General features: G+C 34.6%; 4 protein-coding genes and 1 long non-coding RNA gene across 8 annotated transcripts; 3 read left to right on the top strand and 2 right to left on the bottom strand.

Annotated features, from left to right (window-relative positions):
• Positions 1-29,006: 29,006 nt before the first annotated feature.
• ALDH1B1 (aldehyde dehydrogenase 1 family member B1) lies at positions 29,007-47,935 on the top strand. Of its 4 annotated transcripts, none has more exons than XM_023497344.2 (2): positions 29,007-29,082; positions 46,101-47,935. In XM_023497344.2, the coding sequence occupies exon 2, from the start codon at positions 46,108-46,110 to the stop codon at positions 47,659-47,661; it is 1,554 nt and encodes a 517-aa protein (XP_023353112.1). In that variant the 5' UTR covers positions 29,007-29,082; positions 46,101-46,107; the 3' UTR covers positions 47,662-47,935. The 4 variants fall into 4 exon arrangements, with proteins under 4 accessions (XP_023353112.1, XP_023353111.1, XP_023353110.1 ...); XM_023497343.2 differs by lacking the exon at positions 29,007-29,082 and adding an exon at positions 39,662-39,769; XM_023497342.2 differs by lacking the exon at positions 29,007-29,082 and adding an exon at positions 39,776-39,961.
• A 3,943-nt stretch (positions 47,936-51,878) lies between these two features.
• IGFBPL1 (insulin like growth factor binding protein like 1) lies at positions 51,879-109,546 on the bottom strand. The gene is made up of 5 exons (XM_031936829.1): positions 108,914-109,546; positions 61,423-61,532; positions 58,268-58,384; positions 57,201-57,354; positions 51,879-53,961 (listed from the first exon to the last, which is right to left on the bottom strand). Exons 1-4 carry the CDS (start codon positions 109,413-109,415, stop codon positions 57,205-57,207), a joined length of 879 nt encoding a protein of 292 aa, XP_031792689.1. The 5' UTR covers positions 109,416-109,546; the 3' UTR covers positions 51,879-53,961; positions 57,201-57,204.
• Positions 109,547-123,476: 13,930 nt separating this feature from the next.
• On the top strand, positions 123,477-129,327 carry LOC100924279 (securin-like). The gene is made up of 2 exons (XM_031940227.1): positions 123,477-124,047; positions 129,235-129,327. Exons 1-2 carry the CDS (start codon positions 123,565-123,567, stop codon positions 129,325-129,327), a joined length of 576 nt encoding a protein of 191 aa, XP_031796087.1. The 5' UTR covers positions 123,477-123,564.
• An 8,244-nt stretch (positions 129,328-137,571) lies between these two features.
• LOC100932587 (stimulated by retinoic acid gene 6 protein-like) lies at positions 137,572-263,794 on the top strand. Its single transcript, XM_031936809.1, has 22 exons — positions 137,572-137,763; positions 173,184-173,259; positions 177,913-178,013; positions 179,629-179,759; positions 181,956-182,076; positions 183,892-183,937; positions 188,509-188,637; positions 191,978-192,048; positions 194,678-194,789; positions 201,506-201,659; positions 205,123-205,198; positions 208,968-209,049; positions 211,907-211,955; positions 213,646-213,763; positions 214,410-214,529; positions 219,157-219,320; positions 220,303-220,449; positions 235,082-235,143; positions 236,150-236,372; positions 236,854-237,053; positions 238,212-238,325; positions 263,307-263,794. Exons 1-22 carry the CDS (start codon positions 137,744-137,746, stop codon positions 263,667-263,669), a joined length of 2,679 nt encoding a protein of 892 aa, XP_031792669.1. The 5' UTR covers positions 137,572-137,743; the 3' UTR covers positions 263,670-263,794.
• LOC116419058 lies at positions 214,512-221,913 on the bottom strand. The gene is made up of 3 exons (XR_004229281.1): positions 221,547-221,913; positions 217,295-217,443; positions 214,512-214,618 (listed from the first exon to the last, which is right to left on the bottom strand). It is a non-coding gene; the product is annotated as an uncharacterized LOC116419058 (long non-coding RNA).
• Positions 263,795-288,358: the final 24,564 nt, after the last annotated feature.

Here is a 288,358-nt window from a genome sequence, read left to right as displayed (position 1 = left end):
GATAATGTACTAGGCTTGAAGTTAGAAAGATTTCTTTTTCCTGAGTTCAAATCTGGCTTCAGACATTCTCTAGATGTGTGAATCTGGGCAAATCACTTAACTCTGTCTGCCTCTGTTGCCTCTTCTCTAAAATGAGCTGGAGAAGGAAATGGCAAACCACTCCAGTATCTTTCTCAAGAAAATCCCAAATGAGGTCACAAAGAGTTGGACATGACTGAACAATATGTTTTATGCTCAAAAGGACAATGGAAGCTAGAGTCCATTAAGAATGAATCAATCCCAAATTCAAGTACCTTTTAATGCACCAGTTATCAATAGGATAGAGAGTGATACACACAAATGGATTGGTAAAGTTCCTTTTGTGGTTCCATGGTTCACTTTTTAAACTCATCAATAATTAAGATTATTTTCTATCTATATGTTGATCCCTACCTGTAATCCTCCCAGGAAAGGTGTTTAATGTGACCATACTTCCTCAGCATACATACAATTCAGGAATCAAATAAGTCACTTCTATGTACCAGGAACTGTATCTTGTCCTGAGGATACAATGGCAAAAACAAAATATCTCTGCTCTCCCTGAACTTACAATATACTGAAAGGAATATACATATATTACATAGTAATTATTACATTGTTTTTTCATATCATATTAGGTATTGTTATATTATATTTACAGAAAGAGAAAAAAGTAATTCCAAGATATAAATACAAAGTAACTTTAAAAGCAGGAATCTTGAGGGGAATCAGGGATGATATCTTGAACTGAATTTTTAAAAAAGCTACAATTATCAAGGGGAAAAGGTGAGCAGGGTGAGTAATTGAGAGATGAAGTATAGATTACAAAGTCATCAAGGTAGGAGACAGAATGTTGTATTTAGAGAATCACAAGAAAGTCAACTTGGCTGTAGTATAAAATGCCTGACGGAGAAAGAAATAGTCTAGAATATAGTCTAGTCTATAAATAGTCTAGAAAAGATACATATATCTATAGTCTAGAAAAGATACTGTAAATAGTCTAGAAAACTACAGCTAAAAGGTGGAGGACTTTAAGTACAAAAGAGATGTATTTGTATTTTATCATAGAGATAATAAGAAATTGTTTCAGTGATATGGCCACAATACTCCAAAGAGGTGTTGGCTTGAAAGAAGTAGCTCTTATATGAGTGATTCATCCTAGATAAATCTGTTTTGCAAACCATATCTATATTCTATTTGAATGAAAGGAATACCTTTCCTGACAGAAGAAGAGATGAAAAATGGATGATTTGAAACTTTGTAGGTAAATTATTAGCAAATCTAGTATAAAATTAAAATAAAAATACACTGGGTTGGTTTATCAGTTGAACCTCTTACTTCCTATAATTATTTTCATAGAATCATATAAAATCTTAGAATTAGGAAGGATCTTAAAGATTGGCCTGACCTATTCTTGAACAAAAATCCCCCATATAACATTAAATTCTATCAAACAATAACTTATTAGATGCCATAATTTCTTAAGGAGATAAATTTATTAACATATGAATTATTTTGTTTATTTATTATATTATGGGCATTGTACTAATTTCAGGGAATAATACAAAGAAAAAAATGAAAATAATTCCGTCCTTACAGATCGATTTTTTGCTGATAACTTCAACATTTATATACATAACCCTCATCTATCTCCTGAGCTCCTGTAAAAATTATTCTTTATGTACTTCTATTTATCATATCTTTCTGTGGATGCAGAGAACACCTTTTTCATGTCCTTTAGCATTCATTTGACTATTTATAAAAGTCTAAATGACTCATTTGATCAAAGTTGAACTTAAAACAATATTGCTGTTACTGTATACAACGTTCACTTCGTTCTGCTCATTTTGATCTTCATTATTTCATGCAAGTCTTTCTTTTTTTAATTAAGGCATTTTATTTTCAAAACAAATGCATGGATATTTTCTCAACATTGATCTTTGCATAGCCTTGTGTTTCAAATTTTCCCCTCCTTCCCCAACCCCATCCCCTAGATGATAAATAATCCAATATATGTTATACATGTTAAAATATGTGTTAAATCCAATATATAAAAACATATTTGAACAATTCTCTTGCTGCACAAGAAAGATCAGATCAAAAAGGAAAGAAAATGAATAAGAAAACAAAACGCAAACAAACAAGAACAAAAGAGTGAGAATGTTATGTTATGATCCATATTCAATTCCCACGATCTTCTCTCTGGATGTAGTTTGCTCTCTTCATCATGAGATCATTGAAACTAGCCTCAATCATTTCATTGTTTGAAAGAGCCACGTCCATCAGAATTGATCATCATATAATATTTTTGTTGCCATGTAAAATTATCTCCTGGTTCTTCTCATTTCCTTACCATCAGTTCATGTAAGTCTCTCCAGGCCTCTCTAAAATCATCCTACTGATTGTTTCTTATAGAACAATAATATTCCATAACATTCACACACCACAATTTATTCAGCCATTCTCCAACTGATGGGCATCCACTCAATTTCCAATTTCTTACCACTACAAAAAGGGCTGCCACAAACATTTTTTGCAAATGTGGGTCCCTTTCCTTCCTTTAAGATCTCTTTGGGATATAAGCCCAATAGAAATAATGCTGGATCATAGGGTATGCATCATTAGATAACTTTTTGAGCATAGTTCCAAATTGCTCTCCAGAATGGCTGAATCTGTTCCTGGTTCCACCAACAATGTATTAGTGTCCCAGTTTTCCCACATCCTCTCCAACATTCATTATTATCTTTTCCTGTCATCTTAGCCAATCTGAGAGGTGTGTAGTGGTATCTCATAGTCTTATTTGCATTATTCTGATCAATAGTGATTTAGAGCACCTTTTCACATGACTAGAAATGTGAATTTCTAATTAATTTCTAAATTAAAATTGTCTATTCATATCCTTTGACCATTTATCAATTTAAGAATGGCTTAAATTCTTATAAATTTGAGTCAATTCTCTATATATTTTAGAAATGAGGCCTTTATCAGAACCCTGAAATGTAAAAACATTTCCCAATTTATTGCTTCCCTTCTAATTTTGTCTGCATTAGTTTTATTTTTCCAAAACCTTTTTAGCTTAATATAATCAAAATTATCTCTTTGGTGTTCAGTTACGAGTTCCAGTTCTTCTTTGGTCACAAATTTCTTCCTTCTCCACAGATCTGAGAGATAAACTATCCTATGTTCTTCTAACTTACGTATAATATCACTCTTTATGTCTAAATTGTGAACCCATTTTGACCTTATCTTGGTATATGGTGTTAGGTATGGGTCAATACCTAGTTTCTGTCATTCTAGTTTCCAATTTTCCTAGCAGTTTTTGTCAAATAGTGAGTTCTTATCCCCAAAGCTGGGATCTTGGGGTTGTCAAACACTAGATTACTATATAGTTATTTCCTATTTTGTCTTTTGTAAATCTAGCCTATTCCACTGATTGATTACTCTATTTCTTAGCCAGTACTAAATGATTTTGATGACTGCTGCTTTATAATATAGTTTTAGGTCTGGCACAGCTAGCCCACCTTCACTGGTATTTTTTTTTTTCATTAATTCCCTTGAAATTCTTGATTTTCTTCTTCTAGATGAACTTTATTTTTTTTCTAGATCTGTAAAATAAGTTCTTGGGGGTTTGATTGGTATGGTACTAAATAAGTAAATTAATTTAGGTACTATTGTCATTTTTATTATGTTTGCTGGGCTTACTCATGAGCACTTGATATTTTTCCAACTTATTAAACCTGACTTTATTTTGTGTGAACTGTTTTGTAGTTGTGTTCATATAGTTCCTGACTTTCCCTTGGCAGATAGATTCCTAAATATTTTATATTATTGACAGTTATTTTGAATGGAATTTCTCTTTGTATTTCTCATGCAAGTCTTTCCATCTTTTTCTAAGCTCATTGAGCTCATAATGTCTTGTAGCAGAGTAGTATATGATTACAACCATATACCACAATTTGTTCAGCCATTACCCAATAATTGGGCATTCCTGCAATTTCCAGTTCTTTGATATAATAAAGAGAGCTGCTATAAACATTTTAGAACATAGAGGTTCATTCCTTTTTCCCTAATCATGTTTGGATTGTGCAATATGTGGTATTGCTAAGTTGCAGAATATAGATAATTTAATACAGCTTGGGACATAATTCCAGATTACTCTCCAAAATGGCTGGATCAGTTCACAATTTCACCAGCAATGAATTAGTGTCCCAATTTTCCCACATTCCCCCCAACATTTTTCATTTTCTCCAATTATTTTAGTCAATCTGATAGGTGAAAAATTCCAAATTTCTCTCCAAAATGTTGGATCAGTTCACAGATCCACCAACAATATATTAGTGTCCCATGTCCTCTCTAACATTTGTTATTTTCTCCTATCATTTTAATCAATCTGATAGGTGTGAAATGATATCTCAGAGTTGTCTTACTTTGCATTTTTCTAATCAAGAATGATTTAAACTTTTTTTTTCAAATGACTATATATAGCTTTGGTTTCTTCATCAAAGCACTGTCTATTCATTTCTCCATTTATCAATTGAGAATGACAAATATTCTCATAAACTTGATAAAGTTCTCTATATATTTGAGATGAAACCTTTATTCAAGAAACAATCTATAAAAAGTGTTCCCCTAATTTTCTGTTTTCCTTCTAATCTTGACTATATTTATTTGTACAAAATCTTTTTTAAATTTTATTTTAATAGCATATTATTTTTCCATACATGTAAAAATGGTTTTCAACATTCGTTTTTATAAGATTTTGAGTTCCCTATTTTTTCTTTCTCCCTCCTTTACCTTTTCCCTCCCCAAGACAATAAGCAAATTGATAGAAGTTTACATATATATTCATTTTCACCACATTTCCTTATAAGTTATGTTCAGAAAGAAAAATCAAAACAAAAAGGGAAAATCATAAGAAAGAAAAACAAACAAAAGAAAAGTGGAAAAGACTATGTTTTGCTCCACATTCAGTCCCCATAGTTCTTTCTCCAAATGTGGATGGCATATTCTATCTAAAATTTATTAGAATTGACTTGGATCACTGAATTGATAGAAGAGCTAAGTCTATTTTAGTTGATCCTTATACAATCTTGCTGTTGCAATGTACAATGTTTTCCTGGTTCTGCTCACTTCACTCAGCATCAGTTAATACAAGTCTTTCCAGGTTTTTCTGAAATCAGTCCTCATCATCATTTTTAGAACAATAGTATTATATTACATTTGTATACCATAACTTATTCAGCCACTCTTCAAGTGATGAGTATCCACTCATTTTCCATTTCTTTGCCACCAAAAAAAAATTGCTGCTACTAATATTTTTGTATCTGTGGATCCTTTTCCCTCTTTTATGATCTCTTTGGATACAGGCCCAGTAGTGGCACTGCTAGATCAAAAAATAATGTACAGTTTTATAGAAACTTTGGGCATAGTCTCAAATTGAACTTCAGAATGGTTGGATCAATTCACAACTTCAGAGTTTTTTTAAACATAAATAATAAATACTATAAATAGTTATTTAGAGCCTTTTTCATATGACTATAGATGGATTTAATTTCTTCATCTGAAATATCTTTTGACCATTTATCAATTGGGAAATGACTTGTATACAGACTGATATACTTTTTATCTACCTTTTTTATGACATCCCATCTCCTATCTCTGGGCCTTTGCATTGACTACATTCTCCCATGCCCAGAATACATTTCATTCCTATCCTCACTCCATCCCCTACCCCAATCTTCTCAGGTTTCTCTGTATCTGTCATCATTTCTTACAGCACAATACAGTTTCATTACATTCATGTACCTCTATATTTTATCCAGGGTTCCCCCTGTTGATGGGCACCCTCTTAGTTATCAGTTCTTTGTCACTATCAAAAGAGATGCTATAGACATTTTTGTAAATTCCCTCTTTCTTTTTGATTTCTCTGGAATTCAGATTTAGTAATTCTAAAGACAATGCACAGTTCAGTCACTTTTTAGGCATGTTGTTTTCCAGAATGGCTGGACCAATTCCTCATTCCACCAAAAATGCATCAACAAATCTGTTTTTCCATGACTCTCCAATATTTGGATTTTTTTTTTTTACTTACAAACTTTGCTTATCTAATTGGTATAAGTTGAAACCTTGATTTGTTTTAATTTGCAATCCTTAATTATCATTTAGAAAATTTTTTCATATAGCTATAGGAAGATAAGATTTCTTAACAATTACCTATTTATTTCCTTTAACCATTTACCAATTGCTGAATGATTCATATTCTCATACATTTGAATCAATTGCTTATATATCTTGAAAAGGATTAACAGAGAAATTTGATGCCAAGGTTTTTTCTAGGAGTTGTTTCTGTTTTAATCTTAGCTACATTTGATTTATTTGTACAAACATTTTAATTTTATGTAATCAAAATGTTCATCCTATTTTCTGACTTTCCCTTTCCCTTCTCTGGTCTTGACTTTTCCCCTATCTATAGACCTAAAAATAATTTCTTACTTTTTCTTCTAATTGCTTTCATAATTTGAACTTTTACATCCATTATCATATACCCATTGAAGCTTATCTTGGTATGTGATGTGAATAATTGGATGAAATTTATTTTCTGCTAGACTGCAGTTCAGCATTCTTTTTTTAATTAGTGATTCCTTTCACTCAATAAATTGAGTCTTTGGATTTACCAAATACTAAACTATTAGGATCATTTGCTTCAAGATGTCACATATCTAATCTGTTCCTTCATTTCACCTCTTCATTTTTAACCAATACCAAATTCTTTTTAATGATTATTGCTTTGTAGTAGAGTTTGAAATCTGCACTGTTTGGCTCCCTTCCCCCCTCTTTTTTGTTCATTTTCATTTCATTTCATTCAGCTGATGTTCTTAACCAAATTTTGTTCCTCCAAATGAGGAGGAACTTTTCTACTTTAAAAGAAGTAGTCCTTTAGTAGTTTGATTGGTATAACTCTGAATAAGCAGATTAATTTGAATACTATTATCATTTTTAGTATATCATCTCAGTCTGCTCATGAGCATTCACTATTTCTCCAGTTATTTACATCTGTATTTGTGTAAGGAGTGTTTTTAGAATCCAACTTAGAAGGTAGATTCTTAAATATCTTGCATGTTAAGAATCTACCTTCTAAGTTGGATTCTGAAAACACTCCTTACACAAATACAGATTAATTATAATATCTTGCATGTTATAATTAATTTAAATGGAATGTATCTTTCTCGTCCTACTGGGTTTTGTTGATAATATATGGAAATGCTGATAATTTATATAGATTTATTTTATATTCTGCAACTTTGATGAAGTTTGTTTCAATTTTTAGTTCATACCCTAGGATTCTATAAGTACACAATCATGTCATCTGCAAAAATAAATAATTTCTTTCTTCTTGGCATACACTTATTCCCTCCATTTCCTTTTTCTTATCCAATTGCTATAACTAGCATTTTTACTATTATAGCAAATAATAGTGGAAGAATAAATAGTTTTGCTTTACTTCTGAACTTATTAGGCAGGATTGTAGTTTATTCCCTTTTCATAAAATTCTAGCTCTTGTTTTTACGTTAATATGGTTAATACATTAAGGAAAGGTCCACTTATTTCTGTTTTCTAATTTTTAAAACATAAATGGATACAGGATTTCATCAAAAGATTTTGTTTTATCTATGATGTAATCATATGGCATTTGTTATTCTTTATTAATATGGTAAATTATGTTTACAGCTTTCCTAATATTAAACCAATTCTGAATTCCAGGCATAATTCCAACCTGGTCATATGTAATGAGTAATCTTTAGAATATGTTGCTGTAGGTACTTTGTTACTTTTTTTTACTTTTGCATGCATATTCATTAGGTATATAGTTTTCTTTTTCTGTCCTCATGCTCTCTAGATGAAATATTAAGACTATATATCATAGCAGGATATCACCACCATTTGAGGTTATTTTTATAAACACTTTGATTAATTTAGGGATGGGGAGCACTTGCTAGAATTTGCTTGTAAATTTATCCAATCCTTTCTTCCACCCATTCCCTGTCTTTGTGTTCATTTATGACTTGTTCAATTTCTTTTTCTGAAACTGAAATGTTTAAATTCTTTATTTTTTTGTTCTGTTATTCTGGGAGTTTTCTGGTTTTGTAAATATTTATCCACTGTATTTAATTTGCCCGTTTTATTGGTAAACAGTTAAACAAAATAATTTCTAATAATTCCTGTTACATTTTTTGTTTGTAATTTAGTTTTTCATCTTTCTTTAAATCAGCTTGCCTAAATAGCTTAACTATTCTGTTTTCTTTTCTTCTTTTTTAAAATCATTAGCTATAATAGCTGTCAATGACAGCTTTTTGTTGGTTTTTTAAGTTTCTAGCTATTAATTCAGTTGGTTTTTCCTTTTAATTTTTAAAATCTTTTTTATAATCTTCAGGATTTTCAGTTTTATGCTTAATTGAGATTTCTTAATTTATTGGCTTTCTAAGGTTATTTTTTAGTTGCATATTCAGTTAATTAATATGTTCCTTCTCTCTTTTACTATTAAAAGTGTTTGGAGGGAAACATTTTCTTCTAAAGATTGTTTTGATTGCATCCTCAAAATTTTGATGTGTTATCTCATTTTGTGATTATCTTCAATAAATTATCTATAATTTCTGTTTTTTGTTAATTCAATTCTTTAAAATTGTATTATTTATTTTCCACTTAATTTTTAACTCTTTCTTCATCAGCTCTTTTTAAAGTATCATTTTATTTTATTTCATTGTGTTGAGTAAAGAATATGTTTAGAATGTTTGCTTGTCTGCATTTGTGTAGAAGATTTATGCCTTAAAATATGTTCAGTTTTTTTAAGTAGCATATATAACTAAAATATATGTGTGTATCTATATCTATATAGACATAGATATTTAGATATAAATTCGCATTCAATAATTGACATCAGTGTATCTAAAATGTTCAAAAATTCTGTTTTGGTCCTTAACTTCTTTTTTCTTTATTTTTGTTTACATTTGTATAACTCTGAAATACATTGAAACCCTCCATTGTTATAGTGTTATTGTTTATTTCTCCCTGAAATTCAAATTCAGTTAGATCCTATGCCTTTTGTTCCAAATATATTAGGCAATTATATTAGTCACCTAAAGCACTTTATCATAAAGTAGTTTCCATGTGTATCTCCTTTAAGCAAGGCTATTATTTCTGTTGCCTGCTCTGAGATTAAATATGTATTTAAGTCCAATTAAAATAAAATAGATTTTACTTTCACTCTTTATTTTAACTGTCTTAACCTTTATGTTTCGAGTGTAGTTCTTATAAGCAACATGTTGTTGGATTCTACTTTCTAACCTATTCTGCTTTTTTCTCACTTTCTTATGGGTAAGTTCATTTCATTCACATTCAGTTATAATTCTTGATTGTATATTTCTTTCCATTCTTTGCTACCTATTTTTTATAAAAAAAAAATTTTATTCTTTCTTTCTTTCTTTTCAACCTTTCTTCATGCTGCTTCTTCTGATCTTAGAGTTTATTATACTTCTGATTTATTTCTGAATCTATTTTCATTTTTTCCCTTCCTTTCTCTTGTTCCTAGTTCTTCTTGCCACCATATTCTTTGAATAATATCTGCTATGTTCTTCAAAGACCACAAGAGTTCTTGGGTCAAAAATAAATTTTAATCAGATCCTATGTGGTCTGACTAAAGACACACTCTGGTAGCTGACTTTCTGAGATTTCTAGGAATCCTAACTTGGGTTTTGGCAATACACTTGCAGATTTGGATCTGGATTGTGTTCTAGGAGTCTTAGCAAGCTGAAGGGTCAGAGAGATAGCATTTCCTCTAAAAGCAGCTAGGTGGCACAATAGATAAAATGCTAGGTCTGGAATTCAGAACACAAGTTCAAATCCAGTCTCAGAAATTTCCTAATTGTATGATTCTGGTCAAGACCATTAACCTCTGTCTGCCACAGTTTCCTCATCTGTAAAATGAGGCTAACAAAGTTACTTCACCAAGAATATCAACTGAAATAATGTTTATCAAGTGCCTAGTATATAGTAAACACTTAATAAATGTTTATTTCCTTCCCTTATCCCTGCTTGCTCTCTCTCTCTCTCTCTCTCTCTCTCTCATAGCACTATGGCTTGTTCAGTATCCAAAGTCCAATTCAAAGATTCCTTCTCCTGTATTAGAGCCACAATTAGAGTCAGAATGGCCTTTCTGTTTCTGAGATCTGATTCTGAGATTTTCTCCCATGGGTTAGTGAGCCAGCACTATATCCTGGTTCTGCCTCTCAGAGTTTGAGATCCACTTTCACGGGTTAAAGCGACAATACCACATCCCCTAAATCCACCTACGAGTTAAAGCTAAGAAGATCTAAATTCCTTCTCAGGGGTCAGATATAATGTCAGCACTATGACCCTGTTCTCCTGGAATTTGGGTCTTGAGCCCAAGCAACCTCTGTTCCTGTTCTAGTCATTTGCCTATGGATCAAAATTGTGATCTTGTGCTGGCAAGTTGACCCACAATGATTTTCTTAGATTTCAGATCTCTACTCAGACTGGTGATTTTCTGAAATCTTTATGGGGTAGTTGTAAGGAGAGCTGGATTGCACTGCTTACTCTTGCTGTTCCATTTGGGCTTGACTGCTAGGTTTGGGGAGTGTTTTTGTCAACTTTGTTATAATAATTACCTCCTGTGTCAATAAGTATAACATATTGCCAAATGCTAGTTCCTAATGTTGAGTCTATATTTACTTTCCCCACATGATGAACTATGATAGGAAAATACTTGGTTATGCACACAAAAAATTCTGATGTGATTATTGAGACTAAAAGGGACTAAAATTAGTATATTATCAGCAGAAATGAAGAGAATGACTATGTGATGGTGATATTCAAAGAAGAATTGAAAAACCTTGGTGATTCGCTGAATTTAGGGATGAAGGAGAGATGCAAAAATGACAATATATTTTATAAGCTTGAATGATTAGAAGAAAGCTGATACCATTTTCAAAGACAAGAAAAATTAACAGGAAGAGATAATGTTGTGAGAAACTGATAAGTTTTATTTGGAATTGTTGAATTCCTTATGACAATGAGAAAACAAAGTAGAAATTTTAGTCAGTAGGCAGCTGAAGATGTAGAAGTCAAGTTCCAGCAAGAGGCAACAACTAAAGATACTGATTTAGGAATAATAAACATAAAGGTGATGATTGAAAACATCAGAATGCATGAGCTTTCTGAAATATGTCAGAGAATGAGATACACTGGCATAGAAAAAAAAAAAAGGTAAGAGAGTGAGACAGAAGATGGGAGACAAGAAAAATGTCTAACTAACTCACTAATAATAGCTCAGTTTAGATAAACCAATAAATCTACTGATTTGCTATTGCACAACTCTACTTTAAGCTATTACCTCAAACCCTACTCAAGCTGACAGTTTTCCTGTCTCAAGAGCAGCTCACAGCTGATGAATGATTTTCTAATATTAATGACATTCTTATTTTAAGAGAAATTCAATATGTCATTGATATCATCATTTCATTCATCTTCTACACTAGCTATTCTGAAATTGCCTCTTCTGTATTAATCATTTCATTTGACTGTCTTTGGAAAAGTAATGTTATTCAACAAGAAGAACATTAATTTTCCAGGACTATGACATACAGCAAAAGGGAAGCATAATACTGTAGAACTCACCTTGGCTCCAAAAATCATCACCTTTCTTCAGGAAATAGCTCCAATTTGCCACCAGTTCTATATTATTTCATCTATAACACTTTACACATGGTGAGGAAATTAATTGATTCTTTTAAAATGTAATCAGAATGAGTCAAGTGTATGTGATTAAGTCTTTAATAACAGAATGGATTATATATACGTACACCCATACACATATGCACATATGTAAACACAAACATAGATACATGTACATATAGACATATTCACATATAGATATATATTGCAATACATGTGTATCCTTATTGCTTATATTATATTTACATGTACATATATATATGATTCATCTGTTAAAGACTCAATCATAACTTGACATATACACATACATTCATATATACACATACATGTATGTATACACTTGTGTATATTTCCTTTCTTACATTAGGTCCTCAGATACTACTAATTTTAGGATTTTGTAGGTAGCTTTCTTTCTTAAACATCTCATAAGCCCCCTGCAATGTATTTTCATTTAACAATCAGTTTTACATTTAAATGTGTCTGTCTTTAGATCTCTTAAACCTTCAATTTTTGTTGGTCTCTCCCCTTACATATACATCACACCAATCATCTAGATGAAAATCGAAAAAATCTAATTAATTGTATTGATGTATCCAAATATGAGAGTTTGACATTATGTGAACTAAGTGTCTAGATATTTCAATGAAATTGAAATCTATTCAGGATGAAATGACTCATTTGCCATCATTTATTATGTTTGTCTTTGCTTAGAAAGGCTGATTATTTCCATTGAGGCACTGTGCAAAATAACTATCTAGGCCCAAAATTTTAATTTATCCCAAGGGTAGATAACTGAAATAAAATGTAGCATAGATTCAGAATACCACCATTTCCAATCTTTCTTTACTTTCATAACCAAACAAATAATCATTTCTCCTCACTATTTCCTTCCACTTACTTTTAAACCTCTAGCTTATACCCCTACTATTCCAATGAAACTTATATTTAAGTTTATCAAAAATCTACTAAATTTGGAATAGCTAGATGGCACAGTGCATAGAGCATCAGCCCTGAAGTCAGGAAGACCTGAGTTCAAATCTAATCTCAGACACTTAACAGTTCCTACCTGTATGACTTTAGACAAGTTACTTAATCCCAAATCCCTCAGCAAAAATAATAATAATAATAGTCTACTAAACTATCAGCTCTGGGGAAGGTCACTTCTGACCCTTTTCTAGTTGTTATTCTCCTCAATGTTTCAAGTTTCTGATAGTATAAACCACTTTCTCTTCTTAGATTTCTTTCCTTTAGGTTCTATGACCTTAGAACCTAATAACATATCCAATGAGAGATCACCTTCCATATTCTTCCCTCTCAGCAAGGTGCTCCCCAAAATATCTGCTTTCCACATTCTCCCTTAGTGACATCTTCATTTACTAGGAATTCAGTTTTCATCTCTGTGGTGAGAATGCCCATGTCATGCAGCCTTCATCCCTTTCCTTGATGACAGTTTATAATCCTCCACTATCATCTGAACATCTTCATTATGTATCCAAGGGAAAATGATGGTCTTTCCCTTTAACATGTCTCTCTGGGGAAAAAAAACAAATCCTGTTTCTAATGAGGACACTATCATTCCTTAGTTACCTAGATTCATAATTTTAGAATCATCCTTAACTCTTTTCCTTTCTTCACTCATCAAAACTAATAAGATGCCATATTTTGTTAATTCTTCCTTAACAGGTATTGTTCCATATGCTTGTTCAAGCCTTCAACATTCTCATTATTATAATTATAATGGACTTCTAATTTATCTCATTACTTCTACCTTTTTCACTCTGTAGGACACTCTCTGATCTACTCCCTCTACTCCTGTGTTTTCAGATTGCATTCCTAGGGAATTGACTACTCCCCTGGATTCTCAGATATAATCTGTAGATACCTCATAGCGTACTTCTTATTAACACAATTAACATATAACAAAGAAATTTCCCAAGATGGAATAGAAAAACCAGCAGCTACTAATCATTTCCATTATAACCTTTTGCATTCTCCCACAAATACACACAGTGTCTTTAAGAAGAATGGGAATAAACACTGTATGGTGGCAATGAGACATGTGTGTAGGGAACAAATAGAGACAAGACTACTTACTCTTCTGTTATAAGTGGGTCTTAAAGATTCCTATGAGGTCCTCATAAAACTTCCCTCTGGATCTAACATCTCTGCCAGAAAGCAAGGTCTGCTCTTCTCTATATGTCTACTTTTGATAGTGAGAGCTAACATTTTCTCAAATCCTTAGATATTTATCTTCTTTGCTTGTTAAAAGCCATTCCCTGAAACTGATTCTGTCTTTAAGTGTCTGCTTTTTGTATCTAGGTCTATCTGAATTATTTATGTGTCTGCTTCCTCAACAATGTCAGAAATTTTCATGAGCTGACTCTGTAGCTGCTAGGTATAGTATCCCTTACAAATTGAGTAATTCTACTGTTAAGTTTCCTAATGCATTAGAAGTAAAGAAGTTGAAAAGAGGGAAAAACATTCCTGCTTCAAGACTGTTTCTCTCTTAAGAGCCAATTTCTTCTTCCATATTGGCTTCCAACATGGACTCGATTTTTTATTTTTTTTGAGGCAATTGGGGCTAAGTGACTTGCCAGCCTCACACAACCAGGAATTATTAAGTATCTGAGGTCAAATTTGAACTCATATCCTCCTGACTTCAAGGCTGGTACTCTCTCCACTACACCAACTATCTGCCCCTCAAAGATTAATTTCAAAGAACTCAAAATGGACAAATCATTTATGTGTTGTGCATGGAAATGTATTCCATATATTTAAGACTGACATCAGTTATTAAGTAACTCACAAGAAAGACTTGGGCTGAGTTGAGTATGATCTGATTCTAAAATGCCATATTGTTTAAGAAAAAGTAAAAATAGTAATTATGTTATACAAATGAGGTACAAAGGAAAAACCGATGCAGAGGCATTAGAAGGGAAGAACTCATAGTTCCAAAAACCTACTCATGTTGGAAATGAGTTAAATAGGGAACAAGACATATAAATACCATGATGGTTATAGAACCCTCCAAGATCTATAAAGAATTAAGGGAGAGGGAATAAGATAAGGGGGAGGGAATAAGATAAGGTGGAGTATAAAAATGTGTAGATTTATGGCAGTGGGACAAGGTATATAGATTAATGAGAAAGGTATAAAGTGAGGGAAAAGGGTAGTAAAAGATAAGGTGGGGTACAGAAGGGTATTAAAGGGTGGAGGGAGAAGATAAGGGAGGGAGAAGATAAGAGAGAGATCCATGGGTGGGGGGAGGCTATGTAACAGCAAGGCAAATTAAGGAGCAGAATTAAAGTACAAGATTTAGCAGGCATAGGAAATAAGAGATATACACGAAGACTACAAGGATCAGGGGTAGAATTTATTAGAAAAAAAGTGGGGCTAGTAATCACTGATCTTAGACAAAGTGAAACTTAAAGATGCAATCAAGAGAGAAATGTCAGCCATATTAAAATTAATAAGATTGTTTTAGGTGCATGTTTACATATGGGTAAATGCATATGCATATATATGTGTATGTGTGTATGTGTTTCTGAATATATGTGTATATGTATATACATAGCTCTATGTATGTATGTACATACATATGTATGTATGTACAATATGTGTGAATCCCTGTCTGGGTGGTATGCTTAACTGTAGTCTGCTTAGGAGAGGAAAGGGGGAATAAAAAGGGAAAAAAGAATAAAGTAAAAAGTTCATAGAAGAGAAAAAAAGAATAATCTACAAGCAAGCAAAGAAAACATGGACACTCATAACTAGAATTTTTTCTATTATTATATTTGCTTTCTTGAAATGGAAATTTATTGTTATATATTTTGAACCTTCCCTGATGTTCTGCTAGGCACGTGGCAATATTTTATTTTGTTTTGTTTATTTTCCTTTTCTGTCTTCTTTCTATTCTGTTTTTTTCTTATTTTCTATTTAGTTCAATAAATAAAGTAAAAAAAATACAGAGAAGCCAAAAGAGAAGTTTTCAGAGGGGGACACAGAAAAGCAGAGTAATATTAGTACCATCATATTAAATTTAATCAGTTAATTAATAAACATTTATTAAGTACCTACTATATACCAGGTTTATGATAACTCTCTGAGAGTATAAGTTGCAATGACTTTACAAATCTTCATAGATAAGGGAATTTCCTTACAAGGGTATTGCTTTTTATTCCCAAATTTATTTTATTTAAAGAAACAAAATAAGAAAAAAGAAAAATAGAAAAGGAATACAAAACAAAATTAAACAAAACAAAAGAGAATATTGTCAAGTGCCCACAGAACATCAGGGAGGATTCAGAATATATAACAACAAATACCGGTTCAAAAAAGTATATATATATATATATATGTATATATACATATATATATAAAATCAGTAGAAGAAATTACCTTCATGAGTGTCCATCTTTTACTTCCTTATAAATTGTTCTTTTATTCTCTGCTGTGTACCTTTTTTACTTTATTCTTTTTTCCCTCTTTGATCCCCCCCAGCATCAAGCAAACTATAGTTAGGAAAGGATATATTTATATACACATATGTAGATATATACGAACACATACATACACACATACATAGATACACACATGACTCTTTGCTTTAATTCTGCTCCTAACTTGCCTTCCTATTACTTAACCTCCCCTAACTCATGGATCTTCCTTGTCTTCTTCCCTCATTTATCCTCTCATCCCTCCCTCCTTATTTCTTTACAGATTTTGGAGGATGCTATATCCTTAATATATATGTAGTGTTGCCAATTTAACTCATTCTCAATGTGAATAGATTTTCAGAACCACAAGCCCTCTTCTCCCCTCCAATGCCTCTGTATCTATTCTTTCTCTGAACCCCATTTGTATGACATAATTACTATTTTTACCTTAATTCTGCCCCAATCTTTCTTTTGACCTGTTGACAATCTTAAACATATTATATGAGTTTCCCATGTAAAAAAAAATCATAAACAATTAATTTATCCACATTGAATTCCTTGAAATTGCTCTTTGATAATGGCACTTACATGTTAAATTTCCTGTTAAGTCAGATTTAGTTGACAGAAAGTCCTGAAAATCTTCAAGTTCAATGAGTATCCACTTTTTCTTCTTCAATATTATAGATAATTTTGCTGGATATAATATTTTTGGCTACAATTCTAGTTCTTTTGATTGTCAATAGATATGATTTCAAGACTGCAGTCTTTTATTATGACTGCTGATAAATCCTGTTCAATAGTAATTGTAGTTCCAGAATATTAGCATTGTTTTTGTCTTATTTCTGGCAAAATGTTCTCTTTGATCTGGAGTTTTCAAAATTTGGCAATAATATTCCTATATGTTTTCCACTGATATTACTGAGATAGTGATCAATAAAATTTTTTCTATTTCTACTTTCCCATCAGATTCTATCACTTGGGTTATTCCTTGCATTATTGTGTCAAGATCCTTTTTCTAGTCACAACTTTCAGGCATCCAATTATTCTTATCTTTTCTTATCTTGATCTGTTCCTCAGATCTGACATTTTTCTTATGTTTCATATTCTGTTCTATTTTTTCATTCTTTATAATCTGCTTTTTTTTTTTTTTTTTTAAACATCTTGGTCTCTCATAGCTTCACTGGCTTCCCCTTGCCCAATTCTAATTTTTAAAGAGTTATTTTCATCTTTGAGACTCTATTTCCTTTTCTAGATTTGTTTGGGGTTTTTTTTGTATTCTTTTTTTTGTTTCTCTTGGATGGTTTTCATTTATTATTTATTTGTTTGTTTTTAGTTTTTCCTCAGTGTCTCTCATTTGATTTCTAAATTATTTTTTGAGTTCTTCCATAAATTTTCTCTGGGCAGGGAGCCAGTTCACATTACTATTTGAAGTGGAAGCTTTTTTACTTCAGTGTCTTCCTCTGAAGATGAACTCTGGTCTTCCCTTTTTCCATAGTAGGGTTCTTTCTTCTTTACCAGCTCATTTTTTTTTTTTTTAATAAGAGGTATTAGTGTAAGCACATCTAATCCTGGAGTGGGAGGGATGGAGTCTCTGACTTCTCAGAGTTTCTCAGAGCTCTCTTCTCTGACTTGGAACCCCAAACCAAAAGCTCCGCCCTCCAGCAAGTGCCTGCAGCCAGGAGTGTCCTTGTCCTACTGCCTCTGCACTCATAGGATGTTGATACCCTCTTGCCCAGGGTCATGTCTCTGCAGCACAACTGGAATTCCTAATCAGGTTTACTCAGTCTTCCCAGACTCAGACCCCAACTTGACGAACAGTCCAGGGAAGGGAAAGTTTCTGTGTTTCCTACTGGGGCTCTAGCCACACCCAGCTCATCCTGGGACTCTCCAATTGGTGTTTCTGTGGAGCTAGTCTGGAGGTGTTTGCACTTCACAAGGGATGAACTCAACCCAGGGTCTTTCTTTGGATCTTCCTGAATTCAGAAGGACCCCTGTTCTGTTCCAAATCCTCCTGATTTTTTCATGTCTATGCTCTCCCTAAGGCACAAAGTTGTTCTATTCATAGGGGAAATCAGAAGAGTTGAAATTTATGAACCTACTCCACCCTCTTCCCAGAATCCTCCCCCTATATGGATGTTCCTTATGCTAATGAAAGCACAAGCCTTATACATAACCCAGCAAACTACTACAACACACATTTATATTGAACTTTAAGTTTATAAAACTGCTAGAATACTGAGTGAAAGCAAGATGGTGGAATGAAGGTCTCTAACTAAACCCACTTCTCTTACTTCCACCTAAAAAATATGTGCCAAATGAAGTAAAATAACCATCATCAAAAAAAAAGTAAAAATCAAATAAATTCCCACAAGGTATATTCTCTTAGAATTTTTTTGAAAGCACAAGTTATATCATGGACATTATTGTCTGTCTACCCTTTACCCAGGCCCCTCATTTCAAGCCTGTAATGATGTTAAATAAAAGAAAAGTTTTAATTATTTGAAGCTGGATCAGACAACCACGAGCCTATCCATCCCAAAGTCCATCACAATTTTTGGCTCTTCAGATTACATCTAAGAGAAAAGCAAACATTGATTTTACATTTTATAATTGATTTTGTCCTCTCATAGTTCTTTGTCTTTGAAAAGTGTTCAAAGCTTCAGCTGGCCTAAAAGAAATTAAGTTTAGAAATCCAAATTTGGGGGAGGTAGAGCCAAGATGGCAGAGTAAAGGCAGGAAAACACCCAACCATTCCTCCAAACCACTCCAAATTCCTTTAAATAATGACTTTCAACAAATTTTAGAGCATCAGAACACCTAAAAAGATGGAGTAGAACATTTTCCAGTCAAAGATCAGTCCAAGCCCCAGCCCAGGCCCAGCCCTGGCCCCAGTGTCTGAATCAGTGGCAATACAGGTGACTTCCAGACCTTTCAGCCCAGAGACACCAAACATGACTTGAAAGATCGCAGAAAAGGTCTGTGGAATCAGGGAGGGAGCCCAATGCACAATCCCAGCACAGGTCACACCAGCACAGCCCCAGCCCAATCCCCAGTGTCAGTGAGGCAGGAGCTCTGAATCAGCAGCAGTGCTGGAGGCTTCTGGACCTCTCAGACCAAAGACACCAGAGAGGTCTTAGAAGGTCAGTGGAAAGGGTCTATGGCAATGGTATGGGAGTTTTCTATGCAGTCCTAGACCCAGTCAGCAGAGCCCAAACCCTGGCCAGTAGACTAGATCTTACAGCTACAGTGGGGCAGGGACATTCCTAACAACTCCAGAGCAGAAAAGGATGCTTGTGGTCAGATTCCCAGAAGGACTCTGGAAACAGCTGCACAAAACCCCTGAAGTCTGGGCGAGTGCACTCTCTACCCTGGAAATAAAGCCCTGTTTTAACAAAGAGTTAAAAAGCAGAGTAATAGGCTAGGAAAATGAGCAAATAACAAAAAAAGTTTCTGATTATTAAAAGCTATTATGGTGACAAGAAAGATCAAAACACACACTCAGGTTGAGGAGAAAATATTGCAAACCTCCAGAAAAAAACAATTCAAATATAGTGGAGTCACAGTCAGGATAATACAAGACTTCGCAGCTTCTACATTAAAGGACCAGAAGGTTTGGAATATGATGTTCCAGAGAGCAGTGGAGCTAGGATTACAACCAAGAATCACCTACTCAGCAAAACTGAATATAATCCTTCAGAGAAAAAGATAGTCATTCAATGAAATACAGTGTTTTCAGGCATTAACGATGAGAAAACAAGAGGTAAATGGAAAATTTGATTTCAAATATAGGACTCTTGAGAACTATAAGGAGGTAATCAGGAAAGTGATATCATAAGAGACTTAAAGTTTATTTATTTACATTCCTACATAAGAGGATGATACTTGTAACTCAGAACTTTTTCATTGGCAGTTAAAAGGAGTATATATAAACAGAGGACACAGGTATGAGTGGAATATGAAGGAATAATATCTTTTTTTAATAATGAAACAAAGGGGTGAGAGAGTAATGTACTGAGAGAAAGGGAAAGAAAGAAATGGAATTGTATAAATTATCTGTCATAAAAAAGAGGCCAGAAAAAGCTTTTACAGTAGAGAGGAAAGGAGGAGGCAAGAGGTGAGTGAGTGAACCTTACTCTCATCAGAATTGGCTCAAAGAGGAAATACCATATATACTCAATAGGATTACTCAATAGGAATATAGAAATCCATTTTACCCTGCACGAAAATAGGATGGGAATGGAATTTAAGAAAGTGAAAAGGATATAAAAGAGAAGGCTTATTGGGGGAGGGAGTCATCAATACCAAAACACTTTTGAGGAGGGACAGGGTAAAACAAGAGACAGAATAAATGGGAGAAATACAGTTAGCAATAGTAATTAAAAAAAAAAAGATGAAGCAGTTTCTCTGATAAGGCCTCATTCTCAAACATAGAAGGAACTGAGTCAAATTTATTAATATATATAATTGATAAAAATTGATAAATGATCAAAAGATATGATCTGTGCCCAAAGGGCTATAAACTCATGCATATCCTTTGACCTAACAACACCACTACTAGACATGAATACCAAAAGAGATTTTTAAAAATCAGAAAATGACTGGTAGGAACAAAAAATATTTATAGCAGGTCTTTTCTCAGGGCAAAAAAAAAAAAATGGAAATTGAGGGGAAGCCTATCAATTGGGAAGTGACTCAATAAACTGTGGTATGTGTTTGTGATGGAATATTATCATTCTATGGGAAATGATAAGCAGGATACTCTCAGGAAAAAAAATAAAGACAACAACAATCTGGAAAGTCCTCCATGAACTCAAGCAAAGTGCAACATACTGTATACAAAGTAATAACAATAGCAATGTTCTGGGATCATCAGCTGTAAATGATTTTACTATTCTCAGTAGTACAATCATCCATGATTACTGTGAAGAACTTAATGATGAAAAAATTTCTCCATACCCAAAGATGGAACTGATTGTGTCTGGATAGAGACTGAAGCATTCTGTCTCTCTCTGTCTCTATCTCTGTCTCTCTGTCTCTGTTTTCTCTCTCTCTTTTCTCTTTCTCTCTCTCTCTCTCTCTCGCTCTCTCTCTCTCTCTCTCTCTCTCTCTCTCTGTATCTGTCTGTCTGTCTCTTCCCCACTCTCTCCCCTTAATTTTTCTTGAGGGTTTTTATTTTTATTTGTTTTGCATGACTTCACATGTGGCTTCTTAATTGTGGCTGGGGATAAGGAAAAGAACCTAGAACCAAAAATTTTTAAAACAGATGTTTAAAAACACTTTCTTTTTAATGTACTTGAGGGAAAATATTAAATAAACAAGAAGAAATCCAATTCTTCTGCTAATTATTGTTCTATTCTTACTTCAAAGAAACCTGCTATCCTTGAAAGATGCAGATAGATACCAAGAAGTCTGGTCTAGTATCTATATATCTATAAGTTATCCTTTGAGGATGTTTGGTGCATTGTCTCTGACCTTGTACATAAACTCAATCAATATTCTTAGTCACATAATAAAAGGAGAGAATGGTTCCCAGGACCTCTTTCCCATCTTAGGACCAATTAAACTGTTACCTGCACCTCATCTATGTAACCAATCATGTTGTCATCAGCCCCATGATACAATCAAACCAATAACAAATTATGGTATTTCCTCAACTACCCTGATCTGTATTTTGTTCCAATTCATTTTTTTAAAGCTCTGTCTTGATCTAGTGATCTTAGACTGAGACAGAAACATTAACCTGCTTATTAAATTATTATCTTGCTTGGAGAAAATATGCTTTAGTCTGTGTTGAATTTCACTTACAACATTCAGAAAGGCACTAAAATTTTGAACTTCACCTAACAGTAATGGAGTCAAAAAAGTATGAAATTAAATGAAGCTTAGATAATTAACAAGGCCCTAAATAAGTGACTTTGGAGTCTCTCCTCAACATCAATTAATCTGCCCCTCAACTGGTAGAATATTAAGAGTTAATTCTTTATCACAGAGTATTAAGAAAATGAAAAAAGCAAAGATTTCCCAATACAATGAAGAAACACTGTTGTTAGATAAGAAATTCACAGAATAATTTTGCAATAATAAAAACTAAGAGAGTTGTTAGAAGATATAGCAAAATAACAAAAGAAATGAGTACAAAATTGAATTGATCCCCTAGAATAGGAACTAAGAATCTTGGCAAAGCTGTGATTAATAAGTAGCATGCTTTGTCCTAAATAGTGGACTACAAAAGGTAATGGTCTCTACCTTCAAGCACCTTACACTCTAATGGGGGTGACAACATGTAAACAACTAAGTGCATGTGTATGTATGTTGTGTATTAGGGATATACATATAGATATATGAAATAAATGGGAGGTGGGCAGCTAGATGGACCTATGATTAGCATACTAGATCTAGAATTTAAATCTGCTTCAGACACTACTAGTTTGTGAGCCTGGATAAGTCACTTAGCCCTATTTGCCTCAATTTTCTCATCTGTAAAATAAGCTGGAAAAGGTAATGGCAGACTACTCTAATATCTTTGCCAAGAAAACTCCAAATGGAGTCATGAAGAGTCAGACACAACTGAAAAAGAACAAACAACAAAAATGGAAGGTAATCTTAGAAAGAAGGTACTAGCAGCACGGATGGAAGTAGGGAGAGAAAACAAGCCTTCTTGCCAAAAGTGGAATTATAAACTGAGTCTTAAAGTAAGCCAGAGAAGTTAATAATCAGAGTTAATAAGGAAAAGCATTCCAGGCATAGGGGACAGTCTTGAAAAGACAGAAAGTCAAGAGAAAAACTTTCATGTACAAGGAACACAAAGGCCAGTGTTACTGAAGATAGAGCAGTGGTATCAAATTCTTATAGAAATTGAAGCCCCACCTACCAATTACTCTGTGTGTGTGTGTGTATCCCTGGTAGATAGATAAATATGGATATATGTATGTGCATATGTGTGTATATATATATATATATATATATACACACACACACACACACACACACAGAGAGACAGAGAGACAGAGAGAGACAGAGAGAGAGAATTTGATCCTGAGAATAATAGTGAGCTACTGGAATTCATTGAGTAAGAATGGTCAGATCTAAGTTTTAGGAATGCCACTTTAATTTCTGAGTGGAGAATAAACCAGAATAAAAGAAACTCCAAGCAAAGAAATCAACCAGCAGGAATAGTCTGGGATACAGGTATGAGGGTCTACATGGCTGCATAAGAGTAGAGAAAAGGTGTGGTATATAAGAGATGTTTCAAAGGGTTGGCAACAGCTTGGTTATATGGAATGAGTGAGAAGAGGTAAGGATGTCACTAAGTTATGAGTGCCCTAAACAGAAATAAGGGAGTGAGGAAGAATAAAGAATTTAGAGGGGAAATTAAATCATATGAAGTCAGTGATTGCCATACTTTTTAATCATACATCCTTATCAGTAAAAAATGTTTGAGGATGCACTTTAAATATGCATATACTTATTGTAAATTACATATATGCACTATTGAATGGATAATGTATCATCTATGTGATAAAATATACATAAGAAATCAAATTAAAATGATAGAATAAAGATAAAATATATACCTTTTAGTTAACAGAACAAAGAAACTGACATATGAACTGAGAAGGCATTTAACTGTCAGTCAATATTAAATGTTAGTATTATTAAATTATTAAAATTGTTATTAATTTAAGTTTTATTTTATTATTATTAAATATTAGTAAAGCTTTTCATTCTAACTTTTTTTTAAAAATAAAAATAAGTAGAAATTGAAGTTGCAATATTTTCCCCACATCCTAATGGATCTTCTTTCATCCTCCCTTCCCCATCCACTTTGAAGGCTATTGATCTAGGTGGTAAAAGTAATATTTTCCCAATTTAAAAATAAGGAACCTAAGATCCAAAGAGTGGCCATTTCTATTCTCATTTTGCCCCATTAAAATTCTGAAACCAGGGCCGTGTTCTTTATTATCTGACTTTGAGACACCTTTTTTTTCCAAGCCAATCTCTGAGGCACTTAATACATGGCATATACCTTATATCAAGAACCAAATGTTCAAAGCTCACTTGGCTATTTGTCACTGTTAACCCCAGCAGCCCTTCTTCTATGTAGGGAGCTCCTCACTGATGAAGATAAAATGAAGTTAGGAAAAATTACTTGCCTCTTTGGTATGAATAATAAAATGATATGTTCACTTTAAATGTTTAGGTATGCATATTTAATTTTCAAGATGTGTTTGCAATTACAAAGAATTGAAATTGTAATTAGAGTAAAATGTCACCAGGTAGAGATGGTGTCTTCCTGGGAACAATAGGCTTAGCCAGAAATTAAATTTGCTTGAAACTAGAATAAAAAAAAAAAAAAAACCTATTGTTTTGCAAAACCAGAATATCTCTTAAAGAGCATAAACCTAGTATTACTGAGCTTTAGATTTAAACTAGCATCTTAATGATATACTTTTAAATAAAATTAACATTTTATTTTCATTAAAGCCTTAAATATTATCACATTAGCTATTCAAGATCTTTTATAGTTTACTCCCTTTATCTTTATGTGGAACATAGAATATGAATTTCTTAAAGGCAGGATTGTTAAATTTTTCCTTTGTAATACATAGCACTTAACAAATTACCTTGTACATAATTCCCACTAAATAAATAAATGTCATTTAAAATTGCATTAAAGTGAAATCTTTTATAGGATATGTAAATATCCAAGTCTTATCTGGTGTCAAATTATCTTCAACATTTTCCTCTATAGAAAGAAAATGTAAAACCATTGGAAAAATACAATTCTCTATCTGTATTGACTTTCAAAAGAACCGTTAATTTGCCTTTCTGGCTTCTCAGTTCTTCATTTCCAACTTTTTCTTCCAAAGGCTAAGTTAAATGTAATGGCTACTGTTAATGTATCATTGACATAGATGATCTTATTTAATCCTTACAAGCAGCCCTTAGTCTTTAATTTTAGTATAAGATGGAGATAAATCAGTACCTAACTTACAGGGTTGTTACGAGTATAAAAAAACATATTTCTAAGGCACTTAGCACAGTTCCTAGCACATAGTAGGTATTATATAAATATTTATTCTCTTCCCTTACTCTTTCCCTCTGAGATTACGTTTAATTAATCCTGTATAGATTTTGGGAATCTCCAGGGACTTCTGGCCAAGATGGCAGTGAGGAGACACACAGCTGTGTAAGTTCTGCATTTTCTCTCAGAATCCATCTCATTACAAGCCTCTGAATTAATGCCTGACTGAAAAAAAACCCACAAATAATTCCAAGAGGAGACATCCTTGAGATTCAACAGGAAAGGTCTGTTTTTGCTCGAGAGCGGGGACAGTTTTAGATTGGGTGCAGGCTGAGGGCAGTGGCAGCGGGAGCTCGGCAGGCAGCTCACAGCTGAGCAGACCGGAGGGGGGTGGGGTGTGATCTCAGCCGTCTCTGGGGGGAGAGCTTTGCTATAGGCTTGGATACTTTGCCCTGGCAGCAAGTCAGTAGCCCAGCAGAGAAGCTAAAAACACCAGGGGTGAAGAATACAACCCTGAACAGCTGGAGTTTCTCGGGACCTGGCCACCCTCCCTCACAGCATCTCAGCACACTCTCAGAGTCTCGGAGCGCAGGTGTAGCACAGCCCTGCTAGTACCTCGCTGCTGCCCCCTCAGTCTGTAGAGGAAGCTCGGTAACACCATCCAGCCCCTCCCCCAAAAAAAGCAGATTCCATTTGGGTTTTTTTTTTCTTTTTTTCTTTGTTAGTTTGTCTCTGATTCATCTCTGACAAAATGAGCAAAAAAATGAAAAGGACCTTAACGATTGACAGCTTTTATACGGATAGAGAGCAGACTCCCAAACCTGAGGAGACTAAAAACAGACTCCAGGTGAATCACCACAGGAAGAGATCATCTGGTCCTCAGCACAGATGAATCTCATAGAAGAAATTAAAAAGGCTCTCACAAGAGAGCTAAAAGAAAAATGGGAAAAGGAGAGGGAGGCCTGGTAAGAGAGTCTGGAGAAGTCATCCCACTCATTTAAAGACAGAGTGGATAAAGAAATCAAATCCCTGAAAAATAGGATTAGTGAACTGGAAACAGAAAATAGCTCTCTAGAAAATAAAATTGGTGAAAGGGAAAAAGATTCCATAGAACAAAACAACTCAATTGGACAATTAGAAAAAGATATTTTAAAAGTGAGTGAAGAAAATACTTAATTGAAAATCAGAATCGAACAAATGGAATTGAATGACTCGAGGAGACAACAAGAATCAGTCAAGCAAAACCAAAAAAAATCAAACAATGGAGAAAAATGTGAAATACCTTCTTGGGAAAACCACAGACCTGGAAAATAGATCCAGGAGAGACAATCTGAGAATTATTGGACTCCCAGAAAAATATGATGAAAAAAAGAGCCTGGACACTATTTTCCAGGAAATTATCAAAGAGAACTGCCCAGAAGTCACAGAAACAGAGGGTAAAATAGACACTGAAAGAATTCATCAATCACCTACTGAAAGGGATCCTAAAATCAAAACACCAAGAAATATAGTGGCCAAATGCCAGAACCCTCAGACGAAGGAAAAAATACTCCAAGCAGCTAGAAAAACCAAATTCAAATATAGAGGAGCCACAATAAGGATTACCCAGGATCTAGCAGCATCCACATTAAAAGATCGAAGGGCCTGGAATACGATATTCCAAAAGGCTAAGGAACTCAGTATGCAACCAAAAATAACTTACCCAGTCAGAATGAGCATCTTTTTCCAGAGAAGAAGATGGTCATTCAATGAAATAAGCGAATTTCACCTATTTTTGATGAAAACACCAGAACTTAACAAAAAGTTTGATCTACAAATATAGAAATCAAGGGAAACCCAACAAAGGTAAAAAGAAATCTTGGGAACCATATTTCTGCTGTAAAGATGTATAAGAATACATGTATACCTTGTTCTAGAAATTAGAGGTGAAAAGAACATTGTACCAGAAAAAGGGTAAAGTGGGGATACTACATCCCACGAAGAGGCAAAGGACACCTATTATATCTGAGAGAAAGAATGAAAGGGGATGAATATAGTTGGTATTTTACTGCCATCAGAATTGGCTTTAAGAGAAAAATTTTAGACATATTCAATTTATGGTGAAACTTCTCCCACCTCATACTAAAAGATACTAAAAAGGGAGGGCTGTGAGAAGCAAGTGGTGCTCACAAGTTTAATACTGGGAAGGGGGGGGGGGGAAGGGGGAAAGAAGGGAGAAAATCATAAACAGGGGTTAACAAGATGCCAAGTAATACAGAATTGGTCATTTTAACCATAAATGTGAACGGGGTAAAATCTTTCCAGGGTTTTCTGAAATCCCCCTGCTCATCATTTTTTAAAAAAACAATAGTATTCCATTACATTCACATATCACAACTTGTTAATCAATTCCGTGGTTTTGGGTATCCCCTCAATTTTCAATTCCTTGTACCATATGTGAGTACATATGGGTCCTTTCCCCATTTTTATGATATCTTTGGGATATAGATCAGTGGTATTTCTGGATCAAAGGGCATACACAATTCCAAACTGAAGAAGTACTAATCCAAAATAGAGTTCTTAGGAACAATAATAAGTTCCTATTTTAACTATTTTTGCTAATTAGGTGTAAAATGTAATAGTTTCCATACTCCAGAAGGAATTCAAATGCTAAGTGCCCTCTAAATTTTGGGGGCCCTGGTACAAAGTCCCTTCACTTTGCCCTAGTTCTAGCTCTATTACAAGCCTAGAGAAAGTACAGAAAGTGGTTTATATTTTCCAAATAGAAACATATGCTTGCTTTCCATCAATAACTCTGATAAGAATGTGTCCTTATTTTTCATTTCAATGTTTACCCAATGTTACATTTCACAGTATGAAAGAGTATTAGACTTGGAGAAGCCTTGAATTTAAATACTTTACACATTTTATCTCATTTTGCTAATTACATCAACTCTATAAAATAGGTACTTTTATTATTCCCACTTTAGAGATGAAGAAACAGAGACAAAGAGATTAAGTAATACACCTAGCAAATGTCTGAGACTGGATTTGAATTCAGATCTTTCTGACTCCAAGTCCAACACTCTAGACATTGCATCAGCTAGCTGCCATATGAAAAGAGAAATAATAACATGTAAAGGCTTACTTCACAGGATTATGGGAAGTGGGGAGAGAATCAAATGAGATAATAATGGTTGTAAGTTGTTCTATAAACCTCAAAACACTGTCAATTATTATTATTAATTGAATAATGATTTAATGTATTACCTTTCCTAAATAACATATTTGCTTCTTTCATTTTTAACAAAAGATAAAATTCACCAAGTTCTGGGGCAGCTAAGTGACACAGTGGATAAAGCACCAGCCCTGAAGTCAGGAGGACCCGACTTTGAATCTGGCCTCATACACTTAACACTTACTAGCTGTGTAACCCTGTGCAAGTCACTTAACCCCAATTGCTTCAGCCAAAAAAAATAAAATAAAATAAAATAAAATTAGTGGTGCTTAATTTGTTTCATAGTGTGAACAATAAGGTTGGTGATAGTCTTAACTGAGGGATATTATCCAATTCGTCTCTCTTTTAAGAAAAAAAATCCTTATTTTAAAAAAAATAAGAAAAATCATTAATCAGCATCACTGATCATTCTACTCAAAAACATGATACAAAACTAAATTAATACTTCAATACAAACACAAATTTTGGCACCTTAAATATTTTTCTTGTCAACCATTAACTTTTATCAATCATTTCTTATTCTAACACTGCTCCATGAATTTATCCCCATCCTTGAATAGAATTTGTTTTTCAGTTCACCCTGAATAAGTGAAAAAGAAATCAGAGATTCGAGTTCAATATTATCAGTGTGACTTCAGGTAAGTCACTTAACTTCTCTGGGACTTAGTTTCCTATTTTATAAAATGAGAGGGTTATGCTAACTAGTCTCCAAAGTTCTTTTCCCTTTATAAATCTATGCTCTAAAACCAAGCTTCTTAACTGTGGGTCATGACACTAAATGGGGTCTCATAACTGAATGTGGGGGGGTGTCACAAAATTATGATTTATTATCATTAAATGTTTAATGTGTATACCTATTTTATATATCTATATACTTGGGATAATATCATAATTTCTCAGATGAAAAGAGGTCATAAGTGGAAAAGTTTAAGAAACCATGCTTTAGGACAGGGATTCTTCATCCCTTGTATTAAGTGGGCCCCTTTGACAAAATGATAAACCTATGGGATCCTTCTCAGAATAATTTAACTAAATAAAATAAAATACAAATAATCACAAAGGCAAAAATGGTATTAAAACAGTTACCAAAATATTTTTTAAAGTTTAGCGAACCCCTGATCCAGATCCAGAAAGAATTATGCCCCTATTCCATATGCCACCATCCTGATAGTTAAGTCCATTAAGTTTGGTTAAGAAAGAAAATTTTTAAATTCCATTATGCCTTCTTTGTACAACAGAAATTATTGGCCCTTTTTGTCACAGACCCCTTTGACAATTTGATAAAGCAATGGCCCACTTCTCAGAATAATGATTTAAATTCATAAAATAAAATACCTAGCCCTACAAAGAAAATCAATCATATAGAAATATAGTTCCCAAAATATTCACAAAACAACTGCTCATTTAAGACCCTCTGAGCCTAGATCTTAAGCCTAGCATTCAAAAATTTTTCCTGTTTAAGGAATAATTTCATTAATCAAAAAGGCATCTTTAACCTGAATAATCAAAGTTAAATTATCATTAAAATTTTATCTGCAGAATTATTTCCACCTCAAATCATGATATAAATGATGGAAATTTGAGGCATAGGACTCAAAGGCTAAAAAGAGAGAAATTTATGAGTAGTGACTCTATTCTTCTTATAATAGGACCAACTGTAAATCTAGCAAATATTAATCAGTAAATGTTCATTTATTATGATGATTAAGTCATAAAAGAACTGTTTCTTCAAATAGTCTATTGCATGTAATTACATTTATCAAAAAAGATTTTTTCCCAGAATAAATAGTTAAAACCCCGTTAAAAATTAATCTGAGGTTATCTCAGTCTCATATGATATGCAGAATTGCTTTCTTACCCCTCTCCCTTTTAGGTCTTAACTTGAAAACATAATTGAATCATAACTTGGGAAGGAGAGTAGAATGGTCTGTAAGTTTTTTTCCCCCTCAATAGTTTTCTATCTTTTCCAAATACATGTCAACATAGTTTTCAACATTCATTTTTGTAAGATCTTTTGCTCCAAATTTTTCTCTCCCCTCCCCAGCATAGCAAGCAATTTGATTTAGGTTAAATACGGGCAATCCTTTTAAACATATTCCATATTTGTCATATTGTACAGAAAAATCAGGTGTTCTGTAAATTTAAAAGCATATAGAATGCCTCATTAAAAAGAAATATGAATATGAAAATAAAAATCTGTTCCAAAGGAAGCAATAACCACGCTACTTGTTTCTATAATGCACATTAACCCTCATCCTCACTGGCTCACAAGTCACAAAAATGACTTGATGACCTCTGATGATTTCTTTCTTTTGTGTTTTCCACTTATATTCAGAACTACCTGTTTTACCTTCTGTTTATGCTTGGCTATCAAGGGAATGCCATGGCAAAGTACATAGAGTTGAAACTTGATATCACAAAGACCTAGGTTAAAATCTTATCTTAGACATGTACTAGCTATGCAACCATGAGCAAGTCACTCTACATTTCTAAGCCTCATTTTCTTCATCTGTGAATTAGACATTATAGTATCTATCTCAATGTTTTCTACAGTGTTCAAATGAGAAAACAGAAATAATTTGTTATTATGGTTGAGTCACATCTGACTCTTCATGACCCCCTTTGGGATTTTCTTGGCAAAGATACTGGAGTGATTTGCTGTTTCCTTCTCCAATTAATTTTACAGATGAGGAAATTAAGGCAAATAAGGTTAAATGACTTGCCTAGGATCACAAAACTAATAAGTGTGTGGGGCCCAAGTCAGAACTCAGAAAGATGAGTCTTTCCCGACCTTAGACCCAGCACTTTAACCACTATGACACCTAGCTACACATTTTAATAGCCATTCTCTCATTTAAACCTCACAACAATCCTGCAACAAACAGCAGATATTGAGAAGCTAGATGACTCCATGAAGAGAGAACAAAACCTGGAGTCAAGAAGAGCTCAGTTTAAACCCTGCTTCAGATATATGCTGGTTGTGTACCACTAGGCAAGTCACATATCACTTTTCTCATTTGTAAAACAAGATGCAATAAAAACATGTTTCATTCAGAATTGTAAAGATAAACTAAAATAGTATTTCCAAAATAATTTGTAAATTTTAGAGTGTTACATAAATTTATGTTAGGGTAGAAGTATCCTCATTTTCCCAATGGAGGTTAAGTAACTTGCTAAGATATAGTAATAAAAGATTGAGCCAGAATTTGTTTTGACATATTCCAACTCCTGGCTAGGTGGTCTTCATTCTATACCCCACTGCTTCTGGAATTAGTTGAGCATTGTGACAAAAAAAAATTGACTGGATACTTCATGAATATGAATAAGAAACATAGCAAAATCCAACAGAAAACCAGAATCTTCTCTTGAACACTGAATGTGTTTTAAACATTATGCTTAATATTCAAAGATCTCACCAGGCATATTGAGAATATAAATTTGAAAAGGGAACCAAACATAATGCAGTGTGAGAAGGGACAAACTTGAAAGCTTTCATTTCATTTGTCCATAAGGAAGAATTTCATTATTGGAAGAATAATATATTGACTGAATCACTAAGGAAAATTATTGCATCTATACTTTTGCAAATTTCTTTTAAGAAAAACATGGAGGACCTTCAGTCCTTGAAAGTTCTGATAAATGCATGAAGACTGGATGAGATAATCTCTCAGGCTCTTTTTGATGGTCTCATCCTCAAGGAAAGGCTTAAAATCTGAAATTTTTTTTCTGAGAATCTCAGATAAGTCTCACCATTCTGGTTTTAATGAAGTTTTATCAAACTTTTGATGTTGCTCTAAATTAAAAGGATTTTTTCTCTCTCATATCGTCTTGTATCATCATCTCCAGTGAGATCAATTATGACTTCTATGCAAATAACTCACAAATCCAATCATTCAACACCAAATGCTTACTGGCATCTCCAAATGGATTTCCCATTGGTTTCCCAAACTCTGCATATCCAAAACAGAAACCCTTAGCTTTACCATCTTCTTATCCCTCCTCTGAACTTCCCCCTGTTGAAGGCAATACCATCCATTTGCCCAGATACCTTATATATCTTGGAGTCATCCTCAACTACATACTCTTCTTGACTTCCTCTACCTCCATAACTAGTCATTTGACAATTCTTATCAATATCATCTTTTAATCATTTCTCATATTCAAATCACTTTTTGCACTACTGCTAAAATATCCTAATTAGTCTTCTTAATTCTAATCTTTAACTTTTTTAATCCAAATCACTAAGATTATCTGAAATAATCTTCCTAAAATGCACATCCCTCTATATCACTTTTCAGTTCAAGAGCCATTACTGGCTCCTTATCATCTCTAAGGGGTCCCACAGTTAGTAAAAAAAAATATATATACATATATATATATATACATATATTCATATATATATATATAGAGAGAGAAAAAGATAACAATACACTCACATATATACATACATTTATACATACATATGTATATTTATAGGTTGCAAGTTGGGGATGAGCAGATATGCCTTTCTTTTTCTCCCCTCCTCCAATCTCCCTCTCACCCCACCTCTTCACCATCTCCTTGAGCATGGAGGGATCCATAAGCCTATCACTTGGAAATCTGGAATAAGAAATATGTGCTGGGGATATTTTTCATAAATTGGGGGAGTACCTTTCTTTTAAGTTTTGTTTTTCCTAAAGGGTGTGTGAAGTATGAGTTCAAGGTATGTTTTGCCTCAAAGAAAATTGTGTTTCATGTAATGTAATTTATATACCATCCTCTGAATACTATGTGCTGTATTTAGCTACTAAACTCTCTGTAAAAACTATATATATATATATATATATATGTATATATATATATATATATATATATATACATATATATATATATATACATTTTTTAATGTAATAGTTACTACTCTAACCCCTTACTATCTGAAGCTCAGAGATGTTATATTTCATTCCCCTCCCATAGTTCTCCAGTACCTTTAAGGGGATTTGGGAGTGCCTAGTTTCTCTGCCATTTACTCAAACCTTCTCAATTATGTTCTCCAATTTTATAATTTCCCTCCACCCTAGTTCCATTTACCAGATTAACTTTAACAAAGGAATAATTATTTCAAAGGTATAGTGAGAAGAAATACAAATATGCCTCCTGCAAGTACCTGGAGAAACATAATACCCATTTATACTTTATGTCTGGAGAGGGGAGGGAATTATGTTCACAGCTTAACACAGTTTCTGCATTGCAAAAGTCTCACCAAGTTCCAAGTCCAAAGTTCCTCTAGGCCTACATAACCCACTAGACTGGCAGCAACATCCAGTCGGGAATTCTGGCTTCAAATTCTCCATGGCTCAAGTTGCATAATCCAGAACTCTATTACTATCTGTTGAATGAAAGGACCAACAAAATAGATTCTTGGTGCTAGTGCTATGTTTGAACAAGACAGGAGACTTGGGGAGGGGTAGGAGGGTGGATGTAAAAAGAGGAGAAGAGGAAGAAAGTAAGAAAGGAAGGAAGGAAGGAGAGAAGGAGGGAGGGAGGGAGGGAGGGAGAGAGGGAGGAAGAAGGGAGGGAGGGAGGGAGAGAGACAGGGAGGGATAAGGAGGAAAGGAAGGAAGAAAGGAAGGAAGGAGGGAGGGAAGGAAGGAAGAAAGGAAGGAAGGAAGGAGGGAAGGAGGGAGGAAGGGAAGAAGGAGGGGAGGAAGGGAGGAAGGAGAGAAGGAAGGAGAAAAAGTCTGGTAGTGTTAAAAAAGCATCCTATTACAGTTATACAGACTATAAAAAGAGCTTTCTCCCATCCATGTGTTTGGGGAACACAATATGTTTTCTCCCAGGAGAAGCAGACTCCTGTTATCTCTCACAATCATAGGTGATTTGGTCACATGCATCACATATGTGTGTAGGACACTTTGAAAGAAAGATACTACCAGCTGGAGACTCAGGAAGGGCTTCATATAGAAAGTGACACTTGAGATGAGATTTGAAAAAACTAGGGATTTTAAGAAGTGGATATGAGGAGATGAGCTCATTCCCATAACAGGAAATGGGCAAGGCAATGGCTCAGAGATAAGAGGTGAAGTTCCATGTATTAATAAAAGTAAGAACTCAATATGGCTGAACTCATAGTGTTCATGAAAAGGAATAATGTATTAAAAGGTTGTAAGATTGGTTGGAATAAGATTGCAAAGAGTTTTCACAGCCAAATAACTTGTATTTCATCCTAGAAGCACTAGAATTTATTGATTTACATAGTCAGATCTGTACTTTAGGAAAATCAATTTGGCAACAGTGTGGAATATGAATTTAAGTGGGAAGCCATCTAGGGCCATTTAGTTCCTAAGGTTCCTAATGAGATTTGAAAATAGAGTGGTAACTGTATGAGTGAAAAGGACATATAAAAGAAATTTGAAGGTAGAAATGAAATGATAAGATTTGGCAACTGATCAGCTCTATGGGCTAAGTGAAAGTGAGAAGTTCTTAAATTGAAAACATGATAAGTTGATACCAAAAAAAAAAGAGAGAGAAAAAAAATCTTGTTTCAGATCTTCTTGTATAAAGTGATAGATAAATTAAATTTCTGATCTTGGAAAACTAAGGAAAAAGTACTACAGCCAAAGCAGAAAAGGCAAGCAAAAGTGAAACTAGTCTAAACAATCAAAACCCCATTTAGAATAGTCAGTAAACATGTTATCTCATTAGCATTTAGAACTTTTTGACAAGGAAATCTCTTCTACCAATGCAGAATAGTACCTTTTCTGAAATGCAGTCTTAAAGAATGGCCTAGAGTATGAGCAGACAAGTGATTTGGCCAGGGTCCTAGAGACATGAGGCAAGTATTTGCCCAGGTCTCCCTGGCTGGGAAAAGAACTTTGTTGCCCCATTGCCACATCATTATTATAATACTGAATCCATACTCAACAACTAAAAGTGGGTTACATATTTTTCTTAGAAAATCTTTGCAGTTTCCCTTTTTTGTGTTTAAATTTGTTTACTTTGAAAATGTGTTAAGATAAATAATCTTCCTGTCCATCGATAACTTCTAGGAAGCAGTCATCCATTGGCTAATAATAGTCTGGGAAAAGTCAATTAGTTTTGTTTTAAAAGAACAGGCATCAAGGGGTCAAAGCTCTATAGTTCCATGACCTTTGCTAACCTTGCATGCTATGAGTTTTGTTCTTCTTTCCTTGGCAGTCATTCTCTGTTTGTCTTAAAATGATTAACAGCGACTTAGGACAAAAGACTGCTTCAAGGAAAATTATTAGGGTCCTTAAATAATATAACAATTAGTGATGAATAATAGATATTTACCTCAGGGAATTCTAACTAAAAAAGACTGCCTTAGTTAAGAAAAGTCTATCTGAATGAGACTATTTCAGAGTATGATATCTTCATCAAAAACATTGTGTACTATAATACATAAGCCTTTTCTAGGTCTAATTCCAATATAGGACAGTTAAGTGGTACAATGGGTAGAACACAAGGATTGAAATTAGGAAGAACTTGTACCAAATATGCCATTTAATAACTGTGTGATCCTAGCATAGTCACCTAACCTCTATTTTTTTTCTGCAAAATGGGGTTAATAATAACACCTACCACCAGGAGTTATTGTGAAAATCGAATGAGATAATAATTGCAAAGCATTTAGCACTAGGTGCCTGACACCTAGTAAGTGCTATATAAATGTTAGCTATTATTTCTGAGTGGACTGACTCCCAAAATAGTATCTTTTCTGCCAAGAACTTCAGGCTTTGAGACTCTTATGGTATAGAAATATGTAGTCAGGAGATCATTATGAGACTTACTTATGTCATCTGTACTTTATATGTAATTGTACATGTCTAATAATATATCTATTAACTATTACCTGTTCTGAATTATGCTGGTATTCGCTGCTTAAATGCATTTGTTTATGCACCAGGGTCATGTAAAAAAAACATAGCTACATTTAGCTAATATATACTAATGTTTAAACATGTTCTTTATTTAATCTGCTCAAAGAGATTACATTGCTTGCTGTTAAGCTTCTTTGCTGGTGGTTTTTAGATATCCATGTAATAGTAAGACAGATGTATGAAACATGTGCAACATATACTTTAGATACGATTCCAGTCCCTGAAACAATCTGTTAAGTGATGTTTTGCACTGTGTTATGTCATTGCTTTGAGGTTTTCTGAGAGTAGCATCCTAAGGAATACTAAGATAATCATCATCTTTTTTTATGTATAGATGACTTCTTTGTTACTCCTGCCATATATTTACAGATATCTTCCATACCATTACAGATTTCACAGAGGACTAATAAATTTTCTGACTCCAAGAAGAAATGTAAACTGCCTTAGGGTGGAGAAATTTAGGGAGAGGGAGTAGTCTTAATTTCCAAGCAGGAAGAGGAGGTTAGAAAGATGAGTAAACAGGAGGAAAAGATATGAGAGCCAAGATGGCAAAGAGCAGCTGTTGAGAAATAAATTATGATAGAGCATAATAAAATCTAGACTAACACTGTGCTATAATACTATAGTAAACAGACTCATAGCACCAGAGATCTGCAGTCTTAGTGTGGTAGTCAAACAAAGGAAGAGCCACACAGGTACCTTTTTCTCCTCCTATGAGCTGGGTGTGGAAGTTTCTATATCTATTGATTTCATATTAGACTTCTTTTACTTAAAATAAACCCTAGTAACCTACAGAAATAAAAAGTCGTGCTTATATTTTATTTCAAGCCAAGCAATAGAGAGAAAAGGAAAAACACATTCCTTATTCTAAGAAAGTGAAAGATCTGATCAGCAATAGCTGACATAAGGGGCAGCTAAACCTGGAATCAAAAAGACTCGTCTTCCTGAGTTCAAATCAGGTCTCAAACTAACTGTGTGACCTTGGGCAAGCTACTTAACTCTGTTTGCTTTGGTTCTTCATCTGTAAAATGAGCTGGAGAAGGAAATAGCAAAACACTCCAATAACTTTGCCAAGGAAACCCCAAATGGAGTCATGGACCCTATTGGCGCCTGAAAAATGACTTAACAACAGTCGATATGACAGCTAAGAGTTATTGGTTATTAGACAGGTATAAGCTTGCTATATGAAAATGGATTTTCTCCTCAAAATAAATCACAAACTAATTTGAATAGGCAATGAGTTTTTCACTTAAGAGATGCCATTTTTGGCAGTTTGGATTAAAAAGAAAGCTACTCCCCTTGAAGGAGGAGTGAGCTAAAGAAAGTCAAGACTCCACAGAAGAATGTTCTTCCTTCCCCAGGGCATCAATGGTTTTTTAGCTCTTTCCTCTTAGGACACTTTCTACCTTCAATTGTGATGGGTTTTATGTTTGTTTGTTTGTTTTTGGGAGGGGGTTCAAATGTTCTGGCATCCATTTCATTCACTTAAATTGACCTTTCTTCTAGTTTCTTCAAATAACATTTAACAGAAAATCATCAGATAGAATCCATCAGATAGAATCAGTCAGTACAGAGAGAAAAATGGTTCTAGTTCACACATCAGATGGAGAAAGAAGAAATGTGAGGATTGAGAAATCAGGTGAAAATGAGAAATTATGAATGCTATAGTTAGCTATTAGAAAATATCTAGTTCACTCATTCCTTCCTTGTACAGATAAAGAAACTGAGGCAGGAAAAGGCTAAGTTTCAGAAACTGAGACACAGAGTAGTTAAGATATTTGCCCAAGATCCCTCAAGCATCAACTGCTAGAAGCATCTAGGTGACACAGTAGGCTGTGTGCTGAGCTCAGAGGCTGAAAGACATGGGTTCAAAATGCATTGCACATATTCATTAGTTGTTTGCACATATATAAACTGCCTCAATTTTGTCCTCTCTAAAATGAGGATAACAGCACCTGAGTTAATAAAATCTAGACTAACACTGTGCTATAATACTATAGTAAACAGAAAATACTATAGTAAACTTTACATAAGTAAAGTGCTTTACAAACTTAAAATGCTATGTAAATGACAATTATTATCAATTATATAAAATTATTATTATCAATTATATAAAATGCTATGCAAATGACAATTATTATTATCAAATCTAATTGCCTCAGCAGGGAAGAATTTTAGAAGTGAAATGACTTGTCAAAGATCATTCAGTTACACTCTGTCAAAGGGAGAACTTGAACCCAAGTAGTCCAGGTTGAACCCCACCCCACTATCCTAAACCATTCTACCTCTTACTTGGTATAGTTGTTAAATTAAGTTGTTAACTTACCTACCAAAGTGTTATAAATTCATGCACGTCCAAAAGAGATTTTTTTTAAAGGAAAAGGATCTATATTTAGGGAGGGGAAGTATAGGAGGTCTCTTAGGGCAAAAAAAATGGAAATTGAGGAGCGACTCATTAACTGGGGAATGGCAGAATGAATTGTGGTATGTGTTTGTGATAGAATATTACTGTTGTCTGTGAAATGATGAACAGGATGCTCTCAGAATAAAACCTAAAAAGTCCTCCATGAACTCAAGCAAAGTGAAAATGCACTATATACGAAGTAATAGCAATGTTCTACTAGACCAGCTGTAAATGATTGCTATTCTCAGCAATATAATTAATGATCCACACTCCCTTGAAGGATTTATGAAAAATTCTATCCGTACTCAAAAAAGGAACAAATTGTATTTGAATACATATTGAAGCATTCTCATTCTCTCTCTCTCTCTCTCTCTAATTTTTCTTAAAATAATTCTTATTACTATTACTGTAGGAAATTGTTTTCTTACACAACATGACTTTCATGAAAATGTTTTGCATAACTTCACATGTATTTTTTTTAATAAAGGCTGGAAGTGAGAATAAGGGAGAGAACTTGGAAATCAAAAGTTTTAAAAAAATGTAAAAAAGTCTTTTAAATGTAACTGGGGAAAACATTAAATAAATATTTTTTAAAATAAGGTGAATGCCTACTTTAGGAATTAGTTATAATGTCTTAGAGGAAATCACTAGTTGGGAAAGTGTAAGAAGCTAGAAATGGGATTATTAAGGAAACATTCAACAGAATGAAGTTAATAGAAATTAATTTCGCAAATAAGTAAAAACAATTTGTGAACAAGTTACTATAAAGATTTTTTAAAAGAATCATCTGTAAACACTGTGCCTCTTTCCAAAGTACAGAACAAATAAATGCAAGAATTGCGTTTATCAGCCGAAATTGGGGGCGGGGGAAAGGGAAGCAGCCAAAAAAAAATGGTAAAAGTTAAAGTTCATCGTCAACCCGTCTTATCAGGAGCATAACGGCAAAGAAGAGAGCAAAGAGCAATGGATGTTTACGCTTTAGTTTAGGTTCCCAGCTGCAGTTAATAAGGTAACAAGATCACTAGGAACCTCTGGGGAAAGGTGAGTAGCTCCTGCCTCCCAGTAAAGCCTGAGGTGTGGTGTGGGTGTACCAAGGGCTGATCTCGCGCTAACACCGGGGACAGAGGGTGGAGACACTAAAGGTACCTCATAGAGTGCCTCTATAAACTGGCTGTGCACTGGGAGGGGCTGAGCCTCTGCGCCCTGGATGCTGCTAGCCAACTGGACCAGAAGGTAACGACCCAACCTGAATCATAAGGTAAAAACGCACCTACAGCCCAGCTTCCCCTATCCTCTTGGTAGTGGTACGAGATCTAGGCCTGAGCCCGGTGCGTTGGAGTTATTTCAGCTTGGCACCAAGACACAGGTGCGGGGAGCGAGCATCTTGAGTGCGATCCAGCTCCATCGGTCGCTAGCTCTAGGACACGTCTCCCTTAACGCTGGATTGGAGCTGTCTTCGCAGCTCAATTAAATCTTCTGGAAGGTTTTCTGCTTCACTGTGTACGACAGCTGCTCTCTGCACCTAGCCCTGTGAGAACACAGTTCCCTAAGTGGGTCAACTGGTGCTTCCCAAGATACTGAAAGTTCCTAAGATAACGATGAACAGATTATTGAAAACTGGAAGGAAACTTAAAAAAAAAAAAAAATGTAGTCAAGGGATTCCTAACCGGTTTTGTGTCCTGATCCCCTCCCTCAGTCAGATAAAACCCATGAACCTCTTTTCAGCATGTTTTTTTAATTTAATATTTTTACTTTTCCTCAATTACATTTAAAGTATTTTATATCCATTTTTATATTTTTAAAAATCTGTGGGTTCTAAATTCTCTTCCTTATCTCGACCTTCATCCCCTATTAAGAAAGCACATGTGAAGTTACGCAAAACATTTTATGTTACATATATATATTATATTTTATATTAAAATTCTGAGTCTTCTACTTAACTAAAAGTGTTATTCTACCTCAGGTTTATCATCTGTAAAATTTGAAATGGGAAGGGTATGGACTAGATATAAACTTTCTCACAATTCTCATTCTTTTGAACAGTTATGAAACTGACTTGTAATTTATGAAAATTACTGATTAACTAAAGTTTTGAAAAATTGGAACTGTCTAGGTATCAGTTTTCCTCCAATGAATGGAGGAAGTTACTCCATTTGAACCCTTCCTTTCCATCCCCATGCTACAAGTGCAGAAGTGAGGAAAGGAAGACCAGAGTCTTTCTCTCCATCTCTCCTTGTGATTATATCTTTGACCTTAGTTGCCTATTTGAAAAAGTTGGCAAGCTGCTAGTACAAAAGAATTGAAATAAAGAATTAGCTAGTAAAAAGGATTGTTGTCCCAAGCTGGTTAGTAAGAATAATAGTCTCCAGATTAAAAGAAATGATAGTTCTAGTCTGCCCTACTCAGACCACAATTTAGAATACTGTGTTCAGGTGTGGGAAATGTATTTTTGCAAAGATATCTGTCAATAAACTATCAAAGAGAGTTCAGCTAGGACAGTGACAGAATGATGGCATGTGAAGCAATCAACTGGAAAAGAGGAGACTTAAGTAGGAAATGACAATGGTTTTCATGTTTTTGCAAGGCTGTCATATGGTAGAACTATTAGATTTGTTCTGTCTTGACTCTTAAAAAAACACGACTAGGACCATTGAATGAAAATTACAAGGAAGCTGGTTTTGATTCAAAATAAGGAAAAAACTAATAATAAAAATAATAATAATTAGTATTTTATACAGCTTTAATAGTTTCGATGTGCTTTAACATATTTTAACTTATTTGATTCTCGGGACAATCCTGTGAGATAGGTGCTAGTAATTATCTTGATTTAGATGAGAAAACTGAGGCTAAGTAGAGTTGCCTAGGGTCATACAGCTGCAGAGTATCTGAAGCAGGATTCAAATTTGAGTCTTCCTAACGTTGAGTCCTACATTCTATCTGTTGCCCACTTATTTGTTTGATAATTAGAGTTCATCCTAAAATAAAGGGGATTGCCCAGAGAAATAAAGGAGGTATTCAAGTAGATGGTCTTTGGTTGGGCCTTGGTGGTAGGAATTCATGTTTCAGATAAACTGGATTAAATCTAGGGTCCCTTTTCAACACTGAGGTACTGTGATTCTCAGTGTTATAAAGTTTTAGATTTCTGCAGAAGGGAGCTGGAACTAGAACACTTCTCTTTTGCTTGTCCAATGCAAAATGTTTGGAATTACATAGCTCTGTGCTCCTGGAATTTCCTTGCGACTCAGTTTAAAAAATAGTGATTAACACTAAATTGCCCCATGGTGAAAGCTCCTGGAAAGAAAACCTAATAAAACTCAAATATAGAACTCTTAGACACTAGGGCATTCTCATTATTAAGCAGTCACACTTTTTACTCTCCATAATAATTTAATTAAGAATCAACTTAAACCAGAATAATCACAGGAGAAAGAATTTTCATAGTGTCCACTGAATTAAATTATACAATAATAGCATATCTCCTGGGAGAAAGAGTAGTTTAATTGCTAAAGGATGGGCTTTGCAATCAGGAATTGTTGTGCAGTTGTTTTTTCAGTCATATCCAAGTTTTTGTGACCATATTTGGGATTTTCTTGGAAAAAAAAACTGGAATAGTTTGCAATTTTCTTCTCTAATAACTTTACAGGTGAGGAAACTCAGGCAAATAGGATTATTTAAGTAGCTTCCCCAGAGTTACACAGCTAGTAAGTGTCTGATGTCATTTTTGAACTCTGAAAGATGAAGTTTCCTAACTCCAGGTCCAGTACTCTACATTCTGATGCCATCTAGCTGCTCTTGGAGTCAGGAATACCTGGTTTTAAACTCTACGCACATAAAAATGGTGTGACCTTGAACAAATCACTTATTCCCTCAGAGTCAGAAATAGCTTTAAAGTAATAATTATAGATTAGTTGCAGATTTGTGTCTATATGCCTCAGAAGATTCCCACACCAACAAAATCAAAGGTCAAAACTCTCCTATTTCCAAGATAGCTCTACTCAGTTCTCTACAGGAAGATAAAGTGTCAAGGGTAGGAGTGGGACAAGAAATATTTAACAATTAGCTCTCAAAAATAAATCACATATGCAACACTTAGGTTTAATTTACATTATTAATATTCATCCATAATTTTCTTAAGTCTAGACAATTAACAAAACAGTAAATCAAGACCTGATTTGTATCATTTGCCAATTTGCAAAGTGTAGCATCTACATAGAAATAATCAGCTTTCATGGACAGGTTTGTGATGGCTCTATCACATTTCTGGTATGAGAAAATTCTTTTGGTAGAAAAATATTTGTAAGCACTCATAGTCACATGCTACAGACCAGAAAGATCCTATTTTTTTATTAGAAGGTTAAACACCCTCAGCCCATTGGGTGCCTGCAAGGATGTTTAACTGATTGAAAGGATAAATTAAATAATAATATAGATTGTAGAACTCAAGACAAATAATCCAAATTTCAATGTAGCAAATATGACTTCTTCAAAGAAAACTCAAGTCAAAAAGACTAAAGGCTAGAACCAATATATCCCTTATGGCTTAAGCTATCATAAAATCTGACTTCTAGAAATGGCTTCTACCTTGAGCAACTTAATTTTTTATGCTCCCCTCTTCCATTTTAATTCCTGATTAATCAATTCAGTTCTTCTTGAGCCCCCTGTCCCTTAAACTTATCACCAATGTTGCACAGCCAAGTTTCATCTTAACATTACTTCCAACATTTGCTGCCCTCATTCTTATTCGTTGGTTACTCAACAAAGTTATAGAAAGTAATGAAATCTGCTAACTGAGTCTATTACAAATATATTTAATATTATTTCAACCGGGCTCTCACTGCTCCCAAAGCAATCCTTTTACATCTCCCTAACTGATTCCCTGAGGTGGGTAAATGGAAGAATGAATAGGATGCCTGACTTGGAGTCAGAAAGATTCATCTTCATGAGTTCAAATCCAGCCCCATTTACTTACTAGCTGTGACTCTGGAAAAGTCATTTAATTCTGCTTGAGTTCCTCATTTGTAAAACGAGCGGGAAAAGAAAATGGCAAGCCATTCCAGTATCTTTACCAAAAGAAAAAAAGCCTCAGGAAAAGTTAAAAACAACTGAATGACAATAATTAACTTACTATCCCATTTATCTTGATGACTTCTCCCAAACTTCATTTTTTTTTGTCATTTCCCAAAGCTTCTTTTCCCCCCCTTCAGCTGAGAACTGTACTTAACGTTTCACTGAAAAAAATTGAAATCATTTGCCAGAGATTCTCCATCTCATATTATCACTCAGATCCCTTTCCTTACTATCTCTTTCTTCACCCCAAGGCAAACCCTCTCCATATACAAGTGACCATTCCATCCCATCTTCTTCAGCTGATCACTTCTTATTCCCACTGTAATTAAATTCAGTCACTCCCTCTATGCCTATTACTTCTCTGCTTCCTACAAACATGCCCAAGTTTCTTCCATCAAAAAATTCTCACTTGATAACATCCATTTCCATTAGCCATTATCCCTATTTGTGGCTCAGCTCTTTAAAAAGAAATTCACTATTTAATTTTTAAAATTTAAAAAGTCTCCACTTGCTTTCTCTCTAATCTGTTCTTTACTTACTGATATTGTAAACACCCTGGTATAAACCTTCATTCTTTCATACCTAGATTACTATAATTGCCTTCTGATTGTTCTTCCTGCCTCAAGTTTCTCCCCAACTCCATTCTTCCACCCAAATGTCAAATTTATGTTCCTAAATTACATGTCTTACAATGTCACCACTGCTACCACCAGTTCACTCCCTGTTACCCTCAGGATCAAATATGAACTACTCTATCTGGTATTCAAAGTCCTTTATATTTTCAACTTACCTAGTTTTCTAATTAACTTATGCCTTTCTTTCATCCCATATACTCTGTGATTCAGTGATCCTGGCCTTTTGCTGTTCCCCACATTTGCATAGTTCTCCCATAGTACTCTGGATTCTCTTCCTCATTGTATTTTTTTTTCTGGTTTTCTTCAAATCCCAGCTAAAATCCCACTTTCTAGAAGAAATGTTTTCTGTTCCCCCTTAATGCGAGACTCTTCCCTCTGATCACCTTTAATTATCTTATATTTATTTTCTTTTTACTATCCCATTTCACTGTTGACTCACATTAAGTTTGTAGTCTGAAAAGATCCCAGATCTTTCTTGATAAACTACTGTCTAACTATTCTTCTCCCATCTTGTATTTCTGAAGTTGTTTTTTTTATTTTGTTTTCTACTGTCCAAATATTCAAACGCAAATCACTCTGGTTTTCATTGATTGGCCAGCCAACAATAGGTCCTAGCCCAAGCCTCACTTAGCCATTTTGGGGTCCTGATTGGCTCAGTGAATGTAAATAACAATTGCTTATTTTGGCCAGAAACCCTCAGATTCTTCTCTTCACAGATTGATTTTTTTCCCCCTTTTTCTTTCTTTCTTTTTTTTTTTTTTTTTTTAAAGTAGGTAACAGAGGTCATTTTTTGCCTCATTTCTCACCTGGCTTTAATCATTGAATGAGTGTTGCCTCAGTCTAAATGAGACCTCTTAAAGACCTTAACTTTAAAAGTCTAAAGTCTCCAACTGCTTCCTGGGCCACCTCCAGTTGTCTTGATCTATATCTTGCCACTGGACCTAGATAGGTGTGGAGAAGAGAGTGAGGCTGTTACCCAGACCTCCCTCACTTAAATCCAATTTATTTACAGTCACTGCATCATCTCCCTGATATTCTAGTCCTCTCTGAGAAGGAAGGACAAACAACAACAATTCAGGTATAGCATATTGCATTTATCTTTCAGTCAGATTTAATCCAATGCCTTAACTGTCAGGATTATTTGGGATCCCAATTTAGCCATCTAATATGTTAGCTATTCTTCTGAAGATATCCATAAGTTTGATGAGCATTCAAATCATGGTGTTTATTCAAATCATTGGTTAAAAAATATATTAAGACCATTATTCTTTTTGGGACATATTGAGTTTTAGACACCTATGGGGCATCCAGGCAGAGATGCAGGCAATTGGTAATGAAGACTGGAAATGAAAATCTTTTACATTGAGATAATAATTGAACTTGGGGTCAGGCTGAACTAGGACTTAATGATCTGTAAAATACCTTCCAGCTTTCAAATTCTTTGATTCTGTAATTTATGCTACTGACCCTGATTGAGAATTACAGAGAATCTAAAATCTTCCCTCTTACAAAATAGAGTACTTTTTTAAAAGGCAAGATTCTGTAGAGTTTGTTATGATCTGAAACCCTCTCAGAAATCCATGTAATAAAATTACAAATATAGATCTTTTGTCAATAGGAATACATTTAACCATAATGATTTAAGATGGCTTATGTTGTTCCCCCTCCAGAAGTACCATGCTGCGTCTCCTGGCCCCCCGGTTATCTGGTCTTTGTAGAAAGGTTGCTCCCTTCTCATCTGCTGCGAATCTTCCGAACCCTGTGCTACAGCCAGATGTTCGCTATGACAAACTCTTCATCAATAACGAGTGGAGGGATGCAGTCAGCAAGAAGACATTCCCAACGGTCAATCCCTCCACGGGAGAGGTCATCACTCATGTGGCTGAAGGGGATAAGGCAGATGTGGACTTGGCTGTCAAAGCTGCCCGGGAAGCCTTTCGGCTGGGGTCACCATGGCGACAGATGGATGCTTCTGAAAGGGGGCGTCTGCTTTACCGCCTAGCTGACCTGGTAGAGAGAGATCGTGTCTACCTAGCCTCCCTGGAGACTCTGGACAATGGCAAGCCTTTCCAAGAGTCCTATGTCCTAGACCTTGATGAGGTCATTAAGGTGTATCGGTACTTTGCAGGCTGGGCAGACAAATGCCACGGGAAGACCATCCCTATGGATGGAGAGCATTTCTGCTTCACAAGGCATGAGCCTGTTGGAGTGTGTGGCCAGATCATTCCATGGAACTTCCCTTTGGTCATGCAAGGCTGGAAACTTGCCCCAGCTCTTGCTGCCGGCAATACTGTTGTCATGAAGGTGGCTGAACAGACCCCACTCTCTGCCTTGTACTTTGCCTCCTTGATTAAAGAAGCTGGCTTTCCTCCCGGAGTTGTAAACATCATCACAGGCTATGGACCTACTGCAGGGGCTGCTGTGGCCCAACACATGGACATTGATAAAGTGGCCTTTACTGGCTCTACCGAGGTTGGGCATCTGATCCAGAAGGCAGCAGGAGACTCCAACCTGAAGAGGGTCACGCTAGAGCTGGGGGGGAAGAGCCCCAGTATTGTCCTGGCAGACGCAGACATGAATCACGCTGTGGAGCAGTGTCATGAAGCCCTCTTCTTCAACATGGGTCAGTGCTGTTGTGCAGGTTCTCGGACCTTTGTGGAAGACTCTATCTATGATGAATTTCTTGAAAGGACTGTGGAAAAAGCCAAACAGAGGAAAGTTGGGAATCCCTTTGAGCTTGACACACAGCAAGGGCCCCAGGTGGACAAGGAGCAATTTGAAAAAATCCTGAGTTACATCCAAGTGGGCCAGAAAGAAGGCGCTAAGTTGATGTGTGGGGGAGAACGCTTTGGGGAGAAGGGCTTCTTCATCAAGCCCACTGTCTTTGGCAATGTACAAGACAGCATGAGGATTGCCAAGGAAGAGATCTTTGGGCCCGTGCAGCCCGTCTTCAAGTTCAAAAAGATCAGTGAGGTTATTGAGAGAGCCAACAATACCAAGTATGGATTGGCGGCGGCAGTGTTTACCAAGGACCTGGACAAGGCTATGTATTTGACCCAAGCCCTGCAAGCTGGAACTGTGTGGGTCAATACCTATAACATTGTAACATGTCATACTCCTTTTGGAGGCTTCAAGGAATCTGGAAATGGAAGAGAGCTAGGGGAAGATGGGCTCAGAGAATATGTGGAAGTAAAGACTGTAACAGTGAAAATTCCTCAGAAAAATTCATGAAAAGCTCATGGATCAGACTCCAGTGGATCCTACAACAACCTGGGTTTTACAGATTGCACTTTTGTTCTATGTGATTACTTTCAAAAAAGACAGTGATTCTGACTCAAAAGTAGATTCTGGTGTACTTGAAGTATGAAGTCTTAAAAATTGGCAGATTTTTCCAATCTTGATTCTTCTTCACTGTGATTTGTTGGGTTCTTTGGTTTTGATTTTTATTATCTTGTTTGCTGTTATTTTTCTAACCTACAACCAGAATCTCTTTCCCTTTTGCTATTGATTTGTACTTAAATTTTAACTCTTTTTTGAAAAAAATACAGTCAATAAATTCTGATCTTCTTTAAATCAAGATTGTAAAATGATTTTTGTCTCCAAATATACCACATCGGTACATCTCAAATTGACATCTAAATAATGTGGCATAATTAAATAAATACATGATGAATATAAGAGGTAAGATGGTCCTGAATTAGGAGTCAATGGACTCAGGTTCAAATTCTGTTACATATTATCCATGAGCCCATCATTTCACTGTTCTATGCCTCAGTCTCTCCATGTGGAAAAAATGAGGGACGCTTACTGACTGAGTCCACATACAACCAGATATCACACACTGCATGAACTTGAATAAGAAAAAAATGACTTTATTTCCATATAATTGAAATATAAACAAAATGGAATAGGTTGTCACTTTTTTCTACAGCTGATTTTACAGATGAGGAAACTGAGGCAAACAGGGTTATATAATTTGACCAGGGTCACACAGTAAGTGTCTGTAAGTGACATAAGTGTCTGAGGCTAGATTTGAACTCATGAAGCTGAATCTTCCTGCCTCTAGGCCCAGATTCTATCCAGATTCTAGCTGCCCTGAAAGTGACCTTATAGTCCATAAATTCCAACCTCCTTGTTTTACAAGTTGAAGAAACTTGAGACTTTTCTCACTACCTATTTTTCTTCTTCTCTTTCCTCCTACATAGAATCCACAGCCCCATGTAAAGTTCCTTCAGTGATTTTTCTAATCTCAATACCACCTTACCACTGCCAAAAATCCTATTCTTGATAAACGTCTGGTTCATTTCTGAGGATCATTTCTCCAATAATTACGTAATCTTAGTGGCTATTCACTATAACCCAAGCACAGAATGACAGTTCAATAGTTATTTACAATGTTTGCTGGTTCTATACTAGAAGAAAAAAACATTACTGCTGCTAAATTATATGTTAGACTATGAAAACACCTCAAAATAGCCCACTAGTTCGATGTTACTAGACACAAACAAGGTTAAGAATACTTTTTCTAAATCCTGGAGCATGTGAGCTAAGTATTTTCCCAATTCTTTGCTCTTTGATTTAGTTAAAACTAAGTATTTTACTTCAAACATTTATATTCTTTCTCTTGTTTCCTAATATGATAAAACCTGAAGTAAAAATAGCTAAGTAAAGGCTAAGTAAAAATGGGGACCCAATACAAATGAAATATAATTGCCATCTGACACACATTAGACTTGAAGAGTACCAGATTTACTTTTGTGAGACCCTATCCTATGAAGTCATGAGTCAGCATGACCAACCATCAGATAATTGCAATAGCTCAGGTATGAAGTGATGGGGGCCTACGTCAGTATGGGAACACTGTTAAGGAAGAGGGCAAGACAGTGGTTTGTGTCTATCTCCTTTACCATTATAAAGAGTATCTGCAGGGACAAGGAATCATCAATTCCTTTGATTTCATTTCATTATTTGAAAATCAATTGGAGAGGCACTTATTGGGAACTGGGGCTATGTAAGTTGCAGTGGACTTCAAGTCAGATACTAGCTCTGTAGCCATAGCTATGTCGTTAATTCTCTGAGACTCAGTTTCCTCACCTCTAAACTGGGCATAAAAATACTATCTAGCCAACTGTGAAGAAAGCTTAATTACTTAAAATGATTAAATGGTAATAGAATACTAAATAATAGCATGTGAAGCCATAATGTGGATTAAAAGAACATTTCTCCTACTGCCCAAATAGGCTTCCTCACTTTCCATGTCTTTGCTCATTTGTTCACCCCACTGAGAACGTCTTCCCCTGTTGTTCCCATCCAATTTCTCTTGTTTCTTGAAAGCAGACCAATTCTATTATTTCACTATGAAGCGGTCCCTTCACTTTCCACTTCATAATCTCTACCCTCCTCAGATCACAGCATTTTTTGGGGGGCTCAGGCAATTAGGGTTAAGTGACTTGTCCAAGGTCACACAACTAGGAAGTATTAAGTGTCTGAGCCCAGATTTGAACTCAGGTCCTCCTGCTTTCAGGGCCAGTGCTCTGTCCACTGTGCCACCTAGTTGTCCCACAGCATTGTTATAAGATGCTTACCATCTGTGTTAATCACAGGAAAGCCACCTAATCCTTCTGACCTTCAGTTTTCTCATCTATGCAATGGGCATAAAAATTCTTAGAGTTGTCGTGGAGAAATGATTCTGTTAGCCTCAGAGTACAATGTAAATATGAGTTATTATTGTTACCTCCTGTTTGGCCCTTAATCACATATATTCCCTTGCTACATTTTGCATTCTGCTAGTGTTCCTTTGATTTCAAAGGAATAGAGTCAGCATCCTCTAGGTATCAACAAAAACAAGTCTTATCTCTGCAGCTAGAAGCCTGCCAAGGAATGATATAATATTGTGCTAAAACCATCCAAATTACCTTCAAGGAATGAATAAAGCATTTATCAAGTGCTTACTATGTGCAACACACCATGCTAAGTATGGTTGCTACAAATAGAAAAATCTCTTATTTTAATGGAGACCACATATGGAAGGTCAGATGGAACAGTCTCCTGGTTCTTAAGATGCAGCAGCAAAGCAATGTTAATGCATCTTCCTTAAGGAAATTTTCAGTGCTTCTGGAATCTAATTTTTAATGCCGAACCATTTGACAATACCAAAGACTTTGGGGGCAAGAATGTTTCATCCCTGGAGCTAGGATAGCTAGATGGCCAGAACTAACATCCTCAATTAAATTGAAGTCACTAAAGTTCTTCAAACTGACTAGGGATGAAAGTAACCATTAAGAGCCTATGATGATGGTATCGGCTCCATACTAAGTGCTGTATAAATATTCTCATTGGATCTTAACAACAACCTTATGATGGAAATGCTAATTATAATCTCCATTTGAGAGTTGAGGAACCTGAGGGAAGCAAAGGTTAAAGCATCTAGCTGGGGTTACACAATTAGTAAATATCTGAAGCTAGATTTGAACTGGGATCTTCCTGCCCAGCACTCTATCCACTGCACCACTTAGCTGCCAGGCATAAAATCAAGAAGATACATCTTTTTTAATTCAAATCTGACTTCAGATACTTACTAGCTGTATGACCTTGGGCAAATCACCTAACCCTGTTTACCTCAGATTCCTTATCTGTAAAATGAATTGTAGAAGGGAATGACAAACCACTCCAATATTTTTGCCAAGAAAACCCCAAATAAGGTCATAAAAAGTCAGATACAATTCAACAAAATAGTTTTTTTTTTTTTTTTACTCCAAAACCATTTCCTTCTCAGAATCAATTTTTTAAAAAAAGAAATAGAACTACATTTCTTTTTTTTTTTTTTGGGGGGGGGGGGTTGTTGTTTTGTTTTGCAAGGCAGTCAAGGCTAAATGACTTGCCCAGGGTGATATAGTTAATAAGTACCAAGTGTCTAAGGTCAGATTTGAACTCAACTCTTCCTGATTTCAGAATCAGTGTCTATCCGCCATCCCACTTACCTGCCCCGAGACTACCTTTATAAAGAATCTTAAAAAGCTATTTCTGACCTTTGTGAAATAGTTTTAATTTTAAGATAAAGAGTAAATACCTTTAAAATTGATTAGTGCTAGGAGAAAGGATTACAGAAGAAATATTAAAGTAAACAAACTATAACATAAACAAGAAATTATTATGTTCCCAAGCAAGTATGAAATGCATTAGGAACATTAATCAGCCTTCAGATGTCAAGGGTCAAATGGAAATGGAGCACTGGGAGATAAACAGACACCATCTAGGTGGTGTATTAGTTAATAATTAATTATTAATGCAATAATATAAAGTAACAATTAATGTTTTGTTGTATTTAATACACCTGATGTGAAGTAAAGCATGGAAGTGTGAATGAAAATGGGAAATGTGAAAGGATAATAAAAGGGATGGAATAAATACAAGTCTATTTGTCTAATTCCAAACAACAAGACTGAACACACAATTTCAAAATAGTTTATTTTCAATGTACAGAACTATGTGACATCACAGTATCTTATGAAAATAAACTAGTAAAAATTTAGGATTAGAAAACAGCTTCCCCCCAAATCACAACAGCAACCACATCACAAAATCTTGGTTTTAGACTCCTCAGTTGAGGAAATTTTTAGGATGTCACAGTGTAAGCATGAGGGAAGAAAAAGATATCTAAAAAAAAATTACTACATTTTTGGGATGTGAAAATTCCAGAAATGGCTACAGATATCCTTCAGAAAGATAAAAAGCAGTTGGAACTTCCAGTATTATCAAAATGACTGAAAAATAGTTTTGATCTTGAAGACTAAGACTTGATAGCATTAACTGAATTTTTGCATATTAAAAAAAAGATGCTGATATTGCCCTTTCCAACCCTCAGCCCCCACCAAATCGATAAATGGAAGATCTTGTGGTCTATTCTGTATTTTCAATCAAGGCTTCAAATGTATTATTGAAGATGGAGTTAAGAGACCAATTTTGGCTCCAGAAGACAGATGAGGAGCTAATCGCCCTACCTGTCAAGGTCAAGGTGGTGGACCACAGTGCTGTCAGATGCTGCTGCAGTGATGCAGTGTCAGGAGTCACCTAGAAAGCACTAATGACTCTTCCTGCAGAAGGTCCTTAATCAGAATGTACTCATAAAATTCATTACAAAGAAAAGTAATATCCATGGCCTTAATCTATCATGATTTGTCCCAGATCAGATTTTGGTTTTAAAATATCAGATTAGGGTCTAAAAACAATCTCCAAATTTGAAATGTAGTTTATTTATCTTTAACCAGGGGAGTAGGATACTTTCTATCAGGGAGGAGTACCATATTTGAGAGTCCAGAGACCAGAGTTTAAAATCTTCTCTCTGACACCTACTAGCTGCAATTAACTTTCTCATGCTGAGCCTCAGTTTTCCCATCTATAAAATGGGGATAAAAATGTTTGTGCTGCTGACATCATAGATCTAAGTGAAAGTGTTATGAATTTTTATTATGAGTCTTTAGAGTTTTAGACAGGCAGCTAGATTACACTGGGCTTGGAATCAGAAAGAAGAATTCAAATCCAATCTCAGACACTTAATAGCTGTGTGACCCTTATTTGTCTCAGTTCCTCAACTGTAAAATGGGGACACACTGAAGTAGGAAAGGGCAAACTACTTAATGTCTTTGCCAAGAAAACTCCATAGATAACTCCATGAAATCACAGAGTCAGACATGACTAGAACAATAAGAGCTTTAGACATCCAGGATCGTATTATATAGCTCAGATCTGCAATATTTAAAAAAAAAAAAAAAGTATCCCACTATATTCATTGACAAGGTAGAAATATTCAAAAGTAAAATCTATACTATTACAACATTTCTATTTTCATATCCAACTAGATGCAGTTAGCATCTGACATTGTAATTCTAACACAATGTTCACCAAACAATGTATAGATATGCTCCCCAGATAGAAACCTGTGTTACAAAAAATTAGCATCTTGATTGCCTAACGTGAACCTGTGGCAAGTACCTTCTAAGTTTCATTAACCATCAGTTGATAGAATTTTATATGCTTCAGAGTAGAATGCAAAACAATAAGGGGACCTTTTATTATTCAATACTTTATACTCTCCCCTGAAGCAGTATAATTTTTAAAAAGAAATTTTCCCTCTTACAAGGTCACCTGAGAGGTAAGGACACATCATCTAAACAATCATTATGCAGTTGGAATAAATTAAGAAGCAGGAGTGTGAATACTTCCACTTCTAAGCATACATGTACACGAGGGAGAGATTTCCCTTGGGAGACATCAGCTTAAAAAAAAAAAACCCACAAGTTATATACAGAAAGTCATTTCTCAAAAGCTGCCTGTGATTTTGTTTTGATTTGTTTTCCTTGTTCATTACTTCCCAGCTAAAAATTATATCTGTATCTTTTTTGTTCTACTTTTTAATCTAAATTGAAAAGCATATAAAAAATGGCTCAGTGTTTTCTAGCTCATGCTGCACAATAAAACAAAACAATCCACTAATTGATTCTTCTCCATTTTGTGATCAGCTTCCCTGGCACCCTAGAAGGAAAAAAAAAAAGAAGAAAAATTGGTTTAGAGAAAAGAAATCCAGAGCAATATGGCATATCCTAACTTGATTTATGTCTGCAAAAACAAATCATTTTTAAAGACTAGATTAGATCTTAACATAATTGTATAAAGTCAAGGGGCAAATAGACATTCTTTGTCAGTCAATAAAAATTTATTAATCACCTACTATGTGCCAGACACTGTGCTAAGGGTGGAGGATAAAAAGGGAAAGGAAGGAAGCAGATAGTTCCTGTCCTCAAGGAACTCACAGTCTAATGTGTGAAATAACAAGTAAACAGATGTGTACAAATTAGCTGCTATAGCATAAATAGGAAAAAAATGAATAAGAAGGAAAACACTAGAATTAAGAGAGGTTCTTACTTTTTTTTTTAATGGAATCTTAGCTGAGACTTAAAAGAAGTGAGGCAGCACATTCTAGGCACGAAGAATAGCCAGAGAAAATGATTAAAGCCAAGCGATAAGGTCTTTTTTTTTATAGAACAGCAAAGTGGTCAGTATATATGATGAATATGTGTATATGGTCAAAGAGTATATGGCAAATCAACTTAGTGCAACTCTGCTAGACTTCAATGGTTTTGCACTTTCATCATCTTTCCTGATTTCCTTTTATTAATAAGGATAGCCTACTCATAAATAGAAGAAAACAATTCAACTATTATTAACAAATAAGCATCAAATTTGTGACTTTTTGATTTTTTCTCATTCACAATCAAACAACCATTTACTGAGTTGCTGCTACATTGTGCTAAGTGATGATAGATACAAAGATAAAAGTGAAACAATCTCTGCCCTCAAGAAGATTACATCCTATTAGAAGAACCAACATGTTCATCATATTTACACAAAGTCTTGTGTCTGAGACAGGTGATTTCCAGGTGGATGCTTCCTTGGTTAATATTCTCATCCAGGTCAAAAGAAATACATCCTATCCTGGGGGAAAATACAAGCAGTTCCTTCAAATTATTTGAGTCTCAAATCTAATAGCTCCCAAACCAGAGTCTAAAGCAGTATAAAGATTCCTCATAAGGTGGCAGCCTACATTCATTCCCTCAGAACCAAGTTCTCTTGATGCTTGGCTACTAAGGAAGGAGATACTTGCCAATCATACAAAGGATGTTTTGTGCCAATGATATTTAGATTGACACATAAATCTAACAGCACAGAAACTGGAATAGTGAGAGAAATGCTTATTAATAACTATTTGGGGAAATCTAGCTTCTCCTCTTTTCCTAAAGACCTGATTTTTAAGAGTTCAGCCTCTTGAATGTCATTATTGATAATAAGATTGGATTAACTTTCTTGTTCAAATTCCACCCATGGAGTAGCCACTGTATTCTGACCAGGCTTGGGTAGGGCATAAGTTCTTTAACAAATTGCCCAAGGCTGGGAGTGGTCTGGATATAGAGATAGTCTCTCTGTCTAAGAGAGATATGATACACCTCTCCTCCTCTCACTGCAATTAATATTCATTTTATGATTAATTGTTAACTAATCAGAGTTCATTATCACTCTTCTAAAAGAACTTATAGGTCTACTTTGCCATGATTTGTCTCTGAGAGAGATGGCCAAATTAGGAACCATGCCCCAGGAATCATTAAACTGTTTATCCTCTACTACAATGTTTTTGCTCCAAAGTGATCAAAGTGTGGAAGAACAGATTGCCTGAGTACTGCAGTGGCATCTCTTCTTCAAACTAAAAGAAACAGAATTTCTCTAATATGATGGATGATTACTCTTTGGAGGATATGATGGAATGCATGTTAGGGAACTGAGTGACACAATGGATAGAATGCTGAGCCTAGAGTCATGGAGATCTGAGTTCAAATCAGGTCTCATATGCTTACTAGCTTTGTGACCCTGAATAAGTCACAGATTTCTATTTGCCTCAGTATCCACCATCTGTAAAATGGGGATAATAATAGTACTACATCCAAGAATTGTTATGAAAATCAAATTAGATAATAACTGTAAGGCATTTAGCAGAGTACTAACACATAGAGTACATAACAGGCACTATATAAATGGTAGCTATTATTATCATTATGCTACAGACAAGAATCATACTGAATGTGATATGTCAAGACTGTGGTATACACACACAAAAGGATAACTGCTTAGCCATCATCCTTAATATCATCATATACATCATGAGAAACCTTTTTATTTTATTAGATGTTGGTAACAAGAGGACATAATAATTTACCTATCCCCTGTTCATTTTCAGGCTGAACAATTAGTCTTATGGAAATGAACAACAATGAGTTGTTGTGACTGGATGAAATAAGCAGTTTTCTGAGGTTAACAATATTGGATTTCCTGGACTCAAAATTGGCCTGTTCCTCATAAAGAGGTAATACTTCTAATGGCTATATGATCAAAAAAAAAAAAAAAAAAAAAAAAAGAGCTTGGAATTCAGAAGTTGTGGTGTTGTCTGCAGGCTTCAGAGGTACTGAGATACCGAATATTAAGATTCTAACAAGATGGAAAACCATTTAGACTTGGGAGCAAATTGAGGGAAGGACTGTTTTTTTTTTTCCTTTCTTTGTATCACCAGCACTTGGCACACAGTATATAGTAAATGACAAATAAATGTTCATTGACTTGATTTGTTGATAAATCCCAAGTGGACTCTCAAAACATCTAATTCCACCATACAGGAATGTTTAAGTGCCTTATGTTCCAAATTTAAGAATTATATTCTCATTTTCTTGAAATATTTTTTACTTGTATATAATATAGACATATATACATAAAATGTATATAAATATAATGTATATAATAATGTATTTCTTTGTTGGTAGAAGAGCCATCTTTAATCATCATGATCTATATCTGGCCACTGGACCCAGATGGCTCTGGAGAGGAAAGTAAGGCAGGTGACCTTGCCCAGCCCTCTCTCACTTAAATCCAATTCACTTGCATGTCATAGTATCACCTCTCTGATGTTATGGTCCTCTTCAAGAACAAAGGATAAACAACCACTGAACTAGGAATTTCTCTGAATGGATTTCCTTGTCCACACATATATCTGTCCCTTTGAGCACCATTATCTATTTCTTTAGTGTTGTTCAGCCACTCAACTGTTTTATATTCCATTGTTTATAGATGGTAAGTTAATGAAAGGGATACCCCCAAATTCCTTTCTAGAGCAGCAGCCTAAATATGAAATATTGAAATCAATGAGACTATAGCTCTCATACTCAAATTACCTCATTACATGTCATCATCTGGAGCTATGAAGTTCATTTTTTTGTACTTATTCAGATCTGTGACCTTTATTGTACCATAGGATTGTGTCTCCCCCACCATGTTAGTGGCATGGCACTGGTATACCCCTTCATCCTCCTTTGTCAGGGGGTTTATCTAGGAAAAAAGATAAGAGAAAATATGATGGTAAACACATTTTTAACAATAAATATTTTATTAAATAAATTAATATTAACAAATATTTTGTCAGATAATTTAGTGAATTAATATTAATGAATATTTATGTTTAAATAATCTTCATAAATTAAGAAATTTATCTTCATGAATATTTATTAAGAATGGGCCCTTAATAAGTATTTTTTACTGAATTCAAATCAGTAATGCCACAGAATGAAAATCTGTTGAAATCCTCTATAAAAATGAAATCTTCAGATTTTTTTACAATTGTTCAGGATCTAAAAGAAAAGATTATACACATCTTTTCTCCTACTAATTTTTCTTCTGAAAATAAAGCAAAGCTTTGTCTTTTTAAAAAAAAACACATTAACTTCACTTTGTCCATCTTATCTGGATCACAGAGAAGCTGCAAAATATCAATATATCATATTGATATTAAATATCAATATATACATATCAAACATAGTAAAGACTTAAAATAATAAGTCTTTAATAAACATTTGTTGAATCAAGTTGTTTGCATGAAACCTTCATGGGTATAAGTGTAGGTTTTATAAAAGCAGTGGGAAAAGCATTTTTGCAGGCCTCTTGACCAATTTTTCCATTGGGAATGAGCAAATTAATTTGTCCAAGGAAGTCCCCACCTACTCATTCTTCTCTTCAGTAGGCTCTTACAATCATTCAGACTTTATTCCCTATTCTTCATTGCCATACTGTACTTTGTACTTGAAATTTAATAATATGAATAAATAAATGAACAAACTAATGAATGATAAAAGCATTTATTAAATGCTTACTATATGCCACATATTGTGTTAAATTTGGGAATACAAATACAAGTGAGTTAGAGGAGTGGTGGCCAACAGAGAATACAAGCAACAGTGATACTTACCAAAACCCAACCTGTACTTTCATGTTTGGATGGACCACCACGAACCTGGACAGCCATATTAACTCGGTCTCCAGGCAACTCCTCCAACAACTTGACCCCTTTGGGAGACTCTGTGATCTGTAAAAGTAATTAAAATTATTCAAGATTTGCATAGCCAGAATACTGCCAACATCTTCCATCACCCTGTCTATACCCTAGTTTATTACTGTGCACTCTATGGATGTCCAAAAATATTTCACAGATTTCATCATGGTTTCAGTATGCATTACTTGCTTGTTAATGTTTATTAATGTTTATGTGAGTTATAATTTTTATTCTTGTAAAAATCCTTGTTCAAAACTTTGCTTTGATCATTTTGTATGATCTTAGACATTTTCTAGCTGTGTGATCCTGGGCAAGTCACTTAACTCAATTTTTCCCCCTCCCCTACCTGCAAAAAAAAAAAAAAAAAAAAAAAAAAAGTTGAGCATTAATAACTTAAAGCTACAGTAAGACTTTTGAGATACCCAGCATGGCAGAGTTTTTAAAAGTAAGAGCAATTAGGCTTAATGAAACATTTGTACTAGTACAAGATAAAAAAAATATTTCTTTCAAGAAGAATAGAGAGTTTTCAAGACATGTATATTTCAGTGACAAGGGAAACTAAAGTAATGATAAGAAAATAGGACAAGCTCAGTTGGTCAGCAGTTTGCATTTATAGGGTATCCATTATATAACCCTCCCCTTTTTTAATGACATTGACTTTTAAAAACAAGAATACTTGGTATCTGTGATACATCAAGAGAAAAAAGATGAGTATATTTGCATGTTACATTATATAAATGTGTATAGATGTCTTTGACCAATAGTTATGGAGTTCCCAACATTTAGACTAACCATCCCACAGTGTAAATATTTGTGAAACTATTTTTACAATAGTCTGTAGAGACTGAAGTCCTTTCTTTAAAATATATCCAATAGTGATGAATCTTCATCTATCTAGAATGGATTTGATTTTTGGAAACAGGCAAAAGTGACTTAGGACCAAAGCTGATTCAAAACATACTTCTTCAAATTATATATTTATAATATTAGACTTTTGGCTCAATAATGTAGATATCTAAAGGATAAATAAGGGGTAATCTTAGAATAAAAGTATTAGGGGGATCAGTAGAGACCTCTTATAGAAGCCAGGTATTTAATGAAGACTTGATGGAAGCCAGAAAGTATAGCTAGGGAGCAAGATAGTTCTTTTTTTTCTTTTTTTAAACTTTTTATTTTCAAAACATATGCATTCACCCTTGCAAAATCTTGTGTTTCAACTTTTTTTTTCCTCTTGGAAGGAAGAGAATTCTAGGGATACAGGACAGTCAGTGAAAAATCCAAGAATTGGGAGATGGAATGATATATACAAGGAACAGCAAAGAAACTACTGTCTTCTTGAGGATGTAGAAGAGAGTAAATTGTCAGAAGACTAGAAAGGTAGAAATGGGCCAGATTATGAAGAGATCTAAAACTCAAATAAAAGATTTTATATTGGATCCTGGTGGTCATAGGGAACCACTGGACTTTATCCAACAGGGGGTGACATGGTCCGATCTTCTTTAGGAAGATCACATTGGCAACTGAGTTAAGGGTAGACTAAGTGTAGAGAGACTTAAACCAAAGAGACCAATCAAAAGGCTTCTTGCAATAGTCCAGGTATGAGATGATAAGGGCATGCACTTCAATGGTAACAAAATCAGAGGAGAGAAGGGGACTTAGAGATGTTGTAAAAGCAGAAACAACAGCACATAGCAACAAATTGAATTTGGAGGATAAGAGAGGGTGAGAAATTGAGGATCATACCTATGTTGTAATCTTGGGTGGCTGTGAGGACATATTCTACTGAATATGGAAAAGAGGGTATCAGGAAAAGACAATAAATTCAGCACTGGATATGTTGTGTTTAAGATGTCTACAAGATGCCCAATTTAAAATGACCAATAAATAGATGAAAATGCAAGACTAGAGGTCAAGAGAGATTATAATTGAATGAATAGATCTGAGAACTTCAACATAGATATAATATCTGAAATTGAAAGCTGATATGATCTCCAAGTGAAATATATAAAGAGGGGAAAAGAGAGCAGGCCTCCTTAGGAGATATCTCAATCAATTTTTGTCTCTAAGTTTGTCATGTGAGTATTTTAAAGTATTATATAAACACACATTATTAATAATAATAAAGAAGCATAGCATACTGGATTTGGAAATAAAGGGAACCGGTTGCTAATTTTTTCAATTATTGATTGTATTAACTTGGACAAATAGTAACCTTTCTGGGCCTCAAGATCTTTAGCTGCAAAATTAATGAGCAGAAAGCCTAGCCTTAAAAAAGAGCTTAAATGCCTTCCTTCTTTGTAGAAGTGGAACATGTATATGGAACACTTAATAATGCTGGACACAGCTGATTCTATATTCTGATTCTATCAGTGTATGCTATAAGTATGTATTTCATGTGTTTTGGAAGGAAGAAAAGGAAGGAAGGAAGGAAGGAAGGAAGGAAGGAAGGAAGGAAGGAAGGAAGGAAGGAAGGAAGAGAGGGAGGGACAGAAGAAGGAAGGAAGGAAGGAAGAAAGGAAGGAAGGGAGGGAGGAGGGAGGGAAGGAGGAAGGAAAGAGGGAAGGAGGGAGGGAGGGAGGGAGGGAGAGAGAGAGGGGGGGGGGGAGGGAAGGACAGAAGAAGGAAACAAAATATTTGTAAGTGCCTACAATGTACCAGGCATTGTGCCAATTGTTTTACAAATATTAACTCACTTTATCCTCCTAATAACCCTTGGAGGCAAATGTTATTACCATCCCCATTTCACAGTAGAAGATAGTGAGGCAGATAGAGGTTAAATAATTTGTCCATAGTCACACAAGTACTAAGTGCCTAAAACCTGATTTGAACTGAGGTCTTCCTGACTCCAGACCTAACACTCTACCTGAACCACCTAGCTGCTTCTGTATGTCCTATTTTCTTCTTTTGTTTTTTTTATTTTGTTGTTGTTGTTATTGTTAAAAGGGATGATATGTAAGCCTGTGTAGGTTATTTTTGTTACTATAGCACCCAAGATAACATCTGTGATAACCATCAAGTACAAACATTGTGAATATCTGTGACACTGCTTTTATCAGTGTTCTGTAACTCACCTTCCTCCAGGTAATGACTGGTGTTGGAACAGCCTTCACTTCACAGGACAGGTAGACTTGGGCCCCGGTTACATTGTGAATCTTTTTAGGTGGCATAACAATCACAGGCGCTGGAGAGAAAATGAGAATAAAACTATCAATATGATGAATTCTTTTATTCTGTGCTAGTCTTAAAGTACCAAAAATATCTTTCCTTCCCCCAATCATAGCTTGCTCAGAATCTCTCTGTATTTTTCTAAGGCTGTATACAATAAAAACAAAAATACTAATAGTAAGAACTCAAATTTATATAGCACTTTAAGGTTTTCAAAGGTTTTTTACACCTCTGAGCCAGACTAGAACAAAATCTAAGGACAGACCCAAATTTATTTTTTATTTGTTTTGTTTGCTTTTTAAAACATTTCTCATTAGAACCAAAATGTAGATAAATATATAAACTCCCCAAATGGTAAATAACTATATAGAAGGATTATGAATAGCTTTCCTTGGAAGGGAAAGGGAAACAAGCATTTATTAAGCACCCACCATATGCAAGGTACTATATGATAAGCATTTCACAAATAATATCTTATTTGATCCTCATAACAACATTATGGTAAGTTGTAAGTAAGTAAGTAAGTACTTGTACTTGTAAGTAAGAGATAAGTACTTTACAATTAAGAAAATTGAAGTAAACAGGTTATGGGACTTGCCCAAAGTCACACAACTAATGAGTATATGAGACCATATTTGAATTCAAGTACCATATTGAATGTGCCACCTATAAGCCTTAACCACTAAAAACAGAAAATTTAATCTGTATATAAGACAGATAATTAGACAACTAAAACAACTATAGTATTTAAGGAATAGTGTTTTGCAAGTAGTATTTTAGAACTGAAGATGTTAAAAATAATTTCAGTAATGTTGTTAAACAATTCATTGTTAAACCAAGAACATAGGATGCAAAGTGATTCCAGTAATACACAACTGTGTCCTGATTAGTGTAAATAATTAATCCAATGAAGCAATTGCATATTAATAAATTACTATATAAATATAACTGCTATTAGTTTTAGTTTCCACCCCAATGGAAATAAGCAGTTTGAATGTGAAATAAGGAGAAATTTTGAATACTCCCTCAACTTTATAGTATTCTTTATTCTTGCTAACAGAATCTAACTAAAACATCAAAATTCATATTATATATTATTTCTAATCTTAGTTTCAGAGAGCCACGGATGAAACATTGTCCTCCTCTTGATAGAAAAGAGGTTGACTTTGGATATAGATTATAACATATGTTGTCAAATGCAATCACTGTATCTGTTTTTCTTTGTTTTATGGGAGGAGGGAAAGAAGACTATTGGGAATAAAAGACAGAAAATAAAATATATGTGATTTTGAGTGGATTCAAAGTATCTTCTACTGGAATAACAATATGGAATGGAGGGAAGATGTCTCCAGATGTTTAAAAAATAATAGTAGTCCCAGCCCAAATTGGTCAATAAAAGTGGAGAAAGTGAAAGAAGCCAAATCATTTTTCACTTGAAGAAAAATGCACATCCAGTCAGAACTCCTATGTTTCTGTTTTCATAATATAGTGATACCAATATAGAAGCTCAGAACTATTTTCCTAATGTCAGATTAAATTAAGTTCAGATTTTTATTTCTAGGCTTTGTATCTAGTTGAGCACCTGCTGCTGGCTAGTAAAGTTGAGTAGGCAGATGCTACCATTGCTCAATATGTACAATTATTCCTGACTTGCTGAATCTGGTGCTCAGCCCAGACCCTGATAAGAATATGAAAGGATGAGGAGGAAAGAGAATATAAATAGAAAGAGGATCTCATTAACATTTTTAAATAAAATAAGTTATTGTTTTGTGATTTATCCTTTGACCCATTCATTCTTTAGGATTATATTGCTGTATATATGTTACCTCATTTGATCCTCATAACCCTGAATGGTAGGTATTATTATTATCCCCATTTTACAGAGAATGAAATGGAGGCCAAGAGATGTTAAATAATTTGCCCAGGATCATACAGTGAATAGATGTATTAGATGGATTTTCTATTAGATGGTGGTTAGTAAAATATACATTTACTACAGAATATACAAAATATACATTTAATACAGAAAAACAAATAATAAATGTATATTTCTGGTTTTCTGTATTTATTTATAAGATTTTTATGCTCTAGGCAGTTTTTATAAAGGAGTATATAAAAGGATGAGAAATTTCCCTATCCTTTGTCATTGTCATTCTCATTTTTACAGACCCAAAAGTCTGTCATATTGAATTTTTCTTAAACTCAAATCATGTCTTTTACATTTTTCTTATTTAGGTTTTTCTTATATTTGTCTACATCTGAAAGAAGCATATTGAAATCTCCATGATAATTATTTCTATCTAAGTCCACAAATATTTCTTAAATATTTGCTATATATCAGCACTGTGTTAAGTGCAAGAGATATAAAAGAAGACAAAAATAATTCTAGCCTTCAAATAACTTACATTTATAATGGGGGGAGATCATATGCCAACAATTGTGTTAATACAAGATATATACAGAGTAAATGTTAAGTAATCCCAGAAGAATGTTACTAGCATTGACAAGGACTGAAAAAACTTTCTCACCTGAGGTAGTATTTGTACTGAAACTTGAAGGAAGTCACAAAGACCAGAAGGTAAGAGAGGACATTTTATGCATATGGGACTGTCAGTTTAAAAAAAAAAAAAAAGGAATGGCTTCTTCCTCTCCAGGAAGCTTGGCCTAAGACAGCAAAGTAGAAACACTGATCCTACACATGAAGTATGCTATCCACCTCCAGAGGAAAAAACTGATACTGTCTAAATACAGACTAAAACATGTTATTTCTCTCTCATACTTTCTTTCTTGCCTTTTAATTCAAGTCTCCTTTTACAAAATGACTAATATGGAAATGTTTTATATGATGGCACATGTATAACCTACATTGAATTGATTACCATATCAAGGAGAGAAGAGGAGAAAGAGGGAAGGAGGGATAGAATTTAGAACTCAAAAATAAAACATACATAAGTAAATGCATATGTACAGAAAGAAAGGAAGAAAGAAAGAAAGAAAAGAAAAAGAAAAAGGAAAGAGAAAAAAAGAGAAAGAGAAAAGGGGGAGGGGGAGAGAGACAGACAGAGAGGGAGGGGGGTCTATTAAAAAAAAAGAAGAGAAAAAGAGAAATACTGGTCCTAAAGGCTACTTGGATCTGGGATCTCCCTGTGTATCCTGATACTCCTTGCTACTCTAGATGGAATAATCAAGCTGGGTTCCCAATGGTATCATAATTTTCAATTGGAAGTCAACTTGTCTCCTAAAATCACTGATGGGGTGAGTAGGTAAATGGATTCAATTCTCACTCCCAGCCATGATCTTAGAGTTTACTGTACCAGGCTCAAACACTTCTCTGCTTCCCTAGTCAGAGTCTAGACACTATTCCCTGGCACACTCTCCTTCCATCTTCTCCCCAATAAAGTGAAAGAATCTGACATCTTTCACTGTACTAGACTCATTCTGGAAACCAGATCCAATCCCGCCCTGCTACAATCTCTAACTAGAAAGCTAAATCAATTCTAGACTATAGTACAAGTCTAGAACCTAGAACCAGGACCAAGCCCTGTCCCTGCCATAATCCTTAACTAGAAGGTTGGGTCATGGCTAGGCCTTGTGTTCTGTTTCAGTTCCAGACAGGTTAAAGATTCTGGAAAAATTGAGCTCCATGGCTCTGAAGTAAGGATGCCATACTCTATCCTGTCTCCTCTCTACAATTATGCGTGAGATAGTATGAGCAGGAAGACCTGCAGAGCCTCCTTTATACTGACTCAGATATGTGGTTTATAGAAATGATGGTAGGCTTTTTTGGGAGGAGGGTTAGGAGTGGGAAGTGATAAGGATTAGGTTATCCATAGCTGTTTGTTTCAATGCAGAGGAGCTAATTTTCATGGTCCTTCAGATCAATAGTGACAAACGCAACTAGAAATAGATCCTCATATGACTTGCTTATTTTCTAAGAAAACCACAAATGAACATTTTTGTATGTTTTATTGTATTTTTATGTTTTGTTAAACATTTTCTAATTACATTTTAATTTGGTTCAAGCCATCAGTTTGACATGGCTACCTAAGGTGGTTTTTTTGGAGAACAAGGTTTGGCTAAAACCTTTCATGGTCATTTTAGTCAGAAGTGTCATTTCTGTTTTTCTTCTCCCAACAAACATCCTCTATTGTGTCTTTCTCTCTCTCGATCCATCTGCCTCACAAGCTCTCTTTGTTCTCATTTTTCATTATGAGCTCCCCCCAACTGAAGATCTAAGGAAAATATTTTCCCTCCGTTTCTCTTCTCCCCTCTCCCTCTCAGTCCTGGATAGCCACCATCAGATGCCACAAAGGTTGGTTAAGAGATAAATACTGCTGAGATTGGTTCTTTATGATATGACTGTATTTGTGAACACCTGATTTCAGTGTAACAAATGAGAATGACATGAAAAGATTCAGGATCCAATGACATTTGGTAGCCTAGAATTGCATTTGTATTAACCTTTATCAAAAAAGATACTTGAAAATCCTCACCCCCTTCAATGATGGCATTTTCAAGCCTATTATGGTATTTAATATCTTCTGAATTTTTTGGATTTTCAAATATTCATGCATTTTATTTCCAATCCCTCCTACACACACACACACACACACACACAGAGAGAGAGAGAGAGAGAGAGAGAGAGAGAGAGAGAGAGAGAGAGAGACAGACCAAAGAATGTACTTCTGAAAACAGAAACTAGTTGCCTTAGAATTTCAAGAACTCAGAAAAAATTTATAATTATTTTAACCAAAATGTCTATAGCAGTACAAAACACTTTTCATACATTCATTATCTCTGAAACAGGGCTTTAGGCAAATTCCTGAGCTACCTAATATGTACATGCCCCTGTAAGAGGCAACAGGAACCTGATTCTAGGAGGAGATATTCCGTGGTCACCTAAGAGTGAATGGAATCAGTCTCTTTCCATTGGCTGTGTAGTAGAAAAAAGGTTTTGTCATTAAAACTACCAGACTGGAACAGTAAGTCTTTCTCTCCATCTATCTCTAATTGTCTCTCTCTGTCTCCCTCTGTTTCTCTCTGTTTCTGTCTCTCTGTCTCCATCTGTTTCTCTCTGTCTCTGTCTCTATCTCTCTCTCTGTGTCTGTGTCTATGTCTGTGTTTTCTCTCTCTCTCTCTCTTTCTCTCTCTCCCTCTCTTCCTCCCTCTCCCCTTCTCGTTCTGTCCCTGTGTCTGTCTGTCTCTGTCTCTCTGTCTTTCTGTCTGTCTCTCCCTGTCTCTGTGTCTGTCTCTCTGTCTGTCTGTCTCTCTCTGTTTCTCTGTCTCTGTTTCTGTCTGTCTCTCTGTCTCTCTCTGTCTCTGTCTCTCTGGGTCTGTCTCTGTTTGTCTCTCTTTCTGTTTGTCTCTCTGTCTCTGTTTCTGTCTGTCTCTCTGTCTCTCCCTGTCTGTCTTTCTGTCTGTCTCTCCCTGTCTCTATATAATAAGAAAAAAACAAAATTGAAAAAGAAAGACAGAAAGGGAAAATTTTTTTAAAAACATCATGACCCTAGCAGAGCATCAGGGAAGATTCAAAATATGTAACAATAAATTTCTATTTCAATTAACCCTATATATAACAATAGAAGAGATTATATTTATATTTATGACTGTCCATATTTCTTTGATTACTTGTAGGTTATTCTTTTCTTCTCTTCTGTGAACTCTTTACTTTATTCTTTTCTTTCCCTTTCATCCCCACTACTCTCCCAAGCAGGATACAATTGGAACTCAAAATTTAAAAAAAAAAAAAAGTTAAAAGTTGTTTTTATGTGTAATGGGGAAAAAAGTTAGGAAGAAAGGAAGGAAGGAAAGAAGGAAGGCAGGAAAGAAAGAAGGAAGAGAGAGAGGGAGGGAAAGGAAGGGAAGAAGAAAAATGTAGAGATGGAAATAATCATAATTAAAAATCATTTGAGCCTCACAAGTGTTACTATCTTCACTTTATAGTTGAAGAAACAGAGGTCCATAGAAGTTAAGTTTACTCATGGTTACAAGGCTAGTTAGCATCAGAAATGAGTCTTGAAACCAAGGCCTTACTAATTCAAAGCCTTTGATACTCTCTTTGATTGCCTACCCTCTCTATAAAATATGAAATGCTATAATTGCTAACAAAATTATCTATATCAGAATTAAAAAGGATATATTTCCTCAATTTCTTATTTTGTATTTATTTTAAAATAAATAAATATGAAAAAAATTGAGTTCCAAATTCTCTTGTTTCTTCCCCCTCCTAATTTAATATAGATTATGCACTTGTAGTTATAAAACATATTTCCCTATTAATCATGTTTTGAAAGAAAACACAAACCTCCCCCCCAAAAAAACTCAAAGCAGAACAAGAAAAGCAATGTTTATAAAAAGTTTCAGTCTATCAGTTCTTTGTCTGAAGGTAGATAGAGTTTTTCACCAGGTTGTTGTTAAGTCATTTTCAGTCATGTAACTTTTGGTTTTTGCTTTTATTTTGTAGATTAGTCAATATGTTTCTTTGTAACCCCATCCAGGGGTTTCTTGATAAATAGTTTGTCATTTCCTTCTCCAGGAAACTGAGGCAAATAGGATGAATTGACTTGCCCAGAGTCATATAACTAGAAAATATCTGAAGCTGGATTTGAATTCATCCTCCTGATTTCATGACTAGTAGTCTATCCACTAAACCATCTAACTGCCCAACATAGTGTTTTGCACATAATGAATACTAAATAAATGTTGGTTCAATTAAACCTAAAGGTTGGCTTTAAAGAAACTCTTTTTTCATTTGGTTAATTCTGCTTTTTAAAGCATTCTTCTCCTCACTGGCTTTTTGTACCTCTCTTAACATTTGGCCTAGTCTATTTTTAAAGCCTTATTTTCCTTACTATTTTTTCCTCCTCCACCAAGCCATTGAATCTTTTTCATGATTTTCTTGCGTCACTCTCATTTTTCTTTTTAATTTTTTACTCTACCTCTCTTACTTGATATTAAAAATCCCTTCATGTTCTTCATGGCCTGAGACCAATTCATAATTTTCATGGATGCTTTGGGTGTAGGAGTTTTGACTTTTTTATCTTCTTTTAATGTGTTTTGATCTTCCTTGTCAACATAGTAATTTTCTACAGTCAGATTTTTTTTTCTGTTGTTTGCTCTTTTCCCCAGCCTATTGCTTCACTTTTAATTCTTTGTTAAGAAGGTCTCTGCTTACAGGGTCCCAAGCTTTAGGAGTTTTATGCAGCTATTTTCAGAAATACTTCTAGAGACATAAATTTTCAATCCATCCAAGTTGGTATGATTTAAGGAGAGGTGTGTTTACTACTCTCCTGGCTTGTGTTCTGGTCTGTGAGTGAACACAAGCACTCTTTCTTGTTGCAGAACTGTGAGGAGGGTTCTCACTCCACTGTTGCTGTAAAGTCTTTTGTGCTAGTGCTCTTCCTTATCCTGAGGCTGCCTCCAAGGACTGAAACCCTGATCTAAGTATGGGCAAAGTAACAGAGTCCTGCCCCCTTTGCCCTGGCAAAGAGGCCCCTGTAATCGCCTTCTGATTTATTGTTGGACCCTCTTATCATCAACGGGCTGAGAACTCTGCAAGCAACTGATATCACTTCTGAGTCATTGGCTCCCAAAGCCTATTCCTGGTTTGCTGGGTTATGCTGGTGCAACCTGTGCTGAACTGTGCTCCAGTCTCACCCAGGTGCAACAGACCTTTGCAGCTGAGGTTTTAAGTTTTGTCTTTGGTGGGTTCTGCCACTCCAGGAATTGTTTTATGGCATTATTTTAAAGTGTTCAGAGAGGTTTGGGGGAGAACTCAGGTGAACCATTGCCTTTTCCCCACTACCTTGGTTCCTTCCCTCCACACATTGTACCCTTAAACATCACATCATGATTCAAGGATTGGAAGTTTTCTATTTTATCATAGTTTATATCTTTCATTGGAGCCAAAATATCAGTTGATCAACTTGGTTACAATTGGGGGACTGAAGGGATGAGATAGGGAACAGGCGACTGGGGAGGACCATCTCCTTGACATTTTTTAAGAAAAAAATGTTCTTATATTACACTAAGAGGGCTCAGATCCATGAATTAAGAGGGTGTCTCAGTACACAATCAGAAACACTAGATAGGACACCATGATGAAAGCTCTTTTAAGTACTGGGGAAATCCTGGAGTTCATCAGATTGATCACCCGCAATTTGAACTGAGTCAGGAAGCCTGGGAGATGTTCCACCTGACTAATGTGAGCCTAGAACTTCAAGGTTCTATTCGGGACAAGACTTTGCTTTCTAAGTGTTCTCTGAATCAGGAATCTGGATTTTCAGATTTCAAAGTCCTGGTTTGTCTTTTGTTAGGTCAGAAAAGCTGTCTTTTCTCTGCAGTCTCTGGAGCCCCTCTGTGGCAGGTAAATGTATGGCACGCCACCCAGATCAACATAAACTACTGGCAGATTTCTTTTTTAGCTTCCCAGCCTATGGTCTTAGACATAGAAAATACTTACTGATCTTTATTGAAGTAAACTAAATTGAATAAAAGGGATTACAGCTGCAAATTCTGAGTTAAGATACACCAAAGGCAGGGTGCAAATCAATTATCAAGTAATGGATGGGGTGGAGTAGAATATTCCTTTTTGGGGCTGAGGCAAAGAAAAAACATTGAAAAAAACAATTCAGCTGTAACTCCCTCAGGGACAGGAGTATTTTGGTTGCTTCTTTTGTTTGACAAGTGAAAAGAAAAAGAAATAATTTTTAATACTCATCATTTCTCCAGAATTTGTCTACTCATTATTCATTTTAGTAATTTATATTGTTGTACATAGGAACAATTGTATACAGAGGATGCTAGATAGCTCAGTGGATAGAGTGCTGGACCTGGAGTAAGGAAAACCCAAGTTCAAATGTGACTTCAGATGTTTATTTGCTATGTGAACCTGGGCTGTCACTTAAGCTCTGTTTGCCTTAATATACAAGAGAAGGAAATGAAATGGTAAAACTACTCCAGTTTCTTTACCAAGAAAAGTTCATGGATAGTATGATCCATGCAGTCAAAAAGAGTTGGATGTGATCATACACTCAACCACAACACAAGAATTGTTTTGATCTTTGTACAGTACTTATAAACTCAGTGCCTAGCACAATGCTTGACAAGTAGTAAAGTACTGGATATAATTGCTAATTGATTAATCATCTCTTTCTATATATTTTCTGATGTGTTAGAATTATGTAATTTCCCTACTGATATTTTCAATTTCTTTTGCATGTCCTGGGACTGTGGCACATGTCAGCCCAGTACCAAATACCTGAGAATCCAGGATCAAAGGATACCTTTCCAACTTTTGGACTCTTGGTGGGACCAATACTTAGGACAATGTATTGAGGTTCAGAAGGAGATCCCAAATGGTTGGAGTCACAGACCAGTGTCAGGAGATATCACCAAAGATTTTGCAGGCTTGAACCATCTTCAAGTCCAGGAGCAGAGTTTATTTAATTGTAAGGCCAATTGAAGTGGGTTAAGTTTCAAAAGGATTTAGCAAAGAATCAGGAACAAGAAGATAAATTTATAGGTAAAGACAGAGAGATACAGTTCTCCATGTTACTGATAATGCTAATTTTATGGTCCAGAAGTAGAACTGAGGAATGGTCTATTGACTGTTGTCTCAGGAACTTGGTTATCAGTGACCAGCAAATTATCTATCTGATAGACAGCAAAGCTGTAGGACTGTCCTAAAGCCAGAAGATTTTAAAATCCTTGACAGACAGATAGTTAGAACAATAGCACTGTAAAGTCAGGGAACCTTAGGATTACTGCTATATTTCCCTTAAAAGCTGTACTCCCTTCAAAAGCAGTCATCCTCACCATGAGCACTAGAATATGAGAAATGGACCAAGGTCGGAGGAGTGAGACTATCAATATAGAAAATGTGCAACTAGGACTGAGCAGATGCTCTGGTGATAATCTACTCTTCCATTCTCTGCTTCCTTTAGACACTCGTCCTCTCAAGAGAGATTAAGAATTCATTTTGCTTTATATTTCATTGTTAGGTTTAGAAGAAAATAGTTAAAATAATGTGGCCATTCATTGAAAACTGATTTTTGCATGCTTCTGGAAAAGTAAATGTAGCCAAGAAGGTACAATTAGATGGTAAAAATATACAAGAGAGAGATAAAAGAGATTTTATACTGTGGTGCACAAGGAAAGAGTCTAATTTCTAGCATTTGCTCAGCTGAGATTTTGAAGTGCATAGATTTTGATTCACACCAAAGAGAATGCCCACAATAAAGAATAAATCTGGACCATACCTAGAGTCTTATGAGTCTAACAGATTTTTATGTATAGTTAAATGAACTGAAATTGGCATTGGAGGTGATCATTTGGTCTTTGTTTCCCTTTGTTCTTTCTCTAGGCAGGTCTGAAAGAAAATTCATTCCCTCCTTCTCCCACAGCTTTACCCCTTTTCTCAATAATGCTAAGGGACTGACTAAAGAGAAACCTGAAAGCAGTGCCTGAAGGTCATCCCTGAAAATGACTCAGATCACTCACTGGAGGATAGGATGGGCAACCAAAAGAAAGTAACTAACCTTGCTCATCAAACTTTTACCTTTAACTCCACACTCTCTGAAAGCACTTTATTTCTACCATATTCACTCTTTCTCCTATTCCTCACCTCCTACCTTGCCACATACATGTCAGAAAGAGAAAAATCTGGGACTTTTTTTTCCTTACTAGAATAAAAAAAATATCTACTTGGTCCCCAAAAGAATCTACTAATATAATATGCAAATGAAACACACTCCCACTAAAATAGCTATAAAATAAGGAAATCTACTTCTATCTCTTTTATTTGACATGTAAAATTCTGATCTTTACAGGAAAACAGGAAAAATTGGTAGCAAGATTTAAATAGGAAATAATGTTAGCAAAAATATCATTGTTTGGGGATGATAAAAAATCTAACTCAACTGAAAAACTAATAGAGGTGATAAATGAGTTTAGTCAATATAAAAATAAATACACAAAAATATTTATTGCTAAAAATAAGAATATAAATTAAAAACCTTATTTATAACAAGACCCATATGATATTTGAGAATATCTTTTAAAAGAAAGTTTTAATGAACATTGTTTAGCATAAAGAACAAAGTAATAAGGAAAGAACATTAGTTTTGGAGGTAGACCATCTGGCTTTAAATCTTCCAACATTTACTCCTTCCTAAGTGATCTTAGGCAAGTCATCAAAACTCTCCAGGCCTCGGTTTCCTAATTTTTAAAATAGAAGGCTTATTCTCCAATTGATAAATGGTCAAAGTATATGAACAGACAATTTTCAGATGATGAAACTGAAACTATTTCTACCTATATGAAAGGGTGTTCCAAATCACTATTGATCAGAGAAATGAAAATTAAGACAACTCTGAGATACCTGTCAGATTGGCTAGAATGACAGGGAAAGATAATGCAGAATGTTGGAGGGGATGTGGGAAAACTGGGACACTGATGCATTATTGGTGGAGTTGTAAACGAATCCAACCACTCTGGAGAGCAATCTGGAATTATGCCCAAAAAGTTATCAAACTGTGCATACCCTTTGATCCAGCAGTGCTACTACTGGGCTTATACCCAAAGAGATACTAAAGAAGGGAAAGGGACCTGTATGTGCCAAAATGTTTGTGGCAGCCCTGTTTGTAATGGGCAGAAACTGGAAACTGAGTGGATGCCCATCAATTGGAGAATGGCTGAATAAATTGTGGTATATGAATATTATGGGATATTATTTTTCTGTAAGAAATGACCAGCAGGATGATTTCAGAAAGGCCTGGAGAGACTTACATGAACTGATGCTGAGTGAAATGAGCAGAACCAGGAGATCATTATACACTTCAACAACGATACTGTATGAGGATGTATTCTGATGGAAGTGGATTTCTTCGGCAAAGAGAAGATCTAACTCAGTTTCAATTGATCAATGATGGACAGAAGCAGCTACACCCAGAGAAGGAACACTGGGAAATGAGTGTGAATTGTTTGCATTTTTCGTTTTTCTTCCCAGGTTATTTTTACCTTCTGAATCCAATTCTTCCTGTGCAACAAGAAAACTATTCAGTTCTACACACATATACTATATCTAGGATATACTATAACACGTTTAATATGTATAAGGCTGCCTGCCATCTAGGGGACGGGATGGAGGGAAGGAAGGGAAAAGTCAGAACAGAAGTGAGTGCAAGGGATAATGTTGTAAAAAATTACTCACGCATATGTTGTCAATAAAAATTTATAATAATAAAAATAAAATAAAATAAAATTGAAGGCTTTCTGAATATAAGATCTCTTCAAGACCTAGCTTTATAATTCTTTGACGTAGATTTAGATGAACACCTCACATCACATATCTCAGCAATTTATAACTCAATTAAAGTATTTTTCATAAAGAAAACATAGAAAAAAGAAAAATGTACTGATTTGCTTATAAATTAGGAGAGAGATGACTTATTAAACAGAAGGAATTATTAGGGACAAGATAAATATAATTCATCTCCTCAAATATTTTTAAATACATACAACAATATGATTAAAATAAAAAGAAAACTCACAGATGGGGAAATTTATCAAAATTTATCAAAAATAGAAAAATTAAACACCTAAAATACATAAGGGATTTCTAAAAAATTATAAAGGAGACAAGTAGATGGTTCAAGGGATAGAGCACTAGCCCTGAAGTCAGTTGGACCTGAGTTCATATCTGGCCTCAGACACTGAAAACTTCCCTAGTTCTGTGTGTGACTCTGGACAAGTCATTTAACCTCAATTGCCTCAGCAAAATAAATAAAATAAATGAAAATGTATAAAGACCTTTATATATCAGTCTTTAATAAATTAAGAAACTATTTTCAAAAGAGGTACAAAATTATAAATAATACCTTTAAAAACACTCAAATTCTTAAATAATCAAAAGGGTGCAAATTAAAACAACTCTGAAATCTCTCCATATACCTATTAAACTGGTAAGATTAATTAAATCAAAGAAAATGATGGCTCTGCTATGGGGAGGAAAGAGGGACAAGCATCCATTAAGTGTGCCAGACACTGTATTAAGTGCTTTATAAATATTATTTCATTATCTCCTCACAACCTTGAGGAGTATGCACTATTAATGGTCCCAATTTATAGCTGAGAAAACTGAGGCATAGAGAGGTTAAGTGACGTGCCCAGATTCCCACATCTACTAAGTGTCTGAACCACAATTGAACTAAGGTTCTTTCTACTACATTCATTGTTGGTGGAATTTTTTGAGAAAACTTGGCAATTTGCAGTGAAAGTTTTGGAAAAAATTATGCATTTTTGACACAATAATTCTACTGTTTGTTAAAAACTCTAATTTTTTTTTTAAAAGAGGAACTTTCTGGTTATAAATTTTCATACAAGTATTATTTTAATTGAAAAAGGTAAGAAAAAAGGAAAATAATCAAACATATTGCAATATTTTCATTTATTAAAATACTACAATATCATTGATATGAATAAATATGATTTGATGAGATGAGATCTGAAATGACTTTTATAAAACAATTCAAAATTTTTAAAGAAAACAAAATAGAATTAAATAGAGAACATATACTAACTTCAGCCATAAAAGAAGAAAAGTAAATGGGAACAAATGGACAAAGAATCTTGACAGCAAAGCAAGTGATTTAAAAGTTATAATATTTAATGCACTGACATTTAGTAATTTAAATGTAAATCAACCATAACTTGTACTTATGCTTACCCGATGTACACCATTTAACACCAGAGGGCACCCTAAGGATTTATCCTACAAGCTCTCACTATCTCTCAGACTGAGAAGCTCATCCTCATTCATGCCTTAGCTCTCCATATTCTTAAATCAATCTACAGATTGTGTCTGCTTCATCCAAATAAATCTTAAGACTCAGGAGTCCATTCCACTGACTTCCCCCATTCATCTCTTACTTGTTATGGCATTTATAGGGCATACTATTAAAAAGGTTTTCTTCAAAATGGCAAAATCATGGCAAGAATCATTAACGCAGCCAAAGTGAATATTATCCACTTAAGAATCTTTCCATTCCTAGTTTAACAAGAACAGCAAATGTTGAACCAAAGATGACTAAAGTGGTCTTTTTCTCCCTCTCAAATAAAAGGGCCCTCTCAGATCTGGATTCATATACTCCTTTTAAGATTTAATCCTGGGGAAGATACCTTCATAAAATTTTTTGCATTATGGACCATTTTGACAGTCTCATGAAGCCTATGGTTAACTACCTTTTAGTAATGTACTATATGTCTTTTAATTATATTAATATATTATGTATAAATAAATATATAATTAAATATAATTTAAATAAAAAATTTTAAATGCAAAAATAAATATGCCATAGGATGGCAACAGAAACCGATTATGTTGAAATATAGTGCTAGAAATATATTTTTTTAATTTTATGGATTACCAGTTATTCCATGTTACTTCCAATTAGAAAGAGGGAACAGGGTCTTTTCTCACACATCTTGAGCCTTTATACACAGGCCCAATGCTGATGTCTCATACTGAAAGCTTACATTTGGCTAATATCTAGGATTTTCTCAAAACAGGGAAAGAGAAGAAATATACTTAATGTACATCATCAAAAGGACAGCTATTTATTAACTCCACTCAAAAGAAATGCTTAACACAAAAAGGCTCACATGCATACATCAATAAAAACTTTTTTTTAGTTGGCAATACTTCATATATATTGTTCCGAGAGAACATAATTAAAGCATCAAAGTATAAAATATTTTGTGAGTCTGCTGAATTGGCATTTGATTTTCATCCTTGTGGGCTTTGGAGGGTTTTTTTGTTTGTTTTTTCCCAATAATTTTCTCAATATGCATATCTTTTGGAAAACAGGCAAGAAGTTAAGTCTCATCTTCCTACTGGTGGTAATCTTCAAGAAGTTCTGTGGTATTTGCTGAGATCTTCTTATAAAGTAAAACTATATCAACTGAGGACCCAAGAGCTCCCAAAGTTTTTAAACTTATTAGTTTATCTCCAAGTCTGGAAACATCTATTTCAGGTTGGCTATTCTATAACCATAGTTTTTCCTGGGTCAGAAAAGGAACATAAAGGAGAGGCGGCTAGGGCTTTGAGTTCTGGTCTGAAGCTATGGAATTTGGGGGGAGGATGGAAGAAGGCAATTAGAGTTCAATGACTTTCCCAGTGTCACACAGCTAGAAAGTGTTAGGTATTTGAATTCAGGTCCTCCTGATTGCAGCACCACACTTTATAGCTGCTCCAAAACAATAATTAAAGTTGTTCAAAAACACAATGAGCCAGTTTATGTAGAAGCTATCTCCCAGGTACTAGAAGTGGTTCAAATTGAAGTAAATGGTCTCTGAAGTTCCTTTCAACTCTCAGATTCTATAATTCTAAAAGTATAATATTTCTCATTAAATTTAATCTGTGACTCAGTTTCCTTAATCTACAAAATGAGAGAGATCAGACAAGATAAAATGTAAAATACCAAGCTTCAGTGGTTATATTGAATGTAAGATTTAATTCCTGCCTACCTCTCAACTTTGCAATCTAATTAGGATGAGATATTGCATGCACACACAAAAAGATATTGCGCACTATCTCAGTGTGTTGCTTAAATGTCTAATAATTAGGAGGAACAATAGTAAGTCAATAAGTCTTTATTAGCTGCTTTTTTCTATTAGGAATTGTGTTAATCACTGGAATTACTGATCAGCTGTGTTAATCTTTAGAAGTTAAGAGGAGGGAAAAGGGTTTACTGAGGAGCTGATGATGGTTAGGAATTTGCAGGGGAATATGAGCCTCATTTCTTCATCTGTAAAACATAGGTAATAATTCTGCAGTATCCACCTCACAAGGTGCTTGTGAAGACCAAAGTGATAATTCATGTAGTTAGTTTGTCAGATCTTGGAAGTTCTATAAAAATATCAGTTATAGTCACCATCATCATCATTCTTATTTAAAAATAAAATAAAATGGTTGATTTGGCCTTTAGAAATTATAGGTAAATAATTAATCAATCAATAAATTGAACCTACCTTGTGCTGGGCATTATACAAGGTGCTACAAATACAAAGAAAGAACCAATTCCTATACATGAGGGGCTGACATTCTAGTGGGGAGCAGTCGTTAGGTCAAAATGAACCAATACAAGTTGTGGCACTAATCAACATAGCTTGATGCTGACTGCCTGATTGCCTTCCACTGTGCTGCCTTTGGTATGAGCTGCATTTGTAATTATAGCAACAGTTATTAACAGATGCTGACATAGTTGCCTGGAGTAAATGAGCAGTGCTCAATTAGGGCAATGAATATATTAGCACTAGATCCTTCAAACTTCATTTTGCAATTCCTTCCCTAGATTTCCTTCCTTCATTTTTACTGTGTCTTCATATTTCCAGAAAAAAAAAATTCCAGGAGGTGACTGCTCAGTGATGATGTGAGCAGACAAACTTTCCAGGAAGAAAGTTTCCATTTCTAACATTACTTTCTAAAATAAGCATAATAAAAATATTAAGTTCTCTTCAGAGAACACAGGAGGAAAACCAAATGTATAGAAGCCATAGATACAAGCAGAATCATGAATAACTTGCCAAGTGAGTGGAGGAAGGGGCAACTTTTTAGCTGGAATAGAAAAAAAAAAAACACTGGGGGTGGGGGGGAAGGGAGGTAGTGAAGGGGAAAGGGTAGCAGCTGTCCTAAGTGACTTCATTCTTTTATAACAAGGACAAGGAAAATGCCATCTGTTACAAGATTTTTTGATTGGCAAAAATAACTACTGTGACAGTGTTTTACCATTTACTATCTGTAACAAATTCTTTTAACTGAGTCCTTAAACAAGTGAGTATACAGTATAGAGGATCCCAGGTTTGGGCCCTTCTGATTACAAAGATTAATCTTTATCAAGCCCTTTCAGCTTATCAGTCATTTTGATAATTAGGTAACATAAAGTATTGAACACTGACAACAGTAATCCTAAAAAGTTAATATTAGTTTGAAAAATTTTTTCAAGTTTGAATAGTTTGAATAATCACATAGTTTTAAGAGGCTTTAGAAGAAGAAAAAAAGATTGCAATCCTAAGAATTATGTACTATTGCAAAATCAAAGAATTTTAGAGTTGCAAAATTATAGAAATTATGTACCATTGGGAGATCAAAGTATTTTAGAGCTGGAACGTGCAATGATTTCATTTTACAGATGGATAAGATCAAGGAGATGTGACATGGCCAAATTAGCTGAAAATTGGAACTAGAATTCTCATTATCTTGTCTTTAAGATCAATGTTCATTTCACTGTATCCCAATCATTATCTAAATACGCCAAGAGTAACTACTAGATATCCACATATTTGCATTGTTGGTATATTAAAGATAATTTATAAAAGACTAACAGTAAATTTCTGTATGACTCCCTAAAGTTTAAACTAATTGTCTCTAAAATGAAGGGGGATGAGGAAGACACTGGCTTGCTCCTAAAGACAACATGGTCTGACTATAAGAAGTATATGAACAGCTAATGAGTATGAGAAAATTAGTCACATAACATATTCTCTACCATCAGTAAGACTTCTTCTTGAGTTCAAATCCAAACCCAGATACTTACAACACTTACAAGTGACCCTGGACCAGTCACTTAACCCAGTTTGCCTCAGTTTCGTCATCTGTGAAATGAGCCAGAGAAGGAAGTGGCAAAATACTCTGGTATCTTTGCCAAGAAAATCCCAAAGTGGGTCACAAAGAGTCAGACATGATGGAAAAACCATGAATAATAACAAATATATAATAATAATAACAAATCATATCACATATAAGAATATATTCTGTATATACGCATACCTATATATATATATATATATATATATACATACCTATATGCACAAAATAATATATGGAATATTTTTATTTCTTGTTTGTACACAGTTGTTTGCCCTTTGTTTCATTAGCTTTTAGAACAATATATGTTTATTGATATCCAACTAAATGAGTTCAGATAGAACAATAAATTGTGAATCAGTGACACTTTTTTCTTCTGGGTCAATTTGATTTTTCTCCAGATTATCTGACACCTGTGGCTCCTTCTGCTGCTTTTATAGGAATTACCTATTCTACTAGAAATTCAACTCAAAACAAAGTTCTCCCCTTCCACTCATGCTAACTCTAGGGTGTGGTTAACTCTTCCCATTGACCTTTCAATGATTGATCCTGAGCTTCAAACACTAATTTCTTGCCACTTGCTTTTTTTTCCCTTTGGATTCTATTGCCTGGAAATTTCCCAAATTCTTCTCTCTTAGATAGTAAAATTTATATGGCCACTTCAGATTGACTAGACACATCATCTTTCAGACAGAATGTAAACTCCATGGGTATAGAGTCTTTCATGTTTATCTTTGTCTCCCCAATGCTTAGCACATAATAAGTGCTTAATAAAAGCTTGTTTATTAAGGGATTAATTGATATTTTTTTCATTTTAATTATGAACCAAAATTAGAAATTTTGGGAACCTGAGAAATATTGGAAAAACTGTAGAAAGTATAGGTATCATGGCAGGGTAATGAGGAGATTATTTTAAAAAATTTTTTTTTTTATTTGCAAGGTACCTCTGCTTTAATTCATATCCCATAGACAATGACCTGCTACTAACCCATGAAATCAGGCCGTAATTTCTATGCATTCTCCAGCTGGAGTAGGGAAGGGGAATTGGAGGACTCATGTTGGGCCAATTTGTGTCTGCCCAAGGCAAGAAAAACTTAAGTGTCAAGAATAAGGACCATATTCTGAAGCATGACTGCTTCAGAAGCCTCAGGTGAGGGAATAAACATTTTAGATCTTCTGAAAGCAGAAATGAACTCCATTTCCCCTGAGCAAGACATTCTGACTCTATAATACACTTACAAAGCCATCCTCACTTTAATGTACTATGTACTTGAGCAAAACACTCAGGAAAAGAGACATCCTTGGCATAAATTATCTATGAAGAGGTCCCTTTGAAGAAGCTTCATAATTTATTAGACCCAGAATTCATAACCATAGCACGTAGGTCTTTGGTTTAGCTAAATGTATATTTTAATGGATTCCATATACCAATGTTCTCAATTTTTAAAGTGACATTTTTCTGATGCAAACAATCCCCCTAGCTTCTATAACCTATGTTCCCATGTAACAAAAGAACTAGACTGCAGCCTAAGCCAAGACTCAATTGGCTACATATCCCTGTCTCATGCAGATAATGAATTATACCGTATAATGTATTCATACCCTTGCTCCTAGAGCCTCATTAGGAATGCACAAACCAGGCAAGGTTTGGGGTTCAAAGCAATATCCCAAACTGTTTATCAAATGCTTCAGCTGGGAAAAATCCACAATCATAATTTACGCAGAAATTTTAGGGCCCTGGATTTCAAGTAAAGAGAGAGTGAAAGAGAGACAGAGACAGAGAGAATGAATCCATGTATTTCAGGTTCCTACATATTGACTTTAGAAAAATTTTCATGAGTTGTTGGTCAACCTTTTATAAGGTTAATGAATATTCACATTTCTCCCCCTTCTCCCCAATGCTCTGTAATTCAGAAATCTTTAAGTAAAAAGCTTATTGTCACTGACTTTTTGTCACTAGAGAAAGTCTCCAGGTGTTGTAATTAAAGTTAAATCCTTGTTATCAATTCCAGTTTGAATCAGATCCATCACCTAAGCAGAAGAATGAAAAATCCCCAAGCTCCATTTGGAAATGATATTTGTTGAGATACCATAAGCATGATCTACAGCAAAGGGTATTAAGGTTCAAAGACCCAGAACAGGAAGGACCTCAAAGGTCATTTAGTCCAGCTCCCTTATTTACAGATCAGGAAAATGGGGCAGAGAAAGGTTAAGGGATTTTTTCAAGATCACAGACATTGTAAGCAGTAGATGTAGGATATCCTGACAGGAAGCCACTAATAAATCCCAACAGCATGATCTTCATTCACCAGGGTACCTGAAGGCAGATATGATATACCTGAAGCCATAGGAGGAAAGCCAGCAGAGTTGACTGTCCTGAAACACTTTCTGGAAGGGTTACTAGTGAATTGGGTTTGGGCACAGGTTTTTATTGTTTGTTGTTGTTGTTGTTGTTTGTTTGTTTTTATTCTTCCAGGAATAACTAGAATTTTCAGAAAGTAGAGTAAGCCATAAGAATCCCAACACTATCAGACTAAGAAGAAGGTCAAACTCCCATACCAATCCAATAGTGGATGAGGAGTCCTGGGCTCTTTGTTACCTGAACCAAGAAACCAAGATGTTAGTATGTCTCCAAACAAAAGCAGAGATGAAATGTTGAGATTGTCTATGGTCAATTAGCAGTCAATTTTCAGATAGGTCCCTTTGTCCATTCTCAAACAATACTTTTTAAAAATTAGTTACCTATTTTTTTCCCTTTTGTTACCTTTTACTTTTACCACACAATTAAATGAGTAGTTCAAAATCATCCCTTCCTTCTACTCCACCAACCTCTCATTTATTGTAACTCTGGTACTGAATCTTTTTTCTAAAAATTTTTCCTTTGCTTTGTCCTCATCAGATCTCTTCTAGTAAAAGCATTTTTTTGTTCAAGTTATTCCAGCACAAGTTCAGGATTTATCTAGCAAAGGCATTTGAGCAATTTCTTTTCTATTCAGTCTAGCTATCTTAAAATTTTCTCTTGCCTCAGGTTGCCTTGAAAATTTACAAGTCAATACTGAATTTTATTATATCTCACCTAATTGTTCTTTTGTTTTGTTATTTTTAGGATCTGCCTCGGCTTTTTTAAAAAAAATTCATATGGTCTGTCTTTCTGTACATCATAGAGCAATCTCTTTTTTCATAGAAATAATAACCTATATACCGGAGATAATTTCATTTCTCTTTTCCTGATTATTGTAATTTACTTTTTTCATGCTTCTGCTTATTAATAGTTTACAATGTTTCAGGCATTGAATTGGAATAAATAAATAATAAATAATTGGAATAAGTAAATAAATAAAAGAGATAGAGTTACTGCCCTCAAGGACTTTATAATCTATTAGGAGGTGAGAGCATATATACATGAGTGATGGCCAGGTAGAGGTATTTTGGTTTAGGAAATCACCAGGATGGTGAATGAAATCATAAGACAATTCCTTGACATATTCTTTCCAGTAATGGGAATATTGATTTGATCAATATCCACAATAGAGCAAGAAGGGAACTTAGGAATTCATCCTATTTTACAGAAGCAGAAACTGGGGTCCAAAGTTATTTTAGTGACTTACCCAAAATCATACAGGTTGTTAAATGGCAGACTGGGAGGAGATACTTCATTTGAGATTGCCATTTCAATTTTTCAGAAAAAGATAATGATTTTTTCAAGAACTCAGTGATAAGTTCTCAAAAACTCTAATTTGACCCCAATGTTGAACTAATGGAAGAAACTTGCACACACATCCATTAGGATTTGCTTTTAACAAAGGCTATCTCTTAGAAAGAATAATAATATAAATCTAAATCTCTTTTGCTTTTCAGTATTGGGTGAAATGTATAGTCTTGCATAGCATAAATGCTTATTAGTTTGGCAAATTTGCTGGAAGATAAAAAATAAGATAATAAATAAAAAATAAGTTTGGCTTTTTTTAATATTCTAGGTTTGAAAAAGATCTAACTGCAAGAAAAAAAAGACATCTGTTCAATCAAGGTTTCATAAGGGATAGGATAAAATCCTCCATTGTTTTACATCTAGATGTGACTAGATTAACCTCTTCCCTGACTACTTGGAGTATCTCATTGTATTTCAACAATTTCCTTGTCTATCTGCACCTGCAACTGCAAAAAGTGGAGACAAATTAATGTGGGTTGACATGTGAACATTACTAAGATACAGCAAGTCTTATTTAATTATTTACACTTTTCTTTAAAAACAAAAGGAAATGATCCTGTCTGTAGAAAGCTGTATTCAACAACCCTGCTCTTCCTGTTCTTCTTTGAATTTGCAATATGACCCAAACCAAAATGAGGCACAGCTTGCTAGAGAGAGGCTGACCCATTAATTTTGTTTAGAGTTAATCATCCATGGAAGTGTTAGTGCACCTCAATGGGAAAGTTTGCCATTCTCCCAGCTTTGTTCCAGAATTAACATTGCTGTTTCAATGTACCACTACATACTTTTTTTTTTTTTTTTTTTGCATTCAATAAAGTGAGGAAAACTAAAACAGGCTTTTAGTAAAGAGATGGTCTAAGAATAGAGAGAATATCCACTCTTTTCTACTACTAAGCCCCTTTCATTAAATGGATAGGGACAGGCCTGTTCATTTTTTTGTGATTAATTATACCCAAGATGTTTGTTCGTTTTCAAAGACTTGCCATTAATAAATGGAATTTCATTCTATTGTTGCTGGATTTCAAATTAGTTTAATTCTATTATTTTAGAAATATATTTTGATATGAAATACCCTTTCTTTTCTCACATTTTTTATCCCCAAATAGCTACTTCTTGTTAACTCTTTTATAAAGAAGGACTAATGGTTATTGTAGCACTCCTTCCAGAAAACAAAAAAGTTCACATCTTTTTTTCAGTGCCAAAAAAAAGATCAAGGATCTTTTATAGAGTGTCTTCTGGTTCTCATGGTTTGGGGACACTGAGTTCTTCCAGACTGAACGAGTTCTTTCCCCCAGAAAGAAAAGAGGGACTTGGTTTCCCAGGCTTACTAAGACAAGACCCTAGGCTCAAGAGCAATTAATGGTGTGGCCTTCATGCTCACTAGGGTCATCTGTTGGTTATATCTGAGTTCACAACATTTAATCACATACTCAAGGAACTTCTCTTGAACCTGTATGGATAAGGAAGCAAAACCTGGTCATAAGAACTAGATTAGGAACAAATAGTACAGGACAGTTTTTTTTTCTAGTTCTCCCTGTCAAGTAATAAAATTTTCCTAGTCCTTGACAAAACTGAAAGTGCTACAACAACACACTATCAGCTTCATTCCTTTGAAACGCACAAGATTTCTTAAAGCCACGTAATCCTTCAAGTCTGGAATGTGCTGAATACCAGAAAGCCAATTGTTAAAAATCCAAATTGTTAAAAATTCACTGTAAACCTTTATACTTCAGAAATTAGCAAATGACACATATCAAGGCTTGATTTATCATTTTGTTATCTAGACTTAAAAGGTGATGGAGAAAATGTTATTAATACAGATTAAACTTAAAAGTGGGGCTAACCATTCTCCCTCTCCCCAAGAGCTGATTGTTAAACATTCACTAGCATACTTCTTACTGAAATGTACCATTACAAATTAATTCCTTTAATTAACTAAAGTGTTGTTTCTGCTAATTTTTTGGTTAAAATGCAAACACCATGTGTAGTAACTTACATCTATCTACTTGGCAAAAAATTTTTTTGATAACTATTTTAATTTAATTGATTTCCTTTGAAACCTTATGTACTTTATATTACATATTTAAAAGTATTATTGTAAAAGAGGGTTGATAGGCTTCTCCAAACTGCTATGACATACGAAAATATAAAGAAAACCTAAAGTATTATTGTAAGACAATCAATAGAGGGGAATCAGACATCATCATTACTCACCACAGTTGTCACTAATCATTACTGATCATTAACTCTTGAGGTATTAGTTTATTGAATTGCTGCTACTGTGATAGCTATCTAGGGCAGAATGGAATATAGAAAGTCAGTTCTGCAAAGAAAAAAGGGAAAGATCCTCAGTAAGAAACACTGAGGGGAAAGGGAAGAGGAGGAGAATAGGAACAAACTACTACAATAACTAATACATCAGTGAGAAATTATAGCCATAGGGTCACTAAGAGGAAATTTTGTTTAAATCTTGGAGGAGAGGAGAATTAAAAAAAAAAAAAAAAAAAAACACTTACTTTAGAGATCTTGGAAAGTAAAAAAAAAAAAAAACTGTTGACTTTTCTTTCAATAGCTTCATGTTGGATATTTTCTTTTCTGTTTTTGCAAACAACTGATACCATTCATGGAACTGATTAGTTTTAAGTCTAGTCATGTAAATTTAGATGAAGCCACATATCCAAGTAAGTTATTTATGACTTTAGTCTTAAAGACTTAAATAAGGCTTTTAAATTGAAAATGTATATGTGGTGTTAGTGGTCATATCAAACTGGCACTGTGAGAGCTGGAATGAAAACTAATCCTCAAATTCCTCTGAGGCTCCTTTGAGTTTATTGGGAAAGAAATTCACAAAGAAATAATGTCAAAAGGCATCTGCGTACCCTTTCTTTCCATATTATAATACTGTAACCAAATAACAGAATAATCAGTGAGCTGCACAACATTAATTTATGCTAATCACTGCTGAAGTTACATTTCTGAGGCAGAACATGAAATGGCTTCATCCACAGCATGGAATTTGAAATCTCAGCATGAAAGGTTTCATGCATGAGACTCCTATTTCTTTGTTCCTTTGACAAAGTGGCATTCACAGTCTTTCCAGTTACTTAGTAACATGCTACAAAAGCAAATCTTGACTTGTCAGTAGAGTTGGAGTTTCCATTGGTATGAAAATACAAAAACTTCAGTATTTTACAGCAATGCAGCCTTCAGGTTCTTAATTCTTCAGGCATTCAAAACATTAGTTCCATTTACTGTTTTCCTGATCCTACCCACTGATACTGGACAAGAATTAAGGCAGGAGTACAGCACACTAAACAAGTGAGCCCTTAAAAAAAATTTGCATGAGACTGCTTGCAGAAGATGCACTGAACAGATTGGAAAGGGAGAAAAAATAATGAACCCTTTGTGCTTCTCTTTCCAGTTCACTCCATCTCCACATGAAAAATAAAAACCCTTTGTTTTTGTGTGGATTTAGTCATACCAAAGAGGAGAGGGCATGAAAGGGGATGTTATGGTGGAGGTTTTTTTTTAAACTGATGACATACTATCTTAAAAATAATTGCTAAGAAAGTCCCTTCATTCCAATTAATCTCCTTGAAATGGGAAACAAAATTTTAGGAAATTCCAAACTTTATATACATGGCATAAATGGATAGGTTGGTGATTACTCAAGCTTAGTGATCACTACTACCAATCTTAAATTTTCAAAAGCCATATATTTCTTCTGTAATTTTTTTAGGCGAGGCCAAGGTGCCAATTTTTCAAAAAAGGGTAGGAGAATAGAACATACAAACTTTAAGCCAGTGAGCTGGGTTTCATTTTCTGGTAACTAGTCCATATCCTTAAATTTTCCTTCCCAATCACATAAGAGAAGGTATCCCTATTCTTCCCTCTGAATTTCAAAACTGAAAAGGACATCGAGCCATTCCATTAAATCCATATACAAATAAGAGTCTCATCTATAATTTATCCAACAGGTCATGTAGCCTCTAGTTGAAAACTTCTATAACCCCATTGCCTACTGGAGCAATCCATTCCACTTTTGGAGTGTTCCAAGTGTTAAAAATTTATTTTTCTCTTCAATTTTCACCCATTGTCCCTAGTTCTACCTTCTGGTGGTTGTGTATAGCCCTTCAAAATTTGAAAACAGATATCATGTGCTGAGTGAAATGAGAAAAACCAGGAGATCATTATATACTTCAATAACAATACTATATGATGATCAATTCTGATGGACGTGGCTCTCTTCAACAATGAGATGAACCAAATCAGTTGCAATTGTTCTGTAATGAAAAGAACCAGCTACACCCAACAAAAGAACTATGGGAAATGAGTGTGGACCACAACATAGCATTTCCACTCCTTCTGTTATTGTTTGCTTGCATTTTGTTTTCTTTCCCATTTTTTTTCTTTCTTCCTTCTTGATCTGATTTTTCTTGTGCAGTAAGATAGCTGTATAATTATGTATACATATATTATATTTAACATATACTTAAACATATTTAATATGCATTGGATTACCTGCCATCTACAGGAGGGGATTGAGGAAAAGAGGGGAAAAGTTGAAACAGAAGGTTTTGCAAGGGTCAATGCTAAAAAATTATCCATGCATATGTCTTTTAAATAAAAAGCTATAATAAAAAAAAAGAAAGAAAACAGATATCATGTTTCTCTTAACTGTTCTTTTCTCCGGGCTAAACATCATCAATTATTTCAATTCATATTCATATGTTATGACTTCAAGCCTTTCATCATGCTGAATGAATATTCTCTAGTTTATCATTTCATTCCCTAAAATGTGGCTTCCTATAGAGAACATGCTACTCCAGATATGGTCCAAACAGATCTATCACCTCATTAGTCCTAGACACTATGCCTCTCTCTTAATGTAACCAAAGACCATATTAGCTTTTTTGGACACCATATCATACTACAGGCTTGTTTGGACTTAGAGTCTACCAGGTGCCCCCAGAAGTTTTTCAGACTACTGTCTAGACAAATAATTTCCTATATTTGTGAGGTTTATTTGCTGAATCCAAATATAAGGCTATGTTATCTAAGCAGCTAGATAATACAGAAATAGTAGAATGGTGTGTCCAAAATCAGGAAGTACTGAGTTCTAATATAAACTCTAACTATGAACAAGGCATTTAATCTCTTCCCACCTCATTTTCCTTACCTGTTAAAAAGGATATGGGGTGGAGAGACATAGGATCAAACGAGTAGGGCCAAATAAATGCTACTATTATCAGCCCTATTGAACTGTGTTCTATTAGATTCAGTGCAGTGTTACAGCATGTTGAGATCTTTTTTAGATCTAGACTATCTCATCCAACAAATCAAACAACCTCCCAGCTGCATATTACTGTCAAAGCCTTTATCCAAGTCCTTGATAAAAATGTTAAATGGCATAGGCTCAATCATAGAATTCTGGGGCACTCTACATTCCTCCTTCCAAGCTGATCTTGATCTATTAGTGACTAATCTTTGACTCTAGCCATTTACCTGAGCAGTTTCAAATACTGCTATCTTACCATTATTGAACTTACATCTCTCCATTTTTTTCTTAGAGAAATAGTCAAATGCTTTAATAAAATCCAACTAAGTTTTATCAATATCATTCCCCTTATGTACTATTTTATTGATGTCCCCTCCCCACACACACACACACATCTACCTACTATAGAAATAAGACAGAATGAACTCTTCTTGATGAACCCTTGCTAGGTCTTTGTAATTTCTGCTTCCTTTTGTAGATATTCACTAATCATCTCTTTAATAATAATGTATTCTACATTTTGCCAAGAATTAAAATAAAGATCATTGACCTAGAGATTGTACATTATACTTATTTTTCTAAAAATTGTGACTGAAAAATTATAGAAAATATTATAATGTAAATGGGTTATGAGAATTTTTAATTAAATGTAATCTTTAGAGTCAGTGATCACCAAGTCTTCCATTTTAATAGTATTTTATTTTTCCAAATATATGTAGAGATAGTTTTCAACATTCATTTTTGTAAAGCTTTGTGTTCCAAAGTTTTCTCCTTCTCTCCCTTACCTTGTCTTCCTCAATCCCACAGATCACACCCACAGATCACAAGCAATCTGATATTGATTAAATATGTGCAATTCTTTCAACATATTTCCATATTTGTCATGTTGTACAAGAAAAACAGGACAAAAATATGAGAAAGAAAACAATCAAACAAAAAGGTAAAAATGGTATGTTTTTATCCACGTTCAGTTTCTCTAGCTCTCTCTCTGGGTGGGATTGGCATTTTCCACCCCAAATCTATTAAAAACAGTCAAATCCATTATAGTTAATCATCACATAATATTGTTGTTACTGTGTACAACATTCTCCTTGTTTTGCTCACTTCATTCAGTATCAGTTCATCTAAGTCTTTCCACAAGCCTTCTATTTCTGAAAAGATTACTGGACAAATGGGTCAGAAGAATATCATCAATATTCAGATTTCAACAAAATATCTGACAAAGTCAAATGGAAAAGGTGGTAATATTAGGTTATTCATATAGTCAGGTTGATTCAGAATTTAGCAAGTCCAAATAAAAACAATAAACAGAACTGTGACAATTAATGTTTTTTAGTGGAATCATCAAGAAATTGTCCTTGGCTTTATTTTGTGCAATAATTTATCCATTTTGTGTTTCATATCTAAAGCTATCAATTGTTTCTCAACTCCTTTCAAAGGAGCTTTTTTATTCTACCAGGTATAGGATCAGTTCATTAAGAACGTCTCTAGCAAGAATTTTGCCAGCAATGACTAAGATGAGAGACCCCCTGTGAGTGCCATAGGACAATCTATTTCCATTACCTTTATAAAGATGGACAGGAAAGGCATCCTTGAACTCCTAGAGCATAACCTCTTCTTGTCAAATAATCTAGAAAATTTTAGTCAGCTTTTGTGACTTTTTTATTCTTATTTATTCTTGTATCACCAGATACAACTGGTGACTGAGGGGTGCAATGGACCCCTCACCTTTTAAATCTCAGCTGGAAGAAAATCAGCACCCCCAGTGATTTACCATAAATGGAGTCTAATGCTATTCAAAATCTCTTCTTCAATTGGAACTTCAACTAAAGAGGGATGAATTTCAACCTGAGATAAACAATCAGTAGCTTCAGCATTGATTGATGATGGTCTGTTGAGAATACCATAGAAGTGTTTAGCCCATCTCTCTAGAATCATGTTCTTATCTCTAATCAATGTGGTTCCATCGTCACTGAGTAGTTGAAATGCCCCATAGATTTTTGGCCTATAAATAGCCTTCAGAGAATCATAAAAGTACTTTGGATTGCTACTACCAGCATAAAACTGATTTCATCTGCCTTCTTACTGACCCAAGAATCCTCCTGCATCTCTCTTAATTTTGCTTTCATTTTACTTTTGATGGAATTAAATGCTACCTTCTTAAAAATGGATGCACTCCTGCTGGTACACCTTGTGGCATTCTCGTTTTTCATTTAGCAGCTTCTGAACTCCCCCATCATTTTCATCAAACCACTCTTGATGTTTCCAAATGTTCTGATCCAGATGAGCAAATGCTGTATAACAAATCTCTGAAAACTGACCACTCCTTTTCTGCTCCACTGTTGTCAACTGTGTGTGTTAGCTCAACTTATCCTCAAAGTTAGCAACAAACTGTTTTCTCTCAGAAAAATGCTCTAATCTGGGGCTGCTGCTTTTGTTGAATGTGAATATTCAGCTTGGAGAGAAATCCATGGTCAGTCCAGAACTCTGTACCACACATTGTCTTTGTCACTTTCACATTCTGTCTTTCTCTTCTCCTTACAATATATTAAAGACCAAGGTTTGCTGCAAGGGTGCATCCATGAAGTTTTACTGTGTTTAGAGTAAATGGAAGACAGTGTTGGTGATGAGGTTATGAGATGCACAAGTCTCCACTAATCAATGAAATTGTTGTTTGTTGTTTCTAACTCTGTTCCTCCCAAAGAGTCCTGCCATGTCTGGTAGTCTGAGCCCACGCTAGCATTAAAATCACCTGTAGAGAGCCACAGATAGTAGGGGAACTCTGGGCAAGGTATAAGACCCTTCAGCCCAGAGGGAACCTGCTGACAATGCCTGGTTTGACTCCCTATCCCCTTTGGTGCTCTCACCCTTCCTGAGAAGTCAGGGAGGGTGTGACCACCTGTTTTCTACTTGAAGCAAGGGATACTTATAGTAAAGAGAGGCATTAATAAATCAATAGCAGGGTGCTTATAGTTAGCACTTGCACAGAATGCTGTGGTGATGTAATGGTTTTACAACTGGCACATGCTCAGTGTGCTGTAGTTGAACTAAGATATTTAAGTGCTGAGAGGAATTGAAATAAATAGATTCCATCTTTGACCATACTCATTAGTCTCCTGCCTTCTTCACTCCTCCACTAAGACCAAGGACTCAGGCTGGTCCCGAGATCCTCCAGAGAGCTAGTTTGGACCGTATATTTTGGCACTCCAGTGTGAGGGCTCTAGAAAGCACACTACAGTCACCCAGAAATATGTTTGCCCTCTTTTGGCACATTATGGTAAAGGTCTCTCGGTCTTCATAAAATGATGTTTGCTGCTTGACAAATTAGATGGTAGAAGCAGAACAGAGATCTAGATACATTTGTAGATCTGACTAAGGTCTTTGATATTGTTAGTTGTGTGGGCTTTTGGAAAATTATGTCAAAATCTGATTGCCCAGAAAACTTATCAGTATTGTAAATCATTTTCACGATGGCATGCTTCTGGACAGTAGATTGTTCATTCTTGGTCACAATGTAGTAATACAAGACTGTGAGCTTTTAAAATTTAGAGTTCAAAAAATGTTCAAAGAATGTCAGAAGATCCTGAAAATTTATAGATGATACAAATGAGGTACAACTCACAAAGCCACAGAGCCAGGATTCTGACTTCAAAGCCAATATCACAGCATGTTTCTCCCCTTCCTCAAAGTGGATATTACAAGTTTTTAGCTTTTTTTTTTTATAGACAGGGAGGAGGGACCTGTTATTTCAATCATGCTGTGGTTCTCATAGTATGGTCTAGAGAATCCTGGGTATCTCTGAAACCCTTTTAGAAGGTCTACAAATTCAAAAATAGTTTTTATTTCCAATATGATAAATGTCTATAAATATAATCCAGATTTAAAAAACCGCTTTGGAGAGATCCTCAATAATTTTTAATAGGATAAAGATGCTCAAAACAAAAGTTTGAGAACCACTAATTTAGATAATTCCCAGTATGCAAGTCTGTTTCCTAGTTCCCAATGCAAATCTGTTAACTACTGCATAATTTAAACTTAGAGAATGGCCAAAGGATGTAACCTGCAATGGGTACAAATGCTTACTGATTGATTATGAAAGCAGAATCCCTGTCATAAGATATATTCTAGAACTGGAAGTGACCTTAAAAGATAATGAAATTTAACTCCCTTAATTTGCAGATAAAGAAATAGAGGTACAGCAAGGTAAAGTGACTTTCCTATACTGCAAGGTCTTTCTTCTATTCACTTCACCTTGTTGCCTTTTATTATTACTCCCATTTTATAGATGAAAAAACTAAGGCTCGGAGAAGTCAAAAGACTTGTACAACTGATACAACTGGTAAGTGTTAAAATTTGAATTTGGTTCTCTTAATAGACTTCAAACTAGATTTCTTTCAGAACACCATACTTCCCATTCCTGGAAGTTTTCAACAGAGGTTGGGTGACCACCTGTCACAAATAGTGTATTAAAGAATCTTATTCAAGTATAACTTGGACTATATACCATGTGGTCCTTTCTAACTAGAAGATTCTGTTATTTCTATTCAGTTAATAGCAGCTAAGCATGTAGTTTTAATATCTCCTTATAATCAAGCCAAGAGGGAATAAGACTAAGCTGTCTCAAGTATGTTATAAATTAAATATTCCTATCTCTTGTATCCACTAGTGTTAATTTTTATATCTCAGACTCTGGCCATTGCCTCTGAAACATCTCAGGGAAGCAATATTACAGAAATAACTCAGATTCCAAATTATTATAAAATATCATTGAGTTAGAGCCCATTGATTCAGAATGTGATTATTCCAAATCAGTTTTTGCCTCCAATTCGCCTTTATACTATGAAATTAATAAGAGTACAATTATAGCCAATATTAAAAATATTCAAAGAACTAGAAATTGCAGGGATGCTCATCAATCGGAGAATGGCTGAACAAGTTGTGATATATGATTGTGACAGAATACTACTGTGTTATAAGAAAACAATTGCAGAAAAATATGAAAAGATTTGCACAAAATAACGAAGAACAAAATGAGAAACCAAGATATCATTGTATACAATAATAGCAATATTGTTTTAAGAATAACTTGGAGTGAAGATGTCATTTCACTGTCATATTAAAAATAAAGGATATATAAAGAAAGACTCAATCTGCATCCAGAAAAAGAACTGATAAACAGAAATATATATAGAATATTTTTAATATATATGTATATGTATACACACACACACATATATAGATAGATAGATATGTATGTGCACATACACCCCTATTGTGTCTAATGATAGCCATCTCTAAGGGGGGTTAAGGGATAGGGAAGAAAAAAATTAATAAGATAGTTTCATTATAAATTTAAAAGAAATGGCAAGTTGTACATAATAGATTTATAGTTTCATGTACAATCATCTTTTCATTATATATGTTATGTTAATGCTTGTTTTATTCCATACATTAAAAATAAAATAAATAAGTTGAAAGAATAAAATTATTCATTATTAATGACTCTAATATTAAGCTCTGAAAAAATGAAAATATTCTACATTTCTATTCCTGGTCAATACTACTATAAATCGTTAGAGCTCATGAGAGTTTCTAAAAAAAATTGTATAATTTAAACATTGCACTATCATAGTGTTCTTCTTCATAATTAAGGGAAATCAGCAACATTTTGTATCTGTTTTTCAGAATGGCTAGAATCATGTAGGAGACTAGTCCTATAGGAGAGGTCAAATTTATATAGAAGGCCAATGTGTTCCTCCAAAATATTTTATTTACTCAACTTATTAACTTTCTTTAAATTATTTCTCCTGTTCTTTTATTATATGAACTGTCTAATAATTTTCCATAACCACCGTTATCACCCAGATATTTATCAAATGACCACTAAATACATATCATCAGGTTTGATTCAAATGTGGAATCTACCTTTCAGGAACAGAGATATGAAACCAAAGATTGATACTATATAAATGAATAATCTTTCATGTCTCCATTCTCCATTCTCCAATCTATATGAATCACTCATCATCATGTTATGACAATAAATAGGAATTTTTTAATACTGGGAGAAAAAAGATCAACAAAAGATAGAATGACTTTTCAAGGTAGATAAGATAATGAAAATAAATGACAGAGAGAAGGCTGTACTCTTTTTTTTTCTTTTGAAGAAAATTACTTTTACACTGGAATGGGCAGATAAAAATATCTAATGAGAAATTGATACTAAAAATAAAAAAGGAAATGGAGGGCACACAGCTGCCTTTGACGAGTTCAAATTACTGGGTATAGATGAAAAAACTCTCAGATTACTGAGGGAGTTCAAGGTGAAGGACCTCTGAAAGATTATAGAGAATAGGAGAATTGAAGAAAAGGAGGTATTATCCTTGTTAGTTTGTTTGTTTTAATGGAATTTGATGAAATCTGAAACAACAGGCCCATTGAATTTTTATTTCTGTTGAAAAATCCTAAAACATGTTATTCAAAGGGATGTTTAGTGAATATCTAGGAAAGGAAGTTGTCTAACATAGTTACATCAATAAGTAGCCCAAGGAACCCAATGAGCAATTATTAATAGCCCAATGTCAATTTGAAGGGAAATCTCTAGTGAAGTACCTCAGATGTCTGTACTAGATCTGGTGTTGTTTAAAGAAACACATATTAAATTTGTAGGTGTTATAAAGCTAAAAAAAAAAAAGTTAAAATGTTAGATATTTTTGTCTTGAACCTGAAAGGACTTGTATGAACTGAATAAGAGTAAAGTGAGCAGAATAATTTATAGATATAATAATATTATATTATAATAATAACAGCATTGTAAGAATCAACAAATATGGAAGACAAAGATTTCTGATTAGCACAATGATCAAATATAATTCCAAAGTATTTATGATGAAAATGCTACTCATCACCAAGAGATGATGGACTAAATATGCAGAATCTCAAAATGAGACATATTTTCAGAGTGAGTCAATAGGGGAATATTTGTTACAAGGACTTTGTTTTCTTTCTCTTTTTTCCCAATTGTAGGTAAATGGGGAGGAAAGGAAGGAAGAAAGTATGCAGGGAGGAGGGAGGAAGGAAAGAGAGAGGAAGGGAAGGTGAGAAGAAGGAAGAAAAGGGGAATTCGTTGTACAAAACTCTTTTTAATGATTTGCTATGTACTTGTAAATTCAAGTTTTTCAAATGAAATATAAAATAAGGTAAGTATTGTCCAAAAGTATAATGGATTAGTTGAGCACTAATAGAGTATCCCTCTCTAGAGGTCCTTAAACAAACTTAGAATGACTGTTGCAAATAGTTCATAAGCTTTAACTAATGGCCTCTGAGGTCTTTCCAAGTATGAAATTCTATGATTTTGTGAATTGTCAGAATAAACAGTGTAGACAGCAGGCATATATACATGAATAGAAATCATTACAAGACAAGTAATTGTGTGATACAGGTTCTATAGGAGTCTCAGAGAGCAATAAGAAGTCACAAATTCAGGCTAAAGAGGACCTCAGCTTTATTTTTATCTGAAAAGGCATAACTGAAGTTCTAAGAAATCAAGTGATTTGCCCAAGATCTCACAACTGGCAGAACCAGGGGGAACCAGGTTCTTTAAGTTCTTGCTTTTTTTCTACAATGTTTGGCTATTCAAATGTGGCAAGATGCTGCTTTTCTCATTAGTTTGCTGAACAGACTATTGATGTTGATGCCTCAAAGTTCATTAAAATCATTAAGGTATAAACATTTACTAGTCATATTTATAAAAATGCAGCTAGAACAAGATCTCGTTTTAACTACTCTCAATATGTCTGATTCTCACGATCAATTTCCCACCAGGGTAAATGTAATTCCTTCTGAATCTTTTAATTTGCAGCCCAAAGTTCTTCCTGAAAAAAACCAAAAAACTCCTCCAGTTTGCTTTTGAGTTTCAAGGTAGTTGAAAATTAAAAATGAATGGGCTGCCAGCTGTTTCCATTTAGTCTAATTAAAAAGATGATCTAACCACTCCCTCCAGCTTCTCTGCGCTCACCTACTGGATTTTGGGAGTTGTCAAGCTTGTCTTCAACTCAGCTCTAGTTTCACAGAGAGTTGAAAGATCCAGTTCTTCATAGCCTTGGGCAGAGATTTAACTACCCCTGCTTTCTCAGCTTCTCCCTTATTTCTACTAAAGTAATTCCTCCCTTCCCTTCTGACTTCCATTCTCCCCTTCTGTATAGCACGGTCAAAACCAAAAGAGACAAACATCAAAGTCTCTTCGTGTGTCTGGACATGAACGGAATAAATTCTCATCATTTTCTTTGGAAAGTTTTCTCCTTCCAAAACAATGGACCTTTCTCAGCCCTCGACCCACTTCTCCCCTTCTTTTATAGTCTTCCCTCTCCCCATATCCAACCTCCAGATATCTTTTGGCTTATGGTAAATATAGGATTTGCCTGTTTTGCATATAGATTTTCTTCTTTTGCAAGGACCATGTCTCTTCTCAAAATATAATATTCAAATAAGCTTAACAGGAAAAAGGTTTTCTTTTGTTTTTTAATAAAGCAACAAAACAACTTTTTCCACAAGCATAGAGACAAAAGTTGAAGCCATAGTAACAGAAATGGCATTAGAGGGAAAGAGAATGTAGTTTAGAGAGAACAAAGGGAATAAGAAATCTGGCCTTAGACAATTAACACTCCCTGGCTGTGTGATCCTGGGCAAGTCACTGGGGAAGAAGAAGGAGGAGGAGGAGGAGGAGGAGGAGGAAGAAGGAGGAGAAGGAGGAAGAAGGAGGAAGAAGGAGGAAGAAGGAGGAAGAAAGAGGAAGAGGAAGGAAGAAGGAGGAAGAAGGAGGAAGAAGGAGGAAGAAGGAGGAAGAAAGAGGAAGAAGGAGAAAGAAAGAGAAAGAAGGAGGAAGAAGGAGGAAGAAGGAGGAAGAGGAAGAAGGAGAAGAAGAAGAAGAAGAAGAAGAAGAAGAAGAAGAAGAAGAAGAAGAAGAAGAAGAAGAAGAAGAAAGAAGAAAAGAAAATTTGAGAAAAAATAGTTGAAGAAGGCAGAGGAATATCAGAAATATGGATTATTTCAGAAATCAAAGGAAGGGATTAGTTCCAAAAGAAGGAATCTCTGTAAAAGGGTAGGGGACTAAATGCAGAATGCCATATTCACTACCAGATTCAGTCACAGTATTGGCTAAATTTGCTTAACTGTTTTGTTGTTATTGTTGTTTTTAGAGAAATGTTATCTGGAAATTATTATGAAACAAAATGAGTCAACAAAACATTTTAAAAATAAAAGTAAAAGTATAGTGAATGATCCCAAGTGTCTGAGAGAAGATGCAAAAAAATAAAAAAATGAAGATAGAAGGAAAAAGCAAGGGAATAGCAAATATTGTCAGCCTTTCATAAGGATAATTCCAGGAGACTTGTGGATACCAAATTCAGCTTGCAGGAAAATATAGATTAAAAGTAACTAAAAGGAGAAATGGATATAATTCTGCTTCATATTAAAATGTTACTAAAAATATTCAATACAATCAAAACAGTTTCTTTCAAGGTTCCCTTTTTGACTTGGATTACCATCTCAGTGAGTTAGAGAAATCTCTATAGAAGCTAGATTGTCTTAAAAAAACCAAAAAACAACAACAACAACAAAAAAAAAAAAAACTACATCTGTAAAAGGCACTCACATGCAAAATGATTTGTTATCTTTAGACTACAGAGAGGGCTATCTGATACCAACAGCCAGAACCAAGAATTAAAGTATCAGGATGCTGCAAATCTTTTCTACTGGCCTCTTTCCAGGATCTATTCTCTGCAGGAAGGAGATCTCAAAAGCCAAGAAACCCATCTACTCATCTACTTTTATGTATCTGATACTGCATTTTAAACTTAGTACAAACCGGAAACAACAATCTATAAACAGAGTGAGGAAACAATTACCAGTTCTTAAATTAAAAAAAAAAAAAGTCATATCATTTGACACTATTGGAAATGCTAATAGTTACAATTTTATATTTCAGTTTTAAATAAAGTAGTTCGTTTCAATGCTATTTTTCTTTCCGGGTTTATACAGATTTTATGCAAATTTTTACTTCAATCTGATTGTGATTGAGGTTATAAAAAAAAAAGTGAACTATTACTAAATTAAGTTGCTACACCTTCATATGCTTTGCAAATTTAGAGTGAGAAATTTGCTTCCCAAACAAAACAATTTTTCTTTTGGATAAAACACTAGACCTGGAGTTAGGAAGATCTGAATTCAAATCCTAGCTTCAAATCTTTCCTTGCTATGTGAGCCTGGGCAAGTCACAAGCTCTATTTACTTCAGTCTGCCTCATCTATAAAATGTAGATAACAATAATACTATTTCCCAGAGTTGTGAAAGTCAAATAAGATAATACTTGTAAAGTGCTTAGCACAGTGCTAAGCAAATTGTAGGCATGATATAAATGTTGACTAGTAGCAGAGTAGTGGTAGTGGTGGGTTATGGTAGTCATACTACTACCTTTGTGAACTCTAGCCCACTCACTAAGTGTCACAATGGCTAGTTCATTAGGAATTTAGGCTACCTTAATGATGTCTTCCCCCTTGTTAATGGTTTCAATAGAAAAGTGAGTCAGTCTTTCCCCTTGTTAATCTCTACCTCCCTTCTGGAAAGGAGTCAATGGTATAATAATAAAAGCTTTGCCTCTAGATATGGAAATAATCTAAGCCAACAAATTCTCTTGAGACACTTCACAACACTAGACTGAAATCCCAATGTATTTGGGGGGTTCAACACTTCTGCACCTTTATAACCCAAAAGTATATATTATATAATATTACTCTGCAGATTTAATATGGTAGAAAATTATGTACTGGAGGAAAAAATCTATGTTGCAATAAACGCAAACTTTTCACACAAGATTTATAACAACTCACATTTAAAGTAACTAAGATCTAAGATCATCAGCATAGCTAACTACAATCCTAAAAATCAGAGAAATTCTTAGAAGTCAAAGCCATGAGGACTATTAGCATGGACCTGAATTAAATAAATTCTTAATCAATAAGGAACAAGTAATATTACCTTTTTTAGCCTTTAAAAGTCACCAAAGCACACGTCTCAAATATTTCACTATTAGCTTAATCCTGCTAGGTTTTTTTTTTTGCCTTTCATTAAGATTTTATTAAACTAAATTATTTCATAAACAAGTTGCTTTAAGAGGCAATAAACTTCTGCCTCTTAGCTTACCTGGTTTCTTTCTTTTTTTAAGCTTTTTGTTTTCAAAACATATGCATAGGTAGTTTTCAACATTCACCCTTGCAAAATCTTGTGTTCCAAATTTTTTTCTCCCTCCCTTCCCCTAAACCCTCTCTCCTAGATGTCAACTAATCAAATATATGTTAAGCATGTGCAATTCTTCTATACATATTTTCACAATTATCATTCTGTACAAGAAAAATCACATAAAAAAGGAAAAAATGAGAAAGAAAACAAAAAAAAGCAAACAACAACAAAAAAAGTGAAAATACTATGTTGTGATTCACTCAATCCCCACAGTCCCCTCTCGGGGTATAGATAGCTTTCTCCATCACAAGACTATTGGAATTAGCCTGAATCACCTCATTGCTAAAAAGAGCCACATCCATCAGAAATAATCATGGTATAATCTTGTTGTTGCTGTGTACAGTTCTCTTGGTCCTGCTCATTTTACTCAGCATTAGTGCATGTAAGTCTCTTCAGGCCTCTCTAAAATCATCCTGCTGATCTTTTCTTATAGAACAATAATATTCCATAACATTCATAAACTTTAACTTACTCAGCCTCTCTCCAAGTGGTGGGCATCCAGTCAGCTTCCAGTTCCTTGCTACAGAAAGGTTGCTACAAACATTTTCACACATGTGGGTCCCCCCTTTTTTATGATCTCTTTGAGATCCATCTACTTCTAAGGCAAACATAATCTGATTGCTAATAGTCCCCTCAACATATGCTGACAAATCAATTGATTTTTGAATGACCTAAAATATTTCCCTAAGTTTCTAAAAGGTTTTCTGCAAAAAGACATACTTGTCTACAAAGTATAAAATCTGGATCCATTTCATTAGTATAAGGAACATCTAATAAAGAACTTGCTCTTAATTGGCACTGTCTAATCTTAAAGAGATCCCAAAATAATGAGAGGTTAAGTGATTTTCCTGCAGTGACATAGCCATTATGTATCAGAGTTGGAATTTGAAGCCAAATCTTTGTCCGCTAGACTACATGACCTTTCTTTGCCTATAAGAAACCTATAAAACCCGGTTGTTATATCAGTATGGGTCCTCAGTCTACAAATATCAATTACAAATCTTCCATTTTTAGTTGACTATTTCATGAGTTTCTTGTGAAAGAAGGTCATTACCTAATAGCCAATCTTGTAGTAATGAGACTCTTAAGGATTTTACTAGGCTATTTTCTGCCCAGCAATAAGAGGAAAAATTAGCAGCTATAGGGTAATTCAGTTTGAGGCAGTCCTTTATTCCTTATTTCTTGACAAGAAAAGTTAGCCAATTCAATTGAAGACCTAGCAAAGTGATACTTTAGAAGACCAAACTTTGTCCTTAAACTTTATCCTGTGGATCCATATGGATCCTGGTCACCAAAGAAACCCAAGCTAAAGTGGCAAGGAAACTGAAAGAAAGAATGGACTTCTTTAAAAAATATATATCTTGGTTTACCCATCCCCATAAACTAGAAGTGTAACATCTCACCAAAGCACTAATTGTTTTAACTCATCCTCAGCTTTCCAGAATGGTGTTATACCTCTGTAGAGATCCTTACCATTTGTTATTACTGCTGTTATCAAAATCTAGGACAAGATCCAGTAAAGGACAGAGGCAAAAGGAGTTATATTTGACTGCAATTGTTTTTAGGTCTATTTTTTTTTTTATCCTGCACTCTTGGTCAATAATGTTCCTATATATTTTGATGATCTTAGTCAAGATATAATTAGCAATATTGTAGTCCGAGAGTATTCATTCTGAGCTGAATATGGAACCTGAGGCCCCTCGGGGTAAATTCATTAGATATTACCAAAAAGAAAATTCCAATTTCCTCTTTATAATGAGGGATTTGGGAAAGAATGATAGGAAGACCTTTGTTTTCCTTCCATTAAAAAGTGACCTCCTCTTACTTCCCCCTCAGGGACCTCATAATTTATGATGAATGGATTGTGAAGAAAACCATAAATGGAAGAAATTGTAGCAAATAAAAGCAAATAAGTTTTAAATGTCTTTTAAGGTTATTGTTTTGTTCATGAATACGATCTCATTTCAGGCTATGTGAAAGTACACATTGGTGAATGCTTTCATATAGCATAAATAGCTTATATATTTTGCATCACTCAGGCTTTCCACATAATTAAATTTTCCAGATAATTTCTTTTTATGTTTAAGCAACTATCAGTTGATTATGTTGGTAGAAAGAAAATTTTTAAACATGCTGATTCTGGTGAACTCAGATTAGCTGTAATGATGATTGTTGGTTCCGGAAAACAGATGGTGAAACAAATTAATCTCCTTTCAATAGAAATGTGGAAAACTACAGAGATAGAATGTTGCCCATGCTTTCAAATGCAACTGTTTTGTTACTCTACATCCCATCTTTCATATCATCAGTGAGCTGAGACCCTTCAGGTCTTCTAAACTGATGATCCTCAGTACTATGGGAAATAAGAATCAAGTCTGTTTTAAGAATTGTGTTGTTGCACTTCTTTAATTAAAGGATTACTCAATCAATATGGTTCCTAGCACTCTAGGTACGAAACCACACTGTTGTCTAGGAGGTGGGGGTGGGGCACTACAGGATCTAGCTGCTTGATAGATATTTACTAATGTTTTTACTATTTTAATATTTATTATTATGCATAGTCTACTGTTTACTTGATGTTGTTTATTTTTTGATTGATTTTAGGTTAAGAACAAAAATACTATATGCATTATTTCAACATGTGTCTGTTTCTGTGGAAATTTTCTTTCATTATACCAAAGTTATATTCCTAGCACTTATCGAATTCAACATGGTGGGGCTCAAAGCTAAGTTATAGTTGGTTGTTGTTCTTTTTTCTCAAAGAAGACCAAAATCACATCACTATGTTAGAGTTGTTAGTGTGTCTGACTGTGGCTGATCAGATCAATACAAGCTCAGGATGCTGTGCCACAGGCCAGACACAATCAGTTCCACTGAACAATTGGAATGGATTGTCTAACTTTGCATTTCTTCTGAGCTAATTCAATTCTGCTTTGCTCACAGAGCACAGCACCTTCTCTGATGAGGGTAAGCCATGCTGGGTAGTCCTGTGCCAGTGTCTCCCATGTCATCCAATTGATTCCAAAGTTCTTAAGAGAGACCCTGAGAGTGTCTTTGTATCACTTTTTCTGAGCACCTTGTGAATATTTGCCCTGTGTGAATTCTCCATAAAATAGTCTTTTTAGCAAACGTACCTTTGGCATTTGAACAATGTGGCCAGCCCAATGGAGTTGTGTTCTCTGCAGTAGAGTTTGAATGCTTGGTACTTAGTTCTAGAAAGAACTTCAGTATCTGGTATCTTATCCTCCAGGTGATTCCTGGCAATTCCTAACACAATTCATATGGAAGCGATTCAGTTTCCTGGAATGGTGCTGGGAATTCTGTTCAGCTTTTACAAGCATTTAACAATGAAGTCAGCCCAGTGGCTTTGTAGACCTTCAGTTTGGTAGTCAATCTAATACTTTTTCTCTCCTACTTTCTTCAGAATTTCCCAAACCCTGAGCTATCTCTGCCCATTAGAGAAGCAGATCTGAAGGACCAAAGGTCTCATACTCTCATACATCATAACTAAAAAGATCAAAATATCTAGTCAGTACTCCCACTCCAGCAGGCCATATACAAACTATCAAGATGATCTAATAATTTTAGATTCTATCCCTTAAGACAGCTGGGTCTTCTTTGGGGGGGGGAAGGAAAGAAAAGGCATTTATATAGTACCTATTAAGTACCCCTCATTTGATGCTCATAACAATTCTACAAGATAGGTGCTATTATTATTTCCATTTTTCATTCGAAGAAATTGAAGTAAACAGAGTTTAAGTGACTTGGCCAGGATCACATAACCAATGTCTGAGTCCAAATATCAACTCAGTCTTTTTTGACTCCAGAGACAGAACTCTATCCGTTAAGCCACCAGCTACCTCTAACTTCAACCAATGTTTCCAATCCTATTTGTTCTGCAAGAATAAATGAGCTCAGGAGAATGAATTTTACCTTTTTCAAGTAATTTGAAATTATTTATAATTATAAGCATCTGTTCTAGGGCTCATATTTATGTCTTTTAGTTCCAAGTACACAAAGCAAAATAGGAAATAACAGTATTTTACTTTGGAATAACAATGCCAATAATGAAAAATCTATCATTATAAATGCTGAATCAGAGAATAATCCTTTGTGGACTGTGAGAAAAAAAATTCAAATGAAATCAAATAGCATACCTTAATAAACAACAATGATTTAATTTTTCAAGCATTAAAATTACAATTAGATTCTACTAGAGTCTGTATTTAACAACAAAAAACCTCCATTAGAATATAGATAAATGTTTAATTGAATATATCAGTGCTCATTTGCCACAAAAAGTGAGGTTGAAATCAATATTATCTTGTTTATTTTATATTAATTAGTAAAAAGACAACATAAAGGACTGATTGAAAGCTGGTTACAGATAAAGTGTGCTTGTGGTAAAACTAGCCAAGAATTATGATTTGCCTTGAATCCTTAACTGTTTCTTAAAGACCTGAATAGTCAGCATGATATAGTGAAAAAAACACTAATTTTATATTTAAAGTAAAGTTCAAATCATGACACTTATTATCTATATGACCTTGGTACAGAAACTGAACTTTCCTGCACTTCAGTTTTCTCATATTGAGAGCAAATTTCCTCAGTTAATTTCACAACATTTCTTTGACTACTACTTGCTTTCATTCAGAATATCTGTGTGTGTGTGTGTGTGTGTGTGTGTGTGTGTGTGTCTATGTGTGTGTGTGTGTGTGTGTGTTTCTAGAGCGTCTACTGGAAAGTACACTTTCCCTGACTATTGTACACCTTTCAATAGGTATTTCCTTTCCTATTCAGGATATGTTTCTTTATGTCTCAGTAATTACTAGTTTACAGGATCTACAATGTTAAATCTATTGAATATTCATGCCTGTTTTGCTTTTGGTAAAGGGATTAGATAAATAAAATATTTACAATTGTCACTATTCATCTAGTCTCCAATTCCAATAAGAATAACTTATTCTGAGTTATAATGCCTAATTAGATTTTCTAGCCAATCCAGATTTGCCAGCACAGGTCTAGCTTCAAAGTCTACAGGTAACTTATTCTTTTTATCATTTTATTTAATCATGATATCCTATGACATCAAGTTAGCTTCTTCACCTGCCACTCCCCATCAATCCCAGTCATCTCCAAAGCCAACTCTACCTAGCCCAGACCTATTCATTCTCAGATATTCTCAAAAAAAAAAAAAAAAAAAAAAAGCTAAGAGTTTTTAATAGGTGTTGAGTGTTGACAAAAATCATCTTTTACAGACAAGACTTGACAGCAAGCACTAAATTTTATTAATATTTATAATTTAGAAAACACAACATATCAGTACCTTTCCATTTACCCTCTAATTTGCTCCTACTTGAGGAGGGAGGTTAAGTTCTGGGAGGCAAAATATAACGGGAAAAATACTAAAACTGAAATAAAGGGAACTCAATTTCAATACTGGCTCTGACATTTGTTAAGTGGTTGAAAATAGACAAATCATTTAATTTCTATGAATCTCAGTTTCTCTATCAGTAAATAGAAATTCTATTTATACTATCTGACTTATTGGGATGTTACAAGCAGGTGCTATAAAAAGCTGCTAATTAGAAGCTAAAGTACCTCTTGGTTCTACATAGCATTTAAAGCAATGTGTAAATAAGTTATTATTATTATCATCATCATTAGTGTAAAAGAAGAGTTTAGATTAAGAGTTTTATTCAAACTATGTTTCAGAGAAACCTGGGCTTTTGTAAAGTAGTTCAACTATTTTATTTCAAATGTAAGATCAACTAAAGAGGGCATTGATTCAGTGTTTGATGCTTTTTTATACATTTCAAGAAGTTTTAAAATATAGAAAGGATATTGATCATTCTATGAGCCTGAAAATAGATTTTTGATGTGTCCATCTATCACAAATGAAACAACCATGTGTAATGGTGCTTACTAAGACAAGAAGTAAAAGCAATGTTTCCTTAAATCTTTTCTCTTATAGAAAAACTGATGTACTCATTTGAAAAATTTTAATATGTAAATTAGAAGAGACAGTTTTATTAAAGATATTAGAAGAACAGCTGCTACTCAGGCTTAGGTCTTCTTCATTCAATCCTCCTCCCAAAGGGGGCTGTTAAAACACTGTTCCTGCTGTTTATGGCTGAGTGAATGGTTGCTCTGGGTCAGCATATAATTAGGTACTTACTGGTCTATAAAATGACCCCTCTGGCTGCATTTTTTATCTTGCTCCCATCAATAAACTGTCATGGAGTGCAACAAAATAAGCTTCAGTGCAAAAAAAAGAATTTATGACAAATTCTAGAGAGAAATATGCAAATTTTAAATGGAAAATATCAGACCCTTGGTTGACATTTGATCCTTATATTACTAATATTATATTTTAAAAACAGCCTCTTTAATTTCCTCAGTTTAATGATATGTAGAATTGCAATCCCATAACTGACATTTATGGAGCATTTAATGGTTTACAGCACTTTTTTTTTACAACAGCCATGTAAAAAAAAAGTTATTATCATCATCTCCCTTTTACAGATACTAATAACAGTTCACATTTATATAAGTGCTAAAAGACTTACAGAGCTTTTACATATATTATCCCAACTGATCTTCAGCACAATTTGTCACATAAATGCTCTTGTTAATGCTACTCCACAGGATAGAGAAACAGAAGCTCAGGGAAGTTTAGTCACTTGACTGTGCTCACACTGCTAGTAAGCATCTGAATTTAAAACTAGATTTTCTTAACTCCTCCCCCAATCAATTATTTTAGTCACAGGGAAAACAAAAGTTCAGAATGACTATTTGACATGGTTTACTCAGTTACTACTCTATGATTAGAAATTATAATTTTCCAAACTCTCAATAATTTGTTTCACATGTATTAAACTTGACAGCTCTGTTCCAGGCCTTGAGCTAGGAACTGAGAATACAAGAAACAGTGCTTCCTCTCATGAAATATATAAACTACTATGAGAAAAGATCATATTAGTATGATACAAAAATCTGAGAAAAAAAATACACTAAAAACTAGAAGATATGGGAAAGGCATACAATTAGAGAGGATACCTAAGCTGAGCTTTGAAGAAAGCTAAGAATTTCAGAGTTGAAGAAGGAATAGATTCTACTTGGGGTGGAGGGGGAGAGTCTATGCAAAAAGGTGGAAGGGAAAGATAGAATTTTGTTGTTTTTTAGTTTTGTCTAACTCTTTGTGATCCCACATGGATTTTTCTTGAGAATGATACTAGAGTCATTTGCCATTTTCTTCTCCAGCTTATTTTACAGAAGAGGAAACTGAAACAAACAAGGTTAATTTATTTACCCAGGGTCACACAGCTAGCTAGTGACTTTCTGAAGCCAAATTTGAACTCAGTCCTCATGACTTAGCTAATAGGTCTGTTGGATGGAATGTAAAGAGAGTAAATTCATACACTGAAAGTAGTTTAAACTAGGTTAGACTCAAATTGTGAAGGAGTATGCCTGCTAAGTTAAGAATTTAGTGAGTGTTCTTCCACTATATCATACTACTTCTTAAAAGGATACCATTTTTTTCTAATATATTTGGAATCTAATTGCAATGCTAAGGATCATAAATGTAAAGTTAGAAGAGACTCTAAGGTCACTCTAAGGATTCAATCTCTTCATTTTACAGAAGAGGAAGTGGAGACTCAAAGATCAAAAGATAATAACTTATATGTTTGAACCCAGACATTCCTGTCTACAAGTCCAGCACTCTAGGCACTACACCTCACTACCTCATTCATTATGAGATTTATTCAGTACTTACATTTTTAAGGCTAAAAATCATGTTGCTTCAATGAGAAAGTATTTGTCTTAGGTCACTAGTATGCTCCAACTCTAGCTCTTAAACAAAGAAAAGATCTTTTTTTTTTTTATCTTTAGAGCAGAATCCTGGAAAATGTTAGTTGTTTTTCCATTGAGATAAATTATTGTGTATTAATTGTTGAGAAATGTTATTTATGAGGTGAACAAGAGAAAAGACACCAAAAGAATATTTAAAAAGCTTTTTCTTTAACATCTTGAGTACTAACTATGACTATCTAAATTAAAACTGCCCATTTTAGAAAGTAATAAATTAAGTAGAGGAAATAAATAGCTGTCCTATAGCTAATCTACTTTATATATTTAGTCTTTTTTGTGGTTGTTTAAGGATCTCTGTGAATCTTTTTTGGGGGGAGATCTAAATAGGGGTTATTTAGAAGCTTTGATTTAGAGATTTTTCCCAATAATTTTACTTTGGGGGTATAATGAGCCAGAGAACAATAATAATAATTTTTTTAAAATCCTGATCCCTTTTCTTTGGGATCAGGCTCTCTCAAGATTGAACTCTGTCTGTCTGAGCCCAGAGCTGGGCCCCTGAAGGGGAAGAAGGCATCCCCTAACAGACAATGCATCAGACCTACAGGGTTTCATTCAAGGCTCCCTAAGTATCTCTTTTGTCTCATCTCCGTTTCTTTCGATTTCTTTAATCCCTTTCAATTTACCCAAGAATTCTTTGTTTATCCACCAGTTCTTCCGAATCCATCAATCTATCTTCAGAGTAATATACAGAATCAAAAGGAACTAGATATGAAAATTTAAAAATTATTTTGATATTATGCATCTTCTTGTTTCATTTAAAGAGAAAAATCTTAATTTTCAGAACGAAAAAAAATACTTTCAGTTAGTTCTACGAGGTTTTCTCGACTCAAGACAGAAGTAGGCAATGTTAAAAGACAGCAGCTAGTTACAAAAGTCACTGCTTTCTAAGAAAAAGAAATCAACTTAATAATGACTTGGTTCAATCCGACCTTAGATTGTGGGAGGTGGGAGTGGAGGAGGGGGAGAGAAGGAGAGGTTAGACTGCATTGACCCAGAACCAAGGGGGGAAAAAAAAGAAAAAAAAAAAAAAAAAACATCTTCCCCAGCAAGAAGCGAAGAGGTCATTGAGGATTACTTCACCGTTCAGTCCCTACAAAATCCAAACAGGAATAATGAATGCTCTTATTTCAAAAATAAAAATAAAAACAATGGAATTTGTCAAAACCATGAAAGTCTGGCATTTCCCTCCCACCATCCCACCAACAAGTTTGTCAACAGACACTCGAGTGTGGGGAGGAGAGGAAAGAAATGAAGGGAACGTTTGATTTAAACCCATTCAGAAAAAGGCTTCTATGAATTTCGTGTTCTTGCTTTTTCTCCATCCCCAGATCTTCAGGACTTTTGATCTAGAAGGGCTGTGCCCAGGAGACCAGTAGAGGGGACCAACACCGGACTTAGTAACAGAACCGGATACCTGCCTTTTTTTCTCCTCTACCCCGAAATACTCCACCCCCTTCCTTTGTAAGTCACAGATACAGTTAAGAGTGGACGCACGCCGAAGTAAGAGGGGTCGCGTGGCAGGTTCTCCCCGGCTCAGTTCTTTCCTCCATCCCTTCTGGCTTCGGGTCCCCCACCTGGGTCAGATAAAGGAGGACTCACCCAACTTGCATTCGCCGTCGTGAGCTTTGTGGACGCGCTCATTGCCAGCCCTCACCGAGATCCAGCTGTGCAGGTGTAGGGCGCACACGCTCTGGTAGGAACGCCCGTCCGAGCCGCACACGGCGCCGTCCTCCTTGCACACACACAGCCCTGTGCCCTCCAACTCCTCGGGTAGCTGCTCCTGGGACGCGGCAGCTCCCAGCACTTCCCGAGACTGGCTCACGCAGACTAGTCCCGGGCCGCAACGGACTTGGCGCCTCCTGCCCACGCCACCTCTGCCCCCGCACAGCTCGCCCTCGGTGCCCAAGCACTGCTCACAGCATCCACAGTCGTCCCGTACCGAGAGCTCTCGAGCCTTGCATCGCACCGGCTCGCAGCTCTCGGGGATGCACTGGCCGCACTCATTGGTGCTAGTGACATCGTCTGCCCCTGTCAAACGATGGGACCAGTGGCACAGGAGCAGCGAAAGTAGCAGGAGCTCGGGCAAAGTAGAACGGGGCATGGTGGTCCCCAGAGGGTAAAGAAAGAGCAAGGAAGAGTGGCTGGCTTTGGAAAGAGGCACTCTGCTTTGACTGCTTCCAAATAGACAGTAGCAGCTGAGTGGCGGCTTTGGTGGAGACACACCCAATTCCTTTGGGGGGAGAAGGGGGCGGGGAAAGAGCGGGCAGCCGGGGACTAACCCCAACTCTGAAGAGAAAACTACGCTGGAACAAAGTCAGAACGGGGAATAAGAGCATCATCGCACCGAATCGTGACAGATTGTATGTACTAGTTCTTACGTTTGTCTATTCTCTAAATTGCAAAATATGGGTCACAGAATTTTTTCAAGTCGAAAGGAACTTTCGAGTGTTCCATACCTCTCAATTTACAAACGTGGATATTAAGGTCGAGGACTTGGTCCAACATAGTGGATAAAGAACTGGAATTGGACTATTTTGACTCCAAATCTGGTGTTCCTTACACCACACCATACTGTCTCCCTAAGGTTTCTATCACATTCTAATATGCCAGCATCCGGAGCCGTCTGGTACTACAACCCTTCTGTTTCAGCTATTCTGAGAGAAGTTGAGGAATTCTTCACATATGGTGATTAAAACAGTTTTTTTTTAAATCATGTTGAAATAATAACTAAGTATCTACCATGAGAAGAAAATTTAATTAAGAAGTAGGAAAGAGACAAGAATATGCATAAGATTTATGATACCTGTGATCAGGCAGCATCCAATTTAGAGAGAAGACAAAATAAATGAGTATCATACAAAATATTAGATGATCAATACTCTAGAAAAATGCAAAGCGTCAGTGTAAAGTCTAAAAGGGGCCAGGATTATCACATTTGTGTCTTGCATGATAGTTACCGAAAAATATTTTTAAAATTCCACTAAGCCATCTAGGTAGCTAATATCGTTTTGTTATCATGGTTTCAATCGGGCTGACTGTTTCTATTCCCATTTGGAATTTTCTTGGCAAAGATATTGGAGTGATTTGCGATTTCCTTCTCCAACTCATTTTACAGATGAAGAAACTGAGGCAAAAGGGACACACTACTAGTAAATGTCTGAAGTCAGATTTGAACTATTCCTGATTCCAAGTCAATTGCTCTATCCATTCTGCCACTTAGCCACCCAAACAGCAAACTATCTTGCTTCTTATAACAATAATTGATCATACTTTAATAGTAAATAGGTATTTCATGATGATAATAATAAGCTTATATCATACTTTAAGATTTTCAAAGTACTTCGATATATGTTGCCTGAGTAATTCATGCAATTATGAGGGCTGAGTCACTTATTTATATTCTCAATTCTCTACTAAAAGAGGTTGGCAGAGTTTAATTGATAAAGTAGCCAACCTCAGACTCTGAAAGACCTAGATTTACATCCCACTTCTCAATTCTAATGGCTATGTCACTTCAAGAAAGTCACTTTCCCTCTCACTGGGCAAGACAGTTAAGACTAATTTTCAGTTTAGTTGTCTATGAGCATTGGGAGAGGGAGTTTCCTCCTCTACTAGTTTTCTATGTCAATAAAACTTTAGGTCTGTAACCCCTTTTCAGAAAAAGAAATCTACACAGTACCAACACTATTCTGGGGGTAGTCTTTCCTTTCTCCCTTAAATGACCATCAATCACTTTTTTCTTTCAGTCTCAACACACCATCTATCTCCATTCTCTTTATCAACAGAAGATCTCAGTTTCAATTTAATTAAGAAAAAAAAAGCCATTTGTATTTCAAAGCTTTATAGGTCATCCTAGCCAAAAAACTGCATTGTTCTACTGGGGATTGGTCTTTCTCTACTTTCTGGGTTTCAGAAAGTGAACCCAGTACTATATTCAAGAATATTTCCAGTGGCCTTCAAGAATCCAGGGTTACCTGATCACTATAATGAGACCCTGGAGCAGAACTTCTGGGATGGCCTACTAGAATATAGACGTTATATTACACCATCAAAACTAAAACACACATGAAGATATATATGGTTTCAGAACCTTGATCAAAGAATTGAATTATTCATGATTCTAGAATAAAATGCATGTTGTTCATATCTATCATATCTGACTATGACCCATTTGTTAGAGTTTTCTAGGCAGTTACTGGAATGGTTTGCCATTTTCTTCTCCAGCTCATTTTACAAATGAGGAAAAGAAGACTCATATTCCTGAGTTCAACTCTGGCCTCAGATACTTATTAGCTGGGCAAGTAACTTTATTCTATTGACCTCAGTTTCCTCACTCTATCCACTGAGCCACTTAGCTTTTTACACATTATTTTACATACTAAAATGTATGACCACTTTATAAAATACATTGTGATTAGAAGAAAAAAGAGATTGTGTATAATTATATGTCTACTCTCCTTTTGTGCAAATAGTGAAAGAGTATTGATTCAGGGTGTAATTATTATCTAGAATGAACTGTGTTCATCACTAGTGTGAAGTGTATTAAGAGCAGATGCATATCTATACATAGCCTGCAGCATTTTTAATTGGTATAGCATACATTATATATGTGCAACAAACCTTTGCTTAAATTAAAACACAAAATCCATTTCCCAGAATAGAGCATTTGGTATATAGCAGACTGTCTGGGCGGAAGAAGCTATCCCAAGTGTCAAAGGAGATCATCAATATTCATTGAAAATTTCAAAAGCACTGCAACTCAATAGGCATTTTTCTTCCTTTGTTATGTTCTCAGAGCTCCAATTAACACTTATCTTCAATGCACATGTGCAAAAGAAGGTAATGGGTAAATATATGCATTGAATTTATCAAGCTGGAGAAAGTACCTTTAAGTTTCTTTCTATGTTAGACTACAGAGACAGCATGTTATATAGTGAAGCAAAAACTGAGCCTGAAGTTGGGAAGACCAAATTCTTTCATACTGAGGCAAAAGGGACACACTACTAGTAAATGTCTGAAGTCAGATTTGAACTATTCCTGATTCCAAGTCAATTGCTCTATCCATTCTGCCACTTAGCCACCCAAACAGCAAACTATCTTGCTTCTTATAACAATAAATGCGCGCACTGGACAGGCCTCTTAACCTCTTAGTCCCCCCAGGCAATTCTCTAACATCAATATCTTAACATTATTCCCAGATCTCCATTGGTAAAGGAGTTTCCTCTCAGGGAATTCCCTACATGGATCAAATAGTAGGTTTGGATTCCCCTAAATAAAGATAGATTATTAATTTACAATGCAAATGATAACTTTCTTCCTTTCTAATTAAGGAACAAGGATAATTTTTGCCTTTAACTTTTATATGCATTTTATCTTCATTTTATTTTGAATATTAACAAGTAGACAATGAAAACCCTGAATAGAACAAGATAATGAGAGCTGGTTGGATTGCTTTAGGGAAATTACAATATGATTTTGATTAAAATCAGTTTCATCCCCATAAAGAAAAAAATCAGTATTCTTCTGGTGATATTGTATGGCTTAGAATTTCCCAAAGCAGGGAATATACTGAAACGCTAATCAACATCTAAGAGCTAATTGTTAAATTTCCCCTGTGAATTATTTGCACCTTGGAAATTGACAAATGCTACAAATCAGGCCTTGATTTATTGTTTTGTTGGTTGCCCAAACTTAAGAAAATAAAGGAGAAAATGCTAATATTTCAGATTAAGTTATATAACTATGAATAGCTAACTTAACTTTCTAAACTTCTTTTTTGTACAACAATAAGTACTTAACAGTACTTCACAGGATTGTTTTGTGGGTCAAGGGAGTTAATTTATGAAAGCCTAGAATCTGATAATTTATGAGAGGTAGTCTAGCATAACGAATTAATTGACCTGGCATTAGGGAGATACCACCTTTCAAATTTGTTATTTTGTAACAAATATTTTTACTCCTCAAATCCCATTTCCAAAATTTGTTACTTTTGTGACCATAAGCAAGTCATTTAGCCTTTTTTCAAGTTCTCATGTAACTCTGATTTAAATGAACTATAGACAAACCATCTCTACATGTAATTGAAAAAAATTAAATACTATTTAAGAAGAAAAAAATGTGCATATACCCAAGCAATTTGACTAAAATATTTTGATGGGCTTGTGGAATCATGTCACAGAAGAAATATTTGGAGGAACAACATAGTACGCTGGCTTTGGATTCAGAGAACATAGGTTCAAACCCAACCTCAGCTACTGGTGATATTTCATTATTCACTGTCATCTCATAGTCTGAAATGCTCCTGAGCTATGAATATCTACTTAAATAAGTGAGATTAATGATGTCACCTCCCTATATTTGCTATTTATTGTAGACTAAAACAGTAGACAGTAAACAACTATTAAGCACTTTTACTATGTTCTGAGAATTGTGTCAAAGGAAAACAAAGAAAGCAAATATATGGTCCCTGCCCTCAAGGAGCATACTTTCTAATTGGTGAGGCAGTATATTTTAAAGTGTATAAAACAAAATACATAGTTTACAAAAGAAATCAATTATATTGAAAGACAGTTTATAAAATATTACTTAAACAAGTTCACAGATCCCACTTTAAGAATCCCTGATTTAGAGATATGGAAGGGTAATTAATTTGTGTTTTTACAATTTGTTTTAAGGAAATGTGATGTGTTTGAGATCCTGCACAAATGATGAGATTGATATAGACACCAAATATTGAGTCATGTGATGAATTCACAATAGCCAATCTCTTTGGCAAAAGGTAGCTTTATTTAGGAGAAGAGATTATAGATAAAATGAAGAGAGGAACAATAGACATCAGAAATGGTAAATATGACATAAATTTGGGAGATCATATGATTAACAATGGAAAATACAAATTCCTAAATGGAACTCACAATTAAGCAGGAGAAAGGAAATACTCCATGAGGTAGGAATATGCCATTGACTGGCAGCCTAGATCCATAGAGGAGTTTAGCACTCTAAAAGAGTTAGATACAAGAAAGAAGAAAATACCATGAGGCATAGTGGGGGGATGAAAGGAAAGACACTTTGAGGCATGGAGGAAGAGTGAAGAGAAAGACATTATAAAGCAGAACAACACATTGGGCTAACTCAGAAGGGATTCAGCAAAGAGAGCATGGGCCATTGTTTTGTAGGAAATTTTATAATCTTAGAGGTTTGACATAACTTGAATTTCTGACTGGATACAGCAAGGCAAGGCTATCCAAGATCTCCACAGAGGGTAGGAAGAACTGTAAGGTTGAACTGATCTCCAACAGTACCTCTCCCTGTTTGCCTCAGGGAGTAATCTTATGTTACTTCAGGCTTTCTCTGCCAATCCTATCTAGTTATCCAGCACCTCATCAAAGTGTGCACAAGTTGTAGTTATTTAGTTACCTAATGGTAATATGTGGTTCATCCAGACATGCTTCTAATATTCTATTTTTATAAGTCCAGTATCAATTTTTTAAAAATGTTCCAGTGATACTTTCTGTAAGGTAAGTGTACATCTACATTGAATTTTAGTATCTTATTTCCTAATAATAATATTTAATCTTTTGTATAAAAATAAATTCTTCTTATTACTTAGAAAAGTAAAAAATGAATTAGAACAAACATTGTCCTCTTGACTAAGTGCTTAAATTATGGCCATAACTGATTACTAGGTAGCTACCTAGCTTCCTGATAATAGTGGGTTTCTCTAAATCAGATTTGCTAAATCTAACAATTTACATCAATTCCTTATCAATAGAAACTCCTGAGTGATTAAATTCCCAGCAACAGTATTTGACAAACTACAAATAGATGCCTCTTGCTTTCTGATGAAATATTAAGCAGATTGAAGTATATTAGTTAGATTTACATTCCTCATAATGATAGTAGCTTTTGCTACTCTGTTTCTAGGGATTTGCATGAATCCCACATCTATAGTAAATCTTGAGTGTGGTACTTGGAGAAATATCAGTATATAATTGTATTCTACTTCAATAGCTTATCTCTGACAATAATATTTCACTCCATTACTTAGAGCTGTTGGGTTATTTTGAGCAATATAAAACAAGTTGGAGGAAATGACCAGGACATTTGACAACATATGCATGATCTCATATCAGTAGGAACTCAATAATGAGACTGGGTTTGATGTTAGTGGATAAGTAATTTCCATTTCAATGGCATGTTTTATAATAATACTATCTCAATCCATTAGCTAAATATAAATCCTTTGTAGTATTTTATTATTCAGTCATGTTCAACTCTTCATCATTCTTTGCGATTTTCTCAGCAACAAAATATACTGGAATGGTTTGCCATTTCTTTTTCAACTCATTTTACAGATGAGGAAACTGAGGCAAATAGGGTTAAGTATCTTGTCCAGGGTCACACAGTTAGGAAGTGTCTGAGCCAGATTTTAATTCAGAAAGATGAGTCTTCCTGATTCCAAGCCTGGCACTCTGTATCATTCAGCTTTTGCTGTATTTAGGTCAATATAAAACAAATTGAAACTAATTATACATTTGATTATATATTCTATCTATTTATTCATCCATCCATCTATCTATCTATCCTACATAGATATAGATATATAGTCTATATATAAAGAGAGAAAGAAAAAGAGAGAGGTGGGGAGGAAAAGAGAGAAGAAACACAGAGAGACAAAGAGAGAGACTATATATTCCCTTTAAAGCATGTTCATATTTTCAAGTTTCCTACTCGGCTTCCTAATGAAAACATTGCATTTATCTGGGTAAGCTTATAGCATTTTTGCTATTTAAAGTGATCCAACTTTAATAGAAATATTCTATTTGGATATGGTCCAATGTTAACATATAACAATATAGCAGTTTATTAAATACAATCTTGCTTATAATTCTCTTCTCTGCCTATCAACTTAATTTATTGCAATGTATTTAACTTTACCATCCTGATTTCTGTCACAATTTAGGGGTATGGTTAAATAGTTTCTTCCAAATTAAGAAACTTATTTTTTCCCACTATTTACTAGCTCTTGCTCCCACTTTTAGTTGATTAAATATTATTTAGTCAAATATTATCTATAGAAATCCTCTTTGCTAAGAAAAATTACCCTCACTTTTTAATATACCAAATGCATTAATTTCTATAATGTTAATATCACCAAATACATACAATTTATTAATAAATGAAACCCATAACACACATGAAGATAATTCTTTTTTATTTGTCTGGAAACATAGTCCCAACTAAAATAACTTATTGCAGAGATTGATTAAAATTTCTTAAAATCTTAAAATATCAAAGCTCTTCATACTTCTCCTCAAGATCAGATTCAAATTTAGCAACTCAGAAAATAAGATTTGTTCTTTTTCTTTGTTGTCTTTTCAGTTGTTATAGGAAAACTTATTGATTCGTCATAGAATCCTCTCTATGTTTCTTTATAATTTAAAATTTAAGACAGTTTTGATAAGGAAGAAGTTTCACTTCATCATCTCTCTGCCTTATCCATAGGTTGCTCATAGAACCTTATTAATGATAAATAAAACTCACACAATTAGCTTAAAGCCACTTAAGTGGTCAAAAGTCATCTAGAGCAGTGGTATCAAATTCAAACAGAAACAAGGTCATTAAACCATACTTGAGGACAGGTTACATAGAAAACCACATATTAACATTATCTTTTTACTATTGTATTTTTATTTATTTTGTTAATATTTCCCAATTATATTTTCATCTGATTCAAGTGCACTAAGGAGTGTTGAAACCATTGGGTATTTCACACTTCTCTTTTAAAAAATCTTTAGAACCTTCACATCAAGGGATGTGGTATAGTAGAATTCTGAGTATCTCTTTGGGAGTTAGGTATTGGTTAGTTTTGGTTAGGAGGTATTAAAAGCATCTGAAGATTTTATTGGCTCAGGACTAAGGCTCAGGACATTGACAATTTAAGCACCAAAAAAACTAGTCCATGAGGAAATTGGAGTGGCTCTCTTTCAGACTTGACTGGCATACTAACCTAGCTAATTTTGTATCATTGTTGAATATATTTTCTCTATTGTCTAAGTAAATCTTCTTTAACTTACGGTGGTCTATAAGTATCTCGTTTCATTTCATTTCTAAACCTTAAACACTAAACCAGCTACAATCATGGACATTTCAAAGGAAAAAATGTGGTTCAACATAAAGGAATTGTTAGTTTGGAATAAAGTAGAGATATCTGGGAGGTACCTTAGTCTTTTCTATGATACCTGTAATAGGAGTTGTTTTATAGGTTAAAAAGACTCTCCTAGCTATAGACACGTCTTACCTAAAGAAACCCACACTTGAGATTTTGACTGTTACTGTGTTTTGTTTTCTTTCCCTGAGTATAGGGGACTGAACAGTGATTCTAAAACAAATGTGTTCAGTCTTGAAGGCAGTCTCATAAGTTCAAGATGTCAAGAGATCCCAATTCCCTCTATGTTGCTGACTGGTAACAAGGAGTTGTATTTTACAAGCCATTCCACAATCGATTAATGATCAGAGGATATGAGTAGACAATTTTCAGGTAAAGAAGTCAGAATCATTCATAGACTATGAAAAAGTACTCTAAATAACTTTTGATTAGAAAATGCAAATTAAAACAACTCTGAAGTACAACCCCATACCTAAAAGATTGATTAAAATGACAAAAAAAGGAAAGTAATAAATGGTGGGAGAGGATGTCAGAAAATTGGGACACTAATGCATTGCTGATGGAGTTGTGAACTGATCCAACCATTCTGTAGCCTGATTTGGAACTAAGCCCAAAGGGCAACCAAATTATGCCTACCCTTTAACCCAATAATATCACCACTAGGTCTATATCCCAAGAGGATAATAAAAAGAGAAAGGACCTTTATGTTGAAAAATAGTTATAACAGTTCTTTTCATGATGGCAAAATACTGGAAATTGAGGTGATGGCCATCTACTGGGGAATGACTGATCAAGTTGTGATACATGAATGTAACAGATAACACTTTACAAAAAGAAATGATGGACAGATTTCAGAAAAATCTGGAAGACTTATATGAACTGCTGCAAAGTGAAATGAACAAAACCAGGAAAATATTGTACTTAGTTATCAGCCACATTGTGTGATGATCAACAATGATTGACTCAGCTCTTAGCCACACAATGATCCAAAACAAGTATAAAGAAGTTACTGCAGAAGCAATAGGATTATCTCAGACTAAAGTGGCCCTTTTGTTAAATGGATTTTATTACTATAGCTCTACCCCAAGTGGAAGTCTCTGGTAGAATTCTTAGCTGAATTCTTTTCATTGGCCAAACCATTATAACCTCACATTTATGATGTCAAATCCCCAAGGAAATATTTCGCCTATAAAAGACATACTCTGCTATAATTCCCTATTATTAATTATATTATATTTATTATATTATATTATATTATATATATTATAATATATAAATATTATATTATAATTATAATTCCCTAGCTATTCCCTAACTCTTTTTAGACTGCTAAATTCCTTTTAGGGTTAGCCTACTAATCAATATCATCCCCTTCCCATTTAATCCTTTTTAAGGTTGTTTGCTAAATGTCAGAATAACTACTACCTCTTAGGACCCTAAACTCCTTTTAGGGTTGATCCTGTAATACCTACTAGCCATACCTTAAGGGAATGTCTGCTAGGAATTCTTTTTCCTCATTAAAGACTGTTATGGATTTAGCCAATTCTTAGCAACATAATAAAATCCTTGACCCTTGATTTGGGGGAGGCCTAAAACTACAAATTCTTTTGAGACAACTCATGATACTGGCCCATAACCCCATTGTACTTTGGGGGTCCTACACTCCCCAAACCCTATTATTTTGGTGGGTAACCACATCATTTGGTAACTCCATATGGGGAGAATCTTATTGTACTCCTGTTACCTTGACAAACTCACAAAACAAAATACTATCCATAACCAGATAAAGAATTTATGGACTTGGAATGCATATTGAAGCATTTTTTAAACTTTTTTTTTCTTGTTTTTTTTTTTGACCTGTTTCTTCTTTCACAACTGTAACAATATGGAAATATGTTTTACATGATAACACATATATAAACTATATCAAACTGCCTACCATCTTTGGAAAGGGGAAAGGAGAGGAAAAGGGAAAAAAATGTGGAACTCAAAATCTTGTAAAAATAAATGCAAAAAATCTACTTGACATGTAAGTCGTTAAAAAATTAAATACCATTTTTTTGAAAATTAAAAAATAATGATGAACAATATGCTTTCATAAAAACCTGGAAAGACTTACATGAACTGATACAAAGTGAAGTAAAACAGTCGAACAGTATATATAGTAATAGCAATGATATATGATTATCAACTGTGAATGCTATCTATTCTCAGCAATACATTGATAATCCAAGATCATTTCAAAGAATTTGTGGTGAAAAAACACTATCCCTCTCCAGAGAAAGAACTGATAAAGTCTTATTGTAGATTGAAATATATTTTGGAGGGGAAGGGTAATCTATATTTTCACAACACGATTAATATGGAAATATGTTGTGAGAAATGAATATTTCTCTCTTATATTTAACAACTAGCTAGTGTATCAAAACCAAGATTTATCCTCCTTTCTACTTCCTTATCCAGAAATCAATTAGTGTGGGGAATCCCTCTTAAAGTTTGACTCAGGCTCAGATCTAATCAGAAAGTTAAAAAAAATCTTAAGTTTTGTATAATGGGTGTATTCCTTGTTATTATGTTTCCTTAGATAGGCCTGGGAAAATGCTGATTCTCCCTATCATCAAGAAAGGTAATATGGAAATTGATATCTCTTTGACCAAGATTTGAGTGACTTAAGTATGCTATTTCTAGTTAGCTTACCTCCCATTGTGTTAACCAATTAGAAATGATTAGGCACATTTTGTGAACAGCTCCTCTTTGAAGGACATATAAACTGTGACTCCACCACCATTAGGAATCTTTGGTCTAAGAGAGGTAGTTGAGTTTTCATCTATGCTAAAAAATCTTCTTAAAAATAAAAGATAGCTATAGAAAAATCTTTTATAATATGACTAAGAGTGCTTGATTTGGCAGCATATATGCTGTTAATAAAATTAGAAGTATATTTATAAGCCAAAAGCTAGCATTGTTTGTAGTGGAAAAACATTAGAGCTGGACAACAATCATGTTCCACTATTCCTATTATACTTTCCTAGAGGTAAAAAAAGAATTCTTTTCCACCTTGTCATTATAGTTTTAGAAATATACAGACACACATACATATGGAGTAAACTGGACAGAAGCTTTTTGTTTGTTTTTATAATTATGGTTGGAAAGGAAAGGGAGAGTGAAAAAAAAAATGAGACTATTTACACTGAGAGCTTCCTCTTCTCCCCTTCTCATCTCATATCATCCAGATTTTTTTTACCACTTTCTCCTTCTTCACTCCTGTTTCCCAAAGGCAAACCTGTGTCTATACAGATGATTTAATTTGGTCTTATCTTTTCCAGCATATTGTCCCCTTTATCAATCTCATTTTGTCTTATCTTCAGTCTCTCTTTATCTTTTGGCTGCTTTTCTACTTCCTATAAATGTGTACACATTTCCCTCATTTCCCTGAAACCCTCACTTGATCCATCCATCCCTGATGGCTATCATCTCATATCTCTAGGGCTCTGGATTTGGAATCAGCTAGACTCCCGGGGCAAGTCACAACCTCAATTCCTCATCTGTAAAATAACAAATCATTCCAGTATCTTTGGCAACAAATCTCCAAATGGAGTCAAGAAGAGTTTGATATGATTAAAACAACTAAATAACAACAAAGGCAATGACATTAGGTGACTCTACTCTGTTTCCTTTCACTTTTTAACTCTCTGCAGTCTGGATTCTGATATATAATCATTCAACTGAAACTGCTCTCCCAAAAGTTACCAATGATCTTTTAATTTTTAAGTGTAGTTGTTGAGGTTGGGAAGGGACCCCAAAAAGTTGGGGTCAAAGACTGGTGTCATGATGTATCTCAAAAGAATTTGCAGGCTTGAACTCATTTCCAAATCAAGAAGGCAAAGTATATTATAATTGTAATGTCAATTGAAGTATTTCTAAATTCTAAAAGAATTTAGCAAAGAAACAGAAGCAAAGAGACACATTTATCTAGTTCTTCATTTTATAGACATGCTATTTTTATGGCCTGGGGTAGAACCAAGGAGTGGTCTCAAGAATTTGTTTATCACTGACCAACAGAGAGTAATGTTTGGGGGACTATTCTAAGGCTAGAAGACTTGAAATCATTGATAGATTGTTAGAACAATAGTCTCAGGGTCACTAATATATCTTCCCTAAAGTCTAAGTGAAGAAATATTCATATTATATCAAAGGACTTTTATAATCATTGCCAGAATAATAGCATTCTTAGATCAGAGGGCCTCGGGATCATAGATTACAAAACCAGAAGATTTAGAATCACTGACTTATTGTTAGAATAGAAGCCCCCTAAGGTCAGGGGACTTTAAATTATTGCTATATCCCCTAGAAGCTATATTCCATCACAGTGACTTATTCTTACCCTTTTAACCTGTCTATAATTTTTGATACTGACATCTTCTCTTTGATATTGTTTTCTCTGCACTTTCCTGCTTTTGCTCATCCATGAGTCTCTTCTTGCCTTTCTGACTATTACTTCTGTCTTCTTTGCTTCATTTTCATTTAAGTCATAACCATTGACTTTGAGTTCCTCCAGGGCTTTGTGCGGGTCCTCTCTCCTGGACCTTCTTCTAATCTTCCTCTATGTTATTTTACTTGGTGATTTCATCAGCCCCGTGGATTTAATTATCATCTAACCTCTCTTTTGATCTCCACTCTTACAACTGTCCACAAAACAGTTTGAACTAGATGTTTCATAGACATTTTAAACACAATATTTTCAAAATGGAACTCATGTTTTTCTCCAAATTTTCCCCTCTGCTTCATTTCCCTGTTACATTGGAGGGTACCACCATCCTTCCAGTCACTCAGGCTCATATCCTAGTTGTCATACTCTACTTTCTCTCTCATCCTCTCTTAATCACTCAGTTGCCATAATCTGTCATTTTTATCCTTTCAATATCTGTAGTGTCCTTCTGGAGATCGGCGCCAAAATATAGTGTCCGGACTAGCTCTCTGGAGGATCTTGAGACCAGCCTTGGTCTTAGTGGAGGAGTGAAGGAGACAGAGAGCCATCAGAATAGTGGTCAAAGATGGAGTCTCTCATTTCCAGTCCTCTCAGCTCTTAAATACCTCAGTATGATTACATCATTACAGCACAGTAAGTATGTGTGAACTAGAGAACCATTATTTCATTAGTTATACTGAATAAGTGCTAGCTATAAGCACCCTGATATAAGTATCCCTTGCTTCAAGTAGAACACAGGTGGTCACGCCCTCCCCTGACTTCTCAGGAAGGGAGGTGGGCACCAAAGGGAAATGGGGAGCCAAACCAGATATTGTGAGCAGGTTTCCTCCAGGCTGAAGTCTTATACCTTCCCCAGAGTTCCCCCACTATCTGCAGCTCTCTACTAATATCTTTTGTTTAAGCCTCTTTCTCTCCTCTGACACTACCACCTGGTACAAGCCCTCATCACCTCACATCTGAATTATTGCAATAGCCTTTTGAGTAGTTTCCCTCTTTCAAATCTCTCCTTATTTCTATTACCTAGATGCTAATGAGATCTCTTTAAACACAAACCTGCCATATTGTCTCCAGGATCAAATATAAAATCTTCTGCTTTTTAAAGTCCCTCATAATCTGTCCCTTTTCTTCCTCTCTAATCTTCCTACATTTTATTCCTACCTTTCATTCCCACCTAATTACTTTGTGATTCAGTGACACTGGAATCCTTAGTATTCCCCAGATGAAATACTTCATCTTCCAATTCCGGGGATTTTCAATAACTATTCTTTGTGCCTGGAATAATGTCCTTTCCATTTCCACCTCCAGGTTTCCTTGGTTTTCTACAATTTTTAATCTCACCCTGTATTAGAAACATGATCCTAATACCCCTTAATTCTGGTGCTTTTCCTTTATTAATCATGTTTAATATATTCTTTAAGAAGATCTCAACTGAGACGGAAGCTCGAGCCCAGTGAGACAAGTTGCTTGGTTTGGAGGTCATGACACAGACGCAGACCGGGGACTTGCCCCAAAAATAGTCCCTCAAAGAGAACCTGGTAGGTAGAAGTCAAGGAAATGGCTGAGTTGCCAACCATGTCCTCCCAGTAATCCAGAATGGTGACTCTAATCTATGTCGATAAGGAGAATGGAGAACCAGAATGTCATGTGGCACCTAAAGATAGGCTGAAGTCAATCAAAGCCTTATCTGGAAGAGTTCAGATTTCAACTCCCAAGACTGGCAAAGTGTTTGCTGCAACTCCAACTTTATCCAAATCTGTCAGAAAGGGGCCTGTCAACAGGACGACAGAAAAGGAAAACTTGGTGGAGAAGAGAAAAGGACCTGTCAAACAGAAAGGGCAAAACTTCACAGCCAAAAATGTGACTGAAAAGATTCCTACAGAAAAAACCTCAGTTCCGTTCTCAAATGAAACATGTCCAGAAATAGAAAACTTCTTTCCCTTCAACCCACTAGAATTTGAGAGTTTTGACATTCCTGAAGAACACCAGCTTGCAAATCTGCCACTGACTGGTGTCCCCCTCATAATGCTTAATCCGGAAAAGTCGTTTGAAAGACTTGTAGAACTTCCACCTTCACCTGTGCTGTTGCTTTCTTCTTCTTTTTTTTTTTTTAATAGCCTTTTATTTACAGGTTATATGCGTGGGTAACTTTACAGCATTAACAATTGCCAAACCTCTTGTTCCAATTTTTCACCTCTTACCCCCCACCCCCTCCCCCAGATGGCAGGATGACCAGTAGATGTTAAATATATTAAAATATAAATTAGATACACCATAAGTATACATGACCAAACCGTTATTTTGCTGTACAAAAAGAATCAGACTCTGAAATATTGTACAATTAGCCTGTGAAGGAAATAAAAAATGCAAGTAGGCATAAATATAGGGATTGGGAATTCAATGTAATGGTTTTTAGTCATCACCCAGAGTTGTTTCTCTGGGCGTAGCTGGTTCAGTTCATTACTGCTCCATTGGAAATGATTTGGTTGATCTCGTTGCTGAGGATGGCCAGGTCCATCAGAACTGGTCATCATATAGTATTGTTGTTGAAGTATATAATGATCTCCTGGTCCTGCTCATTTCACTCAGCATCAGTTTGTGTAAGTCTCTCCAGGCCTTTCTGAAATCATCCTGTTGGTCATTTCTTACAGAACAATAATATTCTGTAATGGGCTGAGGTTTGAGTTGATGCACTGAGGTCCCAAGCACATGAGGCTAAATAGTAATTGGACTATACTCTATTAATATACATGATTGGATAAAGAATGGTCCCTGCCCACTCTCCATGCAAGTCCTGATGTGTTGTATAGGAAATGATGATTTTAGTGGGTGAAGGCAGAGAGAGACAGGAAGAGAAGCTGGGGGAGATTGGGCCTGGGGTTCCATACTCCTAGCTGCTGGTCGTGTGGCTGCTGATCCAGCTAGCTTCTTGACTCAGTTGTACACATTGCTATCGCCGATTCTCTTCCACCTCCGATCCTTCTTCACTGAGAATAAAGACTGACGATTTTCCCCTAACCTGAATTCCTGACTCCTGCTGATTTAAAAATACCCGATCTTCACAATATTCCATAATATTCATATACCACAATTTATTCAGCCATTCTCCAACTGATGGGCATCCATTCAATTTCCAGTTTCTAGCCACTACAAAAAGGGCCTCCACAAACATTCGTGCACATACAGGTCCCTTTCCCTTCTTTATAATATCTTTGGGATATAAGCCCAGTAGTAACACTGCTGGATCAAAGGGTATGCACTGTTTGATAACTTTTTGAGCATAGTTCCAAACTACTCTCCAGAATGGTTGGATTCGTTCACAACTCCACCCAACAATGCATCAATGTCCCAGTTTTCCCACATCCCCTCCAACAATCATCATTATTTTTTCCTGTCATCTTAGCCAATCTGACAGGTGTGTAGTGGTATCTTAGAGTTGTCTTAATTTGCATTTCTCTGATTAATAATGACTTGGAGCATCTTTTCATATGACTAGAAATAGTTTCAATTTCTTCATCTGAGAATTGTCTGTTCATATCCTTTGACCATTTTTCAATTGGAGAATGGCTTGATTTTTTATAAATTAGAGTTAATTCTCTATATATTTTGGAAATGAGGCCTTTATCAGAACCTTTGACTGTAAAATTATTTTCCCAGTTTATTGCTTCCCTTCTAATCTTGTCTGCATTGAGAACAAGAACTGTCTCTTATTTTTTTTTTTTTTGACTATCTAAAACACTCTACCCAGTGACTGGTACAGAACAGGTATTTAATATTTATATATTTTTATTTATATAAATAAAATTTAATATTCACTGACAGATACTGACCCATAACAACAGGCTAACCAGCTTTATTGAAACAGGAAGGCACTTTGAGACATAAAAGGCAACATATGCCCAACAAGTCAAAGTACCACTACATTACCATCTTGATCATCATTCTTCCTCCAAAGATAAAGACATTGTTCAAGATTCTAAGGTCAACAGAATTCGGAATAGCAATGTTTATAAATTATTTTTCATAGCCACAAACCTGGGAAACAGGACCATTTCTAGAGTGTGCAGTGTAGATGAGGAGAATTATGTTTTAGGAATTGAAGTTCCTGTCTACATAAACAATTTGATTAAAATTGTGTTATAAAATTAATAGACTCATGTGAACTATATTGATTTATCAGAATAATTAACTTACAATATTCAATTTTTCATTTGAAGTATTGCAATTTAAAACACTAAACTACATAGAACTGAAACGACTTTGGATTACTATTGCAGTCTGAGGACTACTCCTTATAGTTCTGTGCATAATGAGCAACCTCTAAGAATTAAAGAATCCTCACCCACCTATCCTCCCAACTATTTGCAACATTCTTCTTCAGATATTTAAAGAAAACAGTTTATATCTTGATAGCTCAGATCACTTTTAAGTTGCCAGTAGTCCCTTAGTCCCTCAACATGCCACAAATACTCATAATTTCATTTTCAAAGTGTCCCATTGATACCTGATACCTTGAAGTTAGAATACATCAAGTAGACTCCTGCCTTTCCTAAACAACATATATTCCAAGAAAAACTGAAATTTTTGTTCTTTTAGTAACAGTGTATGTCAAAAAATAAAACACGGTGAATTTCAAAAACTTTATCATTGATTAAAATTCTATTGGGCATGTTTTGGGGGGGGGGGTGGGGAAAGGACCTTTATATGTGGCCCTAATAGTGATATTAGTTTTCAAGAAAGGGTAATTTTATAGATACTTGTTTTTGAGTCTTACATTAAATTTTACACTGCTTTTTAAAATTGCTTTTTATTTTGGCAGTAAAACTAACGTGGAAAATGGAATATTGATACTGCTTTTACTTTTTATAGTACTCTCTTTTTAAAAATCTCAAACATAACTCTAGCTTTCTTTAAATTAATGTAATAATCACTTTATATTAAATATATAAAATATATCAAAATTTTAATTCAAAAGAATGAAATCAAGTGGATTTTATATTAAAATTTTTGATACAAACTTGTGACAAAGTTTTCTTGTTAAATTTATATTACATCTTGAACTTTTTTCATTAATGTTTATACTAACATAAATACATAATCACAAAAAGTGCAAAATTAAAATATTTTGATATATACATTAATCAGCCATTCTCTAAGATAGTCACATAACAAAAGATACTATCTCTACAATATGACGAACTAGAGCACATGCTCTATTGTAGTGCGAGGACCACTCCTAATAGTTCTGTACATAATGGACAACCTCTAAGAATTAAATAAAGACTCCCCAACTAAGATCACTGAGCTCATCATTTCTTATAAGACAGTAGTATTCCATCACAATCCTATACCACAACTTGCTCAGCCATTTCCAAATTGATGGGCATACCTGCAATTCCAGTTCTTTTCCACCACAAAGAGAGCTGCTACAAACATTTTAAAACAGTTTCTTTTCCTTTTTCCCTAATCATCTTTGGAATATACTGAGTTGTGGTATTGCTGGGTCAAAGAGAGTTAAATAATTCTTTGGGCATAATTCCAGATTGCTTTCTAAAATGGTTGGATCAGTTCACAGTTCTACTAATAATGAATTGGTGTCCCAATTTTTCTATAACCCCTCCAACATCTGTCACTTTCCCCTTCAATCTTTTTGGCCAGTCTGATAGGGGTAAAATGGATAGGGGTAAAATGGTATCCCAAGGTTGTTTTAATTTGCATCTCTCTAATCAATAATGATTTAGAGCATATTTTCATATGACTATAAAATGTTTTTATTTCTTAATTGTAAAACTAACTATTCATATCCTTTGACTATTAATTGGGGAATGACTTTCTTATAGATTTTTAAAAGTTCTTTATATATTTGAGCTATGAGACCTTTATCTGAGAAACTATCTCTAAAATTTCTCTCCCAATTTTCTGCTTTCTTTCTAATCTTGTTTACATTTATTTTATTTGTACAAAACATTTTTAGTTTAATATAATCAGAATATCTATTTTACATCTAACTTTTCTCTCTATCTCTTGTTTATTCAGTTACTTTCTTATCCATGAGTCTGACAAATAATATGTTCCATATTCTTTTGTCTTTCAAAATCTCACTAAATCTAGACCATATATCCATTTTGACTATATTTTGGTAAATAATGTAAGATATTGGTGTATGCCTAATTTCTGCCATATAGCTTTCTCATTTCTTCTCTGCATTTCATGGGTTAAGGGCAATAATGCTAGGAAGCAACATAGAACAGCATTTATTGAAGACCTAAAAATTTGTTTCCACTACAGAAAAGGGTCTTTCCAACAGAAAAGTTCTAATCAGACAAAATCTTTGCATTGTTAAATGGTTAGACATCAGTTACTGATATGATTAAATCAGTGGAAATTACATCAAAAAAGTGAAATCACTATCTACTTTGCCATTCATTGTACTCTAAGCATCACTGGGACCTTTTCACCTGACCTGAAGTTGAAACCTTCCATATGTGTTTTCTCCACCATTAGAAAGTGAATTTCTTGAGAGCAAGAACTGTTTTATTTTTCTATTTATATCCCCAGTGCTTTGCATATTGTAAACACTTAATAAAAGCTTCATTAATTTATTACATTCATGAACCACAATTTGTTTAACTATTCCTTCAATTGATAGGCATTTATCTACTCTGTTTCCACTTTACATAGTATTTTCAATTAACCTCCAAGTTTCTCCCAGAAATAAAGGCGCATCTTAAATGACAAATACATATATATATATTGTTCTTCTGGTGATTTGTGTGGCTGTAAATTGTGGAATACCAGAGTTTCTGAAGAATTAGAATTGAGGATCATTTTTAAGAGGCAATTGGTAAGGAAGAGGTGGAAGGAAACAAGCATTTAAGTGAATATGATGTGCCAGACACTGTGCTAAGCATTTTTATAAATATTGTCCCATTTTATTCTCACAACAATCCTGAGAAAAAGATATTGTTATTATCTTCATTTTAATCCCCATTTAAGGAAACTTAAGGCAGATATAAATTACAGGATTTGTTCAGGATCATATGATTTGTCCACATGTGTCTGGGATCTGATTCAAACTCAGGTTTTGCTGACTCCAGAACTATCATTCTATTGCACCATATAGTTGCCTCCATGGTAAGCATGAACAGGCCATAAGGCATTATCCATAAATATTCAATTTGTTTTAAATGACTATCATTAGAGATATATGTATGACTAAAAACAAAAAGGGAATTATAGAGTGTGTACCCTATTGTTTCCATGCAGGATCAGTGTCTTAGGTTTAAAAGGCAGGAAAGGGTTCCATATGTGAACCGTACACATATCATGAATCAAGTGGAAGCTTTGAATGGCAATTAAGCCTTTTCCTATTTGTCCTTTTAATTTATAACTTTTGACTACATCTGGACTTCACTGAAAGAAACAAAGAAATATTACTAGCACTGAAAGAGAAAGAGAAGAAAACTGCTAAACTACTTACTGGGTTAAAAGCTCCTTAGTTCTGTTCTAGTCCAAAACTGTTTAAAATGTTGTGAACACATGGCAAAATTCTTTTTTTGTAAACTCTTATTCCCAAAGAGTATGGGGGAAAGAGAAAACATATTGGCCTGAGATTTAGAATTACAGTAAACATTGAACTGTACTTACTTAAGTTACAAATGGCCAGCACTTCTGCCATCACTGGCACAACTTTAATATAGGGACATGAGTCAGAAATCAATAGGTAGAGTTTATAAATAGGATAAGCAAATGGGCAGAGCTGGGCTGGAGATCACCATCACTACCATCATAAGTCACTCCCCAATCTGATATATTTGTATCTGAACTATTTAGAAACAAAATAAGTCTATTTTTTATTCCTAATTTAGATCAGAAACTGATGGAGAAAGGAGAAGTGAGGTAGACCTTTAGTGGGTTACAAATTTGAATATGGTGATAAAGAATATCTTAAGAACATTCACTCTGAGCCACTGTGACAGCCCCAAAGCATTCACTCCAAAACAAAGGATTTAACTGTGATAGATTAGCAGTCTTGTAAGCCTCAGTTTCCCTTTCTACATCACCATTTTTGGTGCATCTATGAGCTGAAAATCATTTTCACTTTTTGTATAGCTCATGAGTTAAGAATCATTTTTATATATTCATGATAAAAATGATTAGATTTGCTTGTTTAATATTTGTTTAGTCATTTATTAAGAAATGGAAGTCACTTAGGTCTATTAATATTGTTCATTAATTTAATTTTTTAGTTGTCAATAAATATTTATTAATGGGTATAATTTTCATAATAAAAATGTAAAAATTATTCTTAGCATATGGCCCATACAAAAACTGGTAACACATGTGGTTTGCAGCTCCTGCCCAAAAATCAGATATTTATTAAATGATTACTAATTATATATCTAAGACATCATGTTAGGTGCTAAGATAATAAAGCAAAACAGAAAGAAAATTTAACCCCTGCCCTCAAGGAGTTTTCATTCTAGTAGCAGATGAGAGGAAAAGGATTCTTTACTATAAACACATAAATTAGCAACTCAGATCCCCTTTAATTATAAATCCATGAACCTTTGGTTTGGAGAAGGCAATTCTCTCTTTAGATTTAAGAAGTTGAAGAAGGACAATAGAAGGTCTAAGAATGAGGCAAACAAGAAGAGGCAATCACAAAGGGGTTATGTATTAGACAATCTTGTTCTTCAATACACAAAAGTAAATGTGAACATAACTCAGAAAATTACTGCTTGCACATAAGGCAGTAATACCCTAAAACAATATGACATATCACATACATTTTCTCTCACATAGATTATTATTTTTCTAAAATGAGTCATCGTCTTTCAGAAAAGTCTAGACTTATCTGAACTGATGCTGAGTGAAGTGAGTAGGACCAAAAGAACATTGCACACAGCAACAACAAGACTACGTAATGATCAGCTGTGATGGACTTGGCTCTTTTCAACAATGAGATGATTCAAAGCAATTCTAATAGACTTGGGATGAAAAATGTCATTTACATGCAGAAAGAAAACTATGGAGACTAAATGTGGATCAAAGCATAGTATTTTCACCTTTGTTGTCATTGTTTGTTTTCTTTCTTGTGGCTTTTTTCCTTTTGATGATTTTTCTTGTTGTAGCATGATGAATATTGAAATATGTTTAGAAGAATTGCATATGTTTAACCTATATCAAATTGCTTGTTACCTTGAGGATGAAGAAGGGAAGGAGGAAGGGAGGAAAATAATTGTAAAACAAAGTTTTACAGGGTGAAAGTTAAAAACTCTTTGAATATATTTGGAAAAATCAAATATATTAAAAATAAAATGAATCATCATCTAGATATGCTACAGAACTACTGTTGACTACAGTAACCCCAGATGTTGTTATGGTGACTCTAGAGCAGAGGTTTTTAATCTGGGGTCCATGGTTAGATATCAACCAGTATTGAGGTGGGGGGTTCTGAGGAGAAAAGTCATAAACTTGGATGAAAAAATATTTTTATTTACTTTCAACCGAAAGCATTTTCTTTAATTATGAAGGTATGCAACAAAGCATTATTATGAGAAGGGGTCATAGTAGACTTCATCTATGGTACCCCGTCACCCAGCCTCCCACAAGTTAATCCCTTCCTATACTTATACTAGGAATCAGTGGGCCTTGCTAGCTAGAAAAGAGCTCCATCTTGTGGAAAATAGTGGTTTAACATTAATATAAATTCAACTAAAATTCTATCTTTTGATTTTCTCATTGTCTACTATTTGGCCACCAATTTCTATTATATTTCAGCATCCATTAATATGGTCGCCCCTTAGTACAGACCATTATCACCTCTTGTAAGAATTAGACTTCCAAATTGTTCCTCCTGTCACTAATCTCTTCCCTTTGTTCAGTTGTTTTTCAGTCATGTCTGATTCTTTGTGACCCTTTATTGTTTTCTTGGCAAAACAGTGGAGTGGTTTGACATTTCCTTGTCAAGATGAGGAAACTAAGGCAACAGGATTAAGGGACTTGTTCACAGTCATAAAGTTAGTATCTGAGGTCAGATTTGAACTTACTAAGACCAACCTTCCTGACTCCAGACCCAACACTCTCCCCACAGCATCACCTAGCTGGCGGCCCTGTTCACACTGGCACCCAAATGCTGACTTATCTCTGTTCCCCACAGTATAGGATGGACTGCTCTCACTACCCAGAGACTTATCAAAGGTAGATCTGTCTCCCTTTCCCATTCTGAGAGCCCAGGGCCAGAGGCAGTCTTCAAATACCCAATTATTGAAGCTGGTGCTGACTTGTAACTCCTTGGTTCAGAGGGTTGACTGGGCTCAGGTCTATTTGTGAGAATTCTCACTGGTTTCTAGAATTTGGGTTATTTCTTCTAGCACAATTATAAATCACTTATTTTTTATTATTAGCACAGTCTTCTTTCCAGGTTCCACTTATTTGCATTTATCTGAGCTAGCAATGGTTATCCTTTCACAAATTTTTGCCTTCTTCAGTTCTTGGTGAGTGTATGTGTCACATGTGATATGCGCAAATATATATGGAAGTGTTGCCTCCTTTTTGATTTTTTTGTCTGATATTTGAAGAGGGGTGCTTTCACCTATCTGCTGGAGTTTGTGTGAATGGACAAGGCTTCTCCATAAGACTGAATTGCAAGTCCTAAACTATCTTTTTCAACATCCCTTCCACCATCTTTGTCCATTTCCAAATTTTAATGAAATATTGTAGTACTGAAGTATATCTGGAAGGTTATTCATGGAATTTCTATACCTTTTCAGTGTGGACATTATTATGCAATCTTCAGTTGTCAGTTTTTTGGCTATTACTGGTAACTTTTGTTTTTACATTATTTTTATTTGTAAATATGTCCCTTTCCCATCAAATGAGCCATCCCTTATACCAAAGAATAAAAAAACAAAGAAAGAAAATTGCCATTCAGCAGAACTAACCAATATCTCAATTGAATCTAATAACATGAGTGAAACGAGCAGGGCCAGGAGATCATTATATACTTCAACAACAATACTATATGATGATCAGTTCTGATGGACGTGGCCATCTCCAGCAATGAGATGAACCAAATCAGTTCCAATAGAGCAGTAATGAACTGAACCAGCTACACCCAGGGAAAGAACTCTGAGAGATGACTATGAACCATTACATTGAATTCCCAATCCCTCTATTTTTGCCTGCCTGCATTTTGGATTTCCTTCATGGGCTAATTGTACAATATTTCAGAGTCTGATTCTTTTTGTACAGCAAAATAACGGTTTGGTCATGTATACTTATTGTGTATCTAATTTATATTTTAATATACTTAACATCTACTGGTCATCCTGCCATCTAGGGGAGGGAGTGGGGGGAGGGAGGGGAAAAATTGGAACAAAAGGTTTGGCAATTGTCAATGCTGTAAAATTACCCATACGTATAACTTGTAAATAAAAAGCTATGAAAAAAAAAAGAATCTAACAGCATCATGTTGGGTTCTACACTCCTATACTCCCCAGGTCTGCATAAAGGAAAGAAGGATTGAGGCTATTTTCACTGTGATCTTTTTGCAAATATTTATCATGTATACTTCAATATATGATAAATGATGGCCTCATTAAATAATATTTACTGCTGCCTTTGGATGCATGACAAAACCACTTTGCCAGCTCCTTTTATTTGTCTCTCCAAAGTAAATGGCCCTATTTTTTCATTAACCTACAAGTTTCCTTGTAAATTCTGATTTCATTTGTAGTAAAAATGTCAGTATTCATACAATTTAGTTTTTCTATTTATGTGTCCACTGGTCATTAGACAAAGAGCTCACATTATAGTGCCAACAATTAGGTAAAGTTTATAGAAGGTCTCAAAACTTTAATTTTCAGCACAAGCACAATAAATGCAGTTAGAATTAGAACAGAATGAGTGACTTGGGAGAAAATATCTTTGCAAGTTCCTCTAATATCTTAGCTATTTAGGAAATTAATATAAATATATAAGAAAAATACCTATACCCCAATAGACAAATGGTTAAAGGATATGTTCAAGTAGTTTTCAAAAGAAGAAATGCAAGTTATCAGCAACCCTATAAAATGCTCTAAATAATTATGAATATATGAATTATAAATTAAAATGACCACATCTGTCAATTTCAAGCAAGGACAAAAAAGAAAATGACAATTGTTGGAGAGAACAGATATATTAAAGCATTTTTGTTTGAGTTATGAATTAGTTCATCCATTCTGGGAAACAATATGAAACTATACAGAAAATATCATCAAATTGTGCTTATCCTTTGAGGCAGTAACACAACTACTAGGATATACTCCTAAAGAAAACAAAGATATATATATATATATATATATATATATATATATATATATATATATATGTAGTTGAACTTTCTGTTGTAACAAAAAACTGGAAGTCAAATGGGTGATTATTAAATATGAAATGCCTACACAAATTATAATATATAAATTCAGTAGTATGGTATGCCATAAGAAATTATGAAAAATATGAATTGAGAGAAACCTAGAAGACCAATATGAAATGATTCATAACTACAATACAATAAAAGAAGACATTTTTTTTTACTGAGGCAATTGGGGTTAAATGACTTGCCCAGGATCACACAGCTAGAAAGTATTAAGTGTCTGAGGTCAGATTTGAACTCATGTCCTCCTGACTTCAGGGCTAGTGCTCTATCCACTACACCAACGAGGTGCCCCAAGAAAACAACTTTTTAAGACTTAAAAACTCTGATCAATGTGGCGATGACCACAACTCTAGAAAACTAATGATGGAGCACTCCTTCCACTTCATGGAAAAGAGAAGTAATATATTATGCAGAAGATGTCATTATCAGTTACAATCAACATGTGACTTTGCTTTGTTTCACTATACTTATTTGTTAGAATTATGGACTTTTATTTAAGAGGAGTTAGGAAATTGGGGGGTTTTTTTTTGTTTTTTTTTAATTAGGAAATTGTAATGTTAGTGATTACCCCCCCAAAAAAAAAATGGATTATCAATGAAACATCTTTAAAATATCTATAGTATAGAGCAGCAGAATGTTCAGTAGGGGACATAGACATAGTGATAGCATATTAAATTTATCATATATTTTTTAAAAATTCATGCATAATTGAGATTTATGATTTATAAATATATTTATACTTATGAGGACCAAATAAATTAAAATAACTAAAGGGCTTTGTAAACCTTAAAATAATATATTGATATTATAGTGATGATAATGATAATGATGTTCTATGTACAATAACCACAAATCTCAATATCCAAGAAACAGATTGCATTCTATTTTTTTCCAGAAAAGCTTAGCATTCATAATAGGGAAGCCGATATGAGACTAATCTGATGGGTTTGGGGCCATTCATGCATTTTACTCTCCAATATTTTTCCATCATGTTTCAGCTGCCTTCTCGTTTGACTCCTACTATCCCTTTCTCTCATTGGTGAGTTCATGTATATGTTTTATGTGTGTGTTGTCTTTCCTTTTCGATGTAAACTCTTTGAAGGAAGAGAGGGTTTTTATGTTTGTATTTCTATACTTAGCACAATGTCTGGTCAATTTTGTTGTTCAGTCGTTTCAGTCACATCTGATTTTTGTGACCCCATTTGGGCTTTTCTTGTCTCGTGATTTTCCATTTCCTTCTTCAGTTCCTTTTAGAAATGAGACAACAGGGTTAAGTGACTTGACTAAGGTCATTCAGCTAATAGGTGTCTGAGTGCCAATTTGAACTCAGGTTCTTCCTGATTCCAGGTCCAAAGCACTATGCACTGCACCCCCTAGATGTCCTGTCTGGAATATAAGTATGTAAGTACTTAATAAATGCTTATTAACTAGAATAAAAATTGATTTTTCAACATCTTCATCAAGATCTCCTTGACAACTAGCCTTCAGACTGGTACACCAACACACTTTTGAGGAATGGCAATAAAAGAGGGCAATATAAAAGGGCAAAAACTAAAAGAGAACTGATGGTATGATGGAGGGAGCAACCCACCTTGCCTCCCAAAAAGGTAGACATACTAAGTGACACAATGCATAGAGTATCAGGCTTGGAATCAAGAAAAGCTGAGCTAAAATCTGGCCCCAGACAATTAGCTGTGTAACTCTGAGCAAGTCACTTAATCCTGTGTGCCTCAGTTTCCTAATTTGTAAAATGAGTTGGAGAAGAAATGGCAAAGCACTCCAATATTTTTGTCAAGAAATCCCCAAATAGGGTTACAAAGGGTTGGATGCAACTCAGCAATAACAATCTATTTTTCAAGAATATTTGATATTTCAGTGTTTTTTTGCCTATCATGTCATTATAATTCGGGGAATTTGCTTTGATTTTCGGTCTCCTCAAATCTTTCAACTTTTGCTTTTTTGGATTTTAGTAGTATCTCCATTTTACCTCTTTTTTTTTTTTAATTTAAACTAAGCTTAGGGATTTTGACAGAGCTAATGAATCTTTTACTCCTCTATTGATTTCCATGATATCTTCTTGTCTGTATTTCTATGATCCTTTCTTGCTATCTATAAAAGGATATGGTTTGCTTCTTAGTATTTTGTAACTGCATGTTATACTTCCTTATCCTGAGGAAGATATATAAATCAATGTTGCTTGCTTTAGAATATACTCATACAAACAGAGATATAACTATATTAATAAATGAGTTATTATAATAACTAATATTAAATAACAGAAGAATTCATTTTCAAATTTTAAAAGCCCTTTACAAATATTTCATTTTATCCTTACCACCACCTTGGTAGGTACTATTATTATCTCTGTTTTACAAATGAAGAAACAGAGGCAAACTGAAAGTAAGTCATTTGCCCAGGGTGACAAGATAGTAACTATCTGAGGCTGGATTTGAACTTCAGCCCCATCCACTGATCTACATAGGGAATGATAGTGAACTCTTATAGAATCTGAGTTGGCATTTCATAGGGAGAATCTGAAGGGAAAAAAAACAGCTCTTCTGTAAAGCAAAGAGTTTTATCTTTTCTGAAGACCTTGGAGGAGAAACCCCCCCCCCAAAAAAAACCAATTATCCTGCAGTCTTCTTCTCTGGCTTCTCATTTCATTTCCAGGTGGGCTGAGACAATTTCCAAGTATATGTCTATTGAGCAACTTTTAGAGTAAAACTCAAGTTTTGATCTGAGCCATTTGTCTATGCTAAGATGACTCCCAATACTCAGGCTCAATGGAACTGTTAATTCTCTCTTTTCATATGATCCTAGATTTAGAGTTGAAAAGGATTATTTAGTCCAACATTCTCATTTTAAAGATAAAGAAATTGAGGTCCATAGAGGTGAGGTCATTTATTCATAGCTAGTAAGTGGCAGAATCAGGATCAGAACTAAAGTTCTAAAGCTGTCCTTATTCCCTTGCAACAGAAAATCTATGGGTTTCAATCATAGCTTCATTTAGGACTTTGTGATGGAAGAGGAGGAGAATCAGTTAAAGTTCCTGCTTTCCCAGTAGGAAAATGGGAAGAACCCAAAAGAACAGCAAGCATTATTACTTAATCAGGAAGTCATATGATCTCAATTCCCTGGTAAATGTTTGACTACATATTTGCCTTTTCTCTCTGAAGAGAACATGATTTTAGAGCTGATCTACTAGGAACACATGGAAATAAGTATAGCTCAAGAACCAGGGAGAGGATACAGGAAGAGGCAGATGAGCTGAGCCCACATTATTCACCAGGTTGCAGTTTAGGGAAAGCTGCTACTTGAGAGTGAAAAACTCTCCCTTCTTAAGAAACCAAGATGCTTTCTACATATGTATGGTAAGTTCTTGTGCAGACCTAAAGTATGATAAAATCTGGTCTCTCATTGTTTATGTTCTTTAAATTAACTCATTTATATGAAAATGTGAAAGGGGTTATTTGGTCATTACATTTGCTTTGATTGTGTGTCATGGTGGCTATAAACAATAGATGAGGGCTTAGTAATTCTTCATGGGGTCTTTAGGTGGGAAATATTTGGGTATTTTTTTCCTTTAGTTTCTCACAGCTAAATTCTCTGACTTGAAAATCCAAGACCGAATAGTCATTAACCTAAAGAAGAAAATTCTTGTAGACTTTATGTGTGAGTGATAAATGTGGCTCTCCATATATCAACAAACACAAGAAATATTGTCAAAACTAAAGAAACAGCCTACAACCATTACCTTTCACTTCAGAGGAAATTGACAGATAATCCTTTTTTTGTAATGAATCTTAAGCATCCAGTGGGATGCTTGTTTGATCTAGGAATCTAAAGATCAGAGTTGGCTATATTCTTGACATGTCCTTAGTTAGGATTTTTTCCCTTTAGGTTCTCATAGTCAAATCCTTTGACCTGCACATCTGAGCCTGCGTAGTCCTAAATCTTAAGAGAACAGCATTCTGACAGGTGTGGAGGAGGGATGGTCCAAAAGAAAGCTAATCTGTTTCTCCAGAATGGGAGAATATTTAGATTAAGATGAATGAGGACACATAAATAAATGGAATAAAGCATATATAATTAAATATATTACAATTAATCAAACTATAAATAGTTCCTGTTCATATATTAAGACATGATTAGAAGAAAGCAAAAATAATTTACACAAGATTTGAACTAGAAGGATTTGTTTTGCCCAACGTCCTCCTTTTACAGAGAGAAAAAGCAAGTCCAGAGTGATGAAATGACTGGTCCAACATTACAAAGTGGTGACAAAAATAAGATTAGAATTTAGGTCCTGTGCCCCGAAAAGTACGTTCTTTCCCCTATATCAATCACCATATTGAACCAGTTACCCAGAAAAAGATTCTTAATTCTCTTCCTCCCTAATTATTCAAGGTGGGTCACTTTATATTTTGAAAAACTATTGCAAATTTCAAATATTGGTCAACAATTTGCTTCTAATTTTAACTGGAAATATATGTTGGTGTTGGTCCTGAAAAGCCAATTTTTCCTAATATCTAGAAAAGAAAAATCATCACATTCACTGATCATGATCATGATTTTTAGTCTTCACTAAAAGTTATCAATTATGACAGTAAAGGATTAATTGTTTGAGTTTTGCAAGGACATTTATATTTCCAGCTTAAATTTTCTGGAAGAATTTGGCTTCAGCCAACATTGTATGAAATTAACTATCATAATCAAGACATGAGATTTCACTTATGGTAAAAAATTATTTATTGTTGTTTCCTTTTTCCAGTTATATTATCTACAAATATGAGCATTTTAAGCCCCGTGAGCATAGTGGATAGAACTCTAGACTTTAAGACAGAAAGTTAGGGTTCAGATATTACCTCAGAAACTTTCTAGTGGGTAATTCTAAGCAAGTTGCTTAATCTCCCTGAGCTATATATAGCTATATGCTATATATAGCATATAGATGCTATAAATAATAGCATCTACCTCAGAAAAATATTTAATGAGAATATATATATATACATATAAAGTGCTTTACAAACCATAAAACTTTTTTAAAGTGTAAGTTAGTGTATGCTTTGTTTTCATCTTGAAATAGTTCCTTTTCTCTTTCCCTGGTTTCTCTCCCCACAAATGTGAAAGTTTGCCAAGATTCTGATCTTAACCTTTTTCTTTATCCATACTTCCTCACTTGGGTTCATATCCACTCTCATGGTTTACTCTTCTCCTGAGCTTCCATCCCTTGTTTTTAATTACCTATGAGAGCATCTCCAATTTGATATACTAATTGTACCACAAATTTAGCATATCAAAATTAAGCTCATCTCTTCTCTCCACCCTCCAAATTATTTCCTCCTCCTGGCTTCTTACTATTCTATGAGTCATCCATGCACTAAATCTCAAATCATCTTTTTACCCTTCTGTTTTCTTTGTATCTCATGTCTAATCAGTTGCAAAATTCTATCAGTTCCATCACTGCAACATTCCTTGTATACATCTTATGGCCTCAGATTTTTTAATATCCTCTTAACTGGTACTTTGATTCCTGTCTGTCTCCTTTCTATTCCCTACTATGCAATGTTTCCAGAGTTTTAATTATGTTTATCTGCTTATAAATCTTCAAAATTTTGTTATTGCCTGTAGAGTGAGACCCAAATGCTTTACCTATGTTCAAAAGCTCCCCCAAAAAGACCAAAATAAATCTTTCTTGTATTTTCCTAGATTCTGAGCCTCTTAGTACTTCACTTAAACCTCTGATTTATAGTGTGGTATTTGTATACTTCTCCTCTCCCCTTCTATATTATAACCTCTATGAGAGAAAGACTGTCGTATTCATCTTTATATTCCTCAGAGTATCTAGGAAAGGGTTAGAAAATAATAGTAGCTAAATCAATGTTTCCCGAACTGTTGAATTTAATGTCCTCCATGAACTTTCCTATTCTTGTAATGGAGGAATTAGATGAAGGGAAGGAATAATGAATTGAACATCGCCAAATCTTAGAATCCATTTCACCAGCTGGAAGGCTTTTTTGTGGAAGAACTGACAGCCACTGGATGGGGTCAAGAAGCTGAGTCAATGATCTGTTTGTCCTGCAACTGGTTGAACTGGTTTAACCAGAGAAGACCTCCATATTGCTTAATTCATTGGTGAAATTGAGCCTATTTCCTTTAGCTAAAGGCATAAGAATCCACAGGGTGGATTGTCTTACCTTATTAAAGAAATGACATGAGGAGACATCCATATAAATATCCCACATACAATCTGAAGATACATTCATAAATTATGAAAACAGATAATAATATATAGGATTGTAAGTAGAAAGTAAAAAAGAAATTGTTTATATACATATGTATACACACACAAAGTATTCCAAAAGTCTTAGTGCAACATTAAGCTTTAATAGCCATATAAATAGATGATAGATAATAGATAAATATATGTTTCAATATATATAATGATAAAAATAATATAGATGATATAGATATTTTAATAAATTTATAAAGTAGCACCACAAAATGGATAGGCCTCTGGACTTAGAATTGGAAAGATGGGTTCAATTCTTGCCTCAGACACTTAATAGCAATATGACTCTTTTAGATCGAAATCTATCATCCTATGAAAGTTCTCCAAGGGAGGATGTTAATACAGAGTTGTCCATTCCCAAATGCAAAATAAGATTTCCTCTAAACCATGAACAGGTCATGATTCTCCAGTTCTGTAGCTCCTATGATTAACAATTGTAAATTTTCAGAGGCCACTTGATTTCTCTTCTTTAGCTTTTGCCTTGGATCATCAATGAGAACCCATGTTTCAATAAAGTCCTTATCCTCTTAGATTCATCATTTTGCAAATTAATTTAGTCAATGGAATACCTTGGAGTTTGAGATAAAGTGTTGGAACTCACAAATACTAATTGAAGGAGCTATGAAATTTCTGAGTTAAGTTGCAAAATCTAGAAACAAAATAGAATTGAGCCTAATTTCATATTGAAAAATTGACATAGGCAGTATGTATTTGTGATACCTATATAATCAAATATATTAGCCGGATGATATCACTAGTATGAAAATTTTCTCAAGAAACCCTTATTCACATTTAATAGAAGACCTGGAGTCCTCAAAATAGTGTGGGCAATGCTGTCCTAACTCTTCAATGCCCAAGTCAAAAGTTGTCAAATATCCTAGTTATAGCAAATAATACCAATAACAAGGGTCATTTTAAATAAAAGGCAACTTTATTTTTTTACAAAGGAAAAAAAATAGGAAATGCCCCCATTTCCTTATTTAACATCCAATCCAATTCTTTGAGCATCTATTAAAACATTTACTATGTGAAAGGCACCGTGCTTAATTGTGAAAAGAAGAAATATAGGACACCTCAGTTGATTAAAAAAATAACATTCTTCAATTCTATTTTAAAGCTAGTTAAAGGAGAGAGACAAAAGACAAATTAAGGCAGGAACAAAGAAAGGAAGCAGATACAGGAAAAAAGAAAACAGAAATGGAAAGAGAGATAGAAAGAGACATGGAAAGACAAAAATGAAAATGATGAAACAGAAAAAGGGAAGGACAGAAAAACAAAGAGGGAGAAAGAAGAGAGAATAACAATTGAGAAATATAAGAACAAGGTCAAATATACAGAGAAAAGAAGATTGAAAAATTATAAAGCTAGAGACAGATATATAGAGAGAATGAGAATGACAAATAGCTAGAGATCGAGTAAAACAGAGAAACATGAAACAAAAGGTTACAGGCAACCTCAGTAGTACTGTAATGAGTGAATTATATTCTACTCATCACTTGGACTTTGAGTATCAAAGTAAGCCTTTACAATTCTACTGAGTCCTCCACAGACTTTATAAAAAGCTTTTGATTTTGACCTTCAAATTTTATTTTCTTATATAGACATTTCTTTCACTGTAAAATTCTTAAGGTTTTGCACAGATATATGAACAAAAGATTTAGGCTTAGAAATTTCTTTTTGAACCTTGGAGGTGCTGATTAATTTAACAGCCCATATTTGAAAGCTCACTACTGCCTTATCTTTGTTATTTTGAATGAACTATTGCATTCCACAAAACTAGAAAGTTACATTGAAAACAGAATTTCCAATAATAGATTTTTTAATAGGAAAGGACATTAACTCTCTCCTAGAATCTTACCTTAATGAATGAGAAAACTGAGATAGCGAATGGGGAAGACTTGTCCAAACTATAAAGTGACTTAGTCAAAACTAGAACTTAGATCTCTTTGCTCCCCATTCACTACAGCTTATAATTCTCTACTGATTTATTTCATTATTCTAAATCTTTCTCAAACAGAATATATTGTTGCTATATTTGTATTCTAGAGGGGGAATAATGACATCCCATTCCACTGAGCAGAAAGAGCTAAGAATGTGTTTTTCTTATATTAGTTAAAGCCCTAGCATACAGTGTCCTCGAATTCATAATTAGGAGAGAAAGGGAATGCTAGTGATGCTTATAAGCATGAAATGCAAGGTGCTGAGAGTCAAGTTGCATATATTATCTGACAGGATCAAAAAGTGACAAAGTTTTAAGGAAAATGGGTTTGGTGGTAAGTGTGCTCATTTTACTCTTTTTAGTTGCTTTGGACTGTGGGCATAAGGGTCCAAAAAGTGTCAGAAGCATTTTCAATTATGTGGCTCCCTCTTTAGAAACTTTCAAAATTTCTGACATATGAGATATGCTACCTTCCATATCTGGAAAGTTTTCCCTCTTTATTTCCACCTCCTGACTTTCATTGACTTCTTTCAAGTCCCCGCTAAAACATTTCTTTCCCAATCTTAGTTCTAGTGCCTACCCTCTAATATTTATTCCCTATTTATCCTGTATATAGCTTTTGTATACAAATTTGTTTGTTTTTTGTCTCCCCCATTAAATTGTGACCCCTTTGAGGATTGGAAGTATTTTTCACTATTCTTTGCATGCCCAGAACTTGGCACAATTTCAAGCATATAGTAAACACTGAATAAATGCTCATTGATTGATTGATAATTGTAGAGAGCCATAGACAGTAGGGAAACTCTAAGTAAGGTATAAGACCCTTCAGCCCAGAAGGAACCTGCTGACAATGTCTGGTTCAGCTCTCATCTCCCCTTGGCAGTGTCTCAGCTTTCCTGAGAAGTCAGAGGGGCATGGCAACCTGTGTTCTACTTGAAGCAGAGATACTTGCAGTAAAGAGGCATTTACATAATAATAGCAAGGTGCTTATAGTTAATACAAGCACAGTGTTCTGTGATGATGTAATTGTACTATAGTTGGCACAAGCTCAGTGTGCTGTAGTGATGTAATTGTGCTAAAGTACTTAAGGCTGAGCGAACTTGAAATAAATGGACTCCATATTTGACTATCTATCCATATGGGTCCCTGCCTCATCACTCCTTCTCTAAAACTAAAGACTCAGATTGGTCCCAAGATCCTCCAGAAAGCTAGTCCAGTTGATACATTTTGGCACCCCGATGTGGGGCTCTAGAAAGCATACAACATACAGATAACAAAATGAGAAGACAGAAAGGAGCCATGTTCCTGACATATCCAACAAAACTACAACAATAACACAATATATTAAAGAGAAGGAAAAAATCAATAATACTAAAAGAATTTATATAAAACTTGAAAGTTTGCAAAGCTTTGTGCCTTTGTTGTGTTATTTAAATCAAGTTAACATATTTAAAGTGTTTTGCAAATCTTAAAACAATATGTAAATGCTTGCTATTTTTAAAACTATTTTCAAATTATGGGTCTCATCTTGCCATGTCTCTGTGATTACTATGTAATAAATTTAATTTCTTTTGCTAACATTTCTAGTTAATTTCCTAATACTTTGTGCAGTTGCATGTAGACATTTGAAATTTTCAGTTTTTTTGATTGCTGTCTGATTAGAGATTGTCTCTAACATCTACCTCATGGGCAAATTCATAACTAGAGCTAAGTGATCAATGCTTTACATCAGGGAGCTGAATTTTAATGTGCACTGATAGCATTAATACTTAAAAATAATTAGATAAAATAGGAAGCTACCAGATGATATTGCTTCCTTCTATCTTTGACTATACCCCAGTGGAATCTTCTCTCTCCTTTGGCAGATGTTTCCCAGAGATTGTAGCTTTATGGTATCCCAATTCTTTATTCATGGGGGCTAGTGCCCCAGTTTTTGTTCCCTCCCTAATCCCAGAAGTAGCTTGTGTCCCAAAATCTGACATCAAGATCTCTTCCAACTGAAACTGTCTTAAAATTGATTTGAGGGTTCTTTTTTGACTGTTTTGTGGTGTTTATACTAAGTGCATGTAAAATTCTTCTCACAGAATCAAAAGGGATCATATATCAAATGAGAGAAAAAAATTCTTTGTAGACCTTAGACTATATAAAAACAATGAAAGTTAAGTAATTGTTCACAACTTTTTGTCAGATCATGTTTAAAACAAAACAAAATTAATAAATTTTAAAAAACATTTATTCATTTAATGACCAATTATTAAAAACTTATTCTATATGAAGCACTAGACACAGAGAGATAATCATAAATATTATCATAAAATTTTAATTATAATTTCACTTCTATATAACTTTAATGTTTATGGAATGTTTTTCCCTTTGAGATAATAGTATTTATGGATAACTAAGATAATTAATAATTAATTTATGAAATTATAAATTGGAGTAGACACACCTGGTTCTTTGTGAACTCCTCAGGAAAGATCATGTGGTAGCAGAAAATGGGGCAATAATCATACTTTAATAATGCACAGAGACAAGAGATAAAAAAAAAAATGGAGAGGAATACAGAGGTAGATGACTCTGCTAGGGATATGGAAATGGGATGGAAAAGGGAAGCAATGTGAGGAAGATGATGAACTTATATAAAAAGTGCCTAGAAGCACTAGGCAGCATGGACCCAATGGAAATGGAAGAGTGTCTGGAGGGCAGAAGTTTAAAATTTCATTTTTTAATGAAATTTTTTTGATGAGGTACAGACCAACAACTTAATTTCTGTAATACCTTGGTGTTAGTTCATTAACGTATCCAAAGTATCTCTGAATTATCAACAATTTCTTGATATTCTATGATCTGGAACTAGAGATTTAGATTTTGTTTGGAATTTAGATATCACAGAGCCAGACCTTGAAAAACAAGATCTAGATGGTTTATTCTGATCTAGTACCAATTACTAGTATGTAAATTTTGTTTAATATATAATACAATTTAAAAATTATGCTCCTTTGATCTTTGGCAAGGTTTGAAGATGACTTATGGCTTCCTTTTTATAATCTTTTGGCCCTTTTACACAGATTATCTATAAAACTTATTCTGACTAGAAGGGGGGGGGGAGTGGTCAGAGGAACTAGAAGAAAATACAATTTTAACATGCAGTTTCAGGAAGGCAAACAGAATAATTCTATCCTCTTGGAATTTATAACAAGTTTCTACTCATTCACCAGTGGAGGATTATAAACGAGGATTAATAAGAATCTGCAGTGATATATTCTAATAAGCAATTGAATAAACTATAATAATAGTAACAAGCAATATAATTAAATTCAGAATGGGGAAGTTTGCAAGCAGTCCTTACTGTGTGTTTCTATCCACTAACAAATAGCATTTAATAAATGTGATTTGCATGGATTAATGAATCTATTTACTTTGGGAAAGAATTCTTTCTTATCACTTGAGCTAGTTTAGGAAGATTATAGAGAAAATAGAAGGGGAAAAAGTGAAAGAGAAGAAAGAAGTCACAAGGCTGTTACCTTATCATTCGATTTTTTAATTTCAGCACGTTAGAAATTAACTTTTGCCCTTTATTTACTTTTCCTACAGTTAAAGAAGATGTCACCAATTAGTACCACAGTCATTTGATCCAAGATAAAAATTCCTCAGTTTCAAAATATGGCTTACTCATTTTCCTCAAAAATAACAATGACTTATGGTATAAATTAATGATATATAAACCTTGCTTATATTTATAATTTTTAAAATTAAAATAGTTCAATGCAATAAACTTTTAATCAACACTATGTTTAAAGATAAAGTCTTTCATTCACACACATATGTATATGTCTCTGAGGCAACTCAGCTAATTAGATTTAGAACCCAGGTCTCCTAACTCCTAATCCAGTGTTCTTCTTGCTGTACCCAGAGTTTATTTTGAGTTTCCTCTACAAAATGAATTTTGTTTTTAAAAAGTATTCTTAGAAGGTTGATTTCAACCCTCTGGGCTTTGAGTTTGCTCTGAAAAAAAAAGCCCCTCCAGATTCTCTTCTAGCCAAAAGTATTTCTTTCCCATTTTCTCCTTTTAGCTATCATGAAGCTGAGAAGTCAGAGGATTATAACATAATGGACAGAAAGTTGAATGACAATTTAAAAATCATCAGTATTAATAGTATCAAACTCAAATATAAAAGGAGACCAATAGACTAAATAATTGTTATTGTTTAATAATTCAGTAGTCAGACACTACTATGGGGTCTGTGTGACCCCATAAACTTTTATCTATGGGGTTTTCTTGGCAAAGATACTTGAGTGATTTCCCATTTCCTTCATCAATGTGCCCCCATTTTACAGATGAGGATCTGAGGCAAATAAGGGTAAATAATTGTTCAGGGTCACACAGCTAGTAAATGTCTAAGGCCAGATTTGATTTCAGGAAGATGAGTTTTCCTGATTTCAAGCCAGGTGCTCTATCTGTTACACTATCTACTTTTCCTACTAAACCATGGTGGACTATATTTTGACTTGGGGAAAATCACATGTCAATATTATCTATGTTCAATCATTTTTAAAATTTTTATTATATATTTCCCAATTATATTTTAATCTCATCCAGGCTGCACTGGGGAATATTGCTGATTGCAGTTATGACACATGATATTAGTAGTAGTCAATTCTACGGAAGAAACTTCTCGTTTTGATTCGAAAGCTTCTCAGATAATGAAGATCATTGAGATAATGGCTGTAAGAGAAATAAATGAACCAAATGAAGATAGTACATTTTCATGCTGTGTAAGCATCTGGGTAGTCTGAGTATCGTCGAGGTATTCCTGAAAGACCTAGAAAGTGTTGAGGGAAAAAGGTTATATTGACCCCCTACAAATATAAGGGGTCCAATCCCCTCATTTTACAGATGAGAAAATTGAGGACCAAGTGCGACTTGTTCAAGTTTACTTAGGTAGCAAGTATGAGAGGTAGGATTTAAAGTCAAGTATAAGTAACAGCAATATTGTTTTAAGAACAACTTTGAAAGCCTAAGTCATTTTGCCTATTATAACAAACACACTAATTAACTACAAAAGACATAATGAAAGACATTACCTGCATCCAGCGTGAATTTATATATATATATATATATATATATATATATATATATATATACTTCTATCTATCAGATCTTTCTGATAAATTTTTATATCTATTTAAAAGAAAGAGCAAGTTGTACACAATAGATTTGTAGTTTCATGTGCAATCATCTTTTTTATTATTCTGTGTTATAGAAATGCTTTTAATTTCATGAATTTAAAAAAGTATTCATATAATGCTTTAAGATTTTTAAAGCACATGCATAGATAGAAAGGTCGATAGATTGCTAGAGAGAGAGAAAGAGGGGGAGGCAGATAGATAGTAGATAGATGGATGGATAGACAAAAAGAATAGAGATAGCTATAGATATAGGTAATACAAAGAGAAAGAGATGATAGACAAATATGTGTATATTCAGATGAAAGACAAGAGATGAGAAAGAGGGGGAGAGTGAGAGAATGAGAAAAAGAGAGAGGGAGAGAGAGGAAGAAGCAAAGAAAGAATTAGACATAAAATATAGGTATTGATGTAAGTATAGATATACAAATAATATAGATATAAAGATGACATATACATGATATATAGAAAATTTCATTTTTTATATTAATAGCAATTCTGTGAGATAGGTCTTTATTATCATCCTCTTTAATAAGAAAACTATTTTTCCCAATATCACACAAATTAGTAAGCATCTAAGTAAGAATTCATACTCAGGTTGTTTTCTTAAACTCTAGCACTCTTAAAATCTAGCATCTATCCACTGTTATTTGGTTGCAGAATAATTAATTAATACCTGAATCTTCAGTATGACTGAGTTGGAGAGGAGGAGAGAGTGCATTACAGGATTAGGGGTTGCTTTTGGGAAATCACATAAAAGGAAGGTGAAATAATTAACCCAAAGGGCAAATCCCAGAATCCTAGAAATTTATAGTTGGAAATAACCTTAATCAAGAATCAAAAGAGCTAGATTAAAAAAAAAAACAACAACAACACATTTTTGCCATCCTTAGCATTCATCTCTAAAGGTAGAGAGTCACTTCAGGAAACCAGTAAAATTAATTTGCCTCACCTTTCTAAGAGGAACATCTTGAGAACTCCATAATAAAATTATTTCCAGGAGTAGTTATATTACATATTCTCTAAGCTTGAACCCAATTTTCCTCAAACCTTTTTATGTACTGATGGGAGAGTGTGCCATTTGGAGGAATATGTTATACTATTTTTGTCATACCACTGGCATAGTAAATACCCCTTTCAAAAGTTAATTAAGTCTGTAACTGATATCAGGTAGTAATCATTAGAGGAAGCATTCCTAAAGGGACTAATGTTATTGTGCAGTCATTTCAATTTTGTTAGATTCTTTGTGACCCTATTTGGAGCTTTCTTGGCAAAGATGCTAGAGTGATTTGACATTTTCTTTTCCAGCTTGTTTTACAGATGAGGAAATGGAGGCAAACAGGATGAAGTGGTTTGTCTTTGATTTGAGATCAAATTTGAATTTGAATTTCCTGACTCCAAGGCAGTGCTCCATCCATTTTGCCACCTTGTAATGCCATAAGAATTTATAAACTGTTGCTTTCAAAACAGAGACCATCATCCCTGAGGATTAAATTTAGGAATCAAATGAGAGTTTAAATAACCACACTCTGGGGACCCAACTAGTCAGCAAAAGTGGGAGTTGCCTTCAAGTATGTGCTGTGCATCAATAGTATCAGCTTCTTCTGAGTTTCAGTGCTCCTGATATGGAATTAAAGGAGATGAATTAAAATCTCATGTCTGTTCATTATTGCTATGTGACTTTGAACAACTTTACGTCTCTTCTATAAAATCAAGGGATTGGGCTCAATAAGGTCTAAGTTCACTTTCAGATCTAAATCTAGGATCATATGAATAGCCTCATTTTGAGGATAAAAGAATTGAATCCACATAAGTAACAGGGTCAAACAACAAATATTCATCTAGCACCTGACATCTGCTCCATATGGCATTAGGTGCTTTGGGAGATAGTGTTTCTATAAGACATGCTATCTACCCTCAGTGAGTTCATAATGCAGATGAGAACATAAGATAAATGAAATAATCTTAAGCAAAATAAGATAATATTATGGGCATGAAAATTAATTACAAAGAAGGGATCCATGAAGGTTTAACAGTAAGAGGAAACTTTGTGAAGGTTGTAAAACTTAAGGAAGTTCTTTGAAAAGTGAATAGGATTTAAGTAGAACAAGGCAAGAAGGAAGTCCGTTCAAAATGAGAGGAACAAGGTACTTTGCCATCTTGTCTACAGAAATTGGTTTTTATTGCAAACTGTATCAGAAAATATATGTCACCACTATCTTTCTAACAGAAAAGACAGAATGTTTTGAATAGAAAATGTAATAATGAATGAAACTCCAGATTTAACTGTGAATTAAAATTAAGCCCTTTTTAAAAACTTGAATTCCTTGAAAGCTGGGACTACTATTTTTTTTAAACATACAAAGATGTCCCCTAGACATCCCCTTACACAAAATAAAAGGCTTAATAAATGTTTGTTAAATTGGATTAGGGAAGATAGAATAAAGTAGGATAATCAAAAGGGTGTATGGAAAGAATTGGCAGCCTCCTGGAGAAGACTTAGGCCCATAACAATCTTTTAAAAAATGACTAAGTGAAAAACTAGGGGGAAGAGAAATAGAAATCTTGTTTTTATACCTCTTTTGTTTTGTTTTAAGATCGAATGATGAGACTATTAAGACTCCAAAACATTTTATGTAAGACTTGGTTGATGATGCTTATCAGGAAGAAGAAAAAAAGTGAGGGTAATACAGGGTAACATCCTCCAGTATTTAAAGAGCAATCAATTGGCAGAAGAATAAAACTTATTCTGCTTAGTAAAAGAGTAGGAAACTAACATAAAGATGCCTTCCATCCAACTCAGTATTCTGAGTCACTCTAAAGTAGATTATACAGTTGTACATGAGTTGAATTTCTCTTAATTCCCAATTTCCAAAATGAGTGAATTCCCAGACACTGGAAATATTCTAGCAGAGACTTAATGACCTCTCTCAAAGTTATTGCAAATAGATTCAAACTTCTAATAGGGTTTGATCAAATGTCCTTTAAAGTGTCCTACTACCTCAGAGAGTTGATGTGGATACAAAATAGTATCTTAAAATATTCTTACATTGGTATTAAGCAGAAAATTAACTTAAAAGATGCTGTCTATCAACATATGGGAAATAAGGAAAACCATAGACAAAGAAGATTTTATATTCTTTCTGATATGATACAAAAAACAATGCCAAGCCTAACTGCAAACTCAGAGATTAAAAGGGCATAAGTCTAACCTTTGTTTCATTGGTTGGCTATTAATTAACTAGAGGGATAACATATGCTGTTAAGTAGTGAATTCTCTAATGATGTTGCAAGGAAAAAAATATCTTCTACTTAGGAAAAAACTATATTCTCTGCAATTTCAGTGATGTTGCAAGAAAAATATTTTCTACTTAGGAAACAACTATATTTTCTGTAACTTTAGTGTGACTCATGACATATTCTGAGTAGCTCTGCCTGATACATCTGCCTTTCCTGCTCTCCTAAAAGTTTTCTCCCAGCTGCCTTATACTCATTAGTGTGGCTGGTATTCCCAGGTTAGGTATATAGGTAGGGCTGGAAAAGAGATAATGTATAATAGTCTACTCAAATGCCTTTGCCCTCAGGGCAATAGCAACCTGAAAAAATGCCCCAAATATCTGATATGAGGGTTGCAACTAGGATGTTTTACTAACACTTTGGTGGGTAGTAATTCCTCAGGTTCGTACATGAACACCAGGCCATCATATAACTAGAATAGCATGAGTCATCATGCCAATTAGTATCCAAACCATTCATACTAAGAGAAATAATTTTTAGTTTAATTTTTAGAGGACTTGAAGTACCAGGTTGAGAAGTCTGTATTTTATAGTAAAGAGTACCTCAAAAAAAGAAGAAAAAAAAATAATCATCATGAAATGCTGTGAGTCCAGTGGAAGGCAAATAATATGAGTCAGTTATCATAGTTGAGTAATTTCCTCCCATGGCAATCACCTGAGTAGGAGTGAGAAGAATGAGCTCACTGTCCCAATGTAGGAGCATAATAGACTAAAAGAACATGAAGATTCAAAGACTGAAGGTAAAGACTGGGGACCAGTCTTAGTGATTCTTGCCTATAATCTGCAACTCAGGAATCTAAGGCTAATGAATCACAAGAACTCTGGAATTCTGAGTTGTAGTAGAGCTAAAACTGATCAGTTGCCTGCACTAAATATGATACCAATATGGTGAATTTCCAAGAAAGGGGGAGCCACCAGATTGCCTAACTAAAGATGAATCAGCCCATGAGAAACAGGGCAGGTCAAAGTTTCCATGTTGATCAGCGGTAGAATCAGGTTCATGAATGACTGCTGCACTTTCAGTATGGGCAAGATAAAGAGACCCAATCTTAAAAAAAAAAAAAAATACTGGGATTAGGAAGGATAGATGAAAGGAGAGACTAATAAATCCTCCTCCAACACAGGTCAATAAAATAATTTCGTATTTCACCAAATCTCTTTCATGAGTTCTACTCCAATTCTGATTGATATTTCAGGATAAGTTTCCATTGTAGAGGTAAAGTCCCACTTAACCACTAAGCTACAAAAATGTGATTTCTAGAGTCCCATAGATTTATTCTGTTCTCTTTTGTCATTGCCTTGCACTTAAGTAAAGATACTCTCGAATTGATGTGTACTGGTAAATGTTGAGAGAGACAGAGAGGAAAAAAAAAAGAAAAAAGAAAGAAAGAGAGATAGAGAGAGAGGAGAGGAAAGGAAAGGAGAGGAGTGGAGAGGATAGACAAAGCATGTATGCATAATACTTTGAAGTTTTACCTCCATTAATAACATTTTCTCTATCATTTTATTAAGTCTAGACAATCAACAAAATAATAATTCCTGCCCTGTAGTATTTAACAAGTTCCCCACATTGAAAATTTAATAGGGCAGCTACAGTGGATAGAGCACCTGTCCTGAAGTCAGGAGGAATAAACGTTAAATCTAGCCTCAGACCCTTAACACTTAGTAGCTGTATGGCTCTAGGCAAGTCACTTAATCCCAATTGACTCACAAAACAACAATAAAACATGAAAATATAATGATTTACCATAGATCTGGCTCCAGTGTTCCAGGATAATCAAATATTGTCCTGGATTACCAGCTATATATTAGAGTGGGACTTGGACCCAGATTTCTATCCTCCAGGGTTATTGTGCTGTTGACTCTTTTTGCTTAAAAAAGTTAAAATATACAAATTCTCTGATTCAGAGATCTCACTATTAGGCACATACCTGGGGATGTCAATAACAAGAAGAAAAGTCCCATCTTTTATAGTTAATACTTCTTGTGCAGATCATTAAAGGCAAAGCAGATGGTCACTTTTTCATTATTCTTTTTGGGAAATAGTAGGACTGATTAGAGGACATGATCTTAATGATTTAAAGATTGTATATAATGCTTAAGTCATAAACATCCAGCTAAATGCCCTAAAGCCCAGGTTGAAGGAAAGTCTTATATAAACCAATAGCCATAAGAAAAAGAAGCTTTTCTGATTTGATTAACTATTTATTGCCAAGCAGGCTGTTTTTTGTTATTGAAATGGGCACATGAATGTGGAAAGGGACCTTTTATCTTGTATCTTGTTTTTCTATATATTTGTAGAATATATATATATATATATGTATAACAAGAAGATTGCCAATTTTATTTACCTAATTTACTCAATCTCTGCTGATCAGGAACATGAATTTGGGGCCAGTATGCATGTAGTCTAAGGCAACCATCAGTTGATGAGGAATGGTTAAATAAATTGTGGTACTGGAATATGGTGGGATATTAGAAACAATAAATATGATTAATACAGAAAAGCATGGAAAGACTTGTATATGAAGTATGAATTAATTGTCTGCATTAAATATGTCATCAATATGGTGAAGCTCCAGGAAAGGGGGAGCTTACATGTGATTTACAAAGTGAAGTGAGGAAATCCAAGAAGACAACATACTACTGACTATAACAATGGCAATGGAAAAAACAATGAAATAATTGAAATTACATGTTGGAAAATTATAATGGCCACAATGACCAAGCATGGCCCCAAAAAAGAGAAATGAAAATATTCCTCCGTTGTTTCTTTATACGATTGTGATTCATGTGGTATACTGGATATGCTTGATGGGCTAGTGAATTTTATAGAAATTATTTTTCCTCCTCTTTTTGTTCATTATTATAAGGAAATACCTTTAGGCTGAGGAAGAGAGAGAGACTATCTAATGAAATGTTATATGATATAAAAACAAAAAATAATTCAATTTTAAAAGATATGATTGTTTTGATGAGCTGCGAACTCAATATACATCAACAGTGTATGTAATGATCAAAATGCTTGATGCAATCAGACTATATTTACAGTTACCTATTGACAAGAGAGAGAAAGAAAGGTGTTAGATCTTAAGTATAGTGGCTCAGGTCCTCCTATATCTAATGTAAAAAAGAAGGGGAAGTGAATAAGCATTTATACAATATCTATTATGTGCTAGGTATTATGGGCCACCACAGCTAGGCACTGTGATTTACAAATATCTTATCTGATCTTCACAATAATCCTTTGAAGTAAGTACTTGTAGTTAAGGGAACTAAGGCAAATAGTTAACCCAAAGCAAGATTTAAACTCAAAGTCCTCACTCTTGTCCTATTGCTCTATTCACTAATTACTATGTCCAGTTCTGGGTGCCACATTTTAGAAAGGCCAATAACAAAAAGAAGTGTACATATAGTTTAAATGATTAGAATTTCAAAACCTCAAGATCAGAAGAGCCTTCAGAGGTAGTATAATCTAGCTCTTACTTAAACAGGAATTCCTAATAGAAAGTCACTCTTAAATGGTTAGCTGGTCACTAAAGATCTCAAATGATAGGAAACTCACTCCTTATCTAGAAAGCCAATATCACTTTAAGACAGTTAAAACTAGTAACTAATAATTAGTCATTATTTGGAAGGATTTTGTTTTGTTTTGTTTTTATTGTATCAAACCACTATTTGCTTGGAGACCATTGTTCCTCTTGTATCTGTGTTGTTGTTTGGTTGTGAAGGATTCTTTGTGACCCCATTTGGCGTTTTACTGGCAAACACTTTTTTCTGAAGTGACTTGCCATATTCTTCTTCAGCTTATTTTATAGATAAGGAAATTGAAGCAAATAGGTGTAAGTGACCTGCTCAGGTCACAAAGTTAGTATTTGAGACATTGACATTTGCAGTGGGCATCTCCCATTCCTGGAAGGCTCTCCTACTTCATCTCTAACTCCTAGTTTCCCTCATTTCTTTTAAAGACAGAACAGATCCCACTTTCTACAGGAGGCAGACCTTTTCCAGTCCATTCTACTCCCCAGTCCTCTCTCCCTAAGATTTCCTTACATGTATACTGTGTCTTATGTAAGATACATTTGCAATGCTGTTCAATAAGATATATACAACTTTGCACAACTTTGTATAAATCTACCTCATTTAAATCCAATTCTTCTAAAACATGGTATCTAAAGTTGAGCATAATATTCAAACTATAATAACCGGTTCCTTGTCTCTATGGATATTATGCCTCTATTAAATCAGCCTAAAATAATTTGTAGTTTTTTGAGTTATTAGATCACACTATTTATCCTGAAGTCTAATAAAATCCTGTCAATTTTCTTGTAGACTGTCTTCTATCCATACTAGCTCTGTCTGGAACTTGTGAAGATAATTTGTAAATATCAAGTATACATCTCTAATTCAATGTCATGTCATTTTTTCCACCTTTGGATCCTGATTCCAATATATAATGTATTTACTATTCCTTAACTTAGTGTCATTTCAAAATTTGTAAAGTATAACATTGCTGCTTTCATCTAAATCAGGGGTGGGGAACTTCTGGCCCACAAGCCATCTAAGACCCCAGAAATCATTTGCATAATCAACCACAGACAATGATGAACTGAAAGCTATCTATTGCTTGAGTTCTATGAGTTGATAATTTTGTATGGCCCACAAATGATGTTATAAATATCCAAATGGCCTTTGGCAGAAAAAAAAAAAAAGATTCCCCACCCCTGATCTAGATCGTTGCTAAAATTTAAACAATCCAGCATCAAGGAAAGATTGTTATAGTCTTTCACTAAGATGTCATTGAACTGTTGGTTATTATAGTTTGGGTCTGGCCATCATTCAATCAATTCCAAATCCACTTAATTACACTAACATCTTGCTCACATTTCTCCCACGTGTACACAGAAATAGCATAAGGGACTATTAATTCCTTGCCTGAAATTCAAGTATAGCACATCTGTAGTATTTAGATGATTTACTAACATTATCATCCATTCAAAAAAAAATGAGGTTTTTGTCTGACTAGCTTTTCTTGATGAAGTGTGGCTGGCTCTTAATGACTACTGCCTCCTTTTTAAAATCATCACAAACCATCCCTTTAACATCTTCTAGAATTTTCCAAGCAATTAATATATAGGTCCTTATTTGAAGATTCTACCTTCACTTTTTTTAAAATCAGGACATTTGTCTCTCTTTAGTCCTGGGAGACCTCTCCTATTTACCATAAATTTTCAAATAATTCTGACAGTATTTCAGTCATCATATCTGACTATTCTTTTAGTATTCTCCAAAATAGTTCATCTAAGCCTTATTACTTATCTAAAGAATCTTGCACTTAAACTCTGTTTTGTTCTATCTTTGGCATAGAAAAACAAAATAAAAATTGAGTAGTTTTCCTTCTCTACATTGCTCATTGTAATTACTTTGCTATATAAATATTGTATCTTCCCCTATAAAAGGCAAGCTTTTTGAGGGTAGGGATCATTTCAATTTTATCTATGTATTATCAGAACTTATTTGTAATTTTTAAAAAGTAGTGCTGGGGAAAAAATGCTTGTCAAATTGAAATGCTGTATACTATTACATCGTGTTTCCTTCATTTTCCTTTTGGATGCAGCCTACTCTTCAGCTAGATTCTAGACATGAATTATACTGTCAAGTTTCAGTAATAAGCTTCTTAAAGGCACACTGGGTCATTTATTTAACCATAGCAGGAGAAATGTATTCAATGAGGATAGGCAATAAGGATACCTCAAGTTGAATCAGCTCAATAATATTTTCTTCCTTGAGTTACCTTTCATGATTCGTAAGATTCATGATTCAAACTTCAGAGAAAGCACGCTCCCCAGCTTAAGGTGTTTGTTTTGTACTCAAGTAAAGACAAAGCGGAACATATAATTTGAGCTGTCAGCATCCTAAGCCAACCAAGTCTCAAAGAATCTCTCAAAGTCCTTAAAAGAAAAAAGTAGCTTATCCTGTATGTGTGAAAGCTAGTTTTAAATAACACACTTACTATTAATAATGTTTAATATTAATAAAATTTTTAAAATATTGCTCCTAAGGCATTAGTCAAACATTAAACATCTACTATTTTTCCAAGCAATGTGCTAAGCACTGAAGATACAAAGAAATGCAATGTATTTAACATGTATTGGACTACCTGCCATCTAGGAGGGGGGGGAAGGAGAGGAAAAGTGGGAACAGAAGGTTTTGCAAGGGACAATGTTGAAAAATTACCCATGCATATGTTTTGTAAATAAAAAGCTATAATAATCATAATCATAATAAAGAGAAAAAAAACAAAGTAATGCAAAGCATAGTCCCTGCCCTCAAGGGGCTCATAATCTAATGGAAATTAGAAGAAAAAATACAGATAAAGAATAATCTTTGCATTAAATATTTCTAATTAAAGTCTGACATACAACAAGGTATTACCATATAAAATTAAGAACCATTTCCTAATAGATGAATTGTCAAAGAATTGAATAAAAAGAAAAATATAAATTATCCATAACCACCTGAAAAGTATTCAAAATCATTATAATTCAAAAGGGAAATACAAATTATAATAAACATAAAATACCAAGCTGGTAAATATTTGGAAAGATGGAGAAACATTGTTCAAGGCTCTGTAGGAAAACAGGCACACTAATTCACTGCTGGTAGATCTTCAAGTATTTTGGAAGACAATTTGAAATTATGCAAATAAAAAAGGTAAATGAGTGAACTCTGACCAAGAAATTCCTCTACTATGTACCAAAGATGAAAAAGACCTAAATGTATAAAAAGTATTTTATAATATGAAAGTGTAGAATTATTTGTGACAGCACAAAACTAGAACCAAAATTTGCAATCAACAATTGGAAAATGGTTTAATAAATTATCTTAAATTAAATATGAAGAATTCAAAACGAGTAAAATGACGCAGAGTGAAGAAAAGCTCAAAAAAACAATATACACAATGACTGTAATATGTAAACATGGAGAAAACAAAACTGGTTAAATACAATAGTCATTGTTAAAAACTAAAATGTCAGAGTTAAAGGACACATCCCTTTTTTCATTTAACAACTTATAAACTTTTTGACAATGTGTCCCCAAAGGGACGGAAGTAGAGAGACTTTCATTTTTGTCTTTGTATCCCCAGTGTCCAGCATAGTACATTGCACATAGAGGGCATTTATTAAGCATTTATGAATTTATATATTTGTTAAAGTGCATGTAGATAAATGTATTTACTGAAATTAAGATCTTTAGGCACCTTCCTTCTTGTTCATGCTTTGTACATTAAATTCTAATATTATACTTACATTCCTTCTTAGATGTTGCCTCCCTTTGAATTGCCAGTTCTTTCTGTTCATACTCATTTATCACTCTCCCTGCTATTCAACTGGCTGTATTATCATTTTATAGCCTTTTCATCAAATTCATAAGACTTCAAACACACACATACATACATATAGAGATATATATTCATTCATTCATTCATTTACAATTAGCCCTCTATCACTGGCTAAGGAAAAAAAATTCATTATGTATATATATTAAATGGTGGTCCACAAATCTAAATCTTATTCTCTCAAATCTTCCATTCTCTTTTGTATTTCCTGCCTTCAATCAATTACACCTTCCATGCCATAGGTCCTCAATTTCTTGCTCCAGACTTCATAATCTCTAGATTGATTTTTTCTGTTTTTTTTCTGATCACATTATTTATCTGTCTGAGATTCACCAGAATATGGTAGTGGTCATCTAATTTTACAAGCATTGGGATCAGATCCTGGATACATGCACCAGGAAGGAAACATACCTGTCCTTTTGTCCATTTCTGTTTGATAAATGACTACCACAGCATTCCTCAATGAGTCACTAACCACTACTGCTCATTTTTATTACTTTAATCATTATTGTAAAACTGCTGTCTTGATGATAACTCTGGATCCACATCATCCTTAGAGTAAAATTTTTTTAGAGCAAAAGAAACTATTTTCTCCTGAGAGTGCTCTGAGAGAACCACATTTAACCTCCCTGGGAAGATCAGTATACCTATTACAGAGCTCCAAAGATCCAGTAGTCTTTCCCATCTGTTTCACATTCCTCTAACTTCCAATTTTCTGTCACACTTAAGGATTCCTCTCTTTTTCAGACTCTTTTCTCCCCTTTTCTGACTTTGTCTTCAAATCACCGTTTTTATTTTTTTCAAGGACATTCCATCCTCTCCAATAACCTAAAAAAAGAAAATCATTCTTCAAGTCCTTTAATTTTTCTCCAGTAAGAAAACTATTTGCATTTTATTTCTGCAAAGTTGTTACTTGGCATTGACAGACATAGATACTGTTTAGTCATCAAAGGTCATTGCAAAATTACCTTAATCTATACTTCCTGGAGTTTCAAGGCTTTGTCATTCCTGTGGCTAACTTATGTGTCTAACTGCTTATTAGTTACTTCAAGAATTACTGGTTGACTTTCCAGGTAGCTAGCTAATCACTCAGGACTTATTTAAAAGGGAACTCCATCTCATGATAGAATGCTATTTAATGCTTTCCTTCCGAGGCCCTAATGTAAACAACTTGTCCTACTGCTCCTTCTCAGTTTTATTTGCTGGTTTTTCTAGATCACCTCATTAACTGTGTGCCATGAAAATCTGTTCTGGGCTCCCTCTAGACCATCTCAACTCCACAATCTCAGCAGGCCCCATGAATTCAATGATCATTTTTATAAAATGAATCTCTCATATATTTACAACTATAAATAACTCCCTGATTTCCAATTAAGCATCAACAATTGCCCACTGGATATCTTAAACTGGGTGTCTTAAAGATATTATATTCAAATAGAACTCATTGTCTTTTCTCTCTAAAATCTCCCCTCTTCCCAACTTCTCTATAATTGCTAAGGACATCACTATCTTCCTAGGCGATGAGTTTAATAGTCTAGGTATCTTCTTCAATTTCCCTTTATCACCAACTCTCCCTTCCCCATCATTCAATCTCTTGATTCTGCCTTCACGTTGTCTCTATCCTCATACAACCATCACCCTAGCAAAGGCCTTCATCACATAACATTAGGACTTTTTCAATTAGTTATTGGTTCATCTCCTTGTCTCAAGTCTCTTTGGTCTATGTTTTATCTTCCACTTAGCTGCCAAAGTCATCTTCTTAAACACATCACTCCCTTATCCCTTACACACACATACACAAACACACATTAAATTCCATTGGCTCCCTATTATCTCTAATCAAATATAATAAAATCCTGTTTGACCTTTAAAGTCCTTCATAATCTGGCTCCTTTTTGCCTTTCCAATCTTCTTACATTTTACTACCTTCCATATACATTATGATCCAATGACAATAGACTTTACTGTTCCTCAAAAACAATATTCCAGCTCATGAATTTGCCTTTTCATTGACTTTTCCCCTATGCCTGGACTGCTCACTGCCCCCTCCCCTTATCTCTACTTCTTTATTTCCCTGACTTCCTCGGAATAAATCCTACCTTCTGCAAGAGACTTTTCCCGGCCCTCCCTATTACTCGGATCTTCCCTCTGGGATTATGTCCTATTTTTTTTTTTGTATATAGAAAGTATTGTTTGTACTTTCTCATTTCTATTATAATCAAGCTCCTTGAGGGTAAGACATGTAGTTTTACTTTTGTTTATAAATGTTTTAGTACATTTTCTGGCACATAGTATTCACTTAATAAATCCTTGGTGACTGATTTCTCAGTTGTTTGTTAATGGACCTTGAGCAGATGAACTACTTCTCTCTTTTCTCCTTGGAAAAGGAAGGAAGAGGACTCTTTCAGAGTTCTTGCCATATAGTAATCAGTCATATTAAACCTATAGAAGTTAAGAATTGTGAAAAGAACTATCTCCAAGTATATAAAAGGCAGGCATGTGGAAGAGAGATTGGTTTAATTTTGTTTGTCTCTATGGGACATGGATAAGAATAATGGGGAGAAACTAAAGAAAGATTTTGGCTCATTCATTTATTTAACAACATTTACTAGGCTCCCTATTAAAGTATATAGCAAACTGTTCTAGACACTGGGGATTTAATAAAATCAAGTCTTTAATATAAAGGAACTAATATTTTATTAGGAAAAAATAACATCACAAATAAGTAAAAACAAAATATATACATAATAAATACAAAATAATTTTCTCACTAGGAACTGAGGTGATCAAGATAGGCCTCACAAAAGAGATAGAACATTAATTCAACCTTGAAGGAAAGTAGATAAACTACTACAAAGCAGAGGTAAAGAAGGATTAGAATGCAATCATCTGGGACATGTGTCAAACTACAAAGAAGGGAAAAGGAGGGTTGGAAATTGGAATGCCATGTACAGGAAACAGCAGATAGATCACTTTGCATACAATTTAGGACAAGTAAAGAAGAATAATGTGTAATGTCTAGAAAGGTGGGCTGGAATAAAGTTATAAAGGGTTTTAATTTGCCCATGTGTGACTGACAAGTGAAGCTATAACTCATAGGAATTGAATAGACTGATAACCTATGAGGGGAGAGTGTTTGAAGGGACATCAGTGATTCAACATTCACATTTCTGAAGTTCCAAAGTATAAAGTGGAAAGTGGAGAAAGTTATGAATTGGCTGTTGATCTCATTAAGAAAGGAGGAAGAATGACTTGGGGGCCAATGGATCTCTGCCACCAGGTTCTAGAAATGAACTTTGAGGGATGAGAGGCTGCTGAGTAGTAGCAGCAAGAGGAAGTTCTGGAAAGGGTAGTGGGAAATAAAGAATATACCCACTCCCACCTTAATATTGAGGTAGGGTATGAGAAAAGATACATTCAGTACTAGAAGGGGTAGTTGGAAACTTGAGAAGGAGCTAGTAGTCATGAGTGCCAGAAAGTGGAAGAAATCCAAAAGGAAAAAGGTCTGAGATAAAAGGAAGTTTATTAATAATAGGAGTTCCAGAGAGCACAATGAAAGTGGATCAGATCTAGATGGAGACTTGGAAGAAGAGGAGGTTGAATTAGATAGAGGAAGATGAAAAAACAAGAAGTTGGACAGAGAAGGGAGATGTTTTTTGCTTAAGCTGCGAGAGGTTCTAGAATGCCAAGATTAGGAAAAGAAGAGGTGAATGTTTCCTAGCCTTGGATAAGGAATATAGTGCTTTGACACATCACCTCTAAAAGCCCTATGAATGTCATGTTAAGTCATCAGCTCTCTATTCTTGGGGGGAGAAAGAGAGAATGGAGAGAAGAGATATTTGTTCTGAATTCAGCAGCTATTATCAGAGATGAAACACTGGTGGCAAGACCCTCATGTTATGGATTGGGTCTTGAAGGTGAAAAAAGCTAAAGCTATTTCTGGATTAGATTCAGTCTAACAACTAAAGTTTTACATGAGGAAAAATTTCCCCAAAACAAGTTCCAAAGTAGAATAGGCTACCTTGGGGGATTATAAATTCCCTTTCACTGAAGGTCTTCAAACAGAATCATCAGTAATGTTAGGGAGGAAAATTTGATCAGGGATAAATTGAATCAAATGGACTCCTAAGTGAGTTTCTGAGAAAATAATTACATTATTTTCCTCAAAGGATTATGGTAAGGAAAGCATTTTGTAAATGTAAACTATTATATAAATATATTCTTACTATTCTTGTAAATTTTTGAGGTGCAACATGGTATAGTGTATAAAAATGTTCTTCAAAATATACTGCACGAGATATAATGGCATGAGATAGAGTAAGGATAACGAATATAATAGGCATGAGATATAAAGGAAAGGGAAGCCATAAAACTAAGGATCAGGAATATCCAGGATCAAATATTGCATCTGACACAGAGCTATGCAACCCTGGGCAAATCATTTAATCTCTCAATTTCTCCAGGCAATTTTATAAGAGTATGTTATAGTTAAATTACCAGTGTCCACTTATGCAAGGGATTTACATTCTAAGAGTTCCCCATCCTGATGAAACCACAGATTTCTCCCTCCCCCTTCCACTAACAAGATTATTATCTCTACTGCCATTTATGCAACATTTTAATTCCTTGAATTTATCATCCCAACTCTACAAAGAGAATAAATAGCTTTGCCATAAAGGCAAAGTTATTGCTAGCCATTACAAATTTTTGTCAATCCTGTCTCTTTTATTCCATATATTGAGCCAGATTAGATTCACATCTGTCTTTGGAGCTATAGTATTATATTCTGGGAAATTAGAGTGAGCTTTGCCTGGAAAAGATTGGTACATTTCAGAGAGGGAAAGCAGAGTTGAATGGGAATTTAAAAAAGAAAACAGCTCTGGGGCATTGCTAGAGGCACACAAAGTAACCCATCTCTTTCCTCTTCCCTAATCATAAATCTTAATTTATAAAAGCATCCAGTTTTTCCTCCATTCTCTAAAGCAAACTTTCCCCTTTTCATAAACTGTCAGATATCTTACCAATGAATATTCTGAATCCAAAATGAAACTCAGAATAGTAAACCTTTTCCTGTACTCTCCTAGCCATACTTAAGGGTAAGAAAACAAAAAGCTGGATTTATAGGAGATAAAATGATCTCTTAGTTTTCTTCTAATTATAAAATATTGAAGGATTCTGTTTCCTTTTTAAATTAATGGGGTCTACTGTCATTTGATTTTACAATAACCCTTTAGCTGAATTCTGCCACAAGTCTTCCCCTACTTCACTCTGTCATTCATATACTTGCCAAAATTTTCATAAAATTTAGTTCTGACCATATCATTCACCTTCTCAATAAATTCCAGTGACTCTCTGTTATCTCAGGATGAATTATAAAGTCCTCTGAAATTCAGAACTTCACAAATTGACCCTTTCCAACCTTTCCAATCTTATACTTTATTCTCCAACCACACACTATGGTACAACTACACTAACCTACTTTTTGTTCCTCAAAAACACTTCATCTCCTACCTTCTTGCCTTTTATTTACTAAATCTTTTCCCTCTGTATTGGTGATCTGTATTGGTGATTTCATAAATTCCCATAGCTTCAAATATCATTTCTATACAAATTATTCTCAGATCTATTTATCTAGCCTTAACTTCTCTGCTCACCTCTAATCTCATACCTCCAGCTAACTATTGGACATCTTGAATTGGATGCTTTATAGTCATCTTAAATTCAAAATATCAAAAATAGAGCTCATTATCTTCCTCTCAAAAATACCTTTTCATTTTCTGAACTTTTTATCACTGTCAAGAGCATCACCTTCCTCCCAATCACCCAAGCTCACATCCAAGGAGTTATCTTCAACTCCTATATCCAATCTTTGACCAAGTCTTATTCTTTCTACCTTTGCAACATCTCTTGTATACACTCTCTTTTCTCTTTTGACATTGCGCCTATGCTAATGAAGGCTCACATAACCTTATGCCCTAACTTCCATAAGAGCCTTCTCTTGTAGAACAGCCTGCTTCAAATCTCTCTTAACTCCAATCCATCCTCACCATGACACCTTCCTAAATATCTAGTCATGTCATTCCCCATACTCAATAAATTCTAGTAGCTCCCAACTACCTCTGAGATCAAATATTCAGTCTTTTGTTTGACTTTACAAGCCCTTAATAAACTGACCCTTTTCAATCTTTCCAATATTCTTACATTTTATCCCCCTCCCAAAGTCAACAATCCAGGAACACTGACCTTGTTGGCCCTGGCATAGGCACTCAGTCTCCCAAATTCATGCATTTTCACTGGCTGTTTCCCCCCACCCAATACCTGGTATGTCCTCCTTCTTCCCTGAAGTAGTTCATCTTTTCCAAGAATCCTTTCCCAATTTCCATAAATGTTAGTGTCTTCCCTGAAATTATTTCCAATTTAGTCTATACATGGTTGTTTGCATGCAGTCTCCCCATTAGAATGTAAGCTTCTCAAGGGAAAGTACTGTTTTTGTACCATCCAATACTTAGCACAGTGCCTGGCACATAGATAGCTTATTGATTTGACTTGGCTATAGACTATATCTAAAGTATCTTCCTTTTCTGATCTCTCCCTCTTAAAATCCCTGGATTCCTTTAAGAGAGCTCAAATATCACATTCTGCAGGAGTTCTTTCTTGGTTCTTTCTGGCTGCTAAAATCCTCCTCTTTAAGATTACTTTCCTTTTACTCCATATATGTATCTTCTTTCACTTTGTTTTTTGTTCCCCACAACTTGGCACAATATAGGGCTCATAGTAAGCTCTTAATAAATGCAAGTTGAAAGAGTGACCAGCGTGAAGCCCACTATTTCCTCCTGTCATCCTAATCATCTGTTTTCTTACAGAGTGCTCTTCTGTCCCCATCTGAAATATCTTCCCCATGTAAACTTATCTGATCTTGCTTTTAATTGAAGCTTCTAATTAACTCATTTCTATTTGTTCATTCTCCTAATCAATGCTAATGGTATTGAATGACAAAAATAGCACCACACAACTGGAGCTATGAGGACTAGCAACTAGCTGCATCCTAGTCTGTAGTCAGGAATTTTTTTCATCAGTGAGGGTCAATAATAATGGAAGCCTAACCCCTACTTAAGTGATTGAGATACCTGGTCTTATGTTTGTTGGTTCATCACCCCAATCAACTTGGATTCTTAGGGAAAATTGGTAATTTTATAAATTTTATATATATATATTTATTATATATATTTTATATTTATATATATTATATATTTTTTTAAATAAATTTTATAAAGTCCCAAAAGAGACAGAGAGAGAGAGAGAGAGAGAGAGAGAGAGAGAGAGAGAGAGACCAAGTGAATAATTTAAATCAGGTATGGATCAAGTTGTTTATTTTTACTCAGAAAGCAATGCTAACCTAGTGTTGTAGTGTACATCAACATAATGATTTAAACAGGATTCAGTAACAACTTATCATTACAGATCAAGTTTGCTTAGAGAATGATAAGCAATCATCTTCAGAATGTAAAGCAAATTTCGCAACACTTCTACCATACTTTGTCAACAAGAAAAAAGAAAGAGGGGAGAAAAGTCAGTTCAACAAAACTAACCAACACATCAACAATTTATGAAATGTTCTACAGTCATTATTACCAGCCTCTGCATAAAAGGAAAGGAAGTGTATTTTCTCATCTCTTCTCATCAAACGCTTGGTCATGATAATTATATACCATTTGGGTTTTTTTTCTCTTTTCTGTCCCTCATTTATACTATTTTACCTATTTTAAATTCATTTTCTTAATTCTGGTTACTTTCCTTCATATCAGTTTATGCTTCTCTGTATTCTTTGTATTCATTTCTTTTTCCTTAGAGTACTGTGTACTCCATTAAATTTGTAAACCACAGGTTGTTTAGCCTTTCACCAACTGATGGGAATCTCTTTAATTTCTATTCCTTTGCTACCAAAGGAAGTATTAAATAAATAATTTGATGTGTATGTGACTTTTCATTTTTTTCTTTGACCTCTCTGGGATATGTGCATCACAGTGAGATGATTAAAAAGGATATGGATTTTTTGAGCACTTGTAAACCAAATTCCAGATTGAATTTTCAGAATTATTAGATAAAATTCACTACTAAATTAATACTGTCATTTTCACAGTCCTCCAGTATTAAACATATCCATCTTTTGTCATCTTTGCCAATCTACTGGATATAAATCCTCAAGAGTTATTTTTATTTTAATTTATTCCACTATAGTAATTTGGAACACTCTTTAAAATGGTAAAAAGGTAAAAACTTTAGAACTTTGCTTGTGCATACCCTTTGATCCAGCAGTGTTACTACTGGGATTATATCCCAAAGAGATTATAAAGAAGGGAAAGGGACCTGTATGTGCACGAATGTTTGTGGCAGCCCTTTTTGTAGTGGCTAAAAACTGGAAACTGAATGGATGTCCATCAGTTGGAGAATGGCTGAATAAATTGTGGTATATGAATATTATGGAATATTACTGTTCTGTAAGAAATGACCAACAGGATGATTTCAGAAAGGCCTGGAGAGACTTACACGAACTGATGCTGAGTGAAATGAGCAGGACCAGGAGATCATTATATACTTCAACAACAATACTATATGATGACCAGTTCTGATGGACCAGGCCATTCTCAGCAACGAGATCAACCAAATCATTTCCAATGGAGCAGTAATGAACTGAACCAGCTATGCCCAGAAAAAGAACTCTGGGAGATGACTAAAAACCATTACATTGAATTCCCAATCCCTATATTTATGCACACCTGCATTTTTGATTTCCTTCACAAGCTAATTGTACAATATTTCAGAGTCTGATTCTTTTTGTACAGCAAAATAACGTTTTGGTCATGTATACTTATTGTGTATCTAATTTATATTTTAATATATTTAACATCTACTGGTCATCCTGCCATCTAGGGGAGGGGGTGGGGTGGGGGATAAGAGGTGAAAAATTGGAACAAGAGGTTTGGCAATTGTTAATGCCGTAAAGTTACCCATGCATATATCCTGTAAATAAAAGGCTATTAAATAAAAACCAAAAAAAAAAAAAAAAAAAGAACTTTGTTTGCTTGCTGATGAAAACTCTTTTCTCCATGGTGACATACTAGAAGTCCATGGTCCAGAACAGGTAAAACAAAAATGCTCTATCATTTGACTGAAAAATGTATCCTTCCAAAACTAGGAGCATTTAGAAGTCAAAGTCTTATTTAATGACACAATTAGCTTTGACTAATTACAATTTTTGAATATAGAATGTCCTAAAGCTCAGAAAAAAATAATCAAAGGCTGTTGTGGAAGATTTTTTACATGTGAATTGTAGCAATGCAACTCATTACTTCTCGCATTTTACTTACTGGAAACTATGCTTTGTAGCTAATTTATTAGCCTTCTCAAGGGAAGAAAAACCTGAAACCTCTCTTATAAAGCTGAAAACTCTCTTATAAGAGAGTATTCTGAAGAAATGTTATAAATTCTTGGAGAAGTTTGTAAAGAATATCATTCAGTTCTCTTTGCAACAACACAAACTAAAATGCAAAAATAATTCAAATTCAACACAAAGGTCATCTTCCTTAAAACTTTTTTTGTAAAAAAGTATATATAAACTATAGGCCCTATTTTGGTAAGTCATGGCAACAAATGTAAAGCTTAGAATATTTTTTTCCAGACATGATAATTCTGAAAATAGCAACCAAGTGTTTTCAATATCGTCATGTCATCTAAAAAGCAGCAGTGAGCAAAAAAGTGACCAGAACCAGGAGATCATTCCACATGGCAAAAGCCAAATTATATGATAATCATTTGTGATGGATGTGACTCTTTTCAACAATGAGGTTATTCAGGCCAGTTCCAATAGCCTCATGATGGAGAGAGCTAACTGTACCCAGAGAAGGACTATGGGGACTCAATATGGATCATAACATAGTATTTTCACCATTTTTTATTGTTTGCTTGGTTTTTTTTTTCTTTTTGATCTGATTTTTGTTGTGTAGCATGATAAAAGTGGAAATATGTATAGAAGAATTACATATGTTTAACATATATTTGATTACTTGCTGTCTAGGAAAAGGGGCAGGGGAAGGAAGGGAGAAAAATTTGGAACACAAGGTTTTGCAAGGGTAAATGTAAAAGCTATCTTTGTATATATTTTGAAAATAAAAAACTATTATTAAAAAAGAAAAATAATATTTGATGATATAACAATATTTCTGAATTTTTAAAGACTAAAAAGGTCAATTTATTAATATTTCTACATAAATTGCTCACAATATTTCTTAAACAAGAATGAATTTCAGATATGAGGAAATGCATTTTCTGTTCTTAGGTCATTGTAGACTAAATAACAATATCAGTGCTTTGATTTTAAATAAAACCTATGAAAAAGATAAAGCATATTTTAGTTTAACTAAAAGGTTTTTATAATTTTCATATCATATCTTTGGATGTTTAAGTAATATTAATCTTAAAATCAATTGTAACCCTAATTTATTATATTCTTTTAGAAGAGTATAAATACATAAAACATTGAAATGGAACCATCTGTGTATATGTAAATTTAATTAGCATTGTAATATAAAGGATGAAATTAATCAGCTATCCACTTGCTTTCCATTGCTTAGAATACCACACACATAAAAGGATGCTTAAAATACTATACAGAAAAAGTGAGTGCCTAATTGGCAGAGAAGATAGGAAGAGAATCGATTCACATCCTTGCTATACTGTGTAATTTCCTTTTAGTACATATAATGTAACAATAGTTATAAGAAGTTCAACATGTGACTTTTGTTTTAAAGTGAGGAAGTGGTTTACCTTTTATTTGGATGAGAAGAAACAATTGTTCCTTCAGAACTCTAAAGTCATAGAAGGAGTTAAATAAAATCAACAGAGAGCCTAGTGATATTTTTGCTTTAACAAAGGAAGAAATGGGAGATGAAAATGAAATGCACTAGGAAAGAAAGGCATACAGAAAGGGAATTTACAATCTCACATAATATAAAAATCATTCTTGATCTTAAATATCTATATCAATTTCAGAGAAATTTGATACAAATATTTTTCCTTAATCAATGATTTTCTTTCTTACCCTTGCTCCATTGGTTTGGTTCATGAACAAGCTTTTCATATTCATCATCAGGTAATCAAATTTGTTTATTTTATATTTTTATAATCTACACTATCCCTTCTTTGCTTGAGAATTTTTCTGTAACTGGGGTGCCTGGAAAAGTACTGTTCATATGAAGTATCCATTTTTGGGTTATTATAGTATTCTATTTGGATTATTATATTATTCTATTCTATGCTGATATAAACCTAATTTTTATCAAACTGCTTTCCAGTTTTTCAGTCTTATTTTATCAAATAAGAAGCTCTTTAGTTGTTCTCAGGTTTATTAGCCACTGAGTTATTGAATTCAGTATCTCCAATTCTTGATTATCTACTTTGTTTCATCTTTTTTTAGGCAATTGAGGTTAAGTGGCTGGCCCAGACTGACACAGATAGCTAAGTACCAAGTATTTAAGGTTATATTTGATCTCAGGTCATCCTGTCTCCAAGGCCAGTACTCTGTCCACTATACACCATCTATCTGGCCCTATCTATCTAATTTTCTACTTTTTAACCAGCACCAAATAGTTTTGATGATTACTAACTGTTCTATAAGATAGGTCTAAAGTTTTTCATTTCTATTTTTTATCATTTATTCTGAAGTTGTAGACTTTTTGATTCTCCAAATACATTTTACTATTATTTTTGCTTAGCTCTTGGTACTCTGGTACATTGAAATATTTGAAAGGAGTTCAACAATGATGAAGTGTTTATATTTTAATAGAGAGAGAAGAAACAAATGTTCCTTCAGAACTCTAATGTAACCAAGCCTAAGAGGAAGTTAAATAAACCAACAGAGAGCCTGGAAGTAGTTTTGTAGGAAAGAGGATACTATGAAAGACAGGAATAAAAAGGAGGCAAAATTTATTATCATATCTAATAAATGGTACATGAAGAATATAAAGATATCTTTGTCTTACATATTTGTATCAATTCTCATTGTGTGTATATATATATACATATATATTATATAATATCTTTATGAGAAATATGATAAAAAAATTTTCTCAAACAACAATTTCCCTTTTTAATCGTTGCTCTGATTTGGTTAATATAAAAGCTTTTCAGATTCATAAAATCAAATTTGTCTGTTTTATGTTTTGTAATCTTATGTCTGAGAATTTTCACACAAGAATGATTGTGTCTCTTCTTTGTCAATGTTAATGCTACTATTTTCTTTCTTATTTTATTGTAGTTGCCAAAATTATGCTACATAACAGAAAGGAGAGGGACTATCCTTACTTTACTCCTATATTTATTAGGAAAGCTTCTAGTATTTGCCTATTAGAAATAATACAAGCTTTTAATTTTCTTTTCTTAATTTTTAATAATAGATTTTTAGATTTTTATTTTCAAAATATATGAAAAGATAATTTTTAACATTCATCCTTGCAAAATCTTGTGTTCCAAATTTTTTCTCCTTCCCTTCCCCCCACTTCCTCACCAAGACAGCAAGTAATCCAATATATGTTAAACATGTGCAATTCTCCTGTACATATTCCCACAATCATCATGCTACAAAATAAAACTCTTATCAAAAAGAAAAAAATGAGAAAGAATATAAAAAGCATAGCTTTTAATTTTCGATACACTCTTTTATCATGTTAAAGAATGATCTTTTTCTGCTTGGTATATGTGTTTTATTCTATTAATGCAATTATATGGAGTTTTGTATGATGTTGCTTTTAATATAGGTTTGTGGAATCATAGAATCATAGATTTCGAGTTGAAAGGATCTGAAAAGCCTTATTATCCAACCTCATCATTTTAAAGATGAAGGATTTGAGACAAAGAGAAACTAACTAAATAACTAAATATAATTGAAATGTCAGAAACATGATTTGATCCTTGGTTCTCTAATAACAGAGAGTATATGCTTTTCATTCTATCACATCACCCTGGTTTTAATCTAGCTTGATTATTATAAATAATTATTGGATATTTGGGTATGGCTCTTTCACTGGAATTTTATTTTAAAATTTAGGTCAATATTCACTAGAGATATTGATATATAGTTTTCTTTCTTTATTTTATCTTCCTAGAGTTTAATATTATTTTTGTCTCCTACAGTGAGTTTGGTAGTATTTTCTTTGTAATTTTGAGAATATTTTCTATAGATCATTAAGAATAGTTAGCATTTATATAATGCTCTAAAGTTCACAAACAACTATAAATTTTATCTTATTTTAGTCTCACAACAACAATGTGAAGATAAGCATTAATATTATTTCTATTTTATAGATGAGGAAACTGAATCTGAGAGAGGTTAAGTAACTTGTTCCGACAGGTAATAATTAGAATAATTAGATTCTTCCTTGTCTTTAGATTCCAAATCTAGTATTCTTTTCCACTTAACAACCTTGTCTATTGCACTTCAAAATTGTTTATTGAATAAGGAAAACTTGGGCAAATCACTTAATCTCAGTGGCCTCAGATGCCTTATTTTTTAATATTGGACTAGATGATCTTTAAGATTCCCCTCTAAAAATGTACTTTTGTAGGGATACCAATATGTGCAGGTACCACCTTGTAGAGTTGTCATGAGGATCAAATAAGATCTGTAAATTCTTTTCAAATCTTAATAAATCACATAATAGCTATTAGAAAAATTGTTTATTGCATCTCTTATATTACAGTATATGCTGGGAAGGAGATTATCAGGGTCAGGGCACAGACAATTGGAGATTCCAAGTCCAGGTGAGTAAGAGATGAGTCTAGAAAAGTCAGAATCAGAGAATCCAGGAATTGGCAGGTAACAGTTTCATAAAAGGAAAAAAATGCAATACAAAGACAGAAAGGTTTTATAATAGACAATGGCATCTCCAAATTCAAACTGAGGAGTCTTTAAAATAGCATCGAAAAGCACAAGTATCTATTAATGGTACTATTTAATCACTTTCTCTTCCACTCTATCTCTCTGGTTCCCATAGGGTAGGAGCCAATAAATAGCAACTAGTATATGCACTACAGATTAGGATAGATAATTGGTGAAATTTGAGCTTAGAGCAGAGAGTCAACTGCAATTTCTAGCTAATCACAGTTAGCATTTATACAGTTCCTACTAAACGCCAGACATTCTGTTAGGTGCTTTACAAATATCTCAATAACTTTGAGAGATGAATGCTAATGTTTTCCCCATTTTATAGTTTAGGAAACTGACGCAGTTAATGCTTAATTGATTTGACCAAAATCCCACAGTAAATGTTTAAATCTGGATTTGAACTCAGGTCTTCTTGATTTCAGGCTCAATGTTTTAACTGTATAAGTCTATCTTATAAGGGAAACAAAAGTAAAAGAAGAATCTGTCTAATCTAATAGTCTTGAGTGATGACCTCTCTGGAACTCTCAGGAGAGAGCAGCATAAAGTTGCCAAACAAAAGGCAAGGGAACTCAGTCAGGGTGCCCTCTGTTTAAGAACCCCATTTTGTCATAAGCAGCTAAGATAAGAATTTGAGAATGACAAAAGAACTCATTAAAAGTAATGGGAATCTTTGCAATAGTAACCTAAGCATAAGGCAATTACAAAGGTTAATGATGGATTTTGTTTGTCTTTTTTTCAGGACTGCACAATCAAATAGTACTTGTGTAACCTCCATTGACATGGAACTCTTCCTGCACTATTCACTCATTCCATCAGTAAGTAATCTCAGAAAAATAAGAATAAACCTCTGGAATTACCAAAGGAGTTATCATAAACATGTCTGAAGTCGTTCACATTGATTATTTCCAACCTTTTATTTTTTCAGTCTCCTAACCATGCCCTCAAAGTCCATAGCACAATGCTTCCCAAACTTCATGTTTTTCATAAAATCATATATACAAATAACTTTCTTAGTATTTTATTTTTAAAAGTTTAGAATTGATTAAAATGTTTATAGCCACACATAAATGCATCTGAAATAAAGTCTAATAAAACAAAACCATTTAACAAAAATTTATTCATTGATGAAACCCTTTGATGGTCTTGTTTATAACACAAAAATAACCATCATACTAATAATATATGTAATATCTGGGCTTAGCTTGGGGGGCAAAGTTTCTGCAGTCATTGAATATATTGTTCTTCATAATTCCTTTTCAAACACTAATTAATATTTTATCTTATAACAACTGCATTAGTATATAAACAAGATGTCACAAATGGTAGTGAGATTGATATTATTTTGTTTGATAAATTAGAATTCTTTGTTCACTTTTAATTAAAATAAAATAAGATTTTCAGGTTCAAACATTTGTTTCAAAGTATTATCACAAAACAAATCTATAAAGAATTAATATTCCAGAGAAATTAAAAACATATGCCCATGGCATATTTGGATATTTAGAAATATCTAGGACCAAGTGACATTATCAAGAGAACCAACTTTGACAGATTTGGGTACACTGATTGATGCAGTGATCAACCATGTTACAATGCTATCCTTGTACACAGAACTTTATAGGCTACATAGGTCCCAGGCCAATCTTTGAGCATGCTCAGAAGCTACCCTGCATAGGTACTAGCTTTGTTTGTTGCTGTCTTGTATTACCCTCAGTCTTTAGGCTGATTTCTGCAGTTCTGGGGTGGAAGAAGGGCTTATTATAATTGCCTATTAAATTCCATAAATATTATTCAGCATTGTGTGAACTTCAGCATTTTACTGGAGGTTGTATGTAGACTGCCTCCTATTTAGGAAACTGTTTTGCACAGAAGTTCATAAGTTATGATACATTTAACTCACACATACACAAAAAGTTTAGGTTTATATACTTCACATTTAAATGCAGCAAGAAGAATGAAGATACAGTTCATCTGTGTCATGAACTCCACAGATTTAGCATATACCAAATAAAATCTGCCTTCATTAGTGCAAACTATATTAAATAATCACTGTACTGTATTCTGTAATTATTGCATAGAATTGGTCACATTATTCTTACTTCATTGACTTTAATTTGAATTTTGCTTTAATTTTTAAAAACATATTTTTCAGCAGCTACACTAAAAAAAAAACTAATAATTTTTGTCATTGTTTCATTGGATATGGAATGGGATAGAAAGCTTTACCATAAATAATAAAGCAGCTCCTGCATCATCCTTCCTCCACACCTTAAAATTTCTTAGTAACATCAAACATTCTAAGAAAGCTAGATAGCACAATGGATAAAATTCTGGGCCTGGATTCAGAAAAACCCGAGTTCAACTCTAGGCTCAGACCATGGGCAAGTCACTTAACAACTGTCTGGCTCAGTTTCCTCATATGTAAAATGGAGATAATAATTGTAGCTATTTCCTTGGATTGTAGTGAGGATGGTATTTGTAAAGTAGCTGGCAAATATATAATAGAAACTTAATAAATGCTTGTTTCATTCCTTCCATTCTGTATCATAGGGAAAAGGTTTAATCCTTTAGACTAATGTTAGGTTAGGAGTATTTCATTCCATCTCCTCAAGGACTGCTCCAATATCCATACTTTATTTCTTATAAATTCATAATCTCCTCTCACTATTATATCCTTACTATTGGATATTCAGTTATAAAGGATATTGTTTTTTCTTCATCAGACTAAAAAAACTACTTCATTAAAAGTTTTTAAAATTTATCTTTTTAATAGTAATTTTTATTTTAAAAAATATACACAGGTAGTTTTCAACATTCACCCTTACAAATCCTTGTGTCCTAAATTTTTTCTCCCCCCCTTCCCCCACTCCCTTCCCTAGACACCAAGTAATCCAATATAGGTTAAAAATCCACTTTTTCTATGCATATTTCCACAATTATCATAGTGTACAAGAAAAATCAAAAAGGCAAAAAACGAGAAAGAAAACAAAAAGCAAGCAAACAACAAGAAAAATGGTGAAAATACTATGTGGTAATCCACATTCAGTCCCCATAGTCCTCTCTCTGAATGCAGATGGCTCTCTCCATCACAAGTCTATTGGAATTTGCCTGAATCACTTCATTGTTGAAAAGAGCTAAGTCCATCAGAATTGGTCATCACATAATCTTGTTGCTGTGTACACTGTTCTTTTGGTTCTGTTTACTTCACTTAGCCAATAGGATAAATTAGGCATAGGCCAATATCTTACACTGTGTACAAAGAAAAGTTCAAAATTAGTACATGATTTAGACATAAAGAGCAATATTACAAATAAATTAGGTGAGTATAGAAAATATTCAGATTTATTGACAGGTAAAGAGTTCATATTTAGACAAGGGATAGAGAGGATTACAAGAAATAAAATGAATAGTTTTGTTTACATTAAATTTAAAAGATTTTGCACAAACAAAATTTATACAAAGTTAAAAACCAGAAAAAAAATTTTATAGAAAGTTTCTCTGCCAAATTCTCATTTCTGAAATATATATAGCTCAAATTTATAAAAATAAGACCAATTCTCCAATGGATAAATGGTTAAAGAATATGAATAGGCAGTTTTCAGAAAAAAAAATCAAAGCTATCAACAGTCACATGAAAAAATTTTCTAAATCACTAATCATTAGGGAAATGAAAATTAAAATAACTCTGAGGTATAACTCAAAGATTTATAAAACTATACATACTCTTTAATCTAGCAATACTGCTATTGCTAGAGAGATAATAGAAAGAGGAAAAAGACCCATTTGTACAAAATATTTATAGCAGCTCTTTCTGTGATGGAAAAGAATTGAAAATTGAGGAGATGCCCATCAATTGGGAAGTGAGTGAAGAATTTGTGATAGATGATTGTGATGAATACAACTGTGATATAAGAAATGATGAAAAGCATTATTTAGACAATACAGGAATGACATATGAAATGATACAAAATAAAATGAGAAGAACAAGTAGAATGATGTATAAAATAATAGTAATATCATAAGGACAATCAACTGCAAATGACAATAACTCCAATTAATATGACCCATGACAATTTCAATGATGAAAAATACCATCCATCTTCAGAAAGAGAACTTATGAACTCTAGATGCAGATTGAAGCATATTTTTCTTTATTTTGTTTGCTTTTTTGCAACACAGCTAATGAAGAAATATGTTTTGTATGGCTTTTTAAATAATCATATTTATTATCTCCTCAAAAGGCAGGAGAGAAAGTAAAAGGAGAGAGAATTTGAAAGTGAAAATAACAATAAAATGAAAAATTTTTAAATTAAATAAAAATGCCAACTAAACTTTTTTTTTAAATACAATTTTATAGAGAATTCTTTTCAATTGAATCCTTCTCCAGGCCCTAAAATACAGATCAAGTTTTTCAGTTATATCAAAAAAGTACCTTTCTAACTGAACCTTTCTCTTCTCGCACCATCTGTTGCTACCATAACCCAAGCTTCAAGCCAAGCCTGAGCTTTGCTACATATATATGATTCTGTATTGATGGAGAGAAAAATTACTAATAAATACATGATGCATAAAGGCTGCCGTTGGTGGGAGAGCTTTGGAGAGGAGATACATTATTTTGTTCAAATGAAACTCACATAGTTCCAGACTCTTGGGAAATGACCCCAGATACATGAAAGAGAGACAGAGATAGAGACATACAGATAGACAGATGTAAGAAATGGCAAGCATGTAAGGGAAGACAGCTCAACATGTTTATAATTTCTAGTTTGCTTCCTCAAACTTTGAGGACTCTCTCCTTAGCTGAGATCAGGGGCTCTCTCAGTTGAGCTGAGATCTCATCTCAACTCTCATCCAAAGAATTTATTCACTCTGTATATTTTTTGATATATTCTTATCTGTACAACTCCTCTAACATCTATTATCTATAAGGATCAATAGATTTGCTTGTTATCTGCCACTCATGATAAGACTATTTTTTATAATTAGCATTTGTTGGGAAAGAATTAAAATTTTAAGTTTCAACTTTTTTTTTCTTAGTGTTCTTTATCCCAAGGTCACAAACTATTAATAGATTGGTCAGATGAGTCAAAAGAGAAAAATAACACTTAGTCAAATGTTTTTCTTGATGGGAAAATCATTGGATATCATTAGAGAAAATTGGAGAAAGGAGAAAAAAGAGAAGAAAGATAAGAAGTAGATAAAGGGAAGCAGAAGAAGAAAAAAGGGAAAGGAAGGGAAAGAAGAAATACTTTCTGGAAATGGGAAGGAGAAGGGCAAATAATAGAAGTAGCTGCTATTTCTAGTCCTTTCTACCTCCTCAGATTAAACTTTCATTTCTTTCTAGGTAGACAACAGAATAACTAAAGAGGTTTATATACAGTGCGTTGCCCCCAGATTGGGATAGGATCTGATTTTCTCTTCTCTGAAAATAAACATAACCAGGGTTCTTTTTGTTGTTGTTCCTTCAGTTTTTCATAATTATGGTTCTGTCCTTCCTCCAAAGAAGAGTTCATCACAAGCAGCTAGATGACAAGTCATACCTCCTTGGTAGCCGTTTTGGGATTGTAATGTAAGTTGGACAAAGATTTTATCTTAGATTTCAGACTTACTTTTCCCCCTAAGAGTATGTTAGCTTTTAAATGATAACATTTACCAGGAAGTCATAGATGAAAGAACCCAATATAGAAGGTTGTATGTTCTATAAGTTAGTCTAATATCTATCATTGTAAATAAAGGTAAAGGGAGAAGCAAAAACCAACATACCTTGGTGTGTTGGAACTGCAATGAATTAAATTAGCAAGAATCATTGTCTGTCTCTCGGTCAGCCATCCATCACATCCACACAGCCTTTCTGAGTGCTAGTGAGCTGAATCCATCATGTAGAAAGAGCCAGAGATTACTAAGACAGCCGGTGATCTAATAATGTCATCCAGTTGTCAAAAAAAATCGAAGAAGGTCCCTGGTATATTGGGTGGCTCATCGATGGAACATTTAGGAGAGGACATGGGCAAAAGCAGTGCAGAACTGATGAATTAAGATCTAAAATATTAGCAGAAACAACTATATAGATGAGATATATAGTTTTTAGTATTTTTTATGACCATAACATCCCTTCCTGAAATCAAACATTTATGATGATCTTTTGGGTTCTAACTAGCCATGTGGTAAGGGATGTCTGGGCAGGGTTAATCTTTCCCCTTAATCAGGAAATAATCAGGAAAGTAGCTTGAATTCTGACCTTATTATAGACCTTGTTCAGATTATTTGAGACAAAAAAGAAAGATAAAGCTAGCTCAATACTTTTTTTTTTTTTTTGGAAACTGGGGGAGAGAGACTGCCCAAACACATCTGTCTTAGACCTTTCTTTCGTCCACCCCTTCTATCACCACTCCCAATAATATGCTAATGATAAAGACACAGCCCATCTCACCTGCCCTTTGAAATGATGGGCCAGATCTCAGATCAAATTTCTATTAAGAACATACAGTGTAAAGAAAGAAGTATACATAGTAAACACTGTAATGTAGAGCAACACAATGCCCTGAGTCATACAGTTAGGAGTATCTGCTGTCAAATTTGAAGTCGGGTCCTTCTAACTTCTGGCTCAGAATTCTATCCACTGTACCACCTAGCTGCACCCAAGTCAATAGGGTTCATTTTACTCTGCATCCTGATGCATTGCTCCCTTACTCTTACAGGTCCAGAGCTTCATAAATGTTCTAGTGGTACTTTGTTCTTGTCCATCAACTGAGTCAAGGGAGCATTTCTGCTGATTTTATCATTTTTTATGCCAGAGTGCTTAATCACAGTGTCTCTAATCAATACTAAATGTTTTTATCAAAAATAAAAATTGGTAGCAGAAATAAATGTATGTTTCAGCATCTCGGGACCTCTAAATCAAAGGATTTGGCCCCTTGAGGAAAGCATCAAACTTAAAGGACAATTTCTAGTAAAAAATGTTAGTCTAAAAACAGTTTTTCTACCTCCTCAGTCTAAATCTTTTCTAATCCAGCATCATTAGGAGTCAGTGAGACAACAATTAAAGAAACAGGATTTGAGCTTCTTATTGAAGTATTTAGTTAGGCAGTTTTGTCCTTGGGGGGAAGGAGATGGGGAGGGGATCACTACATTAAATGCTAAACATTAAAAGACCTGGATCATAAAGCAATTTATCTTGTTTGCAGGCCGCTGGATTTTATCGGAACATTCAACAATCGATGGTCATATGGAATTGCATTTGGAGCTACAGCCAATAAAGTAATGTTCTTATTTTCTGAGGGCTACCAGCCCCTGCAAGTACCACAATGGGCCCAAGGTAGTGAAAAGGTTTTGTTTTGTTTTGAATTCTTTCTGATTTCTTCTCCCTTCAGCAAAATGTGGCTACTTTTCTCTAGAGATCTTCACAAATGGAATCTATCCTCACTCTTTTGAAATGGCTTAGCTGGTATTAAAAGTGGAAATAGTTCTTTCAGGAGCTCTTCCTGAGCCTGTGAAATCCCAGTAACAAGTTTTTTTAGACTTCATGCTGTTTTGCCTACTATAACTATGGCTTTCTTACAACACCGCGTTGTAAGGCACCGCGTTGCTGAATTCCTTCCCATTAGGGATTTTATCAGTCAGTATTGATTTGCCTTGATTTTACCAACTTATAAATGACCCATATTAGAGATCCGGTTGGGATGACTAGAAACCTAACATCCATATTGTCACCTTGCCTCCGTTGCTATGCAAATTATCAGGAAGAAAGAAAGGTTTTTGGAGAGTCTGTGGATACAAAATAATGGATACAAAACAATTTTTAAACCATTGTCAAAAAAATTTTCAGCAACTTACAGGAGTTTGTCCTGAGCACTGAGATCAGTAAAGCAGACTGGCCTCCCTCCCGGCCAGCCTGCCTCTAGATATCCAGCCATTAACCGCTTAAACTTGTTTTCTATTTTCATTTGTTACATGGTCTGACTTTTTACCAATGAGAGAATAACAATAACTACAACTCACGTTGTTAAGAAATTTAAAATCTCCAAAGTTCTTTTAGATGCATTCTCTCATTTGGTTTAACAAGCCTCCTCTTTTAAAAAGAAGCAGCTGGGTGTGGAACAGAAGAATATTGGACTTTGAGAGAGGAATATCTGCCTCATACCCTTACTAATTGTGTGATGCTGGGTTAGTTAACTTCTCTAAAGGTTCATTTACCTCAGTTGTAAAATGAGGGTAATAATAACATCTGTCTCCCAGGATTGTTGTGAAGATGAGAAATTTGTATTTAAAAAAAAAGTGTTTAGAACAGTGCCTGGCATATACTAGGTGCTATTTGCCATTTCCTTCTCCAGCTCATTTTACAGATGAGGAAACTGAGGCAAGCAGTGAAGTCACTTGGCCAGGATCACACAGCTAGTAGGTGTCTGAGGACAGATTTGAACTCAGGAAGATGAGTCTGCCCAATTCTAGGTCTCTGTGCACTATGGGGGCACCTAGCGGCCTTATTATAACTATTACATATTGATTTAACCCATCTCAAGCTTTTAATAAGATATAGTGTACAAGGGCAGATAGTATGATATAGCTTGGTCACCCCAAAAAGCTCCTTAACTTCAGCTGGAGAGAGACAGACAGACAGAGAAACAGAGGCAGAGACAGAGAGAGAGAGAGACAGAGAGAGTGAGAGAGAGAAACAGAGACATAAAGAGAGAGACAGAGACACAAAGAGAGACAGACAGACAGACAGATAGAGAGTCAGAGAGAGAGAGACAGAGAGACAGAAGAGAGACAGACAGAGAGATTAAGAGAGACAGAGACAGAGACAGGTTACTTTACATGGACCTGCATTCACTTATAAATCCATCCAATCCCTAGGTTCATTCAGGTTACTTCCATGAAGCAATAGACTACTCCATTTAGAAATGGTTGCCTTCAGATTTTAGAGAGGCCTGAAGAGACTTACATGAACTGATGCTGAGTGAAATGAGCAGAAGCAGGAGATCATTGTACATGGCTACAACAAAATTATACAATGATCAATTCTGATGGACATGATTCTTTCTAACAATGCAAGGATTGAGGCCAGTTGCAAAGATCTTGTGATGAAGAGAGCCATCTACACCCAGAGAGAGGACTGTGGGGACGGAGTGTGGATCACAACACAGCATTTTCACTCTTTTTGTTGTTGTTTGTTTGCATTTTATTTTCTTTCTTATTTTTTTCCTTTTTGATCTGATTTTTCCTTGTGCAGCAAGATAATTGTGTGTGTATATATATATACATATATATGTATATATATATATTGGATTTAACATATGTTTAACATATATTGGACTACCTGCCCTCTAGGGGAGGGAGTGGGGTAAAGGAGAGAAAAAAGAAGGGAACACAAGGTTTTGCAAGGGTCAATGTTGAAAAATTATCCATGCATATATTTTGAAAATAAAAAGCTTTAATAAAAAAAATGATTGCCCTCACTGTGACAAAATAATGTAATTAAGTCATCAATACCATTTACCCTTTGTCTTCTCAGCTATTGTGCTCCTGATAGGAGGAATTGAAGTTGGACTCTCACATTTCCCATTTTTTGCCTGCCTTTCATCAGAATTTCGACTAATAAGCTCCATCCTTGGATTTATATACTCTTTAATTTGGTAAGAGGCATGATGTTTATATCTGGCTCTTTTTAAAAGTCCTTGATACAACACTAGCCATAAACTAATTTTTAAAGCCATTAATAATTGAATAACTCCTTTTGAAAATCAGAATGTCTATGAAGGTAAGAAGGCAAACTAGCCCTTATTTGAATATTTCATCAATACCCCATTTTCTAGCAACTTCCATTTCCTTTTCAAGTCCCTATTGCCTCTAAGGTGAAGCACAAACAGAACCTAACATTTAAAACTATTTACAATCAACCTGTAAGCTATTATATTTCAACATTATCTCACTTTGCTTCATGAATTCTACATCATAGTCAAACTGGGCTATTGTTTCCTGACTTCAATATGCCATTCTTCTGTACATTCATACAAGCCATGCCCTTTACATGGAATGTACTCCCTCCTCATCCCTGCCATTCAAAATCCTTTTCTTCATTTAATGTAGGGGTTTAAATCTTTTATATATGTCATTGGATACCTTTGCCAGCCTGGTAAAACCTATGGATACTTCTCAGAAAAAAAGTTTTTAAATCTATAAAATACATAGAATTAAAAAGAAAATCAATTATATTGCAACAAAATTGTCCACTGTATTTTTTAAAAACAAGTTCATGTAGAAAAACTGCACATTTAACCTACATTGGATTTCTTGCTTCTAGGAGAGTGGGGAGGTGAGAGGGGAAGGAGAAAAATTTGGAACACAAGATTTTGCAAGTGCGAATGTTGAAAACTCTCTTTGCATGCACTTAGAAAAATAAAAAGCTACTAGATTAAGAACCTCTTCTTTAAAGCTTAACTCTAGTGTTACATTTTCTCCATAACCTCCCCCCTCTTCCTGTCCCCCCCCAAAAAAATGTACTTTCTCCTCAAACATTTCTAGAGCAGTTTGTCTGGAACAACCATTCTTTGCCATCACCTTCTACCTTGTATTATCCTTGTCTTTGTGTGTCCCATATCATACTTCCCCCAACATCACCCCCCATCTCACCAAGTAATTTCTTTTTTTTACTTAAGTTTTTGAAATTAAACAGAATGTAATTGTGACAACAAAATTCCTAATCAGAGCAATGAAATACAAAGAAGGAAACAGCCCTGGTCCATGACCCACAGTAGTTATAAGGCTCATGCTAGCATGTTTCAAAATACAGTTCATTAGAGACTGTACTGAACAGAATAGGAGCTGAACCTAAATTTTTTTTTACTTTTCTTTTTTTATTATTATTATTATAGCCTTTTATTTACAAATTATATGCATGGATAATTTACAAGCATTGACAATTGCCAAACCTTTTTGAACCTACAATTTTATTCAAATAGAGACTTTCTAGGGGAAGAAATTCCCTTTTTCAGCTTAGATTGTCAAAGTGGAGACTCGGAGGGTTGTCCAGAGCTTGAAATATTAAGTGATTTGCCAGTGTCCCACAATCACTAAATATCAGAGGTGGTATTTAAATCCAAGTCTTCTTGGCTTTGAAATCAACTATCTAACCATCATGTATAACTGTCTCCATTCTCCAAGATAGGGTGAGGGAAAGGGGAAGAGGTAGAGTGCATATTCAATTATAATCATTTAAAAAAAATTTTTTGATATTTTAATATTGTTCCTTGTCCCATTTGAGCAAAATATATCTTTTTCCTTCTCTAGACCTCAGAATCTAGAAAATAAAGAGATTGGACAAGGTGGTCTTCAAAGTCTCTTTCTGTTCTAATGTTCTATGATGCTGTCATACTTTCAACAAAGGTGTGCTAAGAATTGAGAGAAGTGTAGTAACAACCAAAATTAGCATATTGTTTTTTTTTCCCTAGGTTTGCCATCACAGTCTTGCATATTGTGCAGTGTCCACATGGACAGGTAAGTCAGTCCAAGAAAGGAACATTTAAACACATTCATTTACCCTCTAAGTGTCAATGTACACAAATGGTCTTTAAATGAGTAAAAGAATAAGGAATCAATTGTTTTCCTTCTCTGCATCTGGCTATTCCGAGGAAAATATTCAAAGTAAAGCCTGGATTAATCAACAGACCAAGATCAAAGTATGTTTCTCTAAGCTAAGTCAGAAGTGAACAATGAATAGAATGCTAGAGGCAGGAAGATCTATGTTCAAAGCTTGCTTTTCTGACTGTGATTATGGGCAAGCCATTTAATCTCTATTTCCTCATCTGTAAAATGAAGATAATACCTTTAGTACAAGGGTAGAGTAGTAGAAATTCTTTCCTTTTAGTCCATAAACTTAGTGTTTTTATTTTATTTTATTTCAATTTAATTGATTTCATATCTCACATATATGTATATATACTTTTTTTGTTTTATGCTATTTTAAAAGGTTGTTCTAGATTGTTCATAGATTTTACCAGGTTGCCCAGGCAGCTGGCTAAAGAATTCTTACTTGAATACTTACCTTAAAGGATTGTGTGAGTCTCGAATGAAATGATAAATGAGTGTCATACATTTGACTAACTTTAAAGCACTAAATAAATGAAAGACAGCCATTAGTATCAAGCAACAGGAGCACCCCAAGCCCATGTAAGAGCTTTGGAGCTCAGGACTTGTTGATGAGGAAGAAACAAGACTTATAGCATGTGAGACAGACCCAGAGTTAGGATCCAGACTCTTGGAGGTCATTTATTTCAACCTCCCCCCTTTTTTTTCCTTTTTCTTTTTTTCCTTTTCCTTTTTTTTTTTTTTTTCTGAGGCCGTTGGGATTAAGTGACTTGCCTGGAGTTACAAAGAAGTGTTAAGTGTCTGAGGTCACATTTGAACTCAGGTCCTCCTGACTTCAGGGCTAGTGCTCTATCCACTGAACCACCTAGCTGCCCCAGCCCTTTTATTTTTCAAATAATGAGAAAATTAAATGATTTGTCTAGAGTAACATAGATAGTAAGTGTCTGAAGCTGGATTTGAACCTAGATTTTTGTCTCTTGTATCCATATTCTTTCCACTGCATTACTTGGGCAATGTGTTGCTCAGACTGTGATGAATAAATCTTGGTGTCCTTTTCCATTCCTTAAGCCTAACATAACTATTAGATAGCATGGTGGACAGAGTGCTAAACCCAGTATCAGGAGACTTGAGTTCAAATCCAGCCTTGGAAACTTATTAGCTGTATGACTTTGAACAAAGCTCCACTTGCCTCAGTTTCTTCAACTATGAAATAGGGGTGCCAACTAACAATGCTTACTTCCTAGAGTTGCTGTGAGGATCAAATGAAAGAATATTTGCAAAGCATTTGACACGGTGTCTGGCATATAGTAGGCACTATATAAATGCTTATTCCCTTCCTTATTATACACACATACATTTAGACTTTCATGGAAGGAGATGTAAGGAGTTTAAAGCAGTTGCTCACCCATCATTCAGATACTCTCGTGCTAACCCTGTTTTGAAATTTCACAATCAGAGCACTGAATTTTCTTCATTTCCCAAAGTTACCTAATCATAGGATTAAACCAAGACTGCTATAAATAGATGACATGGAATAAAAATGAAAAAAGGCAAAACTCTTTTCTCAACAATTAATAAATCATGAAACTGTCAAATGTTTTTTCAGGTTTGAGTAACTGATAAAAATGAAATGAAATAGGGAAAATAGTGACTTTGTGACCAAAACCAAAGAAAAAATGAGATATTGAGCCAGGGCCATTCTTATGAGTAGAAAGGCTGAACAGTTCTCTTGACCAAAATATTCCATCATCTGTCATGGTGCCTAAAATTTCATCATTAGAAATTCATTCCTTTGAGTTATTCAGATTTTTTTTTTATCTTCAGGAGTGACCTTTGAAAACAAAATAACTACAAATAGATAAATTAGATAATTAGAAATAGATAAAATGTCCAGTTCTTATCAACTAACAGTTTAGGAGTTATTGTGATGATGAACTCAAGGCAGCCTGGAATGGTGATCAAAACATTGTACCTGGAACTCAGAAAATTTGGGTTCAAATCCTGCCTCAGATACTTAATAGTTCTATAATTATGGACATGTCATTTAACCTATTTAAGTCTCAGCAGAATTCTAAGACTATAATTCTTAGAAGACTGCAGACTGGTAAAAATGTCAGGAATTAGAACTATAATAATATTATTTGTCTGGAACTATGATTTCATTAGAGTAAAGAGGTCTCAGTGGGGAAACTCCTTGTTGGTGCAAATTAACTTCTCTGTAACTCACAATTTTAGGGGATGGCCTTTGTCACTGAGAGGTTAACTAATTTGCCCATGGTCACGGTGCTAAATAGTACGTGTCAGAGGCAGGATTGGAACTCAGGTCATGAGTTCAAGACTATGTCTTCCTGACTTAAAGACCAAGGCACTATCCACTACATCAAACTACCTCTCAAGAGATTAATGCTAATTGTAATATCTCGATCTGAATATCAAATTATAGTTTACAAAGTCTTTTTTTGAAGGCCTTTATCTTGCCTTCAATCAAATCTGTCAGCCTTCACAATGAGGCTGGCTTTGCATAGCTCTCTTTCACTTGCATCTCATGGCATCCCCTTCCTGATGCCATGGTCCTCTTTGAGAACTAAGGACCAACAACAACTTCTGTGAGTAACAGCAGGAAGTGCCCCACTGGGGAGTCAATAAGAACTGGCCAACTGGGCAACACTGTTTGCCTGTTTTTCTTTCTTTTTCCCTTTTAATTTCTTTCTTTCTTTCTCCCTTTTTCTTTCTTCTTTCTTTCCTTTCCTTTTTCCTTTCCATTCCTCTTTCCTTTCCTCTTTCCTTTTTCCTTTCCTTCCTCCTTTCTTTTCTCCTTTCCTTTCCTTCTTCTCTTCCCTCTTTCCATTAGGGTATCACACTCTTACTGTAAATTTTAATCATTGAAATCTCCCAAGATATGTTACAGGCTGGATTTCTTTCTTGGTTGGTTGGTTGGTTGATTGGCTGGTTGTTGCCCTTAATGCTCAAAGAGGACCAAAATGACATTACCATGTTACAGTCAAGTTACAGAGTGTCCGACTGTGGCTGATCAGACCAATATGAGCTCAGAGTGCTCTGCCACAGGTCAGACACAAATAGAGCCTATGAACATTTTGGGGTAGTTTCTCTAATTTTAAGCATCTCATGATTCTTTTGAGCTAGCTCAATTCTGCTTTGCTCATAGAGCACAGCACTTTCCCTGATGAGGGCACGCTATGCTGTATGGTCCTGTACCAGTGTCTCCCATGTCGTTCAATGGAGTCTAAAGTTCTTAAGACATACCCTGAAAATCTCCTTGTATTGCTTTTTCCAACTACCTTGTGAGTGCTTGCCCTGTGTGAGTTCTCCATAAAATAATTATTTTGGCAAGTATACATCTGTCATTTTAACCCTCTGTGCTATCATTGATGACCAAGTCTCACTTGGTCTTTAGATCCTGATTGGCTCACAGTGAAAGTAAATAGTGACTGCTTTTGTTTTAGCCAGAAACCATGAGGGTCTTCTCTTCCAAGACTGATGTATCTTTTTCTTTTTAACTAGGCAAAAAAGGCTATTCTCTGCCTCATTTCTTTCTTAACCTTAGTCACTGATAGGTTACTTAGTAGTACTGGTAAAAACCTTAGCTTAAAAAGTCCAAGGTCTTTCATGGCCATTCCAGTCATCCTGATCTATATCTTGTCATTGGATCCAGATGGCTTGGAGGGAAAAGGAAAGCCAGTTCTCCCTCACTTCAATCCACTTCACTTGCATGTTATGGCATTACCTCCCTGATGTCATGGTCCTCTTCAAGAATAAAGGAAAAACAACAAAGCACTTTCACATACATTATTCCATTTGCTCCTTGGATCAAATCCCTAGTCTCATCATGAGGGAGAAGCAAAAAAAAATAGTGGTAGAGGGGAGAAGGAGAAAAGTTTTTATCAAATAAAAATTTATCAAATGTACTAGACTCTTCTAAGAACATTACAAACATTATCTCATTTGATTCTCACAATAACAAAAACTTGGGTGCTATCATAATGCCCATTTTATAATTGAGAAAAATGAGATGCATAGAAATTAAGTGACTTTCCAGGTTCCCTCAACCAGTTAGTATCTGAGGGGAGATTTGTACTCAAGTCTTTTTTTTAACAACACACCTTGATAACAGCCATCCACAATATCAATACCAGAAATCCTTGGTTCCAGGACCAACTCTATCACAAATGAGGGGTATGAATTAAATAAGTTTCTCTACCTTTCAGAGTCTTTCCCACATAAAATGGTACTGGGAAAAAACAAAAATAAAATAAAATAAAAATAAAAAATAAAATGGTACTGGGTTGATGGAGCAGAATTATATGGATAATCTCTAAGCCTCCTTCTCCCATTGATACATCATATTCTAGTTTGGGTAACCAAGGCAAACTTTCACCATATTTGGAATACATATTCCTTCTTTATTTCCTCCATGTGAGAATTCTGAAGTCATGTATTGTTTGTTTTGGTTTCTATTGCAGCTAATTGGAGCATACGAAACAGTTATTTTCTATTGGCCTTCCTTGCTGTGTCTGGCTTTCCTCTTAGGCCGTTTTGTTTACATGTTTGTAAAAGCTCTGAAGATTCATCTAGGTTTGGAGGTTCAAAATGTAAGTAGAGCTTATCCCCACACCAATGCCATAATTTTTTTAAAAATACAAGTCAACTTTATGATTTTCTATTTAAGATGTCTGTGTGTCCATATAAGCTATATGTATGTCCACATAGGTTGTCTCAAATGTGGCTGGAACAAATATCTTTGGAACATTGCCTACTTTTTTTCCAAGGGAGATGATAGTTCCTTCCTTGAAATAAACAAAGAAAGGGCCATGAGTCTCTAAAGGGGGTACTGTGTAAGAATTATAGCTGTCTTCTTCCTTAAATATTGCTGGCACGTGGGTCTACTTTCCTGTCACTAAATTTTAAGAACAGAGGGTAGCCCTAAGCTTATACTCACTGGCATGGAATGTTCCTACCAATTTCTGGTTACTCAAAAGACCATGGAAATCATGAATGTCAAGAATAATCAATTTATCCAAGCAAAAGAGTGTTGAGAAATTGGAGAAGCTACAAAATTAGAGAGTACCAGAAACATATACAAGAGTGAATGAGCCCTTCTGATGAGAGCAAAATAAGATGCCAGCTTAAACCAAGTGTTGTCACCCAGAGACTTTCTCCAAACTATTTCTCAAAGAATGTTTTTGGCTTTCTCCTCATTGTCTTTATCTGTCTTTCTAAAGGAGCTATCTCAAAAAATATGCGCTCTCTCTCTCTCACATTAACTGTCTCCTGCCAAAAGCTCTTGCACAAACATCGCCTTTCATATAGTCACACAGCATAGCATCAGCATTCTCTCTATTAATTGGGAGTTTCCTTTTTGTAAAATGCAAAAAGCTGTAAATAACACATGTAAAAAATGTTCTTTATGCCCAACTACTTAATAATTCCTTTGCTTATTTTGCTGTGAAATGCATCAAAAAAATCTCAAGATGAGGCATAGTCCTTGTATAGAAAAATGGAAAAAGAATAAAAGTACAAAACAAACAAACAAAAGGATATTGGAGTGGTTTGCCATTTTTTTCCCCAGGAAACTATTTCCCTATCACCTATCCCTTAGCTTTGTCATCTTTCTTACCTCAACCACATAAATGGAGCTCCTTTTAATCACTTTCCCCCATTAGCTGATGAGCCCCAGCAAAGGATCAGTCTGTATGAGCCATGATAAGCTCTTCCTTCCTTTAGAGAACACTTTCAAATGTAGGCTCTCCCACACCTTCACAGAGTCATAACTAAGACAAGCTGACAGGGATTTTGCTCAGGTGTACCAGATTGAGGAGGTAATAATGGCACCATTAGACTTTCAGTTGGAGGAAAAATAAGTGAATTCAGCACCTAGTCAACAAGAATATTGTTAAAATAAGAAATTACCATAAGCCCCATTTCATGTCTCATCCAGGTGTGCTCCTTGCCTCTCCCCTCCCTGGAAGCTTCCTGTTTCCTGTACCTGTCACTACCTTGTGATGGCCAAGCCATCTGTCATTGCTGTACCCTCCCTTGCTTTCCAGTTCCTTCTCCCATGGTACATAGATTGTTAGATACCTCTGTGACATATCTTCAATTAAGATATGTCCTTGTGGCTTATGAAAGGTGATAAATTCTCATTTAATACATTAGACTTAAGGGACAACGATGCAATGAAAAGAGGACTGAGGTTGGAGTTTGAAGGCATGAATTTGAATTCTACCTCCAAAAGTTAACTAAGTTTGGATGTCATGGTTACTTAGCTGCTCAGATTTTTTAGCTTCTTCATCAATAAAGTGGAAATTATAATGCTTATTTCTATTACCCAATTCAGTTTTGTTGGAAGGAAAACAGTATAAAAACCTCAAAGCACTATAATGATAGGGATAGGGACAATACTTGTGATTACAATCATAGGGAGAACTTCTTCATGAGGCAGTTTTCTTTTCCAATTTAAGTTGTCATCTTTTCTTCAAATTAGAGTCAGACTTGCTTGGATATTAAGTGAGATGCCCAAGGGACACATGGCCAATATGTGTCAGAAGGGCCATTCAAACCCAAATGTTCCTGGCTCCAAGACTGGCTCTCTCTTCACTAGACAACTTTGTAATGATGTATGCCAACATTTATTTCAGTAACAGTTATTGTCACAGAATAACTAGGTGCTATTGAGAAAAGAATTTCTGTTATTAAAAATAATTGTATTGATAAAATTTCCCTCATTGCTCATCCTACTCTTTCTTCATACTCAGAGGGTTTTAGCTCCTGGAGAATCTTAGAAGGACTATGGGGAGAGAAGGTGGATCTTCAGCTTTTCCTTTTTTTATACAGAAAACAATAACTGGGACAATAACTCTCACTGATACAAATGCAGACACTTTGGCAATGTTTCAATTCTACAGTTCCAGGAGGAATAGTAGGGGAATTTGGGTGAATGAGCAGACATGAGACCAGACCATTTCTTGTTCTTATTTCTGCCTAGGAAATAGAAATATGTTATCTCTGGAAACTAGGGAGCTATAAAAAGGTGGGAGGAGGTGGAAAATTTGTTCCATTTGGGCATTACAGTAATTTTTGGAAATAGGGAGAAATTTCAGCAGTTTAAGGATATAAGATAAAAGTAATAAAAATAACTGCACAGATAAGGAAGAGGATAATAGTCTGCAGAGGCAGGTGGGTGCATAGTAAAAAGAGGGTAGGGCTTGGAGTTAAGAAGACTGAATTCAAATTTGGCCTCAGATATTTTTTAACTGTGTGAACAAATTACTCAACCTCTTCTGCCTTAGTTTATTCAACTATAAAAAGGGGAAAATAATAATATCTACTTGTCAGGTACATAATAGATGAATAGATGGAAGGTAATCTAAGGTGTCAAAGTAGAAAGAAGGTAGTTAGATGGCCCAGTGGATAGAACTCTGGTCTTGGAGTTAAGATGATGATCCAAGAATCTGACCTTTAATACTTATAATCTGTGTGACCTTGGTATGTTGTTTAACTTATGTTTGCCTTAATCTTATGGAGAAAGAAATAACAAATTACTCCAGTATCTTTGTCAAGAAAGCCCCAGAGACAGTATTGGGATGTATGGTCCATGGGGTCACACAGAGTGAGACATGACTAAACAACCACAAGAGCAGCAATCTAAAGGAAAGGCACTAGCTGCAAGGAGGTCCTGCAGGAGGACTGAGAAAGTCCTACTGCAGATGGTGGGGTTTGAGCTGAGACTAAGGGAAACCAGAGGAACTAATAGGCTGGAGGAAGTGAAGAAGGAAAGTAGTTCAGGAGACCACCAGTGCCAAAGCACAGAGATGAAGTTGGAGTGTCAGGTGAGAAATGTCCAGTAAGCCGATGTAGCTGGATCAGAGATCATAGAAGGGAGTAAATTATAAAGAGACTAGAGAAGTCAAAATCCTTTTCCTTTTCTCATAGGAGGAAAGATCCTTTCTGGAAGTTCATCAAGCAGAGCATGTAAAACAACTGATGAGGAAACCACCAGAACAGTAAGACAGACTCAATTATTTATTCCTCACCTAAGCAGCCCACCTGACTTCTGATGTCCCTCATCATTCCTTCTTTGGAGGGGGCTTGGTTACTAATTCATACATTTTTCTCAACCAACCTGTATAGACCCTCTTTGTCTTTTCTCCTTCTCAATGACAATGGACCCCTTTCTTGCATTAAAATGACAGGAGTCAGAAATTTTCTTGCTTACTTTATTACAAAGTTCAACTCAACTGAAAATAACTAAACAACAACAACAAAATTGACTTTACATGGCCCCATGGAATGGGAAGAAAAGTCACAAAAGTTATACAGGAATTATACTGAAAAGGGTTCCATCTCTGAGACAATATCTCACATTGATACAAACGCAGACACTTTGGCAATGTTTCAATTCTCCAGTTCCAGGGAGGATATTAAGGGAATTTGGGTGAATGAGCAGACATAAGATCAGAGCATTTTTTTTTCTTATTTCTGCCTAGGAAATAGAAATAGGTTATCTATGGAAAGAAGGGAGCTATAAAAAGGTGGGAGGAGGTGAAGAAACTGTTCTTTTGGGCATTATAGTAATTTTTGGAAATAGAAATCTCAGCAGTTTAAGGAAATGTTAAAAGTGATAAAAAACAACTGCACAGATAAGGAAGATAATAGTCTCTGCAGAGGCAGCTAAGTGGCTAGTAAATAGAAGATAGGTCTTGGAGTCAAGAAGACTCAATTCAAATATGGCCTCAGATACTTATTACCTGTGTCCTCCATTTTTTTTCCAAGCAATTTGTAGGCAGGTCTCAGGTACTATAGTTGAAGAATAACCATTTAAATTTTTATATGTTATTGTAATATGAATATTATATAGAGTAATTAGATATATCATGAATACCAACTATGACATTTAAAGAAAATTCAGTTCAGCTTTTATGATACAGACAAAAAAGTCAAAACAATTCTTATCTTCAAAGAACTTGCATTCTACTAGGGAAAGTAAGATACAGCCAGAGAAGTACATGTATATATGTGTATATTATATATGTATTACACAACACATACATACCTATATGGATATATATTTCCATATAAATATTCATTTTATATATGACATATAGGAAATATTTATTAACTATATTATTAAATAGTATAAATACATACATGTGTGTATATTAAAGAGAGCACTAACAGCAGCAGAGTGACAAGAATAAAGGACAACCAACAAAACAAAATTCATTTCAATGTGCTTTATATGTCAAGTGGTACTTTGAGAGCTACAGCTGTTATAAGGGAGCATAAAAAATGCAATCAAACCATGATATCATGAAACAACTCGAAAATAAATAGCTCAGAGTAAAACTAAGAACTCATAGTAAGCCTTCAATAAATATTTAATAAATAAATGATCCCAGAGAAGGTTAGAAGGACTTCATCTTTCATTCCATCAAGTATTTTTCCATCCAGGGACACTAACCTCCTGGCTGTTTTTTGAACAAGACATTCTAAGTCCCTGCTCCAGGAAATTTCTCTAATTGTCCCCCAGGCCTGAAACAGTTTCCCTCCTCATCTTCCTGGTTTCCTTCAAGTCCTAGATAAAATCCTAGCTTCTTTATAAAGGCTTTCTCCATTTCTATTAATTCTAGTGCCTTCCTTCTGTTGATTATTTTCTATTTATCCTAATTATATATTTTTTGAACCTATGTGTTTGCTTGACTCCCAGATATACTGTGAGCTCTTTATGGTCAGGGATTATCTTTTGTTTTTCTTGGCACACACAACACACACACTTAGCACAGTATCCAGAACAAAGTAAAAACTTAATAAATGTTTTTATTGACTGACTTGTTCCTCTGAAATTTCATATTTCTAAAATAGTATTGTCATGAAAGTTGGTGAACAAAAACACTACTCGACTTTTTATGCAGGTGCTGTAAAGATGGCACCTTAATAAAATAGATGTAGGTATAGCACCTGTATATAACATCTATATGCATATAGATGTTATATATGTATATACATCTATAACAATACATTATTACTAATTAACATAGTAATTAATTAATAATTAATAAAAATTTGAATTTTTAAAGCACATAATTCATGAGTGATTTCACAGGCATCACAGAAATCTTAAGTTACATCTGTCCTTAACTTTGTTGTTATTCTTGTGTTCAGTCATTTCAGTAATGTCCAACTCTTTGTGACCCCATTTAGGGTTTTCTTGGCAAAGAAATTGGTATGATTTGCCATTTCCTTCTCCAGGTCATTTTACAGATGAAGAAATTGAGGCAAATGCGGAGTTAAGTGACTAGCCCAGGGTCTCACAACTAGTAAGTGTCTGAAGCTAGATTTGAGTTCAGGAAGATAAGGTTGAGCATTCTATTCATGGCAGGACCTAACTCCTTCACCTGCATTTCCTAAATAAGCTTCCTACAGAATGTAGGAATGCTGTGAGAATGCTGAGGTAGCCTAGGACAGAAATTATTATGCACAGGCAGCAAGCACAAAGAAATAACATGTCTTCACAGAAATTTCCCTGCAAAGTTAACACAAGGGACAGATACTGAAGAAGAAGGGCATGGCTTTTTAAAAAACAATTTAGTTTATTTATCTGCCTCGGATCTATTTGGGTTTATCTATCTACAGAGAAAAAGAGAAATCCTGGTTTCAACGCAGAATCTATGAGTGGGATCCATATTTTCAGTTCCCAAGTCGAATGATTGGTGCTACTGTGTTAGCTTTCATCTGCTTATATCTTGTAAGTAAATCAGATTCTTTTCTAGACCACAAATATGGGAATATGTGATCATTTTACACAATAGGCATACTCTTGAGAAAGGTACAAAGTGAAATTTTTTAAAAATACTTTTGTTTTAAATGTCCTAAGGAGAATTCACTAGTTAAGACAAATCTATAATGGGTTTCCCCCTCTAAAGAATCCTTTTTATAATTCAATTAACCCCAGTGAACAATCAGATGAAGGGGGCAGGGAGGAGGAGGAGGAATAGGACAGATCTGCCCTTTCTGTGCTTTTTTAAAGGACATAAGGAAACTATGTATTAGCCCATGACCTAGGAACCTCATCCACTATCTAGAATATTTTTATCTATCTTTGTGGAACAAATTCAACCCAGTATATACTTGTTACAAGTTCTAGTAGACAGAACTTTGGGCTGGAGGCAAGAAGGTCTTTACATATCTTGCTTCTGAAATTTTCTGGTGATGTACCCATAATAAATCACTTAACCTCTTTATATCTCAAAGAACTTCCTAGTCATAGTAATTTCAGTTTGCATTACTGAAGAGAGTTTCCATACTTAGGGATCACAAATCTTTGAGATTTTAGTTGCAAGTCTTAAGAATTTAAATTCAGTTTATGAAATTGAAAGTAGTTATCTCTGAGAACCTACCTATATAAATGATCCAATTCAATTCAGTTCAAACTCTGATCTAAAAAGTCTTTGTAAGTATCTTGGGACATCTTGAATGTTTTAGATTTAAGTAATCTAAAACATAATATTCTAGTTTGCTTAAAAAATTGCATGGTCAATATAGCATAGTAACAAACACCTTACTGTCATGATAATTCTAAAAAAGATTTGGGGATTTTAATGAGCAGCAAACTTTAATGGCAGCCCATGTAATCTTGGGATGAATTAAGAGTCATAGCTTCCTAGAATTGTTCATTCTAAGTATATCCCCTGCTGTTTATGCCCCCTAGTTCTGGGTAGTCACCAATGTTCTGGCCTAGGCCCCCTCATTTTATCTCTATACTTTCCCTTGGTGTCCTCATCACTTCCTATGGGTTTATCATTTCTATACTTATGACTACCAGATGACTATCCAAGTATAATTTTTCCTGAACTTCAATCACCAATTATATTATATATAGATAGATAGATGTAGACCTTTCAAACCAGATGGCCCAGAGATATCTCAAATGAAATGTCTAACACAGAAATCATTATCTTTCATCTCTTCCAAACTTTCCTGCTTTCTGTCAAAAAAAAATTACCAAACCTGATAGTATTTTCAGGCCAAAGGCATCATCATCCATTCATTCACTCATTCTCTCAGGCTCATAATTAGGTTTTATTTTTGACTCTTCATTCTCTTTAACCTTAAATAGCAACAGCCAAATCTTCTACAATATCTCTCAGCTGACTTTCCTTCTCTCTACTCACATAATTATCACCTTAATTCAAATCCGCATCAGCTCTAACCTAGATGACTTCAATGGTCTACTGTTCGGTTTCCTTGTCTCAGGTCTTCCTAGTTCAATCTATCCTTCACAATGCAAGCAAAGTAGTTTTCTTAAGTATAGATGTGACCATTTCATTCCTCTTCTCAATCAGTTCTATTGGCTTAAAATATAAATTCTTCTGTTTAGCTTTTAAAATCCTTCATAACCAGCCCCATGTTCTTCCAATCTCATTGGATATTACTCTTCCTCCAGCACTCTGTAATGCAGTGAAACTGATCTTCTCTCTGTTCCTCACACACAACTCCCTTCTTTAAGGCCCTATACTGGCTTTCCATCAGGCCTGTAATATATTCCCTCCTTTATTCAATTTCATAGATTCCCTCTTTTCCTTTTGTAGCAATTTAAAAAGTTTAAGAGACTAATTTCTAAGAAATTTAATCATGTTATTAATAAGACCAGCATATATATTAATAAAAGGATGGTCATTTGGCCATCTCTCTTAGATGAAAACCAATCTTGGCAGTTGGGCTCATGTATATTCTTTTTTCATATATTTTTTCATATATTCTTTTGGAGGAGTGTTCAATGGCAATAACTCTGATTAGTTAACAATTAGTTAACAAAAGAATGAATATTACAATAAGGGGCTGGACTTGATATCCACTTAAGTTCCTCCCAGCCTTGGGTAATCTATTTAAAGAATTTATGCCCCATTCAAACCTGAACAGAACATAATGGCGGCCCTGAACAAGAAAGTTAGTCCAGTCTCATTATCAGCAACTTTCAAGACAATGAACTTTTAAAATCGGGGCTTGAGAAAAAAGGGAAAATCTGGATCTGCCACAATTACTGGTTATTAATAATTATTTCTCTTACTCTTTGCATGTTCTAGCACTTCAACAAGAAACCATTCATGACAATGACTTCACCCCTCCCTCCCTAATCACCTAATATTTATTTCTTTTATTTATTTCTGTGTATACTTACACATCTATTCATTGTCATTTCCATCAAAATGGAACATCCTTATGAATTGGGATTGCTTCATTTACTGTATTTATATCCCCAGTGCCAGAGATTGTACCTGCTTAGTAAATTTTGTTGATTGATTAATTGATAAGATAAAGAAATCCAGAGGTCAATCAATATGATTCAAAGCCTCATTTAAGTGCCTAAAATAACACTAATACAAATAGCAACAATAAACAAAAATAGCCAGCATTTATACAGTGTTTTAAGGTTTGCAAAGCACTTCACAAATATCTCATTTTATTTTTAAAATACTAGGAGATAGGTGCTATTATTGTCTCCATTTTACAGGTGAGAATGCCAAAACAGATAGAGTCAAATGACTTGTCCAAGCTCACCCAGCTATTAAGTATCTGACGCCATATTTGAAATCAGGTCTTTTTGACCTAGTTAGCACTCTATCCATTGTACCATCTAAAACTGATTAAAATAACTGAACATACTGAACCTGAGAAAGAGAAGATTCAGGGAAGACATAATAACTGCTTTCAAGAATGTGAAGTCTAGTAAGGGATTAAGTCTCTTCTGTGTGGCCTTGACATTTATAACTAAAGTAATAAGTACAAAATGAAAAAATGTAATTTAAAGCTTTCATAAAATTAGAGCTGTTCAAAAATGGAATGGGTTGCTTCAGGATATGATATATTCCATCTCTTTGGGAATCTTTAAGCAAAGGCTGGATGACTACTTTTTCAGGTAGGCAATAGAAATAATTATAAATTGGCAGCTGCCTAGCTCCCTCCCAACTCTAAAATTCTATACCAGATTTGGAATGAATGTAAAAAGTCATCTAATACATTATTTATGTAGACAGGAAAACCTCCCTAGGACCCATTTTGTCTTTGCTGGTAAGTATGTGAGTGCAAAGCCACATGGTCCTCATTGATGCCAGTCTAAAAATCTTGTCAAATAACAATAAGGAATGAAAATAGTACGGCATAACTTATTTTAGAGGATGTTAACTGGCTCCTAGTAATCACTGTTTCCTTTTCTGGATACTAAAACCACTGCATCACAGTACCTTTTCCTGGATCATTTATTCATGTCTTTCCTATTAACATCTATGGCTCCCCAAGATTCTGTTCTGAAACATTTTCTCTCTATACACTCACATTAGCATAGAATAGTATACTTGTCATTTCTATGCTGATGGCTTCCCAATCATCCAAGATCTCTCTCTAGGCCCATATCACCTGACTACGTGCTTCTATTTGGTTGTTCTATGAACATCTCAAACTCAGTTTGTGCAAAATGGAACTCATTCTTCTTTCCTCCTATTCTATTGGTCTTCCAAACTTCCCAGTTTCTGGTAAAGACACCACTCCAAGTCATCCAAAGTCACATAAGAGTCATCCTTGTCTTACTTCTCCCTTTCCCCCACTCCCTCATCCCCACTTAATTACCAGGATCTTGTGGATTCTAACTTTACAACATCTCTTCCATCTCTTCCTTTCAACTTAGTTCTTTCTTCTCTCATCTTTCACCTCAACTATTTTGATAACCTTTTTATTGGCCTCCCTGCTTTCAATCTCTCTTCTCCAATCCACCTTTAGTGGAGCTGCCAAATATTCCTGAGATTCATGTTTGACCATGTCACTTCTTTCCTCCAAAATATTCATTGACTCCCTACTGCCTAAAATAAAACCTTTTTAACTCCCATCTACAATTCCAAGCATTTCATCTTACTTATATTATTTGTGCTTCAGCCAAAATGGCATAATAGCTGTTCCCAAACTCAACATTCTATTTCCAATCTCCAGAACTTCTCTTATTCTTTAAATGTATTCCTTTACTACATATATTCCTTTACTACCTCCACTTCTTAGGACCCCTAGCTTCCTTCAATGCTCAGTCAGGTATCAATCCCTAAATGGAAGGGTTTCCTGATCTTTCCACCTGTTAATGTTTTATCCAATATCCAATTACTCTTGTATTTACCTAGGTATAACTTGTGTTCCTTAAAGGATCTTTAAAATCAAGAAATTTCATGTTCATCTTTGTGTCTCTAGCACCTTGAGTATAGTAGGGTTTTAATGAATGTTTATTGAATTGAATTACCAAAGAAGATTCCCATACCAACCCGTACTTCTCATCCTCAGGATTTCTACCAAAATTTTAAAATACCCTTCACTTCAAATTCTAGAACTCTCCTCCCAGAAGTATTCTCTGGACAGGCAGAAAAAATATTAAGAGGAATGGAAGTCTAGACTGCTAGATAAGCTAAGTCATGTAGTAGATGGAGCTAGAGTCAGGAAGACCTGAATCTGCCTCTGACACTTACTAGTTGCGTGACCCTTGGCAAGTTGCTTAACATTAGCTCAACTGTAAAATGGAGATATAATAGCACTTACCTCATAGGGTTATTGTGAGCATCAAATGAGATAATATTTGTAAAGCACTTAGCACAGTACTTGACACATAGTAGGCACCTAATAAATACTTGTCCTGTCCTCTTCCCCTTTTACCTTCCAGGGGTCCTCAAACTTTTTAAATAGGGGGCCAGTTCACTGTCCCTCAGATTGTTGGAGGGCTGGATTATAGTAAAAACAAAAACTTTGTTTTGTGGGCCTTTAAATAAAGAAACTTCATAGCCCTGGATGAGGGGGATAATCGTCCTCAGCTGCTGCATCTGGCCCACAGCCATAGTTTGAGGACCACAAATTCTGTTGTTTTTCTTTCCTGAAAATAAAAACACTTGCCATTCTCTATGTCTATTGGTCTACTCAATCTTTCAAAATTATTCAGCAATCAATCCAACAATTCTTTTAGTAATTAAGGCTATAAGTTTATCTGAAACAGATAACTTGAAGTCATCAAAGACAACAAGGTACTGTGCTACTATCTCCTTACTAAGATTAGGTATCAGCTTCCTGTGAAGAATTTTTTTTATTTTTTTCTTCTTCAGACATTTTCAAGGCAAAATTCTTTCTTCTTGTCAGATAAAACAGTAACTAGGTAGTAATTGAGCCTCCTTCTTTCTGTTGTCAGATATCATCCCATGACATTTACCAGCTTCAACTCCATAGCTATAGACTTCCTGATGTGATTTTTACAGGATTATATCATACTCCCATATTATTCATCATCTATTATCTACCCTTGCTTCCGATTCCATTTATATTTTTTAAAAATATCTAATTTAGTTTTTAAGTTCCCTGGGCTTTTTCATTAATTTCTTGAGATAACCACCATTTTTCTTTCTATTTAAATTATTTCTCTTCATATTCTCAGAATTTCATTGAGATTTTTTTTTTACCACTTTTCCTAAGCTGATTTTTTTTCTGGAGAATTTTAATTTCCACCTTCTTGTTGGATCTTTTTAAATCAGCTTTTCCAAAATGTGAGGTACCTATCAAACTGTGTCCAGTTTTCCTTTTCCCTATCACAAACTCTAACATGGAATCATCACTTCTCCTTTCCCCTCTCAATATTCCCATTATTTCTACCTTGAACAACCAATTCCCCCTGTTCATGAGAATCAGTTTGGAGATAGAAGTTCCTATCTCCAAGTTGTGGAAGACCCAACCAAGAAGTTGGGTCTTCCACTTTTTAAAGGCTGAAAATATCATTTAATCAATTATTAGCTTAGAATATTAGCTTCTCTTTTTTCAGATGGGAGAGCCAAGATGATGGCTGGATAATTAAAATCTCCTATTCACAACTAAATCAGGCCCAGTGATAGGTGAGAAAACTGACCCAGATGCCACAGTAGTTAATAGCAAAATAGGCATGAGAATCCATGCCCAGGGCTACTGATTCCCAAAGAATCCATTGTCACTATAATTTAGGCAAAAATAAAGTCATGTTCTTGTTTGGATTGCTCATGTAATGTCAGACAGAGTACATGTAATATAACTCCATAGAACGCAGTATTTAAAAAAAAAGATGATATTATTTTGCCTGGATCATCCCCAGAGTCACCCTCAAACCTTCCTTTTATTTATCAATGGAAATATGACCTTGGATTTCTTATAACAATTTGATTCAATTTAATGAGTTCCCATATGGATGTCTGGGCTCATATTTATTTGAAGTTCTCACATGGGTAGAGATACTGAACATTTTTCACATTGCAATGCCATTCAAATAAATCAGAGCCACATAGAGACTAGAAAGAATTTTAGAAGAAATTAAAGAGCCTAAAGAGACATTCTTTAGGATAACATTGGACTTTGTGTGCATTGGGTTATGCCATGAATAATGACAATATCTCTAAAACCTTTCCTCCATTTTTCCCCCAGTTCATTATAATTGAATTTTGCATGTACACATACATTGTACGAGAGCTAGACATGTTTGAGGAGGGACTGGAGAGCTACATTGCTTCAGTTAATGAGACAGGAGTACTGACACCAGCTATTCTACGGATAAAGGAGCTGATTAACGTAGCAAAAGGTAAACCAGTCCCTGTACAGTTATTGTGCTTTGAGTGGCTGAGATTGCAGTTCTGTGAAAAGAAATATTCACACAGTTCAAAGCTTGCTTAACAACTTGGCTCTTTCTTTTAAATAAACTGACAAAATAAAGCAAAACTATTCTTACAGAATAGCTTGGAAACAATATCATCTTGAAAATATGGATTTTGAGGAAGAACAGAAATTAGGGAAATGTGGAAAATGGAATTTTATCTTTTAAAAATTGCTTTCTGTTTGAGTAATGATAGAATAAAACATTCTGGAATTTTTCATTTTCTCCTTTTATTATTTATATTTCTCCTTTTAATTTCATTTCCCTTTTTTATCATCTCCTTAATACTTAAGCTATTTATGGTAATTAAGGAGCTATGATTTTGTTCAAATAAGTTTTCCCTCTCATTGTACTTCAGACCACATCATACACTAAGTATGATCTTGTTTGGAGGCCATTAGGGTTAAGTGACTTGCCCAGGGTCACACAGCTAGTATGTGTCTCAGGCTGGATTTGAATTCAGGTACTCCTGACTTCAGTGCCAGTGCTCTGTCTGCTGTACCACCTAGATGCCTCTAAGCATAATCTTAATGAGTTGCTCTAACACAAAGTCATTCATCACCAAGTATCCCATTTTTGCCAAGGAGTTTCTCCAAATATAAGCTGGTCCTTTCATGACTAACATATGGACCATTACCAGTTTTTTATTCAAAGCCTTTCCAATTTGGTATAAATTGTCAAGGCATTACTAACTTTCAATAACCCATGATTTCTATATTGTCATGAACCAAAAGTCAAAATGGATGTAACCACTTATTAATGAATTAAAGTACATGAAAACTTAACAGGATGATTCTGTAAAAGGCTCATAAACTTATGAATTTTCAGTTATTGTCATTTCATAACTCTAGAATTAATTAGTTCTTACTATCATTAGCTCATTCTTGTTGAAGTATTGGTAGTAGTGTTCCCAGAGAAGTCCAAGCATGGCATAGTAGAGAGAGCCTTAGATTGAGAAGAAAAAGGTTTTGAATTCAGGTTTTGCTGTTTACTAGCAGTAGAAAGAACCTTAGGAACTTATGTCATCTCTCTGGATTTCTATTTTCTCACCTGTTAAGTCAGAGGTTTGGACAAAGTTCCTTTCAGTTTTGAATCTGATGATCCTAATCATGGAAAAGGACATCTCACAGGAAGGAGTTAAGATATAAAATAGCAAACATAAATGATCTTACCATCATAAGATACAAAGAAACATAAGACATAGGATGAGACATAAAATACCAGAACTGGAAGAAACTTTTTAGATCATCCAATACAACTTCTTAATTTTATTGTTTCCAAAACCTTCTCTTCTCTTCTTAAATTTCCCGTAAATTATCTGGGGAATACTGAACATTTTTTACATTGCAATGTGATGAGGAACCTGAATCATAGAGAAGTGAAATGAGTTGGGGAAGGTTCATAGCCATGTAAGAGCCTGACTTGCTAAGTCTCCTTATTACACTGCATTGCTTTAGAAGTTTATTTCTAATAGAGTTTTTAAGTACAGTAAAAAAAATTTAATGTAAAAAAAATTATTCTTAGCTTGTGAACCATACAAAAACAAGAGGTAGGTTGGATGTGGTCCATGCCTTGTAGTTTGTTTACCTCTTAGTTAAATGATTAAGTCAGCAAAGGAGTCTGAAAAGAATTGGTTAGATGTGTTGGAGGACAATAGGGAGACATCATGAAAACCCACAGAAGTATAACCTGGAGAAGAGAATGGTTCATGTACCAAATACAGCAAATAGGATGAGGACTATTCATTGATAACTTTGAGAAGATCAGTTTCTATAAAATGATTATCAACCAGAAGATAGATTATGAAGAACTGACAAGTAAAGAAAGGAAAGGGAGTGAAGACGGTGAATCTAAACAATTTTTTTCTTATTTAGCTGAGATGAAAAAGATATAGGATGATAACTTGAAGGTTTTTGTTTTGTTTTGTTTTGTTTTGACAATGGGAATGCTCAATTTCTGCCTGGTAGGAGGTAATTTATGGGAAGTTTAAGAAGAGAAGCGGTTTCAGAAAGATTTGTGTGTGGGGGGGGGGAGAATAAGCAAGGGAATCAATTACAGAAGAATAAAGAGGATTGTCTTACTGAAAAAAGGACTCCATTGAATCATGTCCTAGCCTGTATTCTTCAGGCTAAATAATCATAATTATACTTCAAATAATCCTCTTCCTTCAGAGTTCTCCTCTGGAAATGATATATCTTCTCAATGGTCTTCTTAAGGTAACCTGCCCAGAACTTAACATAATACTTCCAGACTGATCTGACCAGAACAGAATATAATGAAATTATCACTGATTATTGTTATGGACATTCTGAAAGCCAAAGATATTTACTATATTTTTTGGTCTTATATGTCATAAATCTTGATATCCTGAGCACACAATTTACTAATATGTATATATATATATTTTTATAGCAAAATATTATTCTATTACAACATATACTACAACTTGTTCAGTCATTCCACAATTGATGGACATTTTTTGATTTCCAAATCTTTATATATTTATTATGAGGTCTTATTATTATTATTATTATATATATTATTATATATGAGGTCTTCCTGACTTCAGGGCTGGTACTCTATCTACTTCGTCATCTAACTGCCCCAAAATCTATATTTTTCAATATAAACTGTTGTCTCTTTATATAAATCAGGAGTGTGCAGGAGCCAGCTCATTAATGGATGATGACTATTAATGGGAATTGATTCTTAAATTTTCATTGTGAGCATTTATACTTTGAACATAAATAAATGCTACAAATTGGGGTTTAGTTTATTTTGTTGATTAACAACTCTAGACTTAAGAAAGGCATGAAGAAAATGCTAATAATGTAAATTAAAATAATGTTTCATGGTCACCTCTTTTGTTACATCATGGGTTCTAAGTTTGAGTGCACTTTCCCCTGGACAATGTATGTATTTGTGGATAAATTTGTCCCTAGTTTAAAAAAAAAGTGTTACATGTACAAACACACACACACACACACACACACACACACACACCCTCCCCAAGAGAAATGGTGGTTAAATATTTACTAGCATATTTTTGTTCTTCTAGTTTTATACAGTTTCTCCCAATTATGTGAATAATGCATCCTCTAGAATAGTTGCAAGTATTCCAGTTTACACTATTTAAAGTTAGGAGACAAGGAAGGATTATAAAAGTAACCATGAATAGAGAGAGAATATAAAGGTAGCATCTCAGAAAGCTCCAGCAAAAACTTTTAGTGCCAAAGGAATCAAAATAGATTTTTTCCCAATTCTTTCTCATGCATATGGTACAAAGTAGTGTGGTATTTGGTATAGAGCATCAGGTTTTAAGGAACTGTCTGAGTATTGTATTGTGTTGTATAAGAGAGAGCACTGAGATGCCTTTTTATTGTTATTACAGGTGTTTGGATGCTGACCATTTTTTCTGCCTCCCTTACTTGTATAAGCTATTTATTTCACATTTTAGCCTGCTACAGGTAAGAAAACTAAATGAGTCAATGAGCCACCTAATACCCCTCTCCTATGCTTTAATGTAGTTAACAAAAATGGTTAACTTACTCTTTTATATTCTAAGCCATGACATTCATAAACTCATTCAGGTAGAAAGAAATGAATTCTAAAAATCAAAGAGAAATCTATAGATCAAAGGTAAAGATCAACTACAAAATAAATCTTTTCCAACAGGGAAATAAGAGGGAAAAGGGATAAAAAAAGGGGGAGTAATAAAAAAGAGGGCAGATAAAAGAAGGCAGTGATCAGAAGCAAAACAAGACTTTAGAGGAATGACAAGAAAAAAGAAAGAAAGAAAAGAAACAGAAGAAAATGGGATGAAGGGAAATACACAGTTAGAAATAATAAGGATGAAAGTCAATGATATGAACTCACTGATACTACTACTAGGTCTGTGTCCCAAAGTGATTGGAGAAAAGGGGAAAGAACCTATTTATATTAAAAATATTTATAATGCTTCATTTTATAATAGTAAAGATTTGGAAATCAAAAAATGTCCATCAATTGTGGAATGACTGAACAAGTTGTAGTATATGTTGTAATAGAATAATCTTTTGCTATAAAAAATGAACAAAACAGTTTCAGAAAACTCTAAGAAGACTTATATGAACTCTTGAAAAGGGAATTTAGCAAAACTAGAACACTGAACATAGTACAATATTGTAAAGATAATCAATTTTGAAAAACTTAGATCAAGACACTGATCCAAGACAATTCCAAAGGGCACATGATGAAAAATACTATTCATCTCTGGAGAGAGAGAAATAATGAACTATGACTATAGATTCAGATTGACGCATAATTTTTTATAAATTTCATTTTTTTCCTTTTCTCTTTGCTTTTTCTTTTGCAACATGATTTATTAGGAAATATGTTTTGCATGACTTTACATGTATAATCAGTATCAAATTGTTTGCTTTTTCAAAGAGGGGAGAAGATAAAAGAGGGAAAGAAAAATTTAAAGTCATTTTTAAAAAATGGATGTTAAAGCTTTTTACATGTAATTGGGAAATATATAAAGAAATACAATTTATTGGAAAAAAATTAAAATATACCAAAAAGGAATAAAATCAATCAAGAAATAAAAATCATATCAATCACACAAATGTTGAATCAAATGGCCTATTGGCTAAGATTTCTCTCTTTGTTATGTAGCTGCCATTTTTTCCACCAGTTCTTGTTACTATGGGTTATCCTTTTACCCTTAACTACATCCAACCAATTTTCAATCACTCTAACTAAAGCCAGACAAACAAGATTTGGCCTCTGTGATCCTGAATTCAGCTAGCTTCCAGCATCTGGACTTACTATCTCTAGTAGTTAAAATACTGACATGGTTATATACCTGAGTAGAAAATATGGGCATCGATGCCTAATGTGTATGTCCTTGAGTAGATGAAAAACTTGCATTTTTTGGCCTTGAGACCTGCTGAAGCATTCTAAGGAGAGAGAGCATAAGCATCTTTAAACTGGCAAATATGCAGCTGGAGGTGTTTCTGAGGGTGAGGTAATTGGATAGAAGCTGGATTATTGACTCCCAGGCTAACTACCTAAAGGAATCCAGGTTAAGATTTTGAATGAGGTCAATTATTTATCATTACTTTATGCTTCACAATCTATAATGCTTTCCCAATTTACTCAATGCAGATTACTTACTTCTACCAGTATTAAAAGGAGCTGTTCCAGATTTTTCAACAAAGTTTTGCCTAAGTGTGCCTTATTATTAGTTACTTCTGTAAACTCATTTTGATGGTTTACCTTTTCAGATTACAGCTTGAACTTAACCTTTCAAAATTTTATCTCTAGTATATTATCTAGTATATTTCCCTCATCTAGGACCATTAATTGCTCCCTAATTAGTGGTCCATATTCATATCTACTCCTTTACCTATTTGAAGATAATAACTGAGTAGCAGTGATACCAATAGATTACAATTTCAATATGAGACAGAATGACGTAGTAAAAAAAAAATAGTAACAATCTCAAACTACATTCATAGGTGCATATGATTTAGAATGAGAAAGATTATAATCCATTAGACTCTGCTCTGTCAGATTATTTCTAGAGCATTATGTTCAGTTCTTGGTGCCACATTTTAGGAAGATTTAGAAACTTACAAGCTAGAACTCATCCAGAAGACTATAATCACAATGATGAAGCAAATTGAAATCTTATAAGGATCAGTTTAAGAATTTGGATGTTTATTTGTGAGAAAAAAAGACACAAAGAATAGAGTATGAAACCTGCCTTCAAGTATTTGAAAGGATTTCATGTGAAAGAGTTCTGAATTTTCTATTTCTCTTCAAAGGGAAACGCTAGACTGAATTGCAAAGAGATAGGTTTATGGTGGGATGTGAAGAAAAAAATGTCTAGCAATTAAAACTCTACAAAAATGGAAGATAGTAAATTTATATTCAGTAGTAGAATTACTTGAATATATTTGGTATGACTCACTCGATATATTTTGCAGGGATCCATCATTTATAAGCAGAAACAATTTTTTCTAGTTTAGATATCCCATTGGATTTAGATCCAATGACATGTCATGTAATTAGCAGCAAAACAGACATTATTATTATAACTGCCTAGGGCTACCATTTTCCCCTCATTATTATATTTAAAAAAAACTTTTTCCAGCCAGCATATCCTGGGATATTAAATGCCACTGTATACACTGGGTTTTATTTTTGTTTCAGTTTTCAGAAATGACTGTAATATTACAAAATACACATATCCATTTTTAAGCATTTGATTAGATAGAACAAAAGAATGCCCCTTCTTTTCTTATAAAGCTTTTTATTTTCAAAATATACGCGTGGATAATTTGACAACATTGACCTTTGCATATCCTTGTGTTTCAGATTTTTTTTTCCTTCCTCCCACCCCTTCCCCTAGATAGCAATTCAATATACATTAAACATATTAAAACATATTAAACAAAAAAAAATGTTAAATTCAATATGTATAAATTTTCTCCTTAAAGTATGAAGTGAAGTCCTTTGGGGAGAATCATGCTGAAGACTACATAACTAACTATTCTAAATTCCAAGGCAGAGCGCACACCAAAAACTGGGGCGTTAAAACATGTCACAAGGTCAGCAATAACAAAATATTCTATTCTCAGGTGTATTTGTTCCAGAGGTTAAAAGATGCTGACAGATGGGTATCACAAGACCAGGATATTAATAAAGTTAAACCATCTCCTTTAAGCTTCACAATAATCTTTTTGAGACAGAACTGACAATATTGATTAGGCAGTTAAATGGCATAGTAAATAGAGTGCCAGACTTAGAATTGGGAAGACCTGAGTTCAAGCTGTACCTCTGAGATTTATTGACCAACTTGACAAGGCATTCAACTGCTTGATGCCTCAATTTCTTCATTAGTAAAATAGAAATAACAATAGCACCTAGCTATTGTTTTAAGGATCTAATGAAATTACATTTGTAAAATGCTTTGCAAGCCTTAAAATGTTGTTTAAATTGTTATTATTGTTATTGTTATTATTATTGGAAGTTGGGGGAATCAGGGAAGTTAAATGATTTTCCCAACCCTCACAATTAGATAGTGGCAGAATCTAATACTCTCTCTATTATACTATATTATCTCTAAAAACACCAATTAATGTAACCATTTGTTGTTCATTCCTTACCTCTACATGCTTTTTTTTTTCTTCTCAAAGTAGACTACATTTCTAATTGTATTTCATAATAATATTTTTTACTTTCATCTAGAAAACATATAAAAAGGCTGTGGTTAGGTGAGAAAAACTTTATCCCTTTGAAGTTTCATAATCCGTCTTCTTCCAATAGTGTGGTAAGTGCCTAGTGATTGCTTGTCTCCATTCTTTATTTAAATAAACTATTTAATCCAAATCTAATCAGTATCCAGGTTTAAAAGAGCCAAAGCATAAGGGCCCAGTCAACCTAATATTTCCTAGCTACCTTACAAATCTTTAGATTTGTAAACGTAGTTATCAACCAGAATGATACTGAAACCCTTGAAAGTTTGATACTAGTCAATAAATATTTATTAAGCACCTTCTATATGCCAGACACTATTCTAAGTACAGAGGATACAAAACGAATTTTAAAAATGGTTCCTGACCTCAAAGAGCTTACAATCAACCAGAGGAATACAAGGTGCAAAAGGAAGCATAAAGTGAGGGGGGGAAGAAATAAGTACCAGATATAGAAAGAACCTAACCATAAAAAAACCTAAGTCCATTGTTGCTAAAGAACTTGGCTCCACAGTAAGACAACAGATGGTTAAGTCTAGAGATTTAAATATTGAAAAATTAAGTGTAAGGTTTAGAGTCAACCTCTAAAGCTAAATCTCTAAGTATGAGATTTAAAGCTATAGCTTTGTCTTCCTCACAACAAATGTAAGAGAAAAGACAAATATTTACATTCTCATTCCACAGATGAGGTCACTGAACTGCATAAAGTTAAATTATTTTCCCAAGTCAAATGAGCAGAAAGTGGAAGAGCTAGTATTTTGCATCCAAGTCTGCTGTTAGTCTTTTGTTCTTGAAGAGGACTATGACATTGTGACTTACAAGTGAATTGAATTTAAATCAAGGTGGGCTTTGTAAAAATGCCACCCTCAATCCCTCCTCTGGAGGATCTGGATCCAGTGCAAAGGTATAGACCAGAATGATGGGAAATGGTTCTAGATGCAGGGGGAGACATTGGTCTCAAATTAAGCTTTTTTCCTCCAATACATTATATGATCTCTACAGATCATGAGATTGAAGGAGCTCAAATATGGGGTAGATAGTGAGAAAAGGAGAGGGTCAAGTTTAGTCTTGAATAATACTCACAAGGAAGAGAGTCCAGGAAAGACAGACAAAGGTAGAAAGCAAAAGATAATAAATGTAATGTCATGGAGGCAATTGAAGTTTGCAAAAATGAGAGAATCATGTACATTGTTTCCAAGTACAGAAGAATGAATATTGAGAAAAGTCCATTGGATTTTATCATTGGAGATAGTCAACATAGCATTTTCATTAGTGTGATGAAAATTAAACCAATTTATAGTACTTGTCCCCGTTTTGAGAGAGGAGGGAGAGTTTTAGGGAATAGGTTATGACATCACTGTTCAGAATCAAATTGGTGAGCATTTAGATCCTTGAAAATCAGTCTTAAAGGGAAGGGAGACCCCTAATATTGCTCTTCTCTGAGCACTAAAGAGAGAATTTTTTTTTATTTTCTTGGATTCATTAATTCATTCAACAAATATGGTTACTTAATGAAACTAAAGCCTGTTAAAAGACCTTAGTTTGAAAAGGTCACTGTCTCGAGTGGGATCCAGGGCTATCTCCAGTCATCTTGATGTATGTTTGGCTACTGAATTTAGATGGCTCTGGAGGAGAAAGTGAAGCAGGTGACTTTGCACAGTCTTCCCTCACTTAAATCCAATATATGTGTTTGTCAGGGCTTCACCTCCCTGATGTCACAGTGCTTTTTGAGAACAAAGGACAAGCAACAACCAAGTGCCTACTATATATTAAACAATTTTAGAAATTAACTTTACCTTTAAAAAGCTTATATAGATCAGATAAAAGTATGCCAATAACTGATACAAGACAGAAAATGGTAAGTGCCCTAAGATAGATACCAAATACTGTGGGGAGTTGCCTTCAGAGGAAATTTCATCTACTTGAGAAAATGGGGACAACTAAAAACCAGAGAAGGGGTAAGCTTTTGGGAAAGATAGGAGAAAAATCATTTCAGCTAAAGAAAGAAATAATGAAGATCAAAAGAACTTAAACACAAATATATAAGATAAACTTTATATGAACAATTCACATTAACTCATTCATTTTTTCAATTGAGAAAGGTTTAAAGAGGACTATTCAATTTATTTTTAGAAATAATGATGATGTATATTCCATGTGAATAGAGATAGATTTCCTTTTAATGTTTCATTCAATTTAATGAGTAGTTTATTTAGTATTAACTATATGTTCAGAACGATGGCACTTTGCACATTTAGTAAATCTCTATCAATAATAAGATGAACTCTTTAAAATTAAAGAAAAATAAATCAATGAGGTAATCTTAATGAAAATTTTCAGGTAATGAAAATAACATCAAGACCACAATATTTCTACTTAAGTGATCTGTAAAGATATTCAAAGGGAGATTTTCTTGCCAGAATTATCCAATTACTTGGATTTACATCTTTATTCTAATATCTTATTTTTATGAAATGCTTGAAATACATTCTCCTTGACTCTCCTAATGACCTTGTGAAGTAAATCATCTCCATTTTATAAATAGAAAAATTGAGACTAAGTGATTTGCCAAACAATGGAGTTTGACATAACCAGCAGTTGAAAAATTATAATCTGATTTCAAAAAGGCACATTAATCCCTGGCTCTTTTTTTTAAAATTTCTTTATTCATTCTCAGATTTGTCAGAGGTACAACACAATTTTGAAGATAAGCATAGTCTCTTATGGATTCATTCCTATGGATTCATAGGAAACTTAAAAACAATTTTTTCTTCATGTACAATATGTTAGAAAAAGAAGTACTATTTATATACATTACAGAAACTTTTGTTATCTAGATTGTGATTACTTGCAATATTGTCACCATAGTAAACTGACATAGCTTTGTTTTGTTTGTTTTCTTTTCTTTTTTGTTTTTTTGTTTGTTTGTTTCAGGTGGCCATAGCAAGATATTCAGGTTGGCAAATAGCATATATTTTGTGGGGTAAGTTGTCTATCCTTACACATAAATAAAAATTGCTTTGTTTCTAATTGAAAACAAGGTTAATGTGATTAATAATTAGTCTTCCATTACTCAATTCTATTTATTCAGCTCTATCCCCAACTCCCTTATCAATAACATGCCTTCAAAATTCTCTAACTTCCTGCTTCCCTAAATCTTGTTATTCAAAATTCTCATTGCAGGCACCAACCCATTTTCCTACCTTGTATTTCTATCTCAGTCCTATCCCTTTCCAGGACCTATCCATCCCTCTCCCTTTTCTACTACTTTCTACTACTGACCTTTTCTCTCATGCTTTTTGGAATTCCTATTCTGTTGTAAATAAATACTTCTATGTCATATATCTATTCTTCTGATATTCTTAATTATTAACTAAATTAACTAAAAACTGTCTTTTCCTCTGAGGACATACATTCCTTAAAACTTCTGATATTAATTTTCCAGTTCCTGTGACTTATTGCCACTTCTAGATATCATTTGCCATCATCTCTCAGCTTCTCCCTTTTAACATTCATATCATCATTATACCACTCTGTCCCTACATCAGTCATGGACATCTAAAGTCCAAGATACTCTACCCACTTCCTTTTATCCTGATTCATATCTTCCTTGCAATACTATCTGCTGCTGTTATCCTTAGAGATTTTTAAAAAATGCTATTGCCATTCTAGCTTCACAGTTCTTCAACCTTCTCAATTCTTATGATCTTTATCTTCAGTATGCTTTACTTACCCACTGGATCATCAACCTTTGAACATTACTTTCTTAGGATTACTCTACTATGAAGATTTTGAATTCTGCAATTCAGTTCTGCATTTTTCCTTCTACCTCTTCCACTGCCTTACTGCCCATGGAAACTGCTCTTTGCTTTCATTATGACTTCTGGTCCTTTGAATCCTTTCTTAGCCTTGACATCATGATCAAATATCACTTTAACTATTTACCTTCTATCACTCTCTTACTATTATTCTTACTCTATTAATACTAAACCTTCTGTATAACCTATACCATTCACTTTCTTTCCTCCTGTTTCCAGGTTACTGTCCTAGAGCATTACTTTTCCCTATTCATTAAACTATATAAATTAAGCCTATTACAAATACATGCTAATCCATCTCAGCCTTCCCTGATACATCAAAATCACATTATTTAACTATAATTAGCTAACGAATGATCAAAATTTTCTTCATTCTCCTGAATCTTTTTGTGACCTTCATACTCTCAAGTGATGAAACCAAATCTTGAGAAGATTGAGGTCTTCTGATGTGAACTTCTTCAGTTTCCCTCAAAACTTGTGTGATTTTACTCATCTTCTCTTTTTCCATTCTCTCAGTAGAAAAGATTATTTTTATTCTTTGAAAAGGCTAACTCTTTCAATTGTGTCCTTGCTTCCATTTCTTTTTTTATAATTTTTTATTATAGCTTTTTATTTACAAAATATATGCATGGGTAATTTTTCAGCATTGATAGTTATAAAACCCTTGCTTCCATTTCTTATCTTGTTTTTACATTCATTAGACAATAAGCTTCTTGAAGACAGGGACTATCCATTATCTTAGAATGGTACCATAGTAGGCACTTAATAAATGTTTTCTTGGCTGATTTTGTTAAGCATGGTGTCTTACATTTAATAAATGCTTGTTGATTTATTGTTTTTCACCTTGGCCTTCAGGTTACCTCATCATTCATGTGGTCCAATGTCTGTTTGGTGTGATGATCATGTATGGTTTGGTTTTACCAGTAATTCATAACCAAGGACTAGAAATGCTGAAAGGTTTGGGAATTGGAATGTAAGTTACATAGTTTTCTTCTTAACACATTAACATGAGTGATTTCATTTTTACATTTTTTTCTTTTGAAGTACTTCCCTAGTTTTATAACTTCAACCTCAGTATGTTGAACAATGTTCTTGGTTCTAATTCAATGATTAAAGAATGAGACAGGATCAGGCAGTTCTCAAAGTCATTTTCCTAATCTTTATTTCTCAAGATTTAGATAATTGGCAGTTTATAATTTTCCTTCACTGATTTTAGTGAGTGAGGTATTTAGGATTTGCTGTAAACAATCACAGAACAATTTTATCCCTAAAACAACAACATCATCATCCTTAATATTAATATAGTATCTATGTGCCAGGCACTATGCTAATTGCTTGAAATATTATTTTATTTGATACTCATAATAACCCGGGGAGGTAGATGCTATCACTATCTCTATTTTATATTTGAGGAAACTGAGAGACTGACTTCCACAGGTTCATGCAGCTAGTGTCAGATCAAATTTGAACTCAAGTCTTCTCAGTTTCAGGCCCAGGAGCTCAATCTCCTATTCCACTTAGATGTTCTATGATCTAATTAGGCCTAAGAATTAGGCACAACTGATAATCTGACCCATTAAAGAGCAGACTATTTTCTAATCTTCTTTTCTATTTTTCAGTCTCACCATTTCTATTGTTGTGGGACTCATGGTTTTACAACTAAAGATAGCTGCAAGATTTTTCCTCCAGCCAAAGATTAAACCTGGAGATAAGCAAAAACCATTAGCTCTAAATAATAGGTAAGTAAAAAAAATTGACTCACATTTTGAGTTTAGGATTTAAGTTGTCTTTACTTTTTTCAGGAATATATATTTTTTTCATAGGACAGCTGAAATATAAGAGAACAAATAAAAGTAAGCTATTCAGAAACATGGCATAAAACATTAGTATTCAACAATGGAATTTTACAAATGTTTATTACATACCTGCCACATGAAAGGTAACAATAATAATTAAGGATAAAAAGGAAAAGGATAGAGCCCATATACTGTTGAGGAACCTGCAATGCCATATAGGAGATAAGATTTATTTGCATAAAGAATTGTACAAGGAATACCATGATAAGGGCAAAGAAAGATCTAGACAAGACAGTCTTAAGAAAATATGAAGTAGAGTTATTTTCGGTTAGGGGAAATGCTTCATGGAAATAGTGGTGCTTGAAGACAAATTTGAAGAATCAGGAAGAAATGGGGGGATACATTCCAAGCATGAAGCATGGCCCCTATAAATTCCCTGGAATCAGGAAATAATTAGTTGTCCAACTTGGCTGAAATAAAAAGGGCATGAGCCTACTATGAACCAAGTATTGTACTAAGAACTAGGGATACAAATATAAAAGATGAAATAAACTCACAATGAGTTTCCAATAAAGAGAAGACAGGAGTTGGGTTTTTTTTTTTAATCTCAACAAAAATTCACTAAGCATCTGTTGTGTGTACTGTGCTAAGATCTAGGGATACAAAGAAAGGCAAAGGTAGTCCTTGATTTCAAAAAGTTTATAGATTAATGGGGAAGACAAAATGAAAACAACTATGTACAAACAAGATATATACAGGATAAATTGGAAATAATCTGAAGAGGGAAGGTAATAACATTGGGTATCTTTGAGTGAAAAAATGGACATATGGTTCAGAGGGTCACAGAGAGCTGGATATGACTGAATGACATAATAATTAAGTAATAATAATAATTAAGTGGGATCAGGAAAGGTTTTGCATAGAATATGAGAATTTACCTGGGATCTGAAGGAATCCAGGGATGACAGGAAACAGTGATGTAGAGAGTATTCTGGACATGAGAACATTTAGCAAATATACCTAGCGTCTCCTGGTAATGGAGCATCTTGTGGGCAAAGAAGCCAGTAGCATTGAATCACAAAATATAGAGAGGAGGAGGAAGTAAAGAAAGTGCCAGTTTATAAAGGGCTTTGAATGCCAAAAAAGTTTTACATTTGATGATAATTGTGACAAGGAGTCATGAGAATTTATGGAATAGTGATAGGACATGGTCAGATCTGCACTTCAGGAAGATTAGGTAGAAAGCTAAGTGGGCCATAGAATAGAATGAGAAGAGACTTAAGGCAGAGAGACTAAACTCGTATATTATTGCAACGGTCCAGATGTGAGATGATGAGGTCCTCCACCTCAAAGGATAAAAGGAAGCAATTGCCAAAAGATATTATGAAGGTAAAATTGACAGGCCATGACAACAGATTGTATATAGGGGGTAGAATAAGGATTCAAGAATGAGATAAGGGTGGGCTGTGCCCTTGACAGTAATAGAAAAATCTGGATGGTGAGAGAATTGAGGGTGGGGTATATGGAAGATAATAAATTCAAATTTAGACATGCTGAATTAAAGATTTCTAGGAGACATCCAGTTTAAGATTTCCCATAGGCTATTGGATATGTAAATCTGGAGGTTAGGAGAGAGATTAGGACTGGATAAGTAGAACTGAGAATCATAATTATAGAAATGATCACTGAAACCATGGTGGCTGATGAGATTACCAAGTAAAATAGTATAAAGGGAAAAGAGGGCCCAGGACAGAGCACTGGGGGACATACAAGTTTAGCGGGAATGACCTAGAAAAAGACCCAGCAAAGAAAACAAAAAGAGCAGACAGGCATGAATATAAAATAGTGTTTTGAAGTCTAGAGAGAAAAGGGTAGCATAATGAGAAGAGGGTTATTGAAAGAGAGAAAGGCTACAGAGAAGTCAAGAAGAATGAGTATTAAAGAAAGGTCAATAGACTGGTCCAATATCCTCCTAACTGACCTTTATGCTTCCATTCTCTTTTCCTATCCAATCCATCCTCCACACAGTACTAAAATAATTTGAGAATCACAGACTTAGAGATAGAAGGATCCTTAAAGTCTATTTAATACAGAGGAGACTGAAGCTTAGAAAGGTTAAGTGAGCATTTTTAATTGGATGTCCCTGGCATTTAAAAGTCATGATGTCTAAAACTGAACTTATAACTTTTCTTCTAAGCCCTACTACCATCTTTTCAATCATCCAGGTCTACATCATTGCTGTTACCCTTGACTCCTCACTCTCACTCCATATAACCAGCCACTTGTCAAATCTTGTCATCTCTATCTCCGTGACTTCTTTCATATATGTCCCCTTCTCTCCACTCACACAGCCACCATCCCAGTTCAAGACTTCATTATGTCTCACCTAGACTATCCCATTGCTTTTTAATTGGTCTCCTTGCCTCATGCTTCTCCATTAACGTCCATTCTCCATTAGGCTTCCAAAATAATTTTCTGAAAACCCCAGTCTGATCAGATCATCACCCTTATCCCATAAACTCTGAGATCAAATACAAATATCTCTGGCAATTTGAGGGCTTTTCACAAGCTGGTCCCTTAGTTTAGAGAAATTATTCCCTTCAAAGCACTCTTAATCTTCTAATACGGGTCTACTTCCTCCACACAGTCTCTTAGACAATATTCCATATCCTTTCTGAGTCTTTTCATTGCCTGCCCCAGTGCCTCACCTTAACTTGTAACATCGAACTTCCTTTAAGACTCAGTTCAAATTCCACTTTCAATAGAGGGCTCATGCTGTTCCCCCAAGGTCTCCTCCTGCATCAGGGGCCATCTCCAGTCATCTTGATCTATATCTGGCCACTGGACCCAGATGACTCTGGAGAAGAAAATGAGACAGGTGATTTTGCACAGCCCTCTCTCACTTAAACACAATTCACTTGATGTTATGACATCATATCATGGTCCTTCTCTAGAACGGAGGACAAATAACAAGTTCTTCAATCAATTAATAAACTTGTTTTAATAGTAATTATTAGATGGCAGGTACTGTCCTAGGAATACAAATACAAAGAATAAAACTATTCCTATTGAGCTATTGAGAAGAAATTTACATTCTCATTTAAAGATTATTTTGTATTTATAAAATATAGCATGTATGTATTTGTGTACATGTCTTTTCTGTTAAAATATTAGCTAATTATGGGAAGAGTTTGTTTTTGGGTTTTTGTTTTGTTTTGTTTTTTGGGTTGTTTTTTTTTTTTTTTTTTTTTTTTGCTCTTTTTTTGTATCTCCAGTGCTTAATATAGAGCCTAGAACATAATCATCACTTGATCAGTTTGTAGATTAATGTTGATGGCTAAGATAATGCTAACAGTAAATGAAGCCAGATTTGAACCCAAATCTCCTGACACCAAAACCAATGACCTTTCCAATGTGTGCATTACCTTCCTCCTCCTTTTCCTCCTCCTCTTCTCCTTCTGCTTCTCTTTCTCTTCCTCCTCCTTTTTTAACTCTTTCTTCATCTTTTTCTTCATTTATATAATGCTTTATGGTTTACAAAACACTTTATTCATATAATCTCATTTTATCCTCAAAACATTTTTGGGAAATTGGTGCTTTTATTACTCCCATTTTACAGAAAATGAAGCAGAAGCAGACAGTGGTTAATTGACTTACTCTACAGCTATTAAATAACTGAGGGGAATTTTAAATCCATGTCCAGTGCTTTGTCCAACATACCATTCCCCTGCTCAAAAATCCCCCTATACCTTTTATGTATAGAATAAAATGCAAATTTCTCAGCCTGGAAATTAAAACCCTTCACAATCTGGCTTTATCTAACCTTTTTGGTTTTATTTCACATTATTCTCTTTCATACTTCTTGGTATGTTAGTTGTTTGGTCATATACAACTCTCTGTGACTGCATTTGTGGTTTTCTTAGGAAAAATACTGGAGTGATTTGCCATTTCCTCCACTGGCTCATTTTACAGATGAGGAAATTGAGGCAAACAGCATTAAATGATTTGTCCAGGTTACATAGTGTCTGAAGAAGATTTGAACTCAGGAAGATGAATCTTCCTGACTTTAGGCTCAGTGCTCTATCCACTATATCAGTTAGTATGTTGATATGATCTGACAAATTGGCCTTCCCCAAACACAGCATTCCATTTCCCATTGTTGTACCCTTTGAGGGGCTGTCCTCCATCAGCAGAATGCTATCACTCCGTACCCATCTGCCTCTTAGAATCCTTATTTTTCAAGACTCAATTTAGATGTCATTGCCTATTACATGTCATATGTTATCTTTTCCAGTTGTTAATGCCCTCTTCAGATGCCTTTATATTTATTTTTCTGTGTACATTTTATATCTTATTCCACCCCCAAGTAAAATGTAAGCTTCTTTAGAACAGGGACTATTTTTTGTTTTCATCATTATATCCCCATTAAATACTTAGGACAGAGTTTAATTTATGTTGGTTGAATTGAATTAACTGAGGTTTCTTGTATACTTAACTCCCAAATGAAAGTGAAATGTTAAATAATTATGAAAAAAACAGAGGATTCACTTTTGAACTCTCCTATTTTCAGGAAAGCATTTCACAACTTCAATTATTTTCTGTTTTTCTACAATGTGCTTCTGGGCCTGGGAGCTTGTTTGTTCAGACTATTTGTCAGTTGTATCCTGGGAACCTGGTTAATAGCACGCATAGACAGGACTATCATGCAGAATGGTTATGAAGCTGCAGATATGGGTAAGTATCCTTTGCCTCCATGGTTGCAATAATTCAGTAACATAAATATTATGCCAGTGATCAATTAAAAAGGATATAATTATTCTGATTAAGAGCAAGACAATCCCAAAGGACTCATGATGAATAATGCTACCCACCTCCAAAGAGAATTGATGAACTCTGAATGGAGATTGAAGCCATTTTTTTTCTTTTTTTAAAATTTTCTTGTGAGTTCATATCTTCTTTTGCAACATGGATAATATGGAAATATTAGTTCACATATATAATTGATATATTGTTTGCCTTCTCAAAGTGTGAGGTAGAGGAAAGGAATTTGGAACTCAATTTTTAAAAATGAATATTAGATATTTTGAGACTGTAATTGGAATTTAATGAAATAGACAAATACCTTCTTAAAACATATAAATATAAATTTTAAAATGCAAATTTAAATTTTTTTAACATTTAGGTAACAAAAGTATATTGCTACATAATTTATTCATGCGAACATTTTGTTAACTAGTTACAAGGTTATACTCATTGTTAGTAAAAAGTAGATTGTCCGTGAATGGTTTTAATAACAAAACCATATCAGAAAGCACTTAGAAATCTTTCAGCCAGAAGCTAGTCAAAGCAAAGACTTGAGATCCATCTGGAGGCAAAAAAAGAGAACTGCAGGTACATGGAAGTTAGAGTTTGTCATTTCTTTCTCCAGTTCATTTTATAGATGAGGAAACTAAGGCAAGCAGGGTTAAGTGACCAGCCCAGAGTCACACAGATAGTAAGTATCTGAGACTGGATTTGAGCTTTGAGATTGAGTCTTCCTGAGGTCAGGCTAGGTATCTCTCAGCCTGCCCCTGGCATGTCGTTATGTCCTGACAAACTGACCTCCCATTGTTGTACAGAAAAGGAACTTAATGTAGTGGTTAAGCAAAGATACATTTCTGGGGTCTAAGTTTTTTTGTTTGTTTGTTTGTTTGTTTTTGGATCCTTTTGACTCTAGGATTCCAAGCCTGGATTGGCATGCTGTTTGTAGACCATTATCATACCAACCCTGTACTCGTTGGTTTCTGCCATATTTTGTTGATGAGCAATAATGAAAGGAAACTACAGAAGTCTATCCCCTACTGGCACTTAAATCCCTCATCTGGTAAATAATTTTTATTCTTTAATATCTACTGTGGTAACTAGGAAATGAAATTCCCAACAATTGGCCCATTATGGCTTAACACAGTTGTTTCTGAGAACAAATAGGTTTTTCTTTGCAAATGAAAAAGACTTTATTTATTTATTTTTTGTTGTAGGTCCTAGAGTTTCAATAAAGTCCAGAACAAGATGGTTCTTGCTGTATACACTTTTAAAAAATCCCCTGCTCACCTTGCTCAGAAAACCTAAACCAACCTTAGGTATCAGAGTGGCTACACGGACAAATTCTGTTGACGTGCTATGAAACGGAAACCAGCGCTGGAGTTGTAGGACAGAGTACAATACATCAGCTTTCCAGGGTTTCCAAAAGAAAGAGCTCAGAATGATGGAATGCTCCCAGACCACATGTAATTAGGTTATCTCTGGTGAAAGTAAATATTACAATTGGCTATAATCTTTCATGCTGCTTATATTTGCCCAGATGGTTAAAAAATTCAGGACTCTTTCATCACATTAAAAATCTAAAGAGATTTTGAACAGTCAAATCCTGTTTAAAAATTACTTTGATTATGTGGGGCATGATGTAGCTTTGAGAACTCAAACAATATCAATTTTTTTTTAAATGATGAGTATTAACAATGAAATTGGTTCCTAAATCAGTAGTCTCTTTTAATTGCAATGAATTCTTCTCTGAGAAGTGCAATCATGCCTCAAAGTAGCCCATGGATTCTATTGCTCCATTTGTAATGCACTTAGCACAGTGCCTGATGAGGAAAGAAGGAAGGAAAATGAGGAGGAGGAAGGAAAATGAGGAGGAGGGAAAGGGAGAAAAAGAAGGAGAGGAAGACGTAGAGGAAAAAGAAAAGAAAAGGAAGGGGAAGAGGAAAAGAAAGAAAGAGGGGGGACAGGTAGGTGGTACAGTGGATAGAGTACCAGCCCTGAAGTCAGGTGTACCTGAGATCACATCTGGTCTCAGACACTTAACACTTCCTAGCTATATAACCTTGGGCAAGCCACTTAACCCCAACTGCCTCAGGAGAGAGAGAGAGAGACAGAGAGACAGAGAGACAGAGACAGACAGACAAGAAATCCAGGTGAGACCTCTTTAAGTGTTTCTGGAGCTGTGATGTTTGCAAATGTTTTTCCTTCTGTCTCTGTCCCCATCCATCCAAGTTCTGTGGGTCCCTGGAAGAAATAATGTGCATCAGACTGGAAATTCCCCGAGGAGTTTTCTATCTTTGAAGAATACTGAAACAAGACAATGATCAATTCTGATGGACATGGCTCTCTTCAACAATGAGATGATTCAAACCAGTTCCAGTTGTTCAATGGTGAAGAGAGCCATCCACACCCAGAGAGAGGACCTTGGGAGCTGAGTGAAGAACACAACTTAGCATTCTCACTCTTTTTGTTGTTATTTGCTTGCATTTTTTCTTAGTTTTTTTTCTTCTTGATCCGATTTTTCTTGTTCAGCAATTTAACTGTATAAATATGAATGCATTATGAATGAATGGATTTAGCATGTATTTTAACATATTTAACATATATTAGACTACCTGCCATCTAGAGGATGGGGTGGGGGGGTAGGAGGGGAAAATTTGGAACAGAAGGTTTTGCAAGAGTCAGTGTTGAAAAATTACCCATGCATGTGTTCTATAAATAAAAAGCTTAATAATAATAATAATAAAAGAATACTGAGAAGTAGTAGGAAAAAGGAAACATTTGCTTTTAGAAAGTGTCTGTAACTAGAAAGGAATAAATTTTAACTGAACCCTAAATAAGAAAGCTATTTTCTTATCATGAGAGATATCTCTTGCCCTTGATTTTCACTTATTAATTTTATAAATTAAAGGGGGGAAAATTAACCTGCTTATATATTTCATAGGGTTTGGAACTTACTACAACAGTTGGATGTATGCCAACTTGCAGAAAGTCCAAACTCTTCAACGGACAGAAATGACACACAAAAGTGTTTGTTACAGTTCTCACAAATGTGGTAGACATCGTATAAAAAATTGATAACTAGTGACATTGTTCTTCAAAAGATGAATATAATGCAGAACTTTGGTTTTCTTTTTTTCTCTGATCATAAATGCTCAAAAAATAAAGAAAAAAGGGAGGAAGGGAAGAGAAGATGGAAGGGAAAGGAGGAAGGGAGGAAGAGAGGAAAGAAGGAAAAGAAAAAAAGAAAGAAAGAAGGAAAGGATGAAGGGAGAAACTCCCTGAGGTCTTAAGCACAGAAAATACTAAGAGATGTGGGTAATGTTATGAGGTCAATGACAATTGGCAACATCTTTTGAACTTTTCTCTATATTCTATTGTTTCCCTTTATTTAATGCAATTCTGGTTAAAAAAAAAAAACTAAACTAAAAAAAAAACTTGATGAACTAGAATATTTACATCAGGATTCAGGGGTCTCAAAATCTAGCTGAATAGAAAAACCTAGTAGAAACATTAGGTCTACATAGTAATAGTAGGATCAATTCTATGTTTAAACAGGTCAGTGAAGAACATAAGACTCAAAGGTAACTACAGGTAAACTATGGGTAAAACAAGGAGACAAGGCCTGAGATTACAGAGAATTAGCAAGGGCAGCACAATTATTATTTTAAACTATTTGTCCTCTTTCCTTTTTTTATATTCCTTTCTGGGTGGTAAATAGGCAAATATTTGGAGAGCTATGACTTGGAAGTGACTAGGATTGTTCTGTTTGGTGCTGGCTAGACCTAAGAGCAATAGGTAGCCATTCAAGCAAGGGATATTTACAGAAAACAATGTATGAAAATACAAAATTTTGCACAAAGCTTTATTCTGATGGAAAATCATGATAGAAAAGTGAAACTAGGTTCTTCAAGGCTAGGTCAGTGGAACAAAAGTTTCAGCAGGTTCTACTATACTAGAAGGGCTTCAGATGCCTCCTGAGAACAAAATTAGCTTAAAAGGGACATACTCATTACCAGACAGCTGGTTGTTTAGTGATGAATCCTTTGGTTATGAGAATTCAAAAAACAAAGAAAAATATAATATAGCTTTCAGGTATATCCAGCTCCTTTTTGATGATATAGTAGCAGTGGCAGATAGGGATGCAAAGGACACACACACACACACACACACACACACACACACGTACACAACAATCAGACCATAAACGTTATTGCTACACTAAATATAAAATCCTTGTCCAATGGCTAATAAATTGAAATACTTTTGGAAGATCTGAATCATGTTAATGTTGATATTCTTAATATAAATGAAATCAGAAAACACAGTAGAGTTATAGGTAAATGGAAGGATGGCTTATATGCTTTTATCATAGAAACAAAAAAGAAGAGTTGGTTTATTATACATTCAAAGTCAATGGGAAACATGATTACATTGGTTACTCTTATAGCTGCATAAGACTCATTCATAGAGAAAATAATTACTTAATATTGTATGTGTATGAGAGGTGGAGTTAGCAAGAGTTTGAAAAGTAAAAATCATAATTCTGGTTTTCAATTTCAAGAGAAGACGTGTTTCTATTTTTTATTCAGAAAATAGTTGCCATCTATATTGAACTTCATCTTCTCCCTATTTGAAATCTCTTGCCAGCATCCTCCATCTTTTTCCTCCTTTCCTCCCACTCTAATAAAAAATTTTGTTTTCATCAAGGCCTGCCTCTCTACTTGGCTCCATGATTTCTTATGCCTATCAGGAGTTTCTCCTTCAATCATCCTCCCTTTAACCTTTAATATCTATCTTCTGGCTTCTATCCCCACTGACTCTAAACATTCCCAATTTCCTCCCATCCCTTAAGAATTTACATTTGACTCTTCAGTCACTTAAACTATCAGCCTATGTTTTATTTCAACAGACTCACAGTCTGCTGGGATCAACATGGATCTTATTTTGGCCCCAGACAATCTCTCCCTCTCAAATAAAATATTAAAAACTCTCTAATTATATTGAATTGAAAAGTTTTTGTGCAAACAAAAAACTAATGCAGACAAGATTAGAAGGGAAGCAATAAACTGGGAAAACATTTTTACAGTTAAAGGTTCTGATAAAGGCCTCATTTCCAAAATATATAGAGAATTGACTCTAATTTATAAGAAATCAAGCCATTCTCCAATTAATAAATGGTCAAAGAATATGAACAGACAATTCTCAAAGAAATTGAAACTATTTCTAGCCATATGAAAATATGCTCCAAGTCATTATTAATCAGAGAAATGCAAATTAAGACAACTTAATTTGAATTACCATCACATACCTGTCAGATTGGCTAGAATGACAGGCAAAGATAATGCGGAATGTTGGAGGGATGTGGAAAAACTGGGACACTGATACATTGTTGGTGGAATTGTGAATACATCCAGCCATTCTGGAGAGCAATTTGGAACTATGCTTAAAAAGCTATCAAACTGTGCATACCCTTTGATCCAGCAGCGTTACTACTGGGCTTATATCCAAAGAGATCATAAAGAAGGGAAAGGGACCTGTATGTGCACGAATGTTTGTGGCAGCTCTCTTTATAGTGGCTAGAAACTGAAAAATGAATGGATGCTCATCAATTGGAGAATGGTTAGGTAAATTGTGGTATATGAACGTTATGGAATATTATTGTTCTGTAAGAAATGACCAGCAGGATGATTTCAGGAAGGCCTGGAGAGACTTACACGAACTGAAGCTGAGTGAAATGAGCAGGACCAGGAGATCATTATATACTTCAACAACAATATTATATGAGGATCAATTCTGATGGACCTGGCCCTCTTCAACAATGAGATGAACCAAATCAATTCCAGTGGAGCAGTAATGAACTGAACCAGTTACGCCCAGCAAAAGAACTCTGGGAGATGACTAAGAACCATTACATAGAATTCCCAATCCCTATATTTTTGTCTGCCTGCATTTTTGATTTCCTTCATAGGTTAATTGTATACTATTTCAAAGTCCAATTCTTTTTGTACAGCAAAATAACTATTAGGACATCTATATTGTATTTAATTTATATTTTAACATTTAACATGTATTGGTCAACCTGCCATCGGAGTGAGGGGATAAGGGGAAGGAGAGGAAAAATTGGAACAAAAGGTTTGGCAATTGTCAATGCTGTGAAATTACCCATGCATATAACTTGTAAATAAAATGCTATAATAAAAAAGAGAAATTAAAACATCTTAATATTATAAAAATGTTTTTACTTTACTTGATGGATCCCTAAAGGGTTTTGAAGACCCCAGATTACAGTTTGAGAACCACTGTTCTAAAGTGATAAGATATTTAAAAAGAAAAGGCAGTTTGATCTGAATTATTCACATCTTTAACTAGCATGGAGTGGTTAGGGTTTTGTTCCAAGGTGCCAAATTCAGAGGGCACTGACATTATTCCTAGTACTTCATAAGTATAGAACAAAAACTTAGCAGTTAGTCAAGATGTTGTCAGATGGTTCTTCTCCCCTTTCCTCATGATGGCTTTATATAAGGATCCCAGATGTCTGTGTCTTGTATTTTAGGAAATATTTTCTGAAAAATATTAATTAAATAAAAAAACTGAAATCTGAAAACAATAACTCAATAAATACATTTCAAAATGAAAAAAAACTCTCTAATCTCTATCTTGCCTCAGTTACTCCAGCATTACACTACTAGTTTTTTTTTTCATTTCATTCCAGTATTAACCATAAAATCTTAAAGGTCTAGTAGTCTTAGGTCCAACCCAGAACAACTCTCCCATATAGTAAATAGCATAAAGTTCTTCAGAGAAGAAACTCCAAGACAAAATTAGTCATGAAGTTGAGAGAAGTCACTTTCAAAGCAGAATAAAATATAATTAGGAAATATTTAACAAGATAAATTAAAATGCAATAGAACATAGATTGGGTGGATATATGTATTTCTAAATCAATATATGACCTGAAAGGATATTTATGTTTGGTTTTGTGACACCTATGTCTGTTTGACTTTGACGTCATTACTGAAAACAAATGATCCTTGACAAAGGTAACAAAATAATCATCTGACTAGATGAGAACCAGACAAGCAAGAAGGAAGAATATGAACAGCAGCAAAAAAAAAAAAAAAAAAAAAAAAAAAAAAAACCAGAGACAGAATGTGACCCCAGCATTACAAAGCTGCACCAGAATGAAGAGGTCATGATCCCCAGGCTGAAGAACAGCTCTAGCTAAAAGTATGTCTCCACCCTTCAATCTCTCAATCTCCAAGATTGAAGAAATGGACTTAAATGCACCAAGAGGGAGATTCCACACAAATTTCACGCAAAATTCCACCCACAAAAAAAGATGACCAACTCAAAATTGTAGGCATGACGAGTGAAAGATTAAAACATCATTTGAGCTACAGTGTAAAACTAGGCATTCTAAATACTAGAAAGTGGACAGAGGAAAAAGTTTTCAGTACTTTAAACATGTAGAAATGTAATTCTTTCTTGGGAAAATACAATCTAGTTGAAATGGACATGAGAAAAAAAAATGGAAGCTTACAGAGGTCAGGGGCTCTATCTTTTGTATTTGTATACCTAGAACTTGGCAGAATTTTCAGCACATCACACCAATTTAATGACTATTCTGTCATTCAAACTTATGTCCAAAAATTTTTGGTAGAGTTTGGCCCATGAGGAGTTCCAAAGAATTAGTTTGCTTTTTGGCTTTTCAACTCTATCCTCCTATAGAGATACAGCAAGTATACCTGAAAGTAATATGTAAAGTGTTTAGTCAATCTATTAGATATGAGGGATTCAGCTTCATGTACCATCTTTATTCTTCCTAATCAAGATTGTATTTTAATTCATTAAAAATACAAATATAGATTTTTTTTTTAATTTGACCTAGTTTTTCAGTCCCAGATGAGTGGAGATCAGTATTTTTTTCAAAATGCAATATTATAGGATCCTGAAGTATCCTGGAGTTCCATATGATTTACTTCAATTCAATAATAAACATTTAATAGATTCCAGACAGTATGCTAGAAATGGAAATGGGAAAAAAAAGTTTTTATCCTTATGGTTCTATGAGTACACCTCAATGCTAACAATGTTATTTGGGTAATTAGGTTGTGGGAGAGAAGGCAGGAAAATAGGCCTAATTTTATTTTGCTGCAAAATTTCCTTGGGTACCTTTTATTTTAAAAATACAATATATCCTTGACTAATATTTATAGGTTCTATCAATGTATTTAAACAAAATAGTGCTCTATAACTAAACTCATAAAATTCAGGAATAATTGATCTTGAAGGACTCCTCCAGTTATGGAATTCTGTGATTAAAGTTCTTCATTCTTGTTGAATAATCATAATTTTTACACGTAGCACTTTTCACAAGAATAAATACAGTTAGCCTGAATCCTTCTAGGGCAGCTAGGTGGCACAGTGAATACAGTGCTGGGCCTAGAATCAGGAAAATCATCTTTCTGATTTCAAACACTTCAAACATCAGACACTTATTAGCTGGATGACCCCCCAGCAAGTCACCTAATTAACTGTGTGCCTCAGTTTACTGATCTGTGGAGTGACCTAAAGAAGGAAATGGCAAACCACTCTAGCAACTGTACCAAGAAAATCCTAAAAGGGGATATGAAGAGTCAGACTTTTTTTTAAAAGCAGTTCTAAACAACTCAATGATAATAACAAAAAAAAATCCTTCTACAATTATAGTTCTACCAAATCTATCTTCCAACTCTGCACTTTTATATTTCCTGCCCCCCATGCCTAGAATGTACTCCTTTCTCATCTCAATATCTTCAAATCCCTGGTTTCATTTCAGACTCAGCTCAAACACTGCCTTTTCATGAAATCTTTCCTGGTTCTCTCCTATCCCAGAAACTAAGGTACCCCTTCCCAAAACTATCTAGTTCTCATTTTGCATACACTCATTTGTGTAAATTTTTTTCAGTTGCATCAAAATAAATTCTGTGGAAGAAGGGATTATTTCACTATTATCTTTATATCACCAGCTCTTAGAAAAGGGCTTAATAAGTGCTCTGATTGATTAAAAGCTGTGTCAACAGAGTGAAAGCTCTGACAGCTTCTATATACTGAAAAGGATTTGAAGATGGTCTCAGAAACCAGCTAAGAACCCTTTCTACAGATAATCTATCTAACTATAGAGAGACACATCAGCACTCAATAGATTGACCACCTATAGTGAATATTTTTTTCAGGCTATGACAACCTATGAAACAAAGAAAAATAAGATGTAAGGTCATTAGTCCTGAAAAATTCCTCCGGCTGCTATGTGATAGTGACAAAGTTCTGAGAAAGGAGATAGAAGAAATTAAGTATCAGAGTTTTTTAGTATATCAACAAATAAAGTTCAGTATTTTTATATATCTTTGGCTACTACTATTTAGACTAAATCTTTATAAAATGACCAAAAAGTAGACATGTAGCTAGAGAAACGACAATCTTGTTATAAATAACCAGAATAAAAACAGTAGTAAAATGTAAGGATGTACAGTACTCTTTGGTGTGGCAAAGAAAGGAGTTGGCAAAGTGGATTTTATTGTATAAACCAAAGGCAAGTAGAAACAATATTTCATGGTATATTTGATCATCAAATATTGATCAATATAAAAAATTTATCAATAATAATACATATCATTAATAATAATAATACAATAAGTATTTACAGAAAGAAAACCATGAAAATAATGATTACTTACAAACTATTAGTGACTAAGGACAAAGAGTTAAAAAAAAAAAAGAGTTAAAAAGTTCCATAAAGAACGTCATGAGACTCTCCAAATTAAATCATATACTCTGATATTTTGTGATTTCATTTCATAGGGGTAAAAATATGAAGATGGAGGAAGAGATAGAAAGATATATGGATCTAGGTATAGATATAAAGGTAGATAGATATAGATATGAAAGCATGGTACAAGAAGAAGAGTGAGAAAACCCAAAAACATACAAATTATACAAGAACCTGATTCTTTGATATGATGAACACTATTTTTCATTTTTAAAAAATGATAGATACTACACATGGAAAGCACCAGATAATACAAAAAATGAAATAGATTTTAACAGAGAAGAAGACTTCTAATTGATGTAGGAATTATCCCTTTGTAAGTTGTGCACAGTTAGATCATCAATTTATTGGATCTAAAATCAGAATGTGACTTTAAAAAAAAAAAAAGAATGATAATGTACATATGCATATATAATATATATATATATATATACACTTGTGTGTATGAAGAAAACTTCTTGAGCTATTTAAATAATGCATTGACCTTAAAATATAGTAGGTCAATGCATTATTTAAATAGCTCAAGAAGTTTTCTTCATACACACAAGTCTTTTAAAATATAGTAAGCTGATCACAGAAATTACATGTACATTAATTATAATAATTTTATGCAGAAGTTTAAAATTTATGCAGATTAATGGCCACAAAGAAGAGACCAAAAGATCCCAGAAATTGCCTTAGCCAGCCATATAATATATTTGTCACAGAGAGAAAGATGCTGTGAAAGGCAATTTCACAGCATTATAATTAGATTATAATATAAACTCACTTGTAAAGTCCTAGTAGGAGGATAATTAATAATTTTTAGATTGGATCACTTAAAGCTGTAGTGGAAGGGAAAACCAGTTTAAAGAAAGCTTGCTAAAATATGCAACTGAGCAACATCCTCCCCCCAGAGCACTTAACGATGAAAATTGAAGGAAGATTATAAGGTAAAAATGGAAAATATTTGCAAAAATCACGATGAGAAAAGTGTAATTACAACATTTGAATCATACCACTACTATCCTACATGTGTTTAGAGAAGAGGTAGATATAGTACTATAGGGAACAAAAATAGAAAAAGCAAGTAGACAAAATTATTTAAAGGTGAATTGTGCTGGAGATGACAATTATGAAAGCATTAACTGAAGATGGGGAACTAATAAACTTGTATAAAAAAAGTATTTCACCTTTTTATGGAAAAAAGGCAACCAACACATCAATAATTACAAACCTTTAAGCCAATTCTCCCATCTATACAAAATCTTTATCAATCATTTATCTACAAATCAAGGACATCCTCAATGAAGGGACTGATAGGAAACAAGGAGGCTTTCACAAGTGATATTCAACAATGCCAGTGTTGATAATAATAACCTCACAGGTTTACTGTTTGTTGACTATGAAAAAGTATTTGTTTTAACAGAAGAAAACGTGTTACAGGCTTCCATCTATATATCAAAATTATTCAAGATCACTCAAAAAATATATATTCTAAAACCTATTTACAGGAAGATAAGTTGTACAGTGGATGATAAAACACCAGCCTTGGAATCATTAGGACCTGAGTTCAAATCCAATCTCAGATACTTACTAGCTTTGTGATCCTGGGCAAGTCACAACATCAATTGCCTCAAAAATAAATTAAATAATGACAAAATCTGAACACTTCTTCTCTTAACACTTCTCTCATGATAAACATTAGGCAAGGAATAAACTAGGGAAATGTATGCTCAGCAAGGATCCTCTCCCTTGTGATAGAACACGTAGTCCTGTGGTTGGTGATCTCCTCCAGATGGGACTTTTTGGAGTTGACATTGTGCTAACTGCATCAAACCCCTGAACATTGGAAAGCCTCCTGGAAGAGTTCTGTGTTCAGATCAAAAGAGTTTGCCAGATGAAATATTGATGTTTCAATGTTGATTATCCAGATCACATCACATATTTGGATGGACATCTTAGAGAATTTGCCCATCATAAGTATATCGAAGACAGACAGTACAGATGGACAATGTGCTGGGTTCAGAGTTGTACCTCAGGGAAGGAGAAGCCTTTGGGAACCTGCAATGCTCTTTTACTGACCCAGTGCTTCCCATGAAAGCAAAGTCCCTTCTCTTTTTTAATACCAACATTTTACTGGTATTGCTAGACACTAAGACATGGACTATTGCTGTCTTCAAATAATTCAAAATGAATTTTACAGATAACAACCAAAAGGTTCATAGTGGATATATAAAAACTATCATATAACCAATGACAAATTCCCAAAAAGAATAGGAATAAAGAGAATTATATGATATAAATTAGATATGGATTTATCACAGGGCAAGAGAAAAGGAGATAAACAGGTGGACAGTCAGAAAAATCTACTGGTAACATGACCAGGATGTTGAAATGTCAGGAGAAAATGAAAAAGAGCATCTATGATGAACTTAGGGGAGGAGATGAGATGGACCAAAATGATATGATAGATAGACCGTATATGTTGTAATCAAAACTGTTTGAGAAACTTTGTAATAGATCCATTTCAGTGTCTGAGTAGTTGAAGTCAATCTGCCATACAGTTCACGAGTCCCTAGTTTTCAAATATCCCAGTACCTTCAATATGACTCTCTCAGAAGGATCATTTCTCAATTAGCTTCCCTAAGGCCACAAAAGAATATGAATTTTAGCTGATTGCCTGGTTAGGCGTTTTGATAACATCACACAAATGCCTTCTTCTCAGGTGAAGCAATCAGGGAAAGTCTTGTATTTTAAAGTAAATGTACTGTGTGTGTACATTTATGTATAATTATAAACACACATTTATGTGTATGTAAATTTATATGTGTTAAATACATGCATATATACAAATCTGTATGTATATGAATAACAGGAAAAATTATTTTAGTAAACAGTGTAGATAGAGGAAACCATTAATCTGGAGAGCTTCCTAAGAGCAGATGGACCACCTGACCAGATCTTTACAGGGAAGGAAAGAAGTAAAATAGGATTGTTAATCCTAATGAAATCCCTCTTGACCTTATTATCTTTCTTTAGTTCTCCTCCTCTTCCCTATCCCCATTGCCTTGTGCCTAATAAAGGATTGATAAGTGGATAAACTTGTACTTTATAATCTCTCTGTTTACCTACACTTAAAGTGAAATAGTCCTATTATTCAGAGTCCTGTTTTTAAGAAAATCTTTTAAATTTCCAATTTATTTATACAATAATAAAATAATTCAGCTAGGCCTATGAAGGAGTGGAAGATAAATCAGTGTTGTATTTTTTAAAAACCACAACTGAAAAGTCAGAAAGGATATGAAGCTCTATCAGTAAAAATTACTGGTGTGAGAATTAACGTAGAACCTTCCAAATCACTGACTATTTCCTAAATCACTTACCTCAGTAGCCATTATTGACCACAGGACTTGAGATTCATTTGATGATTGCTTATTGGCTTCATCTGCCAATAATAAAGGTTCAACACCCACTCACCACTAAAGTGTATAAAAATAATAAGACTAATTTAAGCAGCTTTTATGGCTGTGTCCTCAAAACTCGTTACTAGGTAAGTAGGAAGAAGGAGAGATGCTGTGCTGAGGGAGGATTTGGGATTCAATACTGCGAGTTTTGGTGCAGATAGTGACAGAAACTGGCTAATTCTGTCAGTCTATATCAGAAATTAAGACCTAGAGACTGCTACTAAGCCATGTACTTTGATCCCATTTCTTCCTCTCCAAACCCCCTGCCCCAATTAGATATGGTGGAGGAAAGGGCTGATAATGATAATGACAAGTAAATAGCTCTCAGGGGTTTGCAAATAGCTCACATATATCATGATGTTTGATGTTTGATCCTTACAACTACCCCATGAGCTTGACTCTACAGATGGGGAAATAGAGGTTAAGAGGTGACAAATTTTTTCCTTGGAGAAAATAAATTCTTCAACTTGCCTTTTTTAAACTATGAAATCCAAGCATCTTAAGACTCTATCAGAAATAATCTCATCTAACAAAATTCTGATATGACTTCCAGAGGATCTGTCTTTGAACTGAATTTGCTTACAAAACAGGAAAGTTGGATGAAAATTGGCAGTTCTGAATTGGCCATTCAATTTCCTTCATGTGTTTCACAGAAGGAAAATAAGATCTGAACTGTAAATGGTCTGTAATAATAATACTAATACCTTTCAAAATTAACTAAAATTTTAAAATGCTGGTGATGTCTAAGTGAAGAGAAAATATAGGACTATAGTTCCTAGGATGGTAATAGATCCAGGCCTTTTCCCTTTCAAGCTTGGAGTATGACTAATGATTGTACTTAATACAGGGGGTAATAGTTCTTGAGAAATGAAGTCCATTGTATATGGGCACAGCAACTGGTATTATATCCTTCTGGGATATTGGCAGGTTTCTTCCCCGTCTTCCTGTTTTTGACTGACACCCAAAAATTTAGATTTTGTTCATACTTTTGGATAGCTTGAATAATTTTATTGTTCACATGTATTAATTTCACTTGGTCACCCAGCAATCCTGTGTACTACATAGTACTACATAATACACCCATTTTATAGGAGGGAAAAACAATTTTGTTGACTAGTCATTTTCCGGTCATGTCCAATTCTTTGATCCCATTTGAGGTCTTTCTTGGTGGAGATACTGGAATGATTTGCTACTTCCTTCTCCAGCTTTTTTTTTTTTTTTTTTTTTCTTCTTTAAACGGATAAAGAAACTGAAGGCAACAGGGTAAAGTGACTTGCCCAGAGTCACACAGCTAATAAGTAACTGAGGCTGGATTTATACTGGGATCTTCCTGACTGGGTCTGGAATTCTAACCACTGCACCATCTAGAAACAAAGTGCTTAAAAAAAAATCCTTGCCCAACTTTACAACTGGGGCAGAATTAGTGTTCTTTCTATTACACTGCAGCATAGCCACATGTGTTCTTCGGCTAAGATGGAATTCTCTAGAATAATTCCATCCAATATAATGTAAAGTATTTTTAAGAAACATGTAATTAATCATACTTTCCTCTTAGACTGGAATGAGAAGGGAAAAATGCTGAGGTACAATTTTGGTCATATAACTACTACTGTCACAATAGAGCCTCATATGAATCTAACATCTAATTCTCGAGAAAAGATACCTGATCTTTCAGGAACCAGAACAAGCCCATCAGAGATGGAAGAGACTGTCTGTAATATGATGCTAAATGATGCAAAACTTCTTGTGACTGAGCTGAATTCTAAAAGTAAGTGAAATTTTCTTTGAATGAAAGAAGCCCTGATGAATTTAATAAAGATTCTTGAATGAGGAGATCGTTCTGGTTGTTAGAACACTTTTAAATCATCCAAGTAAAATAGTACTGCCTGTTTAATGGGTTAAAACTTGAATTTGGACTTGATAACTCCAGAGATCATCTCACCTAACTCCATTTTACACATGAATTATTTGAGCTCAGAGAAGGAAGGTGTTTCTCTAAGGTCATAGACAGGAAATAGAAGAGGTGGATATGAGCCCCATTCCTTTGACTCCAAAAGCAATGCCGTTTTTATAATAGCATCTACCTTAGAATACGTATTTGTATGTGTATCAATCATTAGAAATTTAAAATGCCTTAAAATAGCATTGAGTTGAGATTCTAAATATGCAGATATTATTGTAAACTATCTACAGAGATTATAACTATTAAATATCTTAATGGTAAAGAATTTAGAATAATCAACCTTTAAATTCAATGTGGTAGTTTCTTTTGTAATAGAAATTTTCTTTGAAATTATCATCTTTTAAAAGGCAGAAGGAAAAATTACAGGTGGTTTAATCCTTGCCCCAAAAACTTGTCACTATTAGTACTAGCTTACTTTATTGGAGGCTACGTCCACCAACACTTTCTGATTTTTAACTAAATGCCTTCATTTCAGGTTCAAGTGAGTCTGTCAAAGAAGAGAAAATGAGCAGATCACAGGTACCAGTACCACAGGAGGTAATTTCTACTAAGTTTCAGCTAATTTTTTTTTCCTCCTATAAAAAGTCTAATCCTGGGTCTAATTTCTGAAAATGTTTTAATTTATAGCATCCTATTAGTTTGGCACTGAGTTAATTAAAACAGGTAATTAGAAAACTTAGGTGTATTGAACATAGTCCATAGTGACCTCTTACAGGCTTTCCAGTAAATATAACCTGCCCTTCTAAACATTTAAACTGTTTTTCTTGTGAATTCAAGAGATTGTATTTATAAAAAACCCTGATAGACTTAAGAAGGTATACATATGTATATACATCTATATACATATACATGTATATGTATATACACACACTTTGAAGGGAAACAAATATATTGGTGTTTATACTAATTGAAGGCAGAAAACTGAAGAAGGCAGAGTATAGAGCCTGTGGAAAAAAATATGTAAAAATAAATGAATGCATATTAAAACTAACTGATAAAAAGAATAAATTTGAACCAGGTATAAAACCTAGGGAGTGAACTACTATCAACATATGAAACATTTGACTGATTACAAGGAAAATATGAATATAAATACCAAGTAGTGTTAAGATATGAAATTACCAGAAGAATCTTGAGCTAAAGATTTATAAAAGTAAACTAGATACTTTTCCTATCTAATTTTTTTTTTGGGGGGGACTTCAATTAAACAAAATCAAGTGCCTACTATGCCTACTATTTAGAAGGATGAATACTAGAAATAAAGATGGCAACATTTCCTGATATCTATTCAGGTAGGTAGTCTCAACATTTTTCACTTCCTGTGAATTCTAGGAAGACATCTCTAACCATTAGCATGGTTAGATTTCACCAATTAGCAATGGTCACCAATATCAAGAAAGTTTGAGATAATGGTTAGTAGTAGATCCCAAAAACTATTTGAAATATAGTACAAACAAGTATCTGTTTAGAGCGCTAAAAAGCAGGATATGGTACCAAAGCATGTTAACAGCCTAAGAAATCATAATTTTTTTTTTCTTTCTAGAAACCACAAGAGATACTTGACAAGGCTCAACAAGAAAGAGAAACTAATTCATTAATGAATAATAGTGGTGCCTCCAGCAAGGAGGATGCCACAAACAATTGTGTTACCCCCAAAATTGTGTCTGAAGATGAGAAAATCTTCTCTGAAATCCAAGAGGAGAAACAAAACCTGGAAAAATTAAAAGTATCTATGGACAAATACTTCCCAACCTCACTAGATGTGGGTCAGTGATTATCAGACTAGATACAATTCCTGTATTCTCTTTTATTCACTCCTATATTTGAGTGTAAAATAGTCTTGCTAATTCCTATTTCGACTGCTTCCTGATGTAATCTGACTTAGTTGTCTAATTTTCTTTAACTATTGCTCTAAAATATTACTAATCACTGGCATTTAAGTTTATCTTTAAGAGTACAATAGACATTTAAATGTTACATATTTAGCTCTAAAACTGCTTTTGTTGATTCGGGGGGGAGACATAGAAAAATAAATAGTTAAAGAAAACTGGATGTTCTTAGTCATGTAGCATACTTGTGACTCCTTTTTAATAGAAGGAAAGAAAATGTATGGAATGTAAAGATCTTTGAAGGGAGACGTCTTATTAATCATTTCCTAAGCACCAGCTATGTGCTGAGGGCTAGAGGTATAATTTAAATATACGATTCTAATAGAATTATTAATGCTCTTTTAAAAATTCAATATAGATGATATCCAAGAATTTTCAAAGGAAAACAAAGATGATTTTGGAGAAGACTCTGGAAAAGACAAAGGTTATTTCATACCATTAGGTTCTCTGCCAAGCAACCTCCAGCCACAGGCATATAAGAGTGCCATGGAAGTTATCAGAGATGCCAAGAACATCATCAGAAAACTCTTGTACCAGCTCTATGAAGCAATTGAATTGGTAGGATTTTTTTATTAGCTAAGTTGCTTCTAAAGCCAACCAGTACCTTCCTAATAGTGTTTGCAAACTCTGATACAGAAGAGACCTTGGAGACCACCTATCACAAGTGAAATAGCCATGCAGGGGTCCTCAAACTTTTTAAATAGGGGACCAGTTCACTGTCCCTCACTGTTGGAGGGCCAGATTACGGTAAAAAAACAAAAGCTCTGTTTTGTGGGCCTTTAAATAAAGAAACTTCATAGCCCTGGGTGAGGGGGATAAACGTCCTCAGCTGCTGCATCTGGCCCGCGGGCATAATTTGAGGACCCCTGATCTAGTGCCTCTCTATGTAGGAATCATTTGACAAGCATTCCCCCAACTGCTACTTAATAACCTAGTAAAAAACCCATTAGTTATTTCTTGAGGCAGCTCAATGTCAGAGCACTTTGATTATTGATAATTTTCCTTTCCCCTGCCCCCAACTCACCACAAAGTTCCCTTATAAATAACCTAAACCTGCCTCTGTCTGTAATTAGTACTTCTGAGCCTGATAGGAACAATGAGGAAGAAAAAAAAATCTAACCTCTTGTCCACTTTAACTCTTTAAAGTATTAAAGATGGCTATGACCCTGCCTTAGTCTTTCCTACTCTAAATACTGTTCATCTGACCTTATCTTAATGCTTCTCAACATTCTGAATAATATAAAAGAACAATGGTCTTCTTCAAACACAATGCCCAGAACTGATCATATTAGAAACATTTAGCTCTGGTCAGAGCTTAAGCCCTGTGTCAGGGACATTGCCTTTCCTTGCTACCTGAACTTGTACAAGCTTTCATACAAGCTTTGACTGCTGTTGACCTTAGCTGTTATAAGTCCCATTACCAGGTTTTTACTTTGGTAGAAATAGCAAGATAGGTCAGGACCTGCCGGGATGGTTGTATGTGTGGGGGATGAGGGATATTAAGGTGATTTAGAAGGGGGGAAAAAAAAGCTTGCTTCTAGATAATTTAATTGTGCTAGCCTTGCCAATATCTTTATGGCATGAGACTGCTCTCCAACTACAAGAAAGGAATTACACTTTTCTGATTCCTTGATATAGTCAGCAAATTTTAATCTGAAGAAACAGCATTAAGGCAGACCTATGTCTTGAAGCTTTCTAAATGCTTTGTTCCATCAGACCTACCAAAGCAAGCAAGGTTCTGAAGATCAGAAGAATTACCACAAGGCACTATTTGAGCTGTGGATTAAATGGAGTGAAAGCCAGTCTGAAGATACAGATGATGATATACAGGTATTGGTATTAGAGGCACATGGAACATTAATGTCAAACTGATGAGTTTGAGTATTGGATGGGTAATTTCCTGACCATTTGTTTAGTTTTGTTCCCACCTATTATGTTCAATAATATCAAGCTTCAAGAAGACTTTACTAGGTAAATTCTGAGGAATAGAGAGAAATTTACAATTGAGGGATTAGGAAAGGTCTACTACAGGAGAACATAAGTAATTTCCAGGCATGTAAGTAACTTTCTTTGAAGGTAGGAATCTTAAGTTTGGAGGACTAGCAAGTAAATTGGCTGGAACAGAATATGTAAAGGAGAAGGGAAGTGGCAATGTGGGGGGGAAGACATAGAAAAATAGAAAATACAACAAGAAACCATGGAAAGTGTCAGATCTTTACTTGGGAAATCTTCTGCTTTAGGAAGATTTCTTTGATTGCCTTGTGAAAACTGATCATTGGGGGAAAAAATGGATGAAAGGCCAGGAATCTAAATGAGCAGTAAGCCAACAAAGGTCTGAACCAGAGTGGAAGCCATATGAATAGAAAAAAGGGAACAAAGTATAGAATCTATAAGACTCAAGTGGTTATGGGGGTGAAGAAGGGAGAATGAGGAACTACAGATGACAAAGCTAATAACTAAGGTTAACTAGAAGAATTGGCATTAGCCACCATGAGAATAGATAAATTAGTAGACAATATGGTATATGGCAAACATAATAAACATGTAAAAAACACTCATCTTCAGGAAGAATTGGATTATAGCGCCTTTTAAAATGCATCTCTATAAAACAAGTCTAAGGAACCTATACAGATCAATGGTCTTGCTCTCCTAACTAGAACTAATTGTGTCCAAGTTGTGGGACATGAAGAAAAGAAAATGCCACATGCTCTTAGAGTTCAGAGTAAATTAATAATACTGAGACATCATCAGGCAGCTATTTTGTAACTTGACAGTGGGGAAGTATCAAAACTAGCTTTCAAAATGTGCCTCTGAAGGAAAATCTGGTTTTTTGTTTGTTTGTTTGTTTTTGGGGTTTTTTTTGGGGGGGGGAAGTGGGGGGAGACAAGAGAAATTAGGAAGAACATAGAGTTGAATAAGGGAAAGTATTCTAGGACAAGACTATTAAGGCTCTTAAAAAAAAATGTCATGTTTTCTTTCTTTCCCTTTTTATCCTTTTCTAAGGTATGAGAAGCTATATCTAAGACCACTTCTTAAAATGCAGACAAAATAGTACAAAATCAACCTTATTCTGGTATATTAATAATAATGGTCCTAAGAATCTTAAACCTAAAAGCCAAAGCATTTGAAGGAAACAGATTGGAAGGAGATTGCAGCAAGTGATCTTGTGAAGGGGGAAGATTTAGCTGGGGGTCCAGAGATGACAAGCCACAAGGAACTAGCTTGCTGAGTTGCAGTGGTCGTAGCAGAGCAAAAAGGTAGTCTCAGTTCTTGTTGATTCTGTATTGAGTGTTTATGAGCAGGAGCCATCTGCCTTGGAGAAGCATCAAGGTATGTAACTTCAGAAGATATTTCCATAAATACCAGAATATGGTGAAGAAACAAGACCTAGAGACAAAAGATCAAATATAGAGCTGAAAGGAGTCTTGGAGGCATCCCTTCCATCTAGAAAAGGAAATAAGAACCTTAAGAAGTTGTAACTTTGCAAGCTCCAAGTGGAGCCAGGATTCAAGCTTGGGTCTTGTCTCCTAAGTTCTTATAAAACTACAAAAAAGGCCCTACAGGAGGACAGAGGAAGACATGGACGGAAGTCTTAGGGCTGAGTTTATTATAGTCTGAAGAGGTATCTCGAATATGAGGCATCTATGCTGATCCTCCACAAGCAAAGGTTCCCCAAGCCAGGTGGGTTATGAGAAGACAGGAAAAAAAATGCCTCAAGAGAAGAACCTGACGTCCACAGAACCCGCAGAGCCCAAAGCAAAGGAGGAAGATGGCAAATAGCTAGCACTAGGAGCAGGATGTCACACCTGGGACGCATCACTCATCATGCTAGTTCTAGCTATATCAGAACAGTACATTAAGCCTCAGAGGGACATCTAAGTGCTACAGTGGGTCAGCACAGGCCCTAGAGTCAAGAATGACGTCAATTTTGGCCTCAGAAGCTTACTGACACTTGACTCTCAAGCTAAATTGCCTCTAAAACAAATGACTTGGCTTTCTTGTAAAGGAAAGACCAGAATAAGAAAATTGGGGAAGTATTGATATAGCCTAGCTGAGAAATTACTTGAGCAGGATAATGGGGGAAAATAGAGATCTTTCAGTCAACAGACTTGGTAACTGATTTTTTTTTTCCTTTTGCTAAAACTTTTCCCCTTATCCAAAAATCACTCGTAAACCTGAGTGACAAGTTCTTACAGTTGATAAGATATTTAGAATTAATGTAATTTATTTTGCAATTGAGGATTAAGGTACAAAAAATCTTGCCCACAGTACCATAAGGAATAAGAGCAGAGATTTAAATGGAGTCTGCTTAAACCCAGGATTTTAAAATAATTGTATTAACTATTTTCAATTGCCTACTGGCTATCTTTATACATACAAATATATGCATGTACATATATAGCTTTTAAATCTATATAAAAGTACCTAAAGAGGTAATAGGATAATGTCCTTAGCCTTTTCTTCTCTTCCCTCCCCCAACCTCAAATCTAAAATTTGTGCTAGAATGGGTTGCAACTACATACATATTAAACTTTGTCCTCCCTTTATCTTGCAGCTCCTGGAAATCCGAACTCTAGGCATGTCCCGTAGCATTGCCTTGAAATTACAGTCGGCCTTCATGGACCTAATGCCTAAAGTCCAAGGTCTCCCAACCAGCCTACAAGATAAGATGGAACAGGCTTGTTATGATATGCAGGAACTTCATACCACCTTTTCCTCAAGTAATAATTTTGAAGATCTAGACAAACATAATCTGAACCAGAGCCAACTGAAGCTTATCCGAGCCCAGGGAAGTATAGAAGAATTGGTTTGCTTCTTAGAAAATGGTATTTCTTCTGATAGGAGTATAGGACCACTTTCTCCCTCAATATCCCTTATCAAGTAGTAACATTTCCTAAACAAAAAAAAAAAAATCTTGAATTGATAGGCACTCAGGCTGATGCTTGCTAGGAATCTAGAGGTAGTCTTGCGCTAGCTTATAATTAATAAATATACTCTTATACTTTGGGGATTGTACAAATAAAGTTGCATTGAAAAATCATTTTATTTAGTCTTTGTAGTTTTATTTTTTTGTAAAAAGTATTTTTTTTTAATTTGCTCAATGGAACTTCCTGTACCTAGAAGGCTGTTCTGTCTGAATCAAGTGTCAAATGAGAATACTTAGCATAGTGCCTTTTATGTTCTCAGCCTATAAAAACCCCTTGGTGGAAATTTTATTTAAATGTAAAATCCTAAGAATAAAGTACAGGATCTGAAGTCCAGAAGACCAAATTGGAATATAACCTCGGATCCTCAACACCTGTGACCCTGGTCAGGTCACTTAACCCCTATTTGCCTCAATTTCCTAATCTATAAAATGGGCATGACAGTACCTACCTATCAGGATTAGGAGGAAGGAACAAATGAAAGAATAATTGTAAAATGCTTTACTTTGTGCCTGACACAGATTCTCTCCCACAGACACACCCATTGGGGGCCTATTCAAGGTCGTTTCAGGCTTTGAGTTCTTTACTATCACCACCACCCCTTTTAGAGGGGGGAGGAGCAGCAAGATGAAGAAAATCCCAAGGTCCTTGGTACAAAGTGACCTATTTATTTTGGAGATAATGAGATTAGTTCTTGAGAGTTTTAGTTTAGGGCAAGGGTATTAGTACTATGTGGGCTTTCTCGGCTTAGCTGGAAAGCTTTAACTACAGATTCTGAATAACTGCTAAAATGTTCTTGGTTCCTGGGCAATTGTCAAATTAAGGGATAAACTCCAGCCGATTGAACTTCATGTAATCAATTATCTAAAATATTCTCCCTCCCCCACTAAATCACATTATTAAAATTTCAATTAAGGAAAAAATTGAAATTATTTGCTAGGGGAAAAAAATCTATTAAATAACCAGCAAAAAAAAAAAAAAAAAAAAAAAATGCTAGTCATTAGGAGGCAACAAAATGAGTGAATGTAATTACTGTTCCAGAATTCTCACTATTCAAAACTGAACAGTATCTTGTGCTCTGGAACTTAAAGCTGCCTAGTCAGCTGTTCTTTTCCTTCTCCAATTCACCCATTTTTTTTCCCCATCTTAATTTTTTTTTTAACTGAAAGAACTATCCAGATCCCAGACTACTTTTACCTTTTCTTCAGACCAGAAAATAAATAACTCCTAGGACCACTTATTTTTGCCATTTAGCAAATGAGGAATCCTAGTGCATAAGAAATCTGAGTGTCAGCTATGTTCAGCCGAGAAGATGAGAATGTGATCATCATTTTCTGATAGAATGCCAGCAAGCACAAAGAAGAGATGGTCACTCTTCTGGTGCACTGAGTCTCCTGTATTACAGCTATGTGTTTCCTTGAGTAAAAAGTTCTAAAGGAATAAACAAATATTCTCCTTGGTGGGTATCTCAATAGAGCTTCGTGTACCTAGAAGGCCATTCTGAATCAAGTGTCAAATGAGAATACTTAGCATAGTGCCTTCTGATTTTCTCAGCCTAAAAAAACCCCTTGGTGGAAAGGAACTATGAGAATTCCCTCAGGAAATACTGTATAGCTTGCCCGGGAATGCCTCCCCCTCGAGACTAGCTACAACCAAGGATTCTCCCAGCCAAAGAATTCAGATGTTGTTGCTTCCTTGGAGTGGTGATGATTGCATGTTGCACATTTGTGTGTCTTTATTTTTATAGAGGACACTTTGTTAATTATGTTACTTTTATGCTATGGATTTCTTCTTCCCTTATGTCTTATTTAAATCAAGATTCTGAGCAGTAATAAACTTATACCTACCCCCTTTAAGACTGCCTGTCAGTTTTATTTACCTGTCTTTGTTTTTGCTTTCTGGGATGAAAAAGGTCCTTCAAGGCAAAGCGGTAGAGCTATTTGGTAAATTCTATAAAACATTTATTTTCTTGAATCTGCAAAATTGGGTAACGTAACACTTGCCACCATGGCCCTTAATGCCTGAATCCAACTATATTGCATTTTATACCCCGCCCAGGGTTCTCCAATACCCTTAATGAAATTGGTTATGTCTAAGCTTTCTGCAACTGGCTCCAGCCCTCAGGGATAGTATCCCCTCCAAGTATGGGTATTTGTGGGGTACCCCTACATTTAATCACTATTAGATCAGCTTTTTACAAAGAATTTATTTCAAAGGAATAATTACAAACATATGAACTTTCCAACATATGATAAAAATAATTCTTCCCTCCCTCACACATCTCTGGAGAGAAAGGGATTAGACTCACAGCACAATTCCTATAGAGTACAGACCCACTTTCAGTTTAAAATCCGTTTTGGTCTTGAGCATCCTGGCTCTTCATTGTTTCCCCGGCAGGCTGGCTAAATGCAACATCCCATCTGCAGTCCTCATATTATAGTTTGAACTTCTGCTCAGTAAGTAGTCACTCTGGAACCTGAAAGAGAAACAAAACAGAACAGTAACAAACAAAATAACAAGAAGTATTTGTTGGAGGCACAGTAAAAGAGCGGGGAGAAGGTCTTCTACCTCATTTATCCATCCAAGTCGTGGATGAACTGTAGTCTACAATCTCCTGATGCAATAGCAAAGGGCAAGCAGAAAGATCTCAAAACTATCCCAGTTTGGACAAAGTTCATTCTGTTTGTGTTAAAGGAGACCCTCCTACTCCTTTGTGTAAGGTGCATCTATTAGGTGATGTAGGCATGTTTCCAAGTTCCCTTATTGTGATAATTGTGATCTTTATCTGTTTTTGTGGGATTGCATATGAAACATAACATCAGCTGTTTAGGGTTAGGGTTAGGGTTGTACATTCTGCTGTTCTTGGAAATCTATGGGCTTTTTCTTAATTATTTTTCACTGTTACAAGGGAAGGATCAGGGAAACAGGAGGTTATCCAGAAATGACAGTCATATGAATACTAAAGTCACCACTCAAACTTTTTTTAAAGAAGAAAAATTTAAATCTTTTTCCTCATATTTTGTTAACTGAATTTTTACCTATTATTTTGAAAGACTTCAGAATTCTGATCATTACAATGACAAACTATAAGTCCACGATACCCAAGATGAAATATTCTACTTATCTTCTGGTAAAAGTAATGAATTTAAAATGCAGAAATGTTGAGGTTCAAAGGAGACCCCAAAAGGTTGGGGTTGCAGACCAGTTCATGAAGTATCTCAAAAGAATTTATAGGCCCACATGAAAAGGTGCTCCAGATCACTATTGATTTGAGAAATATAAATCAAGACAACTCTGAAATACCACTACATACCTGTCAGATTGGCTAAGATGATAGGAAAAGATAATGTGGAATGTTGGAGGGGATGTGGGAAAACTGGGACACTGATATTGTTGGTGGGGTTGTGAACAGATCCAACCATTCTGGAGAACAACTTGGAACTATGCTCAAAGGGCTATCAATCAAGCTTTGACCCAGCAGTATTACTACTGGGCTTATATCCCAAAGAGATCATAAAGAAGGGAAAGGGACCTGTACGTGCGAGAATGTTTGTGGCAGGTCTCTTTGTAGTGGCCAGAAACTGGAAACTGAGTGATTGTTCATCAATTGGAGAATGGCTGAATAAATTGTGGTATATGTATATTATGGAATATTATTGTTCTGTAAGAAATGACCAGCAGGATGAATACAGAGAGGCTTGGAGAGTCTTACATGAACTGATGCTGAGTAAAATGAGCATAACCAGTAGAGCATTATACACAGCAACAACAAAATTATACAGTGATCAATTCTCTGATGGACGTGGCCATCTCCAGCAATGAGATGATTTGGACCAGTTCCACTTGTGCAGTGATGAAGAGAGCCATCTACATCCAGAGAGAGAACTATGGGAACAGAGTGTGGAACACATAGCATTCTTACTCTCTGTTATTTGCTTGCATTTTGTTTCTTTTTTCTCAGTTTTTCTTTTTCTTTCTTCTTGATCTGATTTTTCTTGCACAACCATATAGCTGTGTGAATATGTATACACATATTGGATCTGTCATGTATTTCGGCATATTTGGCATGTATTGGACTGCCTGCCAGGTAGGGGAGAAGATGGGGGAAGAATGGGAAAATTTGCGGCAGGGAGTTATGCAGGGGTCAATGTTGGGAAAATTACCCATGCATATGCTTTGTGAATAAAAAGCTTTAATAATAATTAAAAAAAGAATTTACAGGCCTGAACCATCTCCAAGTCAAGGGGCAAAGTTTATTGTAATTGAAATGCCAAATGAAGCGGGTTAAGCCAAGGATTTGGGGGAAGGTCTTTCTTTACATGCATCTGATTGGTTTCTCTTTTCTTATGCATGAAATACTTGCCCATGAGTCCCCAACTGTACAAGCATGTAGCAAAGAAATTCTTAGAAAAATAAAGAAATAAAGAAGCCAGAAGAAGAAAAATAAAGAAATAAAGAAGCCAGGAGAAGAAATCCTAAATTAAAGGATCCAAAAGGAAAAAAAAAAAAAGAAGAAGAAGTCTTTTGAATGAAAACAGTTTAGAATTTTCCTTTTCTACCATCACTAGACTATCACTAGACTAGAGTGAGTCGGGTCCAGTGCAGAACAACTCTCCTATGCAATAAATGTTGTCTCCCCCTCCATTGACATACAACCTCCTTAAAGGAGAAACTACAAGGCAAAGTAGTGCTGAAGATGAGAGTCATCAAAAAACTTTCAAAATAGATTAATCCATAATTGGGAAATATTTAGCAAAATAAATTAAAAAACAATAGAACATAGATCTTGTTGATATGTGTATTTCTAAGTCAATATGTGACCTAAAAGGATATCTTTTTGTTTGGTTTTATGGTCCCCATTTCTATTTTACTTTGATACTACTACTTGAAGACAGATGATCCTTGACAAAAGTAACAAAATAATCATCTGACTGGATGGACAGACAAGCAAGAAGGAAGAATATGAACATCAGAGACAGAATGTGATCCCAGCATTACAAAGTTGTATCAGAATGCAGAGGTCATGACTATCACACTTGGTAGATCCCCCAGTGGCAGAACAGCCCTAGCTGAAAATGTGTTTTTCAATGCAACAATGAAGAAATGGACTTAAATGCACCAAAAGAGAGAGATTTTACACAAGTCTTCAAAAGATATGCAAGTCAAAGTTGTAGACAAAGCAAGTGAAAGGTTAAAAATAGCATTTAAGCTACCACATAAAACTAGATATTCTGAATACTGGAAAGTGGGCAGAGGAAGAGAAGTAAACTTCTCTGTACTTGTTCAGTACTATAAACACATAGAAGGGCAATTATTGATTCTTGAGAATAAAATCTATTTGAAATGGACACCATAAAAAATGGAAGCTCATATAACTCAGGTATTCTTACTTTTAAATTTATATCCCCACAACTTGCTAGAGTTTTCAGCACATAGCAATCACTTAATGAATGTCCTCTCATTCAAATTTATGTCCAGAGATTATTGTGGAAGCTCACCCATAAGGAGACCTTATATTACCTTGGCTCTTCAACTGTACAGTCCTCCAGAAATATAGCAGGTATACCTGAAAATAATTATTCATCCTGTTAGGTATGAAGAATTCAGCATAATAATGCCATCCTGATTTTTCCAGACACAGATATATTTTAATGCATTAAGAATACAAATATAGTTGTTGTTGTTGTTAGTTTTTTTTTTTAAATAGACCCAGTGTGTCAATCTCAGATGAGTGGAGATCAATACTTTTTCAAAATGCAGATTACAGGATCTTGAAGGGTCCTGGATTTCTATAAAATTTATTTCAATTCAATAATAAGCCAGATGGTAAGCTAGAAATAGAAATATAAAAACTAACAATAGTTCCTACTGCTATAGTTCTATGAGAATATCTCGCTAATTAAGATAATTAAGTTGTGGGGGAAAAGAAGTGATATATGCCTAATTCTAATCTGCTGCAAAATTTCTTTGGGTACATTTTATTTGAAAAATAAATATATAAATCATCGACTAACATTTATAGGTTCTATTAATACATTAGGTGTTTTATAGCTAAAATTAACTGGGAGAATTCTGGCATAGTTGGTCTTGAAGGATCCCTCCAAAGAATTCTGTAATTAAACTTCATCCTCATCTGGACAGTTCTTAGAATATTGTGACTAATGATAATTTTTCCATGTGGCACTTTTTATAAGAACACATTTAACTATTAATATTGCTAGCTAGAATCACTCTAGAATCTCCTCTAGGTGGAGCAGTGGATGCAGTGCTAGCCTGCAATAAAAAAAAAAAAAAAACTCATTTTTCTGATTTCAAATCCAGTTCAAACACTTACTAGCTGGGTGACTCTCAGCAAATTTACCTTTGTGTGCCTCATGCTCCTCATCTGTAAAATGAGTTGAAGAAGGAAACCACTCTAGCAACTCTGTCAAGAAAACCCTAAAAGGGGATATAAAGAGTAAGACACAACTGAAAAAAAAAAAAAAAAAAGTGAACCCAACTCTAATAACAAAAAGAAAAAAAAAGTCCTCTACAGTCCTAGTATTATCCAATCCCATCCTCCAACTCTATACTTTTACACTTTCTGTTCCCTCATGCTTAGAATACACTCCTTTCTCACCTCAACATCTTCAAATCCTGGTTTCATTTCAGACTCAACTCAAACATTGCCTTTTTCATTAAATCTTTCCTGCTTCTCCCCTCTCCCAGAAACTCAGTCACACTCCTCCCAAAACTATTTTATCCTTATTTTGCATACACACATTTGTGTAAAACTTTTCAGCTGCATTAAAATACCCCACCCCCCAGGAAAAGGACTATTTCACTATTGTCTTGGTATGACCAGCTCTTAGAACAGTACTTGATAAATGCTCTGATTGATTGAAAGCTGTGTTAGCAAAGTGAAAGTTCTGATGGGTTCTATGTACTGGAAAGAATTTAAAGATGCTCCCAGAAACCAGCTAAGAACCCTTTCTAAAGATAATCTATCTAACTACAGAGAGACACATCACTACTTAACAGCCTGATCACCTAGTAATGGATTTTTTTTTAGGCTATCGCAACATATGAAACAAACAAACAAAAAGATATAAGGTCATTAGTCCTGAAAATTCCTCTTGTTGCAATGTGATGGTGACAAAGTTCTGAGAAAAGAGAAGCCACATTCTGAATTTTTAGTATGTCATAAGTAAAGCTCAGTATTTTTATGTATCTTTGACTACTTTTACTCTAAATGCAAGATCTTTGTAAAATGACCACAAATAGACATGGAGCCGGAGGAGCTAAAGTAAATCTATTTTGATAGTCTTGTTATAAATGAAACCTGAAAAAAAGCCGTTGTAAAATGTTAAGGATGGGTCACAGGTACTTTTTGGAGAGGCAAAGAAAAAGTTGGCAAAGTAGATTTTATTGTATACCCAAAGGCAAGTAGAAACAGTACTTGATGGTATATTTGATAAGCATACAATAACCATACCATAATCGATAATGAATTTTAACACTAAGTATTTGCAGAAAGAACACTGTGAAAATAAAGATGACTTACAAACTATTAGTGACTAAGGATAAAGAGGTTAAAAGTTCTATGAAGAATTTTAAGACTCTCCAAATTAAATTATCACATACTCTGCTATTTTGTGATTTCATTACATAGTGAAAAAAGATGAAGACGGAGGACGAGATAGAAAAATATACAGATGCAGATATAGATATAAGTGTAGATAGATATAGATATGAAAGCATGGTTTAGGAACAAGAGTGAGAAAACCTACAGACATACAAATCATACAAGAGCCTGATGCTTTGATATGAACACTATTTTTCATTTTTAAAACAGATAATACAACAATAAATGAAAAAAAGATTTTAACAGATAAGAAAAGACTTCTGATTGATATAGTTTGAATTAAGTCCAAGTAAGTTGTGTACAATTAGATCATCAATTTATTGGATGTAAGGGAGAAAGATGCTATCAAAGGCAATATTAGATTATAATATAAACCCACTTGTAAAATCCAATACTAGATTATAATATAAACCCACTTGTAAAATCCTAATAGGAGGATAATGAATCATTACAGATAGGATCACTTAAAGCAGAGAGAAGTAGTGGAAGAGAAAACCAGTTTAAAGAAAGCTTGCTAAAATATCCAATTGAGCAACATCTTTCTAAGGGCAGTTAATGATGAAAACTGAAGGAAGACTATAAGGTAAAATGGGAAATATTTGCAAAAATGATTACAAGAAACATTTCTCTATCAAAGTGTTTTCATCACATTTGAATCATATGACTACAACACTATATGTGCTTAGAGAAGAGGTAGATATACTATGGGGAACAAAAATAGAAAAAGCAATTACATTAGACAAAATTATTTAAAGGTGAACTGTGCTGGAGATTATACAATTATGAAAGCATTAAAGAAATGATATATATTCTGAAGATGGGGGGAACTAATAAAGTTATATAAAAAAGTATTTCACCTATTTATTATTATGGAAAAAAGGCAACAACACATCAGTAACTATGGGCTTTATGCCAATTCTCCCATCTATACAAATTTTTTATCAGTCATTTATATACAAATCAAGGATATTCTCAATGAGGGGATTGATAGGAAACAAGGAGGCTTTCATAAGTGAAATTCAACAATGGATCATATCTGCCAGTGTTGATAATACTAACATCACATTGTGTTTACTGTTTGTTGACTATAAAAAAAAAATTGATTTAAGAGAAGAAAACATGTTACAGGCTTCTATTTATATATAAAAATTATTCAAGATCTCTCAAAAAATATATATTCTAAAACCTATTTACAGGAAGATAAGTAGCACAGTGGATGATAAAGCACCAGCCTTGGAATCATTAGGACCTGAGTTCAAATCCAACCTCAGATACTTATTAGCTTTGTGATCCTGGGCAAGTCACAACTTCAATTGCCTCAAAAATAAATTAAATAATAAGGAAAAATTCTGAACATTTCTTCTCTTAACACTTCTCTCATGATAAACATCAGACAAGGCATAGACTAGGAAAATGTATGCTCAGCAAGGATGTTCTCCCTTATGATAGGACACGTAGTCCTGTGGATGGTGATCTCCTCCAGATGGGATTTTTTGGGGTTGACATTGTGCTAACTGTATCAAACCCCTGAACAGTGAAGAGCCTCCTGGAAGAGATCTGTGTTCAATCAAAAGAGTTTGCCAGATCAAATGTTATTTCAATGTTGATCGCTCAGATCACAACACACATTTGGAGGGACATTTTAGAGAACTTGCCTATCAATATGTATGTATATCGAAGACAGACAGTACAGATGGACAATGTGCTGGGTTCAGAGTTGTACCTCAGAGAAGGAAAGACCTTTGGGAAATTGCAATGCTCTTTTACTGACCCAATGCAAAGTCCCATCTTTTTTTTTTTTTTAATACCAACAACTACTGATATTGCTATATGACATTAAAACATAGGCTACTTCTGTCTCCAAATAATTCAAAATGAATTTTGCAGATGACAACCAAAAAGGTCATAGTGGATATCTACAAATTATTACATATAACCAATGAAAAATTTCAAGAAAAGAGAATAGGAATAAAAGGAATTATATGATACAAATTGGATATGGATTTATCACAAGGCAAGAGAAAAGAAGATATGCAGGTAGACAGTCAGAAAAATCTACTGGTAACATGACTTTGAAATGTCAGGAGAAAGTGAAAAACAGCATCTCTGACAAACTTAGGAGAAGAGATGAGATGGACAAAAATGGTACAAGATGGGTAGGCCTGGATATGTTGTGATCAAAACTGTTTGAGGAAACTTGTAACAAATGAGATCACAGATCCATTTCAGTATCTGAGTAGTTGACATTAATCTGCCACACAATTCAGAAGTTCCTAGTTTTCAAATATCTCAGTTTCTGTCAATATGACTCTCTCAGAAGAATCAAATGATCCTCAGCCAACTTCCCTAAGGCCACAAAGGAATATGAATTTCAGCTGAATGCCCAATTAAGCTTTTTGCTACTCTCACACAAATGAAACAATCAGGGAAAACCTTTTACTTCAAAGTAAATGTTATACTGTGTGTGTGAGTGTGTGTGTGTGTGTGTGTATTTATAGACAAAATACCATATGTATTAAATCTATGCACATATGTGTATATGTGTACATATTTTTTTATCTTTCCAAATAGCTTTTGGTGAGAGACTATTTTCTCTTCTATGTCCAGCTTCAATCAGGTCTTAAGTTATTATTATCAATATATGGAAACTTTCAGTTTTAGATTCTAATGCAATCTATATATAACTGGTCAACTCTTAAAAATTTCCTTCAAATGGCTTGCTGAAAAACTAGCTTATTTCATATGTCATAAAAGAGCTACGCTATGTCACTTTGCCTCTCTTTTTTATCTCTAAAAATAGTCATAATAATAACTTCCCTACTTCATAATTATGTTCATACATGAGAATTTATAAAAAGCAATTTATAAATCACAGCATGATACATAAATGTTAAATTTTATTATTCTAGTTTCAACCAATATATTCTCTTTAATTAATGTTTATGATCTTGACAAAATTCCAAGCTTCACCTCTTATCCATTGATGGGGATTATAAGACTAGAAACTAATACACCTCATCACCAGTTGCTAAAAATTTGTTCATTAGCTCTCTAGGTGACTCCAGATCCCTACCTTTGTACTTCTTATCTTTCTTCTAAACTCCAATCCTGTTATCACCAACTGCATAATGGACATATCAAACTGATTATTCTACATGGACCTCAATATACCCTAAAACAGAACTCATTATCTTTCCCCCAGAGCTTAATACTTCAGAACTTTCTTAATTTTACTAAGAACACCACCATTTTTTATAGGTTGCATTTCTCTTTTCCTCTCTAGTCTACAGTACTACAATTCTAGTTCAGGCCTTAAGCATTTCTCATCTGTACTATTACAGTAGCAGATTCATATTTTCAATATCTCCTCTATATAATTCTCCACATACCTGACCTGCCAAAATTATTTTCCTAAAGCAAACATCTAACCATGGCACTTCCCAACTCAATAAATACTAGTGGCTTCTTCTTAGGACCCACAGGTTCAAATAGAAACTTTTTTGTCAGGTACTTAAAACCCCTCACTCCTTGGTTCCTATACTCCCTATACACATTCAGGATTTCAGATGCTGTCCTCCTTATGCTTTCTCACCTGTCTGCCTTTCCACCGAATGTTGCACCAATCTGAAATATACTTACTCATTATTTATATCCCTAAAAATCCACATTAGCATCCAAGTCTAACACCACACAAAATATTAGGCCAATTTTAATTTCCCTTCCAGCTTCAAATAACACCCCACCATATTCTCTTATATTTATTTTACATAGATTTATTTGTATAAATATATACAGCATACAGTCTCCTACAGTTGAAAACATACACACACACACCAGCATAGTTTCTCTTAACCTTTTTCATTTCAATAGTTTTCTACCATTATTTACTCAGAGATACTATTACAGCACCAATTTTTGCCACACCACATCAATGACAGGATAAATCACTTAGATAACAATGTAGATAGAGGAAACCATTGATCAAGAAGAACTTACTAAGACAGATAGACCACCTGGCTGATCAGATCCTTACAAGAAAGGAAAGAAAGGATCGTTAATCATAGTGAAATTCCTCTTGACCTTATTATCCTTCCTTAGTTTTTTCCTTCCCTATCCCCACAGTGTTGCACTTAATAAATGATTAGTAAGTGGATAAACTTGTAGCTTCTTCTCTATCTCTTTATCTACACTTAAGTGAAATAGTCCTATTCTCCAAATGGCTGTTTGTAAGGAAAGAATACTATAAAAATCTTTTAAATTCCAATTTATTTATACATTAGTAAAAATAATTCAACTGGGCTTATGAAGAAGATTATAAAAACTGTGGAAGATAATTTTATTTTAAAAAAACACATTAAAAAAATCAGGTTATGAAGTCAGTAAGAATTACAGGTGTGAGAATTAATGAACCTTTCAAGTTAACTGACTCTTTCCTAATTCAGCCACCCACCTCATAGCTATCATTGGCCACAGGACTAGAAATTCATTTGGTGATTGTTTATTGGCTTCATCTGTCAATGTTAAAGGTTTAACTCCCATTCCCATCAAAGTGTATATATATGATAAGAAAGCCAAACTAGCTTTTGTGGTTGTATCCTCAAAGGTCGTCACTAGGTAAATGGGGTAAATGAGAGATGCTGTGCTGAGGGAGGGTTTGGGATTCAATATCATATGTTTTGGTGTAGATAGTGACAAAGACCAGCTAGTTCTTTCAGTCTATATTAGAGCTTTAGGCCTAGAGATTGGTACTAACGGTATACTTTGATTCCATCTCTTCCTCTCCAAACCCCCTGTTCCAATTAGATATGATGAAGGAAGAAGATAATGATAACAATAATGACATGTAGACAGCTCTTAAGGGTTTGATCTTTACACATATCAAATTTGATCCTTACAACAACATCATGAAGTTGGTTCTACAGATAACAAATTTTTTTCCTGGGAGAAAATCAATTCCTCAACTTGCCTTTATTTAAACTATGAAATCCAAGCATCTTAAGATTCTACCAGAAATAATCTTAGCTAACAAAAGTCTGATGTGACTTCCAGAGGATATGTCTTTGAACTGAATTTGACAGTTTAGAAGATTGGGGAGTTGAATGAAAATTGGTACTTGTGAGTTAGTCTTTCAATTCTCTCCTTGTATTTCATAGAAGGAAAATAAGATCTGATTTGGAAATGGTCTATGCTAATATCAATTGCTTTGCAAAGGAACGAAATTTCTAAAATGATGGTGATGTCTAAGTGAAGAGAAAACATGGGCCTACACAATTTCTAATGTTGGAGTAGATACAGGCCTTTTCCCTTTCAAGCTTGCCATCTCATTAATGGCTTAAAAGAGCATCATTCTCATTACACTTGCTATAATTGTTCTTGTAACCTTTTCTTGATCTACTCCATCCTTGCACAAGCTCTAAACTGCCCTCTTTCCTTACAGAGCTCTTGAAAGTAAGCTGGTATTCCTCAGGATTATTTGCATCTTCAAATGACAAGGAGATAGCACTAATATATAAATTCACATTGATTTTTTTTTTTTGTATTGCTATTTCAGACAAGTTAGAAGATTTCTTGGATTTGTGGGGAGAGAGAAGATTTCTTCATATGATTCTATGTGAATGTTCCCTGTTCTTTGGTCCCCAAAAAACCAGTCAGACCACAAGTTATAATATGGTGTCACTTAACATTGTTATGGACCTGTATGACTGTAGGTTAAAAGGGGTGGTAAAATATGGAGGAACAGGGAGAAGAGCTTATGATTCTCTCCTTGAGAAACAAGTCCTAAAGGATAGAGGGACAAAACTGACTTTGTATATTTCTTGGATATTGACAGATTTCTTCCTTACCTTCCTGTTTTTGACTAGCACTTAAAAATAAGGCATCATTTGTTCACACTTTTGGATAGCTTGGATAATTTGCTCTGCTTTTTACATTTCACTTGGTCCTCAATGGTCCTGTGTGCTATCTAGTATTCCTCATCTTAACTAAACAACAAAATTGTTGCTTTTTCTGTATCTTTCATTTATGTTCAATTCTTTCATCCCATTTGAGATGCTCTTGGCTGAAATCCTAGAGTAGTTTGCCCTTTTCTTCAGCTCACTTTACAGATAAGGTAATTAAGGTCAACAGGGGAGGTAACTTAACCAGGATACACATTTAATCTAGTTGAGGATTGATTTTTATACTGGTCTTCCTGACTTTAGGTCTGGAACTTGATCAACTGCACCATCTAAAAACTAAGTTCTTTAAAAGGTCCTTGCCCAACGCTACAACCGTGGCAGACCTCAACCTCGGGTGTTCTAACTCCTAATCATTATACTGTAAGGCAACGTGTGTTCTGCCAAGATGGAATTTCCCAGAGTACTTTTATCCAATAAAATGTCAAGTCTTGAGGTTCATGTAATTAGTCACAGATTTTATATTAGAATGAGAAGAAAAATTGTCTGGATATAGCATTAATCATAAAACTACTACTGTCCCAAAGGAGCTTTCCATGGATCATACATATGCTATTGGGAAAAAGACTTTCCATATCTCAGGAACCACAACAAGTCCATCCCCAATGAAGAAGATTGTCTCTGATTTGATGCTAAATGATGCAAAATATATTGTGGCTAAGCTGAATTCCAAAAGTAAGTTAACACTGCTTTGAATGGAAGTGGCCCTGATGAATTTAGTAGAAATTCTTGAATGAGGAGATAGTCCTGTTTGCTGGCATATTTTAAATTGACCAAGTAAAATAGTACTGCCTGTTTAATGGGTTAAATCTTGAACTTGGAATTACATTTGCCTTGTTTCACTAGAATGAAGTGGTATTATATTATCATCCTGGGTAACCCTAGAACCTCTGAGCTTTGACCCAGATTTAGTTAAAAGCTCTTATTTCCAACGTTGGGACAAAATAACTGTTTTGATGTTGGAAATCAGTTGTGTTTTTCCCCCCCTCTCACCTTCAAGTTGATATAGTCTAGGAGCCCTGTTCTCTGAGAGAGTTACTCTCAAAGTGCTAGACCTAAATATATTAAAATATCAGGTTTCCTTTTGTTGGCAGTTAAGATATAGTATTCTTCCCAAGAAGATGACTATGACCTACAATGTTCTAATCATGCCATAGGAATTTCAGCTAGGACTTCAAGATCTGATTATGTTTGTAGTAAACCTAAGGCTGGAGAATAGATCATTGTATTTGGATCTGGAAGGGGCTCAGATCATCTCTCCTACCTCTTCTCCCTCTTTTTATAAATGTTATTTGAGCCCACAGAACAGGAAAGTGCTTCTCTAACATCATATAGGCAGAAGATAGTAGAGCAGGAGCTGAGCCCAATTCCTCCGATTCCAAATGCAATGTCCTTTTTAACATAGCATGATACCTTAGAATACATATTTGTATGTGTTCCAAATAATAGAAAGTAAAAAAACAGATGCCTTAAAATAGCACTGAGTTGAGATACTGAATATGGAGTTATTGCTGTAAATAACCTAAAGAGATTATTATTGAATTATTAATTTAATATATTTTATTAGTTATAAGTTATTAAATTAATAATTTAATATCATTTATTATAATTATTATTAAATTATTAAGCATCTTAATGGTAAAGACTTTAGAATAATCAACCTTTGAATTCAAAGTAGTCATTTCTTTTGTAATAGAAACTTCCTTTGAACTTATCATCTTTTAAGACAGAAGGAAATTACAAGGGTAATTTCTTTGTTCTTGTCCCAAAGACTTATTACTATTGATACTAAGCTTATCTTATTTAGAGGCTATGACCATCAAGATCTTTGTTTCATTTTTAACTAATAATGCCATTATTTTCAGTTTCAAGTGAGTCAATCAAAGAAGAGAAAATGAGTATACCACAGGAACCAGTACAACAGGAGGTAACTTCTACTAACAGTTTAAGCTAATTCTTTTTCTCCTATGATAACAGTCCAATCCTGGGCCTAATATCTCAAATGTCTTAATTTATAGCATCCTATTAGAGCTTGACATTATAAGAAAGAACTAAGAACTTAGATATGTTGAACATAGTCCATAGTGGCCTTTTACAAGCTTTCTACTAGATATAGCCTGAACTTCTAAACACTTAAACTATTTTCTTTTAAATTCAAGTGTGGAATCAAGAGTTTATATTTATAAGTACTCGGAGAAAGTATAGAAGGAATCTATACAAATTTTTCCCCCCCTGAGGCAACTGAGGTTAAGTGACTTGCCCAGGGTCACAAAACTAGGAAGTGTTAAGTGTCTGAGGCCAGATTTGAACCCTGGTAGTCCTGACTTTCAGGGCTGGTGCTCTATCCACTGTACCACCTAGCTGTCCCCAAATCCCCCTCCCCTTTTTTTTTCTCTTTTTTTTTTTTTAAACTGAGTTTTTGAAGGGGAACTAACTTGCCTGTATAAATAGTATCTATACCAAAGATGGAAAACTAAGGGCAAAGTAAAGAGCCTGTGGAAAGATTATATAAAAGAATGAATACATAGCCAAAGGTAACAGATAAAAAAATACACTTGAATCTGGTATAAAATCTAGGGAGTGTTCAACTTATATACTATCGATAGGCAAAACATATCGACAAGATAAATCTGTGTAATAAGTAAAATATCAAATTTTCCTTCCCCATAAAGGGGAGTCCACAACTTGTCCTTGGTAGTAATTGACCAAAACATTCAAATCTGTTTTGGGGAGAGTTACAGAGAAAATGAAATTAGCATTTATTAAGTAACTACTATGTGTGACCAGGTGATTGTACAAATAATACCCCATTTGATCCTCACAAAAACCAGTGAAGTAGGTGGGTTTTGGGGGGGGGGGTTAATCCTCATTTGAGGGAACTCAAGTCTTCTGACTTCAGGCTTAGAGACACCCAGCTGCATCGACAAGAAAAAGTAATTACAAGCAAAGGCACCAACAAGATGATGAACCAGCTAGTTTCTTCCCACCAAAGATGGGAGGGTTCTTTCAAAAGGATTAGTGCTTTGTTCCTGCTGCCTTTATCAGTCATTCAGTTTCAAATGGCATTGCCCAGACTGCCACCCTATCTGGAGCCTCTTCTACTCCTCTTACCCCAAACTTATTCTTCCCTTTTCCTTGAGTACCATGTTTCTCTAATCACCACCAAATCCAAGTTTTTATAATAGATTTCCCTTAGTTTTTGTCTTTTTGGCTACCATCTAATACCTACTTCCATACTTAGTCTAATCTGAACTTTTTTTCTTTGCCTTTGGTTAAAACATAATATGTACTAATACGTATTTGGGATATGAAAAGCTACAAAGTAGCTTTATACCAAAGCATGTTAAGAGCCTAAAAAAATCAAATTTTTTGTTTTCTAGAAACTGCATTCATATAAAGAGACTATATTTGACAAGGCCCAATCATCAAAAGAAAATGATTCATTAATGAATACCAATAATGGTGCCTTGAACAAGGAAGATGACAAAAGTTATATGTCTGAAGAAGAGAAACTCCTAACTGAAATTCAAGAGGAGAAACGAACACTAGAAGAATTAAAAGTGGATATTGACAAACACTTCCCATTCTCACTGAATATGGGTCAGTGACTAAAAAACTAAATATAATTCTTCTATTCTCCTTTATTCAGTACTGTACTAAAATATATAATAATCTGGCTAATTCCTATTTAGACTACTTCCTGATATAACCCCTGACCTAGTCATCTAGTTTCTTTTAAATGTAAAGATGCTACTAATCCCTGGCATATAAGTTTAAGAGTATAACAGACTTATAACTGTTATATTTTTTTAGTTCTAAGAATATGATCCTATTATATGATTCTACTGCCCAATTCCTTTTTTCAAGGAAAACTGAAAGTCCTTATGCATTTGGTCATATAGGCATAGTTTAACTTTTTTCCACAATAGAAGGAAAGGGAATATCCTATGGATTGTCAGAGTCTCTAAAATGGGCTCACTATTGGTCCTTAACACCATCAAATTTTAGTGCTTTCCCTCTCAATTATGCCTTACCTTGCATATACCTTGCTTTGCAATTTTTTGTCGTTTCTCCCATTAGATTGTAAGATCCTAAAGGGGAGAAACTTTTTTTTTTTTTTTTTTTTTTTTTTTTTTTTGCTGCCTCTTGTACCCCAGCCCTTAGCATAGTCCCTGGCACAGTAGGTGCTTAGTAAATGTTTAATAATTTACGTGTGCTATTCTTATTAGATTGTTGTTCTTTAAATTTTTAATAAAGCTAATATCCCAGAATCTTCAAAGGAAGACAAAGATTATTATGGAGAAGATTTTGGAAAAGACGAAGACTATTTCCTACCACCCGGTTCTCTGCCAAGCAATCTCCAGCCACAAGCATATAAGACTCTTAAGGAAAAGATCAGAAGTGCCAAGAATAACATTAGAAAATTCTTGTATCAGCTCTATGAAACAATTGAATTGGTAGGATTTTCTATGCTGTTACTTCTAAAACCAGCCAGTTCTTTCCTAACAGTATATTAGACTTAGGTGGAAAGGGACCTCAGAGACTACCTATCATAAAGCCATGTAGTCGACTAATACCTCTGAATATAGGAACCATTTGATAAGCAGGTCCCTCTCCAATTACTGTTTAATGACCTAGGAAAGAACCACCCATCCATTTTCTCAAGACACCTGAGTGTTAGGGCATTCTCATCACTAGGAAATTGCCCCCTTCCCTTCCCAACACCCTTCACATAATTCCTTTATGTATAACCTTTGGCTGCTCGTGTTCTCCTGAACACTCCCCCTTTACCACTAGGCTCAGACCCTCATCTTACTACTAGGAACAAGAAGAAAAAATCCAACCTCTCGCCATTAACTCGTTAAATTATTGAAGATGGCCATCATCACCCTGCCTTAAAATTTCCTACTCTAAACATTGTTCATCTCAACATTCTGAATGTCCTTTTATATTAATGGTAATCTTCAAATACAATGCCCAATACTGATCATTTAGAAAGATTTAGCGCTGGTCAGAACTTATGCCGTGTCGGGGATATTATTGCCTCTCACTGTTGCCTGCGATTGTACAAGCTTTGGTTACTATTGAATTTAGGGTTTAAGCTCACTGGCAGGTCATTACTTTGTTAGAAGTAGTAAAATGGATCAGAAAGTGCAGGGATGGTTGTATGTGGATGATGTTAAAGCAGTAGAAGCAAGGTCATTTTTAGATCCTGTTTAACTGTAAGCCTTTCCATTATAATTATCTTTCTATATGGCCTATATATGAGGCTGTCTTCTAATTACATGGAAAGAATTATACATTTGACTCGAACAATTCATCATTCTGCGATTCTGAAGAACAGCATCCATAAGATAGAAATATATATTTAAGCTTTCTAAATACTTTGTTCCATCAGACTTATCAAAGCATGAAAGATTCTGAGGATCAGAAGAATTGCCATAAGGCACTATTTGAGCTGTGGATCGAGTGGAGCAAGAGCCAATCTGAAAATGCTGATGATGATACACAGGTATTGGTTTTATAGACACATGGGACATTAATGTCACAATATTCATCCCCCTCCCTTTTTTCCCTCAACTGTAATAGGTCTTTTTTTTCTTTTTTGCTTCTTGTGATATAATTTACCCCATTTTACCTCCATTTTCATCCTTCTAGTACAATCTCTTTTCTACCCCTAGTTTCTTTTATTATCACAGTAAAGTCAAATTATACCATTATTCTCTAAATATATCCCTAACATACAGTTCTTGAGTTAAACATATTGTCTTCCTATATAGGATGTAAACATTTTAACCCTTAAAAAAACATTTTTTCTTTATCTTTTTGTACTTATGAGTTCTGTATTTGAAGGTCAAATTCTGTTCTCTAGTCTTTTCATCAAAAATAAATGAAAATCCCCTATTTCATTGAATATCCATTTTTCTCCCTGAAAGGTAATTTTGCTAGACAAGATTCTTGGCTATAGTCCAAGCTCCTTTGCCCTCTGATCTTTTAAAATGGAAGCTACTAGGTTCTGAGTAATCATGTTTGTGGCTCCTTGATATTTGAATTGTTTCTTTCTGGCTGCTTGTAGTATTTTCTCCTTGAGCTGATAATTCTAAAGTTTAGCTACAATATTCCTTGGAGTTTTCATTTTGGGGTCTCTTTCAGAGGGTGATAGGTAGATTTTTTTTTCCAATGACTATTTTACTCTTCTAGGGTAAACTGGGGGCAGGAGAGGTGTAGGCAAGTAGTGAGGGAGAAAAAAAGGAGGAAGAAAACACCTAGAAAAACATAGAAAAATGAATTATTAAAAAATCCTACAAGAAACCACGGAAAGTTCCCAAGTAAGGATTGACAGATTTCTGCTTCAGGAAGATTTCTCTGGTCAACTTGTGAAAAATGATCCCAAGGAAAAAAAATAAGGTCAGGAATCATAAGAGGCTGTCATAATAGTCTGGGTGAGGCAACAAAGCTCTGAACCAGAGTGGGAACCACATGAATAGAAAAAAATGAATAAGTATAGAATCCATAAGACTCAACAAGTAGTTATAAAGTAGGGGGAGAATGAAGAATTAAGGTTAATGTAAGGCTGAAAACTAAGGTTAACTAGAAGAATAATATTTGCTACATATAAATCCTTAAATATATAATTTTAATGGAAAATAAAACAAGAAATTAAGATGAATTGGTAGACAATATAGTATGTCCAGAAAGAACTGGATTATAGTACCTTTTTAAATGATTCTTTAAAACTCAAGGGTTTAAGGAACCTATAAAGATCATAGGCCTGAGTTATTATCCTAACTAGAGGTAACTGTAATAAACAAGTTGTGGGGCATAAAGGAAAAAATGGCATCGTGCTCTTAAGAGTTCAAAGTAAATTAATAATCCTGAGAACCTCAACACTAACAGAACTTTAATGTACAAGTTATTGGCAATTAACTATTTTAGCTATTCTGAACCTTTTATCTAAAATTTCAATAGACAAATAGTCTCTTTGTAGGCATACTTGTGATCTATATCACAATAGCTACTCAGGGTTTCTGTAGACTTCATAGGTATTAGGCATACAAAAATATAACAAAAGAAGTTAAGATTAATCAGGGAAGATTTCATAAAGGATAGTAACTTCTACTAGAACTGAAAGGGTAAATTGAGCAGGGGAAAGAAAGTAATCCTCAATATAATGACTTGAAAGATACTGAGATCTTGGGTATTATCTAAGCAGCTGGCTCATGATTTTAAAATTCAGTAGCTTTGTAATTTGGCAGTGGAGGAAGTGTCAGAAGACCAAATGTACCTCTGAAGGAAAATTGTATTTATGTTCTGAAGAGGTATCCCAGGTGTAAGGCATCTTTTGCTGATTCTGCACAAGCATATGTTCCTGAAGCCGGATGGATTATATGACGGGAAGAAAATGCCTCAAGAAAGAAGCCTGACTTCCGCAGAATCCTCAGAGCCCAAAGCAAAGGAGGAAGATAGCAAATAGCTGCTATTAAGAGCAGGTAGAAATAGGATGTCAACACCTGAAGCCTAGCACTCATCATATTATGTTAGTTCTAGCTATCCATCAGAACAGTACATTAAGAAACAAGAAGAGTAACTAGGTGGTACAGTAGATAGAGCGCAGCCCCTAGAGTCAAGAAAGCTGGAATTCAAATCCATCCTCAAACACTTATTAGCTGGATGATCCTGGTCAAGCCCAATTGCCACCAAAAAAAAAAAAAATCCCCCCCCCAAAAAAACAAAATAAAAAAAAAAAAAAAACACTGGTTTTGCTGTAAAGGAAAGAAGACTTAAAGTCAGTTGGGGGATGAAGTAGGTATTGATATAGTCTAACTGAAAAGGTACTTAAACCAGGATAATAGAACAAAAAGATCCTTGTCTGATTTTTGGAAACTGCTTTTTCCTTTTGCTGTAATTTTTCCCCCCAATCCTAAAATGACTTTTGAACCTGAGTGACTAAAGGAATGGTGTTACTATTAACAGGAATGTTAACCTAAATAAGTTCTTAGTTGGCAAAAATTTTAGAATTCATCTAATTTATTTTTGCAGATGAGGATTGAGGTACAAACTTTGGTGCCCAGTTACAAAAGGAATAAGTAAGAGTAGGAATTTAAATGGACTCTGATTCTCCCCAGGACTTTTTTTTAATGTTAACTATTTCTAATTGCATACTAGATATGTATACACATTTATACATTTTAATCTACATAAAAAGCAATGAAAGAGGTGGTAGAAGGCTAAGGACACTTAATTGGGTTCATTTTCAGAAATCTAGAATTTGTTAGAATGATTAATAATCACAACCTTACTTTTGCAGCTCCTGGAAACCCGGACTCTGGGTATGTCCAGTAACATTGCCCTAAAATTACATTCTGCCTTCATGGACCTCATGCCTAAAATCCAAGGTCTCCCAAACAACCTACAAGACAAGCTCCAACAAGCCTGTTTTGATATGCAGGATCTTCATACCACTTTTGCTCTAAGTACTGGGTTTCATGATCTAGACAAAAATCATCTAACCCAGAGCCAGTTTAAATTGACCCAAGCCCAGAGAAATATAGAAGAATTGTTTTGTTTCTTAGAAGATGGTATGCCTTCTGGTTGGATTATAGGACCAATTTCTCCCTCTGAATATCCCTTGCTAGAAGGGGTAACACTCCCTAAAGAAAAAGAATCTTGAATTGTGGTATGCACTCGGGCTGATACTTCCAGATTCCTAGCAAACTATCTTATGATAGTTTATGGTTAATAACTATACTCTGTATACTTCTTGAATTATGCAAATAAAGTTGCATTGAAAACTAACTCTACTTTTTGGGGTTATTTAAATGCAAAATAAGGATATATTATAGATTTGGAGCAGCTGGGGATAGAGCACAGAGCTGAAGTCATGACCCAAATATGACCTCAGACTGTGACATTCTGCAGGTCACTTAACTCTTATTTCAGTTTTTCCCCCCTCTGTAAAATGAGGATAACTACCTACTAAGGTTGGAGGATCAAGTGAAAGAATACTGGTAAAGTGCTTAGCATAGTGCCTAGCACACAGATTTTTTTTCCACCCCTTGGGGGCCCATTCACAGCCATCAACTTTCAAGTTCTGTACAACATCTCCCTTGAAGGAGGAACATCAGGATGGAGAAAAAGCCAAAGGCCCTTGGTACAAAGTGACATATCCATTTTGGATATAATGAGATTAGTTCTTAAAGGTTTTAGTTTAGGGCAAAGGTATTATTAGTTCAGTGTGGCTTCTTTTCTCTGCAGACCTAGAAAGCTTAAATCGCAGATTCTGAATAATTTCTCTCAGCCCCTAAGTCCTAGATTGATTGCCAAACTAAGGGTATCCAAATTAAGACTGTACCCTTAATCTCCAGTCAATTGAATATCATATGATCAATTATCCATAGGTTCCTTCCCTACTATACCCTATTCATATGATGAACAAATAGGACAATTAATATTTTTCTAGTAACCCACTTCATAAAACAACTAGCAAAAACGAAAATGGCAGAGACACTAAGGCTAGAAGCATACAAGAAAGCACCAAAATAGAGAATGAGTATAATTCAATCACTGTCCCAGAAGTTTCTCTAGCTCTCCAAAACTGAACAGCACTTTTGTGCTCTGGGGCTTAAAGCTTACTAGTCAGCTATTCCCTTCTCTCTCTAACTCGCCCCTTTTCCCTTTCCTGAAAGATTTTTAAAAAACTCACTTAAATAAAGTATCCAAAATCCAGATCCCAGAATCTCAGGCAAGAAAAGAAATAAAATTCCTAAGATCTTTATTGGTTTTTGGCCACTTTGCAAGGTACCCCCAGCAGCATAGGTAATATCATAAAGGATAGTCATCAGTTAATCAATTAGATTATCATCAAAGAGTAGATTCTGGGCAAGCTGTGGTAAAGTGTAAAGAATTATTGACTTGGCTTTCCCACCTCCACCCCCATTTCTTCCTGCTGCTTCCAAAAATGAATTATCAGTCCCCTCACAGCATGAGTTCTAAGGAGGTATGATACCTTCCTCCTGCCCTCTTGGTCCCAGCTCCAAAAAAAAAATGAGCTTGGGGTCTCTTCTGTATTCAATCTGTTTCAGGGCAGTGATAAAGCCACACCAGATCTGAGTCATATTGGCAACCAGTATATGTCCCAAACTCTTCTGAGAACTTCAGTGCAACATGGCCTAAGTTGAGAAGTCAGTTTTCTTTACCTGTCTTTGTTTTGGCTTTTGGTTTGGAAAAAGGTCCTTTAAGTCAAAGCAGTACAGCTTTTTGGTAAATTCTATACAACATTTATTTTCTTGAAACTTCAAAATTTTATGTTGGGTAATGTAAAAACACTGATTACCCTGATCCTTGATGCCTTAATGCAACTGTGCCCCATTTTACATCCTCCAGGGTTCTCCAGTACCCTTGATGAGATTGACTATGTCTAAACTTTCTGCAGATGGCTCCAGCCCTCAGTGATGGTATTCCTCCAAGCATGTGTAAATGTGTATAGCTCTCCTATACATATTTTCACTTAACCACTGTCATGTTAGCTTTTATAAAGAATAATTTACTTCAAAGGAATAATCACAAATATATGAACTTTACAACATTTGAGAGAAATAATTCTCCATCCCTCATACACATCAGTTTCTGGAGAATAGAAGGAGATTAAGTTCACAGTTCAATTCCTATATAGCACAGACTCACTTTCAGTTTAAAATCTGATTTGGTCTTGAGCATCCTGGCTCATTTTTTTTCCCTGGGAGGCTGGCTAGATGCAACATCCCACCTGGAATCCTGGCACCATAGTTTAAACTCCTAGTCAGTGGGTATCCCTACTGGAACCTGAAACAGGACAAACAAAATAGAACAATAGCAAGAACAGTACCTTTTTATTGGAGGTACAACAAAAAAGCATGGGGAGAAAGTCTTCTATCTTCTGGTTCAGTTCATGGCATCCAAGTATAGAAGAACTATAGTCTACAACCTCTGGATACAACAGGTAGACACATCTCAAGGTGGACAATCTGGCCCGACACAACCCATTCTGCTTGAGTGAATCAAAGGAGAACTCTTACCCCTGTAAGGTGCCTCTATTAGATAATATGAGCATGTTCCAAGCTCCATTATTGTGATAATTGTGATCTTCATCTATACATGGGGGGATTACATATAATACTGTAATATCAACTGTTTAGAAATTTGCTGTATGATATTGGGGAAGCAAGTGAAAGGACATTGACTATGAAGAACGACTTTCAATTTGATGCAGAGTTTAAAAAAAGAAACAACTTTGCCAATTTGCCAGGAACAACAAATTTTAAGTGAGGAAATGTGTAAGGGATCTGTGGATGCACAGATCACTAACATGGAGGTACCATAATTCCAGAACTTCTCTAGTACAAAGAGATCCCTCCCCTTTGACTGACTTCCCAGCCAGAAGAGGCTGCAACTTTAAATATGGCCAGATTGGATAATTTCTTTCTTGCTCCTTTTAGAAGCTAATGATCACACATTCACCCATAAAATGATCCCCACACCATCTCCACCCTCTCTTTTTGTCCTCAGTTTCAGATGCCAATGATCTCCTTCTGAACATGGGCATTCAAGTCATGACAGACTTGAAGCCAAAACTGCAGGTGGGAAGATACAGTTAGCCAGCTCAGCAGAAAAACCTTTAAAAGTCAGGGTCCCAGAATCTGGTTTCTAGGAAATTTAGATCTAGAATTTAGGACTATGCTATCTATAGAAGAACTGGACTAAACTATGAACCTAATTCCCTTCTTGCCCCACTACTTGCCCTCTTGCTCCCCCACTGAGATGGTACAAGGTATGAGGATAAAACCTCATTTTGTTTTGTTTGTTTTTGGAAGGGAGCAGTTGCAGTCTACTTGATATTATGCCTTTGAAGTACATAGCTTTGTAAACTTTTTTTTTTCATTTTAGACTTGAAATCAAGGCTTTGATTCTAGGTCTGTCAACCATTTATTGGTTTGAATGACTAGTAAATCATTTACTTAATCTCTTAATCTATAAAACAGTGGACTAGACACTCTATATTGTTTCTTCCGCCTCTTACACAGTATTGCTGTAATTTGTATGCTCTGGTAAAAGGGGATAGACATGATTACTTGGATGCAACCAAAGGAAGTAAGCTTCTAGGGACCAGTTGACCAGTCTCCATAATAATGATCAGGAAGTATATTCCGGAAGCCAAACAAAAAAATGATCTCTCAGTCATGGGGCAAGGGTTGGATTTCTTCAGGCCCTAAATTGGGAATTCTGAAGTGCAAATCCTAAACTTTTTATAATCTAAAACCTAATAACACTTATTTGTGGGGTAGGGAAACAGGATATATGAAGCAAAATGCTTATTGATTTTGCCAAATTGAACCTATCAGGTAGAAATAGGGGACAATAATAAGCATTTTATATAGTACCTATTATGCGCTAGGTACTGTATGAGATCCCAAGAAACCAGTTCATACAAAATTAGAAGTTAAGGACTAGAATTGCAATGACAAAGTAAAATTAAAAGTGAAGCACAATAACCCATGTTTTTATTTACCACATTAGCTGTAACTTGTTACATTTCCTTTATTTTAATACACTTATAAGTTACCCTGTACTGCTTAATGGTTATCTGTTAAATTCTTTAAAATTTGGATACTTTTATTAGGGACACAGAAAGGGAGTAAGGGAAAAATGCTGGTTCTGCCCCACTGTATAAATTGGGTGATGGAAACTCAGGCTAGAAGAGTAATGACAATGAGAAACTAGTAGAGAGTCATACTTAATTATTATAGTGGTGTGGTAATTATAACTAAATGGTAATAGTAAGTATAATTAAAAGCTAGAAATACAGGGATAATGGAGTACTGTGGATCTAGGGAACCATAAAATTGCTATTCTTGGTACTATAAAAGAAGAAAAGCCAAATCTATATGATTTGGGCCTAGGAAACTTTGACTTAAGTTTCAATGTCAGTTCAGCAAAGTTCCTAAGAAAAGCAGAATTTTTAGTTTCCTAATTTGGCAGAGCTGTAAATCAGGTTGTTTGTGAGCATCATTTAATAAGTGGTTTTCTTCTAAAGACAGTTTTGACTCAAACATGACCCAAGCATCCATAATAGGCACACAGATATTCAGAATACTCCCCTTTCCCCAGCATACTTACTCACTAAACTCCCCACCCTTTTGACAAACAATCCCTTGAAGGTTCCAGGCTCTGAACTCAGTAGTTAAGAGTCTAATTGTCCTTTCATTTCAATATCCAGTAACACAGAATTGAACAGGAATGGATGAGTTTCAATCAGTATCACATATATGACCCCTGCAATAGCAGCCTATTTCACTTTCTGCCTCAAATCTCTCTCCCTTCAATCTAACTTAAATCCAAGCTGCCAAAGTGGTATTTCTAAAGCCTAAGTCTATGTTACTTCCCTGCTGAATAAACTCCAGGAGCTCTTTATTACTTATAAGATAAAATAGTGGTCTTTTATATTTATATTATATAATATTAATTATATTATATTATATATAAGCCTTTTACAAACTTACATTTAACACTGCCTCTGGACTGCTCTCCTACTTCATCCTTACAGATTGAGTTCTGAGAAGGATAAACACTACAACAACATGTTATAGAGGTAATTCTGTGGGTGAAAATTCTGTAATTCATAAGCTGCCACCAAGTGTACTTCCCATCAACATTCAGCCTGTAGATTCAATTAGCTGCTAGCAAAGACTAAGAAAACATATATACTAAGAAAGCATAGCAAGAACAATATTTATAAAACATTCCTCTTCATAAACCTGGGGTCCACTTTCCCATAAATAAACATGCAGTGTCCTTGGAAGAATGGGCAGTAGTAGTGAAGGACACCTTTTTGGAAGAGAAGGTGTGGCAAAGACAACTCAAAACTCCTGTAACCTACAAGACCTAAAATTATGAGATTCTACATGGTATCCTTAGGAGCAGAGTTGGCTACCAGGAATTCCATTTCTCAAAGTTGCTTCCTCCCTTGAATAATTGTATCCATGATTCTCCTGAATACATTACTGTTTTCCAACTAGATATAACATGGGGGCTGGGGAGGCTGGTGGTGATAAAGGAGGAGGGAAGGGAAGATAATTCCCAGGTCTTATTCCATATCTCTGAGATTTGATTGCTGCTGTTTAAGTGGCAAATTTCTATAGGTATATGATTAATTTTCTTGCTTTACTAACCATGTTTCTTTTTTTGTTGGTTTTTTTTATGAATTAACAATTCAGAAAGCATCTACTAAGCAACCACAGTATTCCAGGAACTTTATCAAAGATTTCTTTTATTTTAATATTTTGCATTTTATTTTCCCCCAGTTATATGTAAAAATAATTTTTTAACATTTTAAACATATTTTTAACATTTATTGTCAAAACTTTCCAGATCCTCCCCTTTTCTCCCTCCCCAACCTTCATCACTGAGAATGCAAACAATTCAATTTAAGTTATACATGTGTAGCCATGCAAAACATTTCCATAATAGTCATGTTGTGAAATCAAATTTCTGAAAAATAATTATACATATTAATCCTCCTTTTGTATTCTATCATCCAATCAAACTATTCCTCACACACGATAATTCTTTCATCTCTGTACTTTTGTACTAGAATGTACTTCTTCCTAATTTGTTTCTAAGGATACTCTACTTTCTATAAGAAATCATCTTGATCTTCTAGCTCCTGGTATCTTTCCCCAAAAAATTATCTTGAATTTTTAGTAAGACTATATAAACTTATTCTATAGATTATCTCCCTTTGAAGAATATAAGTTCTTTTTTTGTGAAGGTCCTATTTCATTTCTATTTTTGTATTACCAACACTTAGTACATTGTTGGAATTTAATAACAAGCTTATTGATTGATCATGGGAGAAAACTTCCAAATTAATTTGATCATGGACACATTTTGAGTATTTAAGAGATTTACCTCCTTGATCCTAATATTTACAAACTTTGCTGAATCAAATTTCTGAAACAAACCAAAGAAAACATGTATCTAAAAAAAAGTGAGAAAATTTGAAAAAGTGTGAAGACATTTCCACATACTTCAAAACAATTGCAGAAAACTCAAAATAAACTGCAAGTGGGATAAAGCAATTTTATTCTCAATTTCTGTCTTCCAAAGGCAAGCCTTTCTGCTGCCACACTGTTCACTCAGGTTTTTAACAGTGTCTTATATATTGTAGTTATTGAAATGTTTGATGGGTGAGTAATGAAGGTACCGAGGCAAGTGGATGGTTTCAACCTTGTGTGAAAAAAAAAAAAGTTTATATTTCTAAATAATTTCTAACTACAGACCATTAGATAGTTGGCATATAGACTTCTAATCCTGCCTTAGGCACATATTAGCTGTGTGACCCTGGGCAAGCCACTTACCCCTATTTGTCTCAGTTTCCTCATCTATAAAATGAATTGGAGAAGGAAATTGAAATCCTATTCATATATCTTGAATTGAAATCCTATTCATATATCTTGCCAAAGAAAACTCCAAATGGGGTCACAAAGAGTTGGACATGACTAAAACAACTAAACAACAGCAAACTATACTTTACCATTCACATACAATTATACCATGCAATGTAAAGCAAGCCTGAAAGAAATTAAAAAAAACAAAAACCACCATGATTAACTGGAGGGAGAGTTTACTGTTCATGATTGATTTGCATCAATAGGATAAGGATAATGACAATGCATAATTTTAAAAAATTCTACCAAAATGAAGCGAAAAACTATGTAGTTTCCTTAGAGAGGGGAACATGGATGCAGAATTGTATGTTCTGCCATCTTTGGTAGGGTGTTATTTTTTCTTATTTTTCTTTGTTAGAAGGGAAGGATCAAGGTAACAAGAAGTTAATCAAAAATGACTATTACATAAAAAATTAAAGCCACCAATTAAAACTTTTTTTTAAGAAAAATCCAAATTTTTTGCCTTCTACCTTAAACTTTACCTATTGTTTTGAAAGACTTCAGAACACTGATCATTACAATGACAATGACAAACAACAAATCCAGATAACAAATATTACTTTGTAGTAGAAGTGATGAACTTAAAGTGCAGAAAGACATACATTTTCAGGATTGGCCAATATGGAAATTTGTTTTGCTGCACTATGCCTGTTTAAGATGAGCAATTCATTATTTCACTTTTTTGTTCAATGAGGTGTCAGAAAAGCATATTTTAAATTTTATTATTTAATTAGCTGTTATAAATATTATCTAACCTAATTTTTCTCAATACTAAACTAAATAAAAACCCTTCAATTGACAATGAAACTTTTTTTTTTTAGCCTTAAAGCTTTTGGCTCAGGGCTTCTAAGCCACTTATGGAAATATAGTAGTACAGCCTCTGTGAGCCTTCATTCCCCATTGTTCCCTCTATCCTTTTAAGATATGAATGCCTTCATCCTGGTTCTTATTCGCCATTCCATTCAGTCCACAAAGAATAAAGATCAAGGCCTTTTGCTGATCCTGACTCTGGCTGATTTTAAAGTACCCTGGGTGCTAATGAGGTCATCACATTAAGTGACTGGTACAAGGTTTGAAACAGGCTCTAGTGGTTCAGGTCATCTCACATTGAACAGTAGTATGGAAGGATCTGAAACAAGGTTTCAACATTGACTCAGCAGGACATTGCTTCCCTGCTCACATTTGCCCTGGTGATTTGCTATGAGAAATGAATGTTAACCCTGAGAAGTCCCTGACTCTTTGTGAACTGAACTTTTGTAGTTAGGCAACAGGAAGTATATCAACAATTAAGAGACTTAGTTTTTTGGACCACTTAAACCTAGAGGACAATTTCATTACTTTTTAGAGAAAATCTAGCCTAGATAATGTATCAAGTCCTTGGTAGATGTTACTTTATCATAGTAACTTAAAAGCACTCCTTTCCTTCTATAAAATGATACAGTATATTAATATAGGATAATATAATATAGTATAATATACATATATAATATAAATATATTATATAATATACATTATATAATATAAAATAAATATAAATATAATATAAATGGTAGGGGACTACCATTCCAATTGACCTCTTTTGTGGAATTCATCATTTTCAAATTTGTTATTTAGATATATGTGTACTTTTCTTTATCCTGCAGGCTAGTCCTAAAGGCAGGTAATAATTTTTCTTTTAAAAAGTAGTCTCCATTTAGCACAGTATCTTCAACCCAGTAAGCAAGGATTTAATAGTTGTTGATTTGACTAGCAAAGCTGGAGAAATATAAATTTTTAACATTATACATTTATGCTGCTTCACTTCAGTAGGGTGCTCACAATAGCCCAGAAATATCCTTATTAATTTATCAATTCCCCCACAGCAAATATGAAACCTCTTCTCTTCTCATATTTTCAAACACAGGCCCATTTCCTATGGTAGCTGACTTCAGTTTATACTTTACTAGGAAGATTAAGGCCATTCAAGTTTCATAGTAAATAGGGCCCTGACTTGAGAATAACTAGCTTCAAAAATCCTCTCTGAGATATTTAATATGACTTCATAAGCAAATCACTTAATCTCTTTATGTGTTAGTTTTCTCACTTGTAATATCAGGAAGTCAAACCTAATGGCTTATAGGTTACTTTTCAGTTGTAAATCTTTGATCCTATGAGTCTTCAAAAATTACCTCTCAGCTTCCCATTTCCTCTAAAGAATCAATTCAACTCTTAAACTGTAATGCTGGAGAAACTAAGACAAGATAGAGATTAGAGAGTTTTTAATATTTTATTAGAAGGATAATTTGGACTGGGGGCAAAACAGGATCCATGTTGACCCCAGCTGGCTGGATTAGACTCTTGTCTCAAAGTATCCAGCTAGGATCAAGGGATTCCAGAGACTCTTATAGGGCTTCAACAATCAGGGAAATGAAGGCAAGGTTGGGGTAGAGCACTTGTGAGCGGGAGTTCCAGGAAAGGACCAGAAATTCAGTTCTGACAGATTGGGGGTAAGGAAGGAATATAAATTTTGTTAAGTTGGGAAGAGGTTAGGAGTCACTAAGTCTGGTAGAGAAAATCTCATCTAGGTATCTGAGATAAACCATCTGCAGTTTATGACTTTTTGGAATGCTAGTGGTCAGATCTCTTATCCCTGATTATCTCAGTCTTAATGGCTAAGGAGGGGGATTACCACCAGGGAGACTGAGGCAGAACAATTCAGGGAAACTGAAACAGAACAATTCAAGGAAACTAATGCAGGAAAACAGGCATAATAAAACTAGTTCTTAGCACACAAAAATTGCTATCATGATAGTAACCAATTTTATTCTTAATTGTAAAAACTGGGGCTTCCATTCTCACCTAAGCTGTAAAGGCCACGTATACTCACAGGCCCTCATTTTACTCCTGAACTCTGATCCAAGTTGGTTTGTCCCTTATTTACTAACCAGGTGATCCACTCTTCCTGAGGTTCCCTGAATTACTGATGAACTTACTGAAGAGCCCCATTCAGTATAACTCACTTTAGCTCAGAAGTCCCAAGCTCAAGAAATCAGCCAGTCTCTGACTGGGATGGCAGCCATACACCATCACTCTAGGTCAACCACCTCCTGCCAATACAATGACCTTTTTTCTCATCCTCCATTTCACAGTTTGAACTACTCTCTTGTGAACATTCTTTTTTGGCTGATTTCTTTATCACCATAATCTGCTTCTTCTCATTCTCTCTCTGCCTCTTCTTTTCTACCCTCCTATAGGTTCTAGCCCCATTTTTCTTTTCTTCCTGTACCCTCATCTTTCCCTCATCTTCGTCACTCCTGTCAGAGGCCCTGCCATCTTTGGGGGATGTTCCCCAAATCTACAATGGCTTCTGAGACCTTGGTCTTTCTCCAGACTCCAATGTCTAATTGCTTATTAGACAGATCTATTTCATTGGTGTTGGCGTCATTATCTTTCCTTCAAAACATGCTCTTCTTTCTGATCTCCTTCTTGGGAATGACATCACCTATTTATTCTATTTAGGAGCTTTTCTTATTCCTTTTAAATTTTTGTTCATTTGATTTTTCTTCCTGCTATTTTCAATCATGATGGCTAATGGGTTTTCATTTTGTTAAGCCTTTTTTTAAAAAAGCTAATAGTTCTAAAGTTATGTGTGTATGTGTGTTTTTGAATCAGTTTCTCCCCTCTAATTTTCAAGATCTGTTCTATTTTACTTATTTTGGTTTTACTTGTTTTGTCATTTAAAAAATTTACACATTTAGTTCATTAATTCTCCTTTCCCAACAAATATTTATTGGAATAAAAATATTCCCTTTGGGATTGGTTTAGTTGCATCCAAAAATTTTTTGTTAAGTTTTCAATTACTGTCTTTAATACAATTATTGTTTTTGTGCTTTTTTGATACAATGATTAAGTCTTCATTTAGGCTTGTTCCTTTTGTTTGTGCCTTTATCATTGATCATTATTTTTATTGTGTCACGTTTAGAAAGGATGTGCTTAATACTTCTGCTTTTTAAAATATAATTTCTTATAGCCTAATATGTGATTGTTTTTGTTTTATTATAAAAGTATCATGTGATGATGTTATGTGCATTTTTTAATGTTCCTATTCAGAAAAACCTATAAATTTTTGTGCTCTAAATTTTCCCATAAAAATATATCATTTTTGTATTTTTAATTTTGTTTTTCTTTGCTTTGATTAATGCAGCTTTGAGAGGACTGTTAAATTTTCTACTATTATTGTGTTACTCTTTAAGGTTTTTTTTGCAACTCACCTGACTTTCCTTTATGAATTCAAATGCTATGCTATCTGATGTATTTAATACTGACATAGGTTCCTTGTCTATGGTTCTTTTAATTATAAAGTACTTGTTTTTCCATTTGTAATGTGAATTTATTTTTGCTCTGTCTGACATTCTGTCAAAATCCATAGCTCTTTTTCTCCCCAATATCTCATTTTGAGTTTATATCTTTTTCTGCTTTATACATTCCTTGTAATTAACAGATTTTGGCCTTTTGTTCTTTTATCCATTCTGCCATTCATTTTATTGGATTATTTAGTACAGTCATATTCAAAGTAATAAGTTAGATTTATGTTTCCATTTGTTTCTTTAATATTATTTAGATTTTATAATTTTCCTTCACTGATCCTAAAATTAATTTTTGCATAAATTATTCTGACCCAATTCTATTCCTATTTTATTTTTGAAATACACGCAAAGATAGTTTTCAACATTCACCTTTGTAAAACCTTATATTCCAAATTTTTCTGCCTCTCTCCTTTCTCCCTCCTCTCCAAGACAGCAACAATCTGATATAGGTTAAACATGAGCAATTATTCTAAACATATTTCCATGTTTCCATGCAGAAGAAAAATAAGATCAAAAGTGAAAAAAAAATAAAGAGAAAAAAATCAAGAAAACAAACAACAACCAAAAATGAAAATACTATGCTTTCATCCAGATTCAGTCTTCATTGTCCTCTCTTTGACTGCATATAGCATTTTCCATCATAAGTCTTTAAAAATTAAGTAAGCAAGATTGAGAAAAAAATTTTAAAATCTAAGAAAAACAAGATTTTTTTTTAAGTTAACCAACTAGAAAAGGAGAGAGAGTCATAAAGAAGAAAATAACTCTTTGAAAATTAGAATTGGAGAAGGGGAAATCAGTGAAGCTATAAATGACCAAGAAATAACAAAACAAAATACAAAGAATGAAAAAATTGAACAGAATGTGAAGCATTTTCAAAGAAAAACAACAGATCTGGAAAACAGAACAAGAGGGAAAATATAAGAATAATCAGACTACCCGAAAGCTGTCACCAAAAAACCCCCAAAGAAACAAAATCTTGACACAATAATGCCAAGAAATGATCCAAATTTTCCTGCAGTGATAGAACATAGGAGGAAAATAGAAATAGAAAAAAATACAGCAGTCCCCATCTCAAAGAGATCCTTTGTGGGAAACATAGAGGAATAGGATTGCCAAATCAAAGAGAAAATTTTGGAAAAAGAAAAAAATTCAAATATGCTAGAGGGACAATTAGAATTGTACAGGACTTAACAGCAGCCACAATAAAAGACCACAGGTCCTGGAATAAAATATACTAGCAATCAAAAGAACTAGTCTGTGACCAAAAATATCATATCCAGCAAAATTATCCATAATATTGAATGAAACAAAAGGGGGGCATCAACAAACCTGCAGATTTTCAGGACCTAAACATATAAGAGTGAATATCAAAGATTAATTTCAAGGAACTCAACATGGACAAATTGTTTATGTGTTGTATATGGAAATATATATCATATATTGAAGACTGACATCAATAATTGGGCAGGTCAAAAGAATTGAATATGATCTGATTCTAAAAGGCAATACTGTCTAGGAAAAGGTAAAAATAGTAATTATGTTACACAAATGAGGTGCAGAGTGAGACATTAAATGGGGGAGGAAGATTTGTAGTTCTGAAAACCAACTCACATAAAGAATATGTGTTCTAAAGAGTATAGAACCCTCAAAAATCTGTAAAGAAATAAGGTGAAAGGGAATAGGATAAGGTGGGATGGGATATAGAAGGATGTGTAAATTTATAGCAGTGGGACAAGGTGTGTAAATTAATGGGAAAGAGATAAAGAGGGAAGGAAAGGGTGGGGGGAGAAAATAAGGAAGGGAAGCCATAGGTGGGGGGGAGTGTAAGTAACAGCAAGGCAAGTTAAGGAGATGAATTAAATACAAGAGTTTGCAACAATCAAGAATAGAATTTATTAGGAAAAAAAGAGCTAATAATTATTGATCTTAGACAAAGTCAAATTTAAAGATTAAATCGAGAGAAATCTACATTCTATGTTAGTGATACTAATATTGTTTTAGATTTTTTAGATTTACTTATGGGTAAATGTATACGTATATATTCATATATGTGTCTGAGTATATGTAGGTTAGGTTTATTTATGTGTATATATAGATATGTATGAATTCCTAGCACCTGGTACATAACAGGCATTTAATAAATGCTCTGAATAGAATTAACAGTAAAATCCCTAATTCAAATAGAGAATAGACACCACTACTCCACTGTTACACTAAATCCAAGTTAACCTGTTTTCTGGAACTGCCCTATTTTCCAGCAAAACTAGACTGGAATGTGTAGGAGGCATCCTTACTCCAGACTGACATAATTTGTTGTTTGCACCCCAAGCTAAACTCCCCGCTGTGTCCTCGGGAATCAAGACAAGCACCAGTCTGAATTAGTCTAAAAAATTACTTATGCAGCTAGAATCCTTGAATATAAGCAGACCCTTCTATTTTCATGGTCTAGCAGTTTCCAAGGGAAAGAAATATTGCTCTTGCCATCACTATGATTCTCCCCTTCAGGAGAGGTTTTGTCCTTTTTCCACTTTTAGTGATGAGATTGAGTGTGAGCAATTTGCACTAAATTGGCATAACAAATGTTGGGGTTCAGCAGTAATTCACAAATGTTGGGGTTTGGTCATGTGACAAATTCACAGTGGTTTTTTCTTTGGGAAAAGGTATATTTATTTATGAGAAGAGGTTACAGACAAAATGAAAAGGTAAAATAGGCACCGAGAGTGGTAAATATAACAGATTTGGAAGAGCATACATATAGTTAGCCAGGAAAGGGGTTTTAATACTTTACAATGGAAAAAGACAAGTTCCTAGTGGAACTCACAATTAACTAGGAGAAAGGGAATAGACCATTGGACTGGCAGGATAGGCTAAATCCATACAGTAGTTTAGCACACTAAAAGAGTTAGCTATAAAATGAAGACTCTATAAGACATGGAGGAAGGGATGGGAAGAAAGACATCAAGAGGCAGAATGCTATGGTGGATTAACTTGAAAGGGATTCAGCAAAGATGGTATACACCATGGACAGATTTATAGGGGAAATGTAACTTCGAGGGTTTGACATAACTGGGCTTTCTGACTGCTTACAATAAGATGGGGCTAACTAAGACCTCCACAGGAGGTGAGACTGTAAGGTTGAGTTCACTGCCATCAATGCCCTTCCCTGTTTGTCCAGGAATAATCTTATCTTTTAGATCAGGCTTTCTCTGCCAACCTCATTTAAGCTACCTAAGACCCCTTCCTGAGCTACTTTAATTTAGAAGATTTCAGTTTTCTGATTTTTCCTTTGTTGTATTATCATAAATATGCAAACTTCTGTTTGGATTGTGGACTCTTTGCCTTGATTTAAGAGTTCTACATACATGTTCCTTTATTTCTCTTGTAACAAACTTAGTTATCATGTAAGTTTCATGAATTTGTGATTACCTGTTGACTAGTGGTGGCAAATCATAAAGAGAATTTTGTGATAAAAAGTGTAACTTGAGAACAAAACAGTAGGATTGGTTTAGTAATCTATAGGCAAGTCTTAGATAGAACCTGATTAACTAATTGGGAATCCCTACTCTAAAGAATTCTCTTCCACTTACTATGGAAAAATAACATAATTTGAAGTCATACCAAGAGGTCTAATGCATTAAGAATATTATTTGTTGTTTAGTTGATTAGTTGCTTTCAACTTTTTGTGACTCCCCCCTTTGATATTTGCAAAGATAATAGAATAATTTGCCAGTTCCTTTATCCTTGCAGATAAAGAAGCTGAGGTAAAAAGTATTAAGTGACTTGCCTAAGGTTGCTACTTTCTTTTTTTTTTTTTTTAGGCTAAATTTATTCTAGTACTTAAGATTTCAGGACCAGCAATCTATCCATTGCATCATTTAGAGGCCCCTTAGGAATATAATAGTTCTATTGTACTTTGCCTTAATCACACCACATCTTAAGTAATACAACAATATAGAAAAAACACTCTTACTCTTATAAAAAATTGGTGTAATCACACCAAAAAAAAAAAAAAAATTGTAATCACATAATGAACTTTGAAAAGAGAAGCCTTCTGGTATATAACAGATTGCTTCAAATTTTTCAAATGCTCTCATATGGATAATAAAATTAGAATTCTCCTTTAGGAACTGCCTTTCTTTTATATTTATATCCAGTACCTATCTCTGCCTGCCCATAGCAAGAACTTTAATGTTTGTTGACTGATTGATTCTTGCTGCCTATAGAGGCTCAGAAAAACAGATTAAAATTGCAAAGTGAAAAATTTCAGTTTGATATAAACATTTAGAGCCACCTAAAAGTGGTAGTGATGCACATTGTGGTCCCTTTAAAAATTGATTTGTTTCTGATTCCCAACCTCTCCTAGCTGATGCATTATCAATCCAGGAAGCTAGGACCTTTTTGATTCACAAATCCTGGTCAAAAACACCCCTTTGAATTCCAGTAGAAGATCCGGGCCTGTCCCAGCCCTCACCGGGATCTGAGCCAACTTGGGCTCTCCCAGCTCCCATTCTAATGATCTGCTCAGGTTTCCCAACCCCCATTCAAGCAAACTCAAGCCTCCACTGAAAGACTCCACTGAAATCTCCTTATAAAAGAGTCAAGCTGGAGCCCTCTCTTTGCAGAGGGTCGAAACACACTGGCACCATGCCTGGCACCCCAAGGACCCTCTGTCCACAGGAATCCTGTTTCCGGTGCCCTCCTCTCTCTACCTTCACCTATTTCCTTAACTAGACTTTAATCTTACTTCCAAACCCCATAATAAACCTCTTTTATCAATCTAGTTTTTCGGACCTGTAAATTCCTTTACAGAGGACTCTCATGCCCATTACTAGACCTCATTTAACTCTGTATCCTTGCGCCAAATTCAAAGGGGTTGCAGGGGAGCTCTATTTGACTCCCTGTACCCCGAACCTGCCACTAGACCTCAATTAAACCCTAATTTCATTTAGGTACCCCATATCTAGACCTCATCAGTAGGAGCTTTCAATGGAGGTCTTTAATCACAGGCTTGATGACCATTTGTTTGAGATTTCAGAGGGGAATTCTTAGATATGAATTGGACAACTTGGACCCTCAGAGACCTTCTAACTTTGTGTAATTAGAAATCACCTTAGTAGAAATAATATCTCCTACCTACTTAAGTGTTATTGGTAAGAGATAGACTGGGATAATGGAATTCTATTAGCCTAATGAATAAGCTTCTATATAAAAATCTTCTAACTGTGGATCCATTCTACCATCTTCAAAGATTCTATGGGTAAAGTACTAGGTGTTCTTTCTAATTTCATGCAAGGTCAATTTGAGAAAAACCAAGATGAGAAAAAGGAACTTTGAAATGGGGTAGTGATGATCAATGTTAAATACTCTGTGAACTGAATCAACATGTATTCATTGAGCATTTATTATAAGCCAGGAACTGTGCTAAATGCAAGAAATACAAAAACAAAACCAGAAAAAATTCCTGAAGAAGTTTTGCTAATTAGAAAAATTGAATGTTTAGAGAATTTCACCTTGGAAACATGACTAGAATAAGGGATCTTTTCTAAAATAAATGAAGAGATATGGTATAAATAAGATCTGAATCAACCTGAATGTGTTAACTTTATTATACAATGTGTTTTTCTGAATTTTCAACATAAAGTGGTACATTAATCTATTTTCACAATTCTGTTATTCAGGGCTTTCAATAGTCCTGTGGATTTGTACCATGTTGCTTTAGAGATCATCCAGTCTTTTCTGTGGATTAGCTGGATTTAGCTGAATCATCCTAGTAGTCATTATGAGCAGATTAAGGGAGGCTGCTGTGTCAGCAAACTATTCATATTCACATGAAGGCCATTTTACCAAGTAATAGGGTTATTTTGCTTTTACTTTTTCCTACCATCTTAAAAATAAAAGCAAAAGTGCAGTGTTTTGCATTTTATTCAATAGAAGATAGGTAAGAGCTTAATAATGAAATTTTAAAAACTGGATCTGTCCAATGGTTCTCTTGACATATTATGAGCTTATTTTTCTGATCATAGGAGCAGAAAACATCTAGAATTTAAAAGTGTTCCACTGGAAAAATTGAGTAACTGATTGCTGTTATAATTGCTCATTAAACTATTCAATATACTGATTTGATAGATTATAAAAGGTATTAAATTTAGCAAAAGACTGAAATATGCAAGAGATTACATTTGTTATAGGGCCTCTTATTGCCATGTTTTTCCAAGTGATTGACTTAGACTAATTTAGTCAATAACACTGTTTTGGTCAAAGACCACTGGATTTATACTCTAATAGAAAACAACTAGGATACCTATTGCACAAATAATACTCTTCTTCATTTACTATGGAATTTTATCTTCCTTCCTAGTATACCCCTTACCAAGGACACTCAAATAGGAAGTATTACTTATATTACAGGTTTTTTGGACTTTATTAAACCCCCAGGAACTACACCATTCTGTAAGATACAGTATTAATGTTGGTACTGTCCCTCATCAGCATCTTTTCCCAATCCTCTGATTGGAGGACAGAGGAAGAATTACTCCCCAAACTTCATTTAAGGAGACTGCCAAGGCTAGCCATCTCACTGGCTTGTAATCTTCTCCCCGGGTCTTTTCCCCCTGTGTGCTGCAGCAGGATCATCCAAAAGGATGCTCCCTCATCTTCTATTTCCTTTTTGGGTTAGCTTCCCCTCCCATTAGACTGAATCGCTTTAGGGGAAGCAATTATCTTTCTTTTTCATATTTGTATCCTGAACATTTAGTACAGTGATTGGTACATAGTGGATACTTAATAAATAAATGCTGACTGTTTTGAATGATTTAAGGAAATTCACAATTTATCTTTGCTTGTTTCCTCATTTGTAAGAGAGGGTAAGATTCTTGAGCTCTTTGGGCCTCTCTAGATCTAACATTCTAAGAGTTTGGGGTTTTTCTTTTACATTAGAAACACTTCTGTTATATGTTTAGATTTCATTGTCACTTATTTCTCCTCCTAAAAGTACTTTAAGATGTAATTTTTTAAATGGAAAAAAAAAATTGGCTTAAAGATTTGGGTAAAGATTTTGCAATATCCCTCTCTCCTTTGAAAGAACTATTGAGAATAAATCTACACAATACTCTGCCCAGGATTTGGTATGAGAAGTGAAAAGAATGGAAAAGCTCACACCAATATTAACATTGGTTCCTTGTTTATACTGGGATGTGTGTGTGTGTGTGTGTGTGTGTGTGTGTGTGTGTTAGGAACAAAAGGGAAAAAGGCAGGATAAGATAAATCAAGTGATTCTAGAGTAAGCCATCTAAAACTCTAATTCACTGTTTCCCTATCACCTTAATCTACAATTTAAAACAGCATCATTCAAGTTCTTGTATTAAGAATGGTCAATAAACATCTGTTCCATGAAAGTCACCGATTATACCAAGAGTATGTATATGACAAAGTCTCTCTCTCCTAGGAATCTATAATCTATTTGAATTGACAAAGAATAGTTATACACACAGGGATAATATCCTTAAGTCTTGACATCAGCCACATATGTTCCACTTCTACATGAAAGAATTGCATAGTATTTTATTATTATATTTCTCCTTAATTTATTCCTAATTTATTCTTCCTCTGCAATGTGATTGGCAAAGTCTATTCACAGTTCATTGCCTTTCCAGCCCTGGCTACAGTCTCTTCAAGACTTTCCCAGTCTCCACTCTTTGGTAGACTAGTTCAACTCTACATTACCCACTATACTTGAATTCCTTGTGCTATCACTTTTCCAGTCTGCTACATCTTACTCCTTACCATGTATTCTTCAGTCCAGGAATCCTAATCTCCTGGTTGTTCCATGAATAACATACTCCCTTTATTACCTCTGAACACTTTCTCTAGTTGTCCCCCATGCCAGGAATGCTCTCCCTCTTCCACTCTTTGACTACTGAACTCCTTGACTTCCCATTTTTTACAGGAATCCTTCTCCAAAACCTCTAGATTCCAATGCCTTCCCTTTGTTGTTTCCTATTTATCCTATATATAAAAGTTACTTTATGTTTGTATTTTGTCCCCCCTCATCGTTTTGTAAGCTCCTTGAAGGCAGTGACTGCCTTTGCCATCATCTCTAGCACTTCATATAGTATCTGACACATAGTAGGTCCTTTATAAATATTCAATTAACTGAATTTAATATCTGATTAAATCCTTAACCTGGATTACTCCTACCATTTACCTCCTTTGTTCTTATTTACAAGCTATTAGAGCAGGCAGAAGTGCTAATACCATACTAACTTGGTCTACTACAAATTTAAGTTACTTGAGCTGAACACTCAATGCAGCAAGTTAATGCAGTTTCTATTCTTCCCAAATAATTTGTCTCATTAACCATATCAGTTGTCCAAACTTACTCTTTTCCCTCAAACCTCCTTCAGAACTCCTTAAACCTGCTCAGTTGCCTTATAAAAAATGCATACATCTACCCTCTCCCATCAAAAACCACCTGAAACCATTTGCCACGACTTTCTTTTTATCAGCTCACTTCCCTCAGACATAATTTCCCACTAGTTTCTCCTTCATTCCAGTCTGAAAAATAGGTGGCCCTTCTTCTTGCCAAGGCCAATCTCTCTAAAGGTAGGTATCCTTCATCCCATTTTATCTTGTCTTCTCCAGCAAACTGAACCTATTATCATTCCTTTTCCTAATCTTCAATCAATCCTTGACTACTTCCCTGATATCCAAACACACCCAAATCTCCTTCATTCTGAAAAAACCCTCTTGTATAATAAATAATCTGCCATTCCCCCACTAACTATAGTTCCTTTATCTCTTCTCTCCTTTCTCAGATAAAATACTGGGGGGGGGGGGGGGGGGGGGAAGAGAAACTACTGTCTCCTATTCTCCTTGAAACTCTTTGTAATCTGGTTTATGACCTCATCATACAATTGCCATTGTGCTCTTCAAAGTTATCTCATATTTGCCAAATCCAGTGGACTCTTCTCAGTCTTTATCCCTCTTGATCTCTCTGTATCATATTTGCTTGCCTTTGATTGCCATCTCCACCTAGATGATCTCTCCTGTTTTTTGTGATACATAGTTCTTTCTTGGTCCTCCTCCTATTAAAATGGTGGATATGCCTCTAGGCTCTTTTTTTTTTCTGGATTCATCTCTCATTGTGTGACCCACATGTAAATTATTTATGAATCTATACATCAAGCTCTAGTTTCTGTTCTGATCTGTGTCCTAGAAATTTCAAACTCGATGTCTCCAAAGCATCTCAAACAAAAGATGTACAAAAGAGTACTCGTTATCTTTCCCCCAAAACCAGCCCTTACCTATCATTCAAAAACACTACCATCCTTCTACTTACAAATTACAAATTTTGCAAATGTAGTTTCATCCTTAACTCCTCATTCACATTAATTTCACATATTCAATTTTCAATCTATAGGCATCATGCTAATTCAGGCCCTCATTACCTCTTACCTGTACTACTGATTTCACTAGTCTCAAATCTTTCCTCATTTCAACTTATCTTCCACACACATAACTGTAAAGGGCTGAAACTCTTGAGTTGATGCACTGAGGTCAGACAACCGAGCACTTAAGGCTAATTACTGATTGGACTATAAGCATATGTTTGGAAAATGGTCCTTCCCACTATTCTGTGCTGGTTCGATAATTGGTGTATACAGAGAATAATAGGAGGGACTAGGGAGTGGAGTAAGACTAGCCAGGATCACTTTTGGGCAGAGGACGAAGAGGAGAGGTCATGCCTCCATTCAATTCATTTCTATCCCTAAGGACGAAGAATAAAGACCAAGGACTTTTGCTTATCCTGACTCCAGCTGATTCTAAGGTATCCAGGGTGCTAACTCGGTCTTCACACATAACAAAGATTTTCCTGTCTGAAAAGTGAAGATCACATATTAAAAATAACATTGCCTTTTTAAGTATTCTTGATTAAAGAGGTGGACTGGGATAATAGAATACTATACTAAATGGAAAGGAATGCATAGAATCTTGGTTGTAGGCTCTTTTTCTGTCTCTTTTTCTCTGACCTTTTAATTGTGGGATTCAAAAATGGTCAGTGCTTAAGGAGCTAATGTTTTCTCTATATATATTCTCTTTGTTGGAAGATAACAAATTATTCTTCAATTCAATTCAATCATTCTTATTGCTTCCACCATTTACAAGTCTAAACCATCTACCATCCTAACCTATCATTTGAGTCTCCATTTTTTCTGTTAGTCTCCTACAGTCACTTAAAATGCAGTATATTCAAAAATGAACTGGCTAACGTCTTATCCAAAACTGCTTTTCCTTCCCAAATTTCCTTTACTATTCTTTCAGGTATCTGAGTTTAAAATCTTATTATCCTCTTTCAACTATCTTTTCCCCTCCATTCCCAATATCTAAACTGTTAACAAAGATCTATTAATTCTTTAAAATATTTCTTGTTAACTCCATTCCTGTGATGACTACGTATTTTAAAATCAGCCCGAGTCAGGAATTCAGGTTAGGGGAAAATCTTCAATCTTTATTCTCAGTAGAGATGAAGAAAGATTGGAGGTATAATAAGGGAATCGGCAGTAGCAATGTGAGCAGTTGAGTCCAGAAGCTAGCCAGACCAGAAGCCACGAGACGAGACCAGCAGCCATCAGAACAAAACCCAGCCAACCATCTCTCCCAGCCTCTCTTCCTGCCCCTCTATCTCCACCCACCAAAATCGTCATTTCCTATACAACACATCAGCACTTGCACAGAGAGTGGGCGGGGGCCATTCTTTCTCCAAGCATATATATTAATAGAGTATAGTCCAATTACTATTTAGCCTCACGTGCTTGGGACCTCAGTGCATCAACTCAAGCCTCAGCCCATTACACATTCCTTTCTATTTCAATTATAACAAACCTAATATAAGCCCTTATCACAGATACCTAGAGATAGAGGTTTCTCAGAAGTCATTTAGTTCAATAGTTAAACAAGAATCCTCTGTATAACATATTCTATAAGTGAATATCCAATTTTTCCTTGAAGATCTCAGAGAGGCAATCGACTACTTTTTAATGGCAGTCTATTTTACTTTTGCTTATCTTTAATATTTAGGAAGCTTTTTTCTTATATCAAGTTTAAATCTGCTCTTCTGTGACTACTTACTTCTATAGTTTTATCTTCTCAAGCCAAGTAGAATATCTAATAATATTCGATAAGAGCAAATGATTGAAAACTACCATCATGTGCATTCTTCTCTCCTTGATGCTTTTCCTCTAAAGACTAAACATTCCTAATTCCTTAGTTCCTTCAACTAGATATTATATAGCTAAATTTCCAGTTCCTTCAAATGACCCTTAACATTTCTCAAGGTCATAACAAAGTTGACTATCTTGGACACCCTCTCCTCAGATCATTCTTAAAGTATATTAATATCCTTCCTAAAATGTGGTACCTAACATTGAATTCTCCACTACAAATATACGGACTGAACAATGACTAAATTAGCCTTTTTTGTTGTGATTATTACAATGTTGATCTCCTAATATACCTGTACACCATTAAGATCCCCAAATTTTCAGATTAACTCCAATTTAGTCTTGCACCCAATATTTTGCCTTTATGAAAGTTTTTTTAAATTCAACTGTAAAGTTTATTTACCTTTTTTATAAATTGACAAAATTTAGCACAATAATCTTGTCAAGACTCTTTTAAATTCTTTTTTTTATCTCTGATAGCTATCCTTTCCAGTTTTTGGTAAGTTGAAAATATGATGAGCATGCCATTCATGACGTTTTCTAAATACTAAATCATGAATAAGAAATAGGGATTACACCTATGATTATACTGGTACAAATTAAGATCAAAGAATGGTTTTTGCATTTTTAAATCAAGTTTTATTAGATCTTAAAAAGTAAAAATCATTCTTAACTCATGGAGCATATGAAAACATGCATCAGGCCAGATTTGGATTTTAAACCATAATGCATAGAGTACTTCCAACATAAATAAATGCCTGTTATCAATACATATTGACATCTTTAAAACTTGCAATCTTATAATTGCTCACTACATTTAAAGGTGAAGTGACTTGCCCAGCACTATGGAACTAGCATATTAATATTAGGGGTGGGACTTGAACCAAGATATTTAGTTCAAGATATTGATAAGAAGATTAAACAGAAAAAAAGCCAAGCACACAAATTTGGGACATTCTGCTGGTGAAATTCTCCAAAGTAAACATTGAACTATTAATGATTACTCTTGGTTTTACTGGATTTTGTGTCTTGTGAACTTCTAGGTGACCCTACTGTTATTCCAGTGGTATTTTAAATAACTAAAAACTTATTTAGCAAGAACTAACTAGGTTTAGGCAGTTTTTACCTCTCCCTATCTTTACTAGCCTTTGTTAGGTATACTCAACTTTAGCTAAGAACCTTAATTTCTCTAATTACTGCAAAATTTTCCCAGATGACTTCTACAGACTCCATAATCTTTTCCTCTTTTTCTTGTTGTCAGATATATAATCTATTTTAAATGATACTTTATAATGTTACTTTTGGATCAAAATTCTACAATAGTCCTCAATTGATTCTCACTCCAAATCCAAATACTTCTCCCTGACTTTAAGGCCATTCATAATTTGGCCTCAGCCTATCAATACAAATTGATTTTTCAATTAATGTACTGTTATGAACCTACTGTTCTAATCAGTTTTAGTGTATCATATATTTTTTCCTTCCATCTAGAATGCCTTCTAATCCCATCTACATCTTAATCATCCTAAACTACCACCTCCTTCAAAAAGCTTTTCTTCACTTTTCTCTATCTATGCCATTTACTAATCTAAAATAAATGAAATTTGTAAGACATGCTTCTTAAATGTTGGTTATTTCTCCCTAAATCTCTAGCTGCAATTATAGTCAGAAGGTGGATGAAGGTGTCATTTTGGGTCTAGTAAACCCAAAGAACAAACTTAAGCTAGAGTAAGGGTACTTATCTATATTCCAATGTAATTGCTTTCCTTTGTAATACTGTGCATTTTACACATTTTTAAACATTACTCTGAGGTATACATAGGCCTCACTAACTTGGAAAGTGGATCCAAGGCACAAAAAAAACATTAATACACATTTTTAAACATTACTCTGAGGTATACATAGGCCTCACTAACTTGAAAAGTGGATCCAAGGCACGAAAAAAACATTAAGACCCTTTGCTTTAACAGTAGATAATTGTTATCTTAAAGAATTCCCTTTCGCTAGCCTTCTATCCATTTTCTATCAATATTTCCCACCTGGCTGTTCTTCTAAACTTCATCATGGTCTCCAGAAAGTTTCCATCCATCAAGTTAACACCAACTCTAAATATCACACCCACCCTTGGAGCCTCCCTCTATGCCTTTGATTGGAGAGGATGAACATTGGAGAGCTTCCCTATTTGGGGTTTTCTTGGCAAAGTGGCTTGCCACTTCCCTGTTTTGCAGTTAATGTAACTGAGATAGGCAAAGATAACTTCAAGGCCAGTACTCTATTCACTGTACCATCCAGCCTTTTATATGCTCAGCTTTA

The sequence above is a fragment of the Sarcophilus harrisii genome, chromosome 1, assembly GCF_902635505.1.
Source record: "Sarcophilus harrisii chromosome 1, mSarHar1.11, whole genome shotgun sequence".
Lineage (NCBI taxonomy): Eukaryota > Metazoa > Chordata > Mammalia > Dasyuromorphia > Dasyuridae > Sarcophilus > Sarcophilus harrisii.
Note: the sequence above shows the minus strand (reverse complement) of the source record. Positions and strands in the feature narration are given on the sequence as shown.

Coding starts and splice junctions, on each gene's coding strand:
- IGFBPL1 (XM_031936829.1), bottom strand. CDS start 109,415: ATGCCCCGTTCTACTTTGCCCGAGCTCCTGCTACTTTCGCTGCTCCTG. Junction 58,385..61,422: donor CAGTCATTACCTGGAGGAAG/GTGAGTTACAGA, acceptor TTACTTTTACAG/ATCACAGAGTCTCCCAAAGG. Junction 57,355..58,267: donor AAAGTACAGGTTGGGTTTTG/GTAAGTATCACT, acceptor CTTTTTTCCTAG/ATAAACCCCCTGACAAAGGA.
- ALDH1B1 (XM_023497342.2), top strand. CDS start 39,936: ATGCTGCTAGCCAACTGGACCAGAAG. Junction 39,962..46,100: donor CTAGCCAACTGGACCAGAAG/GTAACGACCCAA, acceptor TTCCCCCTCCAG/AAGTACCATGCTGCGTCTCC.
- LOC100932587 (XM_031936809.1), top strand. CDS start 137,744: ATGCTTTCTACATATGTATG. Junction 137,764..173,183: donor ATGCTTTCTACATATGTATG/GTAAGTTCTTGT, acceptor TCTTTTTTTCAG/GACTGCACAATCAAATAGTA. Junction 237,054..238,211: donor TCTATGAAGCAATTGAATTG/GTAGGATTTTTT, acceptor TTGTTCCATCAG/ACCTACCAAAGCAAGCAAGG.
- LOC100924279 (XM_031940227.1), top strand. CDS start 123,565: ATGGTGACTCTAATCTATGTCGATAAGGAGAATGGAGAACCAGAATGT. Junction 124,048..129,234: donor TAGAACTTCCACCTTCACCT/GTGCTGTTGCTT, acceptor GTTTCCATGCAG/GATCAGTGTCTTAGGTTTAA.